This window comes from Leuresthes tenuis, unplaced genomic scaffold (genome assembly GCF_036924035.1).
Source record: "Leuresthes tenuis unplaced genomic scaffold, fLeuTen1.0.hap1 SCAF_23, whole genome shotgun sequence".
Taxonomy (NCBI): Eukaryota; Metazoa; Chordata; class Actinopteri; order Atheriniformes; family Atherinopsidae; genus Leuresthes; species Leuresthes tenuis.
This window is the reverse complement of record NW_027325377.1, coordinates 7,150,513-7,429,951: the sequence shown is the minus strand read 5'-3', so window position 1 is coordinate 7,429,951 and position 279,439 is coordinate 7,150,513. Positions and strand designations below refer to the sequence as shown.

Here is a 279,439-nt window from a genome sequence, read left to right as displayed (position 1 = left end):
TTTCTGACACACATGCCACATTGGACAAAGGCCAAACACAGCATATCAGCACAAACACCTAATACCAACTGTAAAGCATGGTGGTGGCATGATGATTTGAGCATGACCTGCAGCCACAGAACCTAAACACCTTGCAGTCATTCAGTATTCTAGGGTCAAATGTGAGGCAACAGCTTGGTTTAAATTTGATCATGAAAAAGGACAGCAATCCCACCCACACCGGCAAGCTGACAAAAAATGGAAAAGGATCAATTAAAACAAATGAATGAATGAAAATCCAGACTTCAAAATGAGAGAAGTGCGCAAAGAAAAAAGGTTAAAAACCGCAATGGGCTGAAGTTGTATTGTAAAGAAGAGCAACACGTTCTCATTCCTGACTAGTGACATACTGCTGCTTGGGTAAGAGCAATTTTTGTAAGTTTTCAAGGCATTGGGTATCTCTTTATCATCACTTTCTGATGGACAGGTATTCACGCTACAGCTGCATATTGTCAGTTACATTTTTAGTTACCTGGGTTTGTAGTTCTGGTCCCTGCCTCTCTGCTGCATTTTCTCCAATCTCTCTTTCTGCAAATTTGTATTTCATGAAGGCCACAAAGAAAAAGGAAAAAAAAAAGACACATTCTGCGACTGTTACATTAAAGGTCAGGAAACCCTGCATGTCCAAAAGTGATGTTTTAGAGTTACCGTGTACCTTTAAAGTCGATGAAGAAAATGGGTTGAATGACCAAAACCAGCAATGAACAGCTCCCTGTGCGTCATGGAGATCCAGTGCTGTCTAATAATTACTAAAAACATAACAGTGCAGCAGCAGAACTGCTGCACAAACACTCATTGATGCACAAAGGATACTACAGATGAGTGAAAAATTAAAGAAAAGCTTGTAACCACGAAGGCATGGTTTGCTTCTACTTGTACTCCTAGAGGAAGGGAAACTGCAATCAACATGACTGATATGAGTAATCACCTTTATCTTTGGAACATTTAAATTCCCTCACCAGTATAACACAAAGGATTACTTTTGATTATTTAATGGGTATTAAGATTATATTAATCCTGTCTTCTTCACAGTCACCAGATTTCAACAAAGGAAAACAACAGTGAAAGATTTTCACCCACTGACATAAAAACAATAAATGAGGGAACAGCATTTCGAAGCAGAGTGCCACAGTCTTGTAGAATCGATATAATCTATGAAATAATCAATTGTCACCCCTCTGTATGCCTTCACTATGAATAAATGGGTTTGGGATTGAATCTCCCAAACTGGAAGTCACTGAATGAAAGACTTGTACATGGTTACCTTTTATATTTCCAAGTTAATCACAATCATATGAGATCTCCTTATCTTTACTAGAAATAGTTACACTGAAGCACAAAGAGTTCACAGTTCAGCCAGTGAGAGGTCAATTGTGAAGGCTAATCAATAGTCATATATTCTGCTCTCTGATCAGATGTTTTACACTTCAGTTGCGATACAGAATAAAACATAAAAAGAAAGGCCAAGTGGCATCAATGGTGAAAAAATTCACATACTCAGGATAAAATAGTTACCAAAAAAGTTACCCAGATACCTCATATCCTTTCACTCAGTTGCAAAGTACAGTTCTCATTAAATACAAAAAATCAATTAGCTGTGAGACTAATACAGAATGGATGCTAGAAGTATCTACAAAATGGCTCCCAGTGAGCAGCATGAGTGCAGGATGAATTCATATCAAATCTCTGAGATGGTTATCACTGTAGTGACCCTATTATCTCATATTAGTCATTGTTTTCAGAGTTGGGAAAATCTCAAAAAGGCAGTTGCAGAGCCAGAGCCTGTGGTTATAATTTAAGACCAAACTATTCTGGGCATAATTGGGATTGATGCAACGTGATTGATATTGATATGAATCAGTCATTATCAAATTCCTCAGAGGTTACTGCTGAGCATTGAGATCTTTGTGATAAGAGTAAAAGTATGTTGTGTATTCTTTAGTTTATAATAGGCAAAGCATTAATTCACACACATGGAAACTTATTATGCTGTACTGTAAGGCATAAGGCTGGTTTTCAAGAAGGAAAAATCTCACAAACTAATTTTAGGATTTTTCTGGGAAGAAAGCCATCCACAGCTCACTGAAAATATCACTGGGCTGCTTTTAAGACTCATCTAGGAGGGATTAAACTTAGCATGGATTCCTTGGCTTCTAAAGGGAAAATACATACAGTACAAGTTTAGACACATCTACTTATATATGTTAAATGAATCGATGAGCCTAAACATTTCACTGGCATCGTATGAAAATATGGTCTATTCATGGAACTTGCCAAATATATGAAGTTATAAGTTGATGTTTCCAAGAGCCTCTCACTAAACCTGTGATTAATGATCAGTAGAGGCACGAGACAGAAATCTCTAGCACAAGAAATCAGATATCGGTAGACTCAGATAAAACAACAATAAAAGCTAAATCTCTGTAAACTGTCCAACATTGTGTGTCCTAAATCTAAGTCATCACTTCAGAGCACAGTCAGAGCACTCTCAGGTTGAGTACACATGGAAATGGATATTTTTTAAATATTTTTTCAAAAAACATTTACATTTTTTTGTCCACTTCTCCGCTCAGTCAAATGCAACAGCATCATCTGAGGTATACACAAATTCTCTCACCATTCTTTTACAAAAACACTTAGTTCTGAATGTTGTCCCACCAAATTGAGATCTACAGTAGCTTTGTCCAGTCGTTGGAGTGTTTTTTTTATGTAACTGTGTACTCTATAATGCTTTCTGATGCCTCCATTGATCAATTGATGGCAGAGTAACTGTAATTCCATGTGCAAACCATTGCTTGAACCACTATGACACTTTTGAGGTTTGAGTTGTTAGATGGAGAAAATTTGTTCCTCTGCAGACCACTTCCAAGTAGCCGTTATCTTAGTTCCCCCATCAAACTTCGAACTTGATTCTCCAAACTGAGAGGGCTCTGACTGCTGTCTACTTCTTGTAAACCACCAACTGTTGTCGTTTTAATATTTAATTTGACATTTGTTCTCAATTTTTGTTAGCAAATTACGCTGTGCTGACATTGCTTCTAAACATCAATACAATGTGCTTCAGCATAATATATGTACAATAATGTACAACAAAAGCCATCTGAGAGCAGTCTACAAAAAGAAACCCAGCAATTTTATCAAAGCAAGCCCTTGGTAATAAGGAAAGCGAAAAGTCTAGGGCTGTTAAGACTGACCTAATCGAATTGGAACTCAGTTTTCACGTTAAAGATGCAAGCATATCAGTATGTGGACCCATTGATCAAATTAAATGTTCCATAAACCTGTGGATGGATCAATTCCACTTTTAAGATTTGGTTGACTTTGGTTGCCCAAAGTCATAGTAAGATTTCAGCGTCAACTTAGGAGTAAGTTTGCACCATCATGACATTGGTGGTACGCTGAGTGAGTAGAGGTGATAGCATCATATCTACACACTATGGTTTGCTTACAAATTAAAAACAAATTTCTGACTGATGCTGACATTCTTTACAATGCACCGTCACATCATATATAATTACTGCAATTATTGCTCAATATACTGCCAAAGATTTACACACTTATTATGTGGTTGACATAATAAGTGTGTAAATCATGATAACATGAAAGAGCTCAAGTAAAAGTCTAACCAAATAAAGAACCAGTACCTTATTGTAGTTGTTCTATCATTTGTAAGAACTTATTTATTAAAGGTATCTATTTGAAGGTAGTTAAGCTATACCTCATTTACACTTATTTTAATTTAGAATGGAAACAGAATCTATACATTCAACAGATGTTAACAAATGTATTAGAATAGACTGAATCACCCTGTATAAAAATGTCACATATCATCCTATAAGGAAAAGATCAACACTCAGAACCAAACACAAGCAGGATGGTCAACTGCCTCAAGTGGTTGGAGATGTGAGGAAAGGGAAGGAAATATAACAGTAAGAAAAATATGGTAACAACAACAAACTAACAAAAAAGTGTTCCTAATTGGGTAACCAGAGAGGCTTGATGGGAGAAAAAACTATGAAGAGACAAAGTTAGGGACATTCAATGAAATGGAATTTGTGGGCAAATTCAAAAAGATGCAAATGCAGAGGGGAGGTATCGCTAGAGATCGCTTGACGAGTTGGTCTTAAAGATTACTAAGAAATGGTTCATCAAATGGTTCCATGGTACATCCACCAAAGCTTGATTGACTGACAGCCTACTGTCCCTACTCAAGGAAGTTATGGCAAAAAAAAATCATAAATCAAATGATGGGAAATAAGTGTATGGGTAAACCCTTCCAGTAGACAGTGTTTAGGACAGGAAATCCCTGAATACCCTCTAATCCACGGCAGCATCTGTGATCTACAGGATTGTTTCATCTATAAGATGTCTGTGCCATAACGTATAAGTCAAGTCAAATCAATGCTCTTATACAACTTTTAATGGATTCTTGGTCGTGTTTGGTCTAGGCCTTTGGTATTATCACATTGAACTGTGTGAACTAAAAACATGTTTCAAGCACTTGTCTTTGTCAACCCACAACTCTGTCTGTGGCTATTTACCAGATTAAAACATGCTGGGAGCACTGAATGGAAATGTGACTGTCTTCTTTTGATTACACAGGTTTTCTGCAGCTTGCAGAGTAAAATCTCCAAAACATGCCTTATTTCTTAACCACAACCATGCTCATGCCATAACATTAACTTTATTACTTAAAATGTGACCTTGAAATTCCTTGAACAATAAAACAATCATAAATTTAACCAAACGATATCCCTACGAGTAACCAAGTTCTCAATTTAATCTGGCCGATTTACTTTTCTTAATCAAGTCATTAAACTTAACCAAATCATAACGAGAGGATCAGACAGAGGTTTTTATCTTTTTAGTGAGAGTTTTGTGAGGCACAAAGTAATTACATCTTAGTGCTGAGAGGAACATAGGATCAGAAAATGTTTTCATGTTTTATTGTCTAATGTACTTGTTGGAAGTGAGAGCAGTTATACATTTTAATGTGTTGGAGCAAGACGTAACAAGACATTTTCATTACTATGATCTCAGGCTGTGCAGAACTGTCCAAAATCAATGGTTATTTTGGTTCATTGGGTTGATTACTAGCACAAAAGAGGGTATGAGCACAAATGTATCATATAAATGTTTCTTCAACATCTTCTACGTTATTGAAATGGAGACAAAACAGGATGATCTGAAAGCAAACAAGTGTGCATGTACTTCAAATGATGAGACCTGAGATCGAAACCAGACAGGGACTTGTTTTTTTCTTCCCGTCGTTCAGTTTTTAATTTCCTTTTAATTCAATTTAATTCCATTTCCATGTCCTGCCTGGTTAAGTTTACGCACCACAATCACTTGGTTAGGTTTAGACAAAAAAAACCAAAACTGTTTGGTTAGAAAGGGTTAGGAAAAGGTACACTATTACACTATGATATAATACAATATTTGAGCATACATTCTGACATAACAACCCTGAGTGAATTCATAGAGGTAAAAAGAGACACCGTTTTACTGAAAAAATCATCATGACAAGTCACTCCACAATAATAAACCTATAAAAAGACATGCTCATAAATATTTATAAGAACAAGATGAGGCTGGGATGAGTTTCCTTTTGCCCTTTGAAAAATTTACAATGCTACACTCAACATATTACGATGTCAACCATGGTAAAACACCATGCAGAGAGTACAACTGAGGTTATGAGGTCACACACTGATTTACCAAAGCAAGTTACAAAATGTGACCAAAATCATTTTGACGTCTCGAGGTCACCATCAGACCTCTCTGCGTACTGGTAATCCTGTTGTCCACAGGGAGGACACCGACCCCTCCTTCCCACCGAGAGTTGTGATAAGACAAGAGAAGCGATGGCCTATCATCCATGCAGGTGTTGTTTGATTAGTTATTAATATGAGGCAACGGAGGAAAAACAACAGGATGAAAGAGCAGAGTTTGTTTCCTCTAATGACCCAGGGATTTTACAGTGGGGTAAAGCTTGTCTTAACGAGATGCACATGCAGGCAGAGCTGGGATTTGAGGCTGTAATCGCTTATTTTAAGAGGAGCTTACCACTTGTCAGGTTGCAGTGGAGAGGAGATTAGCAACACCTCCAATGTGTTGATTGAATGCGTGCTTACATTTAAAGGGTTTTAGGTTCACTTGATTGTAAAAGGCAAATACCAGTACGACTGCTACAGTAAATATGTCTGTAAGGGTCTGTGTAAATTCAGGTAATTCATTTTCTTTCTTTGAAACTATAAAGTATCTGAAGTACTGTTCTTTTTTCTGATTTAAACCAATTAAGATCATTTGAAAAAAAACACAGTTGAGTTTCTTTTTTTGCTGTCAGAATTATAAAGCAAGATAAACAAGTTGAAAAAAGTTTTGAATTTTGCCAATTGCTTTATATTGCTTTGAATGAAAGAGCAAAAAAAAAGCAAAAAGATGACAGAATGGGCATTCTAAACAAAAAAAATAAAGAAAAATTAAAGGTTTCAATCAATTGGTGCATTAATTATCAATCCAGTCTTTAATTAAAATGATTGTATGTTCTTTATTATGACCGTTCCTTCTTTTGCTTGCTTATTTCAATGTTGGTTCATGCTAATGTTCACCCTCATGTATTCTGTAACTGTTTCTACTCGAAATAAGCAATCTTAAGAAACCAAAATCAGATCGTATTTTGAATTTAATTTTTGTTTCTGATTCCGATAGAAAAAATGGAAACACAGTTCTGTTTCTTTTTTTTTGGTTCGTTCGTGTTTTTTCCAGTTGTTTTCCTTTTTGGTTTAAAACCTGTCTTTCCCTTTTTTGGTTTCAAAGAAACAGAAACGCCTGAATCATAGTGAAAAAAAAATACTGGAGCACACGCGGACACAAACATAAAACATAATTAACAGTTTTGCCTTTGTTTATCATCATTTAGTGCCATTAGAAGGGCCATGGGGAAACATTTATGTACACCTGCGTGATTAAACTCTCATCTATCATTAGCCCTTTTGTTCCTCCTCTTATAGCCACGGCTAAGAGTGCATACATCACTAACTTGTTCACTAACAGCACTAATCTGTGCTGTCACACCATCGTACAGCTCCTCACAGCATTAGGAGGGGATCATGGTAAAGGTGATTCTAAGAACAGCAGGGGTGTTTTTTCGCATTTGCATGGATTGGACCACAGCTGAAAGAATATCTCTTTTAACGAGTAACAGCCACTTCTAAATCAATTTTTTTTTATTTCTCTCCACTGTACTTGGTAGCATAGCTGCTTGGCCTAGATGTTAGGGTCTTAACTTATATCCCTGTGTCCTGCTTCACAAACAAGAAAAGACGATGGATTAGACCAGGAAATAGGATTCTTTCAGCGTTTGGTAACACCGTCTTGACAGACGTGGGTGTAAAGAGGGCAGACACGACTTCTAGAGGTGATTCCCTTCAGTCCTTGACACCTGTGCATGTGTGTGTGGTCTTTTTTTCTTAATTACTGGAGTCTGAAAGCTGTGGGGGCAAATATAACTATCTGGTACAACAGCTTTGTTGGGACGAATATAGTGAATCCCACTATTAAAACGTTGAATAAAATGTCTGAATAAAACGTTGCTTTATGGTAAGGGTAAAGAATTACAATGACTCCAGAAATTTGCCTAAGAAAGAAAAAGGAAACAAAACAGGATTTGTGGGTAATGGTATTTCAGGTCATTTATGCATAGCAGTGCGTAAGTTTCTTGAATTTAATTAAAGCCCTGAAAGCTATTTTTGGAATTGTCATGAAAACTGGGAGGTCACATGTCAAGAGTGTTTTCCAACAGCAGAACCACAACAACGAACACAGTCCAAAGAAGTCTGACAACCCAAAAAAAGCTCATTCTTGTTAGTTTCTTTATGGCTAAGGCGCAAATGATTGATTTTAATACTGTCGTAGGAGACTGCTTTCAAGCCAAGACAGAGAAAACACTTTCAAGACTTCTGCCAAACTCAAAGGAGGTTTTGTTTCACCCAAACTTATCTGTTTGCTCTCAAACATTTCTGATTTGATTTGGCTCAAGTTTATGGCCTATGGCTTGTAGATCTGGTCATTAGATGCTAGTGGTGATTTCCAAATCACATCTTTGCTTTTGGCTGCCATTATTATTCTGCATCCAATACTGTTATACCAAGTGAAGTGTAAATGTTTGGTCCCTTTTTTAATTTATCTGTTAATCAAACATTAACAAATATGACCAGCACAGAAGCTTCTGTGAGGATTGTTGAGCAATGCAGTACACCTGAGTTTTTTTTAGTTGTGTGAATAAGAAAATCTGGTAAATTCAGTAGCTTGGTTTCCATTCACTGGCCAAGATGGGAAATGTGATGAAAAGCAAAAATTGTGAGACAGACACATTTCCATGGACTGGTTTAAAGTGAAATAACTGGGCTTCATAGTGTTGCCACAGGGTGGCTGCGTTGCTAGTGTCTGTAACCCAATAGAAGAAGTTTGTGGTGGAAAGTTTGTGAAGTAATATATACTTGATAAGTCAACATGCCAATGACTACTATTAAAACAAAGCTAAATTCAATTAATGCAATAACTAATGTATTCAATGTGAAATATGTTGGTATTTCTTCTTTCTTTTGCAACAGAATCTATTTAACTGTGCTACTGTTTATCTGTCATGGGTTATATTTATTTACATTCCCATTCTATTTTTCCTCTATTTCTCTAAACATTCATAGAATTTACCGTTCGGATAACATAAGTATTTTTCCATTTAATTTATTGTCATTTTACTATATATCTTTATTAAATCAATGTAAAATAGTTCTTTGTGAATTTACTTATTTTTTCTCTTATTTCTCCTTTGCTTTTTGTCCCCCTATTTATTCCACCAAGCTCATTCATAACCAAGTTTTATTTATACATTTCTGTCTCCATTTTTATTTATTTCGCATTTTTACTTCATTAAGAAAATGAGGTGGGGTGTCTTTTGAAGTGTCCCACGGGATGCCTGAAACATAGCAATGGAGACCATAAGTGGGGAAGGATAAAAATGTTAGCAGTGAGCTTAATTTGCAATCAGAACAATGGCTAGAAAGCAGAAATGTGTTCAGTAGTTTGTAGTTTTTGGCTTTGATTGAAATGAAAAGACAAGACAAGACAAGACGTGGGGGGTGAGACATCCCTGTTCACTGCCCCATCACCAGGCGAAACATCAGTGAATAGTGGCCCCCAACTGACGACCCCACAGCTAACCAAATAGGCATTGGTGGAAGTACGGCAGGCCTAGCGCCTTGCAGGTGTTACCACCTACCTGTTCACACTAATTAAGTATTTATTTTGGAATAACAGATGGTGATTCATATTATTATAATATTTGCTTGGTCAGATTTGTAAGTTATTTCAATTCATCCTAATGTACACCAAGTCTTCTTAGAAGCAAACAATAACCACCTCAAGCAAGCATAAACATTTTTTTTTGTGCATTAATGGATTTATTTTCACTGTTTCCATTCACCTTTTTGAATTCACATTTTTTAAATGTGCATCATAAACAGCCATTTCTCTTATTTTACCACAGAATGTCAATTTGGAAGAATACATTTTTATAATTTTTTTATATATAAACCGTTTGCACATTAGATGAAGAGATAAGCATGCAGGGAGATTCTCATTTTCACAAAAATAATTACCTTTGAGTTTTAGACACAATAAGCTGGTAAGATTGATTAAGCTACTGAGATGCCCAGGGACAGATGGATCCTCATTATTTTAGTGATTAAGGGGATTTTGTTAAGCTTTACTACGACACACAGCTAGTTTTTCAATCAAAAAGACACTGACACATCATTGACATTGACGTTTAAGATTTTCAAGTTGTTTGTTTGTGGAGAGCTGTTTCCGTCAAAATTGAATAAATAGATACGTAATGAAATGAATAAATATGTCATGAAATAAATTATATCTCAGTTAAATAAATAAAAAATTAGCAGCATAACTATGGGATGTTCCAGGGTCACCTGAGCCACTCTTAACCATGAGCTTTATCAAATAGGAATGTTTTAAGTCTAATGTTATTTCATGTCATATTCATTCATTTCAGCAGTATTTATTTATTTCACTGTGAATGGCTAAACACTTCTGAAATTTTGACAGCACTTCCAGACTGTCACTCTGCTCTAACTGCTGCATCTGTGCAGTGAATTGCCATGCTAAATCTGTGAATTTCCAAGGAATGAACAGTGCATTAGATGGGCCAGGTTTTGCCCAGAGCAAGAAGGATGTTAAACACAGACATTCCACAAAATGACTTTGAAGTACTTGGTTATATCATGTTTTTCAAGTTGCAAGTTCTTATATGGTTCTCGTGAAACTCACAAATCACTTTACTGCCAAGGATAGATGTGTTCTGCAGTAATTCTTACGTGAGCTCAAACATGTAAAATAGAGTTTTGAAAGGAGAACTAATTTCAAGTTACTTCATATTTCATATCTGCAAATGTGAAAACATTTCCAAGTTCCAGTAGGAATACAGCAAACAATCTGCTGTGGAATTGTCTTGCTTTCTATGCCTCGTGCAATTTTGACCAATTTAATCTAATGGTCAAAGAACTGCAATACGAAGGGTGTAGACAGTTCTTTGCCCATAATGTGTTTTCCTCCCAATCAACATGTCAGACATGGTCAGCGCTGGTCATTTACTTTGGAAGGCAAAAGAAAAACAGAAGCACGGCCAAAGACTTGATGAAAGTTGGTGGTGGGGAGGAAACAGCATTTTAAAGCTGCAGTACATTCAGTATTGATACTGGCAATGGTTGTGAGAGGCTGCATGCAGACATTTAATTAGGTGACAATGGGAAGGCTGTGAAAATGGCAGCGGGCGAGTGCATGTTGGTGCAAACTCACACATCAGGGGACAAGAAAAGAGCAAAAAGAGGAAATGAGATGTTGCTGTTTCTCACTAAAAAGATTGGCAGGTGAAATTTCCTGAGGTGTGTGGTAGCTGGCCCGCAGTGTGAACATCTGGAGTTAATGCGGCATTGACCACCCACTTAGCCTGTGTTCTGTGTGTGTATGTTTGAGTGTGTGTGTATGAGCAGGCAGAGTTGACGGGGGCGAGAAGAGTTGCTCTGTTTTTGGAGCACACTGGCTTGATAAGGAGTGTGGTTTCCTTCACACTGGGTTCTTACCAGAAGAGGGGTGTGAACGCACACACAAACACAGACACATATAGACTCTCTCAGGTTAGTTAGTAAATCTGTCTTTGTGTTGCAGTCTTGTTCTGTTAAGCCCAACTAAAATGGACAGATGTGCAATCAACAGCATTTTTTTTACCTGAAAACCTGAATCTAAAAAATGTGCCAACATCTTTTTGTTACTTCAGAAGCACCTCAGCTAAACTTGAAGCTTGAATGAAATATTGTGAGGAGACCACTCTGCTGGTTTTAAAAATGCTCTCAAAGAACCTGAGGAAGAATCTGTTCAAGCAGCAAACACTCAGAAGATGGAAAGATCTAAAAATTTTCAACACAACTCTAGTTAATTCTGCTTCTGAGTTTGCAGTTGCATGTCTCAGCAACTACACAACACAAGATTTTATGGTGTGAGGGGGTTGCAGGGCAATCAATCAGCCACATCCATCATACTGGCATGCTTACGAGAAGATAGGATGTCAAAAAGCAGCTATAATGATGAGGTTCTAGTCTGACATGCCAGATGATTTGTTGCACATAAAGGATTTGTGAATTTGTGTTTAGGAACTGTGAGGAGAACGATGGGTAGTTTTGACACATACCAGCAGCTGATTTGATGGCACATCCACCAACATCATGAGAGCACCTTTGCCCACATAATCAACAAAGCTTCACAAATGGATCTACACTGCAGTCGGTAAATAAGAGATGTGAATTTTGATTGTCACCACCATAGAAATACACCAGTCACTGGATCATATGCTGATGTTTCCAGCACATCGTGCAGGGCAACTTATCAGAACTTTTACAAGATTGAATGGGAAAAAAGGTGCCTGGAAATTGTGTGGCTTCACCACACATTGCACTAATCAAACCAATTATCATTCAAAAGTAGGAATAAGGATTGTTTTTTTATGGGGCCATTACAGCATTTTTTTAAAAGTTAGTTTGTTGGCCACAAGCGCCAGTCCACTGGTTTGCCCAAAGCTAGTTTGTATGATTAAGTGCAACTGCACTGGCCAAGAGACTGAGCTGGTATGAATCTGACAGTATTTTACTGGTTGGATACAACCACACAATGAAGGTTTCCCAAGGAGAATAGTTGAGGAAGTAGTGGGAGGTAGCATCAAGGAGCCAAGTAAGTCGTCCGAGTTCTGCAATGAGCATTTCAAGCCAAAGGATTCAGGTTTCTGACTCATCTCCGAATGGTAGGTGTTTCTCAAAGCTATAAGAATTTGATTTGGTTGAGTCAATGTACCAATGTTCCATCATCAGGCCACAAAATTTTAATTTTGAGGTTGGAGGAATTTTGTGGTGGAGTTACACATGACTGTCAAGCTGAGGAATTAAGTCCAAACCATGTTTGTGTTTGGATATCAAAACAATAGCAAAATATAAATTTTGCTGGATTTATAACCAAAATACATAACTTTCAAAGTCGTGAAAGAATTGTTGTTCATTCTAGATCGAATACAAGGTTTTCAGTTTCATGACAATTTCATGTTTCACTTTGAGACAAATGCACTGGGACTGAAGGATGATTGGAATAAAAGTGTGACATTATAAGATGTATTGTACAAGCTATGCACAGCTCAGAGTTATGTATAAGTATTTCTGAGAAAGTTTCCTACCTTTATTGTGTTACTAAGATCCCCCACGGGAGTGAAGGGCAGACTCTGTGAAGCCTTGTCTTTTGGAGTCTGAGGTGAGAAATAAAGAACACTAAACAGAAAGCAGAACATGGTTTGGTGTATTCTCAGAGGATCTGAAAGGGTAGAAATTTCAGAAATGAAGAGCTGAAACAATACAGATACACTTAGAATACAACTAAACTTGAGGCAATTCATTTCATTAGACTTTCCAATATTTGCTACAATTCTTGCTTATCATTCAAGGGCACTAATCAGTCTGTGCTGTCACCCCTTCAGCCAGTTTCTGGCAGGTAACTGCTCTACAACTGCATATTGCTAGTTTTACTTCTGGGGTGACACTAATGGTAAACTACAACAGAAAAACATAATTATATTGTGCTACCTTTTCAACAGTTACGGTAACACTCATCATAAGAGGTGGCTAGAAGGTGGAGGAGATTCGGAAGTGTATTACACATTTTCTAGTCAAATCTTGATACTGCGGTTGTTTGCCTCCGTTTTTGTCTTTATTTTTAATTCTGGTATTTATTTTGTCATATGAAGTATAAGTATAAGAATACTTGGTTATGGTCAGGCAGTAAAAGTATTTGGTAAAGTTTAGGCCTTGAAAGGACTTAATTAAGCTTATACACTTATAGTACTTGGTGTATCATAAGGGAAATATCATGGTTTGTAAAATGAGTTTTATTTTGTTGCAAATAGCTTCCCTGGCTTTTTCCAAGTTGCTGTGGTGAAAACATCCTACAACAGTTTTGTTATCAGTTTGAGAAACCCTGAATTTCCAGTACTGAGACTCTGGGGGTACTCTCTGCATTCAAAACTAAGACCGTATAAGTGTCAGTCTGTTACAACTTGGAAGGGAGAAATGGTTGTAAAAGCTATCTGAGTCTGTCCTTTTCAACCTGTCATATCAACATAAATTGATACCGTATTTCTCAAGGTATTTGGTTGCGCTTTTTCAATGTTTTCCTTTTACAAAGGTGGATGAGCTCAGTTAAAGCCAAACCTGGCCTCAACAAGAGGATGTTAGACATTAAGAAAATAAAACACGAGATGAGGACCTGGCTAAATATGGATGTGAGAATCGAGTTGGGTTTTAGGACTATGGAAAACAATCCTCAAATCCTCTACAATCCTCATAACTAAAATATGTCTGGATTTATGGATATGGAGGATGAAGCAAATGAGACTTACGTTGCCACTGAGTCGCTTTATTTCTATGGTGGCTGATTCATAACTTTGTCAGTGCATCTAGTAGGAATTCCAAAATTTTATAAAACTAACTTAAATCAGTTTCTTTGTCAGTTGTATTGTGCAAACACATGTTGTGTGTATTTGTATTTTTTAAAGTGTTGAAATAACAATCAGATATTAAGAGAACAGATTCACTTACAGCACGTCTTAGTTACACAGTGCTTTCTTCTAAGCATTCATACCGATGGACACATCGGTAGGTAAAGTGGAGCTCAGTGTCTTGGCCCGGAGAAGCCAGGAGTTGAACCACCAACCTTCCAATGGGCAGACGACTGCTCTTCCTCCTGAACCACAGCCACCACATGAATGCATTGAAAATTATGTTGAAACGCTGAGATGATGATGATTCTCCTGGGGAATGAAACGAAAAGGGCTACAAGGTAAAGATCACAGGTCAGTCTCCAGGTGATGTAATTAAATCTGAAAATTGTGAGAGAATGTACTCTACTGACCGGGGAGGGTTTTCCAAGCGAACTTGGGTTAACAACCTTCCAGAGGTGTTGCAGATGGCAGTGCAGAGTGGTGAGGGACTCAAGTGCTGAGTGATGACTTGACTAAATTCTATAAGCAAACTTTGAAGCTCTGGGCTCTTTAGATCAAGACTTGAAGTACCTCAACTAGGAGTGTTCCAAAAATTCAAACAGGTGCAATACAAATTCAGCAAACGGAGAGACAACGACGTTACTCAAAAACTCTTCCCAGAACACGCCATGACGCTCAGATAAAGTTGACCACACAGTACAACATGAAAGCAGACAAACTAGTGCCAACTGGTGAGCATACCCAGGGTTATAAGCAGGAGGTCATCAGTGCAGCCACAGGTGAGTCAGATGAGTAATAAAGCCATCCGAAGAAGCCATGGCCAAGGCGGGAGCAAAGGTGTGAAAAAAGAATATCAAAGAAAAACAAAAAAATGGAAAACCCTCAGATCCTAACAATTACAGCCTACATATGACTACATTTTACTGATTTAAAAAGTAATTGTGTAGACCATCAAAATATATGTAACTGCTAGTTGTCGAGACAGATATAAGTACAATTTGGTATGAATGACGATGGGGTAGGACCCATGATCGTTTGTTTGTGAAATTAAGCCAACAAGTTATTAATGCCTGAGCCAAATCACCTAAGTTACTTAAACTTAATGTGGCCAAACATAACCCAAAAGCAAATGAAGAACAAGGCTTAAGTTAACAACTAAATAAAGTTTAATCAGAGCTGGTTCTGACAAGATGTATGCAGGTCTACTGAGAGGTGATGCCTCCCAAAACTGAAAAAGCTTGAAATTCAAAATGTACTCATATCCCCATAAACAAAAAATGGTATGTTCCATGCTATTATACAAATGAGTAGATTTTGTTTCATCACAGTTACGGTCTGTATTGGCGAAGACATTCAGCAGCCAACCAAGATTCTAAGTTGACATTTCAAAAGCAAAAGAACAGCTGTATCCTAAGCATAAGCTATAAAAATGTGTGGTTGGTTGTTGTGATGCAAAACCATTTTGGTGCATTTCAAATATGGAGGAACGGCACATGAGATGTGATGTGAATCGTTTTTTTGCTGAAGGAAATTCAAAAGTATTCTTTTAAAAATCCATTTTCTAAATAAGATACACCCAAAAAGCAGATGTGCTGCACTGACAGGGATTACAGTTTTTAACTGAGTTTCTGAAAGCATTAATCCAGGTTAAATGCAGGCTAATACATAGGGGAGCACTTCAGCAATAGCTGCTACTTTATGGCACACAGGGAACTCACTCTTGTTTTCTTTATCTCTAAAAGCAAGAGCACTGATTCATACAGTGTGTCAGATTCCCATGAAAAGTTACATTACAAACTGTAACTTGTTTTCACAGGGGTCCTTCCTCCGTTGCCTTAAGTTTGTTATGATATTTTTCCAACCTCGGTGGAATCAGGACTATTGCCTGTATGTTGTTTTAAAATATCTGCTGTTGAGAACTCGCCAAATTAGAAAGACTATGTGGTGATTTTGCAGTGTGTCAAGTCTTATGTGTCTGATCTCATGTGGCATCACACCCTCACACAGAGCAGTGAGAGTAATATGAGCTCTAAGCTCCAGTGAAGAGACAGAGATCCTCCACACAGCACCCCTGTTCCCATAAGTCTCTGACATAGTGTTATTTTAGTCCATGTTCAAGAGGAGTCATAACCCGGGAACTCAAAATACTACCTAGTTGGATTCTCTCATAGCTTCAGTGCCCCAGTTTTGGTCATAAAACCTAGTGTTTACCTTTCTAAGAAACAAAAAATGACAACATGGTTCCTGGGGCAGATTTATCACCATAAAAAAATATAATTCATTCTTCCTCAGTTCACATAGGGATAAAGTAATAAATCATTGAGTCTGGCTACCAGACAAACGTGGAAGAACTGTTTTGCAAACGGCATTGGTACATTGCTCACATGACTTTTTGTAATATCAAAACTTGGAAGACCAAAATAGTGTGAATGTAAAATGTTTATTGTAGTGTTTGTGTGTGTTCTTTCTACTTCTTGACAACTACTCATCAGCTTTTTCAGATTTTATTGGCTTATTAGCTTAAAAGTTGTTTTTTGTAATAACTTCACAACTACACAGATTACACCAATGTGAGGCACTGAGGACACTTTAGGAAATCTGTCAACTGTCTGCTTATGAGGCACTGAGGGGAATTGGGAAGTTCATAGACTGTATAAAAGATGAATATCGACATTCCTCATTAATTTGTGGACTACTGTTGTGAAATTTGAGCTTACCACTACATTGTCAAGATTAAGTCATCGAAAATGTCACAATGCTTGGGTTACGTTCACTGAGTGGCAAAAGGAAATTTGATTCGATGACTGCAGACTGTTTGATTGGCTGGAAAACAAAGAAAACACATCTAAAATGGTGAAAATTTGTCATGAAATTGACCGTACCAGCAGATTTAGCAGAAATTATATTTTTACAAACTTTGGATTAATAAAAAAAATGCAAGTGAAATGCGATACTGTAACTTTCAGAGACGAGCGTGGAAAGTACTTTCTGTCCATTTTGTTAGTTTTTGTGTTAGATGTTCTTTATTAATCCCCAAAGGGAAATTATACAACTGCAGTATTATTTGTAAGACATGCTTTTGCTATAGAGAGATGACAAAATAAAACATAAATCAGCTGACAAACTTGAAGAAAGTTGAAGTGTAGCAGAGAGGGAGGTGTGGTAGAAATCTTCAGGGGCAGGAACTCACAGCCAACAGTTCAAATCTGAGGGACAGAGGTGCTCCTTCTTAAGAGAATTAAAACATCTGTTGTTAACAAGCACTGTAATCCTCCTTCCCTGTTACCTTTTTGTCTGCGGTCTCTGTCTGACCATATAGTCTAAAAGCTGAGCAGAGAGGTTTTAGAGTTGTTCCTGCAGCCATGTCTTTTCCTGATCTTCCTGCTGTGTCCTCATCAGGGATCCAAGCTCGTCTATTTTATCTGCCAGTGAACTGTGATGATCAAGGGAAGAAACTGTATAAACCTCTTTCACCTTTTTCTTTTAGCAGTTAGCTGCTTCAACAGGTTAACAACGTTCCTGTTGCTATGGTTATGCATCATAACATGATGTAAAAAAAAATAAAAATCCCAAAGTTACCAGCAGCACAGAATCCAAACCAACACAGATATATGTGTTTTCATAGAAAAAGCTCAGTAGTAAATCTTCAAAGGACATAGTATGTCAAGAGCTACTGCAGCAGGCTGCCTGCCTCAAGGGTGGCGCCATTCTGGAATAAACTAATAATGAACTAATTATCTAATAAACATTAGACTATCGGCATTGTTGAAATTATGTTGGCATGCTCATATTAGCCTTCAGTCCAAAGCACTACAGTTCCTAGATATAGTTTGTCAGTTGTTTGTCTTGTTGACATGAGGTTTTATATCACATTAAATTCAGATCCGTTACGCTAAGCTTATTATGGCCTAAGGTATTCTTCTTCAAATCGTGCCCAATATTGCTTGCTGATTATAAGCAAATAAATATTAAACTGGAGACATTTTTTCATAGAAAAAAATACATGTACCATGAGAATTTTAATATATTAAACTGAAAAGTAAAAAGCATCCTTTAAGCCCAATCTGTAGTCTCTAAATGTAATGAGATATCTGAAGTGGAAAAATCTGTCCTAATGTATATCATCAGGGCAAACAGAGATTCCCTGCAGGATTTAGGATCATGATTATCAAAGACTTCTATATCCAGCATATAAGCAAATCAGCCACATATAAACCCTGCCCTAAGAGATTGAGGTCAGGGGATTGTCCATACAGTGTCATGCACACATTCTACCACAGTGAAGACACCAATCCCCTTTGGTTGACATAACACATATGTATGTAGAATGATGTAGTTGCTGTTGCTCCTGTTCTGTAGCATTATGAATTTTTGCACTTTTACCAATACAGGTATCTCGTGGTTGAATGTGAACCACCAAAAGGATGGAACCAGGCTGGATGATGGATACTAATGGCAAGTCAAGCCTCTTGCAGATCACTGCTCACTCACTCACTCACTCACTCACTCACTCACTCACTCACTCACTCACTCACTCACTCACTCACTCACTCACTCACTCACTCACTCACTCACTCACTCACTCACGATATAGTGTTGGTGTCATGGAAGACTCACTAGAGAATGGGAGAGCCAGCTGTTGATGTATTTCAAACACTACTTGAATCCAGCTGTGCTCACTTACTCACCGGATATTCACAGTTACATGTTACATAAACATATGCCAGCAGGAAACATACAACGAGATGGCAATTAACAGCACGAGCAATGTAGCCTAATCAACATGTCTTCTCAACACGGACTTAAAACTTCCAGACCTATTTCTGAGCACAGTATTAATTTAATTTGCATTGTACCCTCCAATATAAGCACTGACTGCAGCTAGCTTTAGAACAATCATTAATATAGTAATAATGAATCAATATTACCCATGAAAAGGGATTATATAGGTAAGATCAAAGAGCTACAATAGCTCTGTTGTTTTAGCTCGAATGCAATATTTCATAAGCAAGTTACAATACAGAATTTCCCTATCATGTTGACTATAAAGTATAAAATATTGCTTCTGTATATTACGATTAATTCTCCAATTTCTTCCAGGGGCAGGAAAAAAGACCAGCCACTTTACTGCTGAAAACTTTCACCAGTCACTCTCAAACTGTGCTGTACTGAATGAAAAGTTCCAGTTAACATCTAAAATAGCACTACTTGTGGACTAGTTGGCAAATTAAAGACAGCTTTAGTCTGTCTGTCATTCTAACCGAGCGTAGCCTCTCAGCCCTTTCATGTAAATTTTCATTCTGTCTACATTCTTCAACCAAACTGTCAATCAAGAACTGGATTTAGCAGGTTATAACTAAAACTTCAGCACATTGTTCACGTTCAAGCATCTGAGTAATGTGTCAAGTGTATTTTAAGCTTAACTCTGTTTTTCTGTCTGCCTCTAAGAATACCGGATGCAAAAAGCCCAGAGAAGTATGAATTAGATGCGTGCTTTACACATCAGGGTTGAAAATGTGTAGGAGCTACGCTGTTTTTTTGGATGGTCAAACAAGGATCGATGAGAACTAAAGGCAGAAAAACACAGAGACTTTGAAATCAAATCTTTTGCAATTTCTCATTTTGAAAAACAGAAAGTTTGCACAGGTTTAAGCAGGTGCTTAAAGATGAAGCCAAAAAGGATGTATTGGTATTTGTGTATTTTATCCAACATGCCCAAATAAGGGCATAAGAAGGGCATTAAAAATGGATGAATGAGTCCAATAGGGTAGTAATGACTGCAGCTACATGAGCCATATATGGAGCTTAATCCTGTATCATGAAATATAATTGCTTTTGGTGATGAACACATTCAGCTCATTAATCATTGCAAATGGGCTGAATGAATCACATCGGGTCAAGAATAATACCTGTTTAATAACTATTTATGATTTATGTTTTTTTTTACATATTTGTTATACTGGTTGAGGCATTTGAAGGCTGAAGCAGTTGAGGAGTGATAAAAGGGCATTAGGATCAGTGAGATACAGAGAGTCAGAGATTTTAGCTTGTTGCTGTAATGTACAGGGGTTATGTGTTGTGAGACAGTAGTTTAACTTGCGTAAGTCTACGTGTTCTTGTCTCTGTTTGAGAAAAAGTGAATGCCAAAACCCTTTGTGTGGTGTCTGACAAAAACATGATGCCGAGGTTGAACTGTGCTGAACCACACCTGTCAAGAGGATGAACATGTTGCCAGATTTGAACAATTTCAGTACATTCAATGCGGAGCCATTGGATCCCACAAGAACACACACTGAATTCACACTGAATTTTGATACTAAGTTTAGCTATTCACACTCTCTCTATGAACATGATGGCTCAAGAACTAATCCATGTTCATATTCAGCCTCAATATCTATCGTTTTGTAAGATTTACATGCAAGTCTTGTTGTGTGATTCAATGAGAAACCCTAAACAAAGTGAGTTGCATTTATTTTTTAAAAAGTTTATGCCACACAGATTTGATGCTGTGGTGGCCACGTGCAAACCTTTTTAGCCACCCTATATTTCTTTATATATTGCCAAGAATATGGGAAGTAGGTGCAGTAGTGTATTGAAATGAGTATACAGAATAGCACAAATAACAGAATAACACAAATAACAGAGCCATTACAATTCTGACAAACTTGAAAGTTTGTACTTGGCATGAGCATCTTTATTGTTCAACACAGTCTGAGCTCTTTTGTTATTTAAGTAGTCTTCAGGAACAGTTCTCCAGGCTTCCTTTTAGTCAATTTTCTGTCACATGATCCCACACTGCTTGGATAATATTGAGGTCCAGGTTCTTAGGAGGCCAATAGACGACTGATAGTGTCCTGTCACATGTTTTTTTTTCCAGCATGATTTTCTTGCATTGGCTGTGTGTATGAAATCATATTAATGCATAAAAATGTTCAAATCGAAGCTGTTGCCAGTCAAATTGTTTTTCAGATGGTTTTGTAGGGTGGATCAAAATCTCACGGTACTTTTCTGCATTCGTAATCCATCAATCTGACTAGATCCCTAATCCCATCGGTTGAAATGCAGCCCCAAAGCACGAGACTCCACTGTGTTTAGTAGACACTCATATACGCTGACATCCTCCAAACATGTTGACAATAACTGCCATAGGTTCTCATGGCTTAGCCTGCTATCTATGTAACAACAGTGTGAGAGAATGAGTTCACTAGGGAAAATCTCTACTGAATATCCATCACTCCAGCCACTGATGTAATTGTCAGGCTCCCCATTAGCAGCCTCCTGAAAGTGTCATCAATTATGATAGGAGGACATGATGAACCTTTCAGTATTTAATCATCAAGTTTACCCCAGCACCAACTGCTCCATATCCAAAACCAAAAACATGAACAATTCCTTTACCTTTAACCGTTTAATAAATGATTGTTAACTTTTTTGGGAAAACCTTTTTCTAAACTGATGAGAAGACTGACCTGACACTGCAAATGTTCAGAAAATCTCCATCAGCAACCAAAAGGTTACCCAGTCATTGTTAATATACAATCACATACTGCCTACAGATACTCTACTGGCTCTTGACTTTTTATTAGTGGAAGAGTGGCACTTCTGTCACTGTGCTGTGGAAATGACTAGTGTCTAAGGTGCGTGCTGTCATTGTTCAAGAGCCTCTATAACTCCGATCTGCGTCTTTGTGTTGGGACTCTCGGCCGGGTAAGGATACATCTGCACCTATTATTAAAAACTACACAGAAAGAAAGATCTCAGAGAGAAGTGTCAATTAATACGTGGTCAACATTTTGGAGTGAAGACGCAATTTATGTGAAAGCGCAGGTGAGTATGTGCTTTTTGTCTTGTGCTCAGTTCTGATCATTTTCATTGTCACTATTATCACTGCAGCTTTTTAAAAAGCTGTAATTTCTTCTCTGAAATATTTGCTGTTTTGCTGATGCAAATGTATTAATATCACTAAGATTTCATAATTGTGAATATCTGTGTGTCAGGGGCAGTGGACTCATCCTTGGTTAAGATGGCTCATGTGAAGAGGTTTCAAAATATTCCCATGTCAAAGGTGTGTCGGCTACTGCTGGGGACCGGGCTAATTGTAACAGATAAAGAATTTTCTTTCAAAGCTCATTCACCAGTTGAACTACACTATTTATCTTTCATGATAATAATAGTAATAATAATTATTATTATAACAACCACAGTCCTACAAAATGTAATCTGTTTTTGTGGGCTTCGTGTGATGGAAAAAAAGCAAGTCCATTCCTATTTTTTGCCGTAAGCGTTGTGTTGGTCTTTAATTAAACTCAAATCTAGTCATACAAAAACAATAAAACAAAATTACATAATTGGTGATTTTTTTTTTACAGTTACAATTTCACAAAAAAACATGAGATGGCCAATTATTTAAATTAGTAGTAGTAGTATAAGACAGAAGTTAAGCAACAAGCAGTGAGGGGAGTAAAACTTTAATTGTGAGAATGATCTCAACTTGAAATATTTATTACCATCAAAATTATAGGCTTTACCAGAAAAGTTGTAGATGGGATGATCCCTGAATGCTGGATTTATGTTTTTTTAAGAGCATTGGACTGAGAGCAAATGACAACTTGTTGTTGACGTCAGTACAGTCCTGCAAACATCCTGCTGGAGACATTGTAGTGAGAACCAGTGATGGATGGAGCAGAGGGTGTAGATGTTATTGATGTGATGTGTAATGTGATACATTAATTTTCTCAAAGAACAGTAGGCCAGCAGACAAACAGTGCTTACAACTGTTAAACACTAAAGCTATCATCACTGTGTGTGTATGGAGCAGTGAGGTTGGAATTTAATTTTGAATTGGTGCACACTGACTTTCCAAATCATGTTTATGTTGCATTTGATTTCAATTTTCCTACCAGTAACTCAAAAACAGACTGACAGCTTGGGGAGAAATTTATGGAGTTTTTTTTCTGCTTTCAGCAATATAAACTGAAAAAGTTGGCTTTGAAAAATACACAATAACGTTAAACAGAAACCTGTGGGTTTAACAGGCTAAACTGCCTTTGGATATTTTCATGTTACAGTTTTTTTTTTATACTATATATTTGTATGAATTAATTTTCACTCATTAAGCGTGATAAAGGATTGAAATACTAACAACTATTTTCTATAAGAACTAGCTTATCTACCTTGATAGGAGCCTCTGCTGCCTGGAAAAGACTTTGCGCTGCTAGCTCATATTAGCCCTTCCACAGTTCGTGCTTGTTATACTATATGCAAGTTTCTCGCCATCTAACATTCCTAGCCTCTCATTTGGTTCGCGATAGCACTAATAGCAGCTTTTGCTCGTTATATGTCTTGTAACACATAGAAACTATCTTATGGACATGTTACCAAGGTTACAGACCTCATTTTTAGTGGGGACTTTAAAAATCACCATTGTAGTCAGTTCAAACCATAGTTTAAATTAGTTATAATTTGTGTTGTTAAATAAACAGCTAAATTTATGTTTTTGATCTCTTTTAACCTCAGTAATAGAAGTGAATTGAAATATGAAACAAATAAAAATAAAAAAGCGACCTGTGAAGTGTCTCACCTTGATTCATGTTAGCAGTAGTTATGATTGTTCTTACTACCGTAGCTGCACTCTCTCAGTGGATTTCAGTGAATAGCCCTGGTCACCACATATTGTCAAAATGGGGAAAGAGAAATGTGTGAATGAAATATATGTCATATGTATAACCTATATCAGCTATTTACCAAGAGATTTTGTTTGTCTACAGACCACCTTAGCCATTGCTTCTTCCTTCGAGGCCTAACTTATTTCGGAGGACTTATTGAGATAAGATCTCTGAGTGATACTGACACAAGCCACTGTTCTGGTTGTAGTCAATGAGGGGTTTGTGTAAAGAAGAGGACTATGCCTTTCTGGGAATGTCGAAGAAAACAGCCGAAGACGCCACAGAGGGGTGTTCAGCTTTGGAAGATGACTTGCCAGACAAAAAAGAGGAGAGGGTAAGAGATCTGTAAGATTAGCCAAGTCCAGCAACACCACTATTTCACCCCACTTATGTAGGCACATATTCACGAGTGTGTGTTTCAGATTCGTCGGCGACTGGACTGGGAGAAGCAGGAAAAAGACAGACTTAGAGCAATAGAAGAGAGTAAAAAGGTGAATAAACACACACACACACTGATGATACATGCTCTACAAGTCTATTCATCTCCAAAACAAAATAGTCTCATCATTTGGTGTAAAGACACATCATTCTGACTGCTTTGTCCTAAGCCTAACCCTAACCCTCTTTTTTCCCTAGTTTTTGGGAGCTCTGTGGTCACTGTTAATGTAACCATCAAAAAGTTTTCCCCCCCAAACCAGATATTGGTTTGTTACCACAGGACAACAAACAAACCAGTAATATGTACATTAGAAAAAGATTTACTTAAACAAGCAGCAACCACAAATGGTTTCTCAATAAGTGGTTTAGAAGTTAGCGTGTGTGTGCTGTGTGTTTCTTTATCTGTCTGTGAAACAGAGATGGATACTACATTTTCATCCATGAATATCTAATGGTCTGCGGCATCCAGGCACACATCAGGGACTGGAATTGGTTTAGTGGGTCCTCTTTTTCATCTTTCTGTCATACTGCCCAGCAATTGTGGAACTGGGATGACCTCTCTTGTGCCACAGATTCATTCCACTTTTGCACAAGCTTTCCGCAACACACGACTTGAACATGTAAAGCTTTATCTGGTCCTCTGTTCTCTTCCTTGTCAGTGCTGTTGCAATCTCTCATGTAGAGCAGTCAGGCAGTAACAATGATGATGTTGATAAATTGGAACATCAGTCGGTGGTACCACTTCTTGGACCTGATTTTGTTGTGGTACAGTGCAATGAGAGAGTCCAGCAGATCCTACCAACCCATATTCTTGTTGTACTCTCTCACCACAGCAGTGCAGGGGACGTTGATGATTTCCTTTTGCTTACCATTCCACGTATCAACCTCGGTGGCTGGGTATGCTCTAATGTAATTACTGAGAAGACTGACTGAGCGGTTATCACACCCCTTCACAGCATGCAATGGGATTTCTCCAACTATGGCCATCTTCTGCTCAAAAGATCCACGTTCAGTTCTCTTCTCAACTCAGCCTCACACATTAAGTTGACACCAGGTAGTCTCTTACAACGAACAGTACGAGTACAGGGAATTCCATGCTGAGGAAGTGAGAGTATTAGAGGGACACCCGTAAACCAATTGTCAAAAAACAGCTTGTAGTTCTGTTGTGTGGGTATTGTCTGTCCCGCATCTGGCAGCTCAGGGGGTCACACAACTCTCCCAGTATATATATATCTCAAAATTGTGTGGGACACCATCAGGGCCAGCCAAGATGAGTGTCTTGTATCCCCATTTATTTGGCTTTGCTGGCAGGTATTGCTTGAGTCAATTTCTTCTCTTGAAAGGGACCATATGCTCATCTCCAGCCAGTTTCTCATCCATTGGAATCATCTACAGCTTTGAGGTAAGTGAGTGACCAGTGGTCGGATCTTGTGTAGTGAATCAAAATTATTTTCACCTTTTCTCTGTTTACTGCTGTTGAAGCACAGGGATATTTGATGAACTCCCATCTATTTATTGCCATAGTGTCAGCTACCTGGGACACTTGAGTGGATTTGTTCCAAAACATGCAGGTGCCTGGGAATCCAAACAATGGCATGTACATTATAGCGCTCAGGTACTCCCAGAATGTCTTAAAAAAAAACGTCTGGAAGTATTCAAAGGGGGTCGTGAGGATTCTGGAAGGCTGCCCTTCCATTCTTGGTAAACAGTGCTATCGGCATTGTGTGTGTTCTCAATCGGTGTAAGTGCGGAACATCTTCCTCACTGACATCGTCACTTTCTTCTTCATCCACATACTCATAATCATTAAACCAGGAAGCATAAAATTAGATTATGTTATATCCTTCTCTTCACCCACTGATGCACACTCACATGCATACAAGTTCATTACTTACAGTATGTTATTCTACTGACTGACCCCTGACCTTTTAATTGTTCTTCAAACCTTATTTTGGGGTCCACTCTTCCTCACTGACACGCTCCTCAAGCCCAGAAAGATTGAGCCTAACTGCTCGAACATGTTCCTCCCACTCATAAAATGTTTTTGTATCAATTTCCTGAGAGTAATTGTAGATAGGAAAGCAAAACATTGATTGTGGTCATAATTATGCATCCCAACACTTCCTCATCTATTACCCGTCTCCATCCATGTTTGTGCCCAAGCAAAATGTAATCAAATGTGCTTCTGCACATATGTAGGCACATCAAAAGATTATTTCGACAAATGTAAACATTATTTAAATGTAAAAAGAAATGTTTATCTTATCTTTAGGTCACACCCATTTTCAACTCGCATTTCATCAGTTACAATCTGTCATGATACTTTTTAGGATGTTTTATTGAAAAAATTTTAAAGGGGCATTCTGTGGGCTAAAAATGTGGTTGTTGCCTGAGACCAGGCTGTTATACTCAGTCTGATGGAAGGAGTATTCTAAACAGTCAAGCAGACAGGCTGCACAGTGTGACTACGGATCGATAAGTGTTAATTTACTGTTGAGGTTCACCTCATGGCTCAAGGCAAAATCAGATTCAGTTCCATGGAAACACTGGCCCAATATCAAGACTGCCAGGCTTATCGGTCCCTTTGAACCGCACATCCACTCACACACTCGGAGCCACTTTGGCATTTTGAAAATGAAAATAGTTGTTTCTTCATACTGTGGATTCATTGAAAATAACATGTGCCAAAACAGATGGTCACCCTAATGGACATGGAATGTACACATGCACAAAACAGCTGTGAACGCTTTGGGCAGACGCCCCATTTCTAACATGAGTGTGTTAGGTCAACAAGAGGAGTGGGCTTTTGCTGCTGTCAGAGATGCAGCTGCGCCACAAAAAAAGAAAAGAAAAGAAAAAATACAAATGGCAGGAAGCCGATGACACTGTTTACTTTTTCAGAGAGGACAGTCACTCTCATCTCAGCATGGAATGTAGTTTCCACTGAGCCCTAACTTAACTCCAACACACACACACGAACCTTTAACACATGCACACAAATGCATGCCCATGGAAGCACGCAGCTAGTGCAAACGAGCATCCTGAACCAGAACGCACACCCGGGGCACAATCTCACACTCATCGCCAGATGAATATAACAGACTGATGACTACAAGTCATCATTCACATTTGACTGAACATCTGCCTCAGCCATGTTGCAACACGTTTGGCCAGAGAAATTAATTAATTTACAACCAGTGCGCTCTTTAAAGCCATTTACAGTTTAAATCTAAGAAGAAAAGAAAAAAAAATCACCATGTCTCAAAAAACTCAAAAATGTCACCTGGAAGTTTTTCCATCCAAATCACCTTTGCTGCATCTGTGTTCATTTTCATTGCTGGACTCCAGTAGCCCAGTCAAACCCTTGTAGACAGTCTATCTTTTCATGCTGATGACCCTTTCACTGATTAGCACATACACAAGCCAAATGGCCAATTGGTCCCATAATGTTGTGACTGGTTCGGAGACAAAGAAAATTCATTAATTTTATCAGTTTGAAAGTTATAAGCAATTTAAGGCAATTTGTTAAAGTACTATGCGTCCTGAAAACGACCAGAAGTGATAAATCAATTTTCAAATGCTAATTTTCAGTTTTTTTGGAAACAAAGTCCTATTTGTTTGTCTGAAAGTGTGTGTATGTGTGTGTGTGTGTGTGAAAACCAAGAACCAAAAGCCCAATATACTTGTGAGGTCCAACAGGTTTGTGGGGAGGCTGAAACCCACCCGTTTTAAGGGGTCTTGGAGGGCTAAAGGAACTATTAGTGGGTTAAAATGTCCTTTATATATCATAAGTGTCTGTAAATATCTGTCTTTCTTCTATTGCTTCTGCTATTAATTTTATCTCTCCATTCATATTTTTATTTTCAGTGTTTACTTGTGTTGGGTCTGATGGTGAGAGAACTCACTCTCATGTTCATGATAAGGGAAGTAGTACTGACAACAGAAAGCACACGGCTAACTTAACATGTCATACACAATCTTTGTCATCTCCATTTCTGCAAAACGAGCAAAACATTTTTCACGACAATATGACCATGTGGAGTGAAGAAACTGAAGACCAACTGATAACACACCTTTAACACAAGCAAACAGATGCATGCCAATGACACTATCGAAATACACTATGCACACACTGATTTGTTCACATTTTTTTTTCATCTAAGTGGTCTTGTGGTTTCCCTTATTGTACAATTTACGCACTACTGCCCCATTCTGTTATGGCAAACTACGTCTTCTTGCAACAGCATAAATTGTATGTCTTGGCTGGCAGTTTGAAGTAATCTTTGCAGTGAAGTTGCAGTCTAAGTACTATTTTGTTTGCTCAGATACTCGAAACATGAGGAGTTTGATGTTGGTTGATTTGGTGTTTGAGTAGGCTGAAGGCCTATCCAACATAATATTTGATTTCCATGTGCCAGGTACACATATTGAAACTAAGAATGTCAGTGTCATTATCTAATGAGCTGTGTTAACATGAAAATAGAGTATTTTCCTTAACCTAAACAAGAAGGTATGTCTCTTAAACCAAGTAGCTGTGATGGCCCAAAGTAGTTTTGCAACGCTTGTCATGTTTTGGGGTGCTGGGACTTTCTTCCACCCTTTTCCAGCTACCTTTTGAGGACTGCTTGTACACAAGTAAACTCTCGATAAAGACATTTGTCGTCTTCGCTCTTTGTTGCGCTTGTATCAAGGATTGAAACTAAAATAGACATTGTGTATATCTCAGAGACAGGGGCTTTGACAAAAATGGCAGTATTCACTGCTGGGAATGAAGATAAATTGCAATGTCAGGTCCCCATATTAGCAGAAAAACAAGTAAGTTTAAGTTTAGCTTCTGACTAGGGAAGTAAAAGTTTAATTGCTTTCACCTTGTCTTTTTGTATGTAAGTGTTCCTCTTTAATATGACTGACATAAAACTAAATGTGTCCCTTGCTCACATCAACTTCCTTACGCATTACAGCTGTTCACACACACACCCACACAAGCACCCACACTCACAAGTTCAAAGTATGACAGAAATGTTAATTGATGACAGACACAGTTCATTTAGAGCAATTGGCCTCGGCCATCTCATATGTATCCCGTGTCAAGTCTTTTATACACAAGCCCAAAAGATTTCTCATTTTCTTCGTCAGATATGTAAAAAATTTTCCTTCAAAACACACAAATCCACGGCAGGAAACTGGATCCAAGAGAGTCCAATTTGAGGTCAGGGATAGGCAGCCAAAAGCCCCAACACTTTTCATCTTTCTCTCACATGCACACACACACACCTATTGAGACCCTTAAGTGCAGCCCCAGCAGGATGTACGTTCTGTCGTATCATTGCATCAGGGGAAATTTGCAACCTCCTAAATGATCCAACAGGGCTTTAACATATTATTGAGGATAAAGTATGAAGGACAGTGGGTGTTTGCTGTGTCAACTTACTTTTTTCTACTCAAGAATGCAGCTGTAAAAATCGATCCTGTTTAATGGTGCTTGTTAACATGGAGCATAATCTCCGTTTTATTTGTAATATACTAGATCCTCACATGGGTTGATGTATACAATTCAATACATTACTGTGTCTGTGTGTTACTTACTACAAGCAACCTCCTGCACAATACACACAGTCATTTAATGATTTTATCGATTAATGCACCTTTGAAACTGAATTGTGGTGTTTCAGGAAAAAGAGCAACAGTGGCGCACTCATATAGCAGAACTTACCTCCAACCAAGAGAAGGCTCTGCAAGACAGACTGGCAAGACTCCAGAGGTTCAGGGTGAGAATGTCAAACACACACATGCACAAAAGGCACTGGACTGATTTCTGGAATTAGATATGTGAGACTTAACATGATATATATTAACATGCCACCTGGAATAGCTGAGATTAGGAATCAAACACCTGATCTTGCAGTAAAGGGTTGACTGCTGAGGTGTCCAGCTAAAGGCAGCAAACAGTGGTATCGTTGATAATTACTCTTAATCTCTTGCAGTGGAAACAACACACTGGGAAATTAAATGAAATGCTTGAAATTCCTTAACATGACATGTGAATGGCCCATAAAGGGGTGTGTTATTATTTCATGCAGAGATATAATGTCCTTTGTTCCACGTGTTAACGCAATTTCCTGAGAACTTGATGAAATGTCCCAGACACGCTTTGTCCAAACAGTACAACAGCTCCTCTTACCACCATGAATTTACATCTCTATTTGCATTTACCTGTTTTAGGGCATGGAGTTACTCCCCTCCATCAAAAAAGCACCAAAGACTGCACCAAACACCTAACCCCAGACCGTAACATCCAGCCAGCAGGTTTATATTCCATTCAAAACTCACATCATAATTCTTCCATCACATATTGGTTCCATAAAGCGTTGCTGTTGTTAAATTCCTCTTTGTTATGGTTAGTGGCTAATGCTAAGAACTGTATATATAGTAATATATTATATTATAGTAATGCACAGAGAAAGTTTTCTTTTCTTAACATGACCCTTTCAATAGGTGTTTTCCTTTTTGGTTAATTATACAGACAGTTGAGGGTATGAAATTAATGTTGAAGAAAGAAACGTAATGTATTAAACAATGAAGGTCATCACCACACGTGAAAATAAAAAAACATTTTTTGTTTTTGATTGCTTTATTTTACACATATTTTTTTACAGTTGACGTGAATGACCAAAACAGGAATAGAGTTTTTTTGTGACTAACAAGAATGTGGAACAGAGGCAGTGGGAGGACCAGTGGCCCCTTGGCCCCTCGACTTCCTGCGCCCTTCCTCCACATAATCTGCATCATAACTACAGACCAACTGCTGATGTCAAATCAAGCATCTGTGGTTGTTTGTCATGCTTGTCATACTAAAGCGTACTGTTAACAATATGAGAGTGAACGCCAGAGATTGAGCAGTGTGTCAGCTTCAGCAGCCACAAGACTTCTAGTGTTTCAAAGCTCCTGCGGCACAGATGAGCCTTTACAGTCTGTCACTGAGGGATCGTGGACTTCATCTTGTTTCAGTGGTCGCAGGTCAAGATCATTCATCAGGTGCTGGTTAAAGAGTCTTGTCAAAAGGTTTTTGAACAATAGATTCTTTGAAGTTTATCCACTGGTCTTGGTAAAGTGAATAAACAAAAAACCGCCATTGGGGTTTGCTTTTATTTTGTCCTTCGGGTGCCCCAGACCTTAGTTTCTGTTTTTTCTGGCACTGTAAATCAGTATAATGTCTTATCACCCTGTGTGCTCAGCGTTAAAACCACATATCATTTACAAAATAAACTGTTCATGGCTTAACACTCCTCTTCTCTCCTCCTGCAGGAGTTCCAAAGGAAGGTGTTAGGAGAGGAGGAGGGGATGGAGGGCGAGGCCGCCGACCAACTCCTCACAAGGATGTAGAGGCCCCACAGGACACAGAAAGAGATGTGTGGACGCTGGTTTTAGTGGCCACAACTGTCAGTCACTGTTGTAAGCATAGGATTAGCTATAACATGAGTAACCTTTCAAAGATTTTCCAACAGCTTGTCACTGAGACTGAAAAAGCTTTGTTCAATGCTTTTTGAGAGTTGTTTGATCGCTCAGAGCCACGGTACATTAAAATGTAACCATTCTCAATTAAACTAACTGAATCGTTTCATTTCTCAGCACAGAGCACTTTATGGCAGACAATGTAAAGAATACAGAGACATGGAACTGTTGAAAAGCTTGGAAATAGAAATGGTAGGTTCACATGTCAGAGGATGCACCAAAGCTGACATAGTAGTGATTTTGTTCTAGGAAGCTAACTGGTAGCTTTTTATTTCTCTATTGTGGAGAACAGAAGTTTTAACCGTGAAGAAAATGTGGCTAAACCTTTGGGACACACATGTCCTACAAAAATTAAGTTTATCTATTTATTCATTATTTTAATTTCATTCATGTCCACAACTAGAGATCTAAGCAGGGAGGGGGTGAACAACCATCAATAAGAAGTGGCAATGTATGGATGCAGTGTCCTTCAGAAATATTAAGATAATCATATTACCCCCATGATCAAACACTGGAAACACTGGTTATGCACTTTGTTAGATATCTCATATTTAGAATTATCATCAGCCAGAATGAACCTGCAGAAACATACACAATCCTGAGCTGTTTGAATGGAACTGATGATGTTCAGAAACTACTTGATGCCATTTAATTTGATGTTAACTTATTGTTGCTTTATTCTCACTTGTTTCCTTTTTGAATCATCTCCTTTTTTTCTTTTACTTTTGCCTGCTTGGTTTTCTTTTTAGATTAATTTAGCATGTTCCTGCTGAACTATCATGTTGGTAGGGTGGGGTTGGTGGGAGTTCACAGCTAACTTTAAGCCCTATATCACACAAGATTGTTAACTTTGTTTTTCCTTATGTTCAAAGCTTAATAGACAATGCATTAGAAAGTACATGTGCAAAAAATAACCATACTGCAAATGTTCATAATGGATAGATCAATAAAATTCTTCAGATTCAGCGTGGAAGATTTCTGTGCATACAGATTTTTTGTACTGATGAAAAATATGCATTTTGTGAGAAAAGGCTTTAAATGGACTGTTGTGCTTTTCAAATCTAGTCAACCACTTAAAGCACTTTTACAATAGAAGCCACATTCACCATGTCTTACTCTATACAATTTTACATGCTACACAATGCTTTTTTCTATATCACACACATTCACATGCCAACAGACTAATGACACTTCAACATGTGGTCCAGGAAAGCAAGGATCAAACCACCAACCTTCTGATCTAACAGATGACTACGCTTCCTCCTGAGCTACAGCCACTCCACATTCCATGCTTCCCCTGTGGTGGTGTCACAGTTCCTCACAGTTAGTCTGAGGAATTTATGGCCTACGGTTCAAGCAACTAACAGGCCAGCAGACACAAGATAAATGTAACACTGCTCACTCAAAATGTCATGCATCTGAATATGTTGTGAATTCAGTCATTTTTGCATTTTGGAGTCTGTGCACCAGACTGTGCACTGTGTTTAGAGGGAATGTAAATTAAGTTATTTAGAGACTGCAACATAAGGAAATGTTCACAGCTAAATATACTTGTGTATTTTTAATTTGGCTGAATTAAATGAAGCAATTAAAGTCCAGAAACCTTTATTTTTGGATTGGGTTGGGGTATGAATTGCTGCAGACCATTAACAATCTCAAAAAAGCTGTTTTAAACATTGAAGAAAAGTAAAAAAATAAAAAATAATAAAAAGTATAACCTAAAACAACTGTTAGAAAATCCAAACTCCCTAAACTGAAATGATTTGAAATGCACAGTTCATTATCAAGGTGATGAAAATTTTTCTTAACGTATAGTATTCTAAGGATTATACAGTGGAGATAAGCTAAATTAATTTGTTTTTAGTATACTAACTAAAATCACAGATGAGACATAAATAAAAAAAATACCACATTGTTCCCTTATGTGTTCTTTTCTGTCCTGTTTGAAAAAAGGATGAAGCCTGTTAACTTTTTTTAGCCATAAAACCTTATTCAAACAATATTTCCACTGGAATTTACCCTAAATGTTTTTTGCTTGTTGAGCAAATAATGGTACATGTGTTAAGGCTGTGAGGGATTTATTTCACCCATATGCAGTGGAGCTCTTGCGTGTGGATCAGTTTCTGTGTGAGTGTGTATACATCCGTGGGAAGGGTGTTTCTGTGATTATGGCACTGCATTTGCACCTGCATCTGTGATTTCTTTTGCCTGCGTTCATATGACAGGAGGGTTTGTGTGTCTAATCAGGGTACAGGGAAGTATAAAACTTCCTTAGAAGCTTGATGTTTCAAGGTCAGTCTGGAGGATATGAATAACAGACTCACTCACATTCTCAGAGATGGTCTGGCAGTAAACAATCTTGTCTCTGGACCAGCAGAGATGATTCACTCGAACATGTTTTCGTATCATAGCCAAACATATGTCATGCAGGGTTACACAAAACACAAAAATGTTATAGTGGAGACATAGTATTCAGTCTAAGAGTAAAAAAAAAATCAACATCGTTCCCTCAGTACTTTTCCTTGACCTTGGAAAATATCATGGCTTAAGGAAGGGTAGGAGAAAATTTGATGTACTTAGCAAAAAATGGCCATGCTGAAATGAGAGTCTGAATCTCAACTTAAACTAAGTTGTGATGTGGGTCTATAGTACTGAATCCACAATCAGGTTTCAGTTTAAAGGTTGTGGCATGAACTGTGGGATGGAATTGTCTTCTTTCCTGTCATAAAGGATGATTCAGTGTATTCCTTTGCTAAAGAAGATAAATGAAACGTTAAAGCTCTCTCTCTGCATTTAGAAAAGCTCTTACCATATATACTGCAAGCTCATCAAACCCGGGAACCTTTCCTCATAAAAAAAGAACTACTTGATTTGACCCATGAACTTGGCAGCAGATGTCGAAGGCTGCATCTATTTATAAAGTTTTCCTGGTATAACTATGTTTGGATGAAGCAATATTTAATTCACAATGGAACATAGAAAATATCAGATATTGAAAGTGAGGCATTTCACTACTTTATGAAAGATCAGTCAGTTCCTCTTGAATTTGATGGCAGCAACATGTCTTGCTGTCCCAACTGCAAAGTTGGGATCCCTCAAAACCAAGTCTTAACCCTCAATATTCCCTTTGGGGAAAAACTTGATATTTATAGGAAATCCCCATAAATTGATGTAGGCCTGCACTATATTTTCATTTCCTTAAGGAAAAACAAGTACACACATACACACATATTCGCCAATCCCTTCTTGTACATTAAATCACAAAGGTATCATGTACAAAGGAAGGTGTTATTAGATCAGTCACCGAGTAGATTTATTTGCTTGACTTTTTTCAGACCTTTTCCGCAATGTTTTTCAAGGAAGTACCTAGCAAGAAAAATTCAAGACCAAAAACAAGTTTGTGGCAAAGTAGGGACACGTCCCGTAATGACAACTCCCTAATTTCTGGAACACTGATGTGCACACTCCAGACCAGTAAGTGGTGGTAATGCAACTAAAGTTTGTTTGCCAGCTGCGAAGAAGATGCACAGCATCATGGAAGTACGAGACCGCGTTGCTTGACTTCGAAACAGCTTGGCTGAGAGCATGGTTGTGTGCAAATTGTGCAACAAAGAGTTTTATTATCACTGCACAACCCTATGGTATCACCTCAATGCAAAACATGTTGTGAGTGTGGACACCAGAGCTAACATTAGCTATGACAGTCCTGGTACAGGCAAACAGTGTAACAAGCCCACAAAAGATCAGATGACGGGGTTCAGAGTCAAGTTTATGCATATGTCTATTCATTGATTCAGTTGTCAACTAAAATTCATTTTCATTGAAAAATGTTGCTTATTGTGTCAAATGTTGCTATTTGATAAAAGTGAAATCAATCTTGATTAATTAATTACCCCTCTCTGTCAGCTGTACGATCCATCAATACAGAAGAAAGTACACTTATTGAAGTATTACAAAAACAAATACCCCCTAAAAGTAAAGCAGATGTAATGAAACTGGGTTATATTTGTGCATAAACGATGGACTTCCTGTACGACTCCTTTATGCGCTATTCCTGCATTGTAGCAGTGTGACTTTCAAGCAGTGTGTAGCAGTGTGACTTCCAACTCAGAAATCTAACTTCTGGTGGTGTTTTCTCTGATTTTTACATGTTGAAAAGGCTATAAAAAACCCAGGGAGGACAATATGATGTCATCAAGTTTTATACTTGTCTACATGATGTGACTAAGATTGGAATACTTCAAGTAGCTTAATTCGATTAGTGCTTAATTGCTTAATATTGGTATATTGCCGTCCATGTGAATGGTTAACTGATTAAACTCTCTCCTCATGAGACATTCAGTTTTGTCTCATGAAAATAAACCAATCATGCATTAGAAAGGCTTTGAGGTATTACACCTGATATTAAGGTGATGTTTTGCCATATTATTCAACAGTAGATGGCTTGAAGTGTAGTGAAGGGAAGTTTTCACCTGTTATTGTAATGCGTCTCGACATCCATCTAGAGCAGAACTGGCCAAAGTCGGTCCTCGACGGCCACTGTCCTGCAGGTTTTAGATGAAATGGATCTCTTCAAAAGGTTGTTAAGTTCTGTACAAGCCTGCTAATGATGCATTGATCTGAATCAAGTGTGTTGAAGCAGGGAAACATCTTAATCCTGCAGGACAGCGGCCCTCGAGGACCGACTTTGACCAGTTTTGATTGGAACTCAACGTCACCCACAAGCATGAATTCATTCTGTAACCAACTTGCCTCTGCAGGTAATATTGAACATGCGTGCTTTTGTATTGCTTGAAATAAAATATGACAGCCTTGTTACCCACAATATATTTGCTTTTTACAATTATTTGAATGGCTGCAGCGCTGTTTTGTCTATTTACTGCAGTGAGGAAGGGAAGGAAGGAGTGGAAAGACAGGAATGAAGGCAAAACTCTCAAAAGACTTGCAGTAATACACACACACACACACACGCCCTCGTCTCACACTTCAAAGTTAATGTATTTACACAGATGGGCTGACAGTAGGGTGTGTCCCAGCTGTGATCTCTACCTATGTGCGTGCATTTGAATGAGTGTGGGTGTTAAAGTTCCTGCTTTGTGTGCAAACATTCTTATACAAGTGTGCAAATATACTATTTTGTGAAAACGCACGATTAGCCATTCTTAGTCTTAAGCGTGTGTGCAGGTATTTTATGCAGTGCATTAATGCAGGGTGACTGATCGTGGGTGTGCATTCAAGGTGTGGCTAAGGCCCCATATTAGACTCATGAAAGAATTCACATCAATCCTATAGAAGTCTTTCATCAGTATATTAAAAGGGAGAAAAAGACAAAAGATGTTAAAAGAGGCAAAGAGAGGTGAGACTAGGAGGAACTGAATGTCAGACGGAGAAAGGAGTATGTGACTTTCAATGCAAAGTAAAAAGTTGCCTGAGAACGCAGATGTATGTGAACATGAACACTATCCCTGCCCTGTCTTTGCCCAATATGTCTTCTCACTTTATACATTTACAAAATGTTTCTCACTTTCCTTAGATTTGGTGGTGGACATGTTCTCTTCATCCCCTTTTGTTCTGTTTTTGCTAATTCATTAGTAAAAATACAAGTTGTTTTTTAAAGCATTTTCTGATCCAAGTGGTGCGTAATCTTTAAATAGCCACCATGCCCACTCTCGTCTGCATTCCGGGTCAGCCATCTCCCAGTGCTATCCATGACTATAGCATTTTTACCCTGTAACTTCAGAACTTAAAACTCACTGTTAATGGTGTTAACACTGGTGATAAAAAAAAAAAAAGAAAGGAGAAAGGCTTCAGACTCAGTTTTTTTAGGGTAACCACTTCATCTTCTTCTAGCAGGTCGCATATTAGCAGATGACAGCGCAACAATACAATGGTTTGTGTTTGTGTCAGTCACAAGTTTCCCAACTTTATAGTCAGTCTCAGTTTTAAACCATGATTTATTGACAGGGAAGATAACTGTTAGGACTGAATGCTTGCTGGAGACAAAGATAAGACAAAAGTCTCAAAGTAAGGGCATAAGAAAACCCTCAAGGCTAGGATTAAGCTAGTTCATATAGTGGGTTCCTGTTCATCAACTGTTTCTTTGAGTCATATTTCTTTAAGTTTCTTTGAATCATATTGATACAATGGCTCTTATACGGCTAAAGGTTTCTTAAAGGAGCAGTGTGTAAGAGCCGCTGTTCATCAGATTCTGTAATTTACAAGTGTGTTTGCACGGTACTCGCTAGATTCTGTCATTTCCGATTGCGCTTTGAACGCAACACTCCACGCTTAGGAGAAACTACAGTGGCCTGACGCTGCGTGCAGCACACACTACCCAACACATCCATCACTCAAATGTGTCACGATGTCTTCTTCGGTTACATGCTGCCATTCCGACATCTCGCCATTCCGACATTGGCCTCCAATTGTCGGAATGGCGACACTTAATGGCGGTATGTTTTTTTTTTTTTAACATACCGCCATTCCGACAGTTCCTTTTAATAGCCTATGTTTTACCCAAAACATTTTACACTAATGAAGTTTGCCTCGCAAACAAACTTTAATAATCTATTATCAAAATCCCCTGAAATGTCAAATATAAAAATACAGATATTAATGTAACTCTGGCGAGACTGAAACTGATTAAGCAGAAATACAGTGTCAGTGAGCTGTCACAGCAGCCAGCTGGAGCCGAGCTCTCCACAGAGCCCATGCGTCTTTTGCATGCTGCCATCATATGCAAAAGTAATAATTGCAATTACAGATCACGGCTACTGCACAGGACACAGTTGCAAGCACTCTGCCTTGCCAATAGGAGAGGAGAGAAATGACAGCATAGAACGTATAAAACACAGCAAAATGCAGTAAAAACGTTTATTCGTGTAATTCACGTGATTTATGAGTACTTATGGGAAGCGCGGATGGGCTTTGCGCATTTGGCACAAACACACAGCCGTTGCGCAAGTCTTTATACAGCCTGTTGATATCTTAAGGACCTAACTGGTCACACCTGTGAGTAAATGTCATGTAGAGATTGTTTTTACATGACATTACAGTTGAACATATAGCTTTCATCCACAAACCAACGTGGGAGACCCCGAAGACGCATGTGCCAGACGCACATAGGCATGCTTAAAACCAATTTTGACCACTTCATGCTGCGTATTTGCTTTCTTTTAGTTAACTTTCGTTTCTTTTGGATTCTTGTGCGTGTTATGGAGCCGTTTCGGTCCATATTTGTAAGCCTTTTTTTCCTGGATTAAATTTTCGGAAGTTGAAACAAGTGGCATTGGAGTGTGTGATTGAAAACCACCGCGGTCTGCTTCTCCTCCTCCAGTTGCCGAGACTTTGTGTCTTTAATAACGCTTATCTGTAAACATGTGTTAAACATATCAATTGCATGAACAGAAAGAAGGGATTCGCCTGTTGAGTAACGCACATTTCCTTAAACCGAAAGCCTTGTCGGAATGGTGGGACGTTTGAATGTCGGAATAGCGGGATGTCGGAATGGTGGGATGTCGGAATGGCGGGATGTCGGAATAGCGGGATGTCAGAATGGCGGTATTTCGGAATGGGTGTTGCCACCCGTCTTCTTCATTGAGTGAATCCACCTTCTCAAGTTCTGAGGTTACCTTTAGAGATATAACTTATAAATAAATGTTACATTTGGTCAGATATTCGGTGAAAAGATAACTTACAGTGAATGTCACTGTTAGTTGTTCTGGATTATATTAGTGTTACCTGTGTGGTAATAAAAGCTAATATTAGCTACATAAGGCTAAAGGCTGTTTGTATTTAGTCTGATAGAGGGATAGCATTAGCAGGCAACATGTTTTTCTCACCATTTGTAGAGTGTAACACCGGAATGGATGATGGAGGTAAGAGGGAAAGGGAGAGGGAGAGGACGAATGAGGCAGAGCTGCTGGAGCAGGCAGGGAGAGGCGAGGGAGAGGCAGGACGAACACAGTCGCTGTCTCACGTGAACAGGAGGAGAGGATTGAAGATGATCTCCGTAACATGACGCAGAGTAATTTCTGTCTAGCTAACAAAGCTACTTAGTAGTTTTGGTGCATAAACTCACGTGAATCAACAGTTTTCAACAGGGACACGGAAAAAACGTTGCGTTTGTTCAGATCAGATTAGCTGATCTCCGTAACATGCACGGGCTACAGCCATCAAACAACATTTATAATTTACATTAGAAACACTGAGCTGAATTACCTTTCCAGCAGAAAAGAGGCAACTTTGGTGTCACTTTTCGAGCCTTTCTGCCCCATCAGTGACCTCCATTTGGGAAAGGCTTTACACGTTTACTCGCATTTTACCCCGTCTTGTCTCTAATTATTTTGGACCTGTCATGTTTTTGTTACAAGTTTCAAATAAATGTACTTACAGTCACAAAAATGAAGTAAATGGGGTTCTCTACTCTGAGCTCTTCTGGACAAAATCCTGGAAAACAGATTCACAGAATCAGAGAATGAGAGAGCGAACCACCATCTTCTTCTCCAAATCTTTGTCTCTTTATTACAAAAATCATGGTATAAAATAATAAACCTAGCGTAATCATGTTTCAGTTTCAATGTCTATTTGTTAGTTTTCAATACATCTATGCCGGTTTTCTACTTTCCACACATCAGGTAGATAATGTTTTTAACTTGTATAGATATTCGTTTTTAACTCAAGAAATCCACCATTACTTTAATGTAATGTAATACTAAACCCTCTTTGGCTCTCAATGAATATTTAAATAACTCTAGAGTCACAAACATGAAACACAGTACACATAGGCATAACATCTTTGAGCACATACCAGACATATAACTGCTCCAGTATAATTTCAGGGGATAACTCACTTTGAGTTATTAACAGTAAACCTCTCTTTCTTTAACATTAACAATCATCAGTAACGTATCAGGATAACTCAAAAATTAAAATCAAATCATGACAGGGAGTGAGGACACCAGCGCACAAAATCACATTCACACAGTAAGCGCCATTCTTTACATAAGCTCACGCTTCGCGGTTATAAACGCAGCTCTTCAACTCGGCTGTACACATAAAACCTGGTACTCTGTAAACCAGTGACCCCTCTGGACCCACAGTGGGGTCTTTTTTTTTGTTCCCTCACCAGCTCATCATGACTGATTGCCTGCAGAGGCTAAATGTGGGGTTGGTTATGGGATTTTTAGTTGAGAGATGCCACCCAGGCCACATCTCCCTGTTGTGCTCTCTAGCTTCCTTCCCATACAGTACATACTGCTGCGATAACTCTTTCGAACACTCAGCTATGAAGGTATTAATGTCAAGGGGCCAGTGTGATAAGGTGTCGGCGTCGATGCTGGCTTTGCCTGGCCGATATTTGATGTCAAAGTTGAAATCTGCCAGTTGCCCCACCCACCGGTGGCCCACTGCATTGAGCTTGGCAGTGCTCAGGATGTATGTGAGGGGATTATTGTCCGTGAAAACTGTGAAATGCAGGGCGTAGAACAGATAATCGCGGAACTTCTCACATGAGGCCCACTTCAACACCAGGAATTCAAGCTTTCCGCTGTGCAGATGGTAATTCTGTTCCGCTGGTGTTAGTGCGTGTGACCTGTATCCAACCACCCTCCTCTTCCCATCTTGTTTCTGACAAAGAACTGCACCAAGACCTTTCTGGGAGGCATCTGTGTGGAGTGTGAAGGGGCAGCTGAAATCGGGATATGCCAGCACTGGGGGTTTGGTCAGCCGGTCCACAACCTGTTCAAGGATCTGTTGATGTATAGCCCACTCTACTGGGGTTCGGGAGGACTGCTGGTGGCATTTTGTTTTTCCTCGTGGCGGCTTGGGGTGAGGAGCATCGGGTTTCGACTGGAGCAGGTCGTACAGGGGATTCAGGAACCCAAGCAATTGCCTAACGTCTCCAACTGTCCGTGGTGTCTTGTGCTTCAGTGCCCGCACTGCTTCATTGTCTTTAGGGTCCTTTTTTTACCCCTTCTGCTGACACCAACCGGCCGACATATCGGACCTCTTTCAGGAAGAACTCGCATTTCTCTGGCTTCAGCTTTACCCCGTGGCGCTGAAAGGCTTGGAGGACTCTACGTAACACCTGCACATGCTCATCAAAGGATCTGGAGAAGCACAACACGTCGTTGAGGTAAGGGATGTAGCACTCATCTCTTAGCGTGTCGAGCATCCCTTCCATGCTCCTTTGGAATGCTGCTGGTGCATTCGACAACCCGAAGGGTATTCGGACCCACTCGTAGAGTCCCCATGGGGTTGTGAAAGTAGTCAGGTGCCTTGATCCTTTGGCAATAAAGCCCTGATGGTAAGCTTTTCCCCCCTGATCCAGGATTGAAAACCAGGCATATCCCCCCAGGGAGTCAGTGAGGTCCTGGATTCTGGGAAGAGAGTGACGGTCCAGCACGGTTTTGTTGTTGAGGAGCCAGTAGTCAACACACAGGCGTAAGGACCCATCTTTCTTTCTTACACAGATGACAGGAGCTGCATAAGGTGATCCATCCTTTAACCAGCAGCTCCTGAATGTACTCCTTAACTGCCTTGTAGAGTGGTTTTGCGATGGATGCATAGGCCCTCTGGGGTTTCATCCTTGGTCCTGATTTCCATCTGTAGGGAGGGGATGCATCCGATGTTGTCGCTACTATGGGAGAATGCTTCACATTCCTCGTGGAGCACTTCCTTCACCACCTGTTGTTGTTCAGGAACGAGATGACTGATATCAACAGGAGGACGCCAGGACTCAGTTGGAGAGGTGCTGGGAGAGGTGATGCCATTAACGTCGACTGTTGTCTTTCTTAGTTGAGAATCAGTCTGATGTGACTCTGGTACATCAGTCTCATGAACCTTGATGACATGTTGCATGGTTCCAAGAGAGGTTCTCTTTGGCAGGGTGATTTCATGTTTTGACTGGTTGGAGATTAGCACCTTAACGTGAGGTCATCGGGTGTTATTGATTTCCAAGAGGCCTTCTCCTACACCCAACTGTCCTAAGGCAGTGCTTTCCTCAGCAGGTTCATATAGAACAAGAGGGTTGGAGGCATCAAAGTTTGGGGGTACTCTACACCACACATGGACTGTTTTGCCAGGGGGAATGATAGCATGGTCTTTGCCCACTCTTATTGCGACTGGATCACAGTATGTTCTGGGTGGCACCTGGATGAAACTCACAATGGCCTCCACCTGTTCTTCCTCTATTCCAAATGCAGGCGATCCTTGTTTCCCTCCACAAATTCACCGACAGTTCCGTATGTAGCCATTCAAGCGTGAGGCTCCTGGTTCCCACACAGCTCCTCTGCAGCCTCCGAAACTGTGCCTGCCATCTCTGCACTGCACCTCTGCAACAGATTCGGTCTCCCCTCCAGTGTTATCCCGTGCTCGGGTCACTCGTACCAGCCGCCTAGCCAGCTAACTAGCAGTCCTTAGCCTAGCTGAGCTAAAAACACAACAAAACGGAGACGACACGTCCAAAAAAAAAAAAGTTTATCCTCGTCGCCAAAAATATGTGGTAACTTCAGCTCAAAGCAAAGAACCACTCGACAACGTCTTGGCCGTAGTTGAACTTTATATGAAGACAAAAAGCTAAATAAACGTTCAAGCATTTAACTACCCCCAGGGCGGGAGAGTCCTTTCAAAATACATGCAACATATGCAACACTGACCCCCTAGTGGGTGCATGGCATAAGCGTAACTTAATAATGTTCACATCACAACAATAGGCATAACATCTTTGAGCACATACCAGACATATAACTGTTCTTGTATAACTTCAGGGGATAACTCACTTTGAGTTATTAACAGTAAACAGTAAAACTCTTTCTTTAACATTAACAATCATTAGTAACGTATCATCATACCTTAAAAATTCAAATCAAATCATGCCAAGGAGTGAGGACACCAGCGCACAAAATCACATTGACAGGACACATGCTAATTAGCCGTTAGCGCCATTGTTTACATAAGCCAGCGCTTCGCGGTTATAAATGCAGCTCTTCAACTCGGCTGTATACATAACAATTCAACAACCGACTCATCATAGACCTACCGAGTGACCTACCTAGCTTGTAGGGGTGCAACGGTACAGATAACCCACAGTACGGTCCGTATCTCGGTCTTTGGGCCAAGGTTTCAGTTTAATTTCGGTATGTGTTTTGTGCGTAAAGACAATTTTTTTTCTCCCAAAATTCTCTCTTTATTTTACTTGTCAGCAAAAGCTGTAAACATACCAGTATCACTGGTGCACTGAATAATATAACACTTTTCTTTCAAGTTAACAGTTACTGAACACAACTTTCAAATGCTAAAATTAAAAATCTGACTGGGAGCTTAGAAATTTCGACATTTGTGTACAAAATGAACGCACCATTAGTCTTCAGCACACAAACGCTGCCTTGTCAATGCACACTGCAATGTAAATTAGTCAAACTAACGGAACATTACTCCGCTGTTAGACTCTGTTAGCCCAGCCGTCTAGACCAGAGACCAGCCCAAACGAGACAGCCCACTGACCATCGGCAATCGACGAGCGGGCTAGTTTGGCGACCAGGTCACTGGGAAATGTCCTGATGCCCCCGATGGCAAGTCCACCACTGCTCTCAACTCCTCCGCTAGTGCTGGTCATGCCTCTTAGTTTTCCACTTCTGTGTGCCAGCTGCACTTTGAACCACCTCCAGTTACAACAGTGTGACTGACAAGGGGTACATGGGTGGAGGCGTCTTGCGGGGAGGGCTTTTCACTTGCCTGGATAGGCACACAGTGGCCTGTAAAGCATGAGCGCAAAATGAATTGCAAAACCAAAAACCCGCTGTCCATAAGGGTGTATTGTCCCGTGCATAGCGGACCGAACGGTTCAATATTTTACCGAGTACCGTTGCATCCCTACTAGCTTGCGAACATTTTACAGAAGTAAAGTAAGTTACTGTTGGTGCATGCAGCCAATTTAGCGTGAAAATATTCACAATTCAGTTTTATCTACTATTCAAAAAGAATCCTGGTAATTTTTAGTGATCAACTGCACAAAAGAAAGCCTTAAACGTGTTTCATTTTCAGTTCCATTCACTCTAGTAGTTTAGAGCTTCAGCCAAGTACAAGCTGATTTGTCAAACATGCAGCTCAGTTCTCTAATTGGGTCAAATGTCTTTCTATTAGTTTTCTAAACTCTGAACATGGGGTTGAACAACAAGCAAAAAATGTTAATGGGGTGGGGGATGCCTCTAAAACCCAATAACATTATAATAATTGTTATTATCGGATCATGATCATCAGGGCTTTTGCCAAGTGCTTAATAACCGATGACGTCATTGCATCCATTATCGAAAGAGGCAATTTTCCTTTTATCATGTAAAGCTCATTTGATTTACTCACTATAATGGCTTGTTTGTCTGTTTACCTTTTTGTCTAACAGTGTTTGAACACAGTGTTTGAACACGCACAAAATTAATTCACACAGGTGTTTTTCGCTATGGCTATCGCTTCCTCTGTGTACAGACTGTTCTTCCTCAGTTTTTTCTCAGACCTATTAGGATGGCAGAATTCCCCTTATGTGTTGTGTGTACACAGATCTTTGCTCTGGCAGATGTTTTGAAGTGCTGTAACTCGTAACTGTAATTGGTGACATTCAAATTTAATGAATTCCAGTTAGGTGAGCTAGTTTTATAGGTCCTCTATTGTATGTAACTGGGACATTTGATGGAACCTTGTTAATTAAATTTGTTTCACCTGTGCTTGACTAAAACCTGAAGTTTAATCCAAGTGAATGTTGCTCTTTGATAAGAAGCAACAGATGCTGAAGAACAGAAAACATCTCAGGTTGTTGTGTATATGATAATGGAAGCGGGGGTATTTAATTCTCAGAGAGATACAGTTGAGACAAATCAGAACAGGCTTGGAATTAGCCAGCGGCTGAAAACACACAGAAAAAGATAAACTATAGAATTGCACCACATGGCAGTTGGATCATGGATTTGTGCTATCACTTTTTTGCTGTTATTCTTACTCCAATTAATCACTTTTTTTTCTCAGAATTGTCATTCCCCACAGACTGCATCATGATCAGTGATCAGCTTATAGTCTGACTGTGTCTCATACTAAAGTTAAGCCTTTTTAGAAATCCAAATATTTATGTCCCTCTGGTTAACTGCAGGGGTTTTCAAATCGCCCTACCACAGGCTTTAATATACGTCAACTCAAGCCTTCAGCCTACGTAATCCTCTTTGAAAATGCGTGTACGCCATTCACTCAGATAATCATACAGAGACATCAGACTGACTAATATAAAATTGGGAAAATATGTTTACAATCAGATTTAGTGCACAGCAGTTGTTTTACTCCAAGAAAGCAGTAATTGTCAGGAATGTTCCAGAACACAACTTTTAGGGGGCCAGATGTATAAATGATGCATACACACATAAACCAGGTGTATGCCTTTTCCTCCGCACAAAGCATTTTTTATAAATATGGGATGGAAATGTGCACACGTGAGGTGTGTACATTCTTGAGATGTTTTCTTGGTGATGTAACCATCACCTGGATGGTGACCTGGATTCACTCACCGCCGCACCTACCTTTTAATGAATCTTGTCTTTACTCAAATCTCGAGTCTTGGGTCTGAGTCAGCCTGGCTTTCGACGTGACACTGATGTGAGGTGGAGATGGGAAAAAGGCCACACAATTTACCAATAAATAAATACATCCTGAATATGTTTTTCATCATCAATTTTCACAGTATATTTGTTATTTATAGTAATTAGGGGTGCTAAACGTAACTACGTAAAACGTAACTGTGCATTATGCATAATGACTCTGGAATACCTCTTGAAATTAATATTCCACATATTGTACCTTGGTTATGTAGGCCAAGGCTGTCATTGATCACACATTTTTTCATTTTTATAATACATGCATCTATTATGCATTGTAGAGTCAAATACTTACTCAGCTGCATTCGCTCTGGACAGTGGTGTCTCTCTGTCCCACTGTTAATTTGTCATGGGGTCCATAGTTGTACTTTTCTAGTAATTCATATAAACCAGTGTTAACCATCTCATTAGTTTGCTATGAAGCTGCTTTCTCATCAGGTATATTTTTTCTGACCACAAATACGACTCAAGCATCTCTTTTACTGGATTGTATTGTCATTCTGCCCCTGAGTAAGCTTGACTGTGCAGTATAACATCAGTCTCATCACCCACACAGTAGATTAGCATGTTATCTTGATTTGCGTCAGAACTTCAAATCTTCATATCCTTCTATCCCAGTTGTGGGGCCTTTTGAAAAGAAACAATCTTGAAAGGTGGATGATAAATGTGTCACTAGGTGATTCGATAGCTGAAATGCTGGCACTGACATCCAGCTCACTGTAAATACATCAAAACTCTCTTACTCTTTTATCCCTATTTGATATGTATTCTCAACTTCTCAGTTTGCTTACCATCTTGTGGCTGAAAAGAAAGATGCCATCATCTACCAGCTTCAAGGAACCCAGTTTCATCTGGACAATGTAGGCAGCACTGGGAGGATCATTTTCTTTGATTTCTCCAGTGCAATGCCTCCACAATCATGCTGGAGAATGTCTCTGGGGAGAGGAGCGTCCGGGTTTCCCCCCTGGACCTGTTGCCTCCATGACCCAACCCTGGATAAGCAGAAACTAACAGATGGATGATATTTACCAAAACTATTCTCTAGCTTGTTTTCTTCTTTTGTGATCTTTATTCGTATGTTGGGGGAAAAAAAGTCTTTAAATGTTAGATGTGAGCTAACATAGTGTTATTATGTCCTCAAGTTGATTTAACATTTCTTTTGTGATTTTAGCTCAAGATATACAGCAGGAGTGGGTTTTTTTTTTCTTCCTCCCATATCATTTCATACCAAAATAAAATGTTGGGCTACATGTCTCTGAGATAAAGAAAAATGAGTGTCTTCATGTCTGTACATGTAGGATTATGTCAATATAGCCTACATATAAGTGACTACCCTCTGAGTGTTATTCTTTTTTTATGAAAAAAGTTTACTGAAATAAAAACAAGATGGCATGATAGATCGAAACAACACAGAAAAAAAGACTTTGTATTCCACCTGACAGTTCTGTATTCAATAATTTACACATCAGCTTAAGGTATGGATGAACAACATCAGCTTGTATAACAAATATATTTTCATCACAATTTCCTAAAGTCAGTTTTAATACATTTTAAGTTAACAGTCTGTCACTGAGTTGTAGCTGAGCAGACAGATGTTCTGTTGAATTCTAAATAAAGAGCAGTTACAAGGCATCAAAAACAGCACTGAAGGTTTACAGCATGTCGGCAAGTTAACAAGAACTGGGTATGGTGTTATAAGATGGCTCCCATTTATTTCTGTGACAGTTTGCTCACCCACAGTACACCCTCAAGACGTTTGTACATGACGGTTGGCCAACAAGACACATTGGCAGGACTGCCTCTGAACTCCCCACAGCCAGGCCCTGGACACATCCATGATTAAAGTATTAATCCATTTGTGTAAAGATATTAGTAGTTATTTCCAAGAGAGTTTGGACGCTGTGTAATGTATTTCAAGCCTGTATTTATATTGGATATAGTTCAAAGATAAAACATTAAATGTGTTCATGTCTTTGCTCATTATACTCAGTTTTAAATGTGACGCAATTGGCTTAAAAATTTTGGAAAAAGAAACAAACAAGGAAGCAAGGGAGATTAGCTTCCACTCCCAGACTAAAAAATGTAGCCAGAGTTTATATCAAGTGGGACAATCCCATGGTTACAAAAATAATTTCTTTGATCAAACAAACTAAGATGGCAGCTGTCGTTATTCTTCTAATTCTTATTAGTCATTACTGGAGATTATAGCTGTATTCATAAAAAACTAAATCAAGCAATCAAAAGTAAAGTAAGTACACAAGTCTTAGATTTTTCAAGATGTTAAACACTGTTAAGATTAAACAGTCTGCCAAAGAAAGCATTAATAGCTGCTAACAGTGGTTTTAGACATAAGATGTACCTGCAGTTCTATACTTTGTAGCTCCAAAATGGATGCACCAAGTGTTAAGAAAAGTCCAAGTTTCTCTGCTGTAATTACAACTTGGATAGTGAATATTCAAAAGTGTGAAGCCTAAGATCTGTCCGAAATTACATTACACACCCTTATCATCATTGGAATACTATGATATTACCATTTGCAGACTACATAGTCATTTTGAATTGAGCTGGCTGCTGAAAAAGCTTTTATGTAGTTTTGGGGAAAAAAAGTTGTAGTCTGTACAGTAACAGGATTCATTACTGCTTGCACCAATCAGCCGCAACATTTTGATCACCTGCCTGATACTGCGTACAGTGGGTCTTCCTTTTGCTGCCAAAATGTCCAGACCCATCAAATTTGGAAATTTGTCTTGGACTCAAAGTGCTGTGTTTTACAATTAATTTAAAAACACAAAAGATGTACAAGACAGTACGTAGCATCCTATAACTCATGCTATACTATTATGCTTTAGTATCTGGCCTCAAGCTGTCAGTAGCAGAATCTTTTAGTCATGAAAGCCATGTGGGGCCTCCATGGATGTCCACAACAGATGCTCAATTGGACTGGGATCTAGAAAAAGTGGGCCTAAATCAATGCCTGCAACTTGTTGCTGTGCTCCTAAAATTGATTTTGAGTCATTCTTGCAGTGTGGCAGGATGCAATGTCCAGCTAAAAGAGGCCACTGCCATCAGCGAATACTTTTTCCTTGATGAGTCAGCAACAATGTTAAGGTATTTGGTAAATGTACAAGTAGCATCAACATAAATCACAGGGTTTGCTTGCAAAACATTGCCCGAAGCATCACACTGCTCCTACTATGTCTTCCACAGGTTAGCACTGAACAGGGACCAAGTCATTAACATGATTTAAAAGAAACTGTGATTCATCCGTCCAGATCACTTTCTTCTGTTGTTCTGTGGTCTAGTTCTGATGGCCATGTGTCCATTTGTAGGTGTGTTTAACAACACACACAGGTCACCATAGATCTGTGGCTGGGACACCTTTTTTATCAGAGCAAGTATCAACTTTTTCTGGAGTTGGAACTACAGCAGCTCTTCTGTTGGATCAGACAACACAAACCAGTCTTTGATCCTCTGTTACATCAATGGGCCTTGGCGGCCAATGACCCTGTCACTGGTTCACTGATTTTCCTTCCATGGAACATTTTTCTTAGGTCCTAACCACTGCAGAATGCAAACATCTCACATGATCGACAACATCTCACAAGATCTACAGCTGTGGAGATGCCATGATCCAACTGTCTGTCCATCACAATTTGGCCCATGAGAAAGTTGCTCAAATGCTTATACATGCCCATTTTCTGCTGCTTCTAACACATCAACTTCAAGGAGACAATGTTTACTTGCGACTACTTCATCCCAATCAATGCCAAATGTCACTGGAATGACTTAATGTTTTTTTTTACTTGACCTGTCAATGCTCATAATGTTATGGCTGATTGGTAACCAGAATTCAAATTTCAGTTTGACTTGCAAAAGCTAACTCAGTCTTTTTGCTTTTACTTTATAGAGCTCAAAAGCTAAGTGACTCTACACAAGGTAAAGAGTACGGTTGAGGCAACAGGAACTCGTTAGTGAGCTGCATTGCTTTATAATGAAGGGATACCGATGCATTTTTTGTTTAATTCACAATAAACACAGTGAGATCATTTCCAGTTTGCTCACATTCAGAGGTGACCTTCCCTTTGCATTTATCAGTTAATGTTCATACACTCAAAGTCCATATGGCTCATAGGAGATTTCTTACATTTTTTGCTTCACAGATCATCGCATTCTAAAACTACAGCTTGGACAGGAATGCGTAGCACAACAGTGTGCCAGGTTGGCATGTTTTCCAGCCATCAAAAAGTAGGGCAAGGTATCGAGAGGCAATGACCAGCAGCAGTATTTTCAGTCACAATACAGTTGTAGTAAGGTCTGAAAATCGGTCAAAGAGATTCCTGAATTCTAAAGAGAAAAAGTACAGAAAAAGTATAATGTTGTAAAAGCTACAAAATCTGTAAACAAAATACATAAAGAGCATAAACACATAAAGCAGGAAAATACAGACCAGACGATCCTACCGGTAAGCCACAATGTCCATCAGTCCATTCATGATGGTTAAGTGCTTATTATTGAGCCTGTATGTGAGTTCATAGTTCTTCCAGGCTCCCGTAATATTCAGTTATTCAGCCTAATATGGTAATTATTGCTTCTCTACGCTATGAAGCTTTTGTGCCTCACTAAGTAATTAATTTTTACCAAAAAGTAAAAATGCCAACATTTTATCAGGTGAACAGTCATGCTAGTAGGAACAACACACACACACATTCAACCAGTGCAGACATTCACCCACACTTGGACCAGTGAGTACAAATTCTAACGTTCAGAGGTGAGCTGTGATGGTTTAATCGCCGCGCTATTGTGTCATATGCACCAGATCACAAAAGACAAGGGCAAAGACATAAACGGACTGAGTCACTCGAGTTACAACCCTTAGGCCCAGCGGAAGCACCCCCACCTATCAATGCGTTTTATTTCACACTGCTGTGTGCTTTGAGTTTGTATTCTGAGGAGATGAGGAAATATTTCCGCTAAACTGGCTGAAGCTGGCGGCCCTACACCTCGCCCTCGGGCCTCCTCCCCCGTCTCCAGACGTGGGACCAGAAGGAAGTGTACTGTAGCGGCCCAGTATGGGGAAGGCCTGGCCTGGGTTGGCCACTTGGCTTTTGGGGTGAAGGGTAGCATCCTTGACAAAGAGGCTCTGGATGAGCTGGAACTTCTCCTTCTCTTCTTGTAAAAACACGTTAACTAGGAGCTTCTTTTCTCGTTTGAGCTGCTCCACAATGGTTTTGGGAACGTCTGGGATCACCCAGGCAACCATGAGGCTGAGGAACATCACCAGATTCTGGAAAAGGGAGAATGGACAAGAAAAGAAGGTAAAAGGGGGAAAGATGGATAGCCATGGATACAAATGTGACAGAGTGTGTACCCAGTTAGAACCATTTCACTTAGCCCATTAGAACACATTCTTCTACATTTCAGGTCAGTCAGCTTAATCATTATCAGTGCTACTTAGTCTAAATATGGCTATGGTGTTTTGCTCAAACTTCAGGACCCAAACTTACTTAGCATGATATTATCTGGAAGATTCAAGAATCGGGTTAAACACCAGTGAGGGCAAAAGAACTTCAGGCTTTATGTATCAAGCTAAATAATGAGGAAGAAGCACTTTATGTCATGTGTTAGCCATTAGCATGTTAGCGGATGCTGGCACAGCAATTGCAATTTGCATCAGTCACAATTTTCCAGACTATATTATCAGTCCCAGTTATACAACAATGAATCATGGAAAAAGAGAAGGCAACTATTAGGACTGAATAAAAAAAAAATAATAATAACTTGTAGCCTACAGCTAAAAGCCTCTGCACATTTTTGATAGGATACTCTCAAAATAACATTAGCTACCTAAAATACCAAGCTCCAGGCTCCACTAATGAAACAATAAGATAAACCATTATCCCTTCTTGCTTGGTTTCTGTGTCTGTGGTAAATGTATGAACAAAGTACTTTGTTTACTTGCTGATTGCTTGACACAAAGGCTCTCAGCAATATTGTATTGTACTGCTCCTGGTTTGTTGAATTTTTTCTGAGACGTGCTAACAAACTCGACAAACACAACCACAAAGTGACCCAGCTGCTAACATTTTACAGGAAGTAAGTTTGCCTATTCTAAGGGAAGTTTTTGAATTATATGGAGCCCATTTTTCTGTTATTTTTGTTCATGGTGTATATGATTCCTGATTTGTTAGTAGATAAGATGAAGGGAACTTCTCTAACAGCTTTGATGTTAGTGGACCATATGACCGACATGTGTTAGTGAGGCATACAGACAAACAACAAAACAGCTGATCACTAACTGAGTCTGGAAATATTCCTGATCGTAACACGAGCGCAACATGATCTACCCGTTTTGGACCGTCAGACACACATATCGAGAGTTCATTACATATCAATTAAATTAAATTGTAAAACACATGAATAAAAACACCTGATACCTGAAACAATATTACAAAAGCCAGTCTTGCAGCCAGAACACTCCAGTACTGTTTAGAGAACTGGTAGGCGTCTTGGGACCAGGGCGGTTCCCTGTAGTCTTTATACCTAAAACAAAACACACAAGCATAAAGAACAGAGGCCAAAAACAGAGACTGTGAAATATCTTAAGTTTTACTGTTTCAGGTTTAGAGGAAAGAATAGCTTATGGTTTAAATGTCTTACAGTTTTCTTCCTGTGACTAATCTGATTTAGTATCTTCGCCTGACTGGGTCTGAGGCTCATTAAAAAAAAAAATCCTCCTCCCATCAGGTTCAGCCCAGACTCAAAGTGCAATAAACTTTATTTGGATTCTTTCCCTCTCCTTACTTTGTAGTAAACACTCTTTATTGTGCTGGCAAAATAAACTGTATAAAACAAGAAACACATGTTGAGCAGGCTGATGAAACAAGAAAAGGAAGAGAGGATAAAAAAAATGTTGGAGAAGGAGAGACAGAGAAGATGTATATTGTTAGTACCTGGGTTGTCAGATAAAACATCCACACTAGGATTTATTTGACAGAGTTGATTTAACCTAACACACAAACTTGCACGGATATCCTTAGGACGCTGCACTGACTTTCCATTCATTGTGGACAGCCTAACAAAATCCTGGACCATAACTTTAGCGATTAAGTTCATGCCAAAACCTACATACAAATACATAACTATTCCATTGTTTTACGGTTGAGATTTCAATCTGTTCCATTAATTTTAGGGCAAAAATCCTTAAGCTCAAGTCAAACCTTTTCCCTAACTCTAACCAGGACCACAAATATGACTTTATTTTTCTATCAATTCTGTCCCGACAAGGTCAACAAATGTACCACAGATATAGTCACTGTATTGTATATATATATATGACTATACTATAAATGTATTGGTTCCAGAATGTTGCTGTTTTTTTTTTTTTGTTTTTTTTTAAATGCAGATTTTGCACATTTTCCTATTCTGGTTTGGATGACATGCTGCTATAATGATTTCTGCTGGCAATTCTGACACTTGCATTTTTAATGATAACCATGTCAACAGGAAAGTTGTTTGCATGTGAGAGCAGCTGATTGAGATTTACAATGCCCAAGTTATGCCTGAAAGAAAAACTCAAATTCAGGTGAACTGAAGAGGGGATGTCCAGGATGCAGGGTAGGAAAAAAGAAGAGAAAGCAGGAGGAAGTTTATAATTATTCATACCAATTTCTTCTGTTGATCGTCATGGGAAATGTGAGATCACTCACGCTCATAAAATGAATGAGCTTGGAGCACTGAACAGGACCCAGCGGAAACTCTGAGCAGGCGATATTAATTGTTTTATGGAGACGTGGCTGCAAGAATGACTCTTAAGACAGTAGATAGAGAGGTAGCAGTAAAGGAATAAGGACTCCAGAACAGTTGGTGTCATCCCACAAATGACACTGTGGAGGAGTTGCACACCAGATCTTACGTTGGCACTGCTGGTTGGTCAACTTTGTTTACCATGAGATACCTGTGTTATCTGTTGAAGCTGTGTGTGACATCAGCAGCTAAGTTGTAGCCAACACCCTAATCCAATCATGGCAATATCTGGACATTTCAACCACACCATTTTTACTTACTTTCATTTAAATGTTATTATTTCTTATCAATCTATTATTCAGTTATTTTTCTCAATAATCTTTGTGGACTGAAAGAGTTACTGAGTTTAAATCAATTGAATGAAAGGTCCTGATCAGCCCACAGTTTAGTGTGGGTCGTCCAATCACCGGAAGGTTGCCTTGCTCAAGGGCTGAGGTGCCCTTGAGCAAGGCATTATGCCCCCCTGTACCCCGGGCGCTGTGAATGGCTGCCCACCACTCCAGTGTGTGGTATTCCTGTGCATGTGTGTCAACAGGATGGGTCAACCTGGTGGACAAATTTTGTGTGTATGACTGTATGCATGACAATAAATCTAATCTTAATCTTAATCTAATGAGCTGACAAAAACAACAACAAGACTGAGTACATGCGAGCTATGAAGTACCTCACGTGGAATCATGTGGTAAGGAGGATGTTACAAGGGTTACAATTGTTTTTATTTTCTTCAAAGTAGCCACCTTTTGCAGTTCACTTGTAGCATCCTCTCAAACAGCTTTATGAGGTCATCATCTGGAATGCGTTCCAGTTAACAGACGTGACCTGTGAAAAGTTCAACTTCTTGTCTTCCTCATGAGTTTGAGACCCTCAGTTGTGCTCCGGTGAGTGTACAGGTAATGGCTCAATTAGGCTCCTGCAGTTAATAATATTATGTCAATAATAGCTTAACTAAATGAAGGTACTGCCCATCATAATTTAAGGACAAAGAGGTCAGTTAATCTGAAAAATTCTTTAAATTCAGTTCCTAAAGAAATAAAACAGTCGTCTGAAACTTGCTCTCATGAAGACTTTACCAGGAAAGAAGGAACAGAACTAACCTCTACTTTAGGAGAGTTACCAGTTATAGTTACCAGGCTTTGAAATAGCTAATTAACATCACTTCAGATTAGAATCTACATTAAGCTTCAAGGAGTTCAGGTGGAAGATATCTCAGATATCTCTTCAGCTGTTTGGATGAGGCAGCACGAAACGGCCGTTCACAGTCAAATGTCTCCAAAGAAACCCCTATAAAGGGGGGGCAGAAAGAAGAGGAGAATTGCTCAAGACAAAAAAGAGAGAATTAACATTAGATTTGTGGAAATCGTATTTTGGTCTGATGAGTCAAAGTTTGTGATGAGTCCAAATGTCTGGTCTTTGTGAGACACAGGGAAGGCTGGTGTGGTTTCCACTGTGAAGCAAGGTGTGGGAAGCATAATGATGTGGGGGGCTTTGCCCGTGACACTGAAACTGAAGGTACAACTAATCAACGTCACTACTGATGGATTCTACAGAAACATGTTATGCCTTCTGGTTTGCAAATAGTTGAAAAACTTGTTTTGAAAAGGACATAAACCCTCGGTACATATCTATGCTCTGTAAGGAGACTTCATCCTTGAGGAGGAGTGAAAGAATGTTGCATCAGACGACTTGGCCTCCACAATTGCCTGACCTAAACTGAGTTGAGATTGTTTTAGAGAAATGGAACAGCAGAGTGAAAGAAAACAGCCACCAATTGCTTCATATGTCTGATAACTCCATCCAGATTGTTCGAAATGCAGTCCAGGGGATGAACTCAAGAAGCTGGTTTGGAAAATGTCAAGAGTGTAGAAAAGTGACATCTCAAAGGAAAAGGCTGCAATTTCAAAAAATCGAAAACATGGAACTATTTCAATTACATGACTCCATATGGATTTTATAATGGTTTGGGTCTTCAGTATATCATCATAAGGAATAACCAAAGCATGAGTAGCTATGCCCAAGCTTTAATCATATGGTACATTAATTGTAACTATTACAACTACCTGCCCAACCCTAACCATGATGGCCTTGCTCACACTAAAGACATATATGGTCATTGAATAATACTCAACGTAGGAAGTAAGCAACAGCCACAATGTAAAAAAACCCAAATCTTTATCAAAGAATGTTTGGATTTCATGAGTTGATATTATCATAAGAATGTTATCAACACAATAGCGATATTTAATTTTTGGTATTATTAACACCCGTATATTACAACATCACTGATGTGAACATTTTTTTAAGCAAAACTTTGGTTTTCCATTAAATTGTATATCTTTATTGTTACAAACACATCTCTGGATGTCCTGTTTTTTTTAGGTTAAAAAGTACTTTTTCCTCAAGTGTCTCTAAAGTTGGAAAGTCTGATACACAAACTGATTTTATATGAGCCTATATAGCCAAGTGGATGGAGAAGTTTTCTGTCAAACATCATAATTTCTTATACATCAACTTGAATGCAGTCAGTCACATATGGGTAAAGGACACAGAAGGATTCCGTCAAAACGAAGGAAACAGCGAAGTGCAAGCCAACTCAGTATAATAATATAAGCATTTACTGGGTGTCTTAAAAAAAATACAAATTAAAAAAGAAAAAGTCAAAAGAGGTGCAAAAAGCAATAACCAAAGAAGCATGGCAGGCAAACAGTTTGCCCATACAAGGGTTCAGTTGCAGGTTACAGCTCAAACCATCAAGCAACACTCAACACATAGAGAATGAATCAGCAGGACATAGTTTGTCAAATACTTTCAGCTTTATGCTACGTTTTCACAGCTATTGTAAAAGAGGGTACATTTCTTTGTGGGATGTACAGTACAACATACAGCATTCATTTGAAGGCAGTCACTGGGAGACAGTTGCTCTCATTGTTAAACTTGAGAGGATCTTTAAGCAGAAAATGCATCATCCTCTCAATGTAATGAATGGGATTTAGACAAAGACCTGCATTGTAGAGCCTAAGCTATCTATAGAGCAGTCATCCAACCAGTGTTAGTTCAGATTAGTGCATTTAGGACATGGACGGAGACATCAAAGCATAGTCAAAATCAGGTTAAATAATCAGAGAAAACACATATAGCTTATCTAAACAAACAAGGGCCAAGACTTTATGATATAAAGTCCCATACCAGCTATTATTGCATGCTTGGCATGGGTAGAAACCTGGATTTTAGAAGCAGGTCGACACTAGTTTCTAACAGTCAGGTCTGGCTCAGTTGCTAAGAGCTAGTGGCCACCCATTTGGGTGGGCCAAGCCCCCATCGAAATTCTCCTTCAACTTACTAAATTCTCATTTAATCGGTTCCTCACAATGCACACAAAATTGCCTTTCTAAGACTGTAGGTGGTGCTGCTGATTTAATTCAGAAATCCCCATCTATTGTGTTGAACACATATTTTACACATGATTTTCCTGTTTTGTAACACACAAAAACATGTTATGAATATCTTAACGAGGTTAAAACAACAAATGTTATCTCAATTAGAGTCAAATTCATTGTAATCATAATCAAATTAATTAAATTCAAAATTTGTCCAATTCATAATTACAAAGCCATTTTTTTAAAAAAGCTGCCTAGCTAGAAAACCAACAGATTGCACCAAAACTTCCCGTCAGTCCAATTACCCGTCCTGAGCATTCATGAGGTGACTTATGACTATTGTCTCTAGAAACTTGTAGTCAAGCAACAGAAGAAGAGCTCTTTAGTTTTTGAATTGGGTTCATGTGCCAGACTCTCTTTGTCAAATGCCGGGATATCTTCAAGTATTGTTGTCACTTTGGCTGAGTGATTTTATCAGCCGTGATTTTTATCAGGTTTATTAAGCCGCGAGTATCGATTTATATTCATTTTTTAAATTAACAAAAAAAAGTTTTAAATTTTTAAATTTTTTAGTTTTTATTATTTTATTCTTCTTCTATTCTTTATTGAAAAGTCAGATGTTACAATGAGTGAACACACAGAACATTAACATAATACAAAACAATGCCAGGGGAGTCACATTTTACAAAACAGTGATAACTTAGTTCATAATGTTATATAAAGTGTATAGCTCAGTTTATAGAACGTAGGATTGTTGTAATGTATTGTTTGAGCTCCTCAAAAATTTAAAAAGATGGTTTGTGATTAGAGAATTTGGATTTGTGTTTATGGTATTTAGCAAGTAAAACAAGCAGGTTGATGATGTAATATTCACAACATAAACATGAGTCTGCGTACGCTGAAGACACATTTGTGACATGTTTGTTTGTTTTCGTTTGTCTGGCGGTGTTGTCTTTCCGAGTCCAATCAGCAACGATTCATGTTAAATCACACTGTCCCTTTAAAATCTTTCAGAAAATGATGTGTATTAAATAGTATCGAATCGAATCGTATAAAATCATATCGAATCGTTGGCTGAATGTCGTGTATCGTATCGTATCATATCATGAGATTAGTGTATCGCTACAGACCTAAAGCTATACTTGATAACTATCTAACAATAACTATAACAAATATAATTTAAAGTTCAAGGTTATGTTTCTTGGTGGTATACAATCTAATTTGATCTATAATTGACCTGGAGTGACATTCGTTGTTTTATCTTTGAAGCTTTGAACACATTCAAAAGACATTCAAAAAGGAAAATGTTGAGAAACATGAAGACAAATGTTCGTGTTTCTTATTTCTTCTGTCGATGAGAGAAAAAGGCGTTTGTGAACACTTGAAATTTTCTAGAAAACCCTCAGGTTATAGAAGGCTGTTTTAAAGAAAGCCTTAGGGAGAATGGGTTAATGGATGATTGTATTGAATTCAGTGGCACCTAGTGGTGAAGTTATGAACTGCAAGTAGACTGAAAAGCTCTTATCTCATACTCCCTGTCCAAGGATGTAAGAGACACTATCCTGAGTGCACAAAAGGCAAAAAGCAAAAGACCCCGTCAAGGCCCATTGCTTGTTATGCCCTACACGATTTGTTAGATTATTTGCAACATGGCAGATTTGTAAGAGAAACCACCTCCCTCTGCAGACATAAAAGGCTCATGCGAAAGTCAGAAAAATAAAACAGATTATTTACAGTTATTTTAGATCATTTATTTAAAAAAAAAACTTTGCTTAGTAAAATAAGTCATTACCACAATTTTCTTTTTTTTTTTTTATCTAAACATGAAAATAACTGCATATGGTACAGTTAAGTTTTCAAGAGGTGTGATTCAAGAGGTTTGTTGGTGAGTTTGTCCCATCCTTTCTAAATTTACAACAATTATTTTTTTTTTTACTTTGAAGGATCCCATTTTCTCTCAGTTGCTGACCCGTGTTGCGGTTTGATTGGATTTAGGCATAAAAAACAACATGGGAACTGAACTAAAGACATCTCCCTCTAGTTACTTTTAAAGTCAAGCTGGAAAATTCAAATTTCACGTCCATCAGCAAAAAAAAGAAAACTTTCTTTTTCTTGTTTTGCGGTGATAAGTTGGCAGATGGAGTAGAGGAAACACTGGATGTTTAACATGTCACATTGTGATGACTCAGATCAAAGTTTCACTTACACAACATAATGAGTTGTTCACATCCACACACATCCCGTCATGAAAAAATTCCTCTGAAGTTCAAATTGATGAAACAGGCTGAATGAGCTGTCTTTCTCAGTTTAACACTAACAGTATAGAAATAAGAGAGAGGGAGGAGGAAATCTGTGCACGTGCATTGCGTATGTCTGTGTGTTAGCAGAGTCTTATGATGGTTAATTCCTTCTCCTTATACAGTCATGAGTGAGGAATGCTGCTCGAGAGAGTGAGCTCTTCTCTCCCTCTTTTTTCTTTGATCTAATCATCTTTTGCTCAACAATATTTTACAGGATTTTGTACTAGGCCAGCATCCAATGTGAACTAAACTGTAAAACAAGGCCTCCCTTCCTGTCACGTTCCTGTCAATTGAACATGAATGGTCCCAGAAGATTAACATAGAAAATATCATTTTACTGGAGGGAAAAAAAGCATTTAGCTCTCTTTGTCTTGCTTTGTGTGTGTGAGTATGTGTCTATTTTCTAGACGCTCCATGTTTGGTTATAATGGAGGAGCTCCACAGCAACTGGAGCATCTAACTCAATATTCTTTCATAAGACCTCTCAATGTGATTATGGTTTTATGGTTGTCTGTGTGTGTGTGTATACGTGCATGTTCATGAGAGTATGAGAGTTACTGCTGCCAATACTGTGCCTCTAGGGACCCAGGAATAAATCTACAGACAAACAAGAGTCAAACCATTCCCACCCTAAAAAAAACATATACACACTCAACCTTTATGATAGAGCACAATTGGTGTCAGGTGACACTCTTCATTTGTTGTACATACGAACATGTATATTACATACAGTATGTCACAAGCAGCAACCAGTAGCAACAGGCCTGGCATCTACCATGCACTCCAATCCTAATTATTCATTCATTTAATTTTCCTTAGACAGAAGGAAAGCAGAGTGAGGGCCAGAAGAGAAAGAAGGGCCGAAAATTACAAACTCTGTTTCTAAATCAGTTGGTATTGCTATTGTAAAACACAAACAAAAGCAAAATGCAATGGTTTCCAAATCTCAACAGTCTTTTTCACAGCAGAACACAAAGCATATTAAAAGTTGAAAGTGACACATTTTATTATTTCATGAAAAATGTTAGCTTATTTTGAATGTGATGGCAGGAACACATGTCAAAAAGGTTGGGACGGGGGTAACAAAAGGCTGCAAAAGTAAGAGGCTCTTAGGAGAAACAGTTGGACGAACATGTTGCAGCTATTTAGGGAAATTGGCAACAGGTCAGTCACATGACTGGGTATAAAAAGAGCAACTTAAAGAGGCAGAGTCTCACAGAAGTAAATTCAGCAACCAATCAACCAATTGTGGAGCAATTTCAGTATAATGTAAGACTTTGAATATCTATCTATCCATTTTCTATACCTGATTAATATAATTCAGGGTCGCAGGGATCTGAGGCCTATTCCAGCAGTCATTGGGCAAGGGGCACAGTACACCCTGAACGGGTCGCCAATCCATCACAGGGCCATATTATCTACAGTACATAAAATGATCAAAATTTTCAGAGAATCTGGAGAGATCTCAGATAGATGGCCAAAAACCAATACTGACTAGATATGATCTTCAACCCCTCAGGCAGTACTGCATTAAAAAGAGGCATAATTCTGTCATGGAAATCCCCGTATGGGCTTAGCACTTTCACAAATCTTTGTCTCTGAACATTGTCTGTTAAAGCTCTACCATGCAAAAAGGAAACCATATGCAAACTTGAGCCAGAAAAACTGCGTCTTCTCGTTTGAAACTTTTCACCAATTATGAAACATCAAGAAACACAAAATATGACAAAGATCCAGGAGTGTTTAGCAGCTAGAATCCTCTATTAGACAAGAATGGGACAACCTTCCTCTCCCAAAGGCCTCAGAACTGGTCTCCTCAATTGCCAGATGTTTACACACTGTTGTTAAAAGAAAAATTAATGCTACACAGTGTTAAACATGGTCCGATCCCAACTTCTTTTTAAATATTTCACTTGCATCATATTCAGGATGGGGGATGTAAGAGCTACTTGGATTGGCTAGCACTGGCTACCAGGTCTTAAGTTGTTACTGTAACTAAGCAGTTATTTTCAATGGTGCAGCACTTTTAATCTAAATATTTTTCAGTGGAGTGGTGCTTTTAATATAGTAGACTCAAATGATGAGAAAAAGGAAACTTTTTTTTTTTACTGAGGGCAGAGAGAGATGGGAAAGGATGCTAACCGCTAAAATAGCTAACTTGAACCCTGTAATAGCCCTGTAATTCCAAAAATAGCAAGATGCTTTGCAAAATAAATGCTTCATTTAAGCAAGGGTATTTTAAGTTTCAAAATTCACAAGAGAGATTTGCCAAATCTGTACACAGCAGCACTACACAGTAATTCAGTGCACATGGAAGTGACATCACTTTCACCACAATAAATGTCAACATCACTACCATCACTATTGAAACTGAGGAACAGTCACTGCTTTCTCCTTGGTAGGATACCACCCCAGCTGACAAGAAGATTATGTGGGAGTAAAATGTACAAATGTAAAAAAGTAGCCAGCTGGACTTAATCGCCTGTTTGGCTGCCAGCTGGTCCTTATGGCGGGCATTTGTTCCAGGTACCTGATAGTGTTAAGTGCAGTAATCTTTCCAGAAAGTGCAGCTTCTAGTAGCAGGCTACTGCAACTAGTGTCTTCACTGAGGCCTGACGTGTAGCCTAGAAGCTAACTTGCTTTCATGGTTTACACCAATTGCAGAGAGAAAGAGGGACAGAGTGACAAAGCTGTAACTTTGTCTTAACCTGGTTATAATTTTGTCTTCTGACTGACTGAAAATGGGGAACAGCATTTAGGGAACATTTATAATGGAACTTATGGAAACCTTCTTAAAAGGGACTTAATTAACCTTTATCTTAATTGCCCTCTCTTACTAAAATAAGTTAGTTAAAAACCCATCCTATATTCTAATTATTCCAAAACCCTTTAAGTTTATCAGATATTTTCTTTGCCGTTACTTTACATGGACAATGCATTTTGAGTCGGTGATGATGGAAAAATTCAAACCACGACTGCTACCATTTCTACAATGATGCAAGTTTTACTGGCTAGCAATAAAGATAAAAAGTAGAGAAAGTCTAGATAGTTCACAGACGCCATAAACTTCATCTTTCCACCGCTCTGGTCTTCTTCACCTTTCTAGTATTGTCTTCAGTACTATCCTCACCACTTTTGCTACACTCAGGTACCAATTGAAAAGGCTGAACAGAAATAGTATTTATCCCACTCTTATGTCCAGAGATAAGGCCATTCTGGTTCCCAGACATTTTACATCATCACGACGCATAGTTTATTGGGATGTACACAACAAGGGTTTTCTCTAACATGATAAAAATGAAGTCATACTGACTCTTTAAATATCACATCAGATAATGCCCCATCTAATAAACGATTCTAGTCTAATCAATCGGGTTTACATTTAAAGGAGATATATTGTGGGAAAAAAATTTGCTTAATGAGCATTTTGAATTGCTTTGTGTACGAATTGTGCTCTACAAATAAACTTGCCTTGCCTTGCCGTTTATTTGGGTATTTAAAGTCACTACCAAGCGTAGTACCAGGGTTATTCCATTCCATTCCTTAAGGGATGGAATAACTTGTCAGCTTGTGAAAAAAGGGTATAATTTGTCAATTTGTCAAAATCCCTTTTTTCTCAATGAAGTCTGAAACGATTAGCTGAAAACTGTGCGGTTTCTCACACTAATTAACAAGCAGAGTTTCTATTTAGCCATATTAATATTTAGAACTACAACACTGAGGATGCAGTAGAGCAGAGATGTACAGTGATGCTCTGCCCACTGGTGCAGAAACTATTTTCTAGTTGCTTGTACTGCTGTTTTTAAATTTAATCAAATATTCAAACCCTTGACGGTTGGCTTCTCTCACAACATCTATTCATTCAACCATCCATCCAACCAACTACTGGCTGTACACCTCCTTTCATATGTGCCATTTCTGTGTCCTTTCCATCCTCATTCCTTTGCATTCTTATCTGATCATTCACTCAATGGTACCATCCCTTCTCCCTCCGCCCTCTATTTGACATGACCATCCACCCATTCATCCAGTCTTGACATCTTTTACTCGCTATCGCACATCTTCATCCATACAAGTCCCAAAGACTGAAAGGATGGCAAAAACATTAACCACATGAAGAATTTGACATACAGAGCTGAATAGTTAGCCTTGAGCCCAGACACAGCTGTGGCACATGCACTGTGCAGTTATACATGCTGCAGACACAAAAACCATTCTTGGGCCATCACCCACCCAATTTCACGCCTAATAAGTGTTAGAGGCGCAAAGCATCTCGTCATATTTCTGGTGTGACGTATCACTTTGTCAAACTACAAAGACGGCATTCTTGCATTTTGACTCTCTGCTATCTTATGTAACAGCAGGTCGGCCTCAGCTGTCTGTGGGTGCCAGCCTCCATGACCTTTTCTCCTACAGTGCTTTATATTGACATTATGAAAGAGATTCTTGCCATTGTCATTGTTAGAAATGCGCAGCAGACACAACAGTGTACTGTCTCTGGTAGTTGATTACATGGCACATCTTTGGTGTAGTAGGAATGTCCGTGTGGGGATTTGAAATAATGGAATTTTTTTGCATGAAGGTACGTTTGTCAGTCTTGACCACAAAAAAAATTAAAAAAAATTAATTCTCCTCACCTGGGAAAGCCTGTAGAGTTTATGGTGATGCATAAAAGTCACTCCACAGAAGAAGAAGAAAATAAGGGCTCCAATATAAAAAGAGGATTCAGTTGGAGAATCCACAAAGCAAAGTAGGATCAATCAGTCAAAGATCCACCAGTCAAAGGATTGTCATCTAGCAGTACCTACACCATGCTTAAGACAATCCAGACTCTTTTCATTTGTTGTTCCATGATGGTGGAATGACCTACCAAGTGCTACAAGGACAGGGTCCCTGTCTTTCTTCAAGAAACTCTTGAAGAACCACCCTTTTCAGAGAGTATCTCCGATCCGAGTGCTTACCCTGTACTTCCCTAACCCCTCTACTGCACTTTCTCTTTCTGTGCTTCCCTCTATGCCTGCACTCTACCTCTACACTGTCACCCCTGTCAACTCTGACAGTCTAACAAGTGGTTTTCCTTCTATGTAGCTTATTGTTAGCCTTGACGTTAGCTGTAAAGTTACATCCTCATTTGTAAGTCGCTTTGGATAAAAGCGCCTGCTAAATGTAAAAACAGAAACAGAAACAAAGAAAAGGTTGTTAGATTCGAAATAAACACTGGTAATGCAAAGACTGAAAGGGAGAGCGAATGTATTTGTTGTGTATTTGTCTGTGATCGGACAGTCGTGAATGTTGTCAAGCCTCTCACAAACAGAATTCTATGAAGAAAACTATAAACTATAAAGAGTGTAAAGTGTGTGTGTGTGTGTTACCGGCAGACAGTGATGTCTCCTTGGTCTGGGTTCTGCGGTGATGTGCCAGCCTTAAAATTGGACACGTTAAAGTAGGAGAGCGTGTGGTCAATGAAGCCGTGCATGGTGCCTGACTGGCTGTACATGTACTGGTAGACAAGTCGAGGGATGAAGTCTGATGTGAAGGAGATCACAAAGGCCTAAAGACAGAAAGAGTTAGAGCAAGAGGGAGAGAGTGAAAAACATTTCTGTCAGGATCAGTGATAAACAAAAAACTTTGTTTTATGCAGCAAATAAAATAATTCGGGCTGGGCACATTAACGCGTTATTTTTGTATTAACTAATGATAATCATTATCGCCGACAATTATTTGTCTCCTATTAACGCATGAAGCTCTGGATGAAGGATGAAGCGGGGTAAACAAACATGGAGAAGGTTACGGAACTTTTACACGGCCATCTTCATTTCAAAGTTCTTCCAGACGGTGCAGTCGACAGAGTCAAAGTTATTTGTAAGCACTGCAACGTTGAACGTCTTATCACCGGTCTTATCATCGGTCATATGACTGTACAGTTCTAATAAAAGTGCGTTATATGCTACTTTTGAATTCATTATTGGATTTTGCGTATAATAATGCGATTAATCATGATTAATCACAGGAAATCTTGCGATTAACGCGATTAAAGAATTTAATGTTTGCCACGCCCTAAAATAATGGAATATTTTTTCTTTCTTAAGTGCAGTTGTATGTTGTACTTATGAGCAGTCAGTGTCTTCCATGCAGTGGACAGCAGTCAAAGTGCTCTCAGTTTGGAGAATCAGAAGGTTTTGTTGAAGGAGGAGCAAAAGCTAACGCGACTCAGAACGGGAAGGTACCCCCCCAAAAAAGAGTGGTTTGAGTGAGTGCTTTTCTGTGGATTTATATGCCACATCATTTTTGCTCGGACATGGCCCGTATAACGGCGTCCATGTTGCCACATGCTGTTGCAATCCAGAGCAATCTAGAATGGTCAGAGGACCTTGTTGCTTTATGGGCTGTTCTGCATTTGAGAAGGGGTAGTGATGAAGTTGACTGAAGAATTGACTGAAAAAAAAGTGACGCAAAGTTAAAATCCCCAATGTAGACATCGGTACTTTGACCAATGTCTACAGTAGGTAAGACACTGAATACTCGTAAGTATTACACGACTCCACACACACAAAATTAAGAAATAAATAATGAAATGTCTCTTTAAGCCTATGCAGATGTGTCATAAACTGCAGTTCCTCGATTGGCCACTTGAGGACGTCTCCAACAATGAGTAACTTCTAAAGTCTGTATAAATGATGGGAAAAGCATAAAAGCTCCCGGTCTATAAGGGAGCCAAAATTGGCTAAAGCCCTCCATCTCTGAACCCCCCAGCTTCACCTGAAAACCAGGGCAACACTGAGGTTAACAAACCACATGGCAAACTGGGACCAGTGAAGGAGAAGAAGGCCCCGCATCTGAACTCTACATACACCTTGATGTCAAGTAGGCTGCTTAGTGCAGTCGTTTAATGCTTAGCAAGTCCTTGGAACGTAGTCTGATCATTTGTCTCATAACGGCAACCACCACACCCTGCCTGGTTGCAGGCAAATGCTTTATATGACAGAGGGAGAAACGAGAAGAGGCCTAAGGGACGGAAGATAGCTGCAAAGTATCAGGACAGCTCTGGCTGAAGCCCAAGGGACAGCTGTGCAGCATGGGTGGGAGAGATCCTTAAAGGGATATATCCAGGGTCTAGCAAGCAGGCTTGATGTCTGATGTTGAAACTGAATACTCACAGCTTTTGTGGGGCATTTTTTTAACATTCATTACATGGACACTGAATCACTGAAAATTACATTGTGTTTGGCATCCAAAGCGGTTGTCTTGTCAATACCACTGTATTACAAATTTGTGGTTATTACAGCCCAAGAGAAATACAGTATGTGCGGTGCAGCTGCAATATGTGTACTTAGTTTTCTTGAAATCATACTCAGATATTTAAATTTTTTGCTTCGGTTTTTTTATATGGGTCAAAAACACTCCACAAGTAGACTATGTATATCTGACTGAAATGTCTTTCTTTAGGGAGACATATGAAAGTCAGCAGACTAACAGATGGCTTTATATAAAAAGAATGGGGTAACCTGCTCCTTGAGGCTTCCTGGAAGCTACAGTGTGAGTGTCTCATCTTCCCATAGCTTTAGAATAGATCAACTTCAGCCCCTTATTTTAGAATCCTTCACAAATCTCTTCAGTAAACTGAACAGGATTTGGTCAACCGAAGACAAATCCCAAGCAAAACATTCCTGTCTCCAAGACACATAACCCCCACAAATGAGCATATCTGTGTTTCAGATGACTTAATGTTGTACATACTAATCTTTATTTATCATGACAGTCGTTTGTGTCAGCAAATGTCCACTTTAATATTTAAAAAGGCACACACACAACATAACTGGTGACAGCTAGATGAAATGCTTTGCAGTTAAGAACTCTGAGGCCATTTGCAAAGCACTGTTCAGAGTTGTTCAGACTTTGCTTTGAATAACATTTATGTTGACCTCTGTTTGGGTCTTTGATGTCTTTACCATAACTGATCTGTTGTTTTCCTAACCTCTAATCTTTTACCCGCATCTCCATGTCATAACAGGATGGCAGTATTAAGGGTCAAACAAGCCCTGTTTATTGACAGTTTTTCATGGAATCCACCATGAACCAAACAAGACATCAAGCTCACTTTGATCCACCCTCTACCACAAGGTGTTGAGGCCTTGCTATCTGCAGATATCATATATCATTTCAGCCTCCTGGTTGGAAAAATGAGTCAGACGCTAATTCTTTTTTGTGGCCAACAGGAATGACACCTCTAGCTGCAAAGTCCATGACAAAATTACTGCATTTTGCACTTGATTTGTTACCTTATCAAATGCTTTCCAAATTAATTTGTAGTTTTACGCCCAGGTTTTTTGCCCTCTTCAAAAAATATGCTGTTCATCTTGGAAAACTGTGGTCCCACTAAGAGTAAAACAGATGATAAATCTGAGTATGGTTTAGATCTTAGTGTGGTTTAGTTTTTTTAAGACAAATTTAATGGTAATTGGTTTGTGCATGCGGAACTATTCATGCTACAGTTCATAGCACAGCTCATACAGTGCATTCAATAACAGGTGCAGGCAGCAATGATACCCAAGTAGAGTTCCTCTACTCATAACTAGTTTATCTGTTCTTCTTTGCCTGGAGTGTTGATATTGAATGGGACATCCAGGTGCATGTACAGTGAGCGCGCACAGTGTGGTCGGTTACATATATTTGGGTTGCAGAGGAACCTGGTGAAATCAATGCCACACAGGCCTAGAGCAGAAGCAGATGCAGCTTTGATGAATTTTGGTTAGCATATGATTGAAAAGCTACCAATGTACACAGAGTTGTAATAAGCCTGCTGATCCCAATTTAAACCTATAAAAGACTGCTGGTGGGTCATTAACTCTTTTGCTTCATCTACAAATGTCATGTGTAAGTCGACATACCATTGAACAGCTGATATTTTTGCGATTCAGCTGATTTAAAGCATTTTACAATCAGATGATCACAGCGGTATAATCAATGCTAAACAAAAATCCAAACAAAAATTTCAAAGTGGAGGAAACTCACCCTAAAAGTCTCCTGACAATCATCCTTATACTTTGGTTTGCACGTTAACATTTTTGATATGGTGAATTAACGCCGGTCAAACCTGGTTTTTAGTTTTTGATTCACACCTCAACTGAGCCTGCAGGAGCTCCCATGTCGTGTGCACAGGCTTTAATTACAAGGATGTTTGGTGAAAGTTTGGCCACACATTTAGAAAAAACATTCGTTTGTGGTGCTGTTGTTATCGATTTGAGTCTGATTATGTTTTCTGACAGTTCACAGTCACAGTCATCTGCAGGCATCTGTTCACAGAGTTGTTTAAGTGGGTTCAGAAACAGCAACTCAGTCATAGTAACACTTAAAGTGATCCTGCCTGTTTAGGAGAGAAAAATAGTGTTACTTTTCAAAATGGGCTACAAGCATTTAGTCAATCTGGTCCTAGAGCAGCTCACTATGGGTGTTCTATGGATAATTATCTGAGGCAGATCTGTGGGTAAGAAAAAGTTGTTGAAATGCAGGATATAGCGTTACTACTTACATTTATGATGACTGACAATTTGCCCATTCCACTCAGTATGTTGTACCATATACCTATAGGGAGAGGAGCAAATAGAGTAGAGGAAAGGGAAAGACAAAAAGAGGCAAATCAGTATTCAGCAAAGTGATCAAACTATAACTCGTTTGCAGACTTTAATTCTGTTTGATTGTGAAGATCACAAAACTTTATAAATCTGGTCATCCAAGTCAAGATGATTCTTCCTCCGGTGATCATGAATGACTGAATTTTAGGGTAATTAATTGATGGCTAAATCCGCTTCATTCTAGACAGTGAAGAATGTGAAGCAGAGATCATGCTCTGTTGAGTTGATTTGTGTTATTTTTCCTTCCCACACATCATCTTGTGAGCCTCTTCTTCTCTCTAAAGCTGTCTTTTTTCATGCACAGACTCTGCTTTCAGGATGAGGTTTTTATGTGCGAACTGAGACACAAACCTCTGAAATCACGTCTCAATACATTTTTACCCGACATGACAAAATGTTAAAATATATCTGCCCAATGCAAAGATGCGCTGTCCATAGTAAAACACTGTAACCAGTGTAAATATCTTAACCCTGGTGGTCCAAGTCTCTCCAAGGCCTAACTCACACAAAAACATTCACTCAGTCGAAAACATAATTTGCTATACAGAGGAATGTTAACAGAAAGTGCATTATGCTGACTGATCCAGTCCAGCACGGAGCAGTGTTGTTTATGTCATGCCTCAGCACTGTAATTCAAGTAACTTTTTTTCTCCCCATTCTTGTCTCACATCCCCTCACCTCCATCACATTTGAAACAAAACAAAAGTAACAACGAGGCAAAGGATGCAGGGCTTTACCTCATGCCCAGAGACTCTCCTCTTAACTTGTAATGTATTCTCGATTATTGCGAACGAAGCGACCCTTTTTGTCCAAAGAAAGTGACAGAGCCCTTTTTGTCTTGTCAAAAGAACATTTTTTACATTACCTAGTTATTGTGAAGGTCAGAAATGATTGTAAGCTCCAGGAGGAACTTAATTACGGCATGACCGTTGGGCTTAGTAAAGTCTTTGGCACTGAGGTAAAGCTGAAGTGAAGGCTGCCATTCTGCTAAGAATAGAAAATGGAAGAAATGGGAGCTTTAACCCACCAATGAACTGGCAATAACAAGCTGTTAATGATACTAAGGGGTGTAATTTTGTAAATTCAGCAGAAAAACTTGGCTCGTTGCCTGGAGGCTATTCAACCAGCCTTCTTTCAGAGGGGCTTTGGTGTGCTGTGATGTTTCAGATTGTGATTCATAAACTTTATCATCTTAAATACGAAGCAAACATGAGGAGGAAATGCTTTTTATTCGGAACGGGGCTGTAAACATTCCAAAAACATCAATAGCCGGTCCTTTCTACGAGTGTCAGATCAGCTTACCAATGTCTTTAGCACGTACAGCGACTGGCCTCCGTAGCTCCGTAACAAACTTCTTGGCATCCAGTCTGATCTCAATGACGTTGTTCAGGAGGGCAAAGAGAGGGGCCAGTGGGAATGAAGCCACGAACAGAGAGACAAACCCAAACTGAATGACTGCAGAAAGAGATGGGAAATGACAGCCTACAGTAAGTGTACGGTATTCAACAACGCATAAAGCAAATTTTATATCAATATACAAACAACTGCATTTTTGATGCCAACAATAGAGGCTTACATCCATTATTTAAAAGTCATGCTGACTTTTCTCATTAAAATTCCACTGTAAAATTGTGATAATTCATTTTACTGGGCCTCAAATTGAAAAAAAAGCTGCTCCTTCACAGCGCAGTTTTGTTTGCAGTAAACAAAATCAGATGTTCATTCAACGAAAACTGCTTAACTGCACTGATGTCGGCTCTCAGAGATTGGCATTTTTGACGGACAGTCAGAAAAATCTTGGATCTCTTTTGAAATAACTCAAGCTCATTTGGAGATAACTTTCATATGATGTACATCAGATACGAGTCAAAAGCATTTCTGCTATTTGACAGAATATGAGAGGCTGGTGTGTGAGACAGGAGTCAAACCAATAATACTGGAGGCACATTTTCTAAAACCATTACTACGTCGCCATCAGATCAACACTCACAAACATCAGTCGGCTTAGGAGTCACCATGTCTGTCCAGGCTCCGGACAAAATTGTTGGTACCCTTCCATTAAAGAAAGCAAAACCCACAATGGTCACTGAAATAAATTGAAACTGACAGAAGAAACAATAAAAAATTGACTGAAAATTAACTAATGAAAATCAGACATTGCTTTTGAATAGTGGTTCAAAATAATCATTAAAAAAAAGGTATTTTGACCCACTCCTCGTGAGCAAACTGCTCCAGCTGTCTGAGGTTTGAGTGCCTTCTCCAGACTGCATGTTTCAGCTCCTTCCACGGAGGATCAACAGGATTTAGATCAGGGCTCACAGAGGGACACTTCAGAAAAGTCCAGTGTTTTGTCCTTAGCCACTCTTGGCTTTGTTTTGGGTCATTATCCTGTTGGAGGACCCATGACCTGTGACTTAGACCAAGCTTTCGGACACTGGGCAGCACATTTTTCAGATGGTGCGATCTGACACTGATGTACCTTGAGCTTGGAATTAATCTCAAATCTTTTGGAAGTCGCTCTTGGCTCTTTTGTTACCATTCGAATTATCCGTCTCTTCAATTTGTCAACAACGTCCAGGCAAGTTGGCCACAGTCTCGTAGAACTTAAACTTCTGAATGATATGTACAATTGTAGTCATAGGAACATCAAGCTGCTTGGAGATGGCCTTATAGCCTTTACCTTTGACTTGGTCCACGTTCAGTGAGGCACACACCATGTCACTATGGCCAAATTATTTAGCAATCTTTTCTGGGGGCACAATCATTTTTGTCCAGGCCAGTTTCATGAGTTAATTTTCAGTAAATGTCTTTATTTATTATTACTTTTGTCTGTTTGAAGTCATTTCAGTGACACAATGATGCTTTGATCTGAATCGGGTGTGTTGAAGCAGGGAAACGTGTAAAACATGCAGGACAGGGGCCCTCGAGGACCGGATGTGAACATCCCTCATCCCACTCTCGAGCCATGTAGATAGTTGCATGCATGGGGGATTTCATTCTCAACCTATCGTGCTGTCTGTGTTACTTGCTTGCTGTCTTAAAATCATTGGACGGCAGAGCAAGACTTGAGGTTTGGCTTTTCAACTGCAAACTTCTAAGATACAAAACACAAAAGTCACATTATAAGGTCTATGTGTGAGAATATTATTAAGTTTTCCAATTGGCAAGAAATATTAGAAATAGAGCAGATTTTAAAATATGATTCATTGTAACAAGCTGCATTTACATAGTTCCCCAACAATGAGACTAAATACCTTTACGCAAAAGTTGGTATTTTCCGTAGGAATTTTTCAATCTGTCATCCGACAAAAGCAGAAAAACTTTCTCTGTGAGTCTGAAGTGTTTTGATAATATGTCCGTTGCCATTATTCATCAAAGGGAGAATAATTCCACGGTCCTATCATTTCACCACGGTTAAAAAAAATAAAGTAATTACAGGGTCCATTTAATCTGAAGAGAGAATTTCACAGCTGATGAAAGATATCAGGATTTATCCCAATTGTTTCCAGGTGTATTTCAGTGGATTCCAGTTTGATAAACTGCTGGTTCCTACTAGAATTCCACATTAAAAAGATCATCAATTACTGCAAATCAATTGATCTTTAAACCAGCTGTCATAAAGAAGTATTTGATGCATCTGATGCTTAGAAATGCAGAAAACTGAACCTATTCCGAAAACTTTAATGACAAAAGCTCTGAGGATAGCGTAGATACGATCGATGTAATGTGATGAAAAGAATATCTTTTAAGTATCAATATCGAAATCAGCCTTAATAGTCTAATACCAGAATAAAATCACCCCATCTATCCACATCAATAGGACAGACTGATCCAATCAGTCACAATCTGAATACGATTTAAATACATTTGGCTGCTCTTCCTTATAGCATGTCACTGCTGAGCTGTGTGTTTTTATTTTCTTATTAGTTTTTTCAAAATCTTTTTATTTTCTAAGTTGTCTAGTGTATAGAAGGCATAAGGTGGGAACTCAAAGCAGAGTGATTTCAGTCAGATATATGTCCAAATGATAATGATTTTTTTTAAAAGAAGCCTGGACTGTCGCTATTGAACATAACAAACATTAAGTTTCAGCAGAAAAATGTTGATAATGTGAGGATTTCCTCATTTGAAGGCTAATAAAAAGCTCCTAATGTCACAGATGATTCTTCATACTCAGAGTCATTTGAGGAGGGCTTTTATAAGATAATAATTTAAAGGGGGATTGACTGATTAAACCAAAGTAAATCCAGTGAGAAAAGTGTACAGAAGGAACGTTTTCTAACATGTTGATTAATGATCAATCCATCTGCTTCCTAAGAATGTGAAAAGGAAACCTGAGAAAGACACTGCAGTTTGCCTGACTGCGGTTGGTGCACGGATCTGATCAGCGCAGTGGAACTTTAGCAGTGTGGGAACGGGGATTTCCAGCAAGCCGGAGACTGACAACTTCACCTCGGGACGCCACACTGAGACAATGAGCGTCCAGGAAAAAAATACGACAAGAGGGCAGCGAGCGCTAGAGGGCAAGCTTAGAATAACCTCGCTATCTGCCTGAGCCGAGGTTGACGGGTTCGGCGAAGGCACACAAACACAGACCCATGCACAGCTTTACAAGAGCACAACAGCTCACAAGTATGCCACACAGGCATGGACAAGCACTTAAATAAATAAGCACTGAAGGCCATTCCTACTTGAGAGATAAAAGTATATTTTTGTGTTTTTTACTTAGAGGCTTAATGTTATCCTTCCAGATATTTCAGCTATTTCTATTTTACATGGCTTTGAGCAGAATAGAGCCTGTTTTACTGTTCACAAAATTTCACATACAGATATGTCTGTTGCCAAGCTCCCTTTTTTATCGAACTTCTGGTGCACTTTGACTCCAGGCAGACCCAAGGAAATGTTCAAAGATATCAAGCTGTGAAGCCCTGTCAGCCGTCTTCTTGACAAGGCAGCAGGACGACCATCGCTCACTGTTTCTTGTTTCCTTTAAACATTTCTCAAATGGATCAAAGGTCTCCTTTTATACTCCGTGTATAGTTAGGATACTTGATCATTTCTGTCAGCAGCTCTTGTTACTGTAACTGTTACTAAAGCTGATTCTTTTTTCAGCTTTCTGAAATTCAATATAGTTCAAATCAAAAGAAAGCTGTAATTACACCAAGCCATTTCAGATTTAATGATGTGCTCTAATATCTTACTCACGTGTACTTAATCCAGTTTGTTATAACTGTAACCAAGGCGATGTAAGACAGACTTTCCCATACTTAAAGCAGTAAATTTACAGCCTCCACTTGCTCAGAAACATTTTGCTAAAGGCTGCTTCCCTTGAACGTTTGACTTCTGTGATGCAATAGACAGAGTTTCACATCAGAAGACTGTTTTCATGTTATTTTCATGATGAAGAAGGAATTTCTCTGTGTTCACCTTTGATCTCACTTTTAGCATTTGAGGTCAGTCACTGTCCAGTAAATGATTTGAAGCCTATGGTGAACTGAAAAAGGACTGAACCAAAGACCCACCATAAATTCAGTTCTGAGTGAGCAGATGTTGTTTGCAGCTGGTATTAACTGTAGAAGAAACCACTCTTTTCCAGCTCTGTGTAGTAAATTTCCCACTCAGTCAGTGCTACAATACTCTGTAAAAGTATTCGTCTCCTCAAGGATTTTTTCCCCTCATTTTGTTGCCTTGTGGAATTGAAAATTGAATTTAGTGTGGTTTGGATAACCTGAACAAGACACATTTCTACCACTTTGGAGGCACAAAATATTTTTTTCTAACTGTGAGAAGAAACAAGAAAGGTGACAAAAAAAGCCTGAAACTTTGCTTTGGATAGGTATTTGCCCCCCACGGTCTGAATTGTTTTTTCAAAGGAGCTCTTCAAGTGGGGATGACTATGTGTCCTCATTCCTCAAGCCTCCATCCCAGGCTCAATTGTCTGGGAAACTGAAAATGGTATTCCTCAAAAAATTCCCCGGCATTTAGCACCATCCATTACTCCTTCAGTCAATTCTGACCAGTTTCAAACAGTGTGACGCTCCCACCATTTCTGTGTCTCATCAGACCAGGATACCTTCTTCCACACGAATGGAAGGCCTAGATGTTTTTTTTTTCCTTCCAGAAAAGATTTTGTTCTGGCCACTCCTCCATAAAGGCCTGTTCTGGTACGCGCAACGAAAACATATTATATCTGTACATCTGTTTGCATTGGCTACCAGTCCAATATCCAATAAAATCCTTTTGTTTGTGTTTAAGTGCCGGAACAATCTAGCTCCAGTTTATCTGTCTGAACTTGTGAAGACACCGCTCACTTAGGTCAGCCAATGAGCTCCTCATTGTTGTGCCTAGAATCAGGCTGGCTTGTAGAGCTGACTCCGTGGCAGCTCCCAAACCGTGGAACAGCCCCCTGCTTTGGATCGGGTCATGCTCATCACTACAATCTCATAAAAAATACCTTTTCTCGGAGGCTTTTCCAGGTTGACTCTAACCTTTTTTTTCCTTTTTAACTCTTATTATTTAGCTTATCATGATATTATCCGTGTTTGTACTGCTTTTTATTTGCATTAAATTTGCTTAAATGTGCTTTGAATTTGTTCATTGTATTCTGATTATCTTTAATGATGCTTGTTCAGCACTTTGGGTGAGGACGTGTTGTGTTTTTAAATGTGCTATAGAAATAAAGTGGTTAGGGTTTAAAGTGCTCAATCTTTTTGCTGTGGAGGTTTAACGCTCTTTCAGGATTACCTTTGGCATCTTTGTTATATTTCCAGTTAATGCACTTCATGGATGATCTGTGAGTGCTGGTGTTCCACCCTTCCTTTGCAGGTTTGCCTTGGGGCCATAAGCTTTCCATTTTCTAATTAAATATGTGTGCTCCTTGTTTGGTAGCACCCCTTGCTTTGGGCTCTTTGCTCTTTCAAACACTCTCCTGAGGAGAAATATGATGTAAATTGCTGTAAAACACTGTAGTTTAAGAACTAAAAAAGCTTCTTTACATTTCAAACACTGCCAAGATGAGTTTCACAGTGAATAAAATCCAAAGTAAGACAAAATAACTTTTCATTTGCTAATTGCATGATGGCCTTTTGAGTAGAAAACTCAAAAATATGTTTATGTTTAACACACAGCTGAGAATTATTATCCATGAAGGAAAAATGCTACGCTTTGCAACTTCATCTTGTGAGTGTGTTTATATTGCGGCTTCTGACTGACACGAACATACTGGGATTTTGTGTATTCAATGTGTGTGTGTGTGTGTGTGGACTGACTCCTGACAGTTAAAAAGCAACAGGATATAAACATAGGGGTTTTTTTGGTCACAGTATCCATGACCCTGATCTCCTCCCTTACACATTTTGTGCTCATAAACGACAGCAGCCTCAATAAGTATCAGAAGAAATTGTCAAAAAACAACAACAGAACTTCCTGAATCCTAACGCGCTTCAGGCTAAAGCTGCACATTTTGGCTGTGAGGGCCCGAGGATTATGTAACACATCTTAGTGATGTTCAGGAGTGCTCATCTTGAAAGTATGTTGATGCCTAAGTGGCTGTTTTCTTTTCTCTGCGTGTGAATGCAGACTCACTCATCTCCATGTATTCTGGCGTGAGGCCCTCAAAGGGAGCCAGGGCGTAGTCGAGGTTCCACTGCTGTGGAGGTCTCTCTTCGTCCTTCTCCTTTGGTGAATCTTTTTCCTTTAAAGTACGTATCAACTTTTTCAGCTTCCTGTTAACATGGAGAGAGAGATGGAAGGCATAGTGAAAGCCAAAAAGAAAACATGCCACACTTTAATAAAACTTTAATAACTCCAGCAAGGAAGTTAATGTGGCTACTATGATTAGTCTTTTTGTCCCTCAGATTGCAGTGTAACTATATGTAAGCATGTAGTTGTGCCAGTGAATGTGTGTTTTTCTAGTAAAAACTGAAAACTGAAAGCGGTTTAATGCATTATTCCCTTATTCACATAATAATCACATATGCACAAAGAGCTACAATATAAAGTTTATGCAGGGAGATAATGAATATAGTCACATACACCAGATGAAACGTTGGTAACAGTTGACATACGGCCGGATCTGGTTGGCTAAATAACTAGCAGTGAGCGATGATGCTGAGGTGGAAAATTAAGAAATTCATTCACTGAATTCAAGCTTGTGACATATTCTTTAAATCAGAGTAGATTCACTTTTACTCCCCTCAGATTGAAACTTAACTGCTGTCCTATTTTTTTTGTATGCCGTCCGAAACTATCGTAACAATGGCACGAACTTAGTATAAATAACTCTCTTTATCTCTCATTCCCTAACTGTCACTCCTTGATGGTGCCTTGTGAATTCTTGGCTTGAATCAATGGAAAAAAGACAAGTGTGATCTAATTTATATGACCATTGCCAAGGCCTGTCCCACACATTTTACTTCACGGTCCAAAAAGCTAATGTGGCAGGTTAGTACAAAACAATGAAACATTTCATCACACTTGTCGTATTCTCATACTTTTATGTGAATGTAAGAAAGGTTACTCATGCAGCTCAAGATTTTCTCAGCAACTCGCACATCTCCATGTTTACTGGGGTGAGGCCTTCAAAGGCAGCCAGGAAATAGCACAGGTTATACTCAAGTGAGATATCTATAATCAGTACATTTACACACAGTCGTTCATGAGTTCAACCTCATCATTTAATTGCACCACCGTTATTGACCAAATGATGTCTGACACCACAACGCCAGGTGGTGATATGTCACCCTCCTGCTTTTCTGTATTAAGTTTCTTCCAGCTGGCAGCAAATTGTTACCATGTCGAGCAGTGAACTGGACATCTTTAAAGAGCTCTACACTGTGTATATACCGTAAACCTAAATGTTTTCACAATTATCATTTATGATATTCTTTGTAGTGACTAGCGTCTACATTTTTGTGCTGGCATCGGCTGTTATTCCCAGGTCAAAGCCTGGGACGGGAACTGTGGAGCATGTGCAGATCTCAGTGTATTAGTCCAGTTTTTAGAGGTCTGATTTTGAAGGATTTCGATTGGACTAACATGTTTACATGTATCTTTTTTTACTTTTTGTATTTTTAAACATTTAATTGAGCACTAGAGGCCTTTATTTAACAGTGGATTTAACAGATGGAAGGCAAAAGTGGGCAGTGAGAGGGGCATGACATGCAGCAAATGGTCTCATGGGTCGCAGCTTGAATCTAGTCAGGACAGCTGCGATGGACGATATTTTTTTGTGTTGTAAAAGCGCTGTTTGTTGCACTTGGAAGTCCAAGCAGGCATCTAATGGCCACATGTTTATGAGTTTGTTTCAGAAGTTTTCAGCCTCTAACTGGGGCCTATGATATACCTATTTAGGCAATAAGGCTGTCCCTCTCTTCACTAGTCCATGTTGTTGTGGGCCAGTCGTTTGTATTGGTCTCAAAGTGTGGGATCTCAGAATGACGTTGCTGTGAATTTTCCACAGACATGAATTCTCCTTGGGAGGAAGTGCAGGCACAGCCCACCAGAACACAGCCGTCTGGAGAATACACCTCCCTCGATTGCACTGTGAAGGGTGCAGCTCCTGGGAACCTGCTGTTCTCAGAAACAGCTCAACCCGGAAGAAGCTTACGCAATATAAAAGATGCTCGGATATTATTGCTACAGCTTACTTAATTTAATTGTCATTTATTAGTCAATTAAGTATTTTGATGCATGAATAATAATTTAATATCTTACAGTGTATGAGGGACAATTAGTTAAGTATTTGTTGCAGTTTCTTTCCACATTATAATACTTTTTCTTGTTCTTTAGACATGATGTACAAGCATCAATGAAAATGAGAAAACAGCTGATTCAGGTGGCTTACTGAGTAATTGAAGTTTTCAGTCATAGATTTAGATGTACACCAAAACTTTGAGATCATGAGTCCTGTCCAGTTGTCTTGTTGATTTGGGTTTTACTTTGAGCTTGTCATGCATTCCAGATATTACATCTTTAGACAGGAGCTTTTAGAGTCAGGCACACTATTCTAAACCAGTGTGCGTCTCTCGTGCAGCGCCTTCCCTCAGACTGCCGATAAAACTGCACACAGGTCATCATTGTATGAGGTAGGTGTGTCTGGTCACCTCCCAGGTGTGAAAGCTGTAAAGTGCCAGAAGGGGAAGCAGCTGAGTTGGTGTAGATGCTGTTATTGTCTGTGTTGTAGTTCACTGATCCCTTAAACTAGAATGTTTGATGAGACTCACCTTACAGGCCACGGGGTCATGCCTTGTTTATAGTAGCAATAACGGAGCTGCCTGAGGCCAGAGGTTGTGTGACAGTTGTTATAAACAAACTTGCTCTTTGGTTTTTGGGATTTGCATAAAGCTATAAGCTATAATTACACAAAATTGTACAACGTTGTCCAGACAGGATTGTTAGAGAAATGTTATTGGAGGGAATCTTGCAGCAGCTTGTCAGTAAACCTGTGTGTTTCTCAGTGATATTTGCTTGTTATAAGAGAACAAAACAGAACACAGGCTTCTTAGAGATCTCAAAAATAATAAGCCACGTGTGAGCTTATCGTCAAACTGCCTCTTTACTTGCTCTCAAATTCCAGACTTCCCACTGAGCGATGACACAAGAGTAATAAAGTAGTCGACTTACGGGATGCCAATTTCAAAAATGTTGTTCTGGATCAGCTGCTTCCCCAGCATGATGATGCTGAGCTGAATGCACAGCTCAATGAGGCAGCCTCCTGGAGCACACTGAGGGAGACATATGATATCGTTATTTGAGCTTTTATTGCTCAGCCAAGTGAAACGAAGCAGAATTCAAAGACAAAAACACACACCTCCTCCATCCGATAATCATTAAAGACGTACACATAATTTCCAGGTCGACCAGCAAACCTGCAGAAACAAACGCAAGCAACAGGAAAATATTAAGGAAGTCATTTTTTTTCTAAAATGATTATAAATAAAGAGTGCATCTGTTTCTGTTAAACAAATCCGAAGTGGTCTTTTGAAAATCAAAGATATAACTCAAACACTTTTCCATTGACTGGTTTGCGGTGAAAGCTCTTGGCTGTGTAGTATCAGCAGAGGATGGCAGCATAGGCAACAAAGCCACTTGTTGTAATTCGGTTGAGATATTTGTTCTAACCAAGAACAAACCTCAAAGAAGGATGACAACAACAACCCCTGTGGTGGACATCCACAAGAGGAGAATGGAGAGAGTTCTTCCTCAAGATTATCTGGGATTATCTGTTATATCTGGGAAGGTGCCGATCAGTCACACCATTTTAATCTTTAATCCAGATCAGATGTGATTTGCAGAGTTGTTTCCATTTCCCTAATGTGAATAAAATCTTCTTAAAAACCTGAGCAAGCGAGAATATATATATATATTTTACATAGAATATACCAGTAAGTAGCATCGCACTGCAGCTAGTATCTGATAACACATATCATGGACTGTAGTGACTTTAAGTATAAGTCTATATTGTAGTTTTATATTTTAATTGCAAAATATGTATTTTGATCGCTGCTATTATGTAAGTAGCAGAATAACCTACACGGTTGGTTTTTTTTTCTGAGTACATAGAGTCTAAACCTACTGTAAAATGCCTTCATTTTATACCATACTAATTAAAAGACATTAAAAGGTACCAATTTACTTTAGCAAGTGGCATAGTTGTTTCATTTATTGGATTATTTTATGAACTTCAACCGGAAAGCACATAATTACTTTTACGTGATTACATTTATTATACAATAAAATCTTTACCATAAGTGTGTAGTAAGTGTTTTACGTCTCATTCAGGCATTGGTTTAAACTCCTGAGTAGAAACATACAAATTAAACTTGATTTCTCATCTGAAGAGCTAACCATGTTTCTGTAATGATGGGGTTGTGGGCTGTATGATTTCATTTATTTCTCAACCTCAACAATTTATCATTGCTCATCCATTTTAAGGCATATTGTTCACTGCCGGTGGTTTCTGGCCTTTACATGAAATAAACAATAATGAATGAATAAACAGAATGGAAAACATGAAAAAGAATGACAATCCCAGACCTGAAAAATTAGGTTGTTTTTCTTGGTAAATGAAAACTGTCGTTTTGAAGATACATACTTTTCACAGTAAAGCTATGTCACACAAACATACACGGACACATGGATGTAGGTCTTACCGTCCCTTGAAGAAAGCCACATAAAAGATGGGAGCGTATGCATTCATAAACTTGAGTAAAAAGGCTTTCAGGATGAGGCGCTCTTCAAAGTTGGTTTCTGTTTTAGGAATCTCTGAAAAACAGTTGGCATGAAAGTGTAAGTATTATTTCATGAAGCCAGGGGGATGCAATGGGGCTACAGAGATGAGTTAATGTATATAGTTTGCATTATATATGATGTATATTACAAGTTTTCTATGCTAGTTTCCCATACTGTGTCTCTAGACTGTTATCATCTCATGAGAACACTGTTGTGAGAGAAGCTGTTTTAACGCCATCCCTGTGCTGGAAGTAGGTTAGAGTAGGCTACTGGCACTTTTCCTCTTTTAATATTGCATACACACACATAAACACACACACTCCTTCCTCCTCACACTTCTCCCTCCGAATTTTTCAGCTATTTCAGAGGTTGCAAATTTTAATGTAAACGTGGATGAAACCTCTCTGACGAGAACGCTGGAGCCTGAAAACATCAAAGTTTTATCAGCTTGCCCACCAAGAACATCTTTCACGTATACTGTCACATACAGATGATAGTGTAAAAAAAGTCAATAACTAAACTGGGAACACTTACTTAAACATACACAAAGGAGACAAAGACTTTACCTAATCTCTTGCATTCTTTAAAACTCAACTTGGATTAATTTTCAGTGGTTGGGTAGCTTAGCATAAACAGCAAAACAGAGGGAATACACATCTGGTCTACCAGCATCCAATTTATAGTTTCCGTACAAAAGTTAGTTCAAGAAAACAAAAAGTTGAGATTACAGTATATGGGTATATGACAAACAGTGCTACGCTAACTGTTTAGCAACAACTTAGCTAACTGTTTAGCTGTATCCTACAGCATCCCTGTGTCATGACAGAAAGCAAAATAGCTAAACTGGTCCACAGCAGTTTCACAATAGCTCTAAAACTGAACAATGACTGTTTTATTTGCTCTGCTTCGTACACAGATGGAGTTTAAGATTAAATTTATTAGCAACGTGCTCTCCATATAGGTTCGTAGGCAATGATGTTCACCTTCCACATCTTGCTCGTGTTCACTTAATAAGAAGAAATAAAAAAGAAGAAATTCTCTGGTTCGTACTAGGTCTTAAAATGAGTTGAATACAACCTCAACAGAACAACAACACATGGCATGCTACACTGTATCGTTATTTACTGAACAACTACACCAAAAATGTGGTGTAAAACTAAATACAGCTTAGCCGCAATAACTTGAAGTAATCATTTTCTGTATGAGGTTGTTTTTCTGCACTATAATGGCATAGACATTAAAGTAATATCAATCTTCTTATCTAACCAATAGTAAAAAAACAAGACTGAGCAACATTAACCAGAATAATAGCCTACGTAGTAGCCAGCCATTGTCACTTATTTTAACCTAGTTTATTTTTGTTCCTGTCTTTTAGTGTTTGCTCAGTTTGCTCATGTCAAAAGTTACAATAAATTGGTTATAAACCATACATTTCTGTACCTAGCTCAGTTAGCCACAGTGCGACGGAGCCGTAGATCTCATCAAGTATCAGGATAACCACAAGGTTGATGATGACTGCAGTAGCTGTCACCGTCACCCGAACATTGGACTTGGTCTCTGGGTCAGGGCTCATCGCCATCAGGGCTGACACTGTGATGCGGTAGATGATTACTCCGAAAACTGCAGAAAATGTCAGCCCAAACTGGTAGCAAAGAGAGAGAAAATAAATGTGAAACTAAATCACTGTGAAAATAAATCACCCAGTACTCAATCGTATTTGTTAAACAGTGGCATGCATTGGCAGGAATAAATATAATTATATATATATATATAATAAATATTTCAGAGACAGCATAGATGTAGGTCAGTCACTTACTGATTCGTGTACAGTAACTGTTTTTCTTTTGAATCAAAGGGCTTTTATCCTTGGATACTGACAAAATGTACAATGCAAAGTACAGTACTAACCTGATTTCTATTTACTTACCATAAAAAGAATAGAGGAAACATTGATGAAGTATCCAGGGAGACGGTCTTTCCAGGTTAACTTCTCTATGGCAGCCTAACAGAACAGACATGGGCAAACAGCAGGGAAATGAGAAAGAAAGCTCCAAGTTACACAAACAGCTGCCAATGTTGTCTGACTTTGTTGAAAAGTCTGTCATACAGAACATAAAGCTGCCAAAAGGAAGAGCAAAAAAAAAAGTTGAAAGCTAATAAACTTGGTACCAGCGATTATAAAGGTCTCTAAATCTGGCATGAAATCCGTAGCCACTTTTCCATTTCCTCTTTTCAAATGATTTGCAAACGTTGAGTGGAGAATTGAAGCAAGAACAGAATTTAAATATCATCTCCTCCATAGAAAATTTGACTAAATCTCAACAGAAGCATAATGGTTATCGTCTACAGCAGAAATCTGGAAACCAGCTTGAAGGAAGTATTTTCATTCCATTTAATCTCAAACATGATGATCCCCAGTTGCTGTAATGAATCAGTCTTCACAGTCAATAATATGGAAGCATATTTGTCAGTATTGCTTTTGTACTGAACTCACAGAAGTATCAATTATATGCATGCAGAATTGATACAAAAGTATCAATTCAAGAAATACAAAAGTTTGCTTTCACTCAGATTAGAAGACTGATTTGACTTGCATTCCATACGGTACTTTCTCAATTATAGGTCTCAATCCCAAAGCCAGTATGAATTTTAGAATGAAGTAAACTACAAACAGAAAGCCTCAGTATGATGAGCAAAAACTACAAGTTCTGGTCTAACAACACATGAATCCTAAACTTGTTTTCTTCCATTTAAATCTATTCAAACGAGAGCATGTATCAATGCATCAAAATTGAAATAATATTCATAATAAAAAATGCTCCAAATACTGATCAAGGAGCAGTTCAGACATGTTAGCAGTAATCACTACGTTAATCCCTATGTGCAGTGGAAGAAGAATGGATTTCTAAGACTTTTTTCACGAGTCCTCTAATATGCTGACTTTTCCTCAGTCATGTTAGAGTGCATGATTTGATTCATGTTCTTTGAAAAAGAAAATGGCTAAAAAGCTGATTTACTTGCATCAAATTAAAGCAAGATAACTCCATCCAAAGCCATGTGACCCCATTCACTCCAGTATTCCTGATTACAGTCATATATGGACATAAACAAACATGGACAGTAGCAGAAAAAGAACCTGAGGATCATGGTGACTGCCAGTGCAACACCACCACCTAGTGTGTATGTTGGCACTGTACAACCAGCTATACAAGCTGCAGAGATTCCATACAGGTAAGTATTGGCATCCTCAAATAAATGCAAAATGTTGCAATTAATTATACAAATAAAGAATAGATAAGCAAAATACTTCCTGACAAGTAGAACTTTATTCATTCTTTATAATTTTGATCCAAATGCTTGTTTTTTTATGTTCCCTATTCCTGTTTTTCTCTTTATTTAAAATCAGTCTATCATTTCCCATTTAATAATTCACATGCAAAGGCTCTTGATTCTTTTTTTGTTTTAACAAACTGCTATTTTGGCCATGGCCCTGCCTTAAAATACATTTCTATAATAAATGAACCCCACTGTTTCCTTTCACTCTTTGTATGTGCCCTTATTGTTTCCACACTGCAAAATAGCATGATGTCTTTAATATCTTAACAATCTTTCTTTTTTCATCCTTGCTTCTCAAACTTCTCCTAACATACAACAGCAAGCAAAACGTTTTAATGATTGAAAAGTTTAGATAACCAATACACATAAAGCAGGGTAAAACTAAAAAAAATGTGTAAAAGGAGAATTTAATCATTCAAAAAAGGCATTTAGGGAACAAATTCCAGCATTAAACAGCTTAAAAAAATGAATCAATAAATTGGAAAAAATAAATAAAAATATGAAAACAAAGCAGATTCCATTTACATATGTGTTTATCCTTGCAATCTGAGCCATCTAGGTTCTAAGTTAGGTCTACAGTCTCCCGTTTTCTTTCATACAAATGTTTTGTTGGCCCTCCATATTTTGTTGAGCCTCCATGATGGTGGTCATTAGAGTCCGACTGACAGACCATCTGTGCTCTTGGAGCATGCAGCATAACTTGGACTTGATTGTTTAGGTACTGACATATTGACAAGATTTGAGGCAATCTGTTGGTTTATGTAGTTATGCTACTTTTTAATAACTGACATTTTATGAATAGATCTAGAACCACTGGAACTGAATTGAACATCTGTTGGATGGAAGGCATCACTGTGATGTACAATTTTGCAGTCCACTGAAATTTCATGCTTAGTGGCCTCTTTTTTAAAAAATGTGGCCCTGTACATTGCCCCTGACTTGGAAAGGATCTACGTCTGCCACTCATTGAATTGAATACTAATTACTTTGTCAGCACTAGTCCTTCAGAGTTTGATATCTTCAAAAGGGGGTCATCTGAATCAGTTGGGCTGTCCATCCCCAGGGGGATTAGGCAGACTCTGAGATTGAAGTGAGTATTTTCCAGTCAAGCGGATGTGATTTTTTTCCCCTTCTGATTATGAGTCTACCAAACAAAACAAGCTAAAAGCTGTTTGCTGCAAAAAATGAAATCTTATATAAGAATGTATAGCTATGTAATGAAACGCTCATGTGTAGACTTAACACCACGAGTTATTATGACGCGTCTGTATTGCATATATCTGAGCATCATTATACTTAACGTTAAAGAAACATCTCCCACATCTGACATGTCTAATAATAGCAAAAAAAGAAAAAGTGCTGTCCTGTAAAAAAGAGTCTATCATTCTACGTTGCCATAGTCTCTTAAAAATGAATGCCCTCTAATATAAGAAAGAATGTTCAGCGACAGTTAGTAACTAGATGTCATTTTTATCCCTCTTAAACATAAAGCATCACAACAGGTCCACCTAGATGTGTCTTATATGCCTGAACTACCTTTTAGGCACATGGCCAAATTTCACAAAACATTCTAAAACTTAAGCACACACACATTTACACACATTGACAAATCTGTGGGACTGACATGCTGAAAGACAAAAAGACCTTCAGAGTGAAATCGTGTGTGTGTGTTTGTGTGTGTTTGTGTGTGCAGTTTCTGGGGACAGCCATCAGTGGGGGAGGTAGTAAATGGGTCAGGTGTTATATTTGGCTTGTAGAGTCCACTGAGGGAAGCCCAAAAAGCTCTTGTGACAGAGACCCAATCACAATTTTTATTGAGTGAGACATTTTAATATTTTATGAACAATATTGGCTCATTTTGAATTTGTTGATAGCAACTTGTCTAAAAAGTTGCTATATTTGGCTTGTAGAGTCCACTGAGGGAAGCCCAACAAAGCTCTAGTGACAGAGACCCAGTCACAATTTTTATTGAGTGAGACATTTTAATATTGTATGAAAAATATTATCTCATGTTGAATTTGATGATAGCAACTTGTCTAAAAAAAAGTTGGCACATGGTCTTGTTTACCTCTGTTTAGCATTCCTTCTTCCTTTAATAACAGTCTGTAAACATCTGGGAACTGAGGAGACCAGCTGCCGGACCTCAGGTAACCCGGACTCTTCAATTACTAAGCCATGCTGTTGTAAGAGATGCAGCATCTGGTATGTCATTATTTTGCTGAAATATGCAAGGCATTTCCTGAAAATTGCGTAATCTGGATGAGAACATATTTGCCATTTCAAAATGAGCTCTGGGCAAGAGAAAACGACAGATTTTCTGGAATATGTTCACATATTGACTTCTTCTTTAGATGATAGAGCTTTAACCTGTATTTGTGGATGGCAAGGTGATCTGGGCCCATGCATTGATTTTAAGACAGAATATTGCCTGTTTTCAATGCAGTTCCCTAAAGATCATCGCCCTACAGAGATATCTCCAGATTCTCTGAATCTTTTGATAAGATCATGTACTATAGATGATGGAATATTCAAAGTTCAAAAGAACTTTAAAGATTCTGAAATTGTTCTACAATTTGTGCCATCTTTACTATTTGGAGACTCTCTTTTACCCAATCATGTTACTGATCTGTGGCCAATTAACCTAAGTAGTTGCAACATATTCCTCCAGCTTATTATTTTTTGTACCACTTACTTTTGTGTCTCATCCTAACTTTTCTGAGACGTGTCGCTACTATTAAATTCAAGACTAGCTAATTATTTTCATGACGTCGAAAAAATGTCTCACTTTCAACAATTGATATGTTTTCTATGCCTTAATGGGAGTAAAACATTGGTTTATGAGATTTGCAAATCATTGTATTTTGTTTTACATAGTGTCTCATTTTTAAAAATTAAAGTTGTATACCATTTAAATGAATGAATAATAATCAGACACACTAGTCCATGTAGATACAGTCATCTGTGAAGCTAGGAAACTCCTCCCACCACGTCCTCTCATATGCTAAAAGGATGCTTCAGAGGGGCTCCTTTAAGGAATTTTTAACACAGACACACATAATCAGGATTGTCCTTACACACTGCAATTTAATTTGAGTGTCTTCATTTTAAAAAGTCTTATAATTGCACTTTTTACTGTATGAGCTTTTGCTGGTCTTCCCTAAGGCAAATATTCTTTCAGTGTTCCTTCACTACAGATGTGTCATGGTTCAAAAGATGATTTGAAATGTTTTGACAGTGAACTGTCTTTGACGGCAGATTATATATGTCCTCTCTTAATAAACCTAAAGAAAATGTGTTTGAAAAGAATATATACATGTTGCAGCCTGTGGTTTGTGCACTGACTGGAGACAATTTACAGCACATTGGTAGTTTTTTGTGCGGTTTTTTAAAAGAATTGTAGAGCTGGTACAAAATGTAGTGCAGTTTAGCCATACTTAAGAAAATAATCTCTTGTTTTGAATTTATGGCATATTTCTATGTCATAGGTAACAAATCCAATGGTTGAAGTGTGTGAGAGTTCTGTGTCGCCATAGTGACGGTCACTAATCTTACCCCTGGCTTCCTGCCCAGCATGCATCACTCCCACTCAGCCGCCCTCCCTCTGTTTTTCTCTATTTCTTCACTTCTCTCTCCTCCTCTCTCTGTTTTTTTTGTGCCACGTATCTCTTTGTCTCATTTTCTTTGTCTTGTTTTTGGAGCCTTGCTTTAAAAAAAAAATCTTATTTTGTGGATGAAAAAAAGTTTGCAGTCTTCCAAACATAGACTATGTGCTGCCAAAAGTGTAACTTTTTTGTTGCGACATTGGTGTACAATAGGTCTGTTTTTTCAGTGTAATTTAGCCAACCTGAAATCACTTTAGAGTTGCCAAAAATGAGTAAAGTAGCTTAAGCAGATGAGTGAGGGCAATGAAAAGCAAGTGGAGCTCATTGGGTTCATGTATGGCCTAAATCCATCCTTTTTGATGTTATAGTCTATTTATGAGTGTACCGTAATTAAAAACAAAGCTGGGGTGATTTACCTCAGCTGACTAGCTTCATTAGCAAGGCAAGCAAGTACTTTCGTTAATAGCTAGTTTCAGCTGTAAATTAAGTGGAATTTAGGACAGCTGGATCGTGTATAGTATATGGGATTAATTAAAATACACTACACTACCAACATTCTGGATGAACTTCTGGATCTCATGCCCTCACTCATGACATCTATCAGAAGGATCATTCATGTGGGAACAAATGATACAACTCGTCAGGAGTCGGAGCGCACTAAAAGTGACTTCAATCTTCTTTTTACTGTTTTAAAAAACTCTGGAAAGTCTGTTCTTGTATCTGGCCCTATCCCGACTCTGGGTCGTGGAGCTGGCCGTTTTAGCAGACTCCCCAGCCTTTACACTTGGCTCCAATCCGCCAGCAGGATGAACAACTTTGATTTTATCGACAATTTCAACTTGTTCTGGGATCGTGATTCTCTTTTTAAACGAGATGAGTTCCATCCAAATGGGAAGGGTAGCCAGATGCTATCTGCCAACCCGCAGCATGTGGTGCACACCTTCGCATGTGGTTGACTGTTTACATCTCTCACCCCCACACCTGATCCCTCCTCTTCCCTGATGGCACATTCACAGCTTCCTGTTTTCAATGAGGGCTCCCCCTTCAGGTCCCTCCTGCCACGTGCACCCACATCTACTCACAGCCAACTCTCAGTTTCCTCTAACCGTCCTACATCTCCTACTCCTGCATCAAGGCATATTCCAGTCAGAATCACCAGGTCCAGTACCAGTATTGTGCCACGACCAGTATTCCACAATAACATAACCATCTCATCTAAACTTTGTGCAATCCAGCATAAGCCACAGAAACTGACAATGGCTCTCTTGAATATTCGGTCCCTGACCAATAAAACTTCCCTGGTGAACGACCTTATTGCAGAACGCCACCTTGACTGCATATTTTTAACTGAAACCTGGCTGAATTCAGATGTGCCTGCTGTTCTTATTAAAACTGCTCCGTTGAACTATGCTTTTAATTTTTCTTGTAGGCAGGGGAAGAGGGGAGGTGGTTTGGCAAACATCGCTTTTAAAGCTGTTGAGAGCAGACAAGTCTCCTTTGATGTTTTTAACTCATTTGAATATCTTGCCTCTGTTTTTAAATGTCACTCACGTATACTTACCATCACTGTATACAGAGCACCAAATCATTGCCCCAACTTTCTAAAGTTTTTATCCATTCTTAATACAAACTACGATAAAATTCTTATTGTTGGTGATTTTAACTTGCATATTGACAACATAAACGACAAAAAGGCAACTGATTTTTTAAAAATCTAAGTATTAAACAACATGTCGACAGACCAACCCATAATCGAGACCATACGCTGGACCTAGTTATCAGTAAAGGACTAGACAGAAATTTCAACTATTGCAGGTGTTGCCCTGTCAGACCACTACTACATCGATTTGAATGTTTTTATATCCACAACCCAAGTGAAAAATGAACGTCTGGAAAAGGTAGCTTACTTCTGAAGTGGCTGAAAGTTTTATAGCTCACATGAATACACTGTCCCCACAAACTCTCCCTTCTTCTGCAGATTTTCTAGCAAACAAATTTTACTCTAGGCTACATACAAGCATTGACCTTGTTGCTCCACTCCAATTTCAAAAAGCAGCTCCAAAATCGAAGCCCCTATGGATTAATGAAAATCTTAAAACACTCAAACGTAAGTGCAGGAAAGCTGCGCGTAGATGGAGGAAAAGCAGACTCTCTGTCCATTACGATATTTTACATAATTCTTTATCAGATTACAACAAGGCCCTGAGAATGACCAGACAGAATCATTTCTCTGCAACTATAAACAACAACCAAAACAATCCCAGAATTCTTTTCAGTACAATAGACTTATAAATCCCTCACCTACATGCCCCAATGAGTTTCTCTCCATCACCAAGTGCAATGAATTTTCTGCCAAGCTTAGCCAAGCTTTTACGTGAGGTGCCCCACCATTCACTGACTTGCCCTCTTTTCTTTAAATTTTTCATCCCCTGTGTTTATTCTCCTTATAGGTTTTAATGTGGTTTTTGTATGTCTTATTTTTGTTTTTGTAGTTTTTTTTGTTGTTGTTTGTTGACTTGGTCTTTCTATTGTTGTGTACTTCTGTTCTCTCCTGCTCTGTGAAGCACTTTGGGCTGCATGTTCTGCATGAAAGGTGCTATATAAATAAATAAATAAAATAAAAATACCATACTCAACATAATAAGATGTCACCTAGTGCCATATTGTGGCCAGTTTCTGGGAAATATTTCAGGCTTTAGATTCTTTTCAGAGGATGTGTTGATTCTCTCTTTAACTAGTGTTTAAAACTGGTGTGTGTGTATGTGTGTGAATATGTTAATCTTTTCTTTTTTTTTTAAGTTTTCCTCCTAATCCTGGACATATCTCACACTCACACACATTATCCAGAAGAGGAAAGCCACAGGGAATGTGACATCTCTCATTAGCATCAGCTAGCTGTCAGGTCTGTCTACAAAGTCTTGTTTTAACATGTGCATTGTACCTTTATTTGAGCTAAAATAAAACAATCAAAATGTAACTCAAACTGTCAGCAGAATGTCAAAACAAAGTGGATATAACATTATGTTAAAGACCTCTTAGTCTTGTGTTGCAGACATGTCTACTGATATTAGCATGCTAACTAACTAGCTATGTCCCATACTCTTATATCACCATTTTATACCATATAAGCCAGGCTATTTATTCCATGTAGCATCAAGCCTACCCTGTTTACGATGCCAAGACAATGTTACTTACTTTCAAAGATTTTTTGTCATCATCATTGTTTATCATAATGAAGGAAGAGTCCGTGTTAAAGCTCAAATATGTGTACAATATAATGAAAGAAGCTTCAGTATGTCAGAGATGTGGAACTGTCACAAAATTATTTGCAACTTTGAACTGGAGTTGGAGTTCAATCTCAATCAACATGTTCTAAATTCAGTTTTCCAGAACTATTCCTGAAGACTACTTAATAAATTACAAGAAAGCTTGTCTAAGAGGGTTCGAGCTTTCTCTAAGAATAGAGGTGGTCAGACTAAATGTTGACTTTCAGGCTCGTTAGAATTGTACACAATTTGTTTCACACAGTTTGACTTATAGGCCTGTGTTTGCTGCTGCGACCATCTGATATCTGCCTTTAGGTTGAAAAGAAAAAGAAAACACACTGAAAGTTTAAAAAAACCAAATACCTGAGAAGTTGAAACTGTAGCAGCCAGAGGATGGGACAGGTAGAGAAGAACAGATAGATAACTGCCTGCAGGAAAGGAAAAGAGGGGAAGGGAAAGGAAAGAAAAATGGAAGTGAGGAGCAAGAGGAAAAGGAAAAGGATGTGTCAAGAGGGGAGGAGGACAAGGGAGAGAGGAAAAAAGAAAACATACAAAGGAGAGGAGAGGAGAAAGGAGGGGTTTTACCGGGATTCCTGCAGCCATGGCAGACAGTAGTTTTTGTCTCCATCTGTCCTTCCCTGTCACTGTCCCATCCTCCTGCTTCTCTGGCTATAAGACAAAAGGACATGTTTTACAGACAGACACACACACACACACACACACGCACGCACGCACACACACACACACACACACACACACACACACACACAATATGCCAACAGGGACCTCCTGGTAAGCAGCATTCATGTAATTGATATAATCTAGCTATATTTGCTTATTCATAATCAAATTTTCAGTCATCTTCAGCTTGAAACTTGAAATTGATTTATGTATTTATGACAATGTCTATGTTTTCCTCCAGCAACATTTAATATCTTGTGAATTTCATAATAGGAAAAACCCACTAATGTCTTATGCACAGTATCTCAGCACACAACCTTTGTGTTTCCTGATCCTAATGCAAGGAGCCACTAATCACCCCTGGGGTATCCTTCAGAGTGACACAGTCACATTTTTTTCAGTTAAATTTAGAAGAAGCCCTACAACAGAGTCACAGTCACATATATTATAAAGGAAGCACTGAAGTTTATTTCTTTTGCTTTTAGAGAATTCAACTCTAGCGCTTATCATGTCTGATGTTGAGACACTTTTCAGTCATTTTAATCAGTTAGGAAGCTTCCTGAGCAAAAAAGACGATTTGACCAGATCCACACGGTTGGACACTGCACAATGATTAGCTAAATCATAAGGAGAAGGAGGGACAGAGGCTGATGTTACAGAGGTCACAGGTTTAACACCCACCTGAGGCAGTTCTCAACAGTTATTTCACTTGTCTACTTTGTTTTCACTCACAAATGGTTAAGGTTAGAAAATAAAAGCACATGGCTAGGTTTAGTATACATGGTTAGGTTGATAAATAGGGTTAAAAATATTTGTATGCCATATAAATATGATTCCTTACATTCATGCATTACCATTATGTCCATGATATATCTCCTAGACAAACCAACAGCCCACACATATGTCGTCATCTAATGATTTGTGACACTACCAATGAAATATGGACAAATGCCCCTATTACACATTGTCTTGTGAGTCAGTGCTTTCCCTGTCAGTAGCCAGGGTATCAGTGTAAAAAGTCACCTACTTAATTCCCCCGTTGCAGGAATGGAGGTGGTTATTCTTTTTCTTGAAACCAAACCAAGTACAAATTACTCTAAAACTTGAGAAAGAAAAAAAGAACACCTGTGGGACGACGATGCCATGATCCCGTATGTTCCTGCCTCACTCTGTTAGTGGCAGGAAGCCATCTGTCACCACTGCAAGTGTATGTGGGCTGACGGTAATTGACCCAGTTTAGATCCTTCTCTGACATTAGATTATCATGCTAATGTTTGCTCCACACGTTGAAAACCAAACCATCCAGAAGATCAAGAACTCCAACTTTGAAAACAGATGATATTCTTTCATCCTATAAACTATATAGTATAAAGTAATAGTGTTTCTCCCCACAGATTGAATATACAACATAGTATTTTCATGTGGAAAATTAAATAAATAAATTAATACCGATCAGTTAATTTGCTCAGCCAGGCAACTTTTTCATGATAAATGGGTTGATTCTAACTTGTTCAATTTCTCTTTAAAGTTCTCAACGAGAACCTTTGTTGCAAACTGGTGCCTTATAAATTAAAATGATTTGTGGAATTGAATTGAGTAAACACTTTTAAGTGATAAAGCTTTCTTATCCTTCCAAATCTTCAAACCAGAATGATCAAATGTTCATGCTTTTTAATAAAAGCCAAAGGTGAGTCCTCTAACTACTACCCCTACAGGCCGCAAGGGGGAAATACGGGTCACATAAGGGGCTGTACGCTGCACACACCACATCAGATACTGCGTTTCCACATCAGAGCAAACATCATTCTCAACAAGCCTCAAATACCTTTTAAAGTGGAAGGAGGGTGGGTGGATGCTGTGATTATGCACATCACTTTCAACCATGGGATGTGATTTTGAAACCCAGATGCGACAATTGTTTTTATACTTCTGCGTTACGTTCAGTCAAAAGCATCAACTTACTAAAACACTCTGTCATTGTCTGGTTGGGTTTAAGCTGTACAATTACTTGCTAAGGGTTAGAAATATCAACTACTTGGGTAGGATTGAATAAAAACACGGTTAAGAATGAAATACATTCTTTTTACAAAGTCGCTGTCCCCTAGATGGATGCTATCTTGACACTTCACATGCAATTGCTCTAGCGACCACCTGAGGTCATATATTCTTTGAACATAGCAATAGTTGTTGCCTGTATGATTGAAGACTAGATGGGGTCGCTCTTGGAAGGACAGTCTCTATCATTCCTACCTCACTCTTTTTCTTCTTTTTCTTATTTTTCTGCTTCCTCTGTCTTTTCTGAAGGAGGATGGTCTCATACCTTGGTCGGGGGTGTTCCTGAGGAAAGAGAAGAGAAGTGAAACTGTGTGCCTTCAGCAGGCGTGGTATGCTGCATCTGTACATTTACACCTAGTTTGGGAAATACATTCACATAGGACAATTATACAGGTGACCAGATATTACTGGTCGTGGTAGGCAAAGCAGGGAATTCTGACTTAGAAAGACAGGAAAAATTAGATTTGCCCGCTGTAGTGTGAAATAAAAAATTATGTCCTTGGCAAGGTTAATAAGTATATCTATATTCATGACTCATGAGTGAATTCTTTGGGTGACTTCAAGATTTACCTCATCCTCCTCTATGCCTGTCAGGTCCCAGCTGAAACTCAAACTTATTTGTCGACGCTTCCAGTGCTCCAGGAACAGCACAGCTACACGATCACACAAACACAAAGAAAGGCAGCAAGTCAATGTAATGATTATCAGCACCATATTGATAAAAATACAGTTAACTTTTGTTTGAGGTCGGGCCACCATAGATTGGATTAGTTTTTCCAGCACATCCCACAGAAGCCTAAAATGCCTGAGATCTTTGAACTCTCAAACCATCACTGAATTATATTTGCCTTGTGATAAGGTCAATTTTATTGCTGAAAGACAGCACAGCAATCAAGGATTGCCCTGTTGGTTATAATGTATAGGCTGGTGATACGTGTCAAAATGGAACATTTTCCCCTGAGCATCATACTACCTCTGCCAGATTGCCTTCTACCCATGCTTTGTCTTGCTGCTGTCTCTTAACTGTCCATGTGTTTTCAATGAAAGTGACTCAAAAGATCAGGCCACTGTCTTACATTTCTCAAGTGCCTACTATAGACACTTAAAGTGTCTAAAATTGTGTTCTAAATTCAGGATTTAGAATTGTTATCAAGATCCTTCTGTAGCGACACAGCCCCTTAGCTGCAATGTGTTTTGATACCTTTAACCTGCACTTGGTTGTCATCAGTTTGTGCTATACTAGCTCTTCCATAAATTCAGACTATATGGACCAACTTTCAATCCTGCATGATAAGAACACATCGGGAGACTTGTTGTTTTAGATTTGATCTGACCTTTTGTCTAGCTTATGATAAAGTTGTTTAGATGATTTTTGTTCTTGTTTCTGTTTTTGTTTCCTGTAACTTCTTGATGATAACATATTCTAATGATGAATTGACTGCCAAACTGGAAACACACCTGGTTTTCATTTAAGAGATTGAGTCAAATCAACTGACAATGTTATTTAAGGTTAAATATATTACATTAGCACAAAATAATGTTTTTGTTGTGGATATATGTGAAAAAATAGAGATGTATTGGCTTTATTACCAGACAATGCAGTCACACTCGCTATGTTGTTATCCAAACTGTTCTGCTCAAAGCCATGCAGTTAGGAGCAAATGAGCTTCAACAGATTATGTTCCCCAACTGAAAAGTCTCCCACAAAGAGAGGCATAAGACCAGAGTCAGTATTCCTCCAATTTTTAAAAGGTAGAGAGATCTAGAAGTAGGTTAGATTGGTCTACATTATGCATCATTAAAATGATATACAGCTGCTCTAGAGTGCCACCTGGTGGTCTGATTGGGTCAAATATTGAACCTTTTTACAGGAGAAGTGATGCAAAATAGTTATAAACAGGCATCTATTTATCTGCTTTGCTGCAGTCAAATGGTGTATATTTAAAAAAGAAAGAACACACAGATTTTTTTTTAAATCAGCTAGACTACAGCAGTCAATTAAACATAAAGTGATATGCAAATGATAACATTTGGTTTCAATATAACTTCTAATCTCCATTTTTTGGAGAGAGGTTTGTACCCATTTTTACCAAATAAATGCTCTTTTTTTCTTTCTTTTCTACAAATATCTTAAACAGGCTGTTGGGTTTCAGAAAACAACGGAAAATTTGAATAAAATGTGGCATCCTAAAGTGAACACCATTATTTGGTGACCTTTCATATCACTCCTTCCCACATTTAGGGTGCAGCAGCCTCTCACTGAAGGAGCTCTCTGTTGTTGTTACGGTATTATGCATGGATTGAGAGACATTGTCCAGCAGTGACAATACAGTAGCTTGGCTGGAATCGTCCTGTTTCCCACCACCTACTATGGGTCGAAGAGACCTTCTCGATCATCATATTGAGTCGTATTTTTTGGATTAATAGAATGTTTATCTATTCTATACGTACATATTTGAGTTGAAATAATCAGTGTATTTTCTGTATATGTTAGCCTTTAATGCTGTGTTGTTTTAGCCTGTTGCTCAAAGCATTTTTCTAAGAGTTTTAGTGGAGTTGAAGGAGGTCATATGATATTAACAACCAGATTCCCATTCAGCGCACCTGTTCTGTCCCTCTCACTTATAAACACACACTGCAAACAAATAAACTCACCCCACAGAGACATGAATATGGCAAAGAAGACGGTGGCAGGGTTATCGAAGAGGTGTGAAGCTCTGGCGGTGCCACAGGCAGTACTGAGATGCCAGAAGTCGCAGGCCCCATCGCACAGAGGACACATGGTGAAATTGAGGCGCTCATCGCACATCTCCAGACTGGGGAGGGAAGACAAGAAAAACTTAAGTCTCAGGGCATTTGATGGTATCAATATTAATTGTACATGACATGCAACTTAGGTTGGGATTTCTAATCAAAAAGGCTCAGTGATGCTCGTGTTACATTTAATCATAAGGAATGAATGGAACTTAACACATAACTACCATGCAAGCTTTTGTACTTTGACCCTATTCATAGTCAGTGTAGGCTGAATTCATGACACTCACACACGCTGCCAGCGGTACCTTCTGTGTGCCTCCCACACAACCGTGACTAAAGCCAGATACAGCAGGTATCTGGGCAATCCCTGTCTAGTGTGTGTATGTGGGTGTGCGTGTAGTGTAGTGTATGAGCATGTGTACACCAAAATGGGGGCGGAAAGAAATCCTAATTTTCTGCATTCTGGTGAGTAATTTATGGAGGCTCTCCATAAATCCAGCTCCATGTTTTCTCTAAACTGAACGGTGGGATTTTAAAAGGAATGTCTTCCACAAATAAATCTGCAGTAGCACGTTTTGAGATTTTAACAGTGTTGTTTTCTGTTGTGTATACCTTGGTATATTAGTATCCACTGTTGCCACCCCATAGCCGAACACAATGATGCCCACTATGGAGGCCGGTATGAGCAGCTGAGTGTAAACGCCAAGCCATGCAAAGTAGAGGCCAATTTTCTCACCAAAGTACTTCCTGTGGGGAGCAGGTCAGGCATTAGGAAGTGACAGTGACAACTTATAGTGTCACAACATAGATCGAAGAATCAGCCCACATCTGTGTTGTGTGCTGTGTTAAGTATACAGTAAGGAGAAAGTTAATACAATAATCATTGCTTTAATTTATCACACTGAGCCTCTACAATACTTCTTGTAAAATTATTTGTATACACATTCAGGTTCTGACAGACAAAAACCCCAAAATGGACTTAGATCTAACCAAAGAAGTCAGTACGCATAACCCAGGTCTCCATTCACCTGCAAAACAAATGTGAAGCTATCAAAGGCTTCAAAAAAGAAATGGTAATTAAACATGTCTCCATAAACTGGTTTCCTGCAAATAAGATAGTGTTGATAGAGGAATGTATTACACTTATACATTTGGCAGTCACTTTTATCCAAAGCAACTTACAGGTAGGGTAAGAAGGTCTTGCCTAAGGACCCCTACTGTTGGTAGTACCTTTATTGCAGGGTATTTGAACCCAGATCTACCACATGAAAGGTGGCAATCATACCACTACACTATCCAGTCCCTGTAGTGTTAGAGTCGGCTGTATGTTGCTAGTGGTTGCAGAAACAGTTGTGCCAGCTAAAAACAAACCTTGAGGACATTTATAAGAGAAAGCATGAATGAATAAATAGATATTTTCATTTGTAGTGCTCACAGGAGGCAGTCCATAAACAAGCACCAATGCATCACAGGTGTCATAGTGGTGTTATTAGCTGAGTTTTTGTCCACTGGCGAAGCAGAATTGAAGCAAACTCTTGCATTTTCACAGAAAACATGCGCTAGGTTCCATCAACTGGTTTGAGGTGAAAAAAGTATTATTCTCTCAGCAGGTGGTTGTAATAAAAAGAGGCACAGTCTCTGTTTACTACTGGACACATAGCTTTAAGGAAAAAAACACAATTTATGGGCACACAAGATAGAAAAATGAGGAGAGGTCTTCAGGAATTATTTTCAACAGCCTGGCTACACTGTATATTCTCTAGAAGCAGATGCAGTGGATTTCATTGTGCGATCAGTCATATGAGTACTATGTTTGGTATGTAAGAACTAATTTGCATGGGGTGTTTCCATCACGTTATGTGCCACAAAGGTTTAAAAAAAATAAATAAAAGGCAAATACCATCTCAAGTGAGCTTCGAAACTTCATTGGCAAAACTGAGGAAAGTGCATCTTAAGAATATACTTCAATTGAAAAATACTTTATCAATCCCTGATGGAAATCATATTGATGCAGAATAAACCATTATTAAAGAAATGCTATTGTTATAAGTAGAAAACTAAATAGAATAAAATAACAATCAGTTGACAAGCATTAAGAAAGCTGAAGTGTAGCAGACTGAGGTGTGGTAGAAATATTCAGTGATAGCCATCGTTAGATTTGGATGTTGCTCCTGTAGCTTGCCAACAACTTAGCTGATGATGTCACACACATAGCGTCAACAGGTAACACAGGTGAACTCTCTCAGCAGACATCATGGACAGAAACTCACAGCCAACAGTTCAATATTTGGGGTGCAGAGACACTCTTTCTCAGTGGCATGCTCAGGATTACACCATCTGTTGTTATCAAGCACTGCAATCATTGTCAGCTGTCCAAGATTGTCCATTTTATCTGCCAGTGACTGCAAAACTCCCCATGATGATCAAAGGAAGAAATAGTTTAAACTTCCTCCCCCATTCTATTCATTTTGTTACTGCTCTGCTTCCACAATATGCCCTTTTTGGTCAGTTTGGATTTGAGGTCTGATTCCTGGTATTACGTAGGTTTTCTAAAATTCAATCAGCTGTTCCAACATGCAACAAGTTTTCCCACTGTCATGGTTATGAATCATAACAGAAGTAAAAAAATTGAGTTACAAGCAGAAATCATGACTGAAATAAGTTTAATTTAAGTTTACTTCTCATTTTAAAAGACAGAACCTGATCTTCCATCCAATCATCCATTTTCTATACCCGCTTAATCGAATTTAGGGTCACAGGGGGGCTGGAGCCTATCTCAGCTGTCATTGGGCATAAGGCAGAGTACAACGTGGACAAGTTGCCAGTCCATCACAGGGCCACACAGAGACAAACAAGACACAACCATGCATATTCAACCTGATCTTTTCATGTCTACATAAATAAAAGTAAGCTGGAATGCTAGTTTGCATATAGTTGCCAGCACAATCTTTAATCTCCATAAGGCTCGAATAATTTTGCGACTGTATAAAGTAGTAAAATTCTTGTTGTTTTTCAGGATGATGAATTTTTACAGGACATCAAATTCACAAGTTCACTCTGAGTCCAACACCCAACCTGGCGGACCAGGGTACAGTCATTACATTTACAAGAAATAACAACAATAAACAAAAAAAAGTTTAGTTAGTCCAACTAAAACATTACTAAAAATACATAAAAATAGACTAATAAATATTTCAAAGTCAGACTGACACACCGACCCACCCACCACTCTTTCAGAAGTCACACTACTGGTGCATTGGACTAAAACTGGCTTATATGCTCTGTTCATGCTCCACAGTTTCCTTTCTGGGCTTTCTATAACTAACAGAAGCGGGCGGTATACAGAAGAAGAAGCTGGTCACAATAGAGAATAACCACAAGGGATAGAGTGCATCTCATTTTTAATTAAAAAAGTTAAAAGTATACAGCGTATACACAATATGCAGGGCTCTAAAGCTGTCCAATTTACTTGACATGCTACCAATTTGCCACCAGATAAACTGTTAGTAAATTGTTTAGGTCCATGATATAATAGGTCAACAAAAAGCCTAATGCTAACGAGCTGAAAGGGGGCATATCATCACATATCATAGTGCAGTGGTACATTAGTAGTACCTACTGAATAAATCAAGCGGCCAGGAATCAAAATGCCATTCTTAAAATTAGTAGAAGATCTACTCTACCAAAGAAACTTAAATACTACAGAAGGCTCACATCAGGTATTGGATATTTCCTCACTCTTACTTGTTAGCTGGGCTAGAAGGGAATAATTCACAGGCATGACACAGGAATTGGATGTAATTAATGAAAGTTAGGCGTGTGAGTTATGAAATGATATGCACGGAGAAATCTGCCTAATAACACAAATTTGTAGAGATCACATTAATCATGAAAGACACCATACAAGTAATTCTAATAGAGCTATGTGTTTTTCATTTTAGTCACATTACCTTACGAGATCAATGGGCTGGAACTTGTAGAAGGCTGAGTATCTGGCCCACTCTTCGTACAGAGCCTGATAGCACATAGATAGAGAAAGAGATTCAGTGTCAGTGTGGGTGTATGTTGTCCTGTTGTAAGTTGAAAATGATTCTCGGAGGCACAGCTGATCTGGGGGCAGAAAGACTCTGATTGGTCGGATTAAACCTCGGTGGACGAAGCCATAGAGCTGCAGTGTAAGTAACTTTATCCAGAACAAGTGAAACATAGGAGGAGAAGATGAAGACAGTATTATGCAGCCTGATGAAACAAAGGGCAGACCATTAGATCATGACTGCATGAATGTGAGTAAAGGGATACAGATAGAGAATCTTTATCTGTACTTATATTTTGATCATAGTTTTTCAGTAACAGCAATCATCACTTATGACCAGTCTGCTAACCTGCACGCTGACAAAATGTTTTTCTCCTTCATTTTTTTTCTGCCCTCAGAGCAGCTCAGCCTTTTGATAAATGTTTACTGAACTTAAACCCCAATCTGTGCCTGTGTTAGACAGATGGGCAGACAGATGAGTCTCAGAGACAGGGGAAAAAAACAGGAGATAAAGCCATCATTGTTCAGAAAAATGGATGTCCCCTTTCTTTTCAGCTTTTTGAAGTTCACATGTGTTTTACAGCTCACTTTACACACACCAAATCAATTTCAAATACTTTCGGTGCACAAATGTCTGTCGCACTGAAGATTAGTATTTTTTTCATTAGACAGGCAGAGTGAGAGGAGGAGGATGAGGAGGAGATGTGGGAAACACATCATTAGGCTAAAGAGAAAGAGAGGAAGATAAATGAAAGATGAGTTGGTGCACCTGTCTGTCGTTCCGCTCCTCAAGGTGTCCGATGACCTTATAGTCACCCTAAGCAGCGAGAGGAGAGGTTGAAAAACATGAGGCTGGCACGTACACAAAAACAGACATCAAACTGAACTTTTTCCAAAAGACACGTATCACATATCATTTGAATAAACTGGAAAAAAAAATAAAACTTGGCAGTAAATGTGCAAATATAACTGCAATACAGTTAAGACACTCAAGGTACAAGTCATACAACCGCACAGAGCACATTGTCCTTCACAAAGTCTTACAAAACACAAAAAAATAAAACATTTTCCAAGCAGGTTTCCACTCACTCAGAATTGAATTATACCATGTCATACTGAAATCAGTTGACATCTCATGGGACATTCAAACCTCACACTTACATCATGAAGAGGGAAGGCTGCGTCATACACGCCTTTAGCTATCAACGTGCTGATGCCTGGAAAAGACAGAAAAAGAGCATAATGCAACCCTATGAGAGCATTTCACCGTCATTCATGCCACTCCTCAGCCATCGATCACACACTGTATCCTCTGCAGAGAATACACAATACATCAATTATAATTTGTACAGAAACCTCAACAATGCGAGAGGTCTTTTTTCTTATTGTGAACAACAAGTCTGACCAGGCTCTACAATGGTATATCAGTGCTCTTGGAAAGCTGATTGACACTTCTGTGATGGCAGCATTAATGCAGAAAGGTTTATGAGATTTTAGAGCAACATATGCTGCCTTCAAGACCAAATCTTTTCCAGGGATGTCCTTACATGTTTCAACAAGACAATCCAAAACTAAAAACTAAATTCTGCATACATTACAAAGGTATGGCTGAGAAAAAAGAGAGCACAGGTACTAAACTGGATTGCCTACAATTCCACCTGTTCCCAAAATGGAATGTGTGGGGAAGTCTGAAATGAAGGCTGTGACAACGATGAACCTGTATTCTTGCGAAATGTTTGCAGTAGGAACAGAAGAAAATAACACTTGAGACATTTCATTGCTTGGTATTTTCTATGCCGGAATGAATGAAGTGTCATGAGAAGGAATATAAACATTACAAAGTGGTTAAAGCTTCACATGTCCAACTTTTTATGGAACGTGTTACAGCCTGAAATGCAAACATAATTAAGGGCTGTGTCCCTTCATGGAAAAATTTCATGGATCAACTTAACTGTCAGCCCAGTAAATGTCAGGATGGACACTAACACATGATATGACCTGCCATACACAACTTGATCTATTAATTATCAGTGACTCAGAAGGGACAAGGAACTAAGCAGTAATTGGCTGCGCTATTAATGAATGTCACGACCGACACACACTCGTATGTCCAAATGCATGAATGTTCGTTCATCCAACCAAAAACAACCGCAATTCCCAGAGGCACCTGCTTCAATCTCAGTCTGACCCAGGAAGTATGACCCACTTGTAGAGGAGAGGAACCAAAGCAACAGTGTGTGTCTGTATGTGTGCGTGTGTGTGTTTAACAGTACTTCTACACAGAGAATGAAGGGAAAAAAAAGAAAGGAGAGGTTAGAAGGCTGAAACTACATTTTTTTCTTTCCTTCTTTCCCTGCAGCTCCATAAGTACCCACTGGCTGAGACCATCTGCTGTGATGGGCCAGCCAACCAGACATATGGTGGACTCTTAAAATCAAACGGGTGTCAGCTATTGGGATAGCTATTTCTATTGGGGATTGAAGGACCTAATAAATGTTAACAGTAAGTGGAATCCCAGATACCTTGAAATAAATTAATAAAATCCCAAAGAAGGTTTAGTTAGTCACATACAGGCACATTTATCCTCATTGTCCCAGTGGGTGCCTGAGGTTGAAGGAGCTATTTATGAGAAACTCTGTCTTTCTGGTAACAGTCAAACAGGACCAGGGTGTTGCTACAGAGCAACTATTCCCAAAAAAACAGTGGACAAAAAGGTACTTTTATTGTCTCACTGACAAGATTAAACTAAAGTTGCTGCAGGAAAAATCATCAGGAGAAATACATCCAAAACAACTGAAGAGATGGACTAAGGCTGAAACAAATGAGCCAATGACCGGGCAGGGAAGAAACAAATCTGGGTAGTGTATGTATGCAGAGGGTGAAAAATGACCAACACAAACCAGGTGATTAGTAATTGGTAAATGAAACCTTACTTACAAAAACTTACTGGAAACTTACTTACATTAAGCTACTATTTCAGTGCTAACTTTTCTTGCCGTGTCAGATGTTGCCCATGTCTTAATGATCCATGTCAGAAAATTAAAAGAAATTGTGCTTCCTTGGGGCTTCTTCAATTCTCACTAAAGCAATCCTTATCCTTAAGTGATCAGTATAATATCAAACCCACTATAAAGCATCACAAGACCTCCAATACCAGAGGAAAAAGTATTTGCCAGCAGATAGAATGGGGTCACCAGTTGCCTTGAGAACCATTATACATGATGGAAAAACTCCCTGACTCATGCCTCCGTGGAGCACTTTAGATCAAAATGAGTCCATCTAACGTCAGGTCTTTAATCTCTGACCAAGGCCAAAGATCTGTACATACCACCTGAAGTGGCTTGCCTTTGCACAGCTTGGTATCCTTACCTATGGTCTGACAGGTTCGTACGCACACTGTCCGTCTCAGAATCTCATACACCTGTGGAAGATTTAAGATTGTGAGACTGGAAATAAAATCCTGGACAAAATTACGCTGCAGAAGAATCACAGTCAAATAAAAAAAAAACTTACTATTCTGCCCCTTGTAGCGTTGTCGAAGAATGTGTCTTTAGATGTGATGTTGTACCTGAAAGAAACCCAACTAATGAATAAAAGAATAGTGCTAGTTTCGTATGACTGATGTTAATTATTGATTCAAAATCATGTCAACATCTACATTGTTATGTAGAATCAGTAAGAGACTGTCCCAGTTGCAGATCATACTTTTGTATTTCCAACTCTGCACCATACCTTGGGAGTGAACTGATATTCACTGAATGTTGAAGTAAAGCTTACACTTATAACCAAACACAAAGGGCCATATAAATGAGCATGCCATGTGGGGAAATAAATATAAAAGGGAAATAAAATCACATGTGGCAAATACAAATAGCAAAAATGTGTTTTTTCTATACAAATAATTGTAATAATTGTAATTGTAGTTTCACAAACATTTTCCATTTAAAAATTCTAAAGCTTTCTAGACTCAAATTCACTGTAATTTGTTCAGGCAATGTTTGGCCTGAGTACAAACATCTAGATATTTATGAAATTGTTTTAAAAACTAAATGTGAACATTTCTGTTATATTTGAACCCAATATGCTATAAATTTTTGGCTGTAAATTGTAGTTCTAAGTACTGTTGTGTTGGAGTTAAAACTAAAACTCTCACTCTATTTTAAAGTAAGTCACTATGTTCGTTATACTATTATGATAAAGTAAAAACACTGTGTTCAAAATTACTCACAGGACTAGCCGGGAGTAACCTGACACCAATAAATCGGACAGAGGGAATTCAGTAGGTAGGGTGCTGGCTGAAAGTCAAACCAGCAGCGAATTCATTGAGTGTGATGCCATTATGTCCGGGCCAAAAAGGGAATGTTTCTTTTAGGGAAAGGCAGGGCTTTACCAGGGATGCATAGTATAAAAGCCTGCACAATTCAACATAAAAACTGTCCTTTTTCCAAATAGAACTGAGGTTTTCTCTTTTTCTCCAGAATAAACTCTACTGCATTGGATTTATGTAATGAGGCCTTTATGATAAATGCTGGTGTAGAAGTCCAGTGTCAAAACTGTCCTTGACCTGGATATTTTCTACACAAAAGTAGCTCATATATATCAGTTACCATCAAAGCTATACACAACATTTTTAACATTTAATGCTAAAACAATGAGGAACACAGAAAGGCAAAAACATTTCTGGAAGAACACCGACTGTTGGAACCAATTCTCCTGTTTATCTCCCCTCAAAGTATACAATAAACAATCAAAAACACATCATAAGTAAATAAATATTTAACATCTCAAGGTGTCTTTTCAACTTTGCTTCGCCACGGTATCATGGAATCTACCGTGACAGGCGTAAAGCTTTCAATGACATCAAGTTCATGTCTGATTCATCCTCTCCTACCCAGGAGCAAAGCCTCCTTAGTTGTCTGCTTTAAACACAATGAAAAACCATAGCTTGTGGGTAAAAGATGGACATTACCTTCAGATCTAAAAGGGGAAGCCACAAGGACCTTTAATCTGCAATTTTCTGTAATAGCCAGCAGGCGGTGAGGCCTTGAAAATAATATTTTTTACAGTATAAACCGAGGTGCGTGTCATACTTATTTTAAACATTAACAAGCTGTTGTGAATTTTGTCATTCTGTTTTTAGAATGAAGTATACAACTGAGCAAAACATAGCCAAGTGAAAATGGTTTTCTGCACTGCTTTTGTTAAACAGTTACTCTGTTTTGTAAGTCTTTTTTAAGTCAAAACAATCCAGATCTATGTCAGAAAGCACATACACGTTGCCAAATGGCACTGGTACTCAGTGGGTTAAACTGTTAGTTCACATTTTCCAGCATATTCATGGCAAATACCTCCCTTAAGATTGAACGAACTACCCACTTATTCTCTTAAGAACTATTTGGAAATGCGGCACAACATGTGATAAACTCTTGAGCAAACTAAATTACGAAAAAACAAAAGGTACTTTCACAACACAGGAACTTTTCCATAGTTGTTATAATGGCAAGAAAAGAGGGACTGCAGATGATCATAGTCCCTTTGCAAGTTCTTATTCTTTTTTTTTGATACTCTCTAAACTCAAGGGGAACCTTTTGAGATTGGCTGTACAGTGATTCATTTCTCTTCAGCTTTTCCATTATCTCTTTAGATTACATTTCAGACTGATTTCTATAGGTACACAATGGGTTTTATGTCTTACCAGCACAATCATTCCTAAAAGAATGGTTTGGACAGTGGTTGGCCTTGTTGCATCACAGTAAGAGCCTACATAGGTTTTCTCAAGATGCTCTTCCCTGCCCCAGTCCAAAGACATATATGTTTCTTTAATGGGTGATTCTAAGTTAGCTGCACTGTGTGTTAATCCATTGATGAGCTAACGAGGCAGCCCATGGTGTACCTAACCTGTCATCTAAAATGAGTTGGGATTGTCTCCAGCCCCCTGTGAGGCCAACAAATGAATTGTGACACCAACACAGCGTTTGAACTATTCATACAGGTTCCCTTGGCATGTCAGACTCACTGCAGTCAGTAAATGACACGCCACACTGCAGGAATAGCATTATGTAATATGCATGGACAAATGTATCAACACCCGGTGTGCCAGGTATAGTTATGTTAGTTTTTTCATGCACCTCCATTCATCAAGAATGGTGGGCATAAACTTCCCAGGGCCCTGCACATAAAGTATGTATAGAGGATCGATGATTGAATAGACGGATGGATGGATGGATGGATGGATGGATGGATGGATGGATGGATGGATGGATGGATGGATGGATGGATGGATGGATGGATGGATGGATGGATGGATGGATGGATGGATGGATGGATGGATGTGCTTGGGGAGGCGAGTGTATAAGCAGTAAAACTGACAGGAAGGAAGTGTAATTGTATGTGTGCGTCTTACAGGTGAAGCTTGTCCCTGGAGAAGCAATGTGAAAGAAATTTGGTGCTTCCATGGTCCTGATGAGATACTTTGGGCTGGAAGGGCTGGTTCATCTTCCTCCACACAGTGCTCATACTGGACCCAAAACCACTTTCTTCTTTGAGTTCGTAACTCTAGGACAACCATCGACAACCTGCTGTTACTGCATTATCTTTGATGACAGAAAAAAACAAGAAAACACCAACACACAGCCACTACGTATGGACCCAAAAACACAATGACTGTGCCCACTGCTAAGTGAGATAATGAGAGCTTACCGCCTTGGTGGGGACTTTAATCTTTAGAAACTCAGCCTCCCTGCACAGAACAGGCCAAGGTGCATGGATGCGAGTAAAGCTGGGTCCATGGGTCTTTACCTGCCAAACAAACAAGTCAAATGAAGTAGAAAAGACATAGTTTACATAACAGAATGTGGCTTCAAACGTCAAGGAAAGGACACCTCTAAATATAAGAGCTGAAAATATAGGCTTGATTCCTCATGGATATATTTGCACATGTACCTATTTGGTTTGTGAAATAAATAAGCAGATTGCTTGGCTGAAACTACCTGCTGTTTAAAAATGGCTTACCAGGCCATCTGTCACTATTGCTTTGCAATCCAAAACTGCAGAATTTGTTTTAGCAGGAGAGACCGAAATACATGCTGTAAAACACTTTATATACAGTATCCTGATTTTGACCACTTCTGACCCCATATTTTCAATTCAAACACCTGCTATTTGACATCCAGATGTACAGCTCACCTCTTCAGGTCGCACTGTATATCCATGTTATGCTCAGAATGTGAGGCAGGTACAACAAATGCTTACTGTTCTTCTGACCAGTTGAGACTTTACCAAACCAGTTTGGCTAAGCAACATTCCTCTGGTATTCATGAAAGATAGATGTGGCCTCTGTTCCTAAAGCAAAGCCTGGAGCTGTTGCTGTCACAGCCTTGCTGGTGCAGCCTGTTCCTGATACATTTTTATTTTAAAGTTGATCAAAATACGGCATTGTATGTTAGAAGAAATCCCCATCTAGCTTTTTCTGCTAATGAATAACACACCTATGCCCACACATTATACTAAAATTAAGATGCATTAGTAAAATTTGATAATCACTGGTTTGAGATGGTATCAAGAGGTATGTGATTGATTTTGACAATCAATGCCCTGTGGCTGAATATAGATAAAGGATGCACATTGGCATCTGTTGTACGCAGCAACAGATGAAATCTATGCAGCAGCCGTAGTGGAGCTGGTTTATAAAGCGAGTGAAAGTGTAACCAGGAATTAAAGACAGCAGAGCCAGCAGGGGACAACAGCCAGGTAACTTTAGCCTCCTCAGACCCCCATCAGCTTCTGTAAGAGGGGCGAATGAAAAGAGAAAGGTGGCATGGCCAACCACGGAAACCTGAAACGATTCCCTTTCTCCCCTCTCGACTCCTACTCTCCTGAGACCTTTCACCCCTCACTCCCCTCACCTCCACCCTCACATATATTTCTGTACCTTCTGCTGCCGCTAGACACCGCTTCACTGACTGATTGACTGACTGGCTGAATCACCGACCATCACTCTTACTGCTCTTATATTTCAATACTGCATCTCACTCACATTCACACAGTCCTTTGTCCCACATGGAGATTCGGTGACCTTTACCCCTCTTTAAATGAAATGTGTTGAAATGAGTTTTTTTCTCTCACAAGGCAAAGACTGAGGCAGAGGTATGTTTTCAGTTCCCATTTTTTTTGGAGTTGTTAATTCATAAAACCTGTGAAACTGTGTCGATCTCATGCATGTTTGTCATTTTTAGTTTTTCTTAATCAATGGCTGAAGGACGATGCAAAACATAATCTGCTTTTATACACCAGATAAAATGTATTCTACCATATACAGCACTTGAATATATTTTGGGGCCATTTTTGGTACACATTAAGTGGATTTTTTTTAAGTTTTGAAGAAGTACTTTTTTTGTGGATACACCACAGGAACTGCAGTCAGTTCAGCCATGGAAAGACTGAGAAGGATAGAACGTGCACATGAGGTTGTGCACAACCAAATATACCACAATTCAGGGATTTAGAAGTAGGTATAATCAAGGCTGACTGTGGATAATCTCTGTATACTATGTACTGCACCACTGGGTTTAGATATAAAGCCTGGATTCTGTCAAGGAAAACCAAGCAACATCTGGTGATAAATCTGTGAGCTGATGTGAAGAGGTTGAGACTCAGGAAATGAAACTGTGCCATTGCCAAAAACTTCTGCTTTTTTTTTTGGTTTGAGAAAAAACAGCACACTCTTGTCATTTTGCAACAAAACAGCACTTTTTAGCTCCAAAATTCACTTTGCAATTCTACTACATGTGTAAATTTGTAGCAAAGAAAACTCACTGAAAGTCTTACAAGCCAGAAATGGATTGGTTCCTCAAAGTCCGTTAATCATCAGTCACATAATTAAGAAATGACCAATGAATTATTGATGTTCTTTGATTTGGTTCCCTCCTTTATTTTTGTACCTATCTTCTACCACCATTCTCTATCACCTGCTTAATTAACGTTTGTCTCTTTCACCCCCATCATCTCCCCTCCTCATCCTCTCTTCCCTTCTTTCTCGTTGCTTCATCAAAAACCATGGGATATAAATACCTTTTAGCCTGGAGAAGGTTAATTAGCAGCAGGATTTCCAATTAGCTTTTTATCTCTATAGGGGGGTTAACTAGGCCACAGCCAGGGGGTGTCTTTAGTTAGGAGGGGTTATCAAATATGAGAGGGTGATCAGTTTGGCGTTGGGACAGCTGTGTAGAAAAGTATAGTGGTTGTTACAGAGTTGTACTGTTCTTATAACAGAAATAATATACAAAATAATTTATTGATCATAAACCAGGGTCTGGAATCATGTAGTTTATCACAAAAACACATTTTTATGTCACTGCTTCACTTCCTGGCGCAGAGGTCTAACATCTGTTAAAGAACACACTGTCTTGAATGTCATCTGTAGTTTATATGCGTTCACTGAGAATGTCCTGGGTCTCTTCAGTAGCTTTGATTGTACATGATTTATCAGGTAGTTACAGCGTTTTGTGTCTTTACTGCAGACAGTTCTGGAGTTCATCGTTGAAGAATTCTTGTACTCTCTCAGAGTGAAAAAATGCTGGTGTCCTACACTCGATGCTGTGCCTGAACACAGCCTTGGTGGACAGACATGGTCATAAAAGTACTCTGTCTTATCTATTAACACTGGAAAAATAGTGTTAAAGTCTTAGCAGAACACCATTTGTATTTCGACAAGACACATTTGGGCACAGTAATGGACGTGGGTCACCTGACTTTTGGCAGCCCAGTCTCATCTCCAAAGTAGTGTCACAAGTGGTTACAGCGTGATGACAATGTATCCTCAGGCTGTTGTTCTTTTTAGGGTGGCGAGAATCTAAACCTACTGTTAGGCCTAACCATGTTTATATTTCTGCAACCTAACCATGTATTTAGTCAAATCTAAACCTAAGCATGTATCTTGAGTCTAACCCTAACCATTTACAAGTGAGAAGAAGCATAAAAGTGATGAGTCACAAGTGGGACAGGAGTGGAGGAGTGAAAATATTGTAAAACATGCAGGGTGGCTCTCAAACTCGTGGTGTGATAGATGAAAGTTCGTAAAAAAGCACCTTCCATCACCCCTTCTGTCCTTCTTGTAAGTCTTAGAAGCATATTTTTATAAATCTACATTGTGGAACGTGTATGAGATGTGACTATGTAGGTTCACATAGGGAGACGTGGAGCATGAATGTCCTGAAGTGATGCTGAACGTCAACATGATGACACTGGAGACGTAATCTTTGTCTTTGTAGGGGAGTAAAAAATAGTCATTGCACAGTTTTTAGTATTTACTGTGAACCTACAGCTTTATGCACAGTGGACCAACATTGTGTGTTGGGTAATCACGATAGTTCCATTTGTAAAATGGAAGAAGAATTTGATTTGAAGCATATTGTGCAATTTAAACACAGTTACTAAGCAGCCAATATAGATAACTGTACTGATTAAGGCATCTGTTCCATCAAACAAGACTTCTTACAAATCCACTGACGGGTCACCAGTCTTTCACAGGGTTAGCCGTTTGAAAGATGAGTTTGAAAATCTTCAGATAAAATATTTTCAGAGATGATCGCAGACTGAGACTCACAAAAGTTATCATATCTTTTGATTTTAAAAGCTATCTATCCATGACAGCCCAAGCAATTTAGTGAAGAAGCTGGCAAACAGGAACTGGGGTAGTATTTAAGGAATGCTTTGATCAGTCAAAACCAAATGTGGTACATGGGATTTAGGACCCCATTTTGAGGATAGAATGGCAAATGTTTTGCATCTTTGGATTTGCAAGAAAGCCTGGCTTTAAAATCAAATTCAAATTGTTACAGCAACCTTTTCATGCAATGACATCAAATCATTGATCCAGCACTCCCTTTTAAGGTGGTCCTAAAATGCTAAATGTGTCTTTCGGTCACCAATAGGGGACATTGAAGTGAGCATGAGCATTTTCCCATCAGTGCCTACAGCCGCTTTTAGCATGATCAGACCAGGTTGCCATAGCAACCATGCCTATCTAGACTGCTAGGCCCCCTCATCAATGCTTACAGCTAAATTTGACGATTTTTATTTTCAGGATTTGGACTCAGCAGTCAGATAGGAAATAACAAGGTAGGTGTAGAAAGAAGAGTCCCATCCTCCCTGTCTGATTTAACATATTTATTGACAGTCATTCCCTACCAAACAGTTAACCCTGCTCATTCTGCTTCTAAAGCCCCCACAGACTCAACTTTTCAAAAAGGCTAGCTCCACTTCTGGAATGAACATGCAGCTCTGATTTAATTAAAAATGATCTGTAGGAGGATGTTCCCAAGAGTCGTAGGTCAGTTCATTCATCCTCAGGCACAGTCAACAAGTTGAGCCACTTGGTATTATTCAGTTAATCTAAAGTCAAACAGGTTGGACACAAGCAGGAAAATGTAGTACCCTTTAGTATAGAAACAATGAATTACTACTCTTTTAACACTGTCTTGTGCCAATAAGTTATATGTGTATCAAAGCTCTGCAAAATTGCTAAAAACTTTTTAACACATCCAGCCTTGTGAAAAAAAGAAAAAGACTTTCTATCTGTGGCATTCATAACATTACAATGGTTATCTTTCATTCTACAGTGTACATAAGCAGTACCTCCTACCTCCTTCTCCCTACACTCCGACACTCTCTCCATGTGTTTCACTGGTAACCCATTTATCTGATTGGGTTACTAGATAGTGGTGCTTTGTAATTCTAGTGCCAAAATCTAACATTAAAACTTCCACAAAAATGTTAGCCAAATCAATGTTAGCTTAAATTGCTAATAGGCTAGTCTTAATGTAAGAGCTTGTTTTCCTACATATATTAGAGAATTTTATAGTTTTGAACATTATGGTTTTGAGATCAATTCTCAAACATCAATAACAATAACATAAATCCCTATGATATGTTAACTTTTTAACTAGCTTGCTCTTTTTTTCTATTTAATTTGGAGGTCGAGCATCCCACTAAAAGTGATCTTCCTATATAGCTTAATGTGAAGGGATGAATAATCCTTCAGTCCTTCCCTACACAATGAAGAATGTGAAATTGATGTCACTGGTGAATGTATTTTTAAGTATTACAATTAATTTACTTTGATAAATTGAATTAAAACAAGGGGGTTACATTTTGCTTATTAATTAGCACATTTCCATTTAGTGGTGTAATTCAATTAGTCACAGAAAAACTTGCCTTCTCTGCCATTCCCTTCTCCATCTTTTGCCTTCTCCACTTGATTTGGTTGTTTTAGCCCCTAACCCTTGATGTGAACGGAATTACTTCTATTAAAATGTGCTAAATATTTCAAAATCCTAACAGATTTGCTCTAAGTGAGATTTGACATACATTATTCAATACACAAATTGTCTTAACCAAGGTCTTAGATAAACCCTTAATACCTGAAAAACACTGCAGTGTCCATTAAAACCTTCTCGCACACACACAGTAGCTAATGCTCTGTCTCTGTGATGTGAGTTAATTTATTACAAATTGGAGATCAGTGCAGAATCCTATTTTAATAAGCACTTCCTGGAGCCACATGCATTTCACTAATTATGGTGAGTTACTGCCAAGCTACGATGACTTTCTACTTCATCAGGTCAGCACGCAGACTGCAGCAGCTAAATCATATTTGATTGTCTGATTGTTTTTGAGTGAATAAGCTAGCATCTAACCTATGAATATTATCAGGGAAATTTTCTCCTATTTGCCAGCACCTCTGACAACCACATCTTGCTACACACTGATGGAAAGAGTGTCATTATGTTTGTCCCTAATTTTGTAAGAGTACCCCACACTATATTCAAAGTAAGTGTACTGGAATGCAAATATTGTTTCACTCTTAGTGAGAGATTTCATCGAGCCCTCAATCCAGGAGATAAGATAAAGTGCTATCAGTCTGTCAGCTAATCTCATTCTGGCTTAGGCTCCATAGTCACCATGTCAACAATCTGATTAAGACTAGCCTGCAGACTACACACACAGCCAACTGGCTGCCAGCCAACACACACAAGCATGCACCCACAATTATTTAGCAAAGCAGGTATCGTATGTATGCTAAGAGCTAATGCTAGGGCCTAACGTTTCCTCGACCTGTCTGAGCATAAATGCACAGTTTTGAGCGTGCAGCATTACAACACCAAAACGCACACACTGTGTGTTCTGCCAAGTGCCTACTACACAACCACATAAATAAACAAGCCAAAAGCAGGACAGGGCCACATGCGGAAGTACCGGTTGCCGCTTAACACAAAATCACAGCGAGAGTGATCTTGTCAAAGCAAAATAACCCATTTCAGGCTGAATTAGCAAATCGATACAAAGAGGTCGGCACAGCAGCTGTGTTGGCTACAGCAACCAGAATTAAAATCTGCCCACTCAGATGAAACCATCAGGCCCTTGTGTTGATTCACTCCAAAAGAAACAGAACGTCAGGGTGGTGGACTGTAAACAATGAAACCACTACCTGAAAAAATAAAGAATGCTAAATAACTAAATGATAATTAGGAAATAACAGAAGCTGATCATTGGGCAGCCACACAGACTCACCTTCAGAAAACTGAGGTCGAAGCCAAATTTCAAAGCTATATGAACAGACCTCAGGATATAGAATATTTGTGAGGGGGGGGGGGGGGGGGGGGGGGACTTTTTGCTTCAAGTAAACACTTGCTGTAGAGCTGCTTGGGGGCATTTAAGCTTGGAATGTCCACGCACTCTTAAAGATAACCCCTTTCTGGTCCTAAAAAACGGACTATATTCTAACTAAGGAAGTACAATAAAATAAATTGACCGATATTCAGCTCATTGACCGCAATCAATCTATCGGCTAATAGGATAGTATCAACACAAAGGTTCTTTTTATGTAAAAGGTTATAATACATTTTTTATATATATATACTTGTATGAAATAATTTGTATTAACAGTGTGACAGAGGTCTGAAGCACTTTAAAACTGCTCAGTTATTTTCTATGGTGCATATCATTTACCAGGCTTTAAAAGGAAAATAAATTACAGTAACAATTGAAATCAGCCATCTTAGCTAAATTATTAACTTTACCATCATTTATAGGTGTAGGTCAAGAATTTTACAACTGGTACATCTGTAATTCTAACCATGCCAAACAGTTTTACATCCAGTTGTATTCATCTGTGCCAGAAGTACAGTAAACGATGTCTGTTAAAGGTTTCCTCTCTGCAGGTGTTTCGAGATAAAGGATTACTCATCAGGCTGGAGTTTTTCCCCCATTGCTCAGCTTTGCAGGTTTGGTTCAGCTCACACCAAGTTGTGTGTTGTGTGTCTGTTGCTATTGGATACAAGCTGTTTCTGTGGGTATTTATGTGGTTATTATTTAAATGTGTTTTAAAAGTTTGTAGTATCCTGTAAAAACTTAGCAAAAATGCTGATGACTCATCCCACACTATGGGGCATGTGCTATTTTTGGATCTAATGATGTTCTTCATCTAAATTTTTATTTCAATGGAGCTGATTTAGAGCTGGACAATCCAAATCCACCCTCACCCAAGTTGTTTATAGTGTTACTTTAGAAGCCACGCCCACTAACCCATAATCCTAACGCCCAACCTAAACCTGTTGAATTGGATATGGGCAGAGTTAAATTTGGGCAGAGTTGAATGGGGACAGCACTGGATGATCCAACCACAGGTCACAGCCAGACATAACTACATTAAGTTGTTTTGTCTGGACTTGAATGGAAGCCCTGCATGAAAACAAAGCTTTGCTCCAAAAGAGTTGCTCCCACCTCCATCCTGTAACGTCTGGCATAAGCTGTTGGGCCGCTCACCTTAAATAACACCAGATATAGTTAACTTAGAACCTGTGTTAAGATTTACCTTTTAAAAACTCTAAAACATGTAACTTTATAGAGGGTGTTGGGATTTAAAAGATAAACCACTTGAGTATTTGGTGGACAGGTGTGTTGATACAGTAATAACATAATATCAGAAAGGAAAAGATGTTCTGCTATTTCAGGCAATGCCCTGCAAAAGAAAGAAAAAGCAACGGCTTCACATACACCCACCTCCCTGTCTCTCTCTATCTCCAGACCAGCCTCCAACAGGTTGGCCTCAAATTCTTGTCTGATCAGGTGCATCTCATGGTCAGCAGGCTCCATTGGATCGCTCCCCCTTGCATTTCCAAGCTCCATGAACACATCGCCAGCATTCGCTGCCTCCCCTACCAGAATTCCACCTCCTCTTCCTGACACCGCATCTGAGCCCACTGTTTGAGGAAAGTTGCCATTGGAGACAACGGATAACTGGTCTTGTGAAGTGGTGGAACCAAGTGGACATCGTAGGGAGCTGTGCCGCCGGTGATGAAAAACCAGGACATAGTCAACTTTCCGTTGGCCATCACAGAAGCAAAGGCCTTCACTGCCGGCTTGAGGGCTTGAAGTTGATCCTACGACCTGAGAAATATGCATTAAGCACTCACCAAATACAGCAGTCGTAGTGGTAGCCATTGGAAACATTTATAATTTTTTTAAAAGGATCTTAACAAGGGATCCAAATCATATACAAATGGCTTAAAGACAGAATACACAACACCTTTAAGCAGCGGGGGAGTTATGTAATAACTGTTTGAATGAACTTAAACAACTGCTGCAGTGTCAGCATAAGCAAACACAAGTGGCTTTTGGCAGGTTCTCAAAAACAATGAAGTGAGAACCTTCAGCAGCAGAGTGGGCAGTCAGCTCACCTTTGGCTGTTTTAGTCTTTATTTAGACAGAGGGAAAGTATAGAGGGAGACTAAACACAGAGAACACAAGAGGGAAAGCTATACAGCTATTGGTATAATGGAATGTTTCTTAGTTATCAGCAGGACAGGATTCTAAAATATGGGGCTGTGGATCTAAAAAGGTGCGGTAGGTTGCAAAAAAAGTCCAGTTTCCAACTGATTTTACACACCTGGAAAAGATTTCAGATGTTCTGGATCTAAGTGTTTTTATGACCCAACACAGTTTCCAAAGACTGTATATGAAAAGTGGTCATAGCAACCACAATACCACCCACTGGTTCGTGAACTTCCATTATAAAGCTCTTTATTTTAGCATTTGGGACAAATTCCTCAGAGGGCACTGCATGAGGAACCGTAATTCATCAATAGCTGATCCAACCACATTGGCAATTGGACTACTTAGGGCAACCTTTTCAAGAACTATAATACAGACTTTCCATACACCACTTAAAATCCTGGAGATAACCTTTCCTGAGGCAGCATTAACTTCTCTGGGCTTGGATGTATCTGGGATGGTTTATTACAAAGTGGAAACGTGAGTTATGGATGCCATGTGGTCTGGACCAAAGACCAAAAAGAGCATCTAGACTGTCATCAGCAACAAGTCCTAAAGCCAAGCTCTGCGATGGTTATGTTGTATCAGTGCTCTTGGTAGAGCTAATTTATACTTCTGTGATGGCAGCATTAACACTGAAGCTGAGATTTTAGACCAACGTATGCTGCTTTCGAGACCACATCTTTTCCAAGGATGTCCCTGTATTTTTCAAGAAGACGATGCAAAACCACAGTCTACACACATTACAAAGGCAAGGCATGGCATCCTCACTGCCTAAAATGTGTTGTGTTGGGAGAGGAAATGGCAACATTACATAGTTGCCATTACCTTGTCCTGACTCCAGGCCTAAAACGCAACAAATGGATGCTTATCAACAAATAAAATGAACCTGATGAGAACGACTTTGTTCTAAATTTGCATTTTCAAAACCATTTCACCTGTTTCTTATTTGGGGTTGAATTGTCCGTATTCATATTATATTATCAATAGTATAACTATTAGCAGTAGTAGTATTAGGAGGAGGAGGAGGAGAAAGAGGAGGAGAAAGAGAAGGAAGAGGAGGAGAAGTAGTATATTGTCTTTGCTCATATAGCAGCCTATATTCACCTATGAAGAATCCTTAGATAAAAAGCGGAGTTTCTGACAGTGACACCAAATGCAAGAGAGGTAAAACTATAACATTTGGTCGTAAAAAATTATGTTAACATAAAGTGGTAACTTTTTTAATTATTGTTATAATTCAAGACAAAGAGGTGAAAATCAACAGAGGAGCGATGTAGATACTTACTGGGATCTTGTCTTCGTTCGGGGAGATCTGCATGCTGTTGCGCTTTAAAGACACACAGAGTGAGAGAAGAAGATGAGCAGGACTGAAAGTTGCCGGGTTTTGCAGTAAAATGCAGCCGGATTCATCATCATCGAGGTCTTCCCCATTGTGCTCATCCAACTCGTGAGGTCGCTTCTGCTAGTCCGCAGTCCAAGTGGAACGACGGCGCCTCTCCTTCAGCTTGCATTGCTTTGGAAGGATCTGTCAGAAACGGCTGCTCGGTCACATGCCGGTGATACCCTTCTATGCAACTGCAGGCAGCCTGCGCATCACCGGTGCTTATAGCGCGGGGAGTGACACTCTGTAAAAAATGTCCGCCCCCAATGTGGTGTTTAGTCTTGCTGCTCGTTTTCTACATGACGTTTATCTCAGCATATTCCATATTCCAGTGAATCCAGTTCACGAAGAAATCATTTTTATTATTTCTTTTGCCTTCAAGTTATTTCTATTGAGAATGTTATATATAAGAAATCCCTCTATAACCTCGTTTTCCTCTATATTTGTTCTGTTAGAATGTATTTTGCTTTCGTCTGTAGTTTGAAATAGTGGACTTTTTTTGCAGCGGGTAGAGAGGCAGCAGCCTTCAGGTTGCCTCCACACTTCTCTGATGTCATTTGCACAGAGGCGCGTTTTTACGATACATACAATTTGAAGCATTGTCCACCCTCTGACTGCAGTTTAGGGGTATTGTTTCCACTTGAATGAGCTTTGGCAGCAAACACAAACAGAAACAATACAAAAATTATAGAAATTTTATTTAAAGTTCAACTCCAGAAGTTACCAATTCCTAAAAACCAATCTGTTCCTCAAAATTGAACTTTTTGAGGTTGTTACCTCGACTATTTTTGTCTTGGCCTTGAAATGTATGACATAATTTTTTCCCCTTATGCAAATAGAGCTGTAACTAACTGATCCGCCTCTCAGCAACGACGACGTCCTCTGACGTTCTGAAGACATTTACGACGTTGATATCGTACTTACGCATTGTTTCCCAGCAGAACGGCTTTAGGGGGCTGTTTCTTGGAACTTCATTGACCCTGTATCAAAATGTATTTGGACTCATTTCAATGTTTTTAATAAGACATTAATTGAGGCTAGCAAACAACCTTTGATAGCTTCCTTCATTCATGTGGGGTAATGTCAGGTCTTTTCTGGGACCAGGGCTCTCAAGTCTCACATTGAGCGGGGGATGGGGGATGTCACTCTTGCCTGCATTCAAAACTTGAGAGCCCTGTCCGGGACATTAAGATCTCCATCAAAGTTTCAATTGGTGAAACAATTTTTCACATCTGGTTAACTCAAATTTGTGCAACTGCCTTCGTGGTTATGCTTATAACTCAGATATGTGTTTTACTGTAGTGTGGGAGAACTGGGTATAATTCTCAGTTATGTTCATATGCTCAGAAAATGGGGCTAGATGCTGTCCTTTAATGTGTTGCAAGTAACGTCCCTGTAACTTATAGGGAATCCTACATACATAGCAATGAATTGTGGATGTCCTAAGGGGAGCCTTAAATGACATCCAGTTTGCATGGCAGCACTTGCTTGAGTTCTGGCTGCTAACAACTTTCCTTTTCAACAGTTAGTGGCTAGTGCCCTCTTACTCGACCCCAGCTGCTACCAGCTAGAATCTGTTCGCTTGGCTGGCCTGAGCAGCTGTTAGCTCAAGGCTAATTCAACCTCATTGCTTACATTAGCCTCTCATTTCATCCCCACCCTGCTAGTTGTCAAGATTGGTTGGTTTAACCTCTACGTAGAACATAGGCTAATGGCTGTCTGACCTCACTTTTCTGGGACTGTTGGTGATGCTTAGTAGATTCCACAGTACTGATTGCTGATCTTGCTTGTGATGCCTTGTAACAAATAAAAAGCCTCTTTTTTGTAAATGTTAACAATGCTAAAACTTGATCTTTTCCTAAAAAATATTTCCTATATCTACAGCATGAACAAGGTATATTGTTGCTGATAAATAGATTTTCGACCAACCATGCGCTTGTCTATACTCGCACAGAAAAAGCAGTACTAACCTTGGCCTTACACTTAACCCTGTTTCTAAAATCGGCCCCAAACTAACAGTAACTCTGCCCTGAAATCAGCCTAATTTGTTCAAAAGTCCCAACTCTTTTTGAAAGACTATGAACACAAATACAATCCAAACAAACTACTGGGCTTACGTCATTATCGCTAAGTATTCGAAATTTTATTGAGATGTTAACTCAAAATGGCATATATGAATGTGTGGGGTTTTTTAAACCCCGGGGCACAAGCATTCACTTGTCATGTTCCCCTCACCTGTAGCAGATTTTGTATTTCCTCAAACCAGGGCTCTTCCTTAAAAGCTTCAGGATGTGGGGTGCTGTATGAAATGGGGTTCATTCCAATCCCAGAGACCTCCTTGGTCAGGTGGTACAGGGCATCGCTGTGGATGGAGGACGACTCGCTGAGTGCTGTTGTCACCTGCCTGAAACCAGCACCATTGGGCCATGGTTCTGGAAGACCAGAATTTTTTATTGGACAGTTAGTGGCTGACAAATGACAACAATCGAGGTCAGAATCCTGTTTGGACATGTGAAATAATTTTAGAGCAGGAATAAAAATCAGAGGCTGAAGCTAGAGCCTCCTGAATGATTCAGTTTTAGTGATACAAGCGTATTTTCATCAATTTCATCTTGTGTAAAAGATCCAGCCAAACTTAATCAGCCTTACTGACACTTAAAAGCTTGCTTCACCTTTATGCCCTTGTCCTCATCCTGAAAATAACTGCAACAACAGCACAACTATGATCGTGATTTTCCCACATTTGGTTAAGAAACACCCCATAATTAACAATTCATTAAATTGTTTTTGAAGCAAGGCCATCCAGACTACAGAGTGGGTATGCTTAGAATATGCATGAAAAGGGACAAAAAGCTAAGTCTACTCATCAAAGAAAGCCAACAGAAGTGGACAAGTGGAAAACATTCAAGATAGCTGTCAATCTAAGTGGATGTCCAGGCAAGTTCACCCAAAGGTCAGACCGCGCAATGCTCAGAGAAATGACAAAAACCAGAAGAAAAGAGCTACGTCTCAGTTTCAACAGGTCTCAGTTACCATGTTAAATGTTTATGACAATACAATTAGAAAAAGAAAGAACAAGTCTGGGTTGTTTGGAAGGGTTGCAGGAGAAAGTCTTTTCTCTCTAAAAAGAAAATGGCATCACAGCTGAGGTTCGTAAAGTTACTCTGAATAAACCACAAGACTTGTAGAACAATATTCTTTGGATAGACAAGACCAAAGTGGAGAGGAGCTGGGGGGGCTTTAAAACATCTGAGTCTCTCAAATAATTTGTCCATGATCTCAGCTACCCAACAGCTATTATGAAGCATTTGGGGGTTAAGTGTCTTGCTCACAACTACCACGGCATCTGTTGGTATGAAAATGAGTCTTATTCATATGCAACTCCTGCATATGCTGTGTTGCCTAAAGTCAGCGTGAAGATATGCTGCCGAAGATTCCTTGACAATCCGAGGACCTTGAGGTTATGTGGCTTTCTTGTGCTTTCTTGGTTTCCTTTTCAGCTGCTGCTCAGTGTTGTTTTGAGCCACAAATATGCAAAGTGGCCTGGTGAAGCTTAGCTTCCCACTGCGCAAATTGATGCATGAGTCAATCAATCACAAACCCAGTCTCAAAGCACTACATAGAGGACAAACTTGCCTATCAGCTAGCCTCAAAGCAAGAAAACAAAAAGCCACAAAAATTTACAAAAGACCTATCTGAATTTTAATTTGCTCATGGAGCACAAAAGACAGAAACATATAAAATGACTTGTTGCTTGGTGTTTAGTGCTGCTTTCATCCCCCAACAGTTCCTCTTAGGGAGTTTAATTGCAGTTGTGCCAAAACAGATACTTCTCCATCTGTGACAGTCTGACTATCTTGCTGTCAGATTGCCATTTTCCTCTTTTTTTTTGGTAATAGGGTTACTGTGTATGTGTGTGTGTGTGTATGGTTATTTAGGGATACAGACAGCTGTAGCCATAGTAACGTACCAGGCCACGTGCAGCGCTCTCATTTAAGCACCACGGACAGCTCCCTCCTTCTCGACTTCTTTCTATGTTTCTTGTTCAAACACTTTTGTTCCACAATTAAACAAACTACTACATATGAGTAAGAGCTGTCAGCTGAGTCGAAAGGGTGAGATCTTTTTTTCTTCTTTCTTTTACAAATTGTTTTGAGGCTCAAGCGAGAAGGAGAAACATTTATTGGCAACAGTTTGCAGCGTTTATGCCCATTTGACGTCACCATTGTAGCTTAAAGGTTAGAGAGGCAGGTATGGAACTGGGAGGTTGCCAGGTTCTCTCCAGTAGGAGGGAAAATGAATGAGAAAATCCCCCTTGTATGAATATAAAACAGGGCATCACTGAAATTGGAGTTTCTGTCACCAGACTGTAGAAGCTAAAGAAGGTAGCTTGTCCAACTTGAAACCATCAGTTTTAAGTTACACCATGCTGACATGCTATATCTCTTTTGGGGTTGACTGCCATTAAATTTTAAAAAAGCTACTGTATTTTCCTCAAACTGTCGATTTAAATCAGAAGCTTTTGGAATTCTAGCTAGCTCCTGTTTCTCAGAGTGATTGTGTAAGATAAACACTCTTTCTATTTTAACACTAATTTCCAGCAGCACAGACAAAGGGCATCTTTCAGGGAGCAGATAATGGGCAGCAGCAGCACGGCACAAAGACTTAATGCTGATGCTTTTATCACAAGCTGTCTCATCTCCGGTTCACTGATTGTAAGGAAACTTCTGCCAGAATCCTGTCTTATTTGGTCTCATGTTATTAACTGCTGATGAGAGAGAATGCTAATGTGTTACAGCTGTAAAAATGGTAAGCTTTTGTTTTTGAAGCATTAACGGAGCATGGTGTTGAACTTAAATTCCCAGCTGTCTTCTAAATGTTAAAGCTGGCTTCAACTATTGTTATTTATTCTGTGGCTTTTTCCTACTCCACTTGACTTCTTTCACTTTACCGAATGAAGTATCTGAAAGTGTGACGCTGGAAACCTTTTTTCACAGACATCAGCTGAGGGTTTCTCATGTACCTAAAATCTCTGTGGAAACGTGTTTGGTTATCTTCTGGTTACACACGTATCATGTGCAATCCTGAAGTCTTGAGCATGGAATCAGGGGAGTAGAAGAATTTTGTCAGAATGGTTTAAGCTCAGTCAGTTCCTTCCACTTGTAAAGAACTGGCATGGTTATGTTTATATTTATGCATTTAGCAGATGCTTTTATCCAAAGCGACTTATAAATGAGGATATAACATTACAGCTAACATCAAAGCTAACAATAAGCTACATAGAAGGAAACCACAAGTCAGACTCTGTCAGAGGTGACAGGGGTGACAGTGTAGAGATAGAGTGCAGGCATAGAGGGAAGTACAGAAAGAGAAAGTGCAGTAGTGAGGGTAGAGAAGTACAGGGTAAATGCTAGGGTAAAAGATCTCTGGGTCTTCAAGTTTCTTGAAAATAGACAGGGACGCCCCTGTTCTTACAGTCCTTACTCAAAAAAGATCAGCAGAAAATCTCAAGACAATACGAGAAAGACTCAATTTGACCAGAGCTCCTGCAATGGGCTACCAATAGTTCAGAAACAGTTTCACATCAAAATGTGAAGTAGCTAGATTGGTTCATAGCAAAAAATGTGGTAGAGCCACAATAAAGGCTCAAAAATGGTACCATACCCTCTGGAATACAAGATTCTTACATGCCATTGTGTGCTTTTCACAATCCACATGTCAGAAAAACTGTAAAAAGGACTACATTGTCAAGGCTTCAAAAGTGTTGCCACAATGTGTGCTTTTTTTTTCTTTATGCAATATTGAAAATATTACACCTTCAAACACATTGTGAATTGTCATACAAAAGAACCAAGTTCCCATCTGAGTAAATTTTGGTAAATAATGCATGGTTAGGTTGAAATATTAATAGAAGTATGATTTGGGGTAGGGTAAAAACACATGGTCAGGTTGAAATATAAATAAATACGTGGTTACAGGTTTGCACAACACCTGACTGCTTCCTTACAAAGAAAAAAAAATGACAATCAAAAACTTTCACAATTGCTGCATCTATGTTTTGTTATCAAGTTGAAACAGACTAAGAATAACCTTAAGCCTATTATTTTAATTCTATTGATTTTTTTCACTTTAGTGAAAGCTTTTTTCTTTAACATTTACATTTTCAAAATGCAAATTAAGAGAGGGAATTAAAAATATATGCTTTTTTATATATGCAAGTTTGACTTATTGTATTTAAGTTCTAATTAGGTATGTAAATATTATGTGTAGCATTTTAAGTTTGACTGAGTCAACATTAATAGATATGGATTTAATTCTCTGCCTGAACTCTGAAGATTTCTAAACTGGAAGCCATGTTGTGTTTATCCTATGACTTTCAGGCTAGTTTGACAGCATCCAAATGGATCATCTCATGTCAGAATTTATGGTATCTTCACCTGTTTTACAGTGGAGCACAGAAGTAGTCAGTCACGTAAACTAACCCGGATTAACCTTCTGAGCCTTACCCAGAAGGAGCACATGTCTGAAATAAAGTCATCCCAGACTGATTCTTTTTTTTTAAATGTGATAAAATACTTTCTCTTGGAGACAAGCTGAGAACAACATGGTGCGTTAACACAGTGGGGTCTGAATGCTTAATCGAATTAAACTTCCATGCAACTGTATACCCTGCCTGCCGTAAAGAGCTGCCCGTTGATAGGCGCCCCACACGGCCTGCTGACACACACAGACAAATACACTGATTCTCTGCACACACTGGGAGAACAGAGAAGGGACAACAGGTGGGTTACTCTACAGTGGTCCTGTCTTTTGTTGGGTGACGATACAGCAGGGACAGACGGGACAGGCCACACAAAGGAAAGAGAAAAAGGCTTCCTATAGGTTTCTGTGGAACTCACCTGCACAGATGGAGGAGGGGGATCGGCGGAGAGCCATTTCACCTCAACACTGAGTGACTCCAGCAGGTAGTCAGGCTTCGATCCCTCTTGAGTTCTCAGTCAGTCAGCCATGATGTTTTGCTGCACAAGAGCAACAGTCTGACTCAGTAGTGCAATCCTCAGCTCAGTGGAAGCTTAGCTCTTCCCGGATAATAGTCCTCTCCAGCTGGCAGAAAGGGTAGCAGAATCTCAGGAACTCTGCTTATTTGGCATAGTCACTTAATGCACAGCACACTGGGCTCTGGGGTAGCAGACCAGGTGTCTGATTGGGTGTTTGGCGAAGGAATTACAGCCCCACAGAGTTGAGCAGAGATTATTGGACTCTCTAATATGTATTAATTGCTGGACCTTCTGTTTAGGTTTAGCTGCAAACCTGTGAAGTCTTAAAGGTCGGCTTCATGGATCTGAAGACAAGAGAAGAATCATCATGGCATACATTTAGATTAAAAGAGATGATCATTTAGAAATGGTACAAACATATAGGGTTATAACAGTCTGGATATTAGTTAAGTGATTCTATCACAATTCAATTGATCTTCAGTATGAAAATTCAGTACACAAACTCATCATCTTTCATCATGCTGTGATCTTTGGAACAGATCTAGACCCTTTACTTTAGCAGCTGTTTAGCTGGGTTAATATTTCTCAATACAAGCCACAATCAACCACCTCTTCGCACAATCCCAGAAGTAAATGTACCCTGTGTAGTTTTTGACAGACAAAAGCAAGCATTTCTATGATTTTTCACTGATTGACTGATGATGGCAGTCAATGCAACAACTAACCAGCAAAAGGTGACAAAAAAGGAGATTTTTTTAATGTACATTTCTTAATCTCTCTTTTTTGTGCATTCAGTGCATAAAGCAGGAAAATATATGACAGCCTCCCGTTTCCTTTGTTGCTTTACTCTTAAAAGCATATGTTCAACTGAAGAAAGAAATTAACTTTAAATGTGAAACATACTACAAAATGTGACGGGATGTCACATCATGTTGGATGCTTAGATGGGAGCACCATCATGTCAGGATTGCTCTCTTTATACCTCTAAAAGTTGCTATTGTTGCCTGGTTAGTTTTGTTTTGTTAACACCTAAATCTTGTAGAGAAGGGAAGAGATGTAAACAGGAAAAAGAGAGAGAAAGTCGATCTTGTTGAGGCTAAATTAAATGCGCTGCTGAAAGCAAGACCTGCTTATCAAGATGTCGCTTTTGTGCCAAAATCTGATCTCCCACCTTTTTGGCCCATTTATGAAAGTAAACTAATTATAATACTTGAAAATACATTCAGTAGTGTTTGTTTTAGTCATATTCAATTAGTTTTACACAGGGTTGTTTTGTCAGACGTGAATGATGGGTCGATGGGGTTGTTTTTTGAAGGAATAGCCTCGACTTAATTTGTGAAGTCTGATGTCTCTATAGAACTCAATTTATCCAGGAATATATAAGCAGGCTTCTAAGTTTCTATCACACAGAACATTTCTTTTTGCTAAGTTGATGGGCAAGGCAGAGGTATACTCTTTTTTTTTCTTCTGTGTGGAAGATTACAAAAACTGCTAGCCATATTTTAGGAAGATTTATGGGGAAGTGGCCAAAAGAAGAACACCACACAATTGGTGTGAAACCCCAAAAAGCCTTTGTTTGAAACTGCAAAATAGGGCATAGGCCTTGGCAACAAATTTGCTCATCATGTGAAATGGATGAATTTTCATGCTGAGCTTTGTAAGTAGCTCCTCCTGCTTTGCAGCTTCCCATGAAGGAGAGTTTGATTGATCAGAGAACTGGCATTTTATATGCTTTAAAAGAAAGTAAAATGCAAAAGAAACCCTCTACCCTCAAAAAGTCCTGAAAGTTTTACTGAGAAACTCTGATGAAAATATGTTTGAAACACTACTTAAACAGTCGTTACAATGTCTACATCAGAAATTAGAAATTGATTTAAAGCTGATGTTTTCTCCTGCAAGGAAAGTGTAAGTAAGTGTAATTGTCTCATTGTAAATGTTCGCCAAAAGATGTTCTTGGAATGTGATGAATGAAATAATTGAGCAAATATGCCACAGGATTGTGTGTTACCCACTCTACATCCTCCCAGTCTAATTGCTTGGCCAGCCTTTGTAGTGACTAATTGTTCTACCTGATGGTAACTGATGCAAAATACAGATAGAGTGTTAGAGCCAGTGTCACATTGCATACATACACAAGCACGCACACACCAACCCACACTCTTGTGCACCCTTGTTTTCTGTCAGTAAAGGTATCTGATGTGGCAAGCTGGTAAACACACACACATATGCATGCACACCCAAACACACTTCCACATTCTGTCTCCAGTTACAGCGGGTACAGATATGCCAAGGGTGTTAAATATTAAAAGGCTGTAATATTAATGGCTAGGTGTTGTAATCGAGGAAACTGTTAAAAGGTCAAGTTTGGACTGAAGGCTGCCCGGTGGCCATGAGGCAAAATGTGGCCATGTGTTCTATACAGTGTCTTTCCCTACAAGCACGCAGTTCACGATCTTATGTCCGAAATAATTGGCAATAACCGACAACCAGATTTTTAATTTCCCTTCCATTTTCACTGCGCTGTTTTTTAATTTACGTGCACTGCCTTCAGCTCTATTTTTATCACTTAATTTTGGTTTCTCACATTCCTTATATGAGATCACTTCAGCTTAGCATAAACCTGGCTCTAACGGTTGTAAAATCCACCAACAAACACCTTTAAAGCTCACAAAGCAACACAATACATCACATATGACATGTTAAAAAACCTGTGAACAATTTGACAAAAATGACTGTTTAAAAAAATTATTCCTCTGTGATGTAGAGATGTCTAGAGGCTGTCTGACAACTCCTCTGGGTGAACAGTCAACAGGTAAAAAATACTACTTTAAAGGCATCCTTTTCTGAAAAAAATGGTTGATCATCTCCAGTAGCCTACAGTGCTCTTTTATTTTGGTAAAGATATTTAAGTGGTCCATAGGAAACTTGGCTAAAACTGGGATAAATTTGGTCTAAATGTGAACAATGTTCGCATTGCAACAGGATTGGGAATATCAATCTGATCTATAAAGAGTCTCAGACCTAAGATTTTTATCTCTTTTCATAATATATTAAATAACACACAATTAGACATCAGTAAGGGGCACTCGAGTTATATAACAGCAGTGATTTTGGCGGTCTGCATGCCTGTGCAACAGCTAAAACTCTAACCTCAACAGTTGAAATTGTTTTGTGAAATCATCACAACTTTTACATATATCACTTCAACAGCCTCCTTTAAGATATCTCAGAGGTTTCTCATTGTCAGCATACAGCTTGTATAGTTCCATATTTATCATTCATATGACAAAATAAATGTACTGAAATTATATTTAATGTCCGTTTTCATTCACATTTCATCTGGCAGTAATATAGATGTTTGAAAACATACCACTACTGTCTCTCTTTCAACTCACAGGGGAACAAAGTGATTTTGTGTTTTTGAAATGTTAATGTTAAAAGTACATTTTCAGTAACTGAAAAGTGTGGGAAAATAAGATTCTTAGATGTTCTGACCTCAAACGAAACTATTTTCAAAACAATTTTCAAAACAAAGCACAGTACTGAAATCCAGTATAGTGCTCTTTTTGATTTTATCATTATTTAGACTTAAGTTGTGCATATTCCATCATCTTTATTGTTATTTGTGTTATATATAAATTATATGCTAATAAGAACTAAACTGCTTGGGCTTAAGGTGAGCTCAATTTAGTTAGATATTCAGGACTTTAGGAGGGCTGTAAGTGAGTAGATGCAATATTGAAATCTTGTTGAGAGCGCACTTGGAGTCTGAACAGACACCTTCCATTACTATTTATCATTTCTACTGAAATTTGAGAATGCGTTCCATTGGATTATAAATTAGTATACATCCATGGCTGCAGGTCTAGTCATTAACATTTTTTATTACTTTTCCAGGAAATGAAAATAATGTAATATCATTCATTACACTTACAAAATAATTATTCAAGTGTTGAAACAGACAGTAATGTATATGTGAAAAATGTATAAAAAACAGCCTGTATCTGGATCAGATTTTTTAAGAGGTTGCTGAGCTTGAAGCTCAGAAGCTAGAAACAACCTGGTAGTATGATGGCTAGAATCTTTGTAGCATTGTTGTGCTTCCTTTGCGCTGCATTCAATTTGGAATTGTTTCAGTTGAGAATGTTAAGAACAAATTTAAAACGGTGTTTAAAAACACTGTTTAATGACCAATTCTCAAAAAGACGTTATTTACTTGTTTCACTGTTTTGATTAGGGAAAGGTGCAAGAATTTCTATCTTTTGCAGGTGTTTATTTGATCTCACTGGCCAAGAGATAAAAGCAATGATTGTATGACCAGGTGTTTCCGAGCCATCAAGCCAAAAACTGATTCTGACTTTATTCTGCATTACGTCAGTTTTTTTTCTCCCTCTGGTGGACATTTAGAAAAACATCGATTTACTTTATCTTTGTGATTCTAAAGAAAATGCTGATACATGAACAGAGGAAGGTGGACATTTTGCTTCAAGCTCAGAGGGAACTTTTACACCATACAGCATGGAAAACTGGTTTGGGGTCTTGTTAAAGATGGATAAGGATGTTAAGCTGGCCTTGGCCACCCCTGATATCCCCTCCAGAGTTAAGCACTATAAAAAGTGGTAAGACTTCAAATTAAAGTTATAACAGTTAAAAACTGTACACTTCGGAAACAATAAAGATAAAAAAGTAGAAGGAGTGGAGACATCTTCAGAGGCTAACAGCAACACTTCACATTTACACTAAATGCAGAGAGAAAGCATTAAATCTGTATTTATGCTCTCCAAGCCACTAAAAGACACCCACCATAAACAGAGTGAATCACACCTACACATCTAGTCATATACATGCACATATAACAGCATTTACATTTACACAGAAATGCTGCACATACATGCACAAAGCCCATGTATTTCAGCACCCTCATGGCCTTGGTGGTCCTTGACCTTTGCCCTGCCTGGGACCTGAACCCATCACCAATTAACCTCAAACCAGGTCCTAACCCTAAAATATCCTCTCGGAGAAGTGAGGTCAGGCCAAATGCCCTCATCCCGAAGATGTAAAAGTCACAAAAACAGAAGTACGCTTGCACACATTTACACACACACAGGCATTGTGATTTCCCCCGTCGTATGATCTGGTTCATGTCTTCCTGGAGAGGAACAAGAGATAATAGAACAAGAGAGTGAATCGATTCTGGACGCTCCAGTTTGCTCCAGTTTCTTCCAGTTCCCTCCCACACCAACCTCAGCCCTGTCACAGTGGGGGGTGTCATACTGTAAAAGCTACAGCGTATGTCTGTTCTAGGGAAAGAAAGAATAAGAGAATTCCTGAAAATGATCAGCTGAAAGCAAAAGTATGTCCTGTAAAAATAGGCTCTTGAGACAGTCCCGTAAAAATTACAGATCACTAGAAGCTAGGTTACAATCAGCTCTGTAGTTTCATCTGCAGGTGGTTTGAATATAAAGTTGCTCTCCTTTATACACAGATATACAAAGATTTCACATAAAGATATGACATAATCTCCAACTGCAAGAACACTGAAGACAAAAGAGAATATGTTTAACTCCATTCAGTGAACACCATAGCTGTGAAGCTACCATACAGTTTGTCAGAAAGCTTCCAATTAACATCATAGAAAGAGCTGTGGGAAAAGAGGAGGGTTTTCTGTCTAATCCACTTACACCTTCAACACTGTACATTACACTGTACACAGCAGTTTACAGCCATGAAACAGGCTGACATGAAAGATCTATTCATCGTGCAGTGCACTCACACCCACTCTCTGCTGAGAGTGCAGGAGAAGACAAAGAGGAGAGGCTGATGAGGAGCGGGAGGAAGAGATGGGAAACGGTGAAGAGAAAAAGTATGCAATAGGCAGAGGAAAGGAAAAGGTAGGCTGATGTGGTGTCGAGCCTTGTGACCTAATGGGATGAGCTTGTGGTGTAACACCATCTTGTGGTCACAGTTAATCCCCACATTCAAGAATGACGGACATAGTGGGCAAACAAGCAGTACATTTTATTTGTGAAAAGTCATTTAGTTGTTCAAAAATCAATCAAAAGCATTAAAAAGCTCAAATAACTTTATTACAAAATATTCTTTCATTTGAAAGGTAGTTTTCTCTGTTTTCAAAAAGTGTTTAAGTGAACTTGAAGACAAATACTGATTCAGACTGTTGGAACTTGGACATCTTTTTACTCATGTACTTGTGATAAAAAAAAAATAATTCTAATTTTTTTTCCGTATTTTCACAACTTGCTGTATTCCACACATTGGAGACCTCCAGTGTTACTTGCGTTTTACCTCATATCAAAAGACCTCAGTCTTGACTTGGCTGTTTGACACATTAAGACACATTAAGTAATGAGCTCACACTGAAAAACAAATTAAGAATGACTCATGATAAGGTAAGAAGTGAATCCAGCACTAACAAGCATGCACTGAATCACACCAACACACCAGTGTAGTATCAGCACCTTTATGGCCTTTACAGTAGTATTGCATTTTTAGAATATTTTCTATTTTTAAAGGGAACGTAGATAAACTTTTCTGTGGTTCACATCACATGGTTACTGACAACAAATAGAAGAGGAAAAACAAAGCAAACTTTAAAAAAAAAAATGGACAAAATGGGTCCCTGGGGTCAAAAGTTATCTCATTCAGTGAGTGGTTCAGATTAGTTGTGGATCACACTCCCTGGTCAGAATAGAAATATCCACCTCTCCTTCATCTCTATACAACTTCAAATAATGATACATTCACTGTATCTCGGAGATGGTAATTCAACTCTCTCTTTTGCTCTTGCTTTTTGCTCTGCTCACAACATCAAATTCTCATCAGCAGTTATATAGTTTGCTTAAGAAATAAGTGAGCCATTAATGCTCTACCAGGTCTTTAATGTTTTATATCCCAACAAGGGAACCTGGCTTCTAACAGATTCTCTTTATTTTCTTCCCAGCTGGAACTTGGAACTGTCCCATTTCTTATTCATTATTGAATGCACCTAAAGCAACATCACTATTATCAAAGTACAAACCTGCCAGCTGGCTGTTGCGGTCTGTTGTGTGGCGTTCTAACAACCGGGGTCAGTTAAACACGCTACTCATGAGGAGACTGATCCATTAGATCAAAAGAATAATGGATACAAATAATTTGTGACAAAACTGCTGATGAGGGAGATGCAATCATTTGAGAATAGAATTGCCAGACAAGTATTTTTCTATCAGTTTGATGTGTGGTAGTCTGAGCTTGATTTGTGGTGTGTGCTAGTATGATCTCTAAAGCTGTTAACTGTGACAGTGTGACAGAGCTGTTATGCTCTGTCACAAAGTCAGTGGGTTATTGGAAACTACTGATCTCAAAAGAGGCAGACCCTGGGGAAGCGGGCTGGAGCCAATGTATTAAAACAGGCAAATGCGAATAGAGATGAAAACAAAAAGTGCAAAAATAGCAGAAAAAAATGTCTTCTTTGAAGACATCTAAGAGGTATTAAAGCAGCCAGTGTAAATGAAGACAATTTTGATGAATAAATAATAAAACAGTGACATAAACTGCCTTCAACCTCTGACCAGGAGAGTTAAACTAATTTGACAATTTCTTGCACATTAGTTGATACAATTGAAATTTGATACAATTTGTTTTTGTATATACCAAGCCTGCGTTATTTTTAGGTAATAGTACAATTCAAGAGCATTTGCAACATTTTAAATCATATGACAGAAATGGGAGAAAAGTGCGTTTCTTTGCAAGGAGAAGATGAATATGACAGCAGGAAATAGAAAGCTGCTAAACACCTCTTTTCATAAGAAATGTTCTGAGACCAACTTATTTTCTCATGTAAACAGAGTCCCTACTCTGCCCTTTGACTTGGTCTATTAAATGCATGACAACAGTCACTCCTACATTTAGTTTACTTTATGCTCTTGGACTCTTTATGATAGAACATCCTTTAATTAAAAAAAAAAACAACTATATTTTGGTTCCTCCAAGATAATCTTTCTACTTTTTATAAGATTAAGAACGTTTTTTATTAATAATTATGTCCTAAGTGGACCGTTTCTCCACACCCTGCTTGATCCCCAGCACCAGATGAACAAACCAGTTGATCTGAACCATCCATCCTTTCTCCCTGCAAATCTCAATTTGGTCCAGCAGGTGGCGCTGTGCCTCATCTTCGCTGCGGCCAACAGTTAGCGCTTCACGGATGTACTCAATGTCCTCCTTGCTTGTCAGTTGGGGCATACCTGAGTCAAAACATTTTTAAAGACATGATCATGTTTTGGTCTCAACTTCTTAAATGAAAAACTGCAGCTTCCTGTCAGAGACAGCCAGGTGACACCTGGGTAATGACCAATAAGTCATGACACATTTGTAATCCTGGAAAAGAGCAGAGGAGAAGTCGTACCCGTCATCAGCATCATGGAGAAAAGAATGATGAGGAGGTTGGTGTGGTGCCGAAGGGCGAGGTAAGCCTTCACGCACACATCCTGAGACAGAGAAAGAAGGAATTGTGTGTAGGGCTGATTTCAGTACACCTTTTTCAAATCCATGGTTTTACACATCAGGGCATAACTTGAAGTAATCGGTTTATATATGACATTAGCAGCCACTCACATGGCTGTTGAAGAATTTCTCCCATTCTTTTTTACAATGTTGCTTCAGTTCAGGTTAGGGGATATTAATTTATGCACAGCTCTCTTAAGGACCCATGACAGCATCTCAGACAGGTTGAGGTCTAGACTTTGCAAGTTATCATTGCAACACTTTATTTATTTATTTTTTTCAGACGTTCTGTTGCAGATCCACTGCTGTGCTTTGGAATCAAGTTTTAGCTGTCAGACGGCCTCACATTAGACTCCAGAATACTTTGGTATTCCGAGGAGTTCATGGTGGGCTGGATAACTGCAAGGTGCCCAGGTCCTGTGGCTGCAGAACAAGCCCAGATCATCAGCCTTCCACCACCGTGCTTGACAGTTGGTATGAGGTGTTTACTGAGATGCTGGGTTTGGTTTTCACCATATTGTCATGAACTTAACATACTAACAGAGACCTATAGAGTCTGAGGTGTAGCCCTTGGGTTTTTTCAGTTTCTCTGAGCAATGGATCATCAGACCTTGGGGTCAACTTGCAGGGAGTCCACTCCTGGGAAGATTGGCAAGTGAATGTTTCTGTTTATGAAAAACCTTTTTCAATGTAGAACGATGGACTCCAAATAGTTTGGAAATGGCCTTATACCCCTTCCCAGATTGATGGGAAGCAACAATTGCTTCTCTAAGATCATTGCTGATGTCTTTCCTCCTTTGCATCACACACCAGTAAACTGACTTCAAAGACTTTTGCTTTAATAGACGTGCTTAATGCGATAAATAATGACATGGTGTGTTGTTTATCTGAGGTTGAAGTAACCAAATTTTAAGAAGCAGATTATTTAATCATGTCTTCATATGTAAAACCGTAGAACTGAAAGAGGTTTTTTTTTCTCCATTATTGTAGTATGTGTTTGAGAATTCACATGAAAAAACACATTTTCTGCACCTGGAACTTCTGGAAGTGGGGGCTGCTTTTCTTTCCCGATGTTCCCATAACATACAGGAAGTCTGGTGTGAGCACAAAGGGAACCCACTCTTTACTGATTCCCATGAAACTCTTGTAATTCCCCAGGATATGACCGAAGTCGATGTGGAAGAGATTCCCTGCAGAAACACAAAGGAGATTCATCAGAATTTCCTTTAAGTTGCTCATTTCTTTTTACGTTTGTCTGACAGAGAGATAAAAACAATTTACCAGATTCAGTGATCATGATGTTGTCATTGTGACGATCCCCAATACCCAGGACATAGGTAGCCACACAGTATCCACCACAGGAATACAAAAACCTCTCCACAGCCTGCTGGAACTACACATGGAGAAAAACTGTCAAACAATACATCGACCTTCCTTGATTTAAAAGGTCAAGGCAGCGGGTGGATCCCCGACTCTGTAATAAGAGCTAAAAACAGGGGGAGTGTGGTTTGGCTGCTCTTACTGAGAGAGAAGTGAAAGATTTGTTAACACTGAAATAAATAGCATTCTGTCACTAATGCCTGGAAATATACTAAAAGGGAAAATGCATTTTAGACCGAGGGATGTGGGATCAAAACAATCTTTTTTCTCTCACTGAAGAGGTGTTTCAAAAATGGCACGAACACAATCGGGCCCACACTGAGGGTGCAGGTGTGTGAGCTGTAAGTGTGTGAGACGACTGCGCTAAAAGGAAAAACCCTGAGTCTCGCTTCCTTCCTGTCTGCCACACTGTTACTTCCCCTCAGCTGATAAACAGCCCTGCTGCAGGAAACTCAGATTACAAGTAATATGCACAGCACCTACTCTGGAAACAAACTCGTTTCATTGATCAGCGTTTTGTCATCAGTTGCTCATCAGATGTTAGAAAAAGTCCTTCAAATTCAACCCCAGACAAAAATAATGACATCACTACTCTTTTTTTTAATTTTTAATTTTATTTAATCTATTCTGGCTTTGTAAAACATACCAAATCTAAATGTTGTAATCAATGGCTTTTTATTTCAGTTTGTGATGGAATCACAAACTAAAGGTTAGTACTTTGCTTTAGCTCCTCTGCCTTTTATGAATTATTCTAGGCACAGACTTCACTAATGAAAAGAAAAGAAAAATCTGAATAGATATCCTTTTTTTCCACTGACAGCTCTCTGGCTGGGGGCATGTTTCCCTGCCAATCAGTCAGGTGCAGCAGCTCATTAAGCTCAACAAGCACTCTTTAAAACTGCACTCATTTGTATATTTAGATTTGTGCAAGTACTCATTTAGAAACGCAAATTACGACACAAGTATATCGTTTTTGTTTTACTTATGATTGAGATTCCATAACTTTTTCCTCTATTTGAGCTGAAAAAAAAAAAGAATAAATAAAAAACAAAAGCCAGAAGATAAAGCTGTGAAATAAAGTAATTCTGTGTAAAATCTGTGTTTTGTTAATTTTTTCCTAAACGAAAGAAGTCAGACATCAATTTATTTCTGCCACAACACTACGCCTACTGGTGGCCTGCATACTGCAACTTAAAAAAGCATGGAATTAACCGAGGATGTGCCCAAATGCCACGTAAAAAAAGATGCTGGATATCAGAAGAAGCCGTCATGACAGTACTTTTGGCCTGAGCTGGCTGTGATCTGTACCTTGTCCTCACTGACACACTTGTCCCGGAGCCACTGATAGAGGATTTCATCTTTAAATGCACCAGTGCTTCCCACAACACTCTGCTGGATGTTAGCAATGGTGTTGGCATCCTTCACGATCTCAATCATACCTACAATCGTGTGAAAATAAAGATAGCGGGAAGATTAAGAATCACTGTGAAGACAAACAATTTCATTCCATTTCATGGAATTTCTACTTTCAAATGAATACCAAAACTGTCAGTTTGAAACAAACTGTGTGGATAACAGACACTTGGGAACCTAACAAGTCTCACTTATTCCTCCTGCTTGATCAAAATGATAAATTAGGAGTAAAAAACAGACTTTTAACAAGTCTATTAATGCTACATCCATTATAGTCACAGCTTGCGATGAAGGTGCTCTGGATGGCCAAAGGTGTAACACTGAAGTATGATCCGAAATAACTCTGTAACATACCTATCTTGTTGCCAGTGGAGATGCAGCCATACGGTAACAGAAACAGATCCAATGACTCAGTCTCCCAGATCGACTCCATGATCTTTAGAATCTGAAAAGGACATAAAGGGAAGTGCACAAGACTGCCCCCGTAACTTACTACCTTCTGCTTTGGAGACTGTAGGTTGCTGCTCACCTGCAGTATGAGCATATCCTGCCTGAGGTCATCGCCATCTTTGAAGATGATGCCTATAGGGTCTTTAGACAGAGTGGTGGGGTCGGCCCTTTTAAACTGCAGCCACAGCGGCTTCTTCTTGGACGCCATCACTTTGCACTGTTCGATCTGCAAGCACAGTAAATGGCATTCATTTAGAAAGTCGTGGGAGTGAGTTCTCTCCGAGTACTGCGTCTCCCTCCAACCGCCCCAAAACATGCATGACAGGTTAACTGGTGACTCTAAATTGACCCTAGGAGAGAGAGGAGCTGGATTGTTTGTCTCAATGCTCTCTGTGTGGCCCTGTGATGGACTGGCGACCCATCCAGGGTGTACCCTGCCTCTCACCCAATGACCCTGAGTTTAAGCGGGTATAGAAGATGGATGCATGTTTTCATTTTATCACATGGCTGCAGATGTATGTGTGTGTTTATGTATGCGTGACTTTGCTCCTCACCAGCAGGGTTCCAGCTCTTAGACCCGGATCATACGGGACTCTGAAACTCTCCGGCACACCAGACAACTGCAGAGTCTCCAGTTTCTGACGCAGCTGAAACACCACTGGCAAAAGTACAACAAACACATTGCTTAAATCTTAATTCAATCTTCAAAAAAAACATGTTAGAATTGAATTTTTCTTTCAATCATTATATTATTGACCCAAAAGAACACAAAGTGCAGTTTCACAAACACAGGGTGGCTGTAAAGTGTCTTTTCTTCCTCACCTTGTGTTGTGACATCATATTTGTCAGCAGACATTGCTTTCATTTCACGCGTTACTTTCTGCAAAGCCTCAGTCATATCCACCTAGAACACATCGACTTATTCTTATCACTTAATTCATTGCAAAAAACATCCCTGTCATATCTAATACAACCCCTGCCCTCCCACCCGTACTGTCATGGATTAATGCTGCTGCCTCACATTATACCCGCCTCCTTTTTTTTTTGTTGATAAGATTAAGTCGGGGCATACATGACACACGAAATTTGAAATCTTTTTGAGCGGGAATTGAACCGCTATTGGACGACCCACTCTAACCCCTGAGTCACAGCCGCCCCCCTAAACGTCATACATAGCAGAGGATGGTTTCCATTGACCTCTGGGTTATGGGCCCATACAGCATGCTTCTGCTGCGCCACGCTGCTGTTTTTTTCCTATGCAGGATGTATCTAAAAGGTTCAGGCATTGATCGTAAAAAGCTGTAAAAGAAGGTGAAACAGGGGCTGTTTCTTTACAAACAGAATAACGCTCAAAAAAGGTGGCTCTCAGCTTTTTCAAGGACCAAGCAAAGAAAAAAGTGGTCCAGTAACTGTAGAGAAGATCAATAGACAATCATCAGTTCTTCAGCAGATCGTTTTTTTGTTTTCACCTGCTTCCTGAAGTCCTGCAGCAGGTCTTCACCGCAACCTCTGAGGTAGGCCTCCAGCAGGACAGCATACCTCTGCTGGTAGTGCATGGACTGGGCTATCTCGCTTCGCAGGAACCAGAAGAGAAAATGACCAATACGCTTACTCTGTGAAGAAAAATGAAGAAATCCAAAAGAGGGTCAAACGGAATCTAAGTCCAACATAGAAATCCATTAAAAGGTCAATTGTGCTGTTTAACAAATCAAATGAAAGAATCAAATAAAGAAACACACACATCCTGCATGACAGAGTGTAACCTCTGCTTACCCTCAGAGCTCGCTTTAGCAGAAACCTGACCAGAGCACTGTCATGGTAGGGCTCAAACTTGACTGCCTGCAGAAGACATACACACAAGCTTTAACAGCTATCCTTAGTCAGACATTGCATTGGCTTACATTCATTGTGGAAAGCCTAACCCAAGTCATAACCCTCAACTTTAACCATCATGCCTGACTGTAACCTTTACAGAAGTCACAATTACCCCAGAAATTATGTCCTGCCATATTATGACCAGTCACAGGTCCCCGTAATGACCACTGGTCCCAATAAGATCAGAGTGTGGATCTTTATTACAGTAATTATTCATTTTACCATATACAAGGCCAACATACAGCAGAGAGGCAGTAAAGATTAGACAGGGGTATTATTCAGAGTGATACGACAGTGAGTCAGATTTCCTCTGAACCACCATTAATCAGAATAAGAAGACGCCCTACTCTACAGGATAAATGAGTTCAGTCATTTTCAACCAAACAACAGAGGGGTCCTACAAATGTAATCATTGTACAAATATAGTACAAACTAAAACATTCACAGATTTTATCTCTCAGAAGGAGAGCACCATCAATATTATCAATATATAAATATACAATTCGTACAGGTGATGCTAACCAAAAAAAACTCTCAAGATGTGAGATCCACCAATTTTGTCCACAAGAAGGGGTGGGCTCCAGGTTTTCAGACCCCACAAATACAGAAAATGAGATGTGGAGCAGTCTTCTGAATGATGCCATTCTAAATCCATTTAGAAGCACTCGTCTTTTTTTGTGTGCATGTGTGTTACAAATATATCAAACACACCAGCAAACAACAAAGCCACATTCAATACAAAGTTTATATTAATGCAGGGCAGGGAAAAACTGCCTGGAAGAGACAGGGATCACAAGTTAAAGTATGATTAAGTGAAAACCTCAGGTGAAAAGTGGACTTCAGCAATCAAGGAAGCGCAATGAAAACAGAGAGCCGATTATACTCACACACTGTAATGCATGTGTTATGGAAAGGAAGCAACGAATGGTTAAAAAGGTCAAACAACAGGTGCAGTTTGGGCCGAAATCCTGTCTGATGGTTCCTTAAGGAAGGGATGAAATGTTCAAAATGTTTTTGGTATAAATTCATCTATTTCAACCAGCATCTCTCATTTCTGTTGCGGTCTTTTTCGCCGTTTAGTTTGTCAGCAGCTACTCCTTGAATAGACTGGCCAGCATTTAAAAATAGATCAGATAGAATGACACATAGACTACCTGCTGTGAGTCAGTGGAACACCTTTGCAAAGCCAGCCTGCACTCTTTTGGAAAGGATCTACATCAGTATTTCAAAGGCAGCATTATAAACTTTATATATACAAAGTTTATAGATATGTAAAGGGCTTGTGTAATAGAATGGGTAACAGCCTCCACATATCACTGAAGTACACTGCATGTGGTAATAACAGCATGAAGAGAAGTGTCATTTTCCTATCAGACCAAAAGGTCCTTTGTTAGCCTCAGCTGGAACTCTTGCTCATGCAAAGCTGACCAGAGTCGATGGAAACTTGCAGCATGTATTTGATGACCAGCTATTTTCCAGGAGCTTTTGAAATAGTCAAAGCAGCAGGAGTGTAAACAGAGGATTCTTTGACATCAATATGCATCAGGCATAATTTAATGCATAAAATGCTCATTGGAGGTGGTTTTTGCATGTTTTGAAGAGGGCATAATGCACATTAGGGGAAACCCTTCTGTGAATCAGAACTGACCTGACCTGTTTCCTGTCTGAGGCACATAATAAACTCATGTGACTAACTGGAATTTTCCCAGATTTGATGTAATATCTCAGATATTCCCAGAGGTTAACGCAAGTCCAAAAGTTTGTCCACCGCAGTTGTTTGATTTCTCCTCAGGGTATTTTTCTGGTTAGGACAACTGCTTCTTCTACAGAATTACAACCACCAGCACATAACATATACTCTGACTCAAGTAGGTAGCCTACTTTATAAAGCCTGACCCAGTCAATGCAAATGTGTTCGGTTCACATTTCTTTTTTTGGCTTGTCAAAAGATGGCATCAGATTTGCTTCAAAAGTGAATAGAAACGTGGCTACTTTCAAAAATTCAATGCTGAAGCTGACTAAGAGTTTTAACTACTTGCATCAAATTCTAATTTATGGTTTTGGTCAGTTGCACTGACTTGAAGTACAAAACAAGAAAAATATAGACAATGGAACAAAAAGAAAAGACACACCTGGACAAGCTGGAGAAGATACCTGAGCACATCATCATCCTCCAGCGTCTCCAGCTTCCTGACAGCCATCGAACGAACCTGAGCATCCGAGTAGTGGCAGTCCAGCAGCTGCATTGCCAGACCAACATCCAGGCCACTACACCAACAACATGTGAATAAGTGACGCGTCGCTGAACAGACTGATGGGAGATCCGTACTGTACAGTGGTAGCAGGACAAGCCTTTTACCTGGTGTCCCACGCGCTGCAGCGCTCCAACAGACGGTGTGTTGCCAGAACATCCTCCTGTTTCCCCCACCTGACCGAGCCCAGCAGCTTCGGGTAAGCCCTGCAGGAGATTATTGGCACAATTAATCCAAGCAAATTTATTCCTAAAATACATTTAAAACAACCATAGTTGACCAGCCCTGAGTAGTCTGAGTAGCAAGAGGTATTGTACTTATGGGATATAAAGCCTCGGGGAATCGTATACAATTAATTTCCCCAGTGCCAACCTAGGTCTTAAAAGGATTTAGAAGATTACGGTGGTCAACCATGTCAACAGCTGAACTAAAACGGTACATTCACAACTATCTAAAGGCAAGAGCAAGTCATTGGAGACTATGAGCAGGGCAGAATGATGGAGGCAAAGCAATTAGCACTTAGACCTTTTAGAGCTTGCTGACAGTTTGTCGCACATGTCGTGTATTTTTCATCGACACTCACTTAACTGCCCAAGTGCACCAGTGTCGGTGTTTAAGGAAAGCTGAGCTGTGGACCTGGACGGTCTTCTTTTCTTTCCACAGATGGTATTAAAGTTAGCAATCACTTGGTCAGCATCCCTTTGAAGGGAGTGAGGATGATGTTTGCAGTTTTGAAGAAGTCAGCTATAGTAGATGCATTAATGATGCAGGGCCAGTATATAGCAGGGTGGAGACCCTAATGCACTGACACACCCAAGTCCTCAACATCCAAAGAGGTGATGGTCAGACCAAAATAGGAATATCAAGTCCAGAGTGTGACTAAGAGACAAACTGAATAATGATATTAAACAGACCAAGTACCTGGGGTGACGCATACACTCATGCCTGAAGTGCCACAGAAGCTCTTTGTCCTCAGGACTAAGTGGATGTAAGGGGTCAGTAGTCACGATAGCCTCAAACTGTTTTTTCAGATGGTTCGGCATCTCTCTCTGACCTCTCTCCCCGGAGTCGGCCTCCTCGCCCCCGGCTCCGGAGTCCCTGGCCACGTCCCTGCTCTTGGGCAACACCACGGGATAGCAGTACTTGTCCAGTAAAATGGCGATGGCCATTGAGGAGGCCTTGTCTGGGTTGGTGGCCGAGGTGAGCTTATCGGCGTTGATGCTGCTGCTGCTCTCGTCACCCTTCTCGGGAATCTTCCACATGTGGAGAATGAACTCGCCCTGGCGAAGCAGAGAGCGGTGGTCAACCAGGAGCAGGTTGACGTAGTACAGGAGACGGTTCTTGGTCTTTCCTGAAAGATGGACGGACAGACACAATGAAACCTTCAACTGTAGAGTTTCAACAAGAGAGATGACCAAATGTGACAGGACTTTACCATCAAGGCTGCTGGTTCCTGCTGTATTATCCTGGTAGGAACCTCTGATGTTTGTTGCCTGGGGTTGCTTACCACAGATCACCTGAGTGGAAAATGTAGGGCTAAGTGGACCGTTATGTAACAGAGAAGATCAATAATTCTACTGTAGTTCATTAATTACAAATAGGACACTACAGTTCGTAAACTATAAACTTTTATCTTACCTAAATACATAGAGTCAGGTGTATAAGTATTTGGAAAAGTACCCCATTTTAGCTCTCTTGCTATCCTCCGCCTCCACAATGGATTTGAAATTAAACAATCAAGAGGGGATGGAAGGGTTAACTTTCTGCTTTAATTCAAGGGGTTTGAGGAAATGATCCCATTAACAGTTAGGAATTACTGATGATTTCACGTAATCTCTGCACAATAGAAAACTGACAAATCAGCAGTTTAATGGACATGTGTGTTAGCTTAACTCTCTATTTGCTATCCAAAGACGTGTCCGACCAAGTGAGGGCATTAGAATGGAAAAAGAAAACAGAAAAACACCAAAGAACAACTTAATCACTGAACTTTATTCCTCAGTGCAGAAAAGTCCCTTTGCACCATCTTGCTAAAAGAAAACAACCTTTCGAGGTTGTTTTCGAGAGGTAGCGCAGTTAGAGGTTAGAGGTAGCTAACTGCGCTAGCACCATATAACAGCAAGGCATCCCTCCCTCTTCATCCCCATCTCTCTGATCCAGTTGCTATTTGTCAAACTCCTTCAATTACAGCTGAAATTCTGCACTTTACCTTGATTACCTCATTTGAACACTATTGTGGAGGAATACAGAGAATCAGTCACAAAAATTGTGTCACTGTCCTAATGGTAATGGATTTAAACAGGGTTTACCTGCAGGTTGAGGCGTGCCCCTTTAGGCAGGTCCTTGATCTTAATGTTAAACTCCAACCAACAGTTCCACAGCACTTCTTCATTGAAAGTTTTGGGAATAGTCCTCTCCTAAAAGATATAATTCAGGGTCAAAAGCTGCTGTATGCATTTTTAGGGTGTACTACTTAGCAGAATCTACTTCATGGTGATAATCATTAAGATTTCCCTAATTTTGATGTAATTTGTAGCCAGCATTTTTAAGCCATATACATTTTTCTGCATCATTATTAAGTGAATACTTCTCCAAACTATAGAGCAGTTCTAGAAGAAAGAGCTGCCACAGTGCACCTAGTCACTCAGCATTACCATTTTTAATTTGATCTCATCGTTATTAGCCTCACAGTTGACTGTTGGCACCACATTTGAAATAAGCCACCTTATTTATTATGAAAACTATTTTCCATCAAAAACATTTGGCAGTCAAAACGCACAGTGGCTTTTGGATTCTGGGGAAATAGTCACAGGAAACAGAATTTGTTTGTGACAAACAAGTTATGCGGTTTGCCTCGACAGCAAGTATTAATGCATCTATAAAACAAGGGTGCACAGGGATGGGCTCCAGTTGGGTTTTATCTAATGTATGTGCTCCCTGGACAATTTGTGGAAGCTGTGGAACTCAGAGAGAACCCACACAAGCATGGACCCTAGAGATTAAACAGTTTCTATAAGATCAACATTCATTTCTCTCATGTGCTTAAAGGTGTTACTGGTTTGGCTGAACTACCTGGGCTAAAAGCTGCTGTCCATGGAAAATGCTGGCCTCTATGAAGACTATAAAGTCTGGGACCTTGGGTAGCGTTGGGATGTCGATACCCAACACCTTCACTCTGAACTTCCTGTTACAGTCCCACATGGAGATGGTGAACACTCGTTCATGGTCTTTCTCGTTGATTGTCAACTGCTCGTGAGTACCTTTGAGGAAAAGTGAGGAGAGTTAATTATGATGGATGGAAATATTTCAGTAAATTAAAACTGCTGCGTTTAAAAGGTTACCTGCAACTCCGGTGCAATCGTCCACTTGTGCCCAGTCCTCCTTCTGGACCAGATCCAGTTCGGGATCAGGCGGTGTCTCCAGAACAAGGTGGATTTCCTCCCCATTCTTGAGGCATTGACGTATCCAGTTAAAGTTTTGCAGAGGTTTCTCTCCATACAGGTACTCCTCTCTGCGTGACAAGATGCACATACGCTAGGTTTCACATCAAAAGTGAAAAGGTTCAACATCTCATTTTATAACAAGTCCTAAAGAAATTGTGACACACTTTAAAATGCAAATAAAATGAAAAATAAGAGCTCAGTTTGAATTTTTTTCAGTTTTTAAAAAATTGGTATCTGGGCAAAACGTAACATATATTAAGAAAAACAACTGGAGGAACATGTTGCAAATAATTAGATTGATTGTGAACAAGTTTGTAACGTGATTCAGTATGAAAAGAGCACCTTAGGGTCTCACTTTCAACATTTGATATGTTCTATTAGGAATAAAACACCGGTTTATGACATTTGCAAATCATTGCAACTTTTTTCATTACATTCAAGCTTTTTTGGAAATGTGGTTGTAAAAACTAGGGCGCGATCCAGTTATTTATCCTTTGACACACTAAAGTGCAATCTTGATTATACTGGCTTTATATTAAAGTTGGGTTAGGATTTCAGAGGGAGTTTTAAGCATCTGCCGTACCTGCCACACACACGCAGCACAAAATCTGCCTCACACATGTCGTCAGGGATTCCCAGCAAAAGCCTTTTATTTGCCGTTTTGGTAAAAAAGCTTGCCAACACCTAAACAAGAGGGGAAATGATCAGAAAACATTACAGAAATAAAGCACAGTAACAGAACAGGAAGTAATAAACATGTTATTATACATTTTTTCTACCTGTGAAGGTGTATCATCGATGGAGACCTTGATGGTCTGGCTGGCTGTGCGGATGTGGATTACCACCAGGATGTGACTGTTATTCACCTGTGAGGAAGAACAAAGTCAAATTATTTGAATTTAGGACACAATAATATAGCTTTTCATCTTCATCTTTGTCTTGGAGGTAAATATTTAGTAGATCATAAACTCAACCATGACATCAAACTCTCATTTTATCAATTCAGCTCATTAATTAAGTTAATTTCAGATCACAGGTGCTATCGAAGCATTTCTGAAATGTATGGACTGTATGATACACGGCTTGAATCGGTCCCTCAGATAAGACAAACACACCTTGGACAGCAGGTGCTCGGGTAGCGGCTTGCGGGTGACCCAGGGGTCCATGGAGTAAAGCTTTGGGTCTCGTTCTGACAGCTCAATGCGTCGTGGTGTCAAAAGCTTCCTGCGTGTGAACTCCAGCTCATCATCATGGACGTTACTGACATCCGTTACATCATAGCCAATCAGGTAGTTCAGGTAGCGCTGATACTGCAGGGAATCTTCAGAGGGCTGCGGACGGGACACCAGCTGGATCCGCCCCACGTCCTTTTTAAGAGCTTTTGAAACAAAACACAACTCTTTAACATTGTCACTGAACACCAACCATTTTCCAACTCCAGGAACTAGCGGTGGTACCTCTCCAGTAGCGAATGCAGTCCAATGTCTGAAAGACCTGGTGCTTGTCATAGATCTCACAAATGGTGCCCTTCTTCTGATAGAGCAGGATGCAGTGGTCAGGAGAGAACCGCTGGTAGAAGTCAGGACAGAGGTTTAAAGTAACCGCCTTCATCCACACCTGAGCTTTCACCTGGGTAACGAGAAAGAGACGGGACATGTTTCACTCAAGCACTGTACTTCATGTTTAAAGGACCACAATCTTAACATTCCCCGTTTCAGTCGACCTGTTCCACGGTCCAGTTTCCAGCCACATCCAGCAGCAGTAAGTCGGGGCTGCCTCTGCCCCGCGCCACAGTGGGCAGGACAAACTCAACCGAGATCTGATCCATTGAGGAGCAGGAAGACGATGTGATGGCTTTCTTTCTCCTCCTCCTTCGGTTTTCTTCTCGCGGCACTTCAGGCTCTTCGTCGCTCAGTTGAAATGGCTCCGTGTCCATTGCCTAGCTTGGACATAACATGCAGCGCATCATTCACCTGTAATCATGCAGAAATCTTATCTATTCCAACAAAGAATGTTGAATTTCCACCACCATGTTTCGCCAAACAAGTCTACTAGAGAACTTGTCCTTTGATTTGTCCTTTTTAGAGCACATGGTTTCAAAAAGGCCTGGTATATACCTTCCTGTTAATTAATTTTTTTTTTTCCCTTCTGGCTTTCTTCCAGAGCGGGTCAAACATTTGCTATTTCTTTCAAACAGCTGCATGAGTTCCCTTCATGTTGGGGTTCTCTGAGACTTATTTTGATTTGAACTCTGTGGCTTAAGGTTCAACACAAACTGCAAAGTGTTTGAGATCTACAGGCTTGTCAATGATTTGCTTTACAGAGACATGACGATATCAAATTAACTGGGGACCTTTACTGGCCCAGCTCATTACTGCACCAATATATCAGAAAGCACCAGTTGGTGTCTTGTTGGCACACTTTGAGAGCTATTGGCCATCATACAGTCCACTCACTTAAAATAGAGATATCCAATCATCAGAGAAACTGCTCTGCGAAAGTCTTAGTTCTGTATTTGGATAGATTTTCTGTGGAAATAGGAAGTCAAGATGGGACATGATGACCTACAAATTTAGAGAGCCCATCAAAGTGAATCCAATGCTGGGTAATAAGCCAAATATTCTACAGATCACATTTTCCATAAAGTTAACTGTAAAAAGTAGAGGAGTTGCCTTAATCATGGATGGTTTTGGAACACAACTCTGCTTAAACACCGGTGCTGTATCATCTACTTGGTGATCATCTGCATATTCTGAACATGTCAAGATGACAGAAAATAGTAAAACACAGCAAGTCTTAACATTCTTCATATTCCTGACTGAACTTACCGGATCAGAGTTTATTCACAATAAGGAAAGTGGCAACATTGACCACTGCGTCATTAATAAAAACTTTTTTTTTTAAATGTTTTTCTTTAAATGTTCAAAAGTCATTGGGATTTCCCTTAAGCTTATTTCACACCAACAGAGGAAGCTTCAAAAAGCAGGAAGCAAAACTCAAGTGGCAGGAGGAGAAACTCTAACTGCACACTGTGACACAGTCTGCTGTTTTGACGACTGTGTCATAAACATGTCTAAAAGCGTGTCCGCTATCAAAACTGTTGGAGACAACTCTCTGAAGAGCGAAAAACACTGAAAACTCAGAGCAGCCACAGCGGCGCTGGGTTATGCTAGTCTGCGGTGTAACGGTACAGCTGCCTAAACAGTCGGAAGGAGAGGCGTTAATTATGTAAAACACGCAGAAAGGAAGCCTTTAATGCGACTCACCAACGAACGCAGACGACAACGAAACCCGGAGCTTTAGACAAAGATTTCGGCATTTATGCTGAAGAGGGAGGCCAAAACCAGAAGTAAAAATGTGCGTGTTTTCTTAAAAAAAAAAAAAGAAAAAAAAGTTTGTGTCCAGAGACCGGTTTGAGGAACTGCTGCACTTCGACTTGACAAAATTGTCAAATTCACCGGCTACGCTTTTGTAGTCAGGAGGAGCAGGCAATTTCCGGTGTTCCTCCAAAGTAAAATACCACATTGTCAAATTTCGCTTCACAATCACACAGTGTTTAGAAGCCTTCACTTCTATTTTTTTTAAAAAGGAATACTGCCTAAAAACACATTGCACTTAAGAGTTGATATCATACAAATAAATTACCCAACAGACTGTTTAGCAATACGTTTAAGTTGGTGCATTTGAGCACTTATGGCATGTAGGAAAAAACTATTTCTAAATCAGGTTATTCTGTTTTGAGTGAATCTCAAGTGAACCTGAATCACTTGGCATAGGGCATCGGGTGAAAAAGGTAGTGTCTGGGAAGTCAAGTGTTCTTAGAGATGTTTATTGCTGTAGCAGTGAGCGTTGGCGATGTCTTCAAGAGATCACAGAGGGCAGCCAGTGATTTTGGGGGGCTTTGGCCTTTTTAGTAGTCTAGTGGTGGCAGTGGTGTTAATGTGCGTAAAAATTTGAAGTTGAACTTTTTCAACACAGTTAGTGAAGTGTAACATGGGCGGGGATCTGTTCTGCACTTCCTAAAGTCTATTACAAGTTCTTTTGGGGGTTTTTTTGGTGTTCATATCCAGCTTGACATTGGTGGGGCTGACGCGTGTGCCCGTGTTTACTGCCCTCTTGTGGTCACAACGATTAAATACATCAACACGCAATAATACGTTGAACTATGTTGGAACAAAGTGCTGCCATATTTTGATAGATTTCTGTCGATAACATTTAAGTTAAGTTCATGCAAGATGTATCAAGTGAACCTCACAAGAAAAAGTTGATCATGGCATAGAATGATCAATAATTTTATTTTCTTCTTGACAAAATGCTTGAGACTGAGGTTGTATATTTTGTATATTTATCTGCTTTTTTTGTGTTTCGTTAAGCATTGTTGACGGAGTTTGAAACTATCGACCATAACTATTATGTAATCACCTCCAGTTTTAACCGTCCGGCATTCAGATAGTTCTCTGTGACCACCAGGGAGCAGTAAAAACACAATTTTACTAAGACACTTGGGAGCTACACGCAGATTTTAAGCAACAAGTTTTTTACAGATATTTGCTAGGAATGTAATGTGAAGATATGAACACTTCTGTAGAATATTATATTCAGACTAACTCTAAAGATTTAAATGTACCCAAAGAAAACTGAATTTAGGGTGTCTTTGATGGAAAGTGGTTCTTCTAATCACCTCCCCAACTCAAAGGGAAATTCCAGCAAACATCTATATACATATATGTGTGTGTATGGAAGGGGGGTGGGAGGGGGGTAGAAATCGGGAATTAGATGGGTTATAACTGCTCTCTGGGGTACTTTTGGCTTTTAGCCATCTTCCTCTAAATCTACCCACCCAGTGTTTTATTGTTTTGGTCGTGGTAATGAAGAGAGCAAGGTTTCATTCATCTGACCAATGAGAATGGGAGTAACCACGGATTGACATCAAGGCTGGCCAATAGTATAGCTGGGAACACTGTGTTTACACCAGCCCATTTTTTCCGTACAAGGCGACTGTTTTGGTGAGTTAAGAAAAGTTCATTGAAATCAATTATGGGTTTTAAAGCGTTTAATTCACGAAGTAATTTCCCAGTTTGACTTATTTGTCCTTGAACTCGACACGGGGGTAAAAACGTGAAGCTGACAACGTTTGTTTTCTGTTGTAAAGGCAGTTTTGCTGCTCGCTCCCGTAAAGCTTCATTGTTGACGTTAGTTGTTTTGTTGTAATGCCTTTTGCGCAACAGGACGGCTCATCCGTTTCAGTCTACTTATTGTCATATTTTCGGACTCTGAATGTCGTCCGCAACGTTCGGCCGTCAGTTACAGTTTAGACAGAAAAGCTTTTGGTCGCTTTTGTCGACGTTAACAACTGGGTTTCAACTGCACTTTGTTTCGTGACAAAAATAACACCACTTTCTTTGAAGTTGTACAAATAGTGAAAACGTCGACATTTATTTATTTAATGACAGTCGACGATGTCGCACTGTTGCGCTTGCTGTGGGTGACTCAGTTTGTGTTTTTTAACTCCTTACTTGACCTGAATTATCGATGCCCTTCTCAGTATTGAATGAATGGGCTTTTAGTGCGCATGCGCGCTGTTTCTCAAAATTTATAAACAAGACGTAGTCACATGACGAGAACGTTATGAAATAGATTAAACTGAGATACGTTTTTATTTGCGTGGTTGTGTATTTAAAAGTGACTGTATACAGTTTCAATGAGTAAACTTGGTTGTGTTTGAGGTGTCAGCAGATACGCCACCTCAATCGTAAAAGGATTACACACTTCTTCAGCTCAGTGAAAGGTTATGTTTGTGTGTGTGAGTGAGTGGGTCGGTGGCAAAATGCTGATGCAAATGTCTGGGTTAGCTCGAGGTCATATGTATCATCTTCAGCATCAACTCTCTGGGTGTTTCAGTGGCTGGACATCATGGTGTGGGAGGTGGTAACTCCTGCTGTGCTGTCAAGCGACCCCAGTTATCACAACATGCAGGAGGCCCAGTCTCAGGCTGAACACACAGGTAACCACAGAGCAGTGGGCTGCAGGTTTAACTAGTGTCTTTCCTGTCATTGCTGACACTACTCTGCACTGTTAAGCCAACATCCAAGTTCCTCAAACTCCACACCTGTAGTTGGTACCTGTTCCATCCAAAATGTATAGTTTTTTTAATTTACAGAGCTACGGTTTGTCTCCTCACACTTCGCTGACATCAAGTGGTTGAGTAAGATTGTCTTCAAGTGTCAGATTAATGGACTTTTCTTTTAACAACCACCTGCCTGCTGGGTGGAAGTTGTTTATGAGCTTTCACATAGATTTATAAAGAATTTCCACTTGAAAGGAAAGGTTTTATGGAAAAAGAGAAAGTTTTCAAATATACCTTTTTTCAAACCGGATTTGGGGATTCTGGAAAGGTTCTGGATGCCATACTTTGCAGATGTGTTCATGAGACTGAATGACTGAGCTTGTTATGAGACAAATGAGAGTGTTGTGAGGCAAAAATGTAAGTTATCCTAGTTGTGACGTTAGTTAATTAACAACTACAAAAGTAGCTCAACTCCTTCCGGCTCAGTATACTTCTCACCTAGTGACCTCCTGTCTTTGCTTCGTCGTTTCTTTGAGGAATGATGATGGACGCAGACGGAGACCAGACACATGATCTGCTGCGCTGTGACGAACACTTCCCTTCCTCACCTGGCCTCCCCACGAGCGACAGTTACATGGAATACGGTATGCAGTCATGTAAAAAAGAAAGTATACTCTCCTCCTCTCTAAAGTTTTACATGCAAGGACATTGTAAAAAAATCACCTGGTCCTTGTCAGATCTTATATGAACACAAGCCCCAGTGACAACAACATGTGAAATATCATAATAAGTTACTGTATATTTAATAAATACTAAGCCAAAATCTGTGCGTGCAAGACAAAATCCCTCCTTACTGTTTCTATAGGAATTAAGTAGCAGGCAGGTACAATTGATTCACTGATCATCATCAGTGTGAGCGCCTCTATAAAAGCAGAAGTTTTGTCAGTTTGCTGCTCTGGAGCATTCAGGTGTGTGTTAACACAATGCCAAGGAGGAAAGACATTAGCAATGATCTTGGAGACAATTGTTGCTGCCCATCGATCTGGGAGCAGTTAGAAGGTCCTTTCCAAACTATTTGGAGTCCATCGATCGACTCATTTCTGAGGCAACCTTCTCAGCCGCCGTTTGTTTTCCTCTCCCAGACGATCTTCCAGATCTGCAGGAGGTTGGCGAAGAACCGACAAACCCGCCCGTTTACCAGGTGGAGGTCGGGGTGTCGCACCAGGAGCGACGCGCGCACACACAAACACACAGCACCCAGCCTCCAGACACGCTCTGGCTCACACAGCTGGCACACATTGCCACCGGACCTCAGAGCCCACTGCTACAGGAACCCGCTCACAGCAGGTATGTTAAAACTCAAATATTATGCACCAAAGGTATGGGCAAACCATTTTCAATCGCTTTGAAACAACTGTGTGAAGAGAATTCACTTTTGAGCCAAGTCATACAGTCAAAAATACCAAAAACAATGGTTTGTACAATTTAGTTCTAAAGCTGATCTGTTAAAGTGATGTAAGGAGTTTTGATAGCTGAAAAGATCTTGTTTCTTCATTGTTATCTATAATAATATGTGAGGGGATTCTTTCTGTCATTTTCAGCTCTTCTTCAGTCTGCTTCCCGAGCTCCAGCAGTGATCTACACTCCTACGCTCGGCCCCCTCCCACGCTCCTCAGCAGCACCGTGTCGCCCCCCAGAGGTCATGGCAGGGAGCGCAGGCGCAGCAGGGTGGAGCTGCTTTTACTTTCTTTCTTTCTTTTGTTGCTATTGTTTCTTTATAATCACCACCTTTTACCTTAACCCACTTATTTCTTTCATCTGTAATTATACAGCAGTATCAGGGTTTCATTTGAATTCTAAACCTGCAGTTTCAGTGAGGCTGTGCTAATTGTGGTTTTTGCTTCCTGTTTTAACAGACAAGCAGTGAATGTGGCTCTGCAATCTCAACCAGGTCCTCATTGTCTGATGATGAGGACATGGGCTGGAGTTATTCCTGCCCACCTACCACCTGGCACTGTTTCCTCAAAGGTAGACAAACACTCACTCACATACACACACATACATTCTACTTCTAAAAAGAAGTCTTTTTATTCAGCCATTGATGAAACCAGTGAAAAACAACCTCTGTTCTTTTAAATGAAGCATTTTTTTTCATTCAATAACTGCCATAAAACTCCTTAAATGTCGCTCTACACTTTCTTTTATTTGAGATAGTAGATCTTTGTTTATGCCACTTGCTTCTTCTTTAACTTTCTCTATTTCTTTTTGTCAACATTTTTCTGCTTATTCCTCTTCTCTCAGTGAGGAATTCTTTCCTTTTTTTGTGTCGTTCTTCTTCTACAAAGGATGCACGCACATAAACAAAGATGTTTGTCCCTTTATATGGTGACTACTGCAGAGAATGCAACGTACCGTGGCAATAAGGCTCACCTCATTTGTTGAATTTCAGCCTCCTCGTCTCCTCTCTCCTCTGTTGTCTTGCCTACGACCCAGAAATATTTGTTCAAATACTTTGAAAAATGTTTCAATTCCTAAAATGCCAGCGGAGAAGAGAGGAAGTTGCTGGAGAAGCTGAAAATGAGGATGCGTACGTGTCATTTACGGAAACGAGTTGTTGACTTGTCAGCTCCAGAAACACATATCTTATCTTGATTTCACTGAATGTTTGGGTTTTTTTGGTTGTTTTCTACACCTACAGCTGCTCAGTGAGGAAAACACTCTGTTTTGTAGTCATGCTTTACATGTATCATGGAGAAAACAACCCACTGTGGGGCGATTTGTGTCAGTAAGGCGAGGTGGACCAGAGGGGACACATTGTGAGCTGAGCCGACAAGTCATAAGCGCAGAGACATCGGTTCAATCCAGTTTATTTATAATGCACCAATTCACAGCAAACATCATCACAGGGAATTTACCAAGAAATATAAAAGTTGAATTAAGTATGGTGCGATTCAGTCCAGTTCATTATAGTTGTATTCATACAAATTCATGAAAAAATAGCTTAGCTAAGGAAGCTAATGGATTGCATGAAGTCTTTAGTTTGATTCAGTTCCCTGTCATGATCATGCACAGGTTGGCAGGTGACACTGGAGAAGAAAACTCACTGTTAACAGGAATAAACCTCCAGCTGAGCCAGAATCAGGCAGGGCAGCCTTCCACCTGGACTGGTTGAGGGGGGTGAAAGGAGACAAGAAAAACCTGATCAAACATCATAACACCTGCTGAGAAACACAAAGTTAATTACAGCAGTAACAGCGAAAGTAGGGAGAGGTTAGAGTCTATAGAGCTTAACCCCAGGGATGGTGCAGGGTCAGCTGGAGCTTATAGATAGCCAGACCTATCTAAAGGAAGGTTTTAAGCTAATGTTGAAGATAAAGAAGGTGTCTGCCAAACACATATTTTGCATAAACCGTGAGAAATGGACCAGAAAGGCAGGACCAAAGCAGCTGTGGACATTCTCACACTGAGCAGAGGGTTTTATTTGTGCACTACAACAGTGGTTCAGATCTTTCTTTATTAACTCAGGCTTTCCTCTTCAGGCTCTACTTGTGCTCACATAAAAAGAGCTGCCCTCGATGTACTTTAACTATTCTATACACTTTCTAATCTGTGTTCCATCCATAATCAGCTTTTCTGCAAAGCAGGACAAGAGAAGGGACAAGGCGTAACATACAGCTCATATTTAGCTTATTCCCTCAGCTGAGAAACACTGAGTTTTTATTAAGAGTTCACATAAACCTTGCCCACTCTGAGTAAAGATGCTCTTTACTTGTCAGGAACTCGCCTGCGTTTCCACAGTGGCTCTAACGTGGAGTGGCAGGATGCTGAGGACTTGGAGTCCAGTGAGAAAGATTGTGCCAATGAGGAGCATTCCAGATCTCTGAAGGTAATTTTTGAGCTTTTTTTTTGTTATAAACTTAATGTTATACAGGTCAATGAGTTGAAAAAAACCCTGCTTTTGTGCAGAGTTATGGCTCTGAGGGTCTGCAGCTGGTGGAGCAGGAAGAGGTCGTGTTGTCTGGTCAGGCTGTCCAACAGCTAACCTTTGATCCCGGAGTATTTGGACACACCCCCATCACAGCACAGTGCCAACTGGATCACCCCTTCTATGTAAAAAACAAAGGTATGATCGTGGCCAGGGAGAAACAACCGATTAAACAACATTATCACAGCTTCTTCACTCAAACTCCCTCTCTTTCTGTTAGGTTGGTCGTCATTCTACCCGAGCTTGACTGTGGTGCATTATGGGATACCGTGCTATGAAATGGAAGTAGGAGATGTGTGCCTGCCTCCAGGACACAGAGATGCCAAGCACACAGATGATTCGCTGGTCTTTGACACGTTCAAAAGGTAAGGGAGAGATTACAGAGTATGTGTGATGCTGCAGCACAAGTAACACTCTATGCAGTTTTAACAGGCGATTCAGTGGTAAATTTAGTTTTTTAATGTGTGAAAAACTCAGTCCAACCTTACTGTTTACATAGGAAATAAGAGGGTAAGTAGCAGCCGGGTGCTGCTTATCAAATACACTTGAATAATCGATCATCGTTGCTGCCCATCAATCTGGGAGGGGTTATAAAGTCATTCAAACAATCAAGAATCCATCATTCTGCAGTGAGAGATTATTTATAAGTGGAAAAAATTCAGGATAGTTGTCAGACTTCCCAGGAGTGGACATCTCAGCAAATTCACCCCAAGGTCAGACTGTACAATGCTTAGAGGAACTGCAAAAAACCCAAGAGCTGCATCTCAGACTCTACAGGCCTCAGTTAGCATGTTAAATGTTCATGTTCATGACAGCACACAGGCTCGTTTAGAAGGGCTGCAGGAGAAAGCCTCTTTTCTCTAAAAAGAACATGTCTTAGGTACAGAAAGTTTTATCTGAAAAAACCACAAGACTTCTGGAACAATGTCCTTTGGACAGATAAAACCAAAGTGGAGATGTTTGGTCATAATGCACAGCAGCACGTTTGGAGGAAACCAAACACAGCATATCAGCACAAACACCTCATACCAACTGTCAGGCACGGTGGTGGAGGGCTGATTGCTTCTGCATTTGATTTTATATCTGTTAAATAATGTTAGTGTGATATGTTATGTGTTGTCATTCATCTTAGGTTGTAATTACCTCGTTTTAAGATGTAGTAAGAATTAGATTGTTTTTTATATATGTAAAGCCTTAGAAGTTGATTTCTTTTTCACATGTTTATATGTAGATCTGTAGTATAACATATTGCACTAATGCACTATTATCACTTTCTTTTTATCACAGCTCTAGATGCAGCTTTAAGACAAACCTTTAAATACTGTGTGCTTTTTTCGAATGTTTTGTGTGTGGCTCTTCCTCAGCTACGATTTTACTCCTCTGGACTCGTCTGCGGTCTACGTATTGAGCAGTATGGCCAGGCGGCGACGCGCCTCTCAGTCCAGTGGGGGAGCCATTTCCCCACACAGAGACACCTTACCAGGTCTTGTACTTCAAATGTCCTACTTTCTCTTCATCCATTGGGTGAATAAATAGAAACAGGAAGTTTGCAAAATATAAAAGCTCAGCCAAGCAGAGGGTTAAATACATGAAGTCGTGTCCGAATAGAAGAGATTTTCTCGTGCTCTAATGTGAACCTATTTACATCACACAGATGCCCACAGTCCTAGCCATTCCCACTCCAGTCATCAAAAGCCAACCAAGAACCAGCTTGTCAAAGCACAAGGTGGTACCAGTGCCTCACCCACTAAGTGCAAGAGGCCAATGAACGCCTTCATGCTGTTTGCTAAGAAATTCCGAGTGGAGTACACACAGATGTACCCAGGCAAGGACAACAGGTGGGTGTACCCTGTGACCGTCGGGTCAATCAATGTTGTGTATTACCATGTCTGATATGTGATAATGTGTGCGTCCGCGCCACAGAGCGATCAGCGTCCTCCTCGGCGAGCGGTGGAAGAAAATGCGAAGCGAGGAGCGCCGAGTGTTCACGCTGCAGGCCAAAGCACTCGCTGACGAGCAGAAGAGACTCAACCCCGACTGCTGGAAACGCAAACGCACCAACTCTGTAAGAATACACATTCACACACCTGGTTTATAGCACCTGAGGGGAAGTTTCACTGAATGCTTTACCCTTATCCCCCATTGAACTACCCTAAAACCAAGTCTTTAACCTTGAAAACCTTGTACCTGTTGGCACAAAATTGCTGTCCCAATAGGTTGGTGTGTACTTAAATGTTCCACAAATTGTTTTGTGGTGATGCACCATTGGCATAATGCATCCATGACCCCTTACCCTAACCATAAAACCTAATCTTTAAACAAGTTGGGCCCATCATTTCGGCCCCCACAAACATGCTAGACCCAACAAGTATAATGAGCTCCTCATGTTTGGAATTGAAAGTCGAGGACACACTCACACAGCTTCACCCTTTGTTTTGTTCCTCTCTGATTCCCTTCTTCTTTGTCCAACAGGGCTGTCAAGGAAATTAAGGCCGCAGAGAAAAGGGGACGAGCGACAGGACTTGCAGGAGTACACACACTTTGCTCACACACACACGTAGAAGCCACGCAGAGCCAAATACTGTGATTCAGTTCTGCATTCTGTTTCATTTTGAGCTCTCAAATCTATAAGATCATCACAAATTTTTTACTGCTTTTACAAACACTCATAACTCGTGTCAAAAAATGTCACAGTGTAACAATTTAAAGTGCGATTATTTGTTCATAGGAATCCTAACAGGAGTGTAGTGCCTCCTGCCACATGTTTCCAAACCGAATGATGAATCAGACCAGCGGGTTTTAACTTTAATCATTTTACAGAAATGTGACAATAGAAAAAAAAAAGAGATTCTGATCATTGTCAGTTTCTCATCTATGCTTGAAACAGGTGAAGGTTGTGGTGCTGTAGCATTTTAGCCAAAGTAGAACATGTAGCCAAAATCTTATGTTGTACAAATAGAAATATGCAATTTATTTTCTTGCCTGTATTACTTGTATTTGGACTCAGTGTCATTGCACAAAACTATGATATATATTTTAATGTTGCTTTTATGTGATTTATCACATAGTATTTCAGTTACTAAACAAATGTATACCAAGTATAAAAACGGGGCCTGGGTTTTTATTCACCTTGAAGATGGATTCATTAGTGCTTAAGTTTTTCACCTTAAAGGTGCCCTGTGGAGTTTTCATGTAAATGAACAACAGTTCTGTTTTAACAACATTACTCACCAAATCCAAAAGGATCCAGTACTGTTCAAAAGTCCTGAGCCACCACTCATTTCTTTTCACACTTCCAGGAAAACAGGTGTGTAGTATATAAGGCTAAAAATGAAGTTTGTACAATTTTAATCAGCTGAAAATCAATATTTGGTCGGAGCACCTTTATTCTCCAACACAGCCTGAACCCTCTTAGACAAGCTTTCCATCATTTATTTAAGTAGTCTTCAGGAATAGATCTCCAGGCTTCTTGAAGCACATCCCAAAGCTCTTCTTTGGATGTCGGCTGCCTTTTGTTCCGTTCTCTGTCAGATGATCCCACACTGCTTCAATAATGTTGAGGTCCAGGCTCTGGGGAGGATTCATCCCTCCATAAGACCTGTTGCCACTGATTTTCAGTCCACTTCTTGTGTCATTTGGCACAGCTCAGCCTTTTCTCCCTGTTTCCCTTCCTTAAGAACGGCTTCTTGACAGCCACCCTTCCATGGAGACCATTTCTGATGAGGCTTGGGCCAACAGTAGATGGATCAGCTGAAGGTCCAGATGCATCTCTCAGGTCCTGTGTTGGGTCTTCACTCAATGTTTTCCTATTTCTGAAGGACTTTACTTTCAGATAGAAGCGATATGGGGTAAGATGAGCCACTTGTACTTATGGTCCACTTAATATATGGGCCTCAGGATAAGAGAAGAGTAAAAGCCTCTAACCAAATGTCAGGATCATTTTAAATAATCAGAATTAATGTATAGCTTATTATTTAAAAATATGGCTTATTAGGGTTCCTGTGTCTCTGTTTGCATCAGGTTAGTGGTAAGTTGATCCATATCAGGGGGTAAGTTACACCACCATGAGGCAAACTGGCCAACACACTTAGTCTAAATCAGACGCGTGGGAAGTTTGAAAGATAATTAGCCTCTTTAAAAAACAAATTCAGTAGTCTATGTTTATGTTAATGCATTTAGCAGATGCTTTTATCTAAAGCAACTTACAAATGAGGATAAAACATTACAGCTAGCGTCAAAGCTAACAATAAGCTACATAGAAGGAAACCACTAGTCAGGCTCTGTCAGAGGTGACGGGTGACAGTGTAGAGAGAGAGTGCCGGCATAGAGGGAAGTACAGAAAGAGAAAGTGCAGTAGAAGAGGTAGGGAAGTACAGGGTAAGTGCTAGGAAAAGAGATGCTCTCTGAAGAGCTGGGTCTTCAAGAGTTTCTAGGAGATAGACAGGGACGCCGCTGTTCTTGTAGCATTTTTGTTTCAAATCAGAAACTAAATCAAAAACTGCTGCCCAAACTAACATTGGCATGATGTTGCCTATGTTATGGAAGATGAATCTTTACTCCGATAAGTTCCTCCATCCTCAAACCTGGCTCAGTTTACCCAGCTGCATTGGCTTTTGGAAAAAACAATGTAGCTAACGAAGTCAGGCAAATATTTATCTCACTGATTTGTATATACTGACAAAGTACCAGCATATCATAAATATTTTGAATTGGCATTAATGTAGCAGCCATTATGTCTGATTTGTCAAATTTTTTACTTTGAAAAATTCTACTCTAGAAAAGGAAATTAGCGCTTATAATTACTCCAATTTGTTTTCTTTTCTTTTCTTTTTTAAATCACGTCAGCCAGAAATTAAATGATCCAAAAAAATGTTCATATAACATTCAAAGTGCATTATTACCAGGAAGCGGGTTGGGTCAACTTACCCTGTAGCTCATCTTACCCCACACTCCCCCTACTGTTCATCTGATGTAGATAGTTCTTTAGACACTTTTTTGTCCTCACACATTGCACACCATGCTAAAAAATGCTAGTTTTTAAGCTAATAGTTCTTAAGAAATCTCCTCGTTGGTGCAAAAACACTGTTTTATGTCTTTTGTAGATGCAAAGAAAGAAATGGGAACAAATTAAATATCTTCGCAAAAGGTGCAAAATTGGTGCGTCAGTGAATGGATGCTTTACTTGTTTGTCTTTTATGTGTGACCACAACACCGGTTCATCGCTTAAGTTCGGTGCATTTTTTGTGTTTAAATTAATTGTAGGTCAGTTTTAAGTGGCTAAACAAGCACAAAACACATTCCTCGGAAAATGGTCAAGTACAAGAACTAGACCGTGAGAAAGTGAAAAAGCAGCCGATGTCCAAAGCTTCAGAAAGCCTGGAAAACTATTCCTTAAAACCACTTTAAAAGATTACAAGAAAGTCTGGCTGTCGGGGAAAAAAAAAAAGAAAAGAGGGGCGGCTCAAGACTTGTCACAGTACTGTATATCAAGCTTTTCTTTCCCCAAAACAATAGCAGAGCCAGTTTTTAAAAAGGTGCATTGTTGCATTTCCTGTTTTGTCACTGCCGCCTGTTTTTCAGCAACTGCTTGGACTCTGTGTGAACACACCAGTGCGTCCTTGAGAGCAAGCGCGAGATAAGCAGAACTACTATCCAAGATGTATAAACTCCACATGGAACCTTGAAATTGAAAGATATTTACCTCTAAGGCTTTTATTTTAAAAGAGGAATAAGGGGTTGAATTTCCTGGTGGAAGTACAAAGATATACTTTACTTGATGAGTGACTTAAGATTGAAGATTTATGGTAATTTGATATCGTTACAAAAGATTTTAACCTCCTTGTGCCATAATGATGTTTCTAAAGCATCTTTAAAGACAGAAATACAGGTGGGTTGATGAGGATTCATTCTCTCACAGCTTTATTTCAGGGATTTCCAGAAAAAAGCCCTTCCCTGAACTTCTTATCTCAGTTTGGGTTGTCCCCTGATTCTGTCATAAACAGGAAAAAACGAGAGCTGTTTGGTCCCGCCCATTGAAGTTTATCTCCAACAATGAGTTTTTTCTCCACTCAATGTGGAAAAAGAGAAAGATTTCTTTAAAACAATTGTCAGGAAGGTCATGTGTACAACAGAGAAACGTTAATATTAGAAGGGATGACATTCTGCCAAGCTAATAAAGTCGCTCAACAAAAGTTACTGTGCACGTTTTGTGGAATTGATAGTCAGAAAAAAAAAAATCAGGATGAATTGATATTAAAAATGCGTTTCCCTGCACTCTGTAAACATTTGTTTGGATGTTTCTGGTGAGAACGGAGGCAAAAGAGGCACCAGCTTTGCTCAAAACTTAAATTCCGAAAGGTATTTAATTGGGTCCAAAGTTGGTAAACTCCCCAGAGTATAAGTCATAAACATTTATCGTTTTCCCCCAAAAATGACAGATAATCTAAAAATACTATTAAGAATACCCGCAAGACAAGTTTTCTTTTGTCATTGCTGGGTAAGACATCGCACTCAAAACATTTAAACACCATTTTATGGGGACTTTAATAAAAAAAACATTTAGTCTATTTATGTTGTGCCCATTCACAACAAAGGTCATCTCTTACAAATTAAACAATTCAGTTAGATACACCCAATTCAGTTAAACTCTGTGTTTCTATAGACAAAGAGGAACATTCTACATATGCCCTGACCGCTCTAAGCCTTCAACTCATTCTGGAATAAACGTTAAAGCCTGCAAGGACAGAAGCTGGTATTAGATGTGCTCGTTTACCACTCATATAATGTCCATATTTATTACGGACAGCGGATATAGCCTTGTAAAAGGTGTATTACCTCGAATACTGAGTGCATGTAAACACGCCCACTGCTTTACTAATTAATCAGGTCTGTGGGAACCCCAGCTGCGTTCGGCTTCGGAAACACCACTTCATTTAATTCAAAAAGATTTTTGTCATCTCACTTTCCAAAGCAGAGGGAGTGGTAGGGTGGACACTCATATTCTCACTGCATAACGAGGTTTAATCTTAATGCACTATATTCACTTTATCCTCTGTGACTGATACAATACAATGTGTAATGACAAATATTAATATGATTATATAGAAATATATATATATATATTTTTTTTTTTTGGTTTGACTTAATCTTTGGTAACTTTTCATGGTTGTGCTTATCATAATTTGACTGTTTGTCTTTGCTATGATGTCGTGTCCAGGTTGAGCTGGGGAGACAATGCAATACAGTGTATTAAAAGTGAAAATAAAAGCGTCATATATGTGGACTCACACCTGCTCTGTGTCTGGACTCATTTCAGATGAGAAAGTCGTGGTTTAGTAAGCAAATTCAAAAACAAGAAGCAGTATCTGAGACAGCTACAGTGAAAAATAGACACATACAGGTTTGAAACTAATCTTTAATCCTGTTGCTGCATATATATATATACACTGCACCAGCTTTTTGCTGGAGATAAAAAGTACAGACATGGAGCTGCTACAGCAAACATACAGATAAAAAGATATTCCAGGACATTCCATTAAAACTATAAACATGATCAATATTTCCAGGCTAACATTATCAAATAGAATCCACAGTTATGTACGTGTAAATGACTAGAAAATCACTTTTTATAGTAAAATAGAAAATATATAGAGGTACAGTATAAACATACAGTAATTTGGCCTTCAGGGGTTGTTTTTTTTTAGGTTTTTTTTTTACACAAAGTTTGATGCCAGTGGAAAAACAAAAAAAAGGGAATCACAGTCTGTTGAGCTGCAGTCTCCTCCGTGATTTATGCCATTTGGTATCTCCAGATGGGCTAGAAAACAAATCCTACTCTGAGGTGCCATACGGCCACCGAGAGAAGCTGCAGCGTTGTTTTAAAGTGATTCAGTGGTTGACTGACCGCGTCTTCGCAGAAATAGAAACTTTTAGACATCTTCGGAAATGACAACAGTTGCAACGAGTGGGCGTTTTCTCTCTGCCATGCATTCTCAGTCAACAGCTTCCAAACTCAGAAAAGGTCTGGACTGCATGATGGGTGGATTTTACAGTCATAAGAAAACACGAAATGCGTCTTTAACATTTTAATTATGCTACTGAGGAATTTTGCTGCCATTTCGGGTTTCACTCTCAGCAGATGGATTTGCGAGAGAAAAACACGTTAAATCTCAAATTGCATCTTCAACAAAACATCTGAACCTGACGAGCTCTGCAAGGCAGTGATCAGTATTTTGGCGCGTTATTAGTCGCACGGTCATGTCAAAAGAGCTTTGAAAGTCCAGGAACAGGATTTGATAAAGGCACTGGCAAGGAGTCAGTTCATCATCGTTGGTGAGATTTTGGTTTGTTACAAATGTTTTTGTGAATAAGAATAGGTTGAACTTAGTTCTGCTGGTTCCTGTGCAGTGCATAAAATATTAAACACGGTTTGTTAAAATGCCATTTCTTGCATTATATCTCTTTTAGCATTGAAGTTATCCAACTATTCTACTTTCACTTGTACTTCGGTTCTACAGTATCTATCCGTGCTCAAAAATCTCTCAACTTTAAAAACTCAAGCAAAAGGTAATAAAAGGGTAACAAAGAAAGATTCAAATGAAAAGCCTACCCCTTTGAATAATTAAAAAAGATAATTTCCCATAACATAAAATTTGTATAGTTCACGTTCAGTGAATTGTTAAATAAACTCCATTGTAGATGTTTGGCCTTCTGTCTGCTGCCTCAGGCTCCACAAGGATCCGAAGCAGATCCAGAGTTACAGAGAAAAGTCAGTGAAGCTTTTTTTGGTTCCGCCAACCATCTGGAGGTAATGACTTCATTGGTGGTTAATAAATCATTTACTAATACTTTACAGATCAGTTGTCAGGCTGTAAAAACCTTTTACTCAAAAAGATTTTTACCGGTCAAAAAACCTGCTAACAGCTTTTGAGTGCAATGGGTAACTTTTATTGGCATTCGGGCCCACATCAAATTACTCTGCAGTAGTTGCAGGTATTAATCTGCTCCAGCTCCAGCTTTAATATTAGAAGGGATGAAATCATAGCACATCTGGGTGCACATCTAATTTTTTCTTTACAGAAACTTTAATTTAAGAAATTTTAGCTATTAGCAAAATAGCTTGCAGCACACTCTCAGTGGTCCATTCAGAAATCAGAAACTCATCCAATTATCTCAGAAAGTCATAAGTGTCAGAAAATGTCCTCCTCAACAGCCTGCAGATCACAGTGCAATGCTTGCAGTTGCCCTTATTCAAGCTTTTAGGATCACCAAGATCTGGATTACTGAGAATCTCCACCGACATACTTACAGGCGTGTCCCGTTGGAAGTAGTGGTAGTAACTGAATGTAACTTCTGTTCTGCATTCATTATAACCCTAAGAGCACTTACAGTAGACATGCTATTTCTGAGACAACAGATAGAAATTTTGCAGCTGTTTTTTATATAAGCCCTTTCAACACTGGTCAAAAACCAGCTAATATCTCGCTTTTGTGTAGATTAACTGCACTAACTGCGTTTTTCTAGTCTAGCTGACCACTGAACACTTCAAGCCACATACACACAGTCACACACTATATTATGTTACAGGTTACATAGTGCTTTTGTCTCTATCCCCGTCACACACATTCATACATAATTAGACACAAGGAAGGCAACGTGGGGTTCAGTGTCTTGCCCAAGGACACTTTAACATGTGGTCTGGGGGAGCCTTGAGTTGAACCTTCCACTTGGCAGAGGACTGCTATTCCCCCTGAGTGACAGCAAGCCCTTGTATTTAAAAAGTGTTTAATCGACACTCAGAAATGGCTCTGCAGTACTCATGGGTATTCATCTGCTCTGGCTTCATTTGGCATTGTTAAGAACACAACATCCAGGTGCACATGTTAATTTCCGCTGAGGGTGCTGCACACAGGGCTGCATGAGTGAGCACAGCTTCATTTTTATCTACAGAAAAATACATTTACAGACCTCCAAGTCTCACAGGGACTGAAGCTGACATCAACGACTCAAGGTCAAAAAGAGACGAAACTGAACAATTTTGCTTGTTTATAAGTGAGCTGGTGGTCCCGCTTTGATGTCCCGCCAATACCCGCAGCTTAGTCAAAAATCGCTGTTGTACCAGTGATTAAAAGAGCAGCTTAAACACACTACCTTTGATGTAAAACTGGAATTGATGTAAAACCAGTGACTCTGCAGTTACAGCAGTATACAAGATGTTAAGAAAAAGTCTGCAGTTATTACTTGAACTTGATCTGTCCGAGTCAATGGAGTTTTTACAGCCTGACAGTCTTTTGTTACTGGCTTGTCTACTCTATACAAGATTTATTAACCAATACTAAAGCCATTTGCTCTCTTATTGACCCTGTGTAATGGGTAGAAAGTGGTTTATTTTATTCTTTGAGAGGATGATATAAAAAAAAATAAAACTTTATCTGATTTTCTCCCAAAAATGAGCTCACTGTTTGGTAGATTCTGTAGCTGTGGCTGCTTTGCATACTAACACTGACTGATAAGTTGTTTTGAGTCACTTTTACTTGTCCATTCGAACTTGACACATGTTTATCATCTGAAACAGCTTTGAAACATTTAAAAAAAGCAACACTTTTTTAATGGCAGAAAGCTTTTTAGGTGTAAACACTTGCTGAAGCATTCGGAACTCCTCGAAGGACTCTTCTCATAATGAGCACTAAGTCTTGGTTCGTAAAAGGTCTGAATAAAGAGTAAAGAGTATGTTGTATATTGAAGCATTAGGATGCTCAGCGGACACAGCTGTAACCTCAGACACATCACCTTACTACATATAAAGCACACACGTCTACATAAGTGACTCGAGGCTCTCTGCGACGTTGGACCGTCCCAGTGGTACAGATCCGTTGGTCTCTGGACTCTGCAGGACTCTCTGGTCCTCTTGGCTGCTCACCTGGCTCAGCACAGCTCGGTACAGATACTGATACTGCTCCTGTGGGGGTGGGACAGGTTCACAGCGGCACCTACATCCAGATACATCTCACCTGTCTCTATTAAGAGTATCATTTGTGCACGTTACAGCACTTACCACATCATTAAATACCCCAGGCCTCATGAGGTTGGTCATTCTCGCCACCTGGTAGACATCCACCGCTCCCTCCTCCTCCAGCTGACTGAACAGGGTGGTGAGGGCACAGAAAAGCCCTGACGTAGCACCTCCCAAACTGAGCACACGCACACATATCCACACAGTTAACCAAAGAAGGAACCAAATTTCACAAGTGACGAAACCTGTTTGTGTCATACTCACGGATCATGTACAACTATAGGTCCTTGTGTGTGTCTGCTGTGATCTCTGACCATATTGATGAGATCGAAACTGTTTCTGATGGGACTGTCTGGGTTTGGCCAGCAGGGGGTGCTGTACTGACAGACTTTCAGCACCTGATCGTTCTAAAAGGGCGCCGAGAAATCAAAGGCTTAATATGCGAGAAAGCACAAGTTTGTGTGTGCATGTGTGTGTATGTGTGTGTGTGTTACCTGTAGAAACACAGTAAAGTCCTGCACCAGAAGTCTCTCATCATTAGCCAGAAGTACGTGCTCCTCCCCAGAGAATGACACTGTGAAACCGTCAAAGCTCATTGGCTGATCTTTACTGGGCCAGTAAACACAACAGTCTCTCTCTGTACTCTGAAAAATAAACAGAACATGTAAAATGGGCTTGATAACACATATTTGTTACTATACAGAGCAGAGTATGTCTGAGTTGTACCTGATTGTGTGTGTCTGGCAGGCGGACAACAGTCTGCGTTTTGTGTTCCCAGATCATTCTCCAGAAATCTGCCACTGTGCTGCTCAGAGGAGTCTGGCTCACAATGAACTCCTTACTGCAGTGGTGTCCCTGTGGACATATGGGATGCATTAAACTACCAGTGGATGTTTCGTTGATCTCTCAAAAACACAAAAATGTGCCACTTTGAAGAATCCCCAATAGACAAGTGTTTCCATTACTGTCTCCTGTTAAATACATTGTTCTAAACACATGATATATTTGAATTATTTCAGTGCTACCTTTGGATAGAAGCTCTTCTCTTCACATAATTCTATACTTTAATTCTGAAATAAGAAAATATCAGTGCACTAATATATCCACCAAAATGTTCCATATCTAAAGAAATGGTAACCAGCTGTCTCACCATAACGTAGGAGGCATTGATGTAGCCTGTGGCGTTCGTTTCTGAAGCAGTCAGAGAAACTCTTGATCTCTCCACTACACAGAAACACACGAGTTAGCAACACGAGGAAGGAAAATATAAAAAGCCTCGTACACTCTTGCACTTCAACATACACAGAGTGGAACTGCAATTGTGAGATTCTTTTTTTTTAACACAGCAAATGTTAAAAAAAATTAAAATCTTTCTGGAAAGATAGTCCTTGTTGAAATTTTAGTGGTAATTTGATTCAAATAGTTCTATTTGGGATTATGTACAACATAAACTCAACATCAGCTGCACTAACACAGGTAAAAGAAAGGACAGGGCTAAGGTACAACCCCATTTCAAGAAAAGATTCTTAGATTTCACAACAACTTATCAGTTTACCACAAATAAATTCTAACATATTGTTGGTTGTTGTCTGCTTTGCCCAGTGAGTAATCCAGCCCTGCTTACCAGGCATCAGCGCTCTGGCTCTGTTCCTCTCAGCATTGCCATCCTTCAGAGCGGTGCTGTAGTCCGCGTGCTTCGCTTGGCGCTGACTAATTAACTGAAACAGATATGTTCAAAACAATCAGTGAGTACAGTTAGGTGAGAATATAACATGAAGGAAAACCAACCAAGAAGTGTTGGCAAAATTCCAAAATTTTCTACAGGGAGCAAAGGCAAAGGGCTACACCTTGAATTGCTTGTCCATGCGTGTCCTGCCTGTGGCCCCCTGTGTCAGGAGGTCAGAAACATAAGCATGGAGGAGCTCAGTTGTCACCCAGGTGTCCCGGCTCATGATGGCCTCCACCAGAGCATCGTGGATAAAGACATACTGCTCCTAGATGACGGAGGTACAGAAAGAAATGTGTCCTTGTGTCTTAATGTCATCTATTGAGATATCTGCAAAGAGCTGTTAAGGCTCAAGGTATGACTACATGTATGTTAGGGTAAGGATAACATTAAACGTAACATACTGCTTACCCAACCCTGACCTTTACCCCAACACAGCCCTATTTATTATAAACTCTTATAAATTTATAAGAGTTTTATGTTCCCCAAATGTAAGGTGGATCCTGCAAGTGGAAACAGATAAGAGTTTTCTCTTACCTCCGTCTGAACCAGGAAGTTCCTCTGTGTCCGGACGTGTTTGAGGAAGCCAAGAACGTTCACCATTCCCTGATCTTGGATCTGCTGCAACATGCTGTCTATCACTATGTAGGTGCCTGTTCTTCCTACACCAGCACTTAAAGAGACACACATCACAGGTTAACACCACATTCGTGATAATGTTGCCTCTTTCACACTAAGCATCCACATGATAGATGTTCATTTAATTTATACACACATATATACACTCTACCTGCAGTGTACCAAGACGGGGCCTATCTCCTGTGTTCGGGCCCGAGAAGATGCTCTGATGAAGGACAGGACAGGCAGGGAGTACTCTGGGACGCCCATGTCCGGCCACTGGGTGTAGTGAAAATGGAGGACTGTGTGTTCCACTTTCCTTTGAGGCACCTGGAGGACCAGGAAGTGTGTTAAACCAAAGAGGCTAAGGGTGTTTATTCATGTGACCACTGTGTATTAAACAGAAAGAGAAGGATTGTGTGTATGAACTACCTTATTTGTTGAATCCCTGACTGTGAACGTCCGCAGTGTATAATAAGCAAGGGTCTTGGTGTTTTTCAGGGTCACCTGATAAGGACCGTATTCCTCTTGGTTTTCTTCTGGCCAGTATTGGTCACATTTTGCCTGAAGACATAAAAAAAGATGATGGTGTGTACATTCTGAAAATAATAAACATGGAGTTCAATGTAAGGTTTAAGATCCGACACATTGCTGTAAAACCTATTTTAGCTCTTACGCGTCCTTTCTCCTTCAGATTGGTGATCATGACAATAACTCCAACATTCTGCTGCCAGATCATCCTCCAAAAGTCCTCCCTGCTTGCTCTGAGGGGTCCCTGGGCTGCGATGTATGCTCTTGTCCGCTCATAACCCTGCAAAGGAGACAACGATTTGCTCACTGCAACCTTGATACAACGTGTTAGGCTGTCTACAAGAAGGGACAGAGAAGACTCTTCTTCTTGTGGAAATTTAAGTCCTTTACCGTTTACAGTAAGATGCTGCATATCCTCTATAAATCTGTGGTGAAGAGTGCAATTTAATCTGGAGTCATTTGTTGGGGCAGCAGCATCAGAGCCAGTGAAAAACTGAACAAACAAAGAAGGCAGGGGCGGGAGCCAATTTAAAAAAAAAAAAAAAGAATGAATGGACAACACTGTTTACTTAAATTGCAGAGGAAAAATAAGATGAAGAAGAAATGTATTAATTTTGTGAAGAGCAAAGCTGAAATGCTGCACCACTGCTGATCTGACAACACACCAGCTCAGAGAATCAGATTTATGCCAGAATGATTGAAGATTTAAGTTAAAGATGTCATGCCATGGTTGTTACAGAGTATTTCGGCATTATCTGGATTTACACTCGAGGATTAATTTAGTGAAAAGCCAATACCACACAGGGGAGTTTTCAGGACTGTGTACTTACTCAGAGAACCGAAGTTTAAGAAGTAACTATAGTCAGTGTACATTTAGTGGATAGATCTTTTTCCAGAACCACAAAAATGTTCTGCTTAGGATCACCACTGACACCCGGCTCATTTTTCAACTGGTAGTTTTGCAAACCAGAAACGTTGTGATTAACGGATTTCAACTGAAATTCTAATACACTGCTGCACCAGTCAGACTGAGATATTAGCTGCTGCTGTGCTCACACTTCCAAGATTTCAGCTGAATCCTCACCAGGATTTACCTCCCTTGAGAACAGAAGTTACACAAATGACCAGTGTTAATAATTAAGTAATGTGACAAACTTCAAAAGCATCCTTTTCAACGTTATTTAGACATGGAGTGTCGTCAAACAGAGCCTTCTTCAGACAAGGTGTAGTAAGAATTGGTACCAAATGCAACAGTCTGAGCAGAGATTGAAGTGACCTGATCTTACATCGACAAAGTTAGCGTTGATGTAGTCCCCGCATTTTCCATCTCTGTCCAAACTGCTGAAGAGTTTCACTCTGCTGTGGTCATCTAGGAAAGGAAAAAGGTAATCAGCAAAGTTTCCACAGGCTTGGACACTTAAATGTTGAATTGTGACCCCAGTGAGCAGCCACATACAGGCCAGTATGTTAATGTAGCGGTTCTTGCTTTTGTTGTCGGGGTGATTTGAACTGTCGGCAGTGATGCCCATTTCCACTGTACATGCCTGCACCTCCTAAGGCACAAAAGAACATACAACACAAATTCAAAATAAGGCTTATCGCTTATATAAACACAAAAACAGTTGTTTTTTTAAATTGGATCCGAAGGTTTTGCCATCACTTGTTACCCATATGTATATAAAAATTTTAGAATATGAAGATGACTACCACAATGAAAACATTTCTATGCAACAACAGACTTACAAAAACAGATTCATTACAAGTGAAGCTGCAGAATGCTGACAAAGGAAGACACTTTAGAACAAATGTCTTTTTTAAAGGGCAATAAAACTTCTCTGCAGCAGGAGAAGGAGCATCTTACCTCATAGGACTCTTTGACAATCTAATGGAAGGTGGTGAAGATGCAGAAAGCACAACGATGGTGGTGGAGATGGTGAAGAGAGTGGGATAGGGGGACAAGATGACAGACAGACAGGGAGTCAGTGCAGGTTCAGGAATTTGGGGTTCAGATACACACAGAGAGGAGAAATGTACTGATTTTCCCATCAGAGCTTCTAACTTTGTTGGCATCACTTTGATTGTGCAAATGCCCAGAGGGCTTGGGGCTCGATAGAATTTACACTGAGGTTTGGTTTAGCAGCTATGGAGAAAGCAAAAACACAGTTATAAAATGAAAAAAATGTGCAAATACAATGACAATTACAAGGGAGGATGCTTTAATTAATCCTATCTGTGTGCTGCTTAGGGAGGGTCATGCTTGGAAACAAAGGTGACTTACATGCAGACGTACCCCACTGTTCAAACCTGACAAGCAGCAGGTAGTTTTTATCTGTCTGTCCTTGCCTTTTGTAAACCTTTCTTCCAAATTTAAGTCCTCTTTTTAGTTTGAGTGTTTCTAATTTAGAGTCTGTGCCAAAACACCTCTTCCTGCAGATTGATGTGTAACATGCTGCACACAGAAGTTACACATCAAGTGCTAAATGATAATCTTGACAATGTGATGTTAATAGACATATGGAAGCACATTAAGGAGCTATGACAAATGAGGCATTTATACACAGGAACCAAAACTAAGGCCCTGTTCACTCATGGTGCAAACATGGCTGATTGGATCACAGGACAGTGCTAAATACAGGTATGAATGCATTCAGAGATCACATTCTTACAGTGTGAACATAAACTCATCCTAGGCCACACTGAAGGACCACCCATTGAGCTGACACGACTCCACAGAAGGAGCAGATTATTCTGGGGATGTGTTTGGAGTTGAACTGGAAATATCTCTGCTCCTCAAAACTGGTGTTTTAATCTAAACCTCAGCAGTAGTAAAATCGTGGAGTGTGGTGCAGCCATCAGAGAATGTGTGCACACAGCCCATCACAGTTAACGGCGCAGAGTTTTAAAGGTGAAGTTTTGAGTCTAACGTGAGTATACAGTTTATTTTGCCATCTTTCTGTTTCATCTTTAGGGACTGTGTCAGAATGAAACTGCAGAGAGTTTAAACCTTCAGTTTGTGTTTACTTAGTGAGTTGAGGTGCGCTAACATCAATGGCAGCAGATGGCTGAACACTATATAAAGCATCAAGTAGTGAACATGCATAAGCTTGAGGTGTTGGTGTCATGGTCCCAGAGGAACAAAGAAATGTACAAATAAGCCTTTTAATGGAGATTTGACGTGAATACAGGGCAAACAGATAGACAGCATGAGATAACCTAGTGCGACTTATTATTTTCCACTGAGTTAGTCATTTGTTCCTTTAAAATAAGATTTTGTAGCTAATGAAATATTGTGCAATTAAAAAAAAATCATCATCTATAAAGGTCTAATGTTCAGCTTTATCTCACTTAATTAGAAACTATATTTGATAATGTTTTGTGTATTTTTTGTATTTCTTCTCATTTTTATTAATGACAGTAATCAGAAATTGCAGCCTGACATGTTGAGTATTTCTATCAATATGTCATGCATAATGTAATAATAATGTAATAATGTTGAGTAACAGGATGATTTTTATTGTATAACATGTGAAGGAGTATTAAACAGAGCTGATTTAGTACCCTTTGCTTCAGTAAAGCCTCTGAATACATTTCTGAATGCATTTCACATGTTTTTCTAATGTCGTGTAGCCCAACTTAAGATCATGACACAATCTGCTGGCAGATGCTTCCAAAGACTCATTATACAGTGAAAAAAAAGCCGCTGAAACTAATATATCCTTATATTTCAGAGAATGTGATGATGCAAAGACCTAGCGATCCCATTTCACTCTGCTGCTTATTGCTGTAATCTCACCCGTTTGAATGGGAGGAATCCGTCTGCAAAACTTTAATTAGCTAAAGAGCAACAAGGAGCTAAAGTCCAAAAACATGTTATTTTATAAGCCATGCCCACTAACCCTTAACCATAACTTTAACCAGTTGAATTGGATGTGGGTGGAGTTGGATGATACGTTCGCAAGTTGAACCATCTGTAAATTGAATCAATCCTAAACGAAAAGGAATTCTTGTTTTGGTATAGTTACAAAATATTTTATAATATAATAGAAAATCTTGGATTTTTTCTTCACATATTTAATCAACAATCACTCTGACCCATTCCTCTTAAAACTTTAATCCCAAAACCCAACCACAACATCCACAACATCACACAGCAAATTATCTTGTGTTCTTTTTATTTCTCTGATATTGTGTCGGCTTCAAAACTGAGCTTATTACAATCATTGGGAAATTATATATGTGACTTATGGTTTAGGTTAGTGAAAGTATTTTTGATTCTACAAAAAGATCTGTAGACCTGCTGATGTCCTGTTTGTTGCACAGCTGACAACTGATTGTAGCTTAGGCAACATGTTTGTTGGCAAACAGAGCAAGTAACGGAGATCCAATCACAAGTGGTCACTCAGGAGGGACACATTTTAATACAAGGTGCGAACGCACTAACTAAAGGCTGTTTTCTTGTGATCGGATTAGCCAGGATGTATGTTTTCACCAAGTGTGAACACAACCACTTTTATGCTGTTATATATATGGCTTATTTGGAAATCAGGAAAAATAAAAACTCCTAAAATAGATTCTGGCCAGCATATTTCACTGGATTATTTTTTTTTTTTGGAACTTGGCTGGCTAAAAATCCCACACACCTCAAACTCCTTGGAGAAAGTGTTGTTGCTGTGGAGCTCCATGACATGCTTCACAAATTGCTTCACTGTCAGTGGCTCGTGGCCGTCTGTAACACAATAGGAAATACTTAACTGAGCACTTAACAGTTTCACAGTGTGTGGGACTGCATATTACTGCTTTGACCAGCCCAGTGTTCTACCTGTAGCCAGCAGCAGGGGTGTAGACGGAGCAGATATGACTTTAGGTGACGCGCTGTCATCTGGGTAGAAATGAGCTGCCTGGAAACAGTTTCTGTGACACAGAGAGATCAGAATCTCTGTATGGTGCAGAAGTGGCAATGATACAGAAAGACACTGTGTGTTTGTGAACTATACCTCCAGTAGATGAGTATGCCAACCAGTACCAGCAGACAAAGAATAGTGAGAGTGGAGACGATAGCCAGAGGAACCACTGTCCTCTTTTCCCTCTCCACGCCTTCAACCAAACCGACTCGAGACTCGTGGCTGCTGTTGCTGCCCTCTGAAAGAGAGAACTGACAGTTTATATCATTCACGCTGGACAACATAAAAGTGCCTTAAAGATAAAACTAATTCATGTACAGCTAATATACCCAAGCATGAATGAAAATATGGATAACTGTTTATTAAACAGCGGTGAGTCAGCCAGTGTCCACTTAGGTAAAGATTTTCAACTCCTCCTCAAATCTTTCAGAAAGAAAACATTAAATCTGCATAAAAGAATTTATTGGTCACCCCAGGAAAGCAGGAACAAGATACAGACACAACGTCACTCGTCATTGTGGGAAAGCAAAGCATACGAAAAATGCCAGTGAGAACGGTATAAATCACCCCCTAAAATTAATATAGTTATCATATTTTTCTGACCTTAATTTAGTTAATAAACCTTCCAATTCAACTGGGTGGAGCCCCAAAAATATGAGATCATACTGACACGCGTGCTTGAATCAACCTCTTTCAAAGGTGGCGCCAAAAACACCAGACAAAGAAGACAATGAGCAGAAGATGGAGAACAACCTGGATACTTGTTTTGACAAGAGACGTTGCAAAGATATTCACCATTATCCACACAATCTTACAATCTTTCATTGAAGGCACACTTAAAAAGGCTTAAATATGCAGTTGGTAAACCAGCTTACTGTCTCCTAACAGACCAAACTGTTAAATTGTAGACTGAAAAAAAGAAATGCATGGAAAGTTTTGGCGCAGCTAACCTGAACTGTAATAAGAACAGAATCATGTTCACATCTGCAAATTCCCAACAATGTTCCAAAAAAACATTTACTGGCGTATAGATGACCTCACATTACCATCAGTCAGCATTACTACAAATTTTTCATGTGGCCACTTGCCATTATCTTATCATAACACATCAAATCCAATATTCACTCTCCTTCTAGATCTGGTTTGGTTCTCTACTCCTGAGAGAAATAGCTGGCTCTTTAGCTGCTAAAAGTCTCACGGAATTCACTAGATGCAGGTTTTACTGAAAATAGATGCCTGCGATGGCTGACAGTTAGACCGATGAGAAGAAAAGAATACCACTAAAACACTAATTACTTTGCCGATTACAAACGATCCTCTCCAGATTCTACAACCCTTTGTAGAGGCTTTGTAAAATGGAGGTAAAAACAGAATGGAATAATTTTCTAATCTCATACACCGTTGTTTTATGAACAACAGAGCAGAGAAAACATGTCAAATGTTTAAAGTGAGACATTTTACTATTTCGTGAAAATATTATCTCATCTTGAATTTGATATCAGTAACATGTCAAAAAAGTTGGGACAGGGCCATGTTTGCCACTGTGTAGCATCCACTCTTCTTTTAACAACAGTCTGTAAACATCTGGGAACTAAGGAGAATTTTGGGAGAGGAATATTTACCCAGCCCTGTGATGGACTGGCGACCTGTCCAGGGTGTACCCCGCCTTTCGCCCGATGACTGCTGGGATAGGCTCCAGCCCACACGCTACCCGATTAACGGATTGACGGTATAGAAAATGGATGGATGGAATATTTACCCAGTCTTGTCTTATATAGGATTCTACTTGCTCAACAATCCTGGTGCATCGTTGTATTTTTCATTTGATAATGTTTTCAGTTGGCAAAAAGTCTGGACTGCAGGCAGGCCAGTCCAGCACCGACTTTTCCCTAGGCCCTAATGTTCAATGTCATGAAAGATGCAGGCTTTTGAACATAATAAAAACAGCTGAAAAAGAGGCTGGATGTTCCTTCTCCTCTTTATTCTCGAGGAAGAGGGATCTTTGTGATTTCTACAAAGAATTAAAAATTTCAAATATATAATTAATAGATTTTAAATAAACTTGGTCCAAAGAAGATGTCAGCATTTCTGGCTCTTGCTCACACGTGGCTTCTTCTCTACAGGATAGAGCTTTAACCTGCATTTGTGGATAGCACGGTGAACTGCGTTCACAGACAATGATTTCTGAAAGTGTTCCTTGTCCCTTGTAATGATTTCCATGACAGGATTATATCAGTTTTTAATACTTTGGATGATTTAAGGTCATCTTCCTTTACACTGAGATCTCTCCAGATTCTAATCATATTTTGATGATATCATGTACTGTATATTGTGAAATATTTAAAGTTTTAGTTGGAGGAACATTATTCTAAAATTGCTTCCCAATTTGTCGATGCAGTTTTTGCAGATTACTGAAACTCTTTCCATCTTTATTTCTGAGATACTCTGCCTCTCAAAGGTGCTCTTTTTATGTCAAATTATTACTAACCTGTTGCCAATTAACTTAATCATTTATTGTAACATATTCATTCAGCTGTTTCTGTTCAGTACTACTTACCTTTCTAGTCTTTTGCTAGAAAGACCAAACTTTTTTTTTTAAGATGTTTTGCTGCCATCAGTTTTGAGATGAGTAATTGTTTTTCATTAAAACAGTGAAATAACTCACTTTCAGTATTTCATACTTTCATTTTCTTTGTTCTATTGTGAATGAAGTAATTGTTTATGAGATTTGTAAAACAAAATTCAGATTTTATTTCTATTTCACGGTCTCCCAACTTGGAATTGGGTTTTTATAACATTGAGGCACAGCTGTGGAAAATTCATATTTTGTGTAACTGTTACCTTCTATTTGCTCCTCCACTGTGTTGTTGGTGTCAGTCTGTCTGCGCAGAGGAACAAGACGTTCCAACACAGGACTTCTTGTAGCATTAAACAACAACCCATCCACGCTTGAGAACACCTGCAAACTGTCTCTAGTTGCACCTGCATAACCACCTGCTTCTCTACCCTCATTACTACCTGCTTCTATGTGTTCTTCACTTTCCAGCACTCCGTTTAGTTCATAATTACCTGGCTCTTGGCTGTTTACAAACAGTGGGAAGTCTGCTGCAGGTGTGCTTTTAGCAGCAAGCGGTTGCAGAATGCCTCTTCTTTCAGATATTAATTCTTCATTGCTGTAATCCCCTCTGCTGTCCTTTGAACCATATTCATTTTCACCCACAGCTTTGAAACGTTCTTTATCCCTGTTAACGTCTTTTGGATTTTCCTTGTCATCAATCCCAGCATGCTCTCCAGAACCACTGACATCATCAGCCCCACTGCTGCTTTCACTGTACATTGTCCCTCCAGCTACAGTCTCCATTTTAGTTTCCTTCCCCTCTTCTTTCAGCATGTCACAGCCTTCAGTGATATTGACCTTTCTAACACTCTCATTTGCTTCTCTGTCGTCTATCTTCACTGTATTATTCCTTGTGCCTGTCTTTTCTTCTTCCTCACCACTTATCTCAGTTTCCTCCTCTCTCTCTGTCTCTGTGTAACACTCTATCTTTACACCCATGGCTCTTTTTCCTCCATCTGTATAATTATCTCTTTCAACTGCCTTATCAGTTCCTGGAAATCTGCTCCTTTCTCCAATACGTTCCACTTTTAAATTAACATCTGAGCTCAGAAAAGTAACAAATTTAGGTTGAACTTCAGCTGCGTCATATAATTCATCATTTAAACCTTTACTGTAAAGGCCAGAGCCTGATCCACTATCCTCTATCGGGTTGTCCGACAAATCCACACTTCTAAAATCAAAGAAGGATGTGACTAAATTTGTGTTGTGGTCATCTTCATCTTCACCTCCACTGGCTTCCTTTTCATTGTTGAGATGTGGTTCTGACCAGATATCGACATTATCTTGAGTCCTGAGGTTCTTTCCATCAGAAGTGGATTTTCTTGATAAATTGATGATACTTAAGCCATAATCAGACAGCAAAGAGAGAGAGTTTGTAGCCATTAGATGAGTTGGAGAGTCTAAAGTTGTAGTAATTGAAGGGTTTTCTAAATCCAATGACAAAGGGATCACAGAGTGCTCCTTAGAAGACTTGTTTTCATGGCGGGCAGCAGAGGGACGGGAACTGCTGATGTCTTTTTTGAGTGATTTGAGTGATGGAGGCATGACACTGAATACATTTCCTTCAGCAGAGAATGTCCCATCAGGGACATTAGGATTGATGACCATTCCATTTAGAGTTTTAGGAGGGTCTTTGAAGCCAGAAGACTGATGAGAGCTGGAGTCAGTCCCGGCCATGGGTGAATTAGCTGCAAGAAAAGCCAAAGCAAAAATGTGTCCTTTTGAAATGGACAAAAAGAAAAGATGGAATTGAAGGCAAGACATGATGTTTCCAGATAGCACTGCAGATTCTGATAGAACCTGAGGAATTCAAACATTCTCAGAAAAGGTATAGCTATCAGCCATCAACATCCCATGAAATTCACAGAAAGTGGGCAAAGACTTTACCGTTCGTAAATGAAAAGATGACAGCAATGGTCAAGAGGAAGAATGCCCTGAAGAGGAATCAAACCCTACATTCTTTGAGGACACGGGAAAAGAGCAACCACCAGAGAGCACTATTGAGCCACAGAAGAGAATTCAGACGCAGAGGAAGTCCCAGAACTTGATGCTTATCACCAAGCTTAAGTGGATTCAAGTAGATTATTGCAAGGCAGAAAAAATTTGACCTCGACAAATAACATGCAGAAAGATTTGCGTAAGCAGAAGCATATATAATTCTGAAGCACTTCAGAGAGAAAAAGCTACTGATAATCACTCCAATTACAATTAACTCCCCCTTATTCTTTATGGCCCTCATTATTACTACCACCCACATTTTCCACATCATGTCACCACACAAAATGCCACCCTGATGACAGAGCACAGAAGCAATAAGCCACACAGTGGTGGGCCATTACAGGAAAAAGGAAAGCATTTAAGTCCAGCTGTCTACCCACCATGGAAGAACATTTATTTATGCAGCCCTGCTGCTGAGTAAAATCGCTCATTCAAAAAATTCAGAGCCACCTTTAAAAGGATGTGGATAGTTTATCGGAATTAAAGATTTATCTCAAAAGAGGGTATTCTTGGGTGTTTCGTCTTACCCTTAAACATAGGCTGAGTCGTATGCATCAGCACTTTGAGCAACGAGGAGGTGGTGAATGATTTGTAGACCGAGTTGGCAAGTGTGTTGCTTGCAGTTGGCGCGTTTTCTTTTATCCAGACCGAGGTGGGGATGGAGGAATCTGGTGCGATAGGGTTTGATAGAAGTTTGTTCAGAGGTGCTTCACTGTCTTCAGAGAATGATGAGGAACCTTTGTCCTCTGAAGTATCTGTGGACAAAATGTACATGAAGTTGACATGATGTGACACTTAAACTGGTCAATATTACAAAAGTTCTCCAAATGAAAACCTTCTCATTAAAAACCAACGGTACATCCATTTTCCGTGGTTTTGAGACTACAAATTCCGCTAAGCCCTATTGTCCATTGATTTCATAGAACTTTCATAGAAGGTGCATTAAGTTTCTTCCAAAACAAAATCTTCATCTGGCAGTGGAAATCCATGTTAAATCTGACCTGGCGGCAGAGAAGCAAACACTGTTTCAGGGTAAGTGATGGTTTTCAATGGAGCGCTGGTCACCATGTCTTCATAGAAGATATCTGTGACTTGGATATTTTTCACTGGAGGGGTGTATAGGTCCGATTTAGGGAGGCCATTTTCTCTGGCGTGGTCTGGTGGATCATGATCGACCAACTGCAAGCAAAGAGAAAAGGAAATTGTGGACAAAAACAAACAGAAGAGAAAAGATTTTGGGACCCCTCCCAACAACTCTCTGAGCCTCAAATTTTGTTTCCTCATTCAAAATTGAACTCCTAAAAAACAAGACACAAAAATAAGGAGATGTAGGGAATGAATGACCTGAGGTGGCAACACCGACAAAGATGCCTCTTCTGTGATTTGCCGGCGGATTGATGGCGGAGTGCTTGTCTGAACAACTGGAAACAGGAAGCCCGGCTGCTCAGCTTCCTGAGTAACCCAGATTGCGCTATTGCTGTCAGAACCTGAATTTGTGAAGGGTCGGTTTGCTGGGATTAGTTGATCGCCTTCAATCCAGTTCTGATCAGCACCATCAAGCTTCGACCTGTTTCTGCCCGGTTTCTCTCCCGTGTTCTGGCTGAGTTGAGTTTTCTGTAGAGCAACAGAGTCAGAGGGAGTCTTTGGGGTAGAACTGGTGCCGACCTGGACTGGAATGTTCTGGATTGGTTGGGTTTGGTCTATCGTCTGGTTCTGGTGATGTGTAGGTTGGTTCTGGTAAACTTTGGTCTGCTCAGCTGGGATCTCCTCCACTGGGCTGTGATCCTCTGGAGTCAAATCCAGCTGATTCTGGTTTTCTGGCCCCTCCCATCCAGCAACAAATGAGTCCTAAAGAAAGAGTTACGATAACTGTGTGGAACCGGGTCACAAGATGTAGTAACATGCGTTTACTGAGAGTAAAGTTATGTTTCTGCATTCATCTCTTTCTCTGGAAATGAATTAAACAAAATTGACACACAAAGGGCTGCAAATTTTTTCAACATCATCAATTCTGATACAGAGGATTCTTACTGATTTTATTTTTGATTCCTAGTTTAGATTCCAAATGGCAAAAGAAGGTCTAATACGTAAAAAACAAAATTATCTTTATTCTTAACACTCAAACTCGAAATACTAGTTATTTATTAATGGAAAACCCCTCTCACTAATCATAAGCCATTTACATAGGTACAGAAGATAATGACGCAGGTAGGTCTAAGATGATCGAGTACACAGGTCCCCACACAGAGGTATTCTTTGCTTGCAAAATGGCAGCCTATTATTGGGTGATTCCAGAATCAAACTATCTATGGGTGCACTCTGAAACTGACAGGTAGAATCTAAAACTCTCTTTTTTTCTCTAGGAACCTGGTATTTGCTTAACAATTCCTATTTCGAATCAAGTTCTGGCTTGATTTAAAATCAGGTTGTGCTGCTTGCGTCAGAAAATTTTTTTATGGTAAAACGATGCTTATTATTTCTCATCTCCGAGTACATTACCTTTTGCACTGCTCTCTACATATTCAATAATAATCCTTTGGCAGCATAATGACATTGATTTGCATAACAATTAGGTTCAGTGATGCGTTATTGAACGAAGGGCAAATGTCAGCATTGCTAAAATAACTTTGGAATATTCATCGGGGTCAGATGAATCTACAGATACATCGACTGTCCTACCTCCCTGTGGCCTTCAGACTCCTTTGTGGCAGTGACAGGGGTGGAGTCACTTTCTGGAACAAGAGGAAAAAAATAAACATTTTTGACTGTAGTGACTTTTAACAGCTTAAATAAGTGCTCTTATGAAATAATGTCCGTTTGTACCAGGATCTTCTAATGGCATGTCCACTATAATCTGGTCGCTCCATCGTCCTCTGAGGCCGTTGGTGCAAACAGCTACCACCTGAACCACATAGCTGCTGTTGGCCAACAGGTTTGGGATAATGGCACCCTGCAAAATCATACAATTCATTTTAAACAGTGATTCCTACCCCTTCTATTGACTAATATATATTTAACGTGACCTCTTTCAAAAGATTAATCTCCTTTGAGTTTTAAACACAGCTAAATATATTTGAATCTGTAACCCATTCAGGTTTTCCACTTTTTGTAATGCTTCTTGGCTATAATAGTTTAATCTTAATTTCAACAGATCAGAGCATTAACCCATCTACCATAAAGGCCAGACGGTGATCCTCCTGTAAGATTCTCCCTTCTCCTCTGAGAAAATAATTTACACAAATCAGCTATAGCTTTACAACCACCCGCCTAATATAGGGTAGGTCCTCCTCATGCCACCGATGACCAGTTATGGCATGGGCAAAGAACATCTGAGGGTGTCCTGGAGAGTTTGGAACCAGGATGTTAGCAATAAATCTTATGAGCCACATGGGTTGTGGAATAGGGTCTTTGTGGATTGGGCTTCCCACCGTGTCATCAGAATGGTATCTGGGGAGTTTGTAGGTTGAATGAAAACATTAAGACATTTATCAACGTCAAGTAGGAATCCTTAACAGCTACGTTTCTAAGATGCCATATCATAAAATCTCAAAGGACTGTTCCGATGTCACAGATACTTTGAAGGACTCAGTCCTTTGTTCAGTGAAGTTCCAGGGATGTTTTGGTGTATCCTTGGTCTTCTCAGAGCAGCCACACTTCTTTGTGCACATCAAAGACGGAAGATGGATCGAGACTGGCACAGTAGGTGTGCATTTTTTTTTTCATTTGTTTTTGACATGTGTTGCCACAGTAAAGTTGTTTGCATCATATTAAGCAGTTTCTGTGGTTGCCACAGCTGTCCTGCTGGGAGAAGAATGGGAACTATTCTTCCCTTTTGGGCATCTATGATCTCTTTAAATGACAGGATGCAGGTTTGAGTTATTGGCTATACATGTCAGTGGTTCTAATATAACAGATAGTGGTATATTGTGTTATGTGGCTTACTGGTTACCTGTCTGAAAAAAACTCCATTAAACAAGCAAGATTACTGATCTTGGCTGGGCTAAATTTTACAGTAATAGAGGCTATTAAGTTTTTCTTGCTTTAGTCTTCCTAGTCCTTGTCTCAGTCATGTTTTTGGACGTTTTTGGAGTTCTTTGGACATCATGACTGAGTTTTCAACTCTGATAAACCCCATCCACTGTGAGATCTTATACCAACAGACACATGTTTGCCTTCTTTAATATGTGCAATAAATTAAGTCAGGCACAGGATGGACTCCAGTCAAGTTTTCAAAGCATCTAAACGATCCCTGACCAAAGTCTGATGAACCAGAGCTCAGAAGAGAGAATAATGACTGAATAATAATGAATAATAAATTATTTTTTGATAAATTGACAAAACACTTAAAACCCCTGATTTTACCACTGATGAGCACAAAGAAACTGAATTCATTCACAGTCTGAAATGTAACAAAATGTCTAAAAGGTGTATGGGTATGAATAGTTTCCATTAGCTTCTTCCAACGGCTTTTTATTTAAACTTTTAATTTTTTTAAATATTGTTAATATACATCGATAAATTCATTTTTCTTAAGTGACATATGATGTAATAAAAATCCAAAATTTTAATTTTGCTTTTACTGTAGTCTTTTATAAAATAAAGAGCCTTACCATCAAAGAACTGAAAAATAAATAATCATATCCAAGTAAAACCTCTAAAACCCTTATTTGTATCAGGTTAGGTTGATATGACTATTGACAGCTCTGATACAATCAGATCCCACAGATACACATAGAGTGCTAGTCACACTAATGGCTGTTCTGTGACCTGTTAAAAAGCCAGGACTGCCTGTCATCATCAATTGATAATCCAATCACATTGATCAATCTACATTCCAGCAGCATTCACACCACAACAGAGATTATAGGAAATGAGAGGCGATGGATATACTGAATGCTAATGTATTATAATCTGGTATTTGATGCAGGAGAGAGGGTACTCACTGTCATTTCTGTCAATTACATTAAAATGTTTAAATCTACCTGTGAGAACTGTAGATAATGATGCAAAACAGCTGAAATTGCATGCAGCCAAAGGTGAATAAACATATACGGTAGAATATAAAAGTCTTGAGGGACTCATTATATCTGACCAAAAAAACAGGAAATAGATACAGTGATTAATTGACTCCCCATTTCCCTTAAGAATGGCTTCTTGACAGCCGCCCTTTCATGGAGAGCATTTCTGAAGAGGCTTCAGCGAACAGTACGTGGATCAACTGAAGGTTCAGATGCATATCTCAGGTCCTGCGTCAGGTCCTTGCTGGACTTGTTCTTGTTTTTTGAGAACATCACTTTGACTCAGTCTGACTCACAAGCTGTTTCCAGTTTGAGCTTGCAAACAATAAACTCAATGAACTGACCGGCATTTTCCCAGATATGATAAAAACATCCCAGATATTTCCGGAGATCCATGTAATCTCTTGTGGATGCCCACCACAGTTATTGTTTTTATTCTTCCTCTACGTTTGTTTCTGGTTAAGACAACTGCTTCTTACTGATCTACAACTCCAAACAACACAGTCCGTACCGTCGCCCTCTGATGACAAAACATTTATTTTAAAAATTCTAACCAGCTAATGGAAACATCTCTTATTCAAATTGCTTTTTGCAGCTTTTCCAAAAATTGCTTCAGATTGGCATCACCAGTGAAAGGAAATCCAGCTGTTGAGTTATCCCGGAGTTACATGCCAATTTATGTTTGAAAAATTCATGGTCAAGTACAAGGACTGGACTGAAAATTAGTTGCCAATGTCCAAAAAAATAAGCTTTTAAAGACCTTCAGAAAGCCTGAACTAGTGGTCAAGACTACATTAAAAGAATACAAGGAAGTCTGCCGAATTGAAAGCAAAATATGAAGAAATGAGGGGTGGCTCAAGATTTTTGCGAAATACTGTAGGTGCTGTTTTTAATGGGATGTCTTACCACATCTTGGTCTCCGTCGGTCCTGTACTCCTGCTTGCTCTGCTGTCGGCCTTGAAGCCTCTGGTAGGTGACGCTATACCAGTCGATGGTGGTGTCGTAAACCACACGGGGACGCTCCCACGTCGCCACGATGGTGGTGTCGTTTTGGGCATCAGCCTGAACGTTTTGAGGCTCTGAACTGCAAGCTGCAGGCAGCAGAAAGAAAGACTGCCTGGTAAACATTTCATTTTGAAACCCGGTGAAACAGATCCAGGAAACCTCAGAAAGCCAGAAAGAAAGATTAAAACAGCCATAACCAGAGAACATCAACTGAATGGAATGTGCGAGGACACAGAATTCCACTCTAAAAAGACTCGCTCTGAAAGTGAGTATGGCTATAAATAGAAAGTGTATGAGTGTATAAATGTGTTACAAGCTAAAAGACTATTTTCTGAATTTCTGAATTTGCCTGTGCTGAGAGGAACAGGGCCACTGATCTACAAAGTCAAGCTCCCTGGCAACCCAAAAGATCCACTTTGCTTCTGGGTCAATTTTAGAACAACAGGGGCTATATACTGAATTTTATCTCTAGATGATCATGATGAGGCTGACCTTGGAGCACATTGCTTCAGCTACACTGCAGGGACAGAGGAATGCTATTTTCTATCATCTTGACAAATAAGATTAATAATGTAATAATCATATTGATTCCTGGGTGGGGAATCAATTTTCCTCCCAAATGAGGGATAAATCAAACTGGGGAAATCTTTCAGACTCTCTAATAAGGACCAATTTTTCATAGTTTCTCAGACTTTGCTGCTAAGTTCCATGCATGTTCACCCTCACTTTCTGTGCTGTTTTCTATCACAAACTCAGTCTAAGCAAGCGAGTTGCCTTTACCAACTCAGAAACATCAACAGAATTAAAGGTTTTCTCTCCCAAAAAGACCAGGAGAAACTCATCCATGCATCTCCAGAAAACTCGATTACTGTAATGGTCTTTTAACTGGACTTCCCAAAAAAGAGCATTAAACATCTGCAGCTCATCCAGAACGCTGCTGCTAGAGTTTTATCCAGGACTGAGAGATCTGAACACATCACACCAGTTTTAAAATGTTCCAGTCAGTCACAAAATAGATTTTAAAAGCCTACTGATGGTTTACAAATCCCAGAACGGTTTAGGCCCAAAATACATCTGTGATATGTTCAGAGAATATAAACCCAGCAGAGCTCTTAGATTTTTATTCATTTAAATAATTTTATTTCTTTCTATTTATATTCTTTAACATTTTTAATGCTTTTTCCACTTCCCGCTGAAATGCTTTTATTTCATGTAAAGCACTTTGAATTTTTTTGTATATGAAATGTGCTATACAAATAAATTTGACTTTGACTTAGTTGAGTTTGTGGGAGGGCGAGCTGCTAGCTTTTTATTTACAGCAGTATTGCAGCAACAAACGCTCAAAGCTAGTCTGTAACTTGAAAAAATGGCACAAATAAACAGAATGGGCACAGTCTGTATTTGAGGTGATTGGGGTCAAAAACAAGATGGGGTGAACACTTTCTGAAGAAAATGCGGTGACATACTGGGTGTGAGCACCTCCTCGACTCCAGTGTAGGAGGCAAACACCTGACCCATGAACTGCTGCTGTTGCTCCCTGAAGTTGCTCTGCAGGTAATCCGTCAACATCACATATCCAGCCTGCTCCATGGTCATCACCTCACAAAATACCTCCAGCTGGTGGGAGACGGACAGAAAGGACAGGAGAGTGTGAAGAGGAAGAGAAAATGAAAACCCGAAGCTCTTCTGCATCTTACACAAATCCAAAAACCAATGCTTGTAGCTGTGTGTGTTTTACGAGGCTTGTGTTGGTGTCAGGCTGAATCAGAGACACAGCGCTGCTCTATTTTTGGTTAGCATGAATGAGCCCGCGTCATGCCTTGCCAACTTGCTTCAATCATGCAAACAGACACACACAAATTTGCACGTACACGATGCACAAACCACTGGGAGGGCCATATTTGCCCTCCATTGTTCTGCTACAAAATTGATGACCATCACACAGATCAGCGCTCCGCAGGGGTTTTAAAACATCTTCAGCGGAGAATCCAATGTTACAGCATCAGCTCGAATTGCCGTTTTTTTCCAACTCACGGCACAAGAAAAGCATGTTCTGTGCAATCACCATTTGGGGTAAACCTGTCACTTTGCATCACTTCAATGTAACATTTTTGTTTTTGTGAGCAGACACATATGACAGCTGATCTGAAACCAGCCACAACAAACAACAGGGAGCAGTGATGATAACATTTTCATTCATTATACTCATTCTATTTTCATGGCTGAAACCAATTTAACAAAAAAACCCAATGTGAGATTTCCTTGTTTGATCATTTGAAGACATTAAATGAACATGAAAGCATGAGTCTCTCATCACAGAGCTTGTGGACTTGACAGACAACACTACCATTGTTCTTACAACCCCAATTCCATGACAGTTGGGACACTGTTTAAAATAGAAATGAAAACAGGATGCAATGTTTTGCAAATCTCAATAAGTAATTTTTCCTTTCCCATCGAACATAGAGAACATATAAAATGTTAAATATTTTGATGGCAGCAAAACATCTTAAAAAGTTGGGACAGGGGCAACAAAAGACTGGTGAAGTAAGTTGTACTAAAACGAAGCTGGTACGGTTAATTGGCAACCGGTCAGTAACATTATTGGGTATGAAAAGAGCATCGTAGAGAGGCAGAGTCTCTCAGGAGTAAAGCGGTTCATGAATCTGAAAAAACAGGTCCTCAGGCATCAAAGGCACACACAATCCCCTCACTGAAATCACCACATGGGTTAAGGGATGAATTCAGATTAATAGAGCAAATGGAAGTGAGTGCTGCCAATTTTTTTGCTTTGGGGTCTTTTTAGATGTTCAGCGAGAAATCCACATCAGTGATCGTGGTCACATGTTTGAGTGTGAGCGATAAAATTCACTGACCTGTGCTTCTGATATGGCCACAGTGTGTTTGAAGACAATCCATTCTACTAATTCTGAACAGGGAGGAGTGGTCAGCGAGCCGTTGTAGATGTAGTATTTATCCGTGATGTTAGGCAGCAGTGACCTCAGGGCGAAAGCTTCCACGGACCCACTCTTTCCTGGTGAAAACAACAAATTAAGCATTTTTAAAGCGTCCAATTGTCTGTTGTTGATTGTAAAGCATGCATAAGGTTAATTTAAAGCACATTTTAAGACAGAAAAATCACTTAAGACAGAAGAATATAATTTATTGTGCAATATGCTGTCTGCATAATTTTGCATTTATTTATTAAATTGTATCAAATTCTCTTTTTTATCTTTGTGTTTAGGCAATTGAAATTATTGTGTGGAGCTTTCTCGCATCTATTAGCATTATGATTTGCTCTGTAAATATGAATGTAAAAACACAACAAGGTATTATTAGACTCTTAGTTTAATTGATTTATTTATATTACAACGGAGGGTTGTATCAGGATGAAAAATGAACCGTGACCTGCCTCCATTTTGCTAAATTTAATGGAATAAACAAATCAAGTTGAGAAGGAGATTAACAGAACTTTACAGTACAAATGAGAAGTCAAGCGAGTCTGTCAGAAAGATCAAGGGCAGACCAAATATAAAGGGGGAGTTTCTTAGTTTGATGTTACACACATTTTTCTTATCTTCACATGTCTTCATAAAATAAATTAAGTATAATAGTATTAGATGTTTTACCACCAGTTTTTCTTGTATTTACTTTTATCTATCCTTTATTGCTGTTAAGCTGACAGTATGTTTGGAGAAGCCTGACCTGATTAATGCTTTGTATAAGACCAATATGGTCTTCAGCTGAGATATTTACCTTAGCTACATGCGTGTGTGTTTATATATGTGTCAGCCAGACACCAGAAAGTCTGAGAGCCCTTTAAGGAAACCATATGTTGAGAAACAGAACAAGAAGAGAGAAGTGTTGTTTTGCATGTGCACCTTGGCATGAAAAATGAACTAGCTTCTTTGTTCTTTGTCCTTCATCTTCAGCATGCAAGCTGTATGACCCTTTGTACACGATACTAAAGAATACTCCTCACCAACAACAATTGTCTCCAGTCTCATTACTTCTCGCCTTCTTTGTTACTTAGTTTTGTTGGTAAGTGACTTACCAAACCTGCTGACACTGTTTACAGCCTCCAGAACAGGAATTAAGTTCGCATTGTCTTCCAGGCTAACCTGCAGACAAGAAGACAAGGTTTTAATGTGGATTTAATTGAAAAGCACAAACAATGCCACTTTGATTCTATTCAAGGACAAACAGACTTATCCTTGGCACAGGAGGGGTGGGAGGGGGGTTTCCACCCACAGGTCATCCTACCTCAAAGAGCACAGCCAAGGCAGCAACCCTCCCTCCTTCCTTAATGGCATCATCCAGACTTTGGAAGTCATCAGGATTGTAAGAGTAGATCTGCATCTGAGCCACAGCCAGAAACAATCGGGTTATCTTTGCACAGGGTCCTTGGTTAGACAGGTAAAGATTATGTGCACTGCTGCCACTTACCTCAAGTGGGTATTTCATCCCATTCAGACTGTGCTCAGACCCATCTGATGTTGCATTGCAGAGGCCCCAGTGGAAGGTGAGTCTGGCAACACGAAACCTGGAGCTCAGCCCTCCTCCACTCACAAAGTACTCCCCATCCACATAAACGGCCACTAAAACACCCACAGAAACAGAAATTGAACTGTGAACAGCAAACAATAAGTTTGAGAAAAGACTGAGAGGCAGCAAATTCTTCCAAATTCCAAAGTTCTGCTTCTTGAGCTTGACTTGAGGTGAACACTCTGTATAGCCCTTTTTACACTGGTTAAAAAAAACCACTAACACCTGCTAACATCTGGATTTTAAGTGCAGTGGGAAAGTGTTTCATAGCCATTCTGTCCCGTGTCATATGACTGCAGCAGTTATGGGTTTTTAATTGATTACAGCTTGGTATGGCATTGATGGGAATGTGGACAATTTTAGAGTCACCAATTAACCTAACATGCATGTTTTTGGACAGTGGGAGGAAGCCGGAGAACCCGGAGAGAACATGCAAACTCCACACAGAAAGGTCCCAGCCGGGAGTTGAACCTAGAACCCTCGCGCTGTGTGCTAACCACCACACCACTGTGCTGTATTAGCAAACCTGTTGGCATTATTACAATTTTTAAGCATTCATCTCTTGATTCTAGCAACTGTTTTTCCTGTAATGATTTAAATGTTTTCTTTACACAAATCAAAAAGTGTATCTCATCAAACAGTTACATATTTATGATTCTACTTGTTGTGGTTATATGCAAATAAAAAAAGGGAAAAGTTTGACTCTCGAGTGGCTAAATGCTTCATTCCATTCATCAGCTAGTTGCTAACAACAAGTCTAATACAACAACACACTGATACGTTTCTTTCTCAAACTCAATCTTAAAAAAGGTTATAATAAATGACAAATTTGCCATGTGTTCGTATAGAAAGAAAGACATGTCTGCAATCTTGTTTTTAATATGAAGACTCCCATAACCTCATAAAATAAGCATGTAATGTAAAATAAGCAATAAGGTAAAAACCTCGCCACCATTTAAGAAAAGTTTGTGTGCACACACAGGTCTTGAAAAAAAGTCCAGATAGAAGACAAAAAAAACCCAAAACAAATTGGAGCTCAAAGACACTTATAAATAAATAGATAAATATTACAAATTCATAATCAACATGTTTCATGGCAAATTTGTTCAAGACACAGAAGACGATTATCATCCTGCAAAATTTAAAAGATGAGTAAAGATTGGAACTCCAACAATTTATGCTAGAAATGCCTGAAGAAGCATACAGGCTTTTCAATGCACTTTGCTGAGCATATCCTTACTCTATAGAATCCTACTGTTGCTGAGATTTTGAAATACTGAAAGATTTGTACCAATGTGCTTCTACCAGCCACTTGTTCGACACACACACACGTATTCACAGAGCTGTTATATAAAATGTGAGCTTTATTATGTGTGACTCCTGGAAAGAGGGAGACCACAGGCAATATGTAGCTCTGAGAGTAACTTATGAATTGTGGATTTATGGGGAAAAATTGCATGAAGTTTAGAAAGAGGTCCTTTATGTGCACATTCGTACAGTCTGTAGAGCTGAGGGTAGTAAAGCAAATATGCCACTTTACATGGTGAAGAGATAACCTAACTCTTACATTTTAGAGGGTATTTTTTGGGGGGGGTGCTTTTTATGACTTCATTGAAAGGATAGTGGAGAGCGACAGGAAACACGGCAGAGAGAAGGGGAATGACATGCAGTAGAGGCCTGAACTGGGGCCAACTGCAATGAGGACTAGTAGCCTCTGTATATGGGGTGCCTGCTTAACCCACTACGCCACCGACCACCCTGGTTTTACAGCTTCTCTGATTAAATAAGTCTGTTTTGTTAACAAACTGCTGGCTATAGACTAAACGAGGACCTCAGAAGATGCTGTAGAACCAAGTCTTTTTTAAATCAACATCCACATTTAGCTAAAAACAGTTGTTCTGATGCAAATCCAACACAATAACAGTTCCTCAAGTCATCCCTGCTTCACTCTGCCTCTCGGAGGCACACATGAAAATCAAATGAGGAATTTCCTGAAGCTTTGTGTAACATTCAGTTTTTGTGAGACAATGCAAGTCGGTGTTCTTAATTACATCCTGCCAGTGATGCAATATCTGTTTTAATGTGCAATTTCCTCTCTGACTTCTCAGAGCAGGAACAAATGATGAATTTTTAAGACCATTAACATATGGGTGCACACACACAAACACATAGGGACACACAAGCATGCATCCCGTGCAGTAGTGGAGAGATGGTTGATACTGTAGCTCAGACAGCTTTCATCTGTTTATCAGTCCAGACATCACTCCACGTGTCTCTTCACATCACTACGTCCTCGGCTCCCTCCTCCTCCATATACATCTCTTCTTTGCTCTTTTGTAGCTGTTTCTCTGCTGCTCAGTTTCATCCCCGCCTCCCAACACTGATCCTCTCTCTGTCCCTACATGATCTCTCGGCGCTATCGTCCCCGTGGTTAATTTTCTCTCAGTTACACAGTCTCTTTCTCTTCTCTTTTTTGACTCTTTCCTCTTTAAATCCAAGCAGCTCTCTCCATCATTAACCTCTCCATAATTTTTTTTGCTGCATCTGAAGAGATAAGCTTCTCTCCACAGCTGGGGATTACGATGTTACGCTTTAGAGTGCCAGAATGTCAGAAACATTCCCGTACATCAAATCTACAGTAACACCAACCTTTTCTGCCCCCTGTGATTCCTGCTTTATGGAGCTATTCTCAGGGACTGACAGAAAAAAAAAACATTCAGTACAAGCGAGTGAGCTTTTGGTTCGGCTTCCTGCAAGATGACATTCCAACAATGTGTTTTCACAAGCTTCACCTGGACACAGAATCTTAAAAGACTGTGGAAACATTCTGTGCCTTCACATATATAGATAGTTTTTGAAAGTAAGACCAATGATAACATACCAGTCTTCCCATTGTTGTGAATGGTGGTGGACTCCGATGTCGGTTTGCGCCAGCCCTCTAACTGCAGGTTCTGGAACTGCAGCCGGACCTGGGTGAACGTCTCATCAATGTCCACAGGAGACTGTCTGGCACCGTTACAGGATGGAAACTTCTTACCCCAGTTGTGCTGGTTCAGGCTACCTGTATATGTAGAGAGTGGTTCAATGTTACTGAGTCCTGTGGAAACTTTGCTTCCTCCACTCACCTGATGAGGAACATCGGCTGTTCTTTCTAACATAAAAGCCATAAAAGCATGTAGACAAGACAAGTATATGAAGCGAACAGGTGATTTAGAAAATCTCCCTTATAATTAAAAATTCTAAAACTGATACTTAAACTAAGACTATTTCTTTTTTTTCTTTTTTTTCCCTCCCTTGTCCTGTTCAGCATTATGGCAGCAGAATTGTAGTCTGAATACCTTTGATGCCAAACAGATTTGCTTTGCCAAGGGAAGTTTTATAAATGTAAAGCTCCCCTTGATGCCCATTTATTTATTTCTGTTGATAATATATGACATGTAATAGAACTGAACCGGACCGGGGGACAAGGAAAGAAGAAGAGGAAAGAAGAGGAAACAGAACAAAAATAGAAACAAAAACCACACAACCAGCTGCTACACCTGTAAAAAACAAAACAGACAACAATCCATGGCCTCTGAGGGGAAACTAAGACTATTTCTAAATGGCTTACATTCGTGTAGACTGAAACTGAATTTAGGGCCCAGAGTGCTCTACAGTTCCCTCTCCAGACTTTGAACCAGAACTATCACAGAAAGCTGAAGCTGGTTACAGCAGAGTTTAATCACAAGAGATAGCACGTATCCAGTTCGTAAATAGGAAAATGTACACCATAAGAAATAATAAAAGCTGTAAAGCTGTCGAATTCAACACTCAACATAATGCCAACTTTGACAGCAGCTATATTTCATATGAGTTGTTTTGGATTGTTAAGACTGCTGATAAAGTGAAAGGGGGCATAATGCAGTCTCTCTCATTTGAAAACAGGTGTAACGAATTACTGAAACATTTAATCATTAATGAAAATACAGCATGTCAGGCTAAAAGAGTTTGTACAATTTTAACGTGTTTGAATGTTAACATTGGATATGTGCACCTTTATTCTTCAACACAGCCTGAACCCTCTGAGACGAGCTGTCTGTCATTTCTTTAAGCAGTCTTCAGGAATAGTTCTCAAGCCTTCTTGAAGGACATTCCAAAGCTCTTCTTTGGATGTTAGCCTCCTTTTGTTCCCTTCTCTGTCAAGATGATCCCACACTGCTTCAAAAACATTGGGGTCCTGGATCTGGGGGGTGAGTCATCCCTCCATAAGACCTGTTGCCAGTTATTTTTAGTCCACTTCTCGTGTCATTAGGAAAAGCTCAGCCTTTTCTCCCCATTTCCCTTAAGAATGGCTTCTTGACAGCCACCCTTCCATGGAGATAATTTCCGATCAGGCTTCAGTGAACAGCAGAATGATCAACTGAAGGTCCAGGTGCATCCGTCAGGTTGTTAAAGTTTTTAAGGACACGCTGCACGCTAGGCTAAGATAGGCTGCGTTTTCAGCTAATAGCTCTTTGGGAATGCCCTCATAGGTGCAACAATATTATCTTCTGTCTGTCAAACTGTGTTATCTTTGGCAATTAACTCAGATGCAACCAAAGAAATGGGAATGAATGTGTATTTGTGATAGACTGCTAGTAACAAAGTGCTTAAAGATAACATTTTTAATAGTTTTCTTTTTGCTAAGTCTTATGTGTAACATATAAACATATAAAAAGAAAAAAACACGCACATTCCTCTGAAAATGTTCAAGTGCAATGATTGAAAGTTTAAAAAAAAAACAGTCTATATAAAAAAAGGAAATCTTTGAAAAATCTTAAGAAAGCTAGAAGGACCATTGTTCAAGACTAACTTAAACAATTACAAGAAAGTTAGTAAAATTTGAAGAAAGGAGGGGTAGGACTTTTGCTCAGTACTATACTTTGGTTAACCTTTGATTCCCCTCCTTTGCTTGTGCACTGACAAGGACAGCATCTCAATTGAATGACCTAATCAAGCAATTATCATAGTTCTACGTAACTGGCCTAAGGTATCTCTGAAATTAGCTGAAAATGCCTAAGTTTCAGTCGAAAAACAGTCCTTTTTTTAAGAAAGCGACATGAAATCTATTCAAAGTCATTGACTGTCTTGCTGGTGGGGGTGTGTTTGTGTGTCTGCTCTTCAGATGAATAATGTAACAGAAGTAGAACACCATCCAGACAAACATAACTTAAAGCCAAATATGCAGCACACACACACACACACACACACACACACAAAAAGAAAATCCAGTCAAAGAACATTAAAGGAAAAGCAAAAGTGTCATTCTTGGGGGTTTTTTGCGGGGCTCAGAGGACATTCATTAAGAATGAACATTCTGTTGAATGTCACAAGCTCAAAAAGTCTGTGTGCCACTAAATTGGTTATTTATGAGCGCATGTATGAATTTAGGATTCACAGTTAAAAGTTAAGAACAGACAGTGTATGTGTGTGTGTGTACGTGCGCATGTAGATGTGTGTGAATTTATTCATGACTCTGTGTCAATTCTGCACCTACATCCAGTGGCATGATCACTGCTCTCTGCTTTGAACGTTATGATTTATGATTTCTTTATCCTCGTCTACATACATGCAATACCCTTACATCTATAAGAAAAAAATACTGTGTGCATGTGTGTGAAATATTCATTTGCAGGTGCAAGCAATCTGTATACAGCCTGAACCGCTGTTACTGTTATGCATGAATAAACTGTTCTTGTTTTTGCATGAACAACTGATCCAATTTACTGGATCTACTTCAGTCGGTTCTTCAAGGCATTTTTAGGAAACTGCATTCATTACTTTGACTAATATTTCCGAAGTAAACTCACATAAGAGAACAATGAAAAACATCCATCCATTTTCTAAACCTGCTTAATCCAATTTAGGGTTGCGGGGGGGCTGGAGCCTATCCCGAGAGGCAGGGTACATCCTGGACAGGTCACCAGTCCATCTCAGGGCCACACAGAGACAAACGAGACAAACAACCATACACACTCACACCTAGGGACATTTTAGAGTAAACAATTAACCTAACATGCATGTTTTTGGATAGTGGGAGGAAGCCGGAGTACCCAGAGAGAACCCACGCATACACAGGGAGAACATGCAAACTCCACACAGAAAGGCCCCAGCTGAGAATGGAACCGGGAACCCTCTTGCTGTGGGGCACAATGCAAACCACCACACCACCGTATAGCCCCGCACCGAAAAACAGATATATAATACAAAGTATGAATGCCTAAAAAGCATAAACAGGGCTATATGTACACTATATGACAACACTATAATAGCAACATGATTACACATTATTAGAACATGAAAAAGATAAAACTTATGATACATTTTTATTAGATGGAGGTTTGAATTTGGACTTAAACCTTCACACAAAAATACTAACCAAAGACTTAATGTAGGAGTTGACAGGGCTGAATGGTACAGTTGCATAACCAGACGCTTCCAACACAAAAGAACAAGTGAATAGGCTTGTGTTTCTGCTTTATAGTATACAGCAAAGACAATGAATCAAATTAGGTCAGAGCAGATGGCTTAACTGTAAGCGATAACACATGACTTAACAGTTATTGGCCTTACATACCTGTGTGTGTATACTTGTTTTTCTATATTCATAAAGTCCAAAATCGAGGAGACAACTACTCTCGTGGGGTCCAACGTGTTTAAAAGGACTTTTGACAGTCAAAAAGTGTTATGGTTAGAATTAAGTTCAGCCTGATGCAATATGCCGAAAGTGAATCATCACAAAGATAGAAAAACAAGTTTGTGAGTGTGTTTTAATGTGTGAGTGAAAAGTACATTTTTAGGTGCGCGGGATTATCACTGCCGTCATGTAGGACTTTACAGTTTGGTTTATTGGACATTTCAAACAAACGCACTGTTTGGTTTGATATGTTAAGGTGCACTTTTAATTTTTTTTCAAACACTAGAGGGAACCTGGAGTTAAGCATTGCACAAGTCAAGATCATAGTAAACAACAACAACAACAACAAAAAAAGTGCCTAGCTGGACAGCCACTAAAAGTCCACCATATGTTGCTGTGTAGGGTTCCCTTTTAGACACAGGGATGCTATTCGTAAGACATTCAAAACTGGAACATTAAAATGACATTATATAGCCAACCCTCAGAGAGTCTGTGCACAAGCAGAGATCAACCCTGTTCTCCTACTCTAAAGTTAAATGAATAACTCACCGATCTATTAAACAGACCATCATCATATGCACACATATATGAATTTATCTTTTTATAACCTGACACTGCAATTTTTTCTCATTTTGACAAAAAAAGACAACTTGTTACTGATGTTAATAAAGTCCCGCTTACATCCAACAGAGAACTTTGGGGTGGGAACCAAAAGACAACACTGTAAACTGTAAATCTGGGATGGATTTTTTGGTTAACGTGTTAGAAGTTGTATTTTGAACACTTAGGGGACATAGAGAGAGACAAGCAATTTCTCCTGGTTTATTCTTCTGGCTCAACAAAGTTAATCTACTAATATTTTCCAAAAATTCACCCTTTTACCCTTTGTGGGACGAAGCCACGCTTCATTGCTAACATATTTCCATATTGGTTTGCATTCTGCATAAATGTACCAGTGCTGCATACGTGCATGTGTGTGTGTGTGTGTGTGTGTGTGAGGGGGTGAAATATCAGGAGGGTGTCAGTGGTCAATAGCCACATCTCACCCATGCAGCTTTATCTATTAGTATCATAACAAACTGACACACACACACACACACACGCACACACACACACTAAGCAACTCCTCTAACATAATGCTACCATGGCAACAAGTAGCTGACAGGCTGGAGAAAGGAATGAAAAAATAATGCTTCTGAGGCTAGACTTGGATTTGACTGAAGACCACAGTGTTTGTTTGAATCTATAAACACTTGTCTGTTCATTCAGGGAGTTTAGATGTAATTAAATGTAGCTATAAATAAGTATAGAAATGACATTTATCCATCTGCTGATGCTGTCAGTGTTATTAAATCAATGTTGGAGACTTTTAAAGCTGAGTTTCCTTCACACACGTGAAACCTGATCAACAGAACAACAATTTCTACCTCTTTTTTGTATCTTCAAAATGGAGCACCACAAATGACAGAAAAAAATGTAAAGTAAGGATGTTAAGAAACTTTGCTCTGCTGCAAACTTTGCGGCACCTACAAGAGCAGTCAGGTGTGAAAATGGTCAAGACAGCAACCATTTACACCTGATACTGCTGGGGTTGCTCTTTTCATCCTCGACATCCCGATCATATCAGTTCAGCCCTTACCTCTCAGGGGAGGAGAGGCAAAACAAGAGAAGAAGAGAGTGCATTGAGGACTAACAGGAGAGGATATCCAGCAGGGTGAGAAGGTGATGAAGAAAAAGGTTAGGAGCAGAAAAAGAAGGGATTAGTAGTTATTAGTCTCCTTTGGACAGTGTACACATTCACAGAGCTGACGTCACTCTGTGAAAAGGTTCTGCACTGCTAAGAGAGCCAACTGCTCAGAAAACAGGCAGGATTATTAAATTGAATAATGTAGGGCTTGACTTCTTTGGGGGACTGTCTGCTCCTGTTTGCATCACTGCTGGCAGAAATGGCTGAATGTGGATTAAATATTTAAGTGGAAAAAGTCGATGCTGGTAATGTTTAGCCCACAATTATCTGTCTGGCATTGATAACGTCTGTTCAGTAAATTGAGGTTGAGATAATGTACAAAATATATTAACTTGAATATAATATGAAAATAAAGCCTATTGAAGCAGTCTGACACATTTGCCTCCCATTGTTTTGAATCAATAAATCAATCATGAATTTGTCTGAGCTCTAAGAAGTCAGTTAGGAAGCAGGTTGAGATGACACTTGGGGAGTACTAATTATTATAGTACTCCAACAAAAATCATGAAATCAAGCTTCCCAAGAAGCACACCCAGATAATGTGGTTGGAGGCTGAATCATTCCAGCGTATATCCACTCAACGAGCCTCAAGAGGGCCAAGGTACTCCACACATGTTCCAAAGTTCAAACTTTTTGGATCTTTTTGTAAAAACAGTAACATATAAGAGTATATTAGTACTGCCAGATTATCAATATAACGTTACTTTTGTTAGACATCTAAATACGTCTGAAATTGTGACTGAGAATGAGAACAATAAGACTACGTGTCAACTCACAGTCTTATACGATTTCTCGACCGTCGCTCTGCTCTAATAAAATCCTGATTTTTAAAGGGCTGCATCACTGAACAAAACCATCATCAAAGTAACTTAATGGGAACATCTGTGCAGTGAATTCAGCTCTCTCTCTCTCTCTCTCTCTCTATATATATATATATATATACATATATATATATATATATATATACATATATATATATATATATATATATACATATATATATATATATATATATATACATATATATATATATATATATATATATATATACATATATGATGATCTCCCAATGAGAAAGTTAGAAGTCTTGAACATTTTTTTTACACTGTCCACATACTCATTGTGTTAGAGATACTTGGGTTAATAACTCGATCCTACTCCTGTACATGTAAACTACACAAGGATGATGCTCTAGTTAAATGGCCAAGTCAAGCTGTAACCATAACTCACCTGTGCAAAAATGTCCTGAGTGATGAGGCACATAACACAGCTGGAACCAAACTGGAGGACATTTAAAGGCTCTAAATCCCCTTTTCTGAGCAGTACCTTATCTGTGATTGGGATTAATTAAAGACAAATCCTTTCACATGCAAAGATGATACAAAGGATATCTTTCCTCCGCACACAAAAATATACCCTTTCAGTTTAATCCCAATAAATAACACCCACCAAAGGATATTTGGTTTTTGAGGTTTTTTTAAGTGGAGTTGTATGAGCGACATTGTATAATGACAGAGCATAAGCCACACTGAGCGACATTGTATAATGACGACACCTGTAGGAGTCGTAGGAGGCTGAAAGGCGAGTGATGCAAGTGTCAAATTAAAGTAGGGTTTATAAACTGACTGAAAAATGACTGTGGTGCACCGTTTACTGTGGTATGTGATCATATGCTCGCTAGCTTGCTACTTAAACAGATGATGCAACTCCTCCAGTATTTCTGCCCACATCTGTCCTTCTTGGTGTGGTCATTGAATGAGCTGGAGGAAAGATCATAGACAAAGGTTCTGCTGCTGCAACTTAACTTGAGCCGTTTTCTTTTTGTTTGAATTCCAGAAGTCAAGTTTTTTCCCATTTGGCTTCCATCTTAGGTGCTTAGTTTTGTTTTAATTTTTACACAATGACGCCAGAGTTGCTTCAATCAACATGCAATTCCATGTTACATTCTTACTGGCTGATAGGTAGCGGCGGGTTGTATGAGCAGTCTCACTGCGAATCTCCAAATTCATGATGCTGGCTATCTTTGCTCAAAAATTCAATACACTGGAAGTCTTTGAACATGTCTCACTGTCCGATGCAAAACTACCATTATTTAGCCACATTCAAAGATACCTTCGAACTCTATCACTTTCATCAGCTTTCATCTGGGACACCTAAATATTAGTGTGTACTGGGTTTTATGTACAGTAGACAGCACTCAGAGCATTCTCAGTTTGGGGAATCAGGGAGGATTTCTGATAAGCCAAGCTAACCACTGCTTAGAAAAGGGAAAATAGAGAAGCAAATATGAGCAATCTAAAACAACACAAAACTATCAGAAATACATAGGGTTCAAAAACAGCATGTATTGTGTCTTTATGCACAGATGCTCCTCAATTAAGAACATGTAAAAATATGGTAACTCCACAATATATTGTTTGCTTGGACTGTCAAGGTTTAATTGTTATGGTCTGTTTTAGAGGGAAAAAGTTTGTTCTTCTGTTGTCCCTCTTCTGAGCAGTGGTTAGCTTGGCTCTTGCATCAGTAATCTTCCCGAGAGCTTTAACTGCTGTCTACTGCAGGTAAGACACCAGCTTCGCATAAGTACAACTCCACTTTTGTCAAGCAACATCAAGGTGACAGACCAGGTATCACATCTATCAATTTCAAAGCTGTAAACGTGTACATTTTTGCTACTCTCCAGGCACGTAACATGGAAACCTAAAGATGTTCCTTGTAAGGGTTTTTGGTCAAATGAACACCAGCATGATGTTAAAAAAGTTGGAGCTGCATCTCTGTAGGGAACAGAGTATGGTAAACTGTCAATTTATCTAATATCTAAGCAATTTCATGTTCTGACATGAGGGTGTATTGGCTGTAATGTGTTTTGATTAGCATCGTAGTTAGCCTCAGCACTCTTTGATAAAAACACAGCAGACACTTGAGCTGGGATAAAGAATTGTATCTTTGTGCAAGAGGAGACTTGACTCATTTGTATTCAGCAGAATCAGTGATAAATGCATTCATGTTCGTGTATGCACTCACACTGACAGACTGACACAAAGGAATATTTCTGAAGCTGACAAGATCTAAGCTACTAAATGAATCTATTATGAATGAGAGAGAAAGGACTACACACACATCCCTCATTCGGAGAGATCTCTTATAATGATGCTCTGTCACACACACGCACCAGCAACCACCTCGTCTGAAAATCCAACCTGTCAGACCGTTCAAAAAGCTAGAGAGCCCCCATATGCTCATCAGCGATCTTGAGAGCTCGGTCTAGGCTTCAAAAAGAATCAAGCGTTAAAATATGAAACACCTGAGGATTGGTTTTCTAATCTGATTCACTGTTTATCTGAAGGTTGAATAAAACCCAACAAATCTAACTCAAACCTGGACATCCACACTAACAAGGCTGCCCACTGAGGTTTCCCTTGACCATGAAGTTATTTCTAGCCATGAGATGCATTTGTATCCTTGTTTGACACAAACCAAACAGGAAAGATTGGCAAACCACGCTGTTTAAAGTTTGTGAAATCATTCACAAGGCAAGTGAAATCATTAACCCTGGCACTTACTGGTGAAAGCGGGGAACGAAGAGAGACAACAGGGAGCAAAACGTGTGCAGATGTGAATAGATAGACACATACACAGCTCTGCATCATTACCTCACACCTCCCACAAGGCTTCATGGGGCAGCCACACAGACTAAGCAACAACTGGAGCAGAAGAGAAGCCAGCCTTAAGTATTTGGTGACTAAGAGAGTAGTCAAGAACGTAGTAGGGGGGTGTGCACAAGCATGTGCAGAGAAAGAGAGGCATCAGATGAATGAGATGAGAGAAGGAGGAAAAGCACAGCAGGCTCTCAGGGAGAAACTTAAATAGAATCAAGGAGTCCTTTTTCCCAAAGTGGAAAAGCATCTGCAGGAGCTATCAGACCCTTGTGAGACATTCAGGCTTAATTAAATTCAGGCTGCTTAAAAGTGTCATGATAACAGGAAACAAAGACAAAGTAATGTTTACCCTCAAGGGATGCATAATTCAAGTCAAAGCCTTTTAAAAGATCTTCAGTCATAACACAATAATCTACATATTCATTAAGCCACATGGGAATGAAGAGCAGCTCATGAGACTTTCAAAGAAATACATTGCACCAATGTGGGTCCAAGTATGACCACCTGACCAAGTATGTCAGGTAATCATGATTATTAGTATTATCATGAGTACTGAATATGATCAACCTGCTCAGTGTTTATGAGCCCAGTAAGGAAGTTAGGATTTTTGTCAAATATGAATCAAATCAGAGTGAAATAAAGAATTGTCTTTCCCGTAGAACATTCATCATCTGTGACAGGACACAGCACTACCTGCAAATTTAGCTTTCTCTTCATGCATTTGATTCAAAGACACACAGGATGGTAAGTCAGCTATTACAGCAATATCAACTGATGCTTGGATGCTTCGGGGCAGTGGACCATACAGACATGTCATAGTTGACATTATCACCATGTGACATGTACAGCTGGGGTTAGCAACCAGCAGACTCACTCATTCAACACAAACAAAGCAAAGCAGCTGTCCTTTCTCACACATTTTTGAGCTTTGCTTTAAACTCTAAAGACTGTCAATAAGGTTGACATTTCACACAACAGTCATTCGGATTTGCACCGTTGCCTAACATATGAGCATAGGAAGCTACAGTAAATACAGGTGGAAGCTAACATAATCGCCTGGATTATTGCCTACTTCACAAATACACCACAGTTTGTGAGACTGAGAGGCTGTGCTTCTGAGAAGGTGGTCAGCAGTACAGGAGCATCGCGGGGGACTGTGCTCCCGTCGTTTCTCTTCACTGTGTACACCTTACATTTCCAGTACAACTCAGAGTCCTCTCATCTCCAGAAATACTCTGATGACTCTGCAGTTGTTGGGTAAATCAGTGGTGGACAAGAGGCTGAGTACAGGGAGCTGGTCAATCACTTTGTGGTATGGTGTGAAAATAATCACCTCATCTTGAACACAAACAAAATAAAAAAGATGATTGTGGATTTTAAAAGGGCCAGGAATAAGCCCAACATTGTCTCCATTTTAGGTGAAAACATAGAGGTGATACAGATACCTGGGAGTCTACCTGGACAGCAGACAGGACTGGAGATACAACACTGACGACTCAAGAAACGGCATAACAGACTGTAGTTCTTGAGGGAGCTAATGTTCTTAAATGTCTGTACCAAAATGTTGCATTTTTTTCTACAAATCTGTGGTGAAGATGGCAATCTGCGTTTCAGTAATCTGCAGGGGCAGCAGCATCGGAGCCAGCGACTCAAAGAAACTGAACAAACCCATAATGAAGGCTCGAAGGGAATCTATAGGCTAGACTTTAACATGAGTCCCATGGTTGGGACTTGCATGTCTATCCCCCTCCTCCCCTCTGAATATGTAACACAGTCCATGTTATTTATTGATGAGTGGGCACTTTGTAATCAGGTCTTCTAAGTATTAAGTATTGGTGCAGAAAGAGTGTCACTTACCACCACACAAGGATAACCGACAATATGCAGCTGTAGAACAGCTCCTTGTGCACCAGAAAGTGATGGTAAAGGGGTATTGTGTGCTTTGAAAACTGAAGCTCTTGACCGAGCATCAGTTGGGAATGTGAACTTGTTGTTATAACGGGCTGCAGAGACAGCAAATATCATGGAATGTGTAGAAGATTCTCAGTAAACAGTGGGTTAGCGTTCTGTGCTGATGTACCGGCAAAAAGACAAAAGGTGAATGTGGAAGGACAGTTTGACTAATAAAGCTTATGCTAAAATGTATCTATATGGTTTCAGAAAACTGTGTCACTGGATTTTACATCTATCTAAAGTTATAATAGCCATTTTATCAAGACGAAGAATTCTAACATTCACATTGTAGAGTAACATGAACCTATTTATGCCTTTTCAGGAACACTTAATATTTCCAGGGAATGTATGATGAATATAAATCCCCACACTGACAGGAGTTACACTTACTATGACTTACATGATCTTTAATCAGAATTGTAGTAAAACTTGACAAGATGAAGCCATTACTCAGGTTCCCTTCCTGTCAGTCTGGCTCAAATAATTCTGCTGTATAGCAGCAGTGTACAGGATACAAGATGTTTTCATGGAAACAACCCCATCTTTCCCATCAGATCTTTTCAAATGCTGAGAAATACATTATGCAAGCATATGGGGACATGACAAAGTTATTCCTATTTAAAATCCATAGGTGTGTGGGTGGGTGTATTCCCCTGACAAAGCCCAAGCCCCCTGACGAAGCCTCCATGCCCCCTGGGTATGACTTAGTTGGATCAAGAAAAGAGAAGAGACAGAAAGACAAGCAGAATTAAAAGGAGGGTAAAGACTATGGACAAAAGAGGCTGCAATTAACTGGTAACAAATACACAAGTAAAATCCTTGTGATGTTGGTGCTCTAGTGATAATTTCACAACAATTTCACTGAAATTATTCTGCACACATCAACACAACTCAAAGAAGGAAAAAAATGCATAAATTCTTTTGATCCGTTACTGTATAGAACCTCAAGAACATTCTCTCGTGGCCTCCCCATTTAATTTGCCTGACAGAGGAAACTCTGGGTTATCATAAACACAATCACACACAAACACACACAACAGATGGGGCCCTGAGGGGTGTCTTCCAGGCAGAGGCATCTGAGGAAGCCCCAGGAGACAAAGTAGGGACTAATGATGAAGAAGACACAGAAGAGGAGGAGGAATAATCCTTTCATGTCCACAAAATATGAAGTGTTTAATACTGATAAAAAGGAATTTATTATTTTGAATGATATTTAGCTTTTAATTTGAACTGAGAAAAAATGGAATTGAATATTAGAATTTAAAAAGCTTTAGTTTAAAAAATTTATTTATCCATTCATACATTTATCTATTTTTTAAAAGAAGCAATTCAGTGTCAGGGTAAAACCCACTGTTATCACAGGGTCAAATACCCCTTTTCCAACAAAGCACTTTTGATTGTCCAAACACTGGTATCTGGACATAAAAACTTCTTCATCATACTCTCCATCACGTTTGTTGTTTGTCCGTTCGTTACTTTCATTTTCCATGTTCTCCCCGTTGTGTCTTCTGACCCCCATCTTTTGCGTGCTCATTAGCTGTAGCGCCACACTGATGGTCACTTCAGCTCCAAACATCAGACCCACCGTCAAACTGCATCGCATCAATGTGAATCTTGCCTTCAAAGAGCCAGATACATCCAACAAGAGTTGGTGGATAAGCCAATGATAAAAGTGAAAATTTGCTCTGTTGTTTGAAACATGAATATGTTCTTAGTTCCCATTACATTAACACCCTTATTCAGTCAAGTGACAATGTAAGTCTTTGCAGTTTTTTATTTTTTTAATACAATCTTCACATTTCTGTTGGTCTTCTCTAATTTAAAGAAAAAGTTAACTCACCATGGATGACAATACAAATGCAACTAACTTACTGTGGATAAAAGTGTAGGAACACTTACTTGCATATATGTATGAAATTGTTTTTTAGTCATCTTGAATTTTCAAGCTGCTGTGGAAAATCTAACCAAACAACCATGATTTGTTTGAGGCAAGTTCATTCAAAAGGGGTATTGTGATTTTGATTTAGCCTAATTTGAAAGTTTCTCCTGCTCTCCGACACTCTGTTTCTCTCAGTCTGCTACCCGACTTTCTTTTATTCCCCTTCTGTCCCCCCTACTTCTGACCTAACTAAAACTCTGTGCGCAGTGCCTCACAATGAAGTGTGTTTCTTTCACATGTTAATGCTTTTACTTACAGCTCAGTGCACAACACAAGGCAAGAAACAGAGCTGGACACAAAAACAAGACTGTGTACACATGCCCCCACACCCACAAACACACACACACGGCTACAGTTACAGAGAATCTAAATGAACTGGCACTGAGCTGGCCCCAGTTGTGATGATGAACTTCAAAACCCAACTGAGTGAAAAAAAAAAAACACATATCCACTTCACTTCAGGCTTTTCATAATTCGTGTCAGTGTATCACACAAATCTATTATAATGTGACAAACAGGGTGTATTCTTCTGTTTGTAAAGGTCTGAAAGGGGAAGGAGAACAATCTAAAAGATGAAAATACATGTGCATCTATTGATATTCATGCTGCTTGAGTAAGAAGAGTAGTTATAAGTCTAACAAGTCTTTGGTGTTTGTGTGTCAGCAAACGTTAAAATGGTTGAGTCACTACCTCCATGCAAACCCCAATATCATATTGCACAAAAAACTGCAAATCTTTTGGAAGATCATGTTTATACCCATAAAAAGCAATGAATAACCTGTAATGAAACTGCTGTTTTACACTTTGATCCACTAATGTCATTCTGTCAGGTCTTACATCATCCTTAATTACTTTATCATAACAGATTTATTTCATATCATGCTTGATTAGAGTTGTACTGTGGAACAAACAGCAAAGGAAGTGTGTAGTTAACTGTATATCTTTTGATTGCAGCTGAGGGTCATGTGCGGCAGTCAAGGAGTAATCTACATTTTCGCCCGCATTAGTATTTTCATTAACTATCTATATTAGATACGGCAGAATGCCTTTCTCTCTCTCTCTTTCTCTCTCTCTCATATTCATGTTCATACTTTCACATTCATTCATGGTGAATCAACGCACTGCACACAGCTCTGCAATAGTCCTTTGGAAAACATAAAACGTTTAAAGTATGTGAGGGGTTTGCCTATTGAATTTGTGTTGGCACAGCAAAGGACCAAAACCGACTCTATTAAGGATTCAACAGAGATAATATACTTCCAGCTATAGGCTATTTCCCTGCCCAACTGTACCTAGCTACAAATTAAGCTAACGATAACCAGGCTCTACCCAGCTACTCACTGGATCACCTCGTATCTCAGCTGTGCATTAGCATAATAATGCTAACAACTAGTATTTCTATTTGGACATTCTACAAAATAACAATCAACACATGAGGCTAAATGCATATAAATTTTTATGAAATTTTTATTATAGTAGGAAGATGAAATCATGACAAATGTTTTTATTCTCTTCCATAGTTTTAAGAGAAAGTCATCGACTACTCTCCTAGAAACCACGAAGAAAAATGCGCTACTGTTCTAGCTATTATACTTTTGCTCTGGTATTTTATGCTTTTGGCTTTCTCAATTGACGAGAGACACAACACTAACTGAAAGAGTTTATTTAACAGAAATTAGGTCATTTTTACAGGTAATACCTCTGACATCTAAATTGTCTTTTTCAATATGAGAACTTGGAGGAATTAATTTCAGGCTTAGGGCAGAGAGAGAGACTGCAGTCAGTTGCAACAGCCAGTTCAACAGTAGGTGGCAGAAGCATAATCACATAACTGACATCTGTCAGTAAATATAAAATAAGTCAATGCAGAAACTTATCCAGTGAGCTTCTGCAAGGTAGTTACCAAAGTAGCAGACAGTTTTCCAGTTCAAGTTTTTCATGCTAATGCCGAGCCAAGAGCACCAACTTACAGATGCTGGTTGTTAGTCTCTTGTTGCTCATGTACAGCTGAGACAAAAGATGATGCAGTGAGTAGCCGCATGGGATGCATGAGCTACCACCAAGGGCGAATGAGTTGTCGCCTTCACACTTGCCTCAGTTGGCTGCTCGGTTAAAGTAACAACGATCAAGAAAAGCATTCATTTTAACCAACAATTCTGTCCATTTTCTTAAGTGATGGAGTGATAGTGACTTCATTTTTACAATGTTATACTTGTCTTTTAAGGGTGAAAGAACAGATAAAAACCCTGGATTTAGCTCTACTTCTAAAATCACTACACTACTAAAATCATTAAGCCCAAGCTCCACTGTGACCAGGCCTTTGCCAGAACTTTATTACAGCATACGTGAACTTTAAATGGCTTATCATTGCTAACATGCTCCTTTGGGGTAGAGGTTAATAAGTCTAATAGCTTTGCATTAGACCACTGATGGCCTTTTAAAGCAGGTCTGTCCTGATACCCCCTGATCAGTAAAACATCTAATCTCTCCCACTGGGACCATTCCTGTCTGTCTGCGTCCACTCTTTGTTTCTGTCTGATCATAGCTTAACTTGGCAGGGGATCCTTGCTGAGTTAGCTGAAGTAATCTAACCATATGGTCTGAGGCAGATCAAGGTTTTCCTGCAGGACATGTAAACAGAAAATACCAACAATTCCTGAAATATTTAGACTGACCTTTACTAGTTCAGTGTGGCAGAATGTGTGATTTTGAAGTCCTTTGGGCTATATAGCTTCAGCTTTCTGTCGCTGTTTGCAAATATGCAGTAATCTATTACTCTTGTTCCATTCTTTCTACGCTTCTTAGCTCCTTTATTATTCCTTGCTGATGATGTAAAATATATTAGATTTTAGTACAAGGAAATAAAAAACTCTAATAGCACATTATAAATCTGATTTACGTTATTAACTGCTAAAACACCCGTGAGGTGTTCTTGCAACTGACAATAGGTTAGACCTCTGAATCTTCCAGACCTTAAATTCTACATTTTGTCAACAAACACCTCTACTTCAAATGAGTGATAATCTGTGCCTAATCTTGCCACAACTCAGTCGGCAGTAAAACCTCTTTTATCATGACAGGAAATAATACCATAAGAGTCAGACGTCTCTTCTATACCTGTGTAGGACCAGTCCATATCTTCGGGGAGTTTCTTCAGGCCTTGGACCAGTGGTTCCACTGCCACAACTATCAGAAACAGACAGAATGATTGTTAGAATCCACTTGCACCACCATTCAATCTAACTTCCCCCCTCTCTGTATTTTGCCATATCAGCTTTATACTGTTGAGGCTTGCTGAGAGCTGGACCCTATCCCAGCTGTCATAGGGCAAAAAGAACCAACAGAGAAAGACATTTATGCATTTTCAATGCATAGATTCAGTATTATCAATTAATCTAACTTACATGTGTTTGAGCTGTGGAAGTAAAAAAAACAAACATGCAGGCACAGAAAGAACATGCAAACTCCACACAGAAAAGTCCCAGTATTTTTGTCACAATTATTAGATATTCACTCTTTGCAAGATGTTGTGTGCCCTATGTCTATCCTGCAAATCTTTTGATTTATTTGGTGCAAATGGTTGTGAAGCTGCCTTAGAAGGGGAATCAAGGCTGCATTTGCCAGTGTTGGATAGGTAAGGTCAGAGTTTACCACCTCCTTTTTAAAGTTTGTTTTTACTAATTTAACAGCGATGGCTTCTTTCACTCACACATGGCCTTAACGAGTCAAAGTGTGAATGTCACAACAACAAAACTCCTATCAGTCCTTACCAGTCCTTGACCACTTAATAAGGCCATTGTCTTCATGTCAGTACACACAGAAAGTGAATCAAGCCATTGAGGTATCTGACGAGGTATGCTCGATGCTGCAACACTGAGGTCTGTATGCAAAAATGTTCCATGTTCATGTTCAGGACATGTACATATAGCTGAAATCCCTGCACAGATGTTATTTTTAAGTTACTTGAATGGTAATGCCATGTTCTATGTTTTCGCCGGGGTCAGATTTTGCCAAAGGCATGAACATGCTCTTCTAACAAGCCTGTTGCTGCACTACCTTCTACCCACTATCCAAAAAGGAGGGGGCATGACCAGGGGCAACAGGTGACACAGTTTTCAACATCAAAAGTCATCTTAAAGGGGGCTGGCACAAAAACAGTATGAATAAATCTAAAAAAGAAGAGAACCAAAACAATACACCTTATGTTTCTTTGATCTTTCACAGTGTACACCAAAATCCTGCCGCTCAAAAAGATGAAAGGCTTGCGTAGAGTCAGAGTCAGATTCAGGTCACGGACAACTGAAGTACCATAATATCAACAACACTATTCTGCCCATGTGGCACAACTGAACACAGCATAATCCTATTGTTTAGTCTTTAAAGTAGGTAACTAACACATGCTAGACTACTGTGACATATGTTCCCGTGCATTTACTTTAATCAAATCAGCCATGACATGCAATGCAGTGCAGCCACAAGTAAAGTATAGTATTTGTTGTTTTTCATCTGAGGTTGTATTCATATAATTTCAAGACCTGGAAAGAAGCAATGATTTTATTATTATGTCCTGCTACATAAAGAGGGTATACTTAATTTTCACATGACTATAGGTGACATATAGAACAAGATTTATTCTATGCAATTATTTATTATTTCATGAGTGAAGACAAAAGTCTAAATATTTGAGCAGTGATTAATTTATCATGTCAAGTTAACATGTAATTATTACCAGCTTTTACAGCTTGATTAAAGGTAGTCTGGAAATAAGTTAAAGGTCCTCCTTAACAGAATTAAAAGCAATTACAAAAGTGCATTATGGAAGCCATCCAAGATGATAGCCTTATATCGTACCATGCTGTGCTGATGAAAATAACATTTACTAGATCAATATATCCTAAAGTGAAGACAACTCTAACCAAACCACAAGCCTCTTACTTTGCTCTTTCAAGTGAAAATATTTAAGAAAAAAAGTAGACCAGTCCAACAACAAAACCAGTTGGATGATCCTTGAATTTTCTACTGGGCTAAAATTAGGGTACTGTATGACTGAATGGTTTCAATTGTTAATGAAAACTGATTAATCAGAAGAAAATGTGTTCAAATATTCTTATCCTTTATATGGTACTATGGAAAAGTCTTGAGCCACCCCTCATTTCTTTATATTTTCCTTCAAAGGAGTAACATTTTCTTGTGATCTTTTAAAGCGGTCTTAAGCAATAGTTCTCCAAGCTTTCTGAATGTCTTTCAAGTTTTTCTTTGAGAATTGGCTACTTTTTCACTCATTTTCAGTCCAGTCCTTGCCAAAGTGTTGTGTCTACACATAACAGAAAACTTTTTTTTTCTTAATACCAATTTCAACTTGTCTCTTAAGGAGCTTTGTTACTAGCAGCCTGTCAGAAAAAAAGCTAAGCTTAAAACTAGCTTAAAACCTGGCATATCTCAGCATGGTGTGAGGGAACTGGACAAGTGGAGAACAACAGAAGAAGTGGGAGAGGATGATCAGTATCTGAAGATGACGACCCGAAGAAATTTGAGAAAAAAATCCAGCAAAGACCTGACACAGGACCTGACCTGAGAGATATATCAGTTGATCCAACTATTGTTGGCCAAATCCTCATCAGAAATGGTCTCAATGGAAGGGTGGCTGTCAAGAAGCCATTCTTAAGGAAGGTAAACCGGAAGAAAAGGTGGAGGTATGCCAAATGACACAAGAACTGGACTGAAAATCTCTGGCAACAGGTCTTATGGAGGGATGAACCCTTTCAGAGCCCGGACCTCAATATTATGGAAGCAGTGTGGGATCATCTTGACTGAAAAAGGAAGAAAAAGCAGCCAACATCCAAAGAAGAGCTTTTAAATATCTTTCCAGAAAGCTTGTCTAAGAAGGTTCAGGCTGTGTAAAAGAATGAAGGTGCTCATACCAATTATTGACTTTCAAGTTCATTAGAATTGTAAAAACTCTCTTTTTGCATCATAAACTGCATGTTTGCAAAAGGTTTTTTTTTTTAAAACTGCATACATTTCCCATTTTCATGCAATATATAAAGAAATTAGGGGTTGCTCAAGACTTCTGCACAGTAGTATATATCAATTTTGAAATAAAACTGCATAAAGAACACAAAGGCCAGATTGGTGGCACCACAACAGTCAACTCACAGTAGGATAACATCTCCCCTCAGATCTTTTTACAACAGTCCTTCAAGCTCAGCTCATTCCATGAGTTTGTGATGAAGTGTTGAAAATAATCTGTTTTAGATTATCCAGTGTTTGGCCATGAACCTTTTCACCTCCCTCTTTAGTTACCAATCTCTTTCCAATCTTTTCAGAGACCCCTTGGGAGGCATGAATTTGTTCCTTTCAATAAAAATGTAGGTGTGTGGGCGGAGACTTTAGTAGTATGCAATTTGTAAAACAGAGAGCTTTTGTTGGTTGTGATGTGGATCTTTTTGAACTATGTATTACAGTTTCTCTGTCTTTATTCAAAAAATGGTTTAGAATGTTTGGGAGAATGGATATATCAGTGGGAGGGTTTTCAGGAACTGTCTCATTGTTATAAGACTTGAGATGAGTGAGTTCATCCTACATGAACACTAATAACTAGCACTGTTAGGGTTACAAGACTCCTGAGGCTGATGAATTCCCCAAGCTGAAGTAATCATCTATCAGTTGAGGTTACACCAATACAAAGGGATTTTTTCACATGAGATCTTATTACTGATGTCCCATTAAATAAGGCCTTGTATTCTTTTAGCAACAGAAACTCCCTGTTTTCAAACCACAAAGAGGAGAGTGTGCGTAAATTCTGTCCAAGTATCTATCCAAATGGGTTAGTATGAGTTTTACTGAAAAATCATGGCCTATCATTATTTTTTTTCTTATATCAACAATTACTTACACCTAAGAGAGCAACAGTGTTAAATATCACAGCTTAAACTCATTAAATAACAGCATCAAATAATTAAGCTAACATGGTGCAGGGAAAGTGCAGAAAACTTCTCTACTCACAGAAAAGAAAGAGTTTCAATCTTTGCTGTTAATTTATCATCTTAGAACAACTACATAGGATGGTGATATTCTTTTAAATTTGTGCATTATAATGGACAGAGATGCTTTAAGCAATGAACATGCAGTCATTTAAAAAAATACATATATCTATCCAATAGCTGCTTCGATATTCAAAATTGAGGCCAAATCACAAATTCCACATCCACGTGCTTAGATAAATGCAGACTATTAAAGTTGATAGCAGACATGCATGCAGTGTAACACATATCTCAGTTTTAGGAATGTGTTGTCTGCAGTGTTGGCTAATTTCTATGGACTATTATATCATTCAAATCTGTGGACAGAGTTTAACATCTGAAACCACTGTTTTGCAAACTTCTGCTTTGAAGTTTGAAGATAACCTCACTTCAGAAAATGAAATGCACAAAAAGTCTACAGAACTAAACCTACTAATAAAGACTTCAAAAGGATAAGCTTGCACACTTTCAGCAAGCAGAAATGTATGCATTTCCAAAGCAGACCTTACAGGTGCAAACTGCAAAGCAAAACCTTACAAAACTATGCGACTGGTTACAGAAACAAAACCAGTCTACAGATTGACCTTTGCTGATAACAGAATATTACATACATTTCAAATGCATGCATTAGGATTTTAACTTCTTCTCAAAAGAGACATTACATAGACTAATAAACATATATTACTGTTTTTAGTTTAACTGACTTGTTAGCAGACAGTGAACCTGCAGCATGAATAGTCTGCACGGGCAGCCAAAAAGTCTTTCAACCAAAGCAGAGGATGGAAATCAAAAACCAAACTGAAACATCATCGCTCAACCATTCTTAACCCTTGACCTGCCATTTCCTCTGCGCTCTTGTAGCGTACCGAATGCAGCACTCTGTCAACACATAATAAGTTGCATTTTTTTCAGTCCACAGTAAATAAAAATAACTACTATAAAAAGTCTTTTGGTAAGTGAAAGGAACCCTAGACGACAACTGCTATAACAGATCACCAACGAATACACAACATCTGCGCCACATAAAGCGTGACACCTGTTGACCTCAGCATCACAAATGCACACACATTCAGGCACATACCTCATGGGGCCAGACTTCAACTTATATAGCGTTCAGCTGTGTCGAGTGTCAGCTGGTTAAATTAGTGCGCTTGACCTCTCTCACATTCACCGTTTCTGTTACCTTTTCATCCATGGAGAGCCTCTGTCTGATTTACCTCAGTCACATTACAAACTATGCACAAGACCATTTGCACAATGCATTCTAGCCACTTAATTAACTCAAGAGGAAACTGGTTTTCAGAGATCAAAAATAGGGAGGTTTTAAGGTTTTAACAATTTTTCGAATAACCTATCTATTCATTTTCCTGCTCTGACCACATATGAATATGTCAGTATCCAAAAGGTGCCATTTATCAGATTAAAATGTTTTCAATGTTGGAGAAATGCCACTAGCTGCAGTAGAGAGAGGTCATATTTAATTATCTAAATTAACAAATCACTTCAGGCAAGAAGTCTTTCTGAACTTCTAAGAGCACTTTCTTTCCATTTCAATAAACTGCTGACATTTCAAGCTTATGGACTATTAGAAGGTCAACATTTAATTAGCTTGTTAATTACCCCAATAATTAGTTGTGACATCATTTTAACAAAAAAAAAATCAAAGTATGACTAACACAACTTGGTGTTCACTAAATCAACAATTTATCAAGCTTCTGGGTATTTTATATTACTTGTTTATTTAAGGATCCCGATTTCACTCGCAGGCTATCAAGCCTGGGGAATGGTTGTTCACACACATCCAGTGTCACAATCCAGACTTTAAAATTGTTACAGTGTTTCTGTAGGCGTTTTTAGTGTGTGTGTGTGTGTGTGTGTAGGGCAGTGTTTCTCAATTCTGGTCCTCATGATCCACCGCCCTGCGTGTTTTCAATGTTTCCCTCCTCCACCACACCTGATTCAAATGAATGGCTCCTTATCAGGCCACTGCAGAGCTTGATGATGAGCTGATCAAGAAATCGATACGTATTTTTCCATTGACCAAAGTATGTGTTTTACGATCTGTCAAGACATCCCGTTGAATGCTTACAGATATACCCAAATTTGACTAGTGAATAGTTATAACCAGCTCTACATATGAAGCCATGCAGCTTTTCATGATTCAACCATATTCTGCACTGTATACGATTATCTTCTTTGTCCAGATGAATGAAAACCTCAGAGTGAAGTCCTGTAGAAGAGGTTATGAGTTAATGAGATTAGGCTCCACATTTAATGCTCCATGAAAAAAAAAACTGCTGAACAGACTGGGTATTGTCCCACGGGGACTCAATGACATTAAAGCTGCAATATAAAACCTTATCAGAAGAGCTTATCATGTGTATGTGCATATGCACATCCTTGTGTATAATAGAGCCATTGAAGTGTCTTTCACTCCAGCTGTTCTTAAGCGGAAGCAGGGGGTTTTTTTGGGGGGGGGGGGCTTGTGAGAAAGTGTGTGTGCATGCATGGGTTGTTATGAGGTGTTCATGAAAATATGGGTAATTGTGTTGGAGGTGGTAATGCAGTTGAGCAGCTGTGGTGCGCACACGAACATGCACAGTGTCAAGTAACCCTCTATAAGTCCATCCAAATGGGGTATCACAAATTCTCTGACAACCATTTGGCTGCATAAAAGTCCAATAAAACTGTTATTTGAAACTCTGCTTTGCTTCAACGATGCATACATGCCAGTGACAAATGAAAAGTGATCCCTGCTTTCTGCTGGGTCTCCGTGGGATAAAAAGCTTAGTGTATTTCAGGATGACTGCGGTTTAAATGACTAATAACCTCAATGACAGCATGAATCAGTGATGTAAGCAGAGCTGCTTTGGGTTGAAAATTATTTTCCGTGTATTTCAGCTGCAGGTAGTGAAGTTCCACTATTTTGTTCATGCTAAAAATTAAACAAGCCTTTGTAGATTCTGTCGAAAACATTCACACCACAACGAACACACCTCCAACAGTGTAGGGCATCACGGAAAAGATTTTTGAGCGGAGAAAAGCTTTGAGGCAGGATATATTTTGTTAATTCACAGCAACTTAACTATTAAACTTTTACATTTATACATCAATGTCAATTCCTTCTGTAAGATGTGTGTTCCCTCTAAACAGTTCAAACGCTGATTCGGGCCTGGCTCCAGCATCTAAAAACTGGTGCTAAAATAGCACAGTTTGCAGGGAAAAAATTATGATGGGGTAAGGGTTGTAGAGACCTACCAGACCAACTAAAATCCTGTGAATGCTATTTTCTAAAATCCCAAAGCTAGCGTAGTGTCCAATCTTCTTAATTCAAGAAAAAGAAAATTAAGTAAAACGTGGCGCTGTAACATGGATGTGAAGCCAAAGCAGCAGCAGAGGTATATAAGATTGGTGCTCCCCTCATTTTACTGATGTTTAATTTCACTACTGACATTTTTTTAGGCTGCTCAATGTGCCGCATAAAGCAGCATTCAACTGAATTTATTATCAGCGTTGCTAAAAACATGGTCATGTGTTTTAATATCACCAGCAGGCATTCACAGATCTGCTCAGAACTGTGTGTATAAATCCCATTTGCAGTACAATTCATACGATACAGCACCAGGATCGCTTGGGCTTATCTGTGATGGGTGGTTTTGGACAGGAAAAAAAAAAGAATTAAACCAGTACAATATCAACCTCTGAGTAGAGTAGATAGCTAAAAAAAATTGTGGTTAGCAAGGAAAAAACAAATCCAAAATGGGGCTGGATCAAGCTACTTTGGTGGTAAATTTGTTCCAAGATACATCTTTTGTTTTCTCACTGGACCTAAATGAAATTTTCAAGGCCTTCTTCATTACACCCTTGAACACCATAGAATTAGTTAAAAGCCAGGACTTACGGACATGAACAAGCACGTTTCCAACACTTTTTAGCCTGATGTTGGGATGTGCCTGATGAGCTGTGAATGCCAGAGATCCTGCAAGGGACTGACCTCAAATTTTTTGCTTTTAACTGAAAATCATGCAGGAAGCACATATGTTAAAAGGAAGCTGTGACACAGCTATGTTACACAGACACACGTGAGACATCTGCTCAGACTTGTGTCGAGGGATTCACACCTGGGCACACATGCATCTAAGTCTCACACAAATGAGCTGAACGCTAAATTATCATAGAGGATTAGTTAAGTAATGATGCATGTGTTAGCAGAGTGTGATGTGAGGGGACATTTAGGCCACACACGTGCCGACGGATACACACAGGAGACTGACAGAAACAAGCCAGTTGGCTTATGTGTGCCTGTATCTTTTTGATGTGTGTGGTGAATGTTTTAACCTAATTCCTGCTTTCCTGTCAGTGGCGAGTATTCTGGGCACGAGAGCAATGAGTTTTGGTTAATCTACTGTGCATGTATGATTGCACATGTCCACCTCGGTTATGAGGGAACAGTGTATGTGTGTGTGTGTGTGTGTCTGTGTGTGTGTGTGTGTGTGTGTGTGAGTGTTGCGCACTAATCTGCCTGCCCAGTTAGGGCAGTGAGATGTACCATTTCCATCTGCTTGGCACAAATTGAGAAAAATGCTTTGTGTATGTGGATGTGCGCAAGTGTGTGTGTGTGTGTTTAAGATTAGTAATCCGGTCTTGGTTCAGTGGAGCAGGGTTGCAAACTAATGCATAAGCTCCTGGTTTTAAAAAAACAGGATCTTTTTTAAGATTTCCTGGGATTTGAATGAACAGATCCCTCTTTAACCAGGAGAGTTTAAAGTCTGCTTTTGTTTTTAGCAATAGCGGAATAACACAAAGATGTAGACAAAGAAGGAAATACAAGAACTAAATTAATGATCATCTACAGCAAAACCAATAGCCTTGCTGAAGATGATCAACAATTAATTTGTTGTCTTTAAAATAAAGTGACTACACTTGCATATCAACAAGTGTCGAGGAGATGGATGAAACTCTTTCATTGAGGAATCTATTCAACCTGCTTTCCATCAGCATTCCATCTGAATCAGCAGTGTTTCCATGACAACAGCTCACAGCGTCATGACAACGGAAGAGCCCTCGATGGCGTGTGGAACACCCTGACTTCCTGTCAGCTTCCTGCCCTGACTCTTTCTATCACCATGGATACAAAACCATCCCATCTCCTCACTGTTTTTCAGAGCAGGGTCACGTCCTCACTTCTGTTTCAGACGGCAAACACACCAGACGTGCACACCCTGGGATAATAACACACAGACACATGTATAAACTCTCAGACCTGTGTGTATGTGGGGGGTGGGGGTTAATCAACTTTAAACCCTTGATTGGTCACACCCGCAGCCTCTTAATGGCGATTTCTTCCTGGGAAAAGAAAGTTTATGCTGTGCTGAGATCCAGTTAACTTCTCCTTTGCTTGTCTTTGAATTCTCCACTTCACAAAGCAACAGTCAAGCTTCTTCTATCAAACCAATTGGTTCTGGTTCCTACGAAACTTCAACACAGCTACAAAATAATGATTTTTCTGCAGCTTATAAGAATGAAGTCCTTTAACAAAGTGTTCCTTTCTTTAACACACTTTACTTTGAGAAACAGAGTTTTTAATGTATTTTTATGTCTTCTGTTTCTCCTTTTCTACTTTCAGCAATAAAAAAAACTTTTAGTTAGAGAAAAGCAGCTTTGGGTCCTCTACCTTTGTTTCAGAAAAATTCAATGTAGATCCATTTTACTAGTTGTTTTCCTTTTCATTGTATATGAATAAAAGAAATTGTGGGTTACAGACACAGGTCTGACCAACAACTCCTCATCAAAATGACCAAATAGGTTGTTCCTTCATGCCCTTGAATACAACCTATGGGGCATCCTTTAAAATACCCACCCCTACAGGTAGCCGGAGGATCACATTCATACATACAAAGCAAACATCATTTCTCACAGTGCAAAGTGATGGTTTGTATGTGCTTGAATCAACAATGATGAACATTTGATCATGAAGTGAGACAACAAATGTGGAAATTGTGATGGGTGGAGTGAGACGTGGAATATCTACAGCAGGACACAGCAATATGTCACCGTTGTCATGTTGCAAAACATAATCTGTGATTCCGTACTTAGAAAAGGAAATTTTGAAAAATCAGGTAAATCTACTATCACTGTATGATCTTTTTAACCCTTTATTGTGACACTGTGTTTTGTACGGTGGAAAATTGTTGCCGGTACGTGTCCTGAGATCAGGTTGCTCATCAACAGCTCAGAAGATGCACAGCTTAGTAGCATGTACCAAAGATAATCAGCAATCTTGTTAGTTGAGAAGCTAGAAAGTTGCTGAAAAATGAATGAAAGACTAATTTGATTATCAAAATGTTTCCAAATGAATGCTTGATCAACTGATGAATTAATTAACTAATCAGTGCTTCTGACAACACCATCCTATCCTTGATGAGGTTTGGGGGACAAAGGGATCAAATCTATTAGGGATGTGCTCCCTCCCACCATTTCAAGAGAAAAATTATATTCTAAATCAAAGGGTATTATTCATCCATTTTGTGATTGATAAAAACCCACAACTCAACTACCCACAACTCCCAAAGCAATTACTTTTTGATACCTAAAAAAAAAGGAACACTTTACCTCTGCAACATTGAATGGGAGGGGTGGACCAAAGAGAGGAACTGGGACTGAGCCATGGTCCATGGTTTCTGATAGTAGCTCTTGTAAAGTTTGTTAAGAGCTAGCATTTGCTTTACCTCTTTAAGATCAAAAACTTTGGTCCAGCTTGGTGATTGCAGTCGCTAACATCAGCAACACAATGCAATGTCACAACTCTCAGCAGCAGAGAGGGAAGTAGGGTTATCTGTCACAGTGTTCTATCTGGATGTAGGTCTATGGAAAAAGGCTATAACATGGAGTGTTGCCAAAATCTGCACAAAACAGCCACAGAGTCAAACTTCAGAAACACCATGACAAGGAGAACAATGCAATGCAACAATGTGTGACACAACGTGGTGAATACATCTCTAGAGATTAATCAGGCTCTGCATCAAAGTATTAAAACCAAAATGTGGACAAACCAGCTCTATTAGCAGTCAATGTAACAAGTATCTAATTCTTATTAAGAATTCTCAGCTTTACACAAATATCTACAGAGGAACCAACCTAAAAGAGTGATTTGTGATTTCTATGTTGAAGTCTGATATGCACATCTACTGGCCAGCTGAGTACTTACAAGGTTCTCTCCCTCTCCGGTAGTCTGAGTCCTTGGTGCCAGCCTCTTAAAAAAAACAGCAGCAGCTTTTGTATGTGGGCAAAGACAGATACAGACAGCCATTGTCTGGAGCTGTAACTTCAGACAGACTTTCTCAACTGGAGAGACCACAGAGAGAGCATTGGCATTTGTTGATTGAACATTTTAGCATTGGTTACAGTGACTTAGTTTCACTCTTCCTCTCCTCTTCACCTTTTGTTCTCTGGTATCCCGCAATCATCCTTTTCTACTGCAAATATTTTGCTCGCCTTGCTGCTTTTTCAAGGCAAATGTTGAATGTATTTCCTTTCTTTGGTCATCCTTCATCTTTTACTATGCAGCATACACTTGCAGAAGATTTCAGCCAATTCTTCTGATGGGAATCACTAAGCTTTTCCATTGAACATTTTTACTGATTGTTGTCACTTGGTGCTTTCAGACAGCAAGAACCTTTTCAAAACTCTTCTAACTATTAGAGGAAGAAAGCCTTTTTTTTGCGTAACTATTGCCGGAACTGCAGATGATCAAAAATAATAGAATTTTCATTCATAGAATTCCATTTGTAATGTCTCTTTTCAGCTCATCCGTAGGATTAGATACCCTGACAGCTCTAGCGGTTGGTCCCCATGAAGTAGGCGTATGGGGACTACAAAAGCTGTAATGCAAATTTTTCCTAATGGGGCAACCCTTTATGAACAAATTTGAATTAATTTTGATTTGGAATTAATTGGATTATAATTTGACTGGATTTTTTAAGTGCCTTAAAATGACATGTTGTGAATTGGTTCTATATGAATAAAACTGAATTTAACTGAATTGGCTGGTTGAACACAAAATTAAACTGTCCTCTACTTTAAAATGTGGAAGCAACCAGCAAATGGCAATGGCTGACTTGGGTTACGTATGGAAACTTTTTTTTTCACCCCAACCAAGTCATTTTGTTGGCTAAACCCAATTAATAAGTGAAATGAGAGTTTCAGTAAAGTGCTGTTGTGTTACTGACAGAACTTGTGTTTGTTTCTATCTCACTTCACAAAACAAAGGCCCATGATTAAACGGGCAGCACCTACCTTACCTGCTCCATCCAATCAACCCTCCTTCCTCCTTATGAGGATTTTCTTCTGTCTTTAACAAAGACTAGCTAACGATGTTTGCTCAAATGTGAAAATGCTTGTATGAGTCGCATTTCCCTTTGGACTCTTGTGGGGGCAGTACTTCACAGGATGCTGTCATGAGCTGTATTGAGGGGTATAAACAAATGACTTATGCAGCTGTTTCAGTTGGAGGCCTTGTTGTACACACAGGACCTAAACCAACCTTTACAATAAATAAACGTTGATAAAAAGTTTGCCGTCAGTTCTTTTAGTACTTAAAATATTACATGAAGCTCAGAGGAATTCGTCAACAATATACCTAAGGTTTATTGAGTCTAGATGTAGCATGACTCTGACTTCTCTTCCAAGCAGAGAAACGAAAATACTCCATGTAGTACTTCAGTGAGCTTAAAAGTTTGTATCAGCAAGCCCCTGGTAATGCTTGGTCTAATTAAACAGTACGTCAGAATTATACAGCTGCATCCATCCATTTCAGGGACTCTCTAAAATCAGCAATCCAACTTGCCAACTTCACATCCTCTTTTACTGTGAAAGTAAGTTTTTATTTTTTTAATTTTTGCCACTTTGGGATACTTTGAATGTCAAGACTTTCTGAAAATGTGTTGCTATTATCTCCATAAACAAATTTTCATTTCATCTCCCCTTGAGATCAGCTATAAAAACCTCCAGGTAGTCCAATTCATTTGCACAAATACACAGTTCAATCCCCCAAGAGCCTGCTGTATATGACTATAAAACAAAACAAAAGCACCCAACTTACCCACATTTCATGTCCAGTACAACCTGAGACATCTCATAAAACATGAAAGATGTTAAAGGAGTCATCCGCCAAAACACTCTTTTACTCATTGCCTAAGATGCAGAGATATCCAACATTGTTAGTTGAGTTAGCTTGGCATCCCTGACACCTGACACCATCACAACTGTGTGTTGGCTTTAAGGGTTCGTCAAACTTTTCAAGCTCAAACTTTTAATGATAATTTACTCCAAATGTAACAGTTGTTTGCAATTACCAATTTAAACATTTATTATTTGTAATTTATGATCTTTGGACACAATCTCTCTTTAAACATTTCCTAGTACATAATCAACTTGAGTAACTTGGATATAAAAAGATGAGCACCGTATCCCATTTTCACCTTTGAGACATTGTCCTTCTTCCAGTCATTGCTGACAAAAGAAACGCACCAACGACAGAGGAAAGTTCTGATTGACACAAGTGTTTCATTGCGCTGAGTTTACTGTCCAAGCTGTTCAGCATCAAACAGATCCAGCTGTCCTCGTGGCACAGAACGCCTTCAAAATAACCATGACAGTATGCTGCCATGGTAAGAGCAGACTGAGGCTAAGTGGATTAGAGAATGAGAGCACTTATGAATATAATTCTTTAGATGGAGAGACTAGATGAAAAGCTAACAGAGAGAAGAGAGACAGAGGAAAGGAAGACAAATTAGCAAAGTAGAAAGCAGGCAATCAATTATTCAATGTAACATCTGTGGTTTTTAGCAATGTAACTCCTGCTTCAGTAGTTTTTAACATACATGTTTTCCTCTTTTTTTAAACCACTTATCTGTGTAATATTCAATGGTAAACCTGTCTGTGATTCAAGAGAATTCAACTGAAGGAGGATTTGGTTAATTAAACCTTTGTTTAATGTTTGCTTTTTTTCCTGCTAAAAATTAAAACAGATAAGATGGCTTTCTTCCAAGACAAATTTCTGCCAAATAAGATTTTTTTGGAACAGTTTATGTGTGTGTGTGTGAGAGAGAGTTTTAGTTGTATACCACAATGGGAACTTACTGAACACCAGGGGACATCCCGTTAAAGTGGAAAACAAAATGAGGTCAACACTGCTCCTGACAGTTTTGATGGAATAAAAAAGGATTAGGGAGAGACCTTAAGATACAACTGTTAAAGGGGACAGTTTAGAGAAATCATTTTTTTCTGTGATTGAGCAGATATTTTCATGTCTGAAGTAAATGGTAAATGGACTTGAACTTCTAGTCTAACTGACCACTCAAAGCGCTTCACTACATGCCGCATTCCCCCACTCACACACATTCATACAGCACGTCTTAAGATACTTAACTACGTGCTTTTTCTAATCATTCATACACCAGTGATACACTGGGAGGCAACGTGTCTTGCCCAAGGACGCTTCGACATGTAGAAGCCAGAGTCGAATCACCGACCATCCGATTGGTGGGCGACTGCTCTTCCTCCTGAGCTACAGCCGAAGTGACTAACCCACTCAAAAACTCAGACACAGTAGCACTCTCTCGTTTTGTTAGGAGCTGCCTCAGTCTGAAAATATCCTATTCAGTGAGCCTTTTTGATTTGTGGGTTACTGTTTTCTCACAGAGCCAGTCAGCCAACCTCCCCAACTTCATCTTAACCAACAACTTCTCTGCATTTACACTTAATGTATATGTTTAAGACAGATGAGCAATATTGATGAGTGAGTGAAAAACAGCACAAGGGCCTGAGGAAAAGAATATGAAGCTGCAACTCTTATCCGCACACACACTCACTCACCAGAGTTTTACCAAAGAGGCTGACAGAAGCAAAATACCCACAGCGTACATTCTCATCCACAGCCACAGCAGAACGTGCACAGAAAAAGGCTGCGGTGTATATGTGAAAACAGTTACACCAACCCAAATCATGAAATACATACATTGGTTTGGTTATACTGGACTGGTTACAGTCATAATACAGAGAAGCTGATTCCTTTAAACTTTGCAGCAAAGACTGTGTTACAAAACTGTGTTACAGTCTTTTACACATTAGGTCTGCAGCTTATCGGCACACAACAAACTACACACATCAAGCCGGAATCATGGGTTCAGCTGAGTGACAACAGTGTAGTCGATGAGGGTAGGCTTGCTCTTACATACATAGACCATTTTGCATCTGTTACTACTTACCTTGCTGGCTCAGAACGGCATCAGCGGAGGATCAATGATCGACTGAAAACGTGCGTCTAGTCATTGAGAATGAATTCAATTCCATTTCAATCAAATTTTCAGATTATTTTGAAACACCCAGTCCTTGTTAATATATTTCTTCAGTTAAGTAAATTACATAACAGATTATTAGATTTTAAGGTAAAAACACAGCAAAAACAAGAGTTTTAAATTGTTTTAAATTCCTCCTTCTGAGGTTAAGCAAGTGAAGAATCAGCTGAAGTTGAAGCTAGACAAAGATACAGAGGGAGGAGGCTGGATAACCTTGTAGAGTCACAAAACTATAGCCTGAAAATCTGCACGGCTCACTGAATGACATATTTTCCTTTCTAGGGGGCTGAAAACAAAGTGCCTGGGTTATGTTTTTCATATTTTTGGGTTGGTAGTGACTTCAGACACCCAAATACATACTCTCAAGCACAGAGAAAAGTGACTTTTCCCTTTTAAAAGGGATACCCCCTTTAATATAATATTAGACATATTTGAAGTGTCACTCTGTGAATTTTCAATTGTGCCAAAAATCTGTTCTATTATGCAGCTTTAATGAAATACTGACCAATATTACAATTATAGTTCAACTGGACAAATGTCGTGATTAAAAAAAAGGTTTGTTTGTTGACAACTGCACTGATATGCATCATTAACTAACCGTACTGACATGCATATTGTGATTCATTGCATATCTGACCGTGAGATATCGCTGCTCCCTTCATGTTATTCATACATTTAGACACTGAGTTTGTTATGTGTGCCAGAATACAAGTGCCAGTATTCTGTAGCCAATTAGTATTATACCACTGGGCTTTCTATTATGTCACCGGATGCAACCTCTGCTTCGGTGGCCAGATGGTATTTCACAAGCAGAACATATGATCACTGAGGTCACATTAAACACATCATATTTCAATTTGGCATTTTTCACAGGGAAATGAAGAGAGAACTAAGTATCTGATTATTACTGTTGTTTGGTGAAGAAGATTAGATCATATACACACACTGTGCAGGCTGTTATGTCACTCCATCTAACCCACTTTACACCAATTTCAACACAAATACCATGGCTAAACTAATCATAGAATATCAAAATATGACTAATGACTGTAGCAAGACAAGAAAACAGTTGGTAGTCAGCGTTATGGTCATGAGTCACCACACTGTTGCACACAACCTGATTCTCTAAGAGATATAACAGTATCAATCATCTTACATGTGAAATAAGAAATTTGGAGTTCTTGTACTGAGCTATTTCTGATAGGAATCTGAATATGTTGTCCCCAATATGATAAAACACAATCTGTTATGGGCAGAAAGCATCAGATTGGGTCGTGCTGTGAAAGCTGAGTGGAATGAGGTAAAGACTGGGGTCTGCTGTGAGTACAACTCCAACAACCAGCTGAACTGAAACAGATTAGTTTCAAATCTCTAACCAGTAGGATTCAAAGGATGCTACAACTCCAAGTTTCAAATGCTTCTGTTTACATATATCTAAAACCAAACACGAGCCATATTCTTGCTTTCCTGGAGTGAACTGCGCATCTAAGCAGTGTGTGCAATGACCACTGAGTTGTACTCCATATGGAAGGAACCATGCTGAAAGGCATATGGCTCAATGAGGAAGACTATTCAGTGGCAGTGTGGACTGAAGAAATAAGGCCAGGATGAGCACAACCACAACGTAACAGTGGTTTGTATGTATGCGTTTGCATGGAAGAGGGAAAGAGCAATCGAGGCATACTGAGAGACAGATGGCTGGCTGGTGGTGTTTCTACCACCTAAGGGAAATTCTATTTCTTTCACTACTACTGTAAAACATTAGAATAAATATTTTAATCAAAATGCTCAAGGTAAAGATAGCACAGTGAATCTTATTAACTAACTGATCACAGACAAACTTTAACTACAAAATTAGCACTAAGATGAAGGGAGCAGAGAGTCGAGCGGAAACCGATCTCGGTTCTTTCCAGTCGCAGTTCCGGAGATCATTTTGTTTCAAGGATCTCCAGTTAATTAAGGAGCAGCTTCTTCCCACAGGTGACAGCAGGTGGAAGGAGGAATTAAAGGGCAGTGGCATTTATGGGAAATGTGATGCTTCATTTGCTGAAACTCAAGCAGTGGTCGTCACGCTGCTGTGATTGAAAGCAACCAATCAAAAGTGAGGGGAGAATGACAGCACTCACTCACCCCATCTACCCCCAACATGTTTATTTTTGTCAAATGCTTAGAGTTCATCTAGTAAAAAGGACAAAAGAAATCTCTTCGGCTCATCCGAGTTAATCTGATCGCACAAAATCTCATCAAATGGTACACAAGTGTGCAGGTTTGAGCTCAGGACCTGAACGCGTCTGAAAACCTCAGATCTCGGCCTCAGAGGTGGAATGTCATGAAATCTACCTCCTGCAGCTCTGACGAAATAACAAAATAAGTCAGATAACCTCTTTAAGAATGAATGATAGACACGTTAGGTGATTTTTGGTTTGTCAAAGGCCAAATCAAATCTTTAAACAAGGCTTTGTTTACGATGAGTCGCTGTCGTCTGTCAAATTAAGTAAAAATGGAAGCTGATTGCAAAAATCAATCAATTTTTCTCTTACTTAACTAAGTTTTGAAGGCATCCTGTTAATTCATGATTAAACATCCTATTAAAGTGACCCAATTAGAAGGTGTGCTCACAAACCTGACTCCCACAGCTCAGATGCTGGTCTGTTTTGAGGTGACAACTTCTTTTGTTTCTTACTTTTATGCTTTTGGAAAATAAGCACACAGACAGAATGTATAAGACGACTGTTTCCTCAGTGTCACAGCCCCACCAGCTACTCAAATCGGCACCCTGTCCTGTTCTCAGATGCTTTTACCAGAGGGAACTGCGATTTTGACGTCTGCTACCTGGCAGCTGTTTTAGCTGGCTGTATTTCTTACAGAGCTCCATGAATTTAATGCTGAGCCAGCAGGTTGGCAAAAAGCAGCTTACATGGTCAGTCAAAAAAATCTTTCTAGTGATTCAGTCAATCTTTGTGGGTATATAGCACCTTCTAGCAATTCTTACACCATAATGAGGTATTTAAACTGCTTCAAGTTTCAAATACCTTTTCCATAATTTAAAGACACGGAATAACCGAAAACAACGTTAAGCCTTCCATAAATTAGTTCTTGACTCCACTTAGAGCAGCTTGAACATCAAATCCAGAAAACAAACAGACAGCACATGGTCAGTGTTGGATATTTCAGTCATTCTTCAGGTCGTGTTTGGACACGCAGTTCACGCTCGAAGCCTGATCGCGGAGATCCGTGCGTGTGCTGCAGGTGACTCCCACTAAACTAAATCTGAGTGGACAAAAAGAAAAACCCTGCTGGTAGCCTCCACTGGTGTGCCACATTTCTACTTCTAATGTGCTCCTTCTGAGCACCCTGCATTTAAAATGCCGCTGAAGGCAGGTTCTGAAACACAGATTCAAAGTGAGCTGCGTGTCTGTGGGGATTTAACTGGCGCACCGCTCAAATCTTCACAACGTTCAAAGCGCCTGTGAGCATCACGTAAACCACCAGTCATTTGAAAAGAAAGAAATGCATAACTCTCGACAGTTTCTTACCTATTTGGCTTAAAAGAAGCAGGTGTGGAACGAGCATTTCGCTCCTCAGAACTGTGCAGTCCATGGCTTCAGCGAACGAGTTCAACGCAAAGAGGCTGAATGTGGGTTTATGGGGGACGAACGAGGAGTCGGGTGCGTAAAGATGCGCTAAGAGGTCATCGTTCCGACTGACTGTCCCGGCTCTGAGTGGGACAGCGGGGTTGTGAGCTCGGTGTGGACTAACTCGGCTCGGCTTGGTTCGACTGGGTTTGGTTTGAGGAGAGCGGGCTCGCTCGCTGGTTGGTTGGTTGGCTGGCTGCGCTCGCGTATAGCAGACTGACTGTGCGCGCGCCGCCCAGTGCCTTTAACGGAAATCACTGTATCGGTTCTGTAATGTTCTCCTGATATTACCCTGAGGACATGCTGTGAATCTGCACCAGTTGGGATTTACTGGCTCTTGTCAGCTGTGCTGCAGCCCTGTGCCCTTTATTTTACACACTATTTGTGACACAATTATTTTATTATGAGCTTGATATAATTGGTATCGTGTTGACAGCAAAATTACAAATAAAGAATGTCATGAGGACTTTGTTTTGGATATCGAAAGATTGATTTGTCACTGCATGTTTTTTAAAATAACATTTTGGTCTCATGCTGTGTTTCAGTGATCCATTTTTGCACTAATTAAGATTATCTGAAATTGATCTAACAGAACAGTGACAGTTAAACGTATGGTAAGATGATACAAACATACCTTGTCCTACAAATGAGTACCACACAGACAGACAATATGGACTATAGTACTGTCCAAACTATTGAACCACCCCTCATCCTTTAAATTTTCAACAAAGGAGTCAGACTTTCTTTTGATCTTTTAAAGTACTCTTGAGCAATAGTTCTCCAGGCTTTCTAAAGGTTTCTTTGAAGTTTTTCTTTGGACATTGTGACATTTCAATCCAGACCTGACCATTTGAAAAGGAATGTGTTTTTTTTTGTTTGTCAAGCCACTTAATGCTGACATATGAATCATTCGAATATAGGAAGCCACCTAACTCAAGGGCTGAAACAATGTTGTGTCTTCACATAACAGGCAGCATAGCAAAAAAAACTATTTTAAATAGTGTCTTTAGGCACTTTGTTACAAGCAGCCGGTCACAAAGACACTTCATTTGTTCCCATTTCTTTGGTTGATTTCACAGACATAAAATAGTATTATTCCACCAATAAGGCGATTACAAAAAAGAGCTAATAGCTGAAAACTTGGCATGTCTCAGTGTGGTGTGCAGTGTGCCCTTAAAATATTTGAGGAAACTGGACAAGTGGAGGACAAAAGAAGAAGGGCCGGGCCTAAAAAACTATCTACAGCAAATGAACATCATCTGAAAGTGATGTCCTTAAGAAAGAGGAAAAAATCCAGCAAATATCTGACACAGGACCTGAGAGATGCCTCTGGATCTTCAGTTGATCCATCTACTGTTGGCCCAAGCCTCAGAAATGGTCTCCATGGAAGGGTGGCTGTCAAGAAGCCATTCTTAAGGAAGGGAAACAGGGAGAAAAGGCTGAGCTATGCCAAATGACACAAGAACTGGACTAAAAATGAGTGTGGCAACAGGTCTTATGGAGGGATGAATCCTCCCCAGGACCCTGACCTTAACATTATTGAAATAATATGGGACAGATAATGAAAGACAGCCAACATCCAAAACGAGCTTTGGAATGTCCCTTAAGAAGCCTGTAGAACTATTCCTGAAGACTACTTACAGAAATTACAGAAAGCTTGTCTAAGAGGGTTCAGGCTGTGTTGAAGAATTAAATATTGACTTTCAAGCTTGTTTGGATAGTCCAAATCCTTTGCCTTAATACTCTATTTCCCTTTATGTTTGCACATGTTTCAATAAATTGTTACACCTACTTTCCATTTTCCCCGCAATATATAAAGAAAGGAGGGGTGGCTCAAGATTTTTGCAGTACAGTGTGTGGCCTGCTGAATCGAAAGCAATATTACATAATACAGCAACAACATGCATCCAACTGAGCAAGGACTGTCCAGTAGCAGAATCAGTGTATGTTTATTTGTGATGGAGTTTCCCATGAACTACACAGCAGCGTAGGTCAAAGTGTGTAAGTGTACATGTGTGTGTCTTGTGAGAAAGAATGAGCGTGGTTCCACGAGCAACAGGCTTAAATGGTACAACAGCACAAGGTTTCGGGAGCTTGTAGATATTTGTGTGTGTGAGGCGAGCTTCAGTCACACAAAAACATGCAGCTCTTGTTACTTGCATGCATTTATTAGCATAAATTAGGAGAGATAATCCCCTTTAATTTAGGCAGGAGCCTTGTCTCACTTGTTGGACCAACATTTTTTTTTGGATGCTTGTTACAATATCCTCCCTGCTTCCGGGACATAAGCCGGAATGTGAATGCTTGTTTGTGGGAGAATATGTTGATTGCAACAACAGTCTGTGTAACAAAATTAGATAGAAAAGAGAACCAAAAAAATAAACAAACAAAAAAAAAAACCTGTAGGGAGAATAAAACTGCTTCAGCACTCCATGGCCTCCTGCTAAATGTCCTGAGCTTTCCCACATCCTGTTACCATGAAAAGCTGATTCTGTTTTCATCGCACACAGGCAGCTATAGATTATGGATTACGTGATTGCACTCTCTGTCCTCTCTCTGGCCATGTATTCACACCACAACTGGAACGTGGTCAATAACTGAACCTATTTCACTTAGATCTGATTTGAAAAGATGGACAGCTTTTGCTGTCAAAACGTTTGCTTAATTTTGTTCTCTCTGGTTGATAAAAAGAGGTTATGAGTATAAAGAAATTACAAAACTGTTCCATGTTAATTTTTTAGAGAAAAAAAGTCCTCTCCTAATGGTATCCATTTTGCAATTTGATGACATGCACATGTTTAAGTATGTGTGTGTTTTGTGGGTCTGAACCCCTGTTACCATGACAGTGGATGCAGTTTGCAAATTAACTGTGATATCGACTCCCAGCGAAGGCAACTGGAGGTCAGTGTCCTGGACACCACTGAGCTGATGTACACAGGTCGATGTGCGTGTCAGAGAGGGGACATTGGTAGTCACTGCCTGCTATGGAGCAACATATTGTAGATCCATTCGTGTAGCTTGCTATTCCAGAACATATATGGCTCAATGGTATAGCTAGCTGATGCTTACAGTATGTGGCCTTATAAAGTTGGTCATTTGTGAGACGGGGTCTCTATAAATTTTAGTTATTTTTCTCTCACATCCCACAGATGCTTAAATGGACCAAGGAAAACTGAATAACAGCTCAATGCCTGAAGGCCCTTGGCTGTGTTTGGCAAAGTGGGATAATTCTTACAATATTAGTGGACTATTCAGCCATTTGAGTAATACTTGATTTGATAAGATGTGGGAGAAAAGCTTTCTTTATACTCTAACAGCTCTCAAATGCTATATTTCATTCTGTTTGAATTTTTATTTTCTGTGTTTTCAAGCAAATTAGTGAGGTGCCATGATCCAGTGTTGTTGCACAGCTATCAAAAGCTCTAAATCATTCCATCTTACCCAACTGCAATGTTTTCAACAGCAGCCATCTAAGCTGGAATAGCATTATTCGTGAAGAGGACTAGAAGGGCAGTTTGATTGCTGCGGTATGATGAATTATCCACTAAAACAATTATCACAAATGGGGAAAAAAAAACCTGACATGCCAGTCACAGCAATGCTTTTTTAATATCAAAATGGATATCTCCTGTATGAGCATTACTGCACTGGCCATGAGTTGTGCCTCTTCTCAGTGTCAGTTCAGCCAGGATTACAAGACAAAGGTGACCATGTTTGACAAAGGACAGTTGATTTTTTAAAGAGATTGTAGAGTATAGTGTCATGGATTTGTCATGGCACAAATTACATAAAGCAAAAAATATGTACAAATGACTAACAAGGACAAAATATCTAAACATAGCAAATGCCAGTTATTCGGGTTGTTTATCTTTTATCCTTTTTTTAGATAAAGAAGTCTATTTTAAATTTTTTATGGTTTATTAGGTAAGGATCCACGGAACCTTAGGTATCACCAATGGCATCATCTTTCTGATACTCTCTCAGCCAAGGGTTAAAGGCCCAACTGGACAAACCCAGCAGCTGAAAAACCTTGGAAATACAAAACCATTAATTGTAGTTCTTAGGAAGAATGATATGACCAGGCCCACATTGTCAGGCTCAGGATATTCATGAACCAGCCTACCGTCCTCAGTGTGTGTGTGTGTGTGTGCTGCCAAGAACACGTTTCACTTATTTTTTTGGCCTAATTTTTGTCAAGGAGATAATGGCACACTGTAATAAGACACGAGTTGTTCATCTGAGCTTGTATTTTGCTATCATTAAATCCATGTTTTTTTTTTTAATATGTAAAACTTTAGAATTGAAAGAGGGTGTTTTTTTTTTCTCATGACGTTATAAAGACCAATATAAAGACAGTATCTAAAGGTTGGAAAGTATCAACTGACAAAGCAGCTATAAATGTCTTCTACTAACCAATCAAGCTTTCCCACCTGTTCATGATACCATGTTAATAACTCATCCTTATTCTTAGTCACCTTCAATCTCTTTTTTCTGCAAAACCAGGAACTCCAAATGAAAAGCTCCTTTCCTTCTTTTCTCCATAATTTTCAGAGTTAGTTGTGCAGAGTGAGCATATGACCTATTTGGGGAGAAAAATTGCCAGAGGTAGAGGGAAATTTGCACTGATAAGCCACAACAATAAATCCCCATGCCTTTTACTGTGTGCCTCTCCCTTGTGCCACTCAAGCAGCTATGACCCAGCAAGGTATGGGCTCTACAAGACCTCTGACCGTGTCAGGTGGTATCAGGCAGCAAGATGACAGTAGCAGATCCATGAAAGTCTGTGTTAATTGACACTTCCCAGCCTTTAATCTCTGTCTTTATATATGGGGAGAATCACGGTTTAATTAAAATTCACACTGCTTGTAACGTCCTACTGTACCCTAACCCCCCCCCCTTTTTTAGATTGTTTTTAGTCCATATTTGTTAGGCATTGCTCTCTGTAATGACATACCTGTTAGACATATGAACAGAACAGTGTTTGGGATTATTTCTCTCACTCCAGCTGAAATATGTTAATTTATTGTAACTGTAAGATGTTCAAATCCTCACTGTGGCCTTTTTTTACCCTTTTGATCTTTCATTGAAATTAATTCAATTCAACTAAGTTTGTATGATATAGTGGTATATCACAACTAAAGTCTTCTCAAGGCACCTTCAAGAGACAGTCTAATTCAAGTCAATTACAGCCTGGTTCATTGTAATACAATCATAACCCAATCCAATCAAAATCTGTTAAAATTCATAGTAGTCCAATTTATACAAAGACAATTGTTTTAAAAAGTTGTCTTGCTAAAGAAACTAACAGACTGCATCTAAACTTTTCTTTGATTTAATCTCCCGTCCTGAGCATGAGCGGGGCGACGGTGGAAAGAAAAAAACTCTCTGTTAACAGGAAGAAACCTCTGGCAGAAGCAGAGTCAGGAAAGGTGGCCATCTGCCTTGAACAGAACAGGACAGCAAAGAGGGGACAACAAGCACAAGAGTGTGTAAAGGTGCATCATGGGAGGTCCCCCAGCCAACAGCAGCATAACTTCACGGTGTTAAATTATAGCTGTTGTAAAAATGACCTAAATCTTTTTTATATATATAAATGCAGTTGTGCTTTTGCTGCCAACTTTTGTCTTAAGTTTCTGTACTTGAATTGGCCAAATTGCAAACATTCACTGACAGTGGAGGAAACAAACTTGAAGTGAGGTCAGTAAATCGTGTGTGACATAAATAGCAAATCAAGTTCTGTCTCTGCAGCAGATAGAAAAACACTCAAGTCTCTCACACTCTCTCTCTCTCTCTCTCTCTCTCTCTCTCTCTCTCTCTCTCACACACACACACAGGGTCACAAACACTTACTTTCCTAAGAGGGTGAGCGCCTCGCCCCTGAATCAGGGTGCTCTGGTTTTTCATTCCCTTGAGTCTGCACAAGCACATGAACAGAAATGGATTGCTGCTAGGTGCCATGGCAACCAGTGGGGCTATTCTCAATGAGTGTGGCTGAGGGAGGGAGCAGAAGAGAGAGTTAATCAGCGACCACATTTTCGTTCTGATTCTGCACACTGCCATGCCATGTGCGTGCACACACACACATATGAAAACTTTATTATATGTTCACATAGTAGCTTGTTGTGTAGAAGACGAAGCTTCCAGGGATACGTTATATTTATGCATCTTGATTTGGTTGGATAAATAAATTGATAGTTTTAAACTCAAACAGAAGCAAATCTACCTTAAAGTGTCTAGTTTACACTAATGCATCACTAATATCTGGGATAGGCAAGTAGTGTTTTTTAGAACAAGTTGAAAACAATACAGATAGAAACCAAAACTGATACTGTGTTATTTCATTGTAACAATTTACTCATAACTATTCTTTATATATCAATATCTCATTGGGCAAGAGGATATTCTACTTTATAAATCCAGCATGTATGGGTAGAATGAAGTGGAAGTCAAGTTTGGGATCTGTCTACAATAACAAGTGAAAAGGCAATCTCCCCTTACTCTATCAGCTAATTTACATTAAATTACTCAATAATCAGTTGCAACATTATATCGTCATTATTATCGTCTTTTTTAAATATCATGTTTTTCAGAGACCTTGTGTCAACGTGTTTTCTATATTTATACACAATTCTGGCACAGTCAGTGTGGAGAAAACTACACATTTTCATCACAAAACCATACTGTTTAAGCTATGCTTTTTCTAAGGACCCTAGATAGTGTGCATAAAAGAAGAAAGCGCTTAAGGCTAAAATCGCCATTTTCTATTAAATCATCACTTGCTTCCTTTCACTGGGGTTTAAAAAGATAGTTTCGCCAAATCTGCCACAAATTTATGACAGAAAGCAAGTTCCCTTTGTTTAATTGACCGTATTATTGCCAATTGGTTTATTTACTTGTGTAGTTATTTCTATTTTCCATGTGGCGTTCATATTGACGAATTTCATTGCGCTTCATAACGCTGCGTATTTTCTTTCTACAACTGCGCCATCATCCGGTATGGTTTGTGATGCACGCCAAAACGTCATCAACATGCGACAAGGAAGTGTTGCTGCTGTGCGCGTCCTTCACTTCGCCCAGTGAAACGTTACAAAAGTGTTGTATTCGTACTTTCGCAAGAAACTCACACGCGTTTTCGTGTTTTATTCAGTGACAGCAGCAAGTAGAAGAAGTGATCAGACGTTTGGCAGGTTTTAACGCTGAATTTAGTGAGTGGAAGCGAAGATTGATTCAAGGGAACTCCTATTGACAGCCACTGTTAGCTTACCTTGTTTTTGAAGAGAAGAGCTGAAAGTTCGAGTCTGGTGGAGACAAGATAAAGTAGTTGTTTTTTTTTCAGAGAATTGGTATGTATGCTTATATAGACAGCAATGTAAACCTGAATTGAATTATGTGGATACTCTCCAGTCAGTTTGTAAACGTTGTTAAGTTAAGTAAGTAGGTTTAAAATGTGAACGTTTAAAAACAGGTGCATATTTTTTCAGTATACAAAACCTCATTGTTGTTTATCATATTGTTTTTTTTTTCTACAGTTATGCCAGCTTAAAGCTCAAGCCATTGCAGTTTCTGAGATAGGGGAATTCTCCTTTTCAATCACAAAATCTCTCCTGCAGTGATGACAGCTCCAAACTCATCTGAAAGAAAGGCCTGTTGGGATGCCAGAGACCATCTCTGGAAATGTTTAGATGACAACAGTGACAAATCGGAATCCTGCCAGAACTTCCAGAGCGAGTTTGAGGCAAAATGCCCTGCTCAATGGGTAAAATAGCCCAGTCTTTCATTCAGAGGACAATATTTAACTTTTGTTTGTGCAGAAATCTGACTGTTTGGACATTGTTGAGAACTTTGAGGTGATAAACAACTTAAACTGCTACAGAATTGCTTTCCTTTAATCTCCTTTGGCTCTTCCCTTGCAGGTGAAATATTTCACCAAGAGGAGAGACTACCTGAAATACAAAGAGAAAATTCAGACGGAAGGTTTCTCACCTGCTGGAGGCCCCCGGGAGAACTCTTAACCACTACTCAATGTGAAAGCTGGAGACTGACTTTTCACCATATCAACACCTTTCGTCAGAGGTGCAGGACTTTGAGAGGAGATTTCAGCTTTAGTGGGTAAAGACCCTATTTTGTTTTACTGATATTTATTTATAGGGAGAATTACTACAGCTGAGAATTACACAAAAAGAATGTCAGCTCTGTTATTTAATCCTGTTGAATTTCACCTGACAGTAACACGATGCTCTGCACTATCACCTAAACACACTGGGTCTGTGTACAGTGTCTATTGAAGGCATCACCAACTCACCGTCTTTGTCATCAGAACAGAGTTGTGCTTAACATCTGTGTGGAATTTGGGTACAGTGAAGTGTTTGTTTTTGTTGCATTTAGAGCTATCATGAGTCGTTATCATGAACCCCCCCCCCCTGAAATGTGCATAACGCGCATTGTTTGCAAATAAATCGAATCAGTTGAGTGGTTTTGAAGGTTTTATTGTTTGTACATATAATGTATCCTATCTCTTGTTTGTGTCGTAGTTGGATATGAATGCTCTATAAGGATAAAACACGTAATTTAAGAATGTTACAGCTCATTTGAAACAGACAAAGGCACATAATGTTCATATTACAAATCTGTATGTATTTACATAGGAGTGTGGCCCCTGGGTGAAAGGTCACTGCTGCAATACCAATGAGATGTGTGAAAACTTCAGTAGAAGTGAATAAATTACAAAAGAATACGGCAGGCTTCTGATTCAGCTTATGCTAAAACCTATCCTTATATTTCTGTGGTATAAAAAAAAGTAACAAATTACATGTAGAATTTCTGTAAAAAATATAAAGTGTATCTTTTACATTTCTGGACAGTACAATGACGGGTTTGTGCAAACCATTTCACAACTGTACAAAATTACTGTAATTTGATAGTTGATTGAACAAACTATTGCACCGTACAACCCTGTACTCGCTCCTCCTTGGAAGACCTTTAAATACTCAGAGCTTGAACAGACCTCAGCGGGCCACATTGGCACTTCATTCAAAGGGTACATACAAGAGTAGCACCTCCAAGGTGAAAACAGCTGAAGACCAAATATGTTGTTGCTGGATGTGGGAACTTTTTAAAAAATTTTATTTTTATTAGTTTATTATTTTTCAGACTTAAAGATCATCTTACTGCTGTAACTTATGACCTTAGTAAGTAAAATTGCCATGTCATCTAATCTGTAATTTAAAAAAAAAAAGCATCTGACAAACAGGCTGATGTCAAAAAGGTAATTAGGAGGAGCACAGTTGGGCTTTGTAGAATGCACAGCGCTCTGCCTGCTATGACGACAGAAGTTAGTATACTAACTACCGAATTAGCAAAAGCAACCAGAAGAAGTAAGATCCCAAATCAGTTCAGCATAAAATACAAATTAGTGAGCAATGCAGTAACTGACTCTATACTGTACATAAATCATATTATTGCCAGTGTAGTTTTATAAAATACAAACAGTTGGGTGACAAATGTCTCTGTGAAACAATTACACCACAGCTTTCCATGATTTAAGGAAGAAAATAGTGAAACGAGCTTCTGCACTGCTGCCACATCACAAGGCCTCAGTGAACTTCAAGAGTTTGAGGCCCACAAGCCGCTGCTGCAATTTTACTATGACAGATACTAACACGGAGAAACACTGCAAGCGAGTAAAATGTGGAAACAAGAATCAAAGTATTCACTGCTTAGCAGGGCACCAAATCACCTTCAGAAACATTGGTTAAAATAATGGCTGCTTAATTGGAGGCTTGATTTTCAATACCATTCACAGCTAAAGACTCGGACGAACACTGTATTATAAAAATTTGCATTTTTCCCAATGCAACCTCATTAATTAACACCCTAATGCTGACTGACAGAAAAAAACATTTGGTAATACGTGTCAGCAGCCATAGTACACTTCTCTTTTTATGTGTTCATCTGGTTTTATTACAACAGACAGGATTTTTTCAAAAATCCAAATTTACCAGCCAACCATGTTGAAATGTATGTTATTTACTGTACTCAAAGAACAATGCATTGTAGTGTAAGAGCAGTTAAGTTTGTAAAAAATAGAATAGAATAAACCGAGAGGCTTGTCTGCAGTGGCTGTATAACACACTTCTATTTAAAAGCCAACTAATGCGCAAAGTAAGGCATGACATGGTTTTGGAAATGCTTTTTAAAAAATACTTATCATTGTTTTCCAATATAAATCAAAAGCAAAATATCAGTTCTTGTTTGCCACAAATAAGGTTGTGGTTTTTATGATTAATTGAAACCAGAATCTCTGTCTAACAGAGGTAAGAAGAAGTTTTTTTTTTTAGAAGTTCAGGTTTCCCCCAGTTGCCACTTTGATAAAAGCGACGTTCCTTTTTACGTAACACCGCCGTATGGCCAATACATTTATAATATGATATCCAAGAAATTGTTAATGGTTCTTCCAACACTTCCTCTCCTCCTTTCCACAATCCATCTTCTAAAGCCAGTTCAGTCAGTCTCATCCTGAAGAAGACCATCCTCTTTCAGTTAGTTATCCTGGCGTCTTGCTTCTGGTCCCAGCCTGTTGCTGGTTATAAGTTCCCGGTGACGTTCCTGGCCACTGCCCAGGCTGGAAACTCAGTCAGACTGAAGAGGGGAACCCCCCAAGTAGTGATGGCCAACATAACAACTGCCACACCGATCAAGTTCACCCCAAAACCTGCTTTCACCTGAAGATGAAGAGAAGCGAAAAGGTATAAATTGAGATGCGTGTGAGTCAAAAATCAAATAGTGTGTTTAAGTTCATCAAGTTTTAAGTAATGAAGCAAACCTTTGTTCTTTTTATTACAAACTAAACAAAATATGTCTTGTTCTACCCTTCAGGCTTTTGATAGTGCAGGTGCAGAAAGAGTGTGAGTGTGTCGTACCATGTCGCTGATCTGCACGTGGCCGTAACTGAAGACGATGGCGTTGGGGGGGTTCCCCACTGGAAGCATGACCCCAAATGACACACACATGGTGGATGGGATGAGAGTGTGGAGGGGGTTGATGAGCAGAGTCTCTGACTGGATTGTGGGAGCAAAGTGAGAGACAATTTAAGGAGAGGTAACCAAGGGAAGGAAAAACTAATGGAATAAAGAGAGTATAAGAAATGGACACACCAGGTCAGGGGTTTGTTGTGGGGGGGATCGGGAAAACAGAAGAGTCAACACCAAGACAAAGGAAATTGAAGGATGAGCAGAAAAAATAGGCAGGGAAAATAATGAATGATGAATAAAAAGACATTTATGAGAAACAGGGAGGTAGAGAATGAACAAGAGGGGTCAAGAACAAATCAAAATTGCTTTAATATGACTGTTTTCATCACACAGATAGCATGACACTTTTAAAAAGAATCCATTTTGAGAGCAAAGCTTTCTTGTAAGCAATATTAAAGCAGTTCTCCACAAGGGGGAAGCAGACTCTAAGTAGTGCTTTTGTTTTCATGTAGCTGCAGGTTGCTGGGCTTTTTATAGAAAAAATTCTTCAGTATTAAACAAAACTAATGATGATGGCCATCACTAGCAGCAAGCAAAAGGATGAGATGTCTTTAAAAAAATCACTCTTTGTCTTTGCAATACAAACTTGTGTGGAGAATTGTCAAAAAACCCACAAACCATTGCTTTCACACTGTTTACATTTCTGCATAAGTAGTTATTTAACAGCTATAATGCTAAAAGGATTTTCTATGCTATCCAGTTAAAATGACTCAATTCCACTGTTTGCCAATATGCTCATAATGCATTCTACATTCTCATCTTCACTACTCCAGAACATCCTGTATCTGATACCTGTAAAGATGGACAGAGGGGACTAAGTTTTGAAATGAGGTGTGTGAAGGAGAGTGTTTCATACCAGCGCTGACAGAATGGGCAGGAAGACAGTGAGAGTTGCTGGGTTGGAGGCAAACTCCGTGACGGCTGACACCAGCAGGCAGGCCAGCAAGGTTACTGCCCAGGGAGGAAGACCGCTCATGGGCTCCAGCTGTCTGCCAATCCACACTGACAAGCCTGACACCTGCAACCACACAGCATATCTGAGCATCCTCAAAGACGACAGAAAGTCACACCCTCTTCTGAAGTAGTTATTTTATTTTCTCCATGGATCTTATGTTTTGTTGCCATCTCTGTTGCTGTTTTTTATTTTTCCTAACAGAGCAAAAATACAGATATCGTGCTTTTTATAGTCTATACAAAACATACTTCCTTTCCCTGCTATTACTGCAGTCTCCTGTCAAAATTAGTCAGAATCCTGTTAGCTTAACCCCAAAATGTTATGTCTATGAATAGGTTCTAGTAGAGTGAAACATTAACAGAGACAGATGCACATGTATGCTACCTTGCATCCAGCTGCTAGTGCATAGCCTCCTCCCACCAGGATGACAATCTCCCATGGCATCAGTCTTTGGAAGTCCTTCCAGGTGATCATGGGAGCGAGTGGATCAGACTCCGAATTGTCATCTAAAAGTTTAAGAACAAGCTAAGTCAATAAATATAAACATGGAACTATAAAGGCTGTGTGTTGACAACAAGTTAACTCTGGACATCAAAAAGCAGCAGCTCCACATATAAATGTAAAAGAGATTTAATGATCTGGCATGATTAAGAAATAAGAATTTCATCTATCTTTCATCTATCTACAAACAAGCTAACTGCTTGAATGACTTATGGTGACTTATGATGACTTATGATATATACAGCAGCCCTGGTGCCCAACACTTTCACATGGTTAGGTTGCTCAATGATAGAACTGCTGGTAAGCCGAAGTTCCTGAGTTCTAGGCCTTTATGTACAGGTCACATTTATATAGCCAATCCTGGTCAAATCTCCTAGATGTCTACTAAACTTTCTCTTTTAGACCAAATTGAACCCAAATTTAGACTAGACGTCTACGGAACATTTAAATGTCTTTCAAAAAATGCTCATTGGGTTATCTAAGTATAATCAAGATGGTTGGAAACTAGGAAACAGTTTGGAGGTTCTTACAAATTTTGGAATTACAGGAATATTGTAGTGTGGTGTGACTGGCTGTTATGGGAAAATCTTAAAATACTGTCTCAGTTTAAAAAAAATGACCACATTGGGGTTTTTTTTCAAATTAACCAGGTAGTTTAAGACAATATATTTGTACTACAATACTATTTGTGTTTAGAATTCCTGAATAAAGTATCTGTGACTGTAACACTTTTCACCCAATATTCATATAATCATTCTAAACATTATTTCTCCGTTTGTTAAATCTAATTTCCCTGGCTCCCTGCCAGACACAATAGATTTCGTGCTGAACTTTAGTAAGTGATACTGAGTGTAGGGAACTGACCAGAATTTCTACTGCTGGGAGAAGAGGAGGAGAAGGGTCGCCTGGCAGGGATGAGGAAGAGCAGGAAGCCCAGGAGGACAGACACTGTCGCATCAGTCCTGTAGCCCTTCCTGGGAGGGGAAATATGCACAGATTTAACACTGATACACAAAGTGAGAAACTTTCTTAACTCAAAAAGATCTGAATGTCATTTAGTCAAATGTAAAGTGTTCCTATGAAGCATTCTATGTTTGACAGGGGACACATTTGTCACTGGACCCCACTAATCACTAATGCTCATTAGCATTTGACGTTTTGTTGCTACATCATTCCTGCTTACTTTTCAAATAGAGACGTCCAGCCAGGCACGAAACCGGGCTCTCTGGTGAACCACAGCACAGTCATCAGGATGAAGAAAACACCTGTCACCACCTCGGGATAACTGGAAGACACACACAAACCGCAGAAGGACATCAGCAACAATTACATGAGTGACAGCACGACTTTTACCACATTGTCATGTCTGGATTTGTGATGCCCGTACACGCACATACAGCAAGTACACGTGGTCACTGCCAACTGTTTTTACTTTATTAGACCATGTTAAATCTTCTACCCAAGTTGGTTAATAGTTTTATATTTCGTTATTATCACTGCAGAGTTGCAAAATGGCAACCTTGATGGTGCATTCACAGCAGTTAAAAGAATAAAAGAGGGTTTGAGGTATGCTTATTTGCAATACTGGACAGCTAAAATCCAAATTATACATCCTATATATAACATAAAAAGGAAGGAATTAAAATTATTATCACTACCAGATATGATAATGCACAGGATATATAGAATATATATATTCTCTCTGGGTACTCTGGCTTCCTTCCACTGTCCAAAAACATGCATGTTAGGTTAACTGGTGTCTCTAAAATTGTCCTTAGGAGTGAGTGAGCGTGTGTGTGGTTGTTTGTCTCGTTTGTCTCTGTGTGGCCCTGTGATGGACTGGCGACCTGTCCAGAGTGTACCCCACCTCTCGCCCAATGACTGCTGGGATAGGCTCCAGACCCCCGCGCCTCGAATTAAGCCGACGGATTAAGCAGGTATAGAAAATGGATGGATGGATATAAAATAGTCCTGCTGTGGCCCAATGGGATTGAATCAAACTGAAGATTTGACATGATCTGTTAGTTTCCTTTGCGAGGCTATTTTTTATGTTCTGGCATTATGTGAATACAATTCAAATTAATTCGACTTAATTAGATAAAAATTAACTTGATAGAACTGGATTTGAAGACATTGGATATTAACTGGACTATTACTAAACCAACTTAGATTGAACTTGTTTATTTTCTCTTTTAAGTGCCTTGAAATGTGTTTTTAGTTGTGAATTGGTGCTATATGAACTGAGTTGAACTGAATTCAACATATTAGCAGTAAAGTGCTGAGGAATATAGGGTGTGTGTGTTAGTTGCTCTACTGAGATATTGTTGTGGAGGTGCCATCAATGTAGTTACAACTCAAATCTACCAAAATAGTTGACTAAACTGTCCCATACACAAGTAAAGAAACACACCTGATGGGTCCTAGTTTTGCATACTCCTCATGGATCCTCCTTTCTGACATCCTCTCTCTCCTGGTTTTGCGTTTTTTACTCAGCGAGCACGTTTCCCTGAAGCTGAAGACAGCAACAACATCAATTACATGGGGGCAGGACAGCACCAACACAGACATAGGGATTAACATGAGTCATAATGATAAGATGCAAACATGGGCAAGTAAGATGCAAACCGCATTAATCACACACCTGGATATGCCCACTAGCAGAACAAATAACGGAACTGAAGATTACAGATTGTGCAGCAGACACCACAACCCTCATGTACACTCACTTGCAGCCTAGGAAAAGGAAGTGCAGCCACAGCCAGGTGAGGACCAGCATGATGATGGCAATGGGGAAGCTGAAGATGAACCATGTGCCAAAGTTGATCACTTTTGCATCTGGATATCGACTGTAAAGACAAAAGCAGAGACAGAGAAACAAACAGACACAGTTTAGGCTGTCTGGCTGTCATAAGTTGTTGAACAGTGTGGCCAGATATGACTTTGAAAAATAAAAATAAAAGACTTGTAGTTTCAGAAGCCATGTGTTTCTGAAGAATTATTAACATACAGTCACCAATTGTATTAATGGACCTTTTGAGAACAGTATAACAGTCACATGAATTTGATTTCAATATATAGAATTTTTAAGTTTATACAGTACATCTATGCTCTGTAAAGGATGAACTTTGTCAACCCTGAAAGCACTTAAACTGATAAAAATGGAACCTCATATGATGTAAAAATGACTATTTAACCACTATCAGCTGCCCCTTTAACCCCTTCTGTGGCCTAATGTGTTTGCTTTGAAGACAGTTGTCATTCTTGTTGTCGTCTTATCTGTGCAGTAGCACATCTTACTCCTGCACTCAGATAAGGATGGAGACAGTGGGAGTGTAACTTCTCTAAGCCAATACAGTAAAACCCACCGGCATAACCATGGTATGACCTGATTTATCAAATTGCATGTCAAGAGAATCTTTACTGATATGGACCACAGAAAGCCTCTCCACAATCACTATTGCAAAATGCAGACTCGGTCATTAAGTTTATGTTGAAAAGACACACAAACCCTCTGCATTTCTACTGCAGACCATCCTCATAAAGCAGAGGCATCCTTCTTGTTTTAAATTTGAACTGAGAAGGAAAACCAAGACATATGTACCTGAGAGGATACAAGTTACTGTATTGAGCTTGCGTATAGATATTCAGCATAGATCAGTTATAAACTATGATTAAGGGCAATGTTTGGCTTGCTGCTGTCTGAAAAATCCCTCTTATTGCTTAACCTCCAAAACACTGTATACTGGTAACAATTACATTCACCCTTCATTCATATTCTGATAACTGATAACACTTTTTATACAATATTTTAATGTTAACAATCTAACAAGCCCCAGTCTGTTCTAATTTACTGGTCAACACTGATCGGACGCATAGCTCATTCTTTGAAAAGGTAAATTAATTTGAAATCACTGCGAGACAAAGTCGACATAATATTTCTGACACCCTTTGGACACACCCACTAATTTCAAAGCTATTTTTCATGACTGTTAACAATATAATGGATGCATTTTTGTAAACTATTCTTCCACAGGAGCAGAAGTTGAAGATGTATTAAAAGCATTCTGCTTTTGGAAAAGAAAAAAAGAGCATCACAACAACTGCAAAAAGCAGTGAGAGATTAAAAGTAGTGAACTATATGCAAAGCAATGACTTCAGTGATCACTCATTTTCCAGGTACTTTAGGTTCTAACAAAGATCTTCTCTACTGTAAAGCCATGAAGTGATTAAGTGATTTACTCAGGCATGCTACACTGATTTTCCTTTTGTATGGACACTAATCAGGTTAAAGGTGGCCAGAGATAAGGCTTATTTTCAACAGCAACACCTCTGACTTCCCTTCACTAGCCGAGGTATCTATAAGACCAACTCTTGCATTCCCTTGGGGGATGAATAATATCCCTTTAAAACAATGCTACAATCAATGCTAGCAAGTACAAAAGCAGGTGTACTGTTTGTATTTGGATAGCACTCGTGACAAATGTTGAAAGCAAAGATGCAATTATTCTTTCTTGACAAAAATAATAAGAATGAAAAAGATCATATTAAATAAGTATGATTTACTTTTTGTGTTACGTATCAAGTAGTATCGCAGCTAAAGTAGCAGCTCTGTAAGGCTGTTCTTAACAGAGTGGTGCATTTTGCTAAATGCTAATATCAGTTGACTGTACTCTTGTTAAGTGTTTGAACTCCTGAATGGTCATGGTCCCATGATCGGAACTCGGGCCCGATCACGTCGTTTCAGACTTGATCGAAATCGGATGTTGCATCCCGATCAGTGATCGGATATAAATTTTACTCTTATTAGTTTGATCAGCGCTATACATTTCAAGGTTATTATTAAACATAATACCCCAGTAGAAGTCTTTCACCTCCGTATAATGCATGAATGGATCATGACATTTTGCTGTCGTAAATGGCAGCAGAATATGGCACCAGTTTAAGCGGGAGGCGCACAAACATGTCTGCTGTTTGGCAACACTTCACAGTGGATGAGATAAACATTGCAATAGCAAACTGCTCTACATGCAAGCTAGGTATTTCCAGGGGGGATAAGGACAAAGCTGCGTTTAACACGACAAACGTTATTCGACACTTTAAAAATAAATATCCACAACAATACGCAGAATTCACTCAAGCAACACAATCCAAGACCATTCAGCCCACTCTACAAGAAACATTCAAGCGCAAGGAAAAAGGCAGTGAAAAGGCACAAGGAATTATCGCAAAGATAGCCCAAAGGATAGCACTCAGTGATCAACCATTCGCATTTGTCGAAGACCCGGGCTTTATTATGTTGTTGAATTTCTTGCAGCCCTGTTTTGACATGCCTTCTTGCCACTATTTCACAGAGAAAGCTCTGTCAGCACTCAAAAAGGTAAGTTAACGCCAAACTTACTCTCTTGTTATCAGACGTGCCCTTTATTTCGTTCACCACGGATGTCTGGAGTTCGTCTGTGGCTCCGATGTCCCTATTAAGCCTCACAGCTCAGTGGGCTGACTCTAGTTTTGTTTTACGCCGTGCGACCCTGCATGCCCAGGAATTTCACGGATCCCACACAGCAGAGCGCATGAAACAGACTATGGAAAAAATGCTCAACAACTGGGGCATCGACAAGCAAGGGTCCACAATGCTATCCCAGTAATATCAGCAGAAAGAAGAATGAAGGAGAAACTGCACTTGCATAATGTCACATTGCATCGATAAAAAACAGAAATGTAGCTTCCCAAGTACACATAAAATCTTGTATTTATATTTCTTGACCTATTATAGCATTAGACAAAGTACTAGTAGCATTTTGATCTAATTTCTGCCTTAAGTTAACAATGGAACAGCTGATGAGAATTTGTATAGCAGAGTAAAAAAGTAAGAGTTCAGACTTCCAAGTTACAATGAATGTGAAATTGCAGGTGGAGATAAAGATCAGGACTCAGAGCTTGAAATGTGATAACACATTAAGCTGCAAATCTGTCTCTGAATGACATTTTTTCAGACTTAGACAGCCCCAAACAAAATGATGAGCTTAAGTTGGTTGTCACTTCAACAGCCCTAATAATGTGCTGTTTTTTCTTTTTTTTTTCAGACAATATGTCAACTCTGATATCAAATGTAGTAAATGCTTTTACTCAAGACATCTGAATAGTCTGAGCCTTTTGCTAGCACAAGCTAACTTTCTCACAGGAGACTATTTCTATCATATACCTCAGTTTTACACCTGATTTGATTGAAAATTCAATCTTAAACATAGTGTATAATTTGGAGGATTTTCCTTTTTTATTAGTCTGAACTGACCGGTGTTCTTGATAATATCACGTTAGGAATACAACTACTACATCAGACGCAAACCCACATATACAATCAGAGATTCAAAACCTGACCTTTGTCCAATAAGCTTTGACATGAAGGAAACCATTCTGTAGGGCTTATAAAAGCTGCAGGAGGAAATCGGCTCTGTTAGCACTGTAGAGCCTGATTAGTTTGATCTCAGACCCTGTGTGGCCTCTGGATGCCGAGATAATATAAACTCAGTCCAACAAGCACGGCTGCCAAGGCATCAATGAAGCATATGTTTGAGAGTTGAGATTGTGTCTGCTTTTATCCTGAGACACTCCAAACAAAAATATAATTCTGATACTAACTGTTTTTCAAAGGTTGGCAAGCATGACTGAATAAGCTCTACTACTATCACTGTTACATATAATCTGCACATACTATCAATATGTGAATATAATGATCCGATCAGAATTTCGTTACTTAATCAATAGACTTTAAAGGTGATTGGGATAAGTGTGATGACACCTTGTAGCAAGACATAGAAAATAGCTAAACTATTAAGATGTAATCAAAATCGGAAGTGTATATGGAGAAGAAAAGGTGCCAGTTAACTGCAAAAGAAAAAATATTTAACTAATTGCTACCAGGAACACATTATCCTGAAGTGCCTCCATATTCTATAACTGCAGTTTGCCTGAAGTTTGTGAAGTGTCAAATGCTGAAAGGCACCATCAAGATAAAGAAAGCTAAAAAATGACCACCAGTGGATATGATCTATTTGATGAAGCATCAAGATTTTGCTGACAAATACTTTATACAAAATATTTAAGTTTTATGGATAGTTGAAAGGTGGCTGTTGATGGACTGGACTGATAGGCCTGTGGCTGAATCACTGACAGACACAGGGCATCACTTCGATCGAGCCCAAGCAGGGTGGATGTTTATGCATTTAGCATTATCAAAGCGACTTACAAATGAAGATATAACAAGCTATATAAAAAGCTAACAATAAACTACATAGAAGGAACCCACTAGTCCGACTCTGTCAAAGGTGACAGAGTAGAGATACAGTGCAGGCATAGAAGGAAGTGCAGAAACATAAAGTGCAGAGATAGAGGTGGTAGGGAAGTACAAGGGTGGTACATGAAACTATCACGAAGGAGGGGCTGGTAAGATCTTTTAGAGCTTAAGATGATTTGAAAACTTTTAAACCTACTGCAAGTTTCAAGAATATTTTCCTGAAACGGAAGGCTTTTGTTTTTCAACAAGCCCTCAAACTTTATGCAGGACGAAGCACTATTGCAAACATCCAAAAGCCCTAAAAAAACCCACTAAGCTCTGAAAACTGAATAAACAAGCTAGATCAGAAAGAAATACTTTAAATTTAGTCAATATTTATTACTTGCAGACTTATGTTTGTTAGAGAGACAAAGCTCACTTTTTCCCAAGTAAAAATTCAGATTTGAGGTTCAATTAACATTTGGGATTGAATGTAAGCTCTTTATCTGTTCAAAACAAAATTAAGCCAGAGGAATGCAGTTTGCGTGATGATTGTGCACACAGTGTACAAGTGTACGTGTACCTACGTGTTAAACTGCTCAGCAAAGATGAGGTTGGTTGAGGTGCCAGTGATGGTGATGAGTCCTCCGATGGTTGCAGCATATGTGATACTTAGCGAGAGACATTTACAGATCATGTGATCCCTCTTGGTGGGATACTGAGAGTCTCTTCTGGCCTTAACCCGCTTTACGTTTGGAATCTCAATCGCAACCTAATGAATATGAAAAATGCTCAAAGTTAATGGACAATGTTGCTTGAATCAACCAGTAAGCAAGTTGTGGTATTTCTTTTTTCACAGGTCCACCCTCTTAACAGTCTCAAACCTGCCTCGTTATCCTTCACAATAACACGTCACTAACCTGGGGCAGGTGTCCGTTGATCTGTTTTACAAATGTCTTGTTCAAAACTGGCTGCAGACCCAAGCCATTTACCTCACCAGTCTGTCCCTGAGTACAGTCAAAATACAAATGAACAAAAAGGGACTTCACCACTAATATATTATTTTTGTCTGTGCTGCTAATAGCTTTTTTCTACTTTTACTAACTCCAAACAAAAAAGGACTTGAAATATATTACCTCACTTAGTGTATGAAGCTCCTGTTTAGTACAGTTGTTCCTAGACAAAGAAGAAAAGAGAACAATAAGGAAATAAGAATAAAAAACTAATGTCAGATGGCATTCATGTGATACTGAAGTCAAGGTTAATCTATATAGCCCAAAATCATGTGGGTCTTAATAGGTTTTGCAAAAAAAATGTCTTTCCGTACGAGAGGTGCATGATAAGATAAAGCCTGCAGACAGTTCATAGACAGTGCAGACGCACAGTAATTTTACAGTGTGAAAGCAAGATAGCAAACAGGTCTGAAACAAGTCAGCCAACTGATAGGGTACACAACTGAAGATAAAACTGAATATTAAAACCCTAAAATAAGCTCTAGCAAGGACAGGAAGCTAGTGTAGTGATTTTAGAAATTATGTAATGTTGATAAAAATTTTACTTAGTATTATGGAAGAAGTATTGTAAATAATTTGCAGGCTTTTTAAATGCAAACGAGGAAGATCAGAGAATAAAATAGCAGTGCGATTTTCAAATCAGGACGTGACAAATGAATGTATCAGATATATACAGAAAAGAAAGAATTCTAAAAATATTTGTATGTTCGATGTCTTCACTGGCCAAGTCCATTGCACGAAATCAAACATGTCTAGAATTCTATACCAGCAACACACTAAAAGTAAAGGTTCAAATAAATGAACAAATCAGAGAATTAAGTTCTTGTTATATTTTAGAAAATTGGGTTTATAATCAAAGCAGTAAAATTTTATGAGTTTTTATCTACAAAAAACATTTATTGAGTTGAGTTGTTTAACTGGAATAAAAGCTTCTAAAGAAAGACTGGAAAAGTTTAAAAATGTTTATATATATATATATCTGACATATAATAGATAATTATATATAGAGAGATTATATATATATATATATATATATATATATATATATATATATATATATATATATATAATTATGTAATAGATATAGATAGAGATAGAGATAGAGATATAATTTGACATTGATATAAACATTTTTCAAGCTAGTTAGAAAGAAAAGGTAGACGGGATAACCTCTGGTAAAGAATGCTATGCTTCATAAAATTCAAGTAACACACAAAAGCAATTGAAATGTAGAATTAACAAAATACAACACAGATTGAGGCTGACACTGAGAGTTGTAGGTGTAAAAAGAAAATTAGGTAAATGAGAAAAAATGAGGAAGAAAAAAGACAAATGGCACCCGTTGCAAACAGCATTCGTATGAAGAAAAACCAAAACAACATACAGAAACGTACCGCTCATTTCGATAGAAAAGCTCTAACTGGTTCTTGTCCAGATTCTCAACTTGTTTGCTGGAAACGGCTGCAGGGAACAACAGTCATTATCACAGTATGGAAATTTTTTTTAAAAAGTTTTCACATCTGCACACTCATTATATATACAGTGTAGTGTGACTGTTGGTGTAAGCAATGCTAGAAACATCGGTTTCATCTTTAAGATTTTTCAGTAAAGCTTTAATGGTTCAGTGATGTTTCCATGAAGTGACAGAGCCAGACGTACCACTTTCATCCTCAGAGGCCTCCACTGTTTCTGAGTCATCATGGGTATCAGCCAGACCAGTGCAGATGAGCTGCTGAAGGACGGCCTCAGCTATGGGCATCACCATGGCTGTGGTGGACGTGTTGCTTAGCCACATGGACAGAAACACCGTGCAGCACATGAAGCCCAGCACCAACCTGGAGGAGGAAGACAGACGCTGGCCAATACAGTAAACATATTTGTGTTGGACCTTTACTTTTCTTGCTAAATAACAATATAGTGAATTTTTAACCCTTAGCCAGTGCTCACATGTCTTTTGTGAACGTAGTATTAGCATTTAATGGGTATAGTTCTGTGTATTCATCATGTTTCTGTAAATGTGTGCATGTGTGTGAGTGTGTGTGAGAGATTCTCACATGCCAGGCTTTGCCCCTGCAATCATCACCATGCGCAGAGCAATGCGTTTGTGCAGGTTCCACTTTTCTATTGAGGCTGCCAGGCAGATGACTCCCATCAGAAGCAAAGTGGTGTCTTTACAGTACTCTGCTGCCACCTGAAAATACACAGGCACAACAATTGTATAAAAGCCAATACAATTTCTAATCATGTAAAGTGTTTTACTATATTGATAATTGCACAATTGTATGTCTTCATTTATCTTTTCATGATGATAAACTTAAATATAAAATAAAATTTAAAAAAATGTGAGGAGAAAAGGAGGAGTACAGGAGGGGCCTTTACCTGCTTAACCCCCTTCACCACCCCCTAATTTATACGAGTTCTTACAGTTTGCTGTTTGTTCTTCTTAATCTGCTCCACTTCCCATCCACGGGGTAAATTTCCAGTCGCATTGTATAAGCCCACATCACCTCACCTCTCACCTAAAAATAGTTTTCTTTAGCTGGGCTACTGTACTAGAAAACAACAAACTTTCACTGTTAGTTCTATGCACTACAAGCAGTAACACATGGGAAAAAAATAACTAACTACTTAAGATGGAAAGCAACTTCTTGCAATACCATGAAAAAGGTAGAATCCTATTTAAAAATGATAGGAAACAGGAACACTATAGTGATCAACAGCATTTTAACTATTAGTCAGGATTAAAATATTTAAATTCTTAGCACTGATGAAGATAAATTGTTGCAATGAGGCATTAACTCTAGGTTTAACACACACACAAACATGTGTGTAACTGAACTGCATGGCGTACATATAAAGTATACAGGCTATCCTTCCCAGCTTCTAGCACCTTTGCATCAAAGTTATGATACTCATATACTAAAAGCTAATGGTGCATTTAATTTAAACTCAGAAGTCAGAATGTCTGCGTTCCAAGACATAAATACCAATCAGAACACTCCTCAAGATTTCCTACGCAGAAGGTCGGAGAAAGCTCACGAGTTCTGGCCTCAAAATCCAACATGGCTGCCCAGTACATAAAAAACTGTGACAGTTGTAATTGACTGTTTGTTAACAATTCTGTCTGTTTGCATGCTATTAAATCAGTTGTACATATAGTCTCAATATCTGTGACCATACAGCTACACTACTTCTAGGCAAAAAATAAAGTGACATGCAGTGTTACCAACTTGTATTGCTATTAATAATTAGCCTGGTCAGCGAGCAAATCTTACTGGTTTTCCTACTAACAACTGGACTTGGGTGTGATGTCATTCCCAGCCCTGTAACTGACTTCTAAGGCAAATTGAACATAGCAAAACAATCCTAGTTTTATCAAATTGAGTACTGAATGTGTTTGTACTGATGTTGGTATTCTTGGGGGACACCAGAGAAAGATTTAGCTTCAACTGTAAATTAGCAGCATTACCAGTACAGTCGAAACTGAGAGCACCGTAACACTCTGAAAAGGTTGCATAAAACTCTCTGCTGGCATATTTATGGAACACCTTCACAAGCAGCTTACAGAGGTGTTAACAGGCAGCTTCCTCACGGTTCGTCAAACACTGTTTGATCACATGAGGCATAGAGCTTACAGTTTATATAATGTCAATAAGAAAGGTGAAGATGGAAAAAGTGAGAACAGTTAGTTTTTTTTATACCTTCCATATTGTTGTGACTGATGAAACCTTTACAGCTGAGTGGAGATGCCTTTGGCTTCCACCGACACAAAATAATAGCAAAACATCATAAAATAAAATGAAAACTCATATAGATCTGAGAAACATGCAAGCAGATCTCAATTCTTGGAACATACTCATTATAGTTCAGAGCACAAAAAGCCCTTTCAGCTTTATTCTTTCTGATCTGGGTTTAGTGTACATTGTTTTATACAGCAATCTGGTCAACAGACTAAAACACTGGGAAAACTAGATATTTTTATGTTAACAACAGCCCGGATACTTCTCTACTTTACTGCTAACCCTGAGTTTTCCTCTAAAACTTTCTCTTATAAGTTTTGTCACAGATTGTAAAAAACTTGCTACCTAAATTAAATATACTTGTGATCAATATTACAGCAAAAATGAAAAGTGTCATTCTGATTATGCTTATTCCAAGACATCCTTATCTTAGTTAAAACAAGTTGATTTCAAATAATAATCACTGGAATTAGTGGATGGTTTTCTGCCCAATTTTTCTTTACCAGGGCAGTTAAAACTTGATTTCGGTAGGTTGTTATGATTCAAGCTGCTTTATTACAAAAGGGCACCTAAGAAAGGTTGGAGAATATTCCAGAGGTTTTCACAGGAAAACTTTTGGCATATATACTATACAGGTAGAGAAGAGTAGCGTTGGTGTCACAGTTTTACTCATCTCCCAGTACCTTTCCACTCTGCCTGTCAGCCATGTCTACCTCTTCAGCCAACTCAGTTCACCTGTGCATCATTAGTCTTCCATTCCCCAAGTAAACCAGTATATAAGCTTCCCCAGTTCATCCACTCCTTGTCAGTTTGTCTTTGCTGTGCCTATGCAAGACCTTCCAACCTTTTTCCCTGGTTTGATCACCAGGTTTGTTGCCAACTGTGCCTGTTTCGGAAACATCCTCTCTGTCTACTTCTGGGAAAATGCCTTCTGCCTCTGAATACGAGTATTGCATTGCAGACTTGTCTCAGCGTTTTTGTAGCTTCTGTGATTTTGACTGCTGGCTTTCCTTCTTCGGCCTGTTTACTGTGGAGTTTTCTGCCTTCTTGGATTGTTAATCTGGTTTGGACTTGTTTTCCTGCTCCCTTCATTCAGAATTGTTGTTAGTAATAAATTATATTGAGAACTGAGCCAGCTTGGCAGTGTGCTGCAATTGGGTTTTAACACCTCCCGTTACAGTTCAAGTGTTAAATCTGTACACTCACAAACTCAGCTTGATTCACGTTCTTTGGGGACATCTGTATTCCCTATGTTTACAGCAAACCTTTTCAAATCTGTCTAAAAATAGAAAAGCTGAACAGAAAATCATTACATTTTTAGATTTTTTTTTTGTCAAGTACAACCTGAATTTAGAAAAAATACAAAATGCAATTATTTGGAAATCTCCTAAACCAATATTTCATTATCAATATATCTAACAATACAACATACTGTTGAAAGTGAGACATTTTACTATTTCATGAAAAAACATATATATATATATATATATATATATATATATTGAATTTGATGGCAGCACACATGTCAAAAAGTTGGGACATAAACAGCTGGAAGAAGTTGCTACAACTTATTAGGTTAATTGGAAACAGGTCAGTAACGTGACTGAGCATTAACGCATGTCTATTGCGGATATATATACAGATTCTGTATATACATCTATATTGTCTGTACTAACTACACCAAGTCAAATTCCTTGTAAGTGCAAACCTACATGGCAATAAACTTGTTTGTGATTCTGATAAAGAGCACCTTAAAGAAGCAGAGTCTCAGAAGTAAAGTTGAGCAGAGGTTCAGCAAAGTGCAAAAAACCCTTGTCAACAAATTTTGTAGCTATTTCAGAATTCTGTTTGTCAACTTATAAATTTGAATATCAAATCATATACAGTACATACAATTATGAAAACATTCCAATAATCTGGAGACATCTCTGTATGCAAGGGACACAGATGAGAATTAATGTTGGATACCCATGATCTGCGAGCCCCCAGGAAGCACTGCATTAAAAGCAGGTATGATTCTGTCATGGAAATCACTGCATCGGATAGGGAAAATTTGGAGAATTTATTGTCAGCGACCACAGTTCACCATGCCATCCACAAATAGCAATTAGAACTCCATCATGCAAAGAAGAAGCTATGTTGGAACATGATCCAGAAATATATCTGGTTTGAAGCTCGTTTAAAATGGACTGAGGCAAAATGGAAGCCTTCTTCTGTGGTCAGAAGAATTTAAATTTGAATTTATTTTCTTAAATCATGGATAACGCATCTCCTGGACTAGGGAAAAGAGGCACCATGTAGCTTGTTATCAGTGCTCGGCTCAAAGGAATACGTTTTTAGAAAGTTTTTATTAAATTGTTAAATGTCTCACTTTCAACATTTAGCATATTTTCTATGTTCTGTTTATAAGATCTGCAAATTATAGTGTTCTGTTTTTATTTACATTTTACTCATTGCCCCAGTTTTTTAGGAATTGGGGTTGTAATCCAGTGATCAAAGTAGGTACATGTAAAGTAGTAAACAAGAACTGACATAACTAAATTTCACTTATTTAACTTTTTTAAAAAGGGCTCAAGTTGTAATTCTCACTGTATTCACATTTTCTTCTGTGTAATGGGTTAATTTGTCAACATGTCCAAACTGTACTTTGGATGTGTAATTTGTGAGATGTCTACATATATTCCCAGGCTGCTGTTTTCTGTTAATGTAACATTTTGGGAATTTGGACCTATGAATATTAACCATTCCCCCTAACCATTTGGAGGTAATACCACATGAAAAAAGAAAGGAACTATGAGCAAGAGAGTAGTTAAAAAGTACAATGACTGTGGAGAATGTTGTCCAAAAGAGAAGTCTCAAACTAGCAACCCCTTGCATGAGGGTCCATTCTGCTATTGCTAACTCTGTGACAATTGTCCAGAGGTAGCTGGAGTTACAGCACTGTAGCTCCATAACTTTCTCCTCTTTACCACAAAAATGTTTACTCTGTTAGTTCTTTTTATTAAATTTACTAGCTCAGTAGGAGAGAACTTAAACTCCAAACAGACAGTCAGCTGTACAGACAGGCAGAGAGACTCACCTCACTTGACTTCAGCACTCCAAAGAGTGGGTAGAGGAAGGCTGGGACCAGAGCAGCAGCACCCAAGGGAACAGCCTCGGACACCCAGTAGACTGCTGTCACCATCAACACATACGCACAGCATGCTTCCTGTAAAGCAGAGCACACAAATCTTAAACTTCCACTTGAAGGAAAGCACAGAATGTATTTTTCTTAAAGCTTTGCATCAATAAGCAATACTTGCACACACATCAATGAGTGCACACACAAGCACTGTTCTCTTACAGTCTTACAGTGTATTTTACCCATTTAGGTGAGAGTGGTATGGTGTGTATTGTTAGGCTTTTAGGGAGTGTGGCTTGTACTTATATTTAAGTGGGACATGTTTGTCACTGTATTCCGATAGGGACACTTTTGGCATAATTCATTCTCTAACCCCTACACTCTAATCATTACAATCTAATGCCTAACCCTACCCTAACTTATTTCTAACTAAAATACAAAACTAAATTTGAACCCTTAAAAATAACTTCTGACCAATTTGGTCCCCATCTTGACAGGAGACCCCCAACAGTTGGTGTCCTATTGGCTTTTAGGGCCCATCATGTTACAAAAATTTGCACAATATCACACAAACACACATACCAATGGATTAATCTGGTAATAGTTATGTAATATTAACACACCAGCTTCACATGCCACTGTTGCAAAACCTGCAGGCTTAGTGACAGGCACCCCAGGCCTAAAAACTAAAGACGAATCCTGTGACATTTGTTAAGACCTCATGAAAATTACCAAGACGGTCATTAACCTTTTGGAGCAAACACTCATGTTGCAGAAAAATATTGTTCCTTAAACTTTTTATTTCAGGTCAAATTTAGTAAAGCATGAATGTGTCTGACCAGTCACAAACACTGTATACTATGTTTTTAACAAGGGTTTTTAATATGACTGCTTTACTGTTTATTATTGCCTCTCAAGGTAGTCATAAAAATAAGCAGTTCCTGCTGTTGTCACATGCTGCGTGAGTCTGGAGTACTTTTACGTAAGAAGAACATTCAGTATAACATCTTGCCAGTAACAGGTCAGTTAATCTCACATTAATAAACCCAGCATGGGGAGAATTAGCCACGGGGCTCCAGTGTGAAGCATGTCCAGACCTGTTAAAACTATGAACCTTGCAGAAATCAGTAACACGCTAAATCACCTGCTTAGCTTTATAAAGAAATTCTTAAAGCAGAAACGAGCTCAAGCACACGTATTTTCAGTGGCAGCAACCCTTGTATTATGTTAAGGGTCAATTTGACCCATTTCAGTTTTTGTGTTAACCAAAGATTATCCTTTCTTTTTCTTCATGAAATTTTGTGACTTTTCCTCATCTAAGGTCATGAACTGGTGTGTAAAATCTGGACACTTTGATTTGTAGTAGAATGTCTGTGCAGAGTTTGTATAAAAAGATGATGTTGTGGGTCATTTTGACCGAGACATTTTAATGTGGGTAAGTAGCTGTTCAGATCCTGTCTCTTTGATGTACTTCAGTTTGATTGCCCAATTATTTGTATTTTGATTACCTCAGAGAGGTAACATTTTTATCATAGATTTTGAACTTGGAAGAGATTTCAGAGACTGAGGACAATGTTATTGATGATCCAGATTGTCAATTTTCCTACGATGAGGAGGATTCAGAGCACGAGTCTGCCATTGTCTCTCCATCAGATGGCATGCAGCAATCATCCTCCACAGAGGGGACATGGGCATCGAAAGATAGTAGAATAAAATGGTCAACATCACCACACGAAAGCCGACTGTCAGACTGTCATCTTTCAATTTCATCAAAATGACACCTGGTCCTACAATATTTACTGTCACACGAGTTGATGATATTCAATCAGCATTTCAGCTCTTCATATCCCCACCAACAGAGGATTATAGTGGACATTACCAACTTGGAGGGAAGGCGTGTATTTCAAGAGTAATGGAAACCACTGGATCAGACTGACTTGTATGCTTACATTAGAATTAGAATTCTGGTATTAGCTGGAGTGTACAGGTCAAAGGGAAAAACAACTGCAAGTCTATGGAATGAAGACAATGGAAGGCCAATCTTTTGAGCAACAATGTCTCTGAAGACATTTCACATGATATCTCGTGTGATCTGATTTGACAACCGTGACACCAGAGCTGGTCAACGTGAAAGAGACAACCTAGCTGCGATCAGAGATGTATGGGGTAAATGGGTTGAAATTCTACCTTTGTTGTACAATCCTGATCCCCATGTTACTGTAGATGAGTGCCTTGTTCCGTTCAGGCGGCGCTGTCCTTTCCGACAGTACGTGCCCAACAAGCCTGCCAAGTATGGCATCAAAAAATGGGCAGCCTGTGATGCAAAATCTAGCTATATGCAAATATACACTAGAAAGCTACCTGGAGGAGCATCTGAGAAGAATCAGGGGATGCGTGTGGTGCTGCAGATGAGTGAAGGACTGCAAGGTCATCACATCATGTGACAACTTCTTTACATCCTACCACCTTGGAGATGAACTTCAGAAGAGAAAGTTGACTATGTTGGGAACACTCAGAAGAAATAAGCCAGAACTTCTGAAGATGCAGGGCAGACCTCTGCATTCCTCAATATAACATATTAGTTCTTAAATATGGCGTTGGAATTAAAATGTATTGTATGTCTCTTTTCTAAATGTTTATATAATCTAAAATAAAGTTGTTATTGGTTTAACCTGGTTTTTTGAGTGGATTTACTCAGTACAGGTCTAAATGACCCGCAACATTATCAATGTTATTTTTTTTCAACATAATACAAGGGTTAAGTTATAGATCAATTATTACTATTTTAAACAACAAAAACATTAAGATGTATCCACTTTCCCCATGAAATATGAAATACACAACACTGAAATTGTTGTCTTAATCATTTGGGTCAAAGACTCAGAAAAAAATGTTGTGGTCTAGTGAGGGAGTGAAAAAGATCTTCAAATCATTTGAAGTAGGCCTGCTATTAAAAAAATACCAAAAAATACCATCAAAGTCTATATGCTGTATCTGTAAGAAATATTTCAAACAGTATTTCAATATTTTCTTGTTTTAGTTCTATAAAAACAAAATCCAACTATTTCAACAACGTAGTTAATTTTTCATGACTATATGCAAGTAACAAAAAGCTTGCATTGAATATAGATTACTGCCATTTTGTTCAAAGCTGGCTACTCCAGTCATTTCAACGAAAGAACAGAATAGTTAGTCCCTGCGAACATCAAAATTGTATCATGGGATCTGCAGTTAGATTACAATCATTTGACATACATGGGAGACATGTCAGAAAAAAAACTTTTGCTATCCATCAGAGCAAAATGTAGCTTGTCAGTGACAAGAAACCAGGCCTTTTGGAATAATGCACATCATCTGGACAAAAGAATCAGAAACAGAGGTGTCTAGTTACAGTAATATTTGTGATGGAAAGCCTGTGATGGATTGCGACCTGTCCAGGGTGTCCCCTGTCTTTTGCCCAGTGGCAGTTGGGAAAGTCTCCAGCCCCTCCACAACCATGAATTGGATTAAGCAGGTATAGAAAATGGATGGATGGATGGATGAATAGCAAAGATCTAAGGCAAATGTTCAGGAAATAAACCTCAACCCTGAACCATGGTGGTAGAAATATTATACTTTGGGGTTGCTTTGCTGCCTAAGGGACTGAGCAGCTTGCAGTTGCATGTGAAGACGATATTAAGCCAACCGTCCAAAGCTGCAAATTAAGATAGAATCGGGCCTTTGAATAAAATAATGATCCATAGCACACATTCCACCAATGAAGTGCTAAAAAAGAAGACGCGGTGGCTCAAGTCAAAGCTATTTCAGCAAACTGTTGAAAAATTATCCCCCTTTCTCTTAAGGCACAGTTTAAAAAAGTGTAATGTTTGCAAACTCAAATCAATCAACCAATGAATAAATAAATACATAGAAGTACTTTTCTTGGATTAACTTATTTTTTCACATGACTACAAACTAGAGCTTGACTGATAAATTAATCATGTCAGCACATCAGCAGATTTCAGCTCACTGCAGATACCTTATATTATAGTACAAAGTACTATAATGGTGTCAGTCAGTGAATAAAAAGAAAATGCATGACACGGAATACCATGTTCAAACATTTATTTTGATCTGAAAGCCGTTCATTATGTTCACAAATCTTTAACTCTTTTGAACAAAAACAGCCTTATAATAAACTCATATTTTTCTTCTCAGGCAATAACAATTATTTCCCTAACCAACTGTGATGATGCATAAAAGAGCATGCAGTTAAACAAAGTTAAGCTAACATAAGAAAGATTCCTGAAAAAAAATAATTCAGTGTTTATTACAGATTATGATACAGAAAATGGATTCAAATATGAAATAACATTCTATGATTAAACTGGTTTCGGACTGTATCATCCCCATACACCTAATAGTCACTGAATCCATACAGACAAATTAGGTTTGGGCTCTTAATTTAAAAGTCATGGATGTCTGAATTACAAAAAAATTCAGCTTTAACAGTTTTTCCAAAACCAGCAGTGTTACATATTCTATCCCTGAAGATAGCTTCAGAAACAGCGTCTCTACTACATAGTATCACATCGAGAGTGCTAATAAAGACTGTATAACGTGCCGCTCGATATGATCATAAAAAGGGGAATTTTTAAAAAAGTACCAAAATTGTTTCTATTTAGAAAAAGTTCATGTTAACAGACAGTAGCCTATATCTTTTTTATCTGATTTCTTAGAACTCACAGGTTAATCAATGACTCAAAAATGTTGATCAGACTCATCCAAAACAAAAAAAAAAACAAATTGGAGCACTGAAGTCTGCCTGATGATGAGATTAAAGTGGGATAGTGTTTGTTGAAACTTCATTCTGCTCACACTGACAAACATGAAAAAACGAAAAGAGATGGCACAAGAAAAGACTTAACAAATAGATAAAAAGGTAAAGAAAGACAAATCAGGAGTCACTGATTAGTATTGATTGGTCTTAATTCATCAGTTGATACAGCTGCTTCCAAGCAAAGACTGCAACTTCAGTCAAATCCCAGTAAACTTCTTATCATTTTCTTTATTTGTTCTCCTTTTGCAAACGTGTGCTGCAACCTCTGATAATTAGACTTTATCCGGAGACGTGTTGCGTAAGAAAAGTCAATTCAGACTTGTGGAGGAAAGACTGAGGTCGTTTTCACAACTGGGAGTACTATGGTCACTTACTGTGTCTTAAGTCACAAGTCATGATCTGATCTCATTTATCTACTCTGTTTGCAAATTAAACTTTGCGATGGCCTGGTGACGCATCCTGGATGTACCCCGTCTTTTCCCCGATGGCAGCCTAGAAAGTCTTCAGGCCTTTGTGACCCTGAATTATGGTCCTTCAGTCAGTAGTCAGTTGAGCAACAAACATTATTAAGTATAACGATGTTACTGTAAAATAAAGAATACATTCAGTGACTTTAACTGTATGAACTGAACTATTTTTGAGATTAGAGATATGATATTTGGGATATGAGAGAATATCTGGAATATCTTTCTATCAAGTCTCTACAGATGTAGCTACTAGTTGTCTGGTTTTATCTTGTTTTTCTCATACATTTATTGTTGTTGTTATTAATGTTTTCTTCTTTGTATGTTTTTCAATAAATAAATAAGTAAATATTTAGTGCGTAAGCATCAAGGACAGCTTTATGTCTATACAGCTTTCCTTGGAAAAGCAAATGTGTTTGGCACAACGCAGCATTCAGACCATTATTCTACTTGCCATGATGGTGGACAGGACAGGGTTAAAAAAATAAATAAATAAAATAAAAATAAAGGGACTACATTCCAACTATTAAAGAAAAAGATCAAGTGTTCCAGATCATCTCTGAATGTGTTAATCGGATCTGTGCGCATCCTCTATGCATCCTGAGTGTGTTCACATTTCTACTTAGATACGTCCACTTGTGATACGATTAGCCAGGACATATTAGCACCAGATGTGAACAGGACCTGCGCTTGCTTTGAGGTCCCACCTGGTTGTTAGGTGGGTTTCGGTGTAAAAATAAAACACTGAAAATAAAAAATAAATATGTATCGGAAACAGAAGTCATTAGATGTGGTGAGACATTTTTTTCTTGGAGCACAAACACAAATTCTCTTGAGTAACTTAAAGAAAAAAGACATCTTTTTGCAAAGTAAGATGGAAATTTTGTCATTAAAGTTCTCTTCTCTTAAAGGGTCCTGGGTGCTTCACAGCATGTTGTAATGAAAAACCAAAAACTTTGCATGTACAACTGGTTATGTAAAAGTGTATCAATGTGGGACTGATGTAACGGCTGTACCACCTAACTAAATTAAGCATTACGGTTTGAAGTTTCTTTTTTTTAACAACTAACAATAAGGTAATTTCATTATTTTAAGTGGTTCCAGAGGTTTTTCATTCAAGTAAACTCAAAGCAAAAGTCAGATGAGAGTTGTTTTTTTTTTTTCCTCAGATCACTACAGTTTAACAGCTGACAGAACAATTTCTATCTGACAGCCTATTGACTGTCTCATCAACTGTTATCCATGAGCAGCTTAGGAAATGGACATGAAATGTGGCTTAAATACTTCTGAATGATCTGATAGATAACACACACACAACTCAGTCTGCATGCAAAAAGACCAATACACATAAAAAAACTTAACAAAATAGTAGAGTTCTATAAAATATTTTCAATACATAAAAGAAGTAAATAATTACTTTTGCAACAACACATCATCAAGAGAGGAAAGCTAACCTGTTTTATGATGATCTAACCTGCTCTGCTCAGGTTTCTTATTATCATATATCTGTACCACTGCTGGACAGCAAAACACATTATCAAAACCTTTCTTTTGAAACTTTGAAAGAAAAGAGTAGCTGAATATGTTATCGCCTTGCACATGGAAAGACAAACTGACTACAATGTCATCGTTGACCTTTTTACTTTCTTTGATGAAATACAAACTGGAAAAGCCACAAAAAAGAACTGTGAATCGAACATATTTCCATTGACTGGTTTATGAGTGAATAAACTATCCATTCATCCATTTTGTATACCCGCTTAATCAAATTCAGGGTTGTGGGGAGGGGCACGCCCACCATGCACGCTCACACTCACTCTTAGGGACTATTCAAAGACATCAATTAATCTAACATGCACGAAGAAGCAGGAGTACCCAGCGAGAAACCCTGCATACAAGAGGAGAACATGCAAACTCCACACACTCCCTACAGGGATTCAAACCAGGAACCCTCCTGCTGTGAGACAACAGCGCTAACTACCACCACCTCACCACCGTGCATATAGGCTTTGCTTTGTCCTTATCGGAAATAAAACTCCCAAAAGTGAAAAAAAAAGAAAACTGCGGTGTACATCCACATGAGGGAAATAGAGGGGGTTCTTCATCAGGAATCACTTTTATCTCTGGAAATCTCTAAAGCCGTTTTCACACATGAACACTGGAGATATTCTGGGGAATATATGGCCAATTTGATCTAGTCTCTTTTCACAGTTGCTATTCACACAAGCACATCACAGTGGCTGCCTAGAAGCAAGCGGAGGCACAGGGCAAGAGCTGTCTGGAGTGGCATTTTTTAGGCTCCTTATTGTTTTCCTTTGTGTAAAGCATATGTGTGTATGAATCCACAATAGTAGAGAGCAACACTAAAGTAGCATGCAGGTCAGCAGAAAGGACAAACCTTTACCAGTGCACACAACATGCTTACTTGTACAATATCAGGAAATGGTCTGTGTGTTTGCCAACATGTTTGTACATTGTCTTAGGCATTGATGTTCCAAAGATTTTACTACAGAGCTGGGTGTAACTGGGTGTAAGTTATGGAATTCAAATTTTAAGCTCATAACAAAGTTGTTACAATTCATTCTGAAGGGAAAATGTCTAAATCAAATTTAATTGAAACCCTTCCAGGTGATAAGATATTTTACCGCCAACCAGACACATCAAAGATCGATAAGTCAGGGAGCCACCAACTATCAATTCTGAAATATCAACTCACCTGTTAATAGTTCAGATATTTAATTTTGGCCCAAAGTGACCAATTCTGGAGCCATAGCAAAGCTAAGCATTAAATGGACTGCAATATGGCATCCCAAGAATCACGTCTATGTACAACATTTTTTGGATTCAGAAAGCCATAATTACATAAATCTAATTAATTCAATAATCATATAACAAAAAGATGTCTGTTGAAACAATGATTTGCATCCAATGAGCAATGTGCACATCTGCCTCTGCTTATTTGTTTCTGGTCTCTCTCCTTCTGTCTTTCTGACCCGCTATGACTGCATCCTACAGATGTTCTGTTCTTCTGCAGCTGGACACAGTTCCACTCCAAACATACACACACGCAGAAACAGACTGAACTTTGAAACTCTGTCACATTCCTGACACAGTCAGACGTCCCTGCTGTCGCAACGAAGCCATGTGGGGGCAAAAATCCAGCATGGTGGTAGGTTGATTATATAACTTAATTGCTTGGATTGTTAACCCAGACTGAAGTTAAATTGCAACAGTGAGGATACAAGAAGGGACAGAGCAGACTGTACTTCTTATGGAAGCTTAAGTCCTTCAGTGTTAGATGATTTGCATTATGGTGCTGCTATGTCTTTGGTTGAGACTGCAATTTGCTTTGCAGCAATCTGTTGGAGGAGCAGCATCAGAACTCAGAACTCGAGTGACTCAAAGAAACTGAACGAAAGAGAGAAATCCTTGCTCTGTCCTGGGGACTGCTTTGGGACTGATTGTGCAAAAAAGAATGTTGCAAAAGCTTCTTAACACAATGGACAGTGCTGCACACCCTCAACAAAACAGTGATCAAACAACAATGTGTTCAGACAGGGGCCTATCTCTGCTGTAACAAGAAAGTTACAAGAATTCCTAATCACAGAAATAACTCAACACTGACAGTGACTTAAAAGTTTTGATTCTTTATGTCACAAAACAATTTTCCATTTTGGGATTAACAAAGTGTTTTCATTATTTTTTATGTTATTATAGCTCATGATTTAGTTAAATTCTTTACATAGAAAACAGCCTTTAAACTATAATGGTTGTGACAGAAGCAACACTAACAAATATATATTCTAAAAACAAAAAAGGCTTGTTAGACCTTTGGGCATTTCATGGATAGGATGGAAATGGGTGCTCAGGATCGTGCTTCACGATAAAAAAGTTTTTTTTTTTCTTTTTAAATTTATGTAGCTTATAATATTAATCAAGAATACCAATTTAGCAGATTTAGCTATCACACAACCATATAATTAGTATATCTATTCATTCTCAACTGACTTTGTGGGACACGCTTTGACCAGTGTCAAGAAATGTTTTTAGCTTTGTTTTTAATTCAGTGCAGCCTGATCTCTTAAAAAAGTCACACTGTATGAATAAGCATGCATGTGTTTTTCATGGAACAACAAAAGTGACTTAGCCCCAATGTGTTGTGCTTATAAATAATCACTGCATTTGAGTCATACTCCAGCATCACAATATCTGAAAAATATACATTCAGAATTATTTTAAGTCAAATGTTTAATCTGGCTTCGGATTTCAACATTTTTTCATAACTTTTTAAAGAAATTTTTACTGTGAATATATGATATAATCATGAAACTTCACCGTACAGCTGATGTCACATAGGTGGGCTCAGAAGGCAAAGTTTACCATTGTCATGGCCATCCGATCAGAATGCATAAATGAAGTTGAACACCATTGAACAAAATGTATTTCTTAAGCTTAGGAAGGCCAAAGAAAAAATAAATCAATATAAATCAATATAAAACTTTACCACAACTGATATCCTTTGCAACAAAAATTATATACAGAAACAAAGTGGGGGATTAAACGCAGGGGCTGTGAATATGCAAAAAAAGTGAACAAATGATCAGAATCTGCTTCAAATTGTGCACACGTCTAACTCAGAGGATTAAATTGTAATAACCCACAAAACATAGTATTAAAAAATAAGGATCCATCTTACCAGGTACTATCAATCCTAAAAAGATCAAAGAGTCAGTGAAACTGAGTGCAGTCCTTAAATAGTGCCATAAGGTGAGCTCAGTCAGGTCAGTGAGGGTGTGATAGAGGCAGAAAGACAAATAAATGAGAAAGTAGAGGTGAGGAGGTGAGGCACTGCATTTTTTTTTCTTTGGAATAGGAAAATAATAGGCTGACATCGCCAAACAAAAAGGCAAATGTGAATTTGTTTCAAACATCTGTTTATCTTTGAAGGTCAAGGACATGATTTTGCTATTGATAGCTTTCATATTTTCTTTATAAAGCCCATTTACAGATTGTATTGTATCAATCATGTTTCCACAGCCTTGGGTTGGACTGGTCGTTGTCCACTGAGCTTATATCATCTAGCTATAGCTAATAGAGTCCCAGACTGAAAGAAAATACATTGTCTGGTTCTTTTTTATACTGAAATTGTAGCAGATTCAAAATACCCTAACAGATGTGTAACAAAGTGCATAAATGGTGAAGGTCTGTCCAACATTTTTTTCATCAAATGAGAAACCACACCTCTGACCATTATCTTGCTGTACAGCAGACTGATTTATTTTAAATCTGTGGTTTTAGAAAGTTATTTTGAATGACAAGGTCTACAGTAACCCAACTTTCTCAGTGATTGAACAAGTGCTCATTTTTCAGAGAAATTGACTCTTAGAATTTCACTCAAATGCTATTGTAATACACGAGACCCGCAAACCGGAGCAACTTGGATGGTAAAAATATTTGGGGCACAGAAAAACACTGGAAATGGCCTTTTTTTTAACTTCTCCTTTGGTTTGCTGTTTCTTACCATTTTCAACTACCTACTCAAACCAGAAAGCCTAATCCCAGTCCAACGTGATCTCAGCATACAATACACACAGAATTAAGAGTCTGCAAATAATACGATTTTTTTTTTATTTCTGCAAACTGAGAGTCACTATATATTTAATCTAGCACAAAATTCATATTTGGAGTTGAAATTAAGCGTCATAAAGACATTATACTTACAAATACCACATTGCAAAAAGCTATGTCAATTAACGTTACAAACAACCTGCTGACCTACTGTGTTGATGCAGGGCATCAAGTTTTCCTCTAAAATTAGTTTTGTTTTTCACAGACTGACAAAGTCTCCTAATTTCCAGTCAAATTTGATTTGTGGAAATGTTTGAAAAAGCAAACATGAACTAAGAGGTAGAAGGCTAATCCATTTCCTTCTTTCCAAACACTCTTTTCCCATTTCCTCATTAGCACAACATGGATCTCCATCTCATCTACATGTAGTGACATCTCTCCTCCACACATGGGGCTCTGCTGATGATAAGAACAGCTTGGGACAAGTATTCATGAAAACAGAGGACAGAGTGTCTTTTGATTGGTTGTCTTTGATTTTCTGCCTTCCTTTGTCTCCCTTCCTCTCCCTCTCTCACACACACCACAGACACAATTTGCACAAAATCCCAACAGAAGTCTGAAACCATCAGCAGTAATTCGAAGAAACAACAAAGTTGCATGTTTTGCTTACTGCCATGTTGGATGATGAAACCCATCATCCAACTGAGATACCCTAATCCCTAATCTTGTGACTCCATATCTACTTCCTCTAGCTATACAGTTATTGACACTATGGTATAGCGATTTTATTTACATTATTGTGCTCACTTTAAAAATTAACTTTCTGTATGAGCTTGTGCAATTGTAAAAGCAGAATTCGTAATTGTGTCTGTACTCACACTGGTTGGGTGGGTGAGCGGCAGGGGAAGAAGGGAAAGCGGGATGAAAACCACAAGGATAAGTTTCCGAGCCCTCCACAGCTTCCTGAACAGATCCATCCTGGCTGCGGCTTCCAGCCTCATGGATGACCCGGGGCTCTTGTTAAGACCGGACACAACTCTGCAGGACCGGCCGTGAGAGGCACCAACCTGCCGACGGAAAAAGTCTCAAACCACAACCGACCGTAAAAAGCCAGAGGAAGGAGTGGGGGTGGAGGGAAGCAGTACAGCTGGGGGACCGTAGATTTATGTGTAGCTGTGCGCTTTTACGCACGGTTTTCGAACGGTCGCCGGACCTGTGTGTGTCTCACAGGTGGAAGGTGAGGTGAGACAACGTGCCTGACCTTGCTTTTTTCTAGTGTGAGTTTTAAATCCACTTGAGCTAAAGGTCTCCCTCTTCCTCTCCGGGTTTGATGCTCCTCGGGGGATCAGGTGAAGCTGGCAGTGTTTTATGCGCTTGAAAGGTATGCTAATTTATTGCAACTTTGCTCCACCCAGCTGGCCGTGACTCTACCAATCACGTTGGGAAAAAAGTTAACACAAAGGCGTGAATGTGCTTGTGCTTGTAGTCTTCTCGGTAAACGGTCTATTTACAGAAATATTGCAGGGTAAGATGGCAAAGATTTGATGATCTATCGTAAACTTATGGATGCTTATCTAAACTAATTCGTGAAGCAAGCTGGTTTAATGTATTCAACACAGAGCAAATAAAGAGCCAATTAGATAATTACTTCATATATCAAAGTACACTATCACAGTTAATAGAATTGCAACAAAATGTGATTGGACAGTGCATGAGTAATAACACACATAATCAATGCTTTTTTTCTAATTATCTTAATAAATTCTATAATATCAAACCAAATAACTTCTAGTTGTATGTAACCATATTTTTATTGTATTTCAGATAAGAAATTATTAAATACATTAAAAACTAAGTTGTTCAATATTCAACAGAGACAATTGGCATATCCACTGAGTAATCATTAGGGCATTTTTGACCATTTTGAGAGGTAACCTATGCAACAACTAATTGCTAAAGTAATTTGCTGAATAATTCAATAGAAAATAATAATCTGATGCAACTGAATACAAAATCATACAAAATTAGCTCCATCTGCACCAACTATAACAACAAAATCCTCCTTGCATGTTAATGCAAATAAAGATAAACTGATGTAAGAATACATGACTGGAGCATTTGTTCTGCAATAAGTAGTTTTAAGACTTTAACCCCATTCTTTTGGTACTCAGGCCTTCTTTCCATCACTTGCACTCTAAATGCAGTTTTACTTGTAATAGAAAACTTTTAAAATTTAGTATTGGTACTTTTACTAAATGAAGGGATATAAATAACTTTTCCACCACTTAGAGATTCTTATCATCTCGCCAACTAGCCTGTACAGACATGTCATTGCAGGAGGCCAATACAAAAACCATTGATTTTTGGCTAAACGTTGTCCTCTGGAGGATTCATGTCGCCAGTGTTTTCCCCCCTCTTTTCCCTCTTTTCTGTCTTCTCAAACCCCAGCTGGTCGAGGCGGATGGCCACCCTTCCTGAGTCTGGTTCTGCCAGAGGTTTCTTTCTGTTAAAAGGGAGTCGTTCCTTTCCACCGTCGCCTCAGGCACGCTCAGGAGGGGAGATTGGACTGAAGACAAGTTTCGGTGCAATCTGTTGGTTTCCTTAGCTAGGATATTAATTTTTGAATTGGCTCTATATGAATTAATTGGATTATGATTACAATGAATTGAACCGCTGCTCCTCCGCATTGAGAGGAGTCAGATGAGGTGGCTCGGGCATCTGGTTAGGATGCCCCCTGGGCGCCTCCCTGGGGAGGTGTTCCGGGCACGTCCCACTGGGAGGAGACCCCGGGGAAGACCCAGGACACGCTGGAGAGACTATGTCTCTCGGCTGGCCTGGGAACGCCTCGGGGTCCCCCCGGAAGAGCTGGAAGAAGTGGCCGGGGACAGAGACGTCTGGGTTTCTCTGCTCAAGCTGCTGCCCCCGCGACCCGACCCCCGGATAAGCGGCAGATGATGGATGGATGGATGGATGAATTGAATTCCAATTGGCTTGAATTGGAGTATATTACTTAAGTGCCTTGAGATGACAATTGTTGTAATCTGGCGCTATATAAATAAAAATTTTATTGAATTTCAAATTAAAAATACTCTTTCTACTCCAATTATTGTGCTATGTCAATAAAAAGTTCTAATTATGTAAGCGGATACACAATAACTTAAAAAATAAATGAGGATTAAGTGTAACATCAGCGAGTAAAAAATAAATAATTAAAGAGACAAAGAATAATAAAAGAATCTGGAATCTGGAATCATCACATTCAATTTACAATTACTTTACCACTGGAGACTACCTTATAATGTTTGCCGTTCCAGCAGAGTAAAGGCATCTTGTATTGATGCAAATGATAAAGAAAACAATGTCCGAAACATAACTAGTGCAGTGTCATTTTGCATATTAACGACTGCTCTACAGCCAAAAAAGACCCAGGGTAAGGCACTGGCCTCTTCAGCCAGGGATTGTGGGTTCGAGTCCCATCTAAGGTGTGTAGCAGAGTGGCGCAGCGGAAGCTTGCTGGGCCCCTAACCCAGAGGTCGATGGACCGAAACCATCCTCTGCTATGTATGACATTTCAAAACAAACTCCATCTCACTCATTAAGGAACATTTAAAAAGATAATGTAACATTCACAGCGTGTTCAAAATACTCACTTCACAAATTCTTAAAGCCTTTCTGCATACTCTCAATTCAAACTATTTAGGTGTGCTCATGACTGTCTTTCAAAGTGCACTTTTCAGATATAATAAGTTGGAAAAAAAAATGTCGTGTCAAAATGTTGAAGTCTTACATACTTTTGTGAAATTGTGAACAGAAAACAGTCAAGTACTTGAGGGGACACGGCTGACTTCCAGCAACACATCGACCTTGTAATGTTTCTTCTTCCATCAGAGTAAAGGCATCTTGTTCCGATTACCGATGCAGTGCTTTTTTCGTGGAACTTAAGAATTTGGGGACCTTTCCGGGGCATGTCCAAGAAATCGTAAAAAAAAATTATATGGCATTAACCGGAGTCTTTTGTGGTGATTTTTTCCGTGGTGGTTATAACATAAGTATTAGTTTGCAGATCAAAGAGGTCAAATTTCTGTATTGTAGTATGGTGGAAAAGGGCTTCCACATTCAAACAGAAAACAGTCAAGTACTTGAGGGGACACGGCTGACTTCCATCAACACATCTACCTTGTAATGTTTCCTCTTCCATCAGAGTAAAGGCATCTTGTACCGATGCAAATGATAAAGCAAACAATGTCCAAAACATAACAAGTGCAGTGTCATTTTGCATATTAACGACTGCTCTACAGCCAAAAAAGACCCAGGGTAAGGCACTGGCCTCCTAAGCCAGGGATTGTGTGTTCGAGTCCAATCTGGGGTGTGTAGCAGAGTGGCGCAGCGGAAGCGTGCTGGGCCCATAACCCAGAGGTCGATGGACCGAAACCATCCTCTGCTATGTATGACTTTTCAAAACCAACTCAATCTCACTCATTAAAGAACATTTAAAAAGATAATGTAACATTCACAGCATGTTCAAAATACTCACTTCACCAACTCTCAAAGCCTTTCTGCATACTCTCAATTCAAACTATATAGGTGTGCTCATGACTGTCTTTCGAACTCCACTTTTCAGATATAATAAGTTGGAAAAAAAATTGTCGTGTCCAACCGTTGAAGTCTTTTATACTTTTGTGAAATTGAAATTGTGAACAGAAAACAATCAAGTACTTGAGGGGACACGGCTGACTTACAGCAACACATCGACCTTGTAATGTTTCTTCTTCCATCAGAGTAAAGGCATCTTGTTCCGATTACCGATGCAGTGCTTTTTTCGTGGAACTAAAGAATTTGGGGACCTGTCCAGGACATGTCCAAGAAATCGTAAAAAAAATTCTATGGCATTAACCGGAGTCTTTTGTGGTGATTTTTCCCGTGGTGGTTATCACATAAGTATTAGTTTGCAGATCAAAGAGGTCAAATTTCTGTATTGTAGTATGGTGGGAAAGGGCTTCCACATTCAAACAGAAAACAGTCAAGTACTTGAGGGGACACGGCTGACTTCCATCAACACATCTACCTTGTAATGTTTCCTCTTCCATCAGAGTAAAGGCATCTTGTACCAATGTAAATGATAAAGCAAACAATGTCCAAAACATAACAAGTGCAGTGTCATTTTGATCTTAACGACTGCTCTACAGCCAAAAAAGACCCAGGGTAAGGCACTGGCCTCCTAAGCCAGGGATTGTGGGTTCGAGTCCCATCTGGGGTGTGTAGCAGAGTGGCGCAGCGGAAGCGTGCTGGGCCCATAACCCAGAGGTCGATGGACCGAAACCATCCTCTGCTATGTATGACTTTTCAAAACAAACTCAATCTCACTCATTAAAGAACATTTAAAAAGATAATGTAACATTCACAGCATGTTCAAAATACTCACTTCACCAACTCTCAAAGCCTTTCTGCATACTCTCAATTCAAACTATATAGGTGTGCTCATGACTGTCTTTCGAACTCCACTTTTCAGATATAATAAGTTGGAAAAAAAATTGTCGTGTCCAACCGTTGAAGTCTTCTATACTTTTGTGAAATTGTGAACAGAAAACAGTCAAGTACTTGAGGGGACACGGCTGACTTCCAGCAACACATCGACCTTGTAATGTTTCTTCTTCCATCAGAGTAAAGGCATCCTTTTCCGATTACCGATGCAGTGCTTTTTTCGTGGAACTTAAGAATTTGGGGACCTTTCCGGGGCATGTCCAAGAAATCGTAAAAAAAATTCTATGGCATTAACCGGAGTCTTTTGTGGTGATTTTTTCCGTGGTGGTTATAACATAAGTATTAGTTTGCAGATCAAAGAGTTCAAATTTCTGTATTGTAGTATGGTGGAAAAGGGCTTCCACATTCAAACAGAAAACAGTCAAGTACTTGAGGGGACACGGCTGACTTCCATCAACACATCTACCTTGTAATGTTTCCTCTTCCATCAGAGTAAAGGCATCTTGTACCGATGCAAATGATAAAGCAAACAATGTCCAAAACATAACAAGTGCAGTGTCATTTTGCATATTAACGACTGCTCTACAGCCAAAAAAGACCCAGGGTAAGGCACTGGCCTCCTAAGCCAGGGATTGTGTGTTCGAGTCCAATCTGGGGTGTGTAGCAGAGTGGCGCAGCGGAAGCGTGCTGGGCCCATAACCCAGAGGTCGATGGACCGAAACCATCCTCTGCTATGTATGACTTTTCAAAACAAACTCAATCTCACTCATTAAAGAACATTTAAAAAGATAATGTAACATTCACAGCATGTTCAAAATACTCACTTCACCAACTCTCAAAGCCTTTCTGCATACTCTCATTTCAAACTATATAGGTGTGCTCATGACTGTCTTTCGAACTCCACTTTTCAGATATAATAAGTTGGAAAAAAAATTGTCGTGTCCAACCGTTGAAGTCTTTCATACTTTTGTAAAATTGAAATTGTGAACAGAAAACAATCAAGTACTTGAGGGGACACGGCTGACTTACAGCAACACATCGACCTTGTAATGTTTCTTCTTCCATCAGAGTAAAGGCATCTTGTTCCGATTACCGATGCAGTGCTTTTTTCGTTGAACTAAAGAATTTGGGGACCTGTCCAGGACATGTCCAAGAAATCGTAAAAAAAATTCTATGGCATTAACCGGAGTCTTTTGTGGTGATTTTTCCCGTGGTGGTTATCACATAAGTATTAGTTTGCAGATCAAAGAGGTCAAATTTCTGTATTGTAGTATGGTGGGAAAGGGCTTCCACATTCAAACAGAAAACAGTCAAATACTTGAGGGGACACGGCTGACTTCCATCAACACATCTACCTTGTAATGTTTCCTCTTCCATCAGAGTAAAGGCATCTTGTACCGATGCAAATGATAAAGCAAACAATGTCCAAAACATAACTAGTGCAGTGTCATTTTGCATATTAACGACTGCTCTACAGCCAAAAAAGACCCAGGGTAAGGCACTGGCCTCCTAAGCCAGGGATTGTGGGTTCGAGTCCCATCTGGGGTGTGTAGCAGAGTGGCGCAGCGGAAGCGTGCTGGGCCCATAACCCAGAGGTCGATGGACCGAAACCATCCTCTGCTATGTATGACTTTTCAAAACAAACTCAATCTCACTCATTAAAGAACATTTAAAAAGATAATGTAACATTCACAGCATGTTCAAAATACTCACTTCACCAACTCTCAAAGCCTTTCTGCATACCCTCAATTCAAACTATATAGGTGTGCTCATGACTGTCTTTCGAACTCCACTTTTCAGATATAATAAGTTGGAAAAAAAATTGTCGTGTCCAACCGTTGAAGTCTTCTATACTTTTGTGAAATTGTGAACAGAAAACAGTCAAGTACTTGAGGGGACACGGCTGACTTCCAGCAACACATCGACCTTGTAATGTTTCTTCTTCCATCAGAGTAAAGGCATCCTTTTCCGATTACCGATGCGGTGCTTTTTTCGTGGAACTTAAGAATTTGGGGACCTTTCCGGGGCATGTCCAAGAAATCGTAAAAAAAATTATATGGCATTAACCGGAGTCTTTTGTGGTGATTTTTTCCGTGGTGGTTATAACATAAGTATTAGTTTGCAGATCAAAGAGTTCAAATTTCTGTATTGTAGTATGGTGGAAAAGGGCTTCCACATTCAAACAGAAAACAGTCAAGTACTTGAGGGGACACGGCTGACTTCCATCAACACATCTACCTTGTAATGTTTCCTCTTCCATCAGAGTAAAGGCATCTTGTACCGATGCAAATGATAAAGCAAACAATGTCCAAAACATAACAAGTGCAGTGTCATTTTGCATATTAACGACTGCTCTACAGCCAAAAAAGACCCAGGGTAAGGCACTGGCCTCCTAAGCCAGGGATTGTGTGTTCGAGTCCAATCTGGGGTGTGTAGCAGAGTGGCGCAGCGGAAGCGTGCTGGGCCCATAACCCAGAGGTCGATGGACCGAAACCATCCTCTGCTATGTATGACTTTTCAAAACAAACTCAATCTCACTCATTAAAGAACATTTAAAAAGATAATGTAACATTCACAGCATGTTCAAAATACTCACTTCACCAACTCTCAAAGCCTTTCTGCATACTCTCATTTCAAACTATATAGGTGTGCTCATGACTGTCTTTCGAACTCCACTTTTCAGATATAATAAGTTGGAAAAAAAATTGTCGTGTCCAACCGTTGAAGTCTTTCATACTTTTGTAAAATTGAAATTGTGAACAGAAAACAATCAAGTACTTGAGGGGACACGGCTGACTTACAGCAACACATCGACCTTGTAATGTTTCTTCTTCCATCAGAGTAAAGGCATCTTGTTCCGATTACCGATGCCGTGCTTTTTTCGTTGAACTAAAGAATTTGGGGACCTGTCCAGGACATGTCCAAGAAATCGTAAAAAAAATTCTATGGCATTAACCGGAGTCTTTTGTGGTGATTTTTCCCGTGGTGGTTATCACATAAGTATTAGTTTGCAGATCAAAGAGGTCAAATTTCTGTATTGTAGTATGGTGGGAAAGGGCTTCCACATTCAAACAGAAAACAGTCAAATACTTGAGGGGACACGGCTGACTTCCATCAACACATCTACCTTGTAATGTTTCCTCTTCCATCAGAGTAAAGGCATCTTGTACCGATGCAAATGATAAAGCAAACAATGTCCAAAACATAACTAGTGCAGTGTCATTTTGCATATTAACGACTGCTCTACAGCCAAAAAAGACCCAGGGTAAGGCACTGGCCTCCTAAGCCAGGGATTGTGGGTTCGAGTCCCATCTGGGGTGTGTAGCAGAGTGGCGCAGCGGAAGCGTGCTGGGCCCATAACCCAGAGGTCGATGGACCGAAACCATCCTCTGCTATGTATGACTTTTCAAAACAAACTCAATCTCACTCATTAAAGAACATTTAAAAAGATAATGTAACATTCACAGCATGTTCAAAATACTCACTTCACCAACTCTCAAAGCCTTTCTGCATACCCTCAATTCAAACTATATAGGTGTGCTCATGACTGTCTTTCGAACTCCACTTTTCAGATATAATAAGTTGGAAAAAAAATTGTCGTGTCCAACCGTTGAAGTCTTCTATACTTTTGTGAAATTGTGAACAGAAAACAGTCAAGTACTTGAGGGGACACGGCTGACTTCCAGCAACACATCGACCTTGTAATGTTTCTTCTTCCATCAGAGTAAAGGCATCCTTTTCCGATTACCGATGCAGTGCTTTTTTCGTGGAACTTAAGAATTTGGGGACCTTTCCGGGGCATGTCCAAGAAATCGTAAAAAAAATTATATGGCATTAACCGGAGTCTTTTGTGGTGATTTTTTCCGTGGTGGTTATAACATAAGTATTAGTTTGCAGATCAAAGAGTTCAAATTTCTGTATTGTAGTATGGTGGAAAAGGGCTTCCACATTCAAACAGAAAACAGTCAAGTACTTGAGGGGACACGGCTGACTTCCATCAACACATCTACCTTGTAATGTTTCCTCTTCCATCAGAGTAAAGGCATCTTGTACCGATGCAAATGATAAAGCAAACAATGTCCAAAACATAACAAGTGCAGTGTCATTTTGCATATTAACGACTGCTCTACAGCCAAAAAAGACCCAGGGTAAGGCACTGGCCTCCTAAGCCAGGGATTGTGTGTTCGAGTCCAATCTGGGGTGTGTAGCAGAGTGGCGCAGCGGAAGCGTGCTGGGCCCATAACCCAGAGGTCGATGGACCGAAACCATCCTCTGCTATGTATGACTTTTCAAAACAAACTCAATCTCACTCATTAAAGAACATTTAAAAAGATAATGTAACATTCACAGCATGTTCAAAATACTCACTTCACCAACTCTCAAAGCCTTTCTGCATACTCTCATTTCAAACTATATAGGTGTGCTCATGACTGTCTTTCGAACTCCACTTTTCAGATATAATAAGTTGGAAAAAAAATTGTCGTGTCCAACCGTTGAAGTCTTTCATACTTTTGTAAAATTGAAATTGTGAACAGAAAACAATCAAGTACTTGAGGGGACACGGCTGACTTACAGCAACACATCGACCTTGTAATGTTTCTTCTTCCATCAGAGTAAAGGCATCTTGTTCCGATTACCGATGCAGTGCTTTTTTCGTTGAACTAAAGAATTTGGGGACCTGTCCAGGACATGTCCAAGAAATCGTAAAAAAAATTCTATGGCATTAACCGGAGTCTTTTGTGGTGATTTTTCCCGTGGTGGTTATCACATAAGTATTAGTTTGCAGATCAAAGAGGTCAAATTTCTGTATTGTAGTATGGTGGGAAAGGGCTTCCACATTCAAACAGAAAACAGTCAAATACTTGAGGGGACACGGCTGACTTCCATCAACACATCTACCTTGTAATGTTTCCTCTTCCATCAGAGTAAAGGCATCTTGTACCGATGCAAATGATAAAGCAAACAATGTCCAAAACATAACTAGTGCAGTGTCATTTTGCATATTAACGACTGCTCTACAGCCAAAAAAGACCCAGGGTAAGGCACTGGCCTCCTAAGCCAGGGATTGTGGGTTCGAGTCCCATCTGGGGTGTGTAGCAGAGTGGCGCAGCGGAAGCGTGCTGGGCCCATAACCCAGAGGTCGATGGACCGAAACCATCCTCTGCTATGTATGACTTTTCAAAACAAACTCAATCTCACTCATTAAAGAACATTTAAAAAGATAATGTAACATTCACAGCATGTTCAAAATACTCACTTCACCAACTCTCAAAGCCTTTCTGCATACTCTCAATTCAAACTATATAGGTGTGCTCATGACTGTCTTTCGAACTCCACTTTTCAGATATAATAAGTTGGAAAAAAAATTGTCGTGTCGAAACATTGAAGTCTTTCATACTTTTGTGAAATTGTGAACAGAAAACAGTCAAGTACTTGAGGGGACACGGCTGACTTCCAGCAACACATCGACCTTGTAATGTTTCTTCTTCCATCAGAGTAAAGGCATCTTGTTCCGATTACCGATGCAGTGCTTTTTTCGTGGAACTTAAGAATTTGGGGACCTTTCCGGGGCATGTCCAAGAAATCGTAAAAAAAAATTATATGGCATTAACCGGAGTCTTTTGTGGTGATTTTTTCCGTGGTGGTTATAACATAAGTATTAGTTTGCAGATCAAAGAGGTCAAGTTTCTGTATTGTAGTATGGTGGAAAAGGGCTTCCACATTCAAACAGAAAACAGTCAAGTACTTGAGGGGACACGGCTGACTTCCATCAACACATCTACCTTGTAATGTTTCCTCTTCCATCAGAGTAAAGGCATCTTGTACCGATGCAAATGATAAAGCAAACAATGTCCAAAACATAACAAGTGCAGTGTCATTTTGCATATTAACGACTGCTCTACAGCCAAAAAAGACCCAGGGTAAGGCACTGGCCTCCTAAGCCAGGGATTGTGTGTTCGAGTCCAATCTGGGGTGTGTAGCAGAGTGGCGCAGCGGAAGCGTGCTGGGCCCATAACCCAGAGGTCGATGGACCGAAACCATCCTCTGCTATGTATGACTTTTCAAAACAAACTCAATCTCACTCATTAAAGAACATTTAAAAAGATAATGTAACATTCACAGCATGTTCAAAATACTCACTTCACCAACTCTCAAAGCCTTTCTGCATACCCTCAATTCAAACTATATAGGTGTGCTCATGACTGTCTTTCGAACTCCACTTTTCAGATATAATAAGTTGGAAAAAAAATTGTCGTGTCCAACCGTTGAAGTCTTCTATACTTTTGTGAAATTGTGAACAGAAAACAGTCAAGTACTTGAGGGGACACGGCTGACTTCCAGCAACACATCGACCTTGTAATGTTTCTTCTTCCATCAGAGTAAAGGCATCCTTTTCCGATTACCGATGCAGTGCTTTTTTCGTGGAACTTAAGAATTTGGGGACCTTTCCGGGGCATGTCCAAGAAATCGTAAAAAAAATTCTATGGCATTAACCGGAGTCTTTTGTGGTGATTTTTTCCGTGCTGGTTATCACATAAGTATTAGTTTGCAGATCAAAGAGGTCAAATTTCTGTATTGTAGTATGGTGGGAAAGGGCTTCCACATTCAAACAGAAAACAGTCAAGTATTTGAGGGGACACGGCTGACTTCCATCAACACATCTACCTTGTAATGTTTCCTCTTCCATCAGAGTAAAGGCATCTTGTACCGATGCAAATGATAAAGCAAACAATGTCCAAAACATAACTAGTGCAGTGTCATTTTGCATATTAACGACTGCTCTACAGCCAAAAAAGAGCCAGGGTACGGCACTGGCCCCCTAAGCCAGGGATTGTGGGTTCGTGTCCCATCTGGGGTGTGTAGCAGAGTGGCGCAGCGGAAGCGTGCTGGGCCCATAACCCAGAGGTCGATGGACCGAAACCATCCTCTGCTATGTATGACTTTTCAAAACAAACTCAATCTCACTCATTAAAGAACATTTAAAAAGATAATGTAACATTCACAGCATGTTCAAAATACTCACTTCACCAACTCTCAAAGCCTTTCTGCATACTCTCAATTCAAACTATATAGGTGTGCTCATGACTGTCTTTCGAACTCCACTTTTCAGATATAATAAGTTGGAAAAAAAATTGTCGTGTCCAAACATTGAAGTCTTTCATACTTTTGTGAAATTGAAATTGTGAACAGAAAACAATCAAGTACTTGAGGGGACACGGCTGACTTACAGCAACACATCGAACTTGTAATGTATCTTCTTCCATCAGAGTAAAGGAATCTTGTTCCGATTACCGATGCAGTGCTTTTTTCGTGGAACTAAAGAATTTGGGGACCTGTCCAGGACATGTCCAGGAAATCGTAAAAAAAATTCTATGGCATTAACCGGAGTCTTTTGTGGTGATTTTTCCCGTGGTGGTTATCACATAAGTATTAGTTTGCAGATCAAAGAGGTCAAATTTCTGTATTGTAGTATGGTGGGAAAGGGCTTCCACATTCAAACAGAAAACAGTCAAGTACTTGAGGGGACACGGCTGACTTCCATCAACACATCTACCTTGTAATGTTTCCTCTTCCATCAGAGTAAAGGCATCTTGTACCGATGCAAATGATAAAGCAAACAATGTCCAAAACATAACAAGTGCAGTGTCATTTTGCATATTAACGACTGCTCTACAGCCAAAAAAGACCCAGGGTAAGGCACTGGCCTCCTAAGCCAGGGATTGTGTGTTCGAGTCCAATCTGGGGTGTGTAGCAGAGTGGCGCAGCGGAAGCGTGCTGGGCCCATAACCCAGAGGTCGATGGACCGAAACCATCCTCTGCTATGTATGACTTTTCAAAACAAACTCAATCTCACTCATTAAAGAACATTTAAAAAGATAATGTAACATTCATAGCATGTTCAAAATACTCACTTCACCAACTCTCAAAGCCTTTCTGCATACTCTCATTTCAAACTATATAGGTGTGCTCATGACTGTCTTTCGAACTCCACTTTTCAGATATAATAAGTTGGAAAAAAAATTGTCGTGTCCAACCGTTGAAGTCTTTCATACTTTTGTGAAATTGAAATTGTGAACAGAAAACAATCAAGTACTTGAGGGGACACGGCTGACTTACAGCAACACATCGACCTTGTAATGTTTCTTCTTCCATCAGAGTAAAGGCATCTTGTTCCGATTACCGATGCAGTGCTTTTTTCGTGGAACTAAAGAATTTGGGGACCTGTCCAGGACATGTCCAAGAAATCGTAAAAAAAATTCTATGGCATTAACCGGAGTCTTTTGTGGTGATTTTTCCCGTGGTGGTTATCACATAAGTATTAGTTTGCAGATCAAAGAGGTCAAATTTCTGTATTGTAGTATGGTGGGAAAGGGCTTCCACATTCAAACAGAAAACAGTCAAGTACTTGAGGGGACACGGCTGACTTCCATCAACACATCTACCTTGTAATGTTTCCTCTTCCATCAGAGTAAAGGCATCTTGTACCAA

General features: G+C 39.2%; 7 protein-coding genes across 15 annotated transcripts; 3 read left to right on the top strand and 4 right to left on the bottom strand.

The window, feature by feature from the left end:
- Nucleotides 1-21,855: 21,855 nt before the first annotated feature.
- Nucleotides 21,856-31,897, top strand: LOC140283161 (uncharacterized). Its single transcript, XM_072377849.1, has 6 exons — nt 21,856-21,976; nt 22,147-22,214; nt 24,023-24,148; nt 24,237-24,305; nt 29,925-30,020; nt 31,558-31,897. Exons 2-6 carry the CDS (start codon nt 22,173-22,175, stop codon nt 31,633-31,635), a joined length of 411 nt encoding a protein of 136 aa, XP_072233950.1. The 5' UTR covers nt 21,856-21,976; nt 22,147-22,172; the 3' UTR covers nt 31,636-31,897.
- Nucleotides 31,898-47,838: 15,941 nt separating this feature from the next.
- Nucleotides 47,839-118,856, bottom strand: ano2b (anoctamin 2b). Of its 2 annotated transcripts, XM_072377714.1 has the most exons (25): nt 118,587-118,856; nt 116,528-116,914; nt 108,167-108,265; nt 107,871-108,022; nt 104,981-105,035; nt 104,837-104,888; nt 102,629-102,684; nt 102,237-102,284; nt 101,385-101,449; nt 98,047-98,181; nt 97,333-97,493; nt 95,248-95,330; nt 94,873-94,959; nt 92,527-92,610; nt 83,665-83,739; nt 83,178-83,379; nt 81,659-81,770; nt 80,317-80,374; nt 80,130-80,230; nt 77,091-77,230; nt 70,809-70,961; nt 69,404-69,456; nt 65,247-65,425; nt 52,832-52,937; nt 47,839-51,681 (listed from the first exon to the last, which is right to left on the bottom strand). In XM_072377714.1, exons 1-25 carry the CDS (start codon nt 118,617-118,619, stop codon nt 51,313-51,315), a joined length of 3,045 nt encoding a protein of 1,014 aa, XP_072233815.1. In that variant the 5' UTR covers nt 118,620-118,856; the 3' UTR covers nt 47,839-51,312. The 2 variants fall into 2 exon arrangements, with proteins under 2 accessions (XP_072233815.1, XP_072233814.1); XM_072377713.1 differs by lacking the exon at nt 92,527-92,610.
- A 13,094-nt stretch (nt 118,857-131,950) lies between these two features.
- pik3cg (phosphatidylinositol-4,5-bisphosphate 3-kinase, catalytic subunit gamma) lies at nt 131,951-153,515 on the bottom strand. Of its 4 annotated transcripts, none has more exons than XM_072377990.1 (24): nt 153,493-153,515; nt 146,719-146,934; nt 146,453-146,624; nt 146,111-146,373; nt 145,775-145,861; nt 145,579-145,679; nt 144,894-145,063; nt 144,625-144,812; nt 143,862-143,969; nt 142,988-143,069; nt 142,474-142,903; nt 141,660-141,758; nt 141,433-141,568; nt 139,199-139,264; nt 138,895-139,038; nt 138,248-138,329; nt 137,980-138,083; nt 137,505-137,651; nt 137,330-137,420; nt 136,871-137,001; nt 135,464-135,575; nt 135,215-135,372; nt 134,085-134,166; nt 131,951-133,923 (listed from the first exon to the last, which is right to left on the bottom strand). In XM_072377990.1, exons 2-24 carry the CDS (start codon nt 146,929-146,931, stop codon nt 133,724-133,726), a joined length of 3,366 nt encoding a protein of 1,121 aa, XP_072234091.1. In that variant the 5' UTR covers nt 146,932-146,934; nt 153,493-153,515; the 3' UTR covers nt 131,951-133,723. The 4 variants fall into 4 exon arrangements, with proteins under 4 accessions (XP_072234091.1, XP_072234090.1, XP_072234089.1 ...); XM_072377989.1 differs by having other exon boundaries at nt 146,719-146,938; nt 153,493-153,511; XM_072377988.1 differs by lacking the exon at nt 153,493-153,515 and adding an exon at nt 148,262-148,376 and having other exon boundaries at nt 146,719-146,938.
- LOC140283257 (HMG box-containing protein 1-like) lies at nt 149,932-162,335 on the top strand. 3 transcript variants are annotated; one of them, XM_072377991.1, is made up of 13 exons: nt 149,932-150,001; nt 150,897-150,999; nt 151,599-151,706; nt 152,205-152,409; nt 152,664-152,790; nt 152,979-153,090; nt 154,839-154,948; nt 155,029-155,185; nt 155,268-155,412; nt 156,412-156,530; nt 156,702-156,885; nt 156,971-157,112; nt 157,520-162,335. In XM_072377991.1, the coding sequence occupies exons 2-13, from the start codon at nt 150,909-150,911 to the stop codon at nt 157,535-157,537; spliced, it is 1,518 nt and encodes a 505-aa protein (XP_072234092.1). In that variant the 5' UTR covers nt 149,932-150,001; nt 150,897-150,908; the 3' UTR covers nt 157,538-162,335. The 3 variants fall into 3 exon arrangements, with proteins under 3 accessions (XP_072234092.1, XP_072234094.1, XP_072234093.1); XM_072377993.1 differs by lacking the exon at nt 150,897-150,999 and having other exon boundaries at nt 149,938-150,001; XM_072377992.1 differs by lacking the exon at nt 149,932-150,001 and having other exon boundaries at nt 150,017-150,999.
- A 112-nt stretch (nt 162,336-162,447) lies between these two features.
- On the bottom strand, nt 162,448-227,134 carry ptprz1b (protein tyrosine phosphatase receptor type Z1b). Of its 3 annotated transcripts, XM_072377580.1 has the most exons (33): nt 226,886-227,134; nt 208,088-208,156; nt 191,899-192,078; nt 188,919-189,070; nt 188,736-188,831; nt 188,527-188,593; nt 187,349-187,506; nt 185,939-186,089; nt 184,374-184,558; nt 181,273-181,399; nt 181,129-181,181; nt 179,794-180,297; nt 179,451-179,628; nt 178,977-179,204; nt 176,904-178,139; nt 173,928-174,072; nt 173,753-173,844; nt 173,574-173,659; nt 170,795-170,815; nt 170,390-170,486; nt 170,220-170,302; nt 169,079-169,213; nt 168,835-168,966; nt 168,575-168,732; nt 168,322-168,457; nt 167,906-168,052; nt 167,683-167,776; nt 167,209-167,282; nt 166,785-166,913; nt 166,553-166,702; nt 166,323-166,465; nt 166,101-166,236; nt 162,448-166,004 (listed from the first exon to the last, which is right to left on the bottom strand). In XM_072377580.1, exons 1-33 carry the CDS (start codon nt 226,947-226,949, stop codon nt 165,861-165,863), a joined length of 5,550 nt encoding a protein of 1,849 aa, XP_072233681.1. In that variant the 5' UTR covers nt 226,950-227,134; the 3' UTR covers nt 162,448-165,860. The 3 variants fall into 3 exon arrangements, with proteins under 3 accessions (XP_072233681.1, XP_072233682.1, XP_072233683.1); XM_072377581.1 differs by lacking the exon at nt 170,795-170,815; XM_072377582.1 differs by lacking the exon at nt 176,904-178,139.
- Nucleotides 227,135-234,518: 7,384 nt separating this feature from the next.
- coa6 (cytochrome c oxidase assembly factor 6) lies at nt 234,519-235,718 on the top strand. Its single transcript, XM_072377727.1, has 2 exons — nt 234,519-234,740; nt 234,898-235,718. The coding sequence occupies exons 1-2, from the start codon at nt 234,597-234,599 to the stop codon at nt 234,994-234,996; spliced, it is 243 nt and encodes an 80-aa protein (XP_072233828.1). The 5' UTR covers nt 234,519-234,596; the 3' UTR covers nt 234,997-235,718.
- A 24-nt stretch (nt 235,719-235,742) lies between these two features.
- On the bottom strand, nt 235,743-266,794 carry slc13a4 (solute carrier family 13 member 4). Its single transcript, XM_072377726.1, has 16 exons — nt 266,347-266,794; nt 254,576-254,704; nt 249,811-249,947; nt 249,416-249,591; nt 249,151-249,217; nt 247,880-247,919; nt 247,664-247,750; nt 247,331-247,515; nt 242,197-242,316; nt 241,881-241,982; nt 240,654-240,755; nt 240,335-240,444; nt 239,354-239,475; nt 238,871-239,032; nt 237,904-238,041; nt 235,743-237,705 (listed from the first exon to the last, which is right to left on the bottom strand). The coding sequence occupies exons 1-16, from the start codon at nt 266,467-266,469 to the stop codon at nt 237,568-237,570; spliced, it is 1,938 nt and encodes a 645-aa protein (XP_072233827.1). The 5' UTR covers nt 266,470-266,794; the 3' UTR covers nt 235,743-237,567.
- Between the last annotated feature and the right edge of the window lie 12,645 nt (nt 266,795-279,439).

Coding starts and splice junctions, on each gene's coding strand:
- slc13a4 (XM_072377726.1), bottom strand. CDS start 266,469: ATGAGGCTGGAAGCCGCAGCCAGGATGGATCTGTTCAGGAAGCTGTGG. Junction 241,983..242,196: donor TTCCTTTTCCTAGGCTGCAA/GTGAGTGTACAT, acceptor TGCTGTCTTCAG/CTTCAGGGAAACGTGCTCGC. Junction 237,706..237,903: donor ACGTGCAGATCAGCGACATG/GTACGACACACT, acceptor CTTCATCTTCAG/GTGAAAGCAGGTTTTGGGGT.
- ano2b (XM_072377714.1), bottom strand. CDS start 118,619: ATGCAGATCTCCCCGAACGAAGACAAGATCCCA. Junction 77,231..80,129: donor ATTTTTGAAATTGGCATCCC/GTAAGTCGACTA, acceptor CCATGTTAACAG/GAAGCTGAAAAAGTTGATAC. Junction 52,938..65,246: donor GGAGACATCACTGTCTGCCG/GTAACACACACA, acceptor GTTTTGTTTTAG/GTATAAAGACTACAGGGAAC.
- LOC140283257 (XM_072377991.1), top strand. CDS start 150,909: ATGGTGTGGGAGGTGGTAACTCCTGCTGTGCTGTCAAGCGACCCCAGT. Junction 152,410..152,663: donor CAGGAACCCGCTCACAGCAG/GTATGTTAAAAC, acceptor TGTCATTTTCAG/CTCTTCTTCAGTCTGCTTCC. Junction 156,531..156,701: donor ACACAGAGACACCTTACCAG/GTCTTGTACTTC, acceptor TACATCACACAG/ATGCCCACAGTCCTAGCCAT.
- pik3cg (XM_072377990.1), bottom strand. CDS start 146,931: ATGGACACGGAGCCATTTCAACTGAGCGACGAAGAGCCTGAAGTGCCG. Junction 145,862..146,110: donor CCGAGCACCTGCTGTCCAAG/GTGTGTTTGTCT, acceptor TCTTCCTCACAG/GTGAATAACAGTCACATCCT. Junction 138,084..138,247: donor ATATGATGTCACAACACAAG/GTGAGGAAGAAA, acceptor TACTTTTGCCAG/TGGTGTTTCAGCTGCGTCAG.
- LOC140283161 (XM_072377849.1), top strand. CDS start 22,173: ATGGCTCATGTGAAGAGGTTTCAAAATATTCCCATGTCAAAG. Junction 24,306..29,924: donor CAATAGAAGAGAGTAAAAAG/GTGAATAAACAC, acceptor GTGGTGTTTCAG/GAAAAAGAGCAACAGTGGCG. Junction 30,021..31,557: donor CAAGACTCCAGAGGTTCAGG/GTGAGAATGTCA, acceptor CTCCTCCTGCAG/GAGTTCCAAAGGAAGGTGTT.
- coa6 (XM_072377727.1), top strand. CDS start 234,597: ATGACAGCTCCAAACTCATCTGAAAGAAAGGCCTGTTGGGATGCCAGA. Junction 234,741..234,897: donor CAAAATGCCCTGCTCAATGG/GTAAAATAGCCC, acceptor CTTCCCTTGCAG/GTGAAATATTTCACCAAGAG.
- ptprz1b (XM_072377580.1), bottom strand. CDS start 226,949: ATGGACTGCACAGTTCTGAGGAGCGAAATGCTCGTTCCACACCTGCTT. Junction 179,629..179,793: donor TGTCGGTGTTGCCACCTCAG/GTCATTCATTCC, acceptor CTTTGCTTGCAG/TTGGTCGATCATGATCCACC. Junction 168,967..169,078: donor ATCTGAAGGAGAAAGGACGC/GTAAGAGCTAAA, acceptor TTATGTCTTCAG/GCAAAATGTGACCAATACTG.